Source organism: Nymphalis io, chromosome 14 (genome assembly GCF_905147045.1).
Source record: "Nymphalis io chromosome 14, ilAglIoxx1.1, whole genome shotgun sequence".
Taxonomy (NCBI): Eukaryota; Metazoa; Arthropoda; class Insecta; order Lepidoptera; family Nymphalidae; genus Nymphalis; species Nymphalis io.
This window is the reverse complement of record NC_065901.1, coordinates 10,576,396-10,864,753: the sequence shown is the minus strand read 5'-3', so window position 1 is coordinate 10,864,753 and position 288,358 is coordinate 10,576,396. Positions and strand designations below refer to the sequence as shown.

The window sequence follows — 288,358 nt, the reverse complement described above, 5'->3', positions numbered from 1 at the left end:
GTCTTTAATATATGAAGGTTCATTGAATAATCACACGCGAAGCGAGCACGGAAACAGAAGTTTGCAATTGTTGAGAAACCAAGTTCAAAAGTAATAACGTGATAAATTCGTTAGGCACTTTGATTTTATAGCGTGATATTATTAGTAGTGTGACTCATTATAATGTGTGTTTATATTAATATATTTAAAAATTAATATTACCTATTCACTCTTTAGCTTGGGTGAAAGAAATTTATGGAGATAAGTCTTCTTTTGTAACACAATTTTTCAAGTTAAATAGTTGTTAAACCATTATTGTTAAATTCATAATTAATCACAACAAACGAATATTTGTTTTGTAACGAATTGTCATTTCAGTCTCGATGACGTGCGTGCCTTTCACTAACAAGTCACACAAACAACTGATCTTTTAAATTCAACTCCAAAATCATCCACTGCATTTAATTTTGGAATATTTCAACAGAATAAGCTACATGCGGATAACATCTGACACTTATGAACGCTTGAAACGATTCTCCGCTGGTAACACTTTTATAAAGGCACTCAGGTTCACAAAAATGTACAGATTTCAACTTTTTACCCTTCACGGTGTGAATATCGTTTGTGAATAATTTATAAATATGCTTTTTAGAATAGCCTTTAAAAGAATACTATTCGATCAAATAGAAATATTTTTAACAAAACAATTAAATGTATACGTAAGCACCACACACATAATGGAGTCGAGAGCGGCGGCGGAGAAGGGGCATGACGTCAAATCAAAGCGTCATGTCGTTTACCGCTACGGCATACGAGTCGGTCTCACTCGCAAGGCATATTTCACGTCAGTAAACCACTCTCCCTAAGTATAACATATTCAAACAAATACCAAATATAAGCGTCAAATATATTCACAGTTCGAGCAGTAACAATTATTCATTACTGGACAATCATTTAAATTGCATGTAATTTGCCTAAACGATTGATTTATTCTACTTATAGGTAATGCACCGTTTTGCTATTTAATTGAAAATAGATTATCGATTAATGATATACATTTGTATATTAGCAACTGTTACCAGTTCTCTGTATAAGATGTCAAATTAAATATAATAATAATGTATTATTACATTATATTAAATGTTAAAAAATTAAAAATAGTCGTAAAAGTAATATTTTTAAAATTGATTTAAGGCATTCTTTTATATTTATAGATTGTCTGAAAGACAATAAAATAGCAACGTAATAAAATAAAATATTACTAAGATAAAAGAAAACGTGCACGCTCGACATGAATGAAATAAATAAGTGTAAATTAAAAACTAAAACATTTTTAAAATTTTAATTTATTTTACGAACTAAAATTTTATTAGATGTTACTGTCGCCAGTAGCAAAAGTGTGGGCGAAATTTCATTAAAGTAGTCGAATTTCTTATAGCTGGCTCTTTAATTTTTCTTGAAATATCTCTTGAAAATTGTGTATATTTTTTAACTTTCTGATTTGCGTCCCGACACCAACCTTCAATATCAATTTCGGTTATTAAAACTAACACACGTGATTGTGAACCAAATTTCAATTGTTTTTGAAAATAGATTCACAGATTATATATAGGCTGTGACAGACTCACCGACAGACACGAAACGGATTCGTTTTCTCCACAAAAATAAGTCTAATTGGATGAATGTACAAATAACGCTCTAGGACTGCCGCGTGTAATAATAATATAAAGTAAATTAATTTTTAGTTGAAACTATTATTTACACCTTGAAGTAGTAAATTAGGTATTTTATAATTATTTTCTTTTTTTTTCTGGCGTGTATCTACGCTAGTTGAACGCAAAATATTCTGCCAAATAATTATTTTCATTTAATAATTACATAATTTTGCCCTTAGACATACTATAATTTAATGAGCATGAATGAGAATGTGTGTACTGTTTATTTATTAAACAATGTTACTTTACTTTTTATTTCTCTACCTTAATGTTGCCAGGAAAATACTTTGGTTTCAGCAATGAGACCACGTTTTGTACAATTTCTCGTTCATATTATGTGTGTTAATTTCATTAGTGTAAAAGAAAAAAGTAAACTTGGTTGATCGCTTGGTCTCCGAGTCCAAGAAATACCAAAATTTAAAACCATTTAAATGATTATAACAATTGACAAATATACAATATTATTTCGTATGATTTTAAAATTAGAATTTGCGAAACAGAGGAATTTATATTAAGACAAGCTTAACGCGCGTAGCCAATGTTCGTCTAAACACAATTACAGCACGCTTCATTTTGAAGTTTCCCACATGAACTTCAACACATAAGCCGCGATTTCAATTCACCTGGACCCTTTAAGTTTGAGAACTTAGTATTCCACGGCTAAATACTAATTGTTATATTCTAAATGAAAGCTTAATTGCTTTTCAAATCATTGCGTGCAATAATTGTAACTATTTTTAATTAAGTAAATTTTATAAAATATAAATATTTAAAGTGGAGAAAATTCAGAAATCTTATCGTCTAATAAGTATAATGTATAATGTAGTATCATAATAATTAAATATATAATTTATAAAAACGTTATAAAAATCTGAATTAATATTAAAAAATATACAATCAAGTTAGAATCTTAAAAAAAAGTTTAATCAACTTAATAAATGATGGAGTGACAGCAATTACACGAAGTAAAATAAATTTATATTTTAAAACGGACACTTCACTTCTTCACTTGCAATCTTAATTATCCAACCGTCAGTTTTTTTATTAAACTTATTTTCTAAGATTTATTTTTACACATTTATTTAATTATACTAGTATCGTCTGTAGTAGAAACTCGACTTTGTATCTTATAATAATAAATACAAAAAATTACGACATGGGACGCCTGGCTGATGTAAAATTATTTATAGAATTAAAGTCAAAATATACTTTATTTAAAAATATGCTTAATTTAAAAAGAAACTATTCAACCGTGATTTTACGATTTTAATTTTAATATAAAGCTACCAACGGTTCGGAACGAAGATGTAACGAAATGAACCAAGTAAAAAAGTAGTTACTCTTTTTAAAATTAAAATAAATCAGATGTAACGGAATAATTAGTTATTAATATATTTTAAAAACAAAGTTTCATTAATAAAACAAATAAAAAAATTATATTTATTATTACAATAAATTAAAAATTATTAAATATTTATGACCGACGACCTTAAGAAGGTGGCGGACACCAACTGGATGCTGAAGGCGGAGGACAGGGAGCTTTGGCGCACCTTGGGAGAGGCCTATGTTCAGCAGTGGACAACGATTGGCTGTTGATTGATTGATTGAAATATTATATAGTCAAGGACCATTACAGTTCTCTTGATCTGTTCATATCATGGGCTTATATATCAATATATTCAGAACTATATATCGACCGTATTCGTATATAATATATCACAATTTTCTATTGTATTTATATCGGTTCATTTAAAATGCACTTAAGCAATGTTTTTTACGTAATAAAGACACGATAATACTACTTTCAAAAAAACTGCATCCCATTGTTATTCCTCCAATGAATTATTCCAACTTACAATATCAAATCATTGTTCCGAGCTTCATTTTTTCGAACTAAAAATATTTTTAAATACGTTTCGGTTTGCTTTTAAAGAACAAATGAGAACTTAGCGTAAAATAAAGCTAGGAGATGTTAAAATGAACTACAAATACACATTCCACGACTACATAGCCCATCTACTTGGATAAAGGTAAATTCTTGCCACTTATGACTTTAAAATTTTAGCGTTCGGCAGTCACCAGATGGCTGGTTGGCTGGCTTATACAATGTTAATAAATACTGTACGTAGATCGAAGAGCCTTATAATTATTTGGTACATAATATTTCACACGTCGCATAATATTTGTCTGAGTAATTTTTTATAGTGCCTCGTCTTGCCACCCAAGCATCGCATACTTCGTATATATATATATTTCGTATATATATATATGTGTGTGTGTATAGTATTATTATCAAAGCACAGCCAAAACTACTGACTAGAAAACTGAAATTTGTAAAATAGTTTTATTTTATATATTAGCATTCGCTAAGAAAGAAAGCCTCGTGGTAAGACCGCGTGAATCTTAACCGATGATCGTGGGTTCAAGCCCGGGCAAGCACCACTGAATTTTCATTTGCTTAATTTGTGATTATAATTCATCCCGTGTTTGGTAGTTAAGGAAAACATCGTGAGGAAACCTGCATGTGTCTAATTTCACTGAAATTCTGCCACATGTGTATTCCACCAACCCGCATTAGTGCAAGGCGGTGGAATAAGCTCCAAACCTTCTCCTCAAAAAGGGAGAGGACCCCAGCAGTAAGACATTCACAGCTGTTTTATATTCGCTAAGAACAGATTTTTGAAAATTTTAATTTTAAATAATATTTGGAATCTTAAACATATCTTGTATTATGATAAAATGTGATCCAGGTAGAATATACATTATTTTGTAAATACTTCATTACGTGAAATAATACTATTTCTTAAACTTCTCTTATTTTTCAAATTTTAATTTTATGAGTAATTGTAAGGGGTTTTATTTCCTCACAATGTCTTAAAAACAACCTTAGAAGTGGTCATATTATATTTCCAAAAATCTAATTATTGGATATTTTGCAATTTGGACCAGTTGTTTCAGAGACGTTACAAGTTATATTGTAAAAATTATACTTGTGTAAAGAATATACATTCTGAATCGGTGGTTTAAATTAAATTTAATCTTGTAAAATGTCAATTCAAGACAAAGACAAAAGACGAAGACGAGACATGTGCTCTTTGAATAAAGTATATTTTAATTGATTTATTTTTCTATGTATAGGTAACACCTTAGCTTTAATTGCATTAATTCAACTTATTAAGATAGAGAAGATATTACACTTAAAATCTAAAATGTTATGTCCCTTGTGACTGTGAACATACTGATTTACTTAGCATTCGAATCGAAACAGACCAAGGCAGAGTATTTGACACTAAAATACCTCGTGAGTGTGCGACATCCTCCCATACGGGTCTGAATACAGAACTACTGTCGGTTACAACAAAAACAATGCTACCGGTTCGAAAAGTTACTTTTCTACTTATTCTAACAACAGAAATACTATCTGTTTATAATTAAATACCATATCCACGTTATTATATATCATATAAAATAAATTATACATTAACGATGACAAGTATAAGCATAATTATAATGGCAGTATATTTTTTCCGTCATACAAAATCAACCGTTATCCTGAGGCATACTTGAACGCAGGTGCCTCTCACGTTAAAAGCTATTGTAATAAGATGAGTGAAATATTTGCAACTTTGTCTTATATGTTAACAGAATTCACCATAATACAACCCTTATCACTATAAGCATAAGAACTAGAATACATTAATCGGATTCGACGTAACTCATTATCTAAAACATGTCTGTTGCAGGTAATATTTTTGTTGTGGCAGAGAACAAATTCTCATGACATATCAAAATGTTTTTTATGTAAATATTCTCAGGAAAGGAAATTAAGCGATAAGAAAACGCTGATCGAATGAAAATGACGTTTATGACTAAGCGCAATTTTGACTCACTTGCAAAAAATTTAAGGAAATGATTGTAATAGGGTTTTGGTCAGGTTATGGCGTGCCACACTCTGATGGAGTGTGCCGCTTGGTAACCTCAACGCCTTTCCCTGGCGACCGTAATCGACGGTGACCTCTCGCTGCCATCCAGATAGATAGATGCCAGCGGGATAAATGCCATGCTTGGTAGCGAGAGGTGCTGGATGGAGATGGACGCCGTGGAGCGGGAGCGTGAGGATAGTGCCTCCGTTAACCCGCTTCGCTGAAGAAGACCGGGGAGAAGACGTCGGCGCTATGCGCATTTTCTCCTGCCGCCGTGAGTGTCGCCGGGGCTAGAGGGTCTCTGTACCCCGAGAACCCTCTAGGATTTGGAGTTGGTACCGCTGGTTTTTTGTAGGTATTCCGACGCCTTCAGCGCCGGCAAGTCCGCATACCAATGTACATAATGTATACAAGTAAATGTGTTTATCCAGCGGAAGAAAAGGCTATTGGTCAAGTTATGAGTGAGATACGGCTAATTTGTTCATCTGATGCGTCTTAAGCTTGACTAGAGCTAAATGAGATTATATAAATAAATCAATAGTGACTTAATTTGAGATACCGCCTATTGATAGGGTATATTGACGAGTATATGTTGTAGGGTAGATTGACGAGTACTAATGATATGATATAATTACTCTTATGTTTTGAAAGTACTAATGTTATCACACGACGATATATTTGCTGATTCGATGCTGTAGTGGCTAGCTTATACGACTACAGATCCCGAAGTCATGGGTCGAGTTTTGAACCCGAAAAATCGGTGCATATTTACTTAAATAAGTTGTATGACTGTACAGGTAAAATTAGCTGTAATTTTAATCAGCAAGCTCACCACGTGAATAAAATATCGAAGCGTTGATATTAATCTCTCTTTTTTATTTATTTGAAGAAGTGCGTGAAAATAATATTTTTAATTTGAACAAAGAGGTTCCAATATTTATCTAGTAACTCAACTTCCCCTTGTTTACTGAAGGTTACTTTAATCTAATTTAATATAATAACGCTAGTATCTTAAAGTTCTCAGAACACACTTATAATCCTCGGTTTGGTTGTAACAAACTAATTTTACCCTCGAGTCCTTTCACACTGTTCAATTCCCAAAAGCCCTGAGGAGATCCCCTTATATAATGCATTAATTTGAATTACGTTGGTATAAATAGAAGTAAAGATAAACATATAAAACCAGGTATCCGACTCCGCAAAGACAATAAATCCTTGATCAAAGTATTTTAAAAATTCGTAGATATTTTTAACTTGGGTCATTAAACAAATGAAGCCGAGATGGTCCAGTGGTTCGAACAAGTGGATTTTAATCGAAGATTGCAAGTTCAAACTTACAAACCGCTAAATTTTTCTGTGCTTAATTTCAGCTTATAATTGCGGTGGTGCTGAAGGAAAACATCCATAGCAAACCTGCATGTGTCTAATTTCACTAAAATTCTGCAACACGTGTAGGCCTATTCTAATATTCCTTATTAATTTATAATTTGACAAATATATATCTCTTTCATGCCAAGCTAAAATTTTTAAACTAACTTCAACGAAATATGTGTAAATTTTAAAGTCCTTATAAAGACGTGTTTTGCATTTTATAGAAACTTTGAGAGTGGGATATGTAGCGAACTATGAAACTAGTTATCGCTGACGAAGCTAGACATATTTATAAATTGTAATTTTCTACACTAGAAATACTAAGTACTGTTCGTGATATAAAGTTCGCGGACAAAATCACCATTTAGTTTCATGTACATACTTCAAATTTTTGGCACTTTCCTAAATCTAAGTAACTTTTAGTATAGATTTATTTTAGTATAAAGAATTTTTTCACGCCTCGTTAAGTGATTATCAAACGTCTTTCCTGGATTCCATCAATCTCTGTCAGTACAGTCAGTCTGCTAGTGTCGGAATCAGGCAGTTTTCCTTTCATAAAATCTGTTCAGGAAGCGTATCTGAATTCACGCCTTCTATGTAATTGAACTACGATTTCGGTTCTCTTTGAAGGAAATGTTAAAATGACGCATAGTATGCTTTAAATATCTCAAAATATCTTGATCTCATGTAGATAGATATATAAATAAACGGGTATATAACGAGATATTTAAATAAACGGGTGAAAATATTCGCGGGGCGTGTTGCTTTTCTTTAGCACAGTACGGCCAAATAGATCGAATAAGGCAATAGTTTATATTATATCCCATTGGTTAAAAAATAGCTGGGAATAAAATCCGTACGCAATCAGGACAGACAGCTAGTCTTTAAACAAATATAAACATTTTTCGCACACGAAATCGAAATTATTGAACACTAAAAAAGCGACAAAATTTTATTCTGTTTGCCAGCTTTTAGGCCGTTAACAGATGTTTTATATTTTTTTCTGACCTGTATATGAAGGGTGCTTTTCTAACAACACATCAGAAAAAGGGTTATTTAGTACCTTTTTACAAATGGACCTTTTTTAAAACTTTTGCTTTATAAATCGAAACTCGCTTTTAAAAAATTTTTTTTTTTACTTTTATAAAATTATTTCGTTGCGAAATTCCTCTGTTTTTTTTCTAAAGTTGCCGTTGGATTTGACGGTCGTAATTGTTCTAAAATCAGAAAGTTTACCGGAAATGACATCAAACGTTACGTTCTTTACGTATTTATAAAATAATACTACTAAAGCCCGTAATGTAATATTACTTTATAATAACATGTTATTCACGCTTGTTATGTCACTAGTCTGAAAACGCTGATACTGCGAAGCGTAACCACTAATATAATATTATATATTAAAACATTTTCCACAAAGCGCAGCATCTTATTTATATTGATATTTGAAAATTTCGTTTATTTACTACATGAAACAGGCTTAGCAGCTTAGAATTTCAATCACCGGTAAAGACTGGTCTTTACCGGTGATTGAAATTCATATGTCCGCACCCACTTAGCAATTAATCTACCACAAACACTATGTTTCAGTTTAAAGTGAGGACACCCCTACTCTAACAACAGTCACAAGAGGCATTTTAGATTCAGTGATTGACAGTGCAATTACGGAAGATCCTCAGTTCAAGCTCCAATCCGAACCGGTTGGAAGACACCGGAGTTAACACTCCCGTGTCTTGGAAAGCATGTATAGTTCTTGGTCCTTCGACTAAACTATCCCCAGGGTGTTGGATAGCCATGAGGAATAGAGAGTACGCCAGTATTTGCGCGCACACACTAGCACTATATTCAACTTTGAAGAGTGGCCGCCGTGACCGAAAGCAGCCAACAGAAGAACATCTTTACACTATTATCAAAAGCAAAATACTCCATAATGATCTCGATCTCTAACCTAACCTAACTCAAATGTACCATTTCCTTTATCTCTAGATCCGTGAATCATTCAGGAAATAGGCAATCAATTTATCAGTGTGATCAGCTCACGAATCTTTAACACGAATGTGTACAGCACCAGTTGCAACCATTTCCTGTTCGTGATTAAGATAAATTAATATGATAAAAATGGATCCTAATTAACGGTTTTTGAGACTTTTGTCTTAGTTCAACTAGCTTTATACACGACTCTGTATGATCAAAATGAAGGTTTAATAATTAGTATATAAATTAGCAAGTTATAGAGCTCACGCAACAGAGTGGAAGCCGTGGACATAAAAAGGAATACGGCGATAGTTCAAAGCATCCTGTAATTTGTCACTTAATAAAATAAAATTGTGCAACGCGTGAGTTAAAAACTTCTAAGCAAAAAGTGTTTTATTTAGGAATGGTAAAACATACGATGCTTTATTAAGAGAAAAACAATAATTAACGCTATCCTGTAATTGAGTACTTCTATAATAACTTCTCTGGATTGAAACCTTAGACTAAAAACGATTACCTCTATATAAATACCTAATTATTTACTCAGTGGGCTTACCGCGTGATATTTTACAATTCTAATTATGATTTTTTATAGTATAGGTAGGCGGACGAGCATTTGGGCCACCTGATGGTAGGTGGTCACCGCCGATAGGCATTGGCGTTGTAAGAAATGTTAACAATCGCTTAAATCGCAAATGCACCATCAACTGTGGAAACTAAGATGTTATGTCCCTTGTGCCTGTAATTACACTGGCTTACTCACCCTTCAAACCGGAACACAACAATACCAAGTACTGCTGTTTTGCGATAGAATATCTGATGAGTGGGTGGTAACTACCCAGACGAGCTTGCACAAAGCTCTACCACCAGTAAACTCTGCATGTAATTGAAGCTGATAAGTACCCAGTGACTTATTCTGACAACGTCAATGAAAATTTTCATGATGATCGGTTGAGTAGTTTAGACGTTAAAGCGTAACGGACAAAAAAATAAACAAACTCACTTTTCAATATATAATATATTATTACTATTGAAACGGGAAGGTAATAATGATAACAATATAACAATAATCGAATGTATATTTATATCTTAATACTTTTTCTAATTCACAACTGTTATTTTCCGTTGTCATGGCCACGTCATCTCATCCGATATTTTGGTTTCCATAGCAACATTTTTGTACAAAAACGAATGACGTTAAGAAATGAGCTGATCGGGTATTAAGTTCTGTTGTCACTCGAATGTGACGCCAGTAAATGGTTACAGGCGGGCTTGATGGACAGTCGTGGCTTTAACTGTCGTGGCATGGCATAGCATGGCTTGGCATGGCTTGGCTTGGCTTGGCTTGGCTTGGCTTGGCTTGGCTTGGCTTGGCTTGGCTTGGCTTGGCTTGGCTTGGCTTGGCTTGGCTTGGCTTGGCTTGGCTTGGCTTGGCTTGGCTTGGCTTGGCTTGGCTTGGCTTGGCTTGGCTTGGCTTGGCTTGGCTTGGCTTGGCTTGGCTTGGCTTGGCTTGGCTTGGCTTGGCTTGGCTTGGCTTGGCTTGGCTTGGCTTGGCTTGGCTTGGCTTGGCTTGGCTTGGCTTGGCTTGGCTTGGCTTGGCTTGGCTTGGCTTGGCTTGGCTTGGCTTGGCTTGGCTTGGCTTGGCTTGGCTTGGCTTGGCTTGGCTTGGCTTGGCTTGGCTTGGCTTGGCTTTGCTCGCATGTGGCATGTGGCGTGGCGATATGTAGCGTGGCATTAGCGTGGCGTTACACTATACTTATCTATGTTACGGTATACCCCACGTTTTTTCTTCTTCTTCGGTTCATTGCACCGACAATTTTGCAGCGTTTTCCATTTATCAATTAAGCGCGTTTACAATATTACGCAAATTTAATTATTTTAGTTAGTCTACGTTTAACCGATGGCACATTGGACGCGTCTCATACTCATCATCCATTTAGCATTAGTTTAAGTTTAGTTTAGTTTAAGTATATGAACAATATACATATTCTGACCTAAGTTTAATTTCACACACAAAAACGATGCTGAGATAAACTATATACACTTCTCATGCTTTTATTTAAAAAAAAACATGATAACTTTAAAAACAAAAAAAAAACTTAAAGTATAATATGTTAAAACGTTACGGAAAAGGTAACCTATGTTATTGTTAAGACCGCATCCAAAAGAAAGAAGCAAATTTAATAATATCTTGGGACATTATTCACACACGGCCATCTGATCCCAAACTAAGCAGAGCTTGTACTATGGAAACCAGACAACTGATAAACTACATATACTACTTTTCTTTTGTAAATATAAATACTTATATAGAAAATTACACCCAGACGCAGGACAAACAGACATGTTCATTACACACAAATGTCTGTCCTAGGTGGGAATCGAACCCACATCCTTTGACGTGAAAGGCAAGTATCTAGCAACCACGCCAGCCGACCCGTCAATTGCTACTTAGCGATAGGACCGCCTTGCTATACTTCACATATATTCGTATGTTCTACGTCAGAGCACCAAATACTAATGTAAAAGATCATATAATAATATGCTAACACATAATTAGTTGCAAATTAATGGGTAATGTAACAATATCAATGGAGGGGCCTTCTACAGTCCATTATATTACAATTAATAAGCTGAAGTGTCACGCTGTTTTCTATAATTGATACAATTTCAGAAACTGGATTAGTAACCATGAACACTATATCATTAAAAATATGATAATATATCTGCCATAAAAGCATTTTGTTTTCGATAACATATGAAAACAAAATAGAGAAAAAAAAACCGAACTCCGTGATAAAATAACCATTGAATTCGAAAACACCTCCTTATCCGGTGGCGAAGGGAAATTACGAAACGAAAAACAACCGTAACGAAGTTAAAAAATATGCCCGAAAAATACCATTTGATATATTTTACGAAAAAAATTTAAGTAACGGTCTTCGTTTCCTCGGAAGTGTGCGGAGTGTGCTCGGAGGGAATTTATGGACGCGATACGCCATTCGAATGGCAAAGATTTTTCGGTGCCCGCTAACAAATAGGCGATACTCCGTTAAAAACTTTGCAATTTAATGCGTCCCGCTTTTGTTTTTAACAAACGGCCGAGGTTACATAGCCGGCTTTAATAAAATTGACCCTAAGATATTATAATCTCACAAATAATATAAAGGCGAACGTTCCTTTGTTTTATTTTATTAACAATAGGCCGACTAGCAAATAGGCCAACTGATAGTAAGTAATCACCACCCATTAACATTGGTATAGTAAGAAATATTAACCATCCATTACATCTTCAATGCGCCTCAAACAGTGAGAAGTAAGATGTCAATATTCTTGTATCATCCCTTGTTACAATGGCTCACTCAGCGTTCAAATCAGTACTCAATGATAAGTAGTGCTGTTTGGCAGTAGAATTTCATTATATTATTAAGATATTTGCTACTTTATTTTATCACGTCAGGACTTATTTGAATAAAACTTGGTATGTACATAATGAACTAAAATAGTATGTGATGGTTTTTTAATAAAGTACTGGATGTATTTCATACATTTGTTTTTATTTAGAACTTCATCAAATAAAATTAAAATATATATTTGTCGCACTTACGGCAGCCTTTGTATCTCCTGATATCTCTCCGCTCCTCCATAATGTTTTAAGAAAACAATATTTTTAGGAAATACAGTTGATTTATTGTTGCATGCGTTCCACTTGTGCGCGTGTATGAGTACATACATATGACTGTATTTTTGCATGTGTGTGCCGATTTGATTCCATTCAAAACTAGCCGAACTAATTGCGAGTAGACTTTATTTTTGGACGAAATCCATTTTCGTTTTTGTAAATAATAACAATACAAAATGAAATACAAAGCTAGTCTGCTCGTTAAAACTTACAAAGAGAACGACTAGAGAAAATATTAGATCATTATTATAATCCAAGTCAACTATTCTTACAATTTACCCAGATATAATTTCAATGAAAAGTACGACGTACCTTTTGTTATTTTTGTAACCTGGATACTAATTCGCCACAAATTAAAAAAAAACTGTTCAACCTACATGCTTATAGTTTGACAATGACGGGCTTAATGACGACTAAAGTTAATTTAATTCTAAATTTAAATTTAGAATGACTGATAAGATGGACTTTACTGGTGGTAGTCCTTCACTGGTGGTAGAGCTTTGTGCAAGGTCGTCTGGGTAGGTACCACCCACTCATCAGATACGCTACCGCAAAACAGTAGTACATGGTGTCATTATGTTCCGCTTTGAAGGGTGAGTGAGCCAGTGTAATTACAGGTACAAGGGACATAACATTTTAGTTCGCAAGGTTGGTGGCGCATTGGGGATGTAAGCGATAGTTAACATTTCTTTCAATGCCAATGTTTATGGGCGTTGGTGACCAATTACAATGAAAAAAACAAAACCGAGAAAATTATTGTCACGCGACGCCGTCACCAAACTCGATAAGAATCAGGATCAGTTTACTAAAACAAACATACAAAAAATCAATTTTTTTTTCTTTATAACATTCTAATAGCACAGATTAATATAGGTAACTTAATATAAATGATAAATCACTATAATAATAAATACAACGATATAATCGTAAGCTTTCTTATCCTACACTACTCCACAACCATGGCATACAAGGCACTGGCCTAGGGATCCCGCCAGCTGAGGAGCCCACAGCCAAAATTAATATAAGTTTACTCCAACCGCTACAGAATGAGGATGCTCAAATGTCAAAGTGCCTAGGGACCTAAGATCTTTAAATATCCTACTACACGCTGTTTGTTTTTTCAGAAAAAACACGACCAATTTTTATGATTATTCTACTGGAGAGATCTCTATATAAACATCATTTTTATGTACGGGCCTATAAGTTTATCTACGAGTAAATCGTATGAGATAATGTAATATATAGAAAAGCTATTATATTTTATCTACTTACTTACTGAAACGTAACAATTCTATTTTACGTCTATTTTTGGATATACATTCTATGATTCAATCATAAAACTGACCCCGAAACTACTGCAGCGCTATAAGAACTTCATATCTCACTCGTGAAACATTTATTACTTACCGTGATATGCTATTTTGATAGGTGTATCCATTGTATTATAATTATTAGCGTCATTGTTGCATATAACTTGCATACATTTCACGATCGCTTTTCAAAATTTCGAGTTTGTGCTTACATAATAATTAATTAAGGACTGTTCTGGATTATATATAGATAACATTTTTTCGTTACTTTATTTTCCTCGAACAATATCGACTTTACTCATAAATATTGATTAGTTTAATAACTCAATTAAATTAATTATAACAAAAAGAGAGAAGCCTTAATTATAAACATATATAAACGACTGTTCTGTCGTTGAACACTGATTTATCTCTTTCCATCATTATTGATTGGACATTCGAAAGAAGAAGACACAGCATTCAGACAGTGTGTAACTAAACACCCACCACCACTAAATGACGTTTATAAGTGTTGCCGTATAATATTATTATCATTCGCTGGCTCTTGTCTCGTAAATTTGCAGTTCGCACAACCTTTTTTTATTCTATTTACCTCCTGCTTGATGGTCCACACCATCTTTCCTGAGGAATACTTGTACTGGTTCCTCACCATAATACATGAAATTGCGCTTAGGTACTCGATTGAATGATGCACTTTAAAACTCCCTTAATGAGCTCCGAGTTAGGAGTTGAGATTGATGCCCATAATAAACTAAGGAGCCTCGTATGGAGTATTGTTTACTGTAAGATAATATATCGATTGAGTAAATAATTAAAGTAAATAACAAATCAATACGATTTGATTCAATTACACAGAGTTAATTAATGATTAATTTGAGTTACACTATGGCATGCAAATATAATAATCTTCTATTAGTTAAATACAATTCAAATTACATAATTAAAATTTATACATATATAAAAATTACAAAGTAAAATAAAATTTAAAAATAATATATTATCCTAATTTCAATATCCACATAATATATTCCAATAAAATGTCGTTATACACTAAACCAATATTTATACTTTATTTCAAATGTCTCTTTCGACGGTTCTTCTCAGGGTTGGATGTTTCTTTTCCGAACCGGTGTTAGTTTCTAATTTAACTTTAATTAAGTAGTGTTTCTATGTTGAATGAATTATTTTGGTTTTATATGATTAATCAATGATTGAAAAATATCAAGTGTTTGATAAAAGTCAAGCAAATGTCAATCATTGAAGCCGGTTAAGAAAAAAACAACATTAGATAGAATGTCCTTTCGTTTAATGTGAACTGGTTTATTCAATCTGTGACGTAGAATTACGCTATTTACCCGCAGTTGCTCGTAATGCTCAACCCTCAGAAGATTGCTTCGTAATGAGTGTCATTGTGGAGCGTGTCGCTAATACTTAGCTGACTGAATCTCTGAGTTCGTTCACTATTTTTAAAAGAATCACTTCTTCATCTAAACTCCCTTAATTACAACCCGACTACGGATCGATGTATTTTTTCTTAACGTAGAATAGGTTTCATTTCAAAAGATTTTATTGAACGAGATTAAATAAAATCTTTGAGATGGAATCAGGCATTGCAACCGATACAATGCTTCGTTTAATAAAATGTTTCTGACACATTTAGCAACTTTCTAATAATAATTCAAGGTTTATCATTTGAGATCAACTTTTCTACATATAATGTTTTAAAGCAGTGATATGGTTGACTTATGCATTACTTCACGTGTTCTGGTTTCACGTATGCTTAATTATACAGCTCAGTCTTCGGCTTGTCTATATAGACCTCATTGTGTTCTTTCTCTAGCGTTCGACAGACATCCGAAAGATTACCAATTCCATTTCAACTGTAAGGCATTCCATTACATCAGAGATTTGATGTTTATTGTGTTTTTCATTTTGTGTGAAATGTGCACGCTCACACACGCTACATCACAGTGGGTTTTAAGCACACACTCAGACACACAGATGTGTTATTCGTGCCTTTGATCTAGTTATCCGTGTCAATGATGTTCCTTTCTATTTGTATATTTATTTTTTATTTTATTTGAATTTTATGCAAACAAATAGTACATAGTAAATTTCATAAATATCAAATATTTACCAATAAAAGTTTCCAATGATTGACTACACATAACAAAATACAGTCCTACGCCATTTTATATATAGATGTAACGAATAAAATTATCAATTAATTAGAAATTAGGTTTAATAGAGAGAGATGGAGAAATGACAAATTCTTTTTACTTTTTTTTTTTTTTTTATTACCAGGCAGCATCACAACAATCTTATCAAGTTTATTGACGATTATAAAAGTTTTAATTGGATATTCGTTATAAAATAACATCAGTTATATACGAATGAAATATGGAGAAATCAGTAGAAGGATTTCTGTATACGTGTGTATATAACAGCGTCAGCGACAGTAACAAGGTTAAAGTTTTAATGAATACGTCGAAAAGTTATATTGACACGGAGCTTGTGTTCGCACCTTAATACGAGTTGTATAATATTAGACATTCAAGTTGTGCGTATTAAAATAGTTGTGTATACATTAAACTGATGGCTACTAGATAGAAGATTGATCTAAGCCGGAGATTGCGAATTCGATTATTATGGTTAGATTGGACATCCTTTATTATATATGGATAGATATATTTGAATTGCGAAGTGACGATATACACAAGGTGGCTAGCAGCGGTTGGAGAGTAAGAGCTGAAAATCGAGCTCAGTGGCGTGTCATTGGAGAGACCTATGTCCAGCAGTGGACAAGAAAAGGATGATGATGCTGATTTGTATTATACTTACAACATATTTTAAAGACTATATAAAATAAATTTCATTTAAAGGCTTGTGATCTCTGGTTCACACAAGCGTGGATCTGTAATACTACAAACTTCCTATCTCTGATCTGCTAGTGGGTATTTAATGACTGAAAACCTCAATAGCTTCTATTTGTCCCGAGATTTGAACCGAGAAGCTCGATATCTATCGAGGTCAGCCCTATAAGCTAGCTGTTAGACAAAAAAGACCTTAGTTCGTAAACATAGGTTGATGTAAGCTAGAAGACAGAGGTCATTTGACTATAAGAAATTTGTAGGTACCTTTCATATTGTACCCTCGTCATTGGCAATTTTCTTTATCGTCAGTTAAACGATCCCATTTGTCTGTCAATGTCCGTGAAAAATAACATTTTTTGGAATATACCAGTCATTGATAGTAGACGAAATGAGATTTGTGTCAACACAATCGCTCACGGTGATGGAAGATACATTATACCATCTACATGCTGCGACTTCGCGCGGTTACATTTAAAATTATTTCCAAGAATATTTATTAAAACGCAATTTATTACAAAGATATCAATCACTTATCAGACTCCATTCCATGTAAAATCTACTATTCAACAATTTAATTACATTAAAGAATGCTTAAAATATCAGTTATATTATTATACAGCTGATATTTTGAGCATTCTTTATATAGTTTTATAATATATTACATACACGTGTATTTATAATCCGACTTATTTTTTTTTTCGAGTGAAAAACCCGATAACTTTTTAACACTTTCCTATTATTTTCTATATTCTCTTTAACCCACTATCTTTACTATTTAAAGTCAAAATTTAAGTTCCTGTGTGACAATTAAGATCAAATGATATTAAAAAATAAACAACCTTGTAATGCCTCGACCCCGGATTTGAACCCAGGACTTAAATCGTGAAGTGATATAACCTAGCCACTAGACCAACGAGGTAGCCAAAAACGTTCCTAATTATCAACTGTACGAAAATAAACCTACATTTTAGACGTTCTTAATGAAAAGACACACACACATGCACTAAAACAAGTCTCACAGTTTGTTCAATCTTATTTCTTAATTAAAATCTTGCCTGAAGTTAGTTCATATATTTCCATGAGATGAAATCCAGTAAGCAATTTCCTTTGCTCCTTTGTTGTGTTTAAAAAGCCTTCGCAGATAGGAAGTCGGACGGAATCACATTGTCAACACCTCTTTTAATGGGGTTTCTTATGAGTTCTCTATGCATGATACTGATTTGTTTTTATTAAACTTAGTAAGTTATTATACATATATTCTTAAGGCTCTCGTCTTGACAACTTAACTGATTGTGATAAAATTTTACATACACGCTGTGTAGAAGAGAACATAGGGCATCTAACACCTGCCCCTCCCCCTCACACGTGTGTGAAGACACGTGCGCAAACTGTTAATGATATAATCTAAACATATATTCTTGTTTAAATATCAAAACTTTAAAATCTGCGTACGATGATTTTGGGTTTGAATGATTTTCAAATTAATATATAAATTTCAATGCATGAACCTTCGAGTAACACGCCCAAGTAAATTCAGCATTTAAATTAATAATAACTGAGGATATAACTAGTTTTAGAGGTAAATGGAACAAAAACACAGAGCCTCGACTCCAAATAATTGGGATCCTCAAGCAATCGCAAAAGTATTCAAATTATATTGTTATTTGAATACTAATTTTAATAGGAAATGGAACACCTGTTGGCAAGTGGTCACTACCGCCCATAGATATTGTTGCTACAAGAAATATTAACGATTACTTACAACACCCATGCAAAATCAACCTATGGAACTAAAATGTCACTTATGTTACAGTTACGATGACTAAATCACCCTTCAAGCCAGAACATAACAATTGGAGTGGGATTAGACTGGAATTAAGCAAAACAAATTTATGCAAGCCGTCAAATATAATAATAATATGTTTATGTAAACATATAAAGCCGTGCATTTTTTTATATATAATTGTTAGACAGACTGGCAAATGGGCCACCTGATGGTAAGTTGTCATCACCACCCATAGATATTGTGGCGCTCTAAGAAATATTAATCATTCCATAAATCTCCGATGTGCCACCAACTTCGGGAAATAAGATGTTAAATCCCTTGTACCTGTAGTTACACATACACCAGAACATGTGATAAGTGGGTGGTACCTAACCAGACGAGCTTGCACAAAGCCCAACCAAGTAAAAATTACACTTTGATTATATTTGAGAAATATATATCCGAACCGAAACAGCCTGTGAATGTCCCACTGCTGGGCTAAAGGCCTCCTCTCCTCATTTTGAGGAGAAGGCTTGGAGCTTATTCCACCACGCTGCTCCAATGCGGGTTGGTGGAATACACATGTGGCAGAATTTCAGTGAAATTAGACACATGCAGGTTTCCTCACGATGTTTTCCTTCACCGTAAAGCACGAGATGAATTATAATCACAAATCAAGCATATGAAAATTCAGTGGTGCTTGCCCGGGTTTGAACCCACGATCATCGGTTAAGATTCACGCGTTCTTACCACTGGGCCATCTCGGCTTTTTTTAAATACCACTTCAAAATATATCCTTATGAAATCACTTTGTTGCTATACTGAAGTGAACACCGAAATCAATAATTAAAATCGGTACATAAACAAAATATTGCAACTGTATAAAAAATACATTTAAATTTGTCTGTATAAATATTGTCGACAAATCGAGACAAAAAATTCTGCTGATATGATACTCATGGATATGACGTACGTTATTGTAAAAAATGTTTAGTAAATATTTACAAAAAATGTATTAATTTATTTAAACAAACTGTTAAAAAATACTGACAGAATGCTTTAAAGATAATTTATTTTGTTTTTAATTTGTTAATTGTTGTTAAGCACTTTTACTTAACTCGTGATAATAGAAAATATACACTTGACTATGAAAATGTAAAAGCATAAATACCTTCGTATGCAAATTTGACGAGTTGGGTTTTTACATAAAATCCATGATTGAGCATAATCCAAAGGCTTAATTTTTAATTTGCAACATTTTTAAATTAACTGCTTAGATCTATAAAATAAAACACAATCCTCAATCGAAACCTACTATTTTACATCGGTAAAAACCATGAGGATTGTATTGTGCTGGATAATAAAAATTTCGTAACCTTAAAGTGTTTCAGAAAATAAGGAAAAGTCACAACCGAGATCAAAATAACTTTTTACAAAATCAATCAAGGAAAATAACATTATTTATTCAACGAGGCTTTTACAAATACACACGAATCAAAATTTAACAAGTTAAAATTAAATATATCTAAATTATTTTGAGGTGAAGTTAATTTTTTTTGACTAATTAAAATATACATATTATGTATTGCAAAATGAACGTATCATACATGAAAATAATATAAACATCGGACTTTGTTTTAATTGTCAACCATGAAGATTTTAATAACATCTATATTCTGCTCAGATTTTTGTATACTCGGCTAGATCTCTCCCAATGTACATCAAATCTCTGGGTCATCAATCCACATAACTGATACACTACACTGTGTTTGCAAATACGCTTTAAGTTTATTAATTGGAAAATGTAAATGTGTGTGTATGGATCAAGACTCACACTACAAACATAGTAAGGTGTCGGCGCTACAACTGTACCTTCATTTTTCATATTCTCCAATTAAAATAATTGTACAAAAAGAATCATGTCAGTGAAGTTAAATTGGAATGTGAACGAAATAATAATTGGGCATGGTATCGAATTTATAGCACTCTTTCCGCTGTGTTTGTCTCTTAACCCATTTTTTTAATATTCTCAATATCTTTACATAAATACAAAGATTTACGTCCTCGTTTGTTGGTTGTCCAGTATCTGTAATCGTGTAACTTCTGAAAGACTTGACAGATTTAGACCACAATCACAATATATATTTAATAGGAATAAATGAAAGTATCGACGATCGATAGTCGCTTTGCCAAAATATTAAGTTCAGTCAAATTAATATAGAAAAGTGCTTAATGTTTGTCGAACCCAAACCAAACTAATATGATCAAGAGAACACATTGAACTAGAGAGAACTTTTTAATCACAAAGTTAAAATTCATTAAATCAGCGATTTTCAAGCTGTGGTACGCGTACCACAAATTGTACGTGAAAATTGTATTGGTCATTCCGGAAATGCCGAGAAGTTAAAACAATTAATTTATGTAAATATTATTATGATGAATTGTCTACAATATTAATTATTATTGTATGTGTAGCTTAGACTTTATATACATACAAACATACATGGTGGCGATTGAATACTTTATATTGTATCTTTTTTTACTTTATTTTTTTTTAACTTCAGTAAAGTATATACTGCTATATTTTTTAAGGATTGTTATTATTTTGTAGTTATTGAATATTACTCTGGTTATTGATTAACTATGTTTAAAATAATATTAATTTTAAGTTCTGAAATTAATAATAATAAATAGGTTTTTTTTTGGTTGTTTTATGTATCGAATCAAATTATTACAACACAGGATATTATTACAACAGTTGATGGTATAGGACACCACCAACTGTTGTAATAATATCCTTGAAAACAATAAATATGTAATATGTAATGATAAAAATAATAAAATTTTGTTAATTTACATAAAGGGACTCCTACAGTAACTCTCTATAGATCTCAAGTCTCTAGAGACAGTACTATGTATATTTCAAAGTTAACATTGACAATACCTTACGTGACACATTTTTAGGAGTAGGTATGGAGTTATCACGGGAGGGGTACTCATAAATGAAAAGTTTTATTAAGGGGTACGGGAACGAACAGAGGTTGGGAAGCACTGCTTTAAATAATAGATGAAACAAACATTTTATTCTTGAATAATTTTATTTATGAATATATATTCATGAGTCTTTAATTAAGTTACTTCAATTATATATTAAATAAAACATCTTCTTATAAATATGAATGTATTTTACTAAGCATAATTATACTAAAAAGTTTTGTTTAAAAACAAGACCTCATTGGAACAAAGTATACATTCGAAATTTTGTCTTTGAAGTACCCATTTTAGTAGTTCTTGACGCCATCTGAATCTTCATTTAAGATCAAAGAAATTGAAATGAACAAAATTCAAGGGGCTCGAAATTTTCTATTGTCCATCGGCATTTTCTATGTTAATATAATTTCTACTCCAGATAAGTTATCCATTGTACGTTCAATCATGCAACAAATTTTGATTAAATTTTGTTGATACTGTAAGTATTTTTTATTGATTCTGTAAAAACAAAACTTTGTTATTAATCTATATGAATGGACGTAATCGAAGTTTGTATGAACAATTACATAGATTTAGAAAAATAATGTACAAACATAGATGTTATATCGTCTAAATCTAATATTTATGTAGTGTATTCATTACTATCGCATTGAAGAACCTCGGCTTATTTGATTTAAAAAAAAAAACAAACCCTCCGAATTCTCCGATTCACATTTTAGGAATAAAAAATATTTAATATTAATTACAAAACATTTTTAATAAACCTAACACATAATATTATAACAATTCATGTATTGTTTTATTTCTTATATTCAAAATTCAGGGTATCATGGAGAAGCTACTTACCCTAAAATGGTGCTGCAACAAACTCGTATCAACTTCTATATACATTATCACAAATCGCTATGACTTAGTTACCAAGGTTGGTGGCGCATTGGTGATGTAAGCGATGGTAAACATTTCTTACAAAGCCAATGTCTATGGGCGTTGGTGACCACTTACTATCAGGTGGCCCATATGCTCGTCCGCCTTCCTATTCTATAAAAAAAAAAACGTCCATAACATGGCTGGACAATGTTTTCCTGGTATTGCTAGTGACATAAATAACGCTTTAAATAAATAATAAAATATTTAGTTTAGTTTAGAGTTATTTTTCTAATTCATGTTAGAAAGGGAAACGAGCAAATTCTCCACCAGATGATTAGTGGCTTTCTTCGTTCATAGACACTGTAACTTAAAACAGTATATAATACTATACAAATACTTATAACGTCAATATAACCACGAGATCTTAACTTTGCTTGTTATTACAGTAGTTCTCTTCTTAGCTCGAACATAACAATATAAAGTGTAACTGTTTGGCAGTAGATTCATTGTTATGTACCCATACAAAAGTTTGTTAGTAAAAAAATATAAGTAAAATATATTAACAACTTTTAATGCGATTGAGCAGTGAATCTCACGCGACGTACAATAAAAGATTTCCATGTAAAATAACAATTTGTCCTTGTAGGTAATTTGTCTCACAAAACGCCTGCGAAATGGCGGCAGATAGCACGACTTAGACGGCTAGGGCAAATTAAGTACCCGTTAAGCCCTCGAAAACATTCGTAGTATAGTAACATATTAGAAATTACTATTTAAAACTATTCAATTTTATTAGCGTGTTTTTAATTTCTTAATTTTGTTAATAAAACTCATTAAAACGAATGTTCTTGCTCCTAAAAAATTCTTGCAGCATATTGTCGTTGTATTGCAATTCTGATTCTCTTGGCGAAAATTTCAACACTACACCTGTCACCAGGCGGAGGCAATAAGGCGTTAAATCTTTTTTTAGCAATGTTACTCCAGGGTTCAAATGTTTCAACTGCAAATGGCACAAATATATAATTTGGAATCATTCCAAATTGAGACGAATATTTGCGCCGCTTGCTCGTTTTAACATTTTCCGCCGCGGCTCCTGCCCTTTACCCTGATTTCCAGAAACGAGACAGAGCCAATTCTAAACTTAAAACTTTCACTGTTTATAAAAACGAATATTCTATTTGTAAGAGCGGTACTCGTTTATTACTTTGCAATTGTTAGTGACATTTTATTTATCAGATTTTTTTTTCAGAATAAAATTATCGCATAAATTATAAAAGAGAGAGATATTGATCTCCTTGCCTTGCATTTTACCTTGCACACATAACTGTGTAAAACATTATTGACCATGTGCGTGTCCAGCTCACCTAATGTACTTCTTTTTTATATTAAATTAAAGAAATCTACTTAACAAGACATTCAATGTTATATTACAAGCCAATGATCTATTCAAAAGAATTGGGGTTGTGTCCTCAATACAGGTTATATTAGGACTTATATCATATATTATATCAAACGATCTTAAAATGTTTGATTATTTAAGCGTTAAATGAAAAAAAAATAAACTAAATTGTACTAATTTCATAAATTGAGACCTATTTTACAAAACCTCTCACTGACTTCTATTAGAAACTTCGATTTCAATGAAAGATATACTATTGTATATTTTACTCACAAATTGAACTCAATATATGTATGTATTCTTCGAACATACGAAGATATTTCGTACAAGGAAATCAAATCAGACGAGCATGCTCTAAAATTCAGCCTCTAGCATTCGAGTGATGAGCTCGCGTCTAGTTCAGCCTGACCTAAATTCAAGCTACGTTCTTTGATTACAGACCGCCGTCTCAGATGGAAGTTGTTGTTCTTACCTGTATTTCACATCTCGTTTTTTTTTACCGGACGGTTTTTTTTTTTTTGTCAGTAGACTAAGAAAATCGGTCACGGTCAAAGCCAATGTTATTCTTGCTGGATCCGGTTTTTTTGTGACTGACGTAGTTTTGGGCAATTGAGAACTATTAACACAGCAGTGAGGATTCTATGAAAACTTTAACGCGACGATTCACGAAGATTATGATTTATTTGATCACTATAATATATAAAAAATATTTTTTTTCATTTATATGTGCTTATTGTAAATACAAATAAAAATTAAAAATAGTTACTGTACAAATCGTGACCGCGTGGAACGGTGGCAAGAATGCTAGCAGTATTTCCTCTTTTAATCATAATTCTGATTATCTGGGCGAAAAATGAATCAGCCCTCCTGTCACCAGTAGAGGCAATAAGATGGGGTGTAATATTTTTGATGAAAGTTTTAGCACTATTACTCCAAGGTCCAAGCGTTTCAATTGCAAATAAAAACTTTCTTATTGTAGATATACTACCAATTATAGAAATAGGATTTCTAAATGAATTAATTTAACATATTTTAATCTTCCTTACTTTACGTTTGTTATTCTATAATTATACGTTTTTTAATAGATTTATAAAATGTACCATTATTAAAAATAAAAAACGATGTTTGCTGACAAAAGATTTCACATCGTTTATGACAAATTATTTATTATATATTAAATATGAAACTTGCCGAGATGGCCTAGTGATAAGAACGCGTGAATCTTAACCGACGATCGTGGGTTCAAAACAGGGCAAGCACCACTGAATTTCATGTACTTAATTTGTATTCACCTCATGCTTTACGGTGAAGGAAAACATCGTGAGGAAACTTGCACGTGAATGATTTCAGTGAAATTTTGCCACGATCATGGTGGAATAAACTCTAATACCTTCTCCTCAAAAAGGGAGAGGAGGCCTTAAGCCCAGCAGTGGGACATTCACGGGCTGTTACGAAATATGAAACTCGAACTGAATCCTTTATATAGAAGTTTAGATATTACGAAAATGTATAAAGTTGTCTAATTAAATTTAAGAGTTTTACAATTACGTTCATCAGGTTATTCAGGCTTAGCAAAACCTGCACAAACAAACAAGTGGGCGAGTAAGCTACCGTAATATATATTATATATAATATAATATATATGGTACATATATAACAAATTATATAATTTTAATATTGCTTTAAAAGTCATTATTTTCTTGTGTTTAATGTGATAAGATGAGAAATTGGAACAGATATCAATTGAAAATATAACAACAAATACACGTTTGAACTTTAAAAAAACACTTCTATTTCATTCGCGAAGTTTTCTTAAGCTTCATAATAACTTTATGGTTCATCGTAAACTCAACCGCGGCAGTCAGAAAAACGAGAAACGGCAAAACAACTCCTGACTTTCGTTTTAAATATTACAACATTTAAAAAAAAATAAAGCTTCTACATTTTCACACCAAAAAGTATTCTCAATTGTAATTTAGGAAACACATTAAACATCCCCGGAGTAAAACAAAAGTTAGTCTCGTAAAGTTTTTGCACTGAATTTGGTGCTTTTTGTGGATACAGTGCCGTTAATATTTACGGAATTAGTTTATAGTTTTACTCACAACATATTTAGCAGTTTATAAATAGAAGTTTAAGATTGTTTATAAATAAATCTTCACAGATGAAACATGTAAAATAATCTTTGTTTTTATTATATAGGTTGGTGGCAGGCAAATGGACCACCTGATGTTAAGTGGTCACCTAAGATGTAAGAAATATTAGCCATTCATCATATTGCCAATGCCTGTGTGTGCCTCTAGTTACACTCACTCATCCTTCAAACCGGAATGCAATAATAATCATGGCCCAGTGGTAAGAACGCGTGAATCTTAACCGATGATCGTGGGTTCAAGCCCGGAGAAGCACCACTGAATTTTCATGTGTTTAATTTGTGTGATAATTCATATCGTGCTTGACGGTGAAGGATAACGTCGTAAGGAAATCTGCATGTGTCTAATTTCACTGAAATTCTGTCACGTGTGTGTTCCACCAACTCGCAATGGACCAGCGTGGTGGAATAAGCTCCAAAACCTTCTCCTCAAGAAAGGAAAAGAGGCCTTATCCCAGCGGTGGGACATTCACAGGCTGTTACTGTACTGTACTGTTGCTGTTTAGACAATCAATTCAAAAACGAATACCGTCAAGCACGAGATGAATTATAAGCAAATCAAGCACATGAAAATTCAATGGTGCTTGCTCGGGTTCGAACCCACGATAATCGATTAAAGTTCACACGCTCTAACCACTGGGCCATCACGGCTCCATACTGCATACAGTATAATAGTATAGTAGTTCATATCATACAGTTACGCTTTGAAGACTGGGTAAAATCGGTGTTCTAATAATTATGTCTATCATATATATCATCTATCACTAGTCCACAAATTCAAAGTCGCTCAGCGTGCTATGGAGCGAGCTATGCTCGGAGTATCTTTGAAGGATAAGATCAGAAATGAGATTATCCGGAAAAGAACCGGAGTCACCGACAGCTTGCAAAATTAGCAGGCTGAAGTGGCAGTGGGCTGGTCACGTAAGTCGTAGGACCGATGGCCGTTGGAGCAGACGAGTCCTAGAGTGGAGACCGCGAATCGGCAAGCGCAGCGTAGGGCGCTCTCCAGCCAGGTGGACCGACGACCTTAAGAAGGTGGCGGGCACCAACTGGATGCAGAATGCAGAGGACAGGGAGCTTTGGCGCACCTTGGGAGAGGCCTATGTTCAGCAGTGGACAACGATTGGCTGTTGATTGATTGATTGATTGATTGAATAATTATGTATTTAAAATAAAAGTAAATAAATGGTATAATAACAATATATTTTAGGTTCTATTTTAAGGAGTTAGTTTTTTAGCAAAGAAAATAAATACTTGCCTTGCTTTTTAACATATTTTTCTTTCTTTCGTATCTCCGCGTGTTTCATTGACAAGATTATCAGCCGTAAGCTAATTTTATATCTTGAAAACAATCCTTTGCAATGCTGCTTAAGCATTGTTTTGTGGAATAAATTAGAATGAATATTTATCAACTTTTAAAGTTACTTTCTTGGGGTAGACCTCAATGCAAGCCAAGATTCGATTATAAAACAAAATCCGGTAGATAATTTAATGTTTACTAATAAATAAATGTAAGGGTATGAAAAAGGATATATAAATGAATATCAGCATTATACAACGTGAGAACGTGAATGACTTAGATGCAAATTCTGAGAACATATTATTTCTCTAAATTTATTTATACAGTTATTGCGCTTGTGTATAGCATCGTGAATATATGCTTAACCAAAGGTTGCGGGCAGGTAATGTCTAGACGTTAAAATGTGGACCCTTTTATTTTCAATCAATCAATCAAAAAAATATTGTCTATAGCTTACTCGATACTTAATGTTTAATCTGTCACTTATAACTCTTAAACTTGTGTTTTTTTTTTTAATTTTAGTCTCTTTTACATATCTTCGCTTTGTTTTACTCTAACTTAAAATTTTTTTATATAAAACCTTTCATAAAGTCATACGACACAATTCAACCTTTCAAGAAACCTTTCAACAGCTTATACATATTATGCTATATTTTATATATCATTTTTCTATTTTCAAGGCCGATGGCCGGGTGCAGTATGGAGTCTGCAGTGGAGCGGTATGGTGGAAAATACCCCAAATTCTCTTCAAAAGGAGAGACACCTCAAGTAAGTCACTCGAAGTTTTTATAAAAATCTCTTAAAAGTTTTAGGAAGTTGCCAGTTAAAAAAAAAACAAACTGCACGTAGACTCTTTTTATTTGAGTAAGACGATCTAACTACATATTGAAAAATAAGCTATTTAGGTTTTTACTAATGTTACGCAACTTAGGCATATGTCCATATAACTAACCGTAATTAGGAATAATCACCTAAACGATTAAGTATTTAAATTGCCTTTGAAAACATTTGGACAAATTAAGGTATTTTAGGTTAACATTTTAGTAAATTCATTATTGTTTCTGTACTAATTACTAATGTTATGTCCACAGTAACAGTTATTAGAGTAACCGTTTAGTGGAATTGAATGTACGGAGCCTACCTAAAGCTACGGTGTTCAAACCCATTTCATTATAAAAATAAAATTTTAATTGAAATTAATTTTTCACCTGTCATCTGAGAGAAAGTGACCACTGCCCATAGACATTGACACTGATTACATTGCCACTTAATCTTCCCATCCTCACTTAATCCTACACCAAACTCAGGAACTATGATGTCGTGTCCCTTGTGCCTGTAGTTGCTAATCCGTCCTTCAAACCAAAACACAACAATACTGTCCAACAATATTAAGTTTTGCAGTTTGGCGGTAGAATTTATGACAAGTGGGTGGTGTCTCCCCTGACCCAAATACCACCAAATAAATAATACTATATACTGTATTTTAAAATGCTATTTTTTGCATACTTATTAACTATATTAAAATTCATGAATGTTAACGCAACATAAGTTTTCTTAATCGATCTGGTTGTGAGTTACTTCGGCCTAAACCCGGATAAACGCCCTTTTAAATCATATCAGGATAGGACTGGAATATAAACGATGTATTTCACTCATAATTTATTATTTCTTTGAAGGGCGCATTCGCTTGGGTTCTTCCCTATCGCATTATTCGAGCGGTGCTCTGTTTATTTATACAATTGTTATGAAACAATGAAAATGAGATTTTAAAGCAGTATAATAAAAGAAAATCATAGCAACATTAATTATATTATATATTTTTTATATAATGTTAATTGTAAAAATGTCTTATATTTTATTATTATTATTATTAACCTTATAAACGAAGACGGTATCTCTTGTGCCTGCAATTACCCTGTCTCAGTAAATAGTTAAAGCGGAACATCAATTATTATTCCTGTTTGCTGGTAGAATATCTTATGAGTGGGTGGTATCTACCCTACCCACAAAGGAACAGAGGCCTACCACCAAGTAAACAACACAAACAAGTTATAAACTGTATTGCTGCTGGTGTACGAGAAAAAACATTATCTCAGGATATGCTTCCCAGCCTGCCATGTTCTCGCATTGCATAAAACCCGATATACATATTTAATATGCTAAAGACTCGTAATTTCTTTATTTATCTATATTTATATAAATATAACACTCGTATAAGCAATTGGTCTATTTGCTAACTTATAAGCCTGTAAATGCTGCAGTTTAAATGTCAAAAGTTACATTACATCATAACAAAATCATATAAAATGTTCAAAAATTCAAATGCACTTAACAATTATGCAATTAACTCAGTAAAGAACGTTTGTGTTAAGGGATATTATAAAGGTAATGACTGCTTAGATGACTCGAGCTACCTTAAAACTATTTATGATGTGAAGACAATTAGTTTAGCATCATTTTTATTAAAAAAATAACAATTCTCGTTCTAAATCAGTAGTCATACTTAAAGCGTATTACTTACTCGAAACCGACATAAAATCGAATTACCCAAATTCCGTACTAAGTATGGCACAAAAACTATATTATTTGAAGGAGCACAGCTTTACTACTCATTACCAAAAGATGTTATCAATGCAAATTCAATTAATATATTTAAAAAAAGATTAAAAAGTTATTTACTGGCACAAAATGTAGACTTATAAGTTATGGTATAGTACTATATATTTAATGTTATTTCCTAAGTTTAAGTGGACTTTGTTCATTTTTTTGGAAATAAATGTCTTAACCCTTAAAGCGTAATAACTTAAATGATATAAGAGGACAATTTTTTGACGATTACACAAATATTGTGGTGTCCGACTTATCTAAATAGTTTTTGGTATGTCTTGATACAGTAAAAACACATTACGGTTTTATTCATCAAATTACTAACTTAGTTGCTTTAAGTTCCTTCTTAAAGATTCAATTTATCTCAATGGTTTCTTGCGAAACTCAAATAACGGTTACATCTAATGTTTTCCGTATCGATTCTTAATTATTATTTTAAGAAATGTATGCAATATGTAAATATCATTATAATACAAAGAAAAAAAGAATGTTAATTTTTGACACAAATTAAGCACATGATAATTCAGTGGTGCTTACCCGGGCTTGAACCCAAGATCATCGGTTCACGCGTTCTAACCGCTGGGCCATCTCAGGCAATATTACAATATTCATTTAAAAGTTTTAGTTCCAGAATATCTAAGTAATATCCGGCATGCGTTGCTATCTTATTTAATAATTATAAAACTATACTATAGTAAAGTAACAGCCTATAAATGTCCTACAGCTCACAGCTGGGCTAAGGCCTCCTCTCCCTTTGGGAAGAGGGTTTTGAGCCTTTTCCTTCACGCTGCTCCAATGCGGGCTAATTTCCTCAAGATGTTTTCACCGCTGAACACGAGATGGATTAAAAAAAACTGGGCTTAAACCCGCATCCATCAGGTAAACTTGTAAACACTGGGTCATCTCTCAACATTATAATCATCACATTCAGCCCACATTAATCCACTGCTGGACATAGGCCTCCTCACAGACACCCCAATTCTCCCAGTCCTGTGCTAATCACATCCAACATCCAATATACATAGCGATAAATAACCAATAGTGAAATAAATTACCTCTACTTTTAATTGCAGCTTACTATTTCATTAACATCACATATAAAGCACAGCTTAACTAATTATTATACTAGTCCTCAAATATGACAGCAAAATTAATTTATATGAAAATGTCTTATAAAACGTTTCTTAAAATTTCTAAATCTCTTTTAAGGAGGCAATATACCTTCACCGCAATACAAGAACAGTCGAGAGACCGCAGTGAATTCGTGTCGACACCAACTTGCTATAAAGTTAGCCAACGGTTGGAAGATCAACTGTTAAGGATGGATCACAATGACGAGCGGTAACGTTTATTTATTTATTATGAAAGATTTAATTTTGTATATATTTGTATATTGTTTTTATTTTTGTTAAAAGTTATTACGATTTAATTACATTGAATTTATAATTTAATATTTATATCATTTGGGATTCAATGTACACATACATGTCGCTTTTTTTTTCTTTCCTTTGTTCTTTTATATATTATTCGCCTATTTACTATGTTTAAGTTTCATTGTTATAAAATAGAAAATATTTATATCGTTTTAAGTAAATCTACATAATACGATAAAAATTAATTGATTGTTATCTTAAAAATAGATAGCAAATTTCATTGATTATCTAAGCGCAGAATGACTGCTGAAGAATTTATAAGAATTATAGAATGGTTATATATGTAATTAAAATGATCATCCATAATAGCCACCGCGTATGTGGAGATACAAATATAATAGTAATATTAAAAAATAAATAAAAACATCCCGTATTCCAACCCGAGGATTTATCGCCGATCACTAGAAAAGCGAGTTAATTCATAATCGCTATATCATAGTTACCTTACCATAGACCTTTTAACGAATTCAACATTCTCGCTAGAACTCGAGTCGAGTTCAGAAACTAAATTGATACTTATTGAATCCGTCAAAAGACTAACCGCGGGTCTTCGCATTTCGCTTTTGACATCTTTTAAACATATATTTTGAAATCTTTAAAATTTCTGGCCTTTAAAAAAAACGTTAGCAGACTGGGAAACTGGCCACCTGGCGGTAACCGGTGATCACCCATAATAATATATAAACAACCAACAAACATAACATAATAATAATATAAACAACCAACCTTGGGGATTAAGATATTATATCCCTTGTGCCTACACTGGCTCACTCACACTCCAACAGTAACAGCAGTAACAGCCCACTGCTGGGCTAAGGCCTCCTCTCCCATCTTTTTTTTTTGAGAAGGTTTTGGAGCTTATTCCACCACGCTGCTCCAGTGCGGGTTGGTGGAATACACATGTGGCAGAATTTCGATGAAATTAGACACATGCAGGTTTCCTCACGATGTTTTCCTTCACCGAAAAGCACGAGATGAATTATAAACAGAAATTAAGCACATGTAAATTCAGAGGTGCTTGCCCGGGTTTGAACCCACGTTCATCGGTTAAGATTCACGCGTTCTTACCACTCCAAATCGGATCATAACTATACTAAGTATTGTTATGTTCCGGTTAATATAATGTTGTTTGGCAATAAAATATTGTTTGGCAAGATGACCATAACATTTCAAAGTCTAATTTTAGAGAAATGTTTCTATAGGTAACGTTTTTTAAAGCAAAAATGTTATTCTGTCGCGTTTACTGAGTTCAACGTACTTTAATTTATTAGCTTTAAAATAGCCTTCCAAAATGACTCGAAAAATTTAATTACAATATCCGAACGAAACGCAGTTACGACTCGTACGAGAAATAATTACTAACAATATCCTGTACGGTATAAATTCAACGCCAGTAAATACGGAGAGTTAACGTTACGCTGCCACAAATAAAGTTTTATTGTAATGATATAGATGATCGCATTGGACGGATTAGCGGCTTAGATTAATAATCCAAGCGAACATCATTGAAATTGAACTTACTTGTCCCAAAGTCTATCTAAGTTATCGTTAAATGGATAAAAATAACGATTGCTTTGTCTTCGATAACTAGAAAATAGCCACGAATAACTCAAAAAAAAAACAATTATTTTGAAACATTAATAACTAAAATTGTTATTTATATCGTTATTTATATAATTGTCTAACATTTTTCCACGAATAAAATATAATTGTTGATATTTTAAGCTTATTTACTTGGTGGTAGTGGTTTTTACAAACCGTCTGGGTAAGTACCACCCACTCATCACTTATACTGCCAAACAGCAATATTTAGTATTTTTGTTTTCCAGTTGGAACGATTGTTGAGGCAGTGTATTATAGACACAGGAGTCATAACATCTTAGCTTCCATGGCGTCTTTGTGATATAGGAATGTTTAATATTTCTTATGGCGCCAATATGACCAATTACCATGAGGTACCATGAGATGAAGCCCATCTGCCCCTCCCCCTACCTATAGTATAATATGTATATAATATTGGCGCCTAACATTGTGATAAATTGCATTTGAAAAATACAGTACGTTGTGTGCCTCGCTGTCGTAGATCTGCGCATGTTTTGGGTCAGTAACAACGCGTACCACAACAGGGGCCGAAACAGACTAATTGGGCATTTGTTACTTGCTTATGCCCAGCTTTAAAACGCCTTTCCAAATTTGAAGATCTTAAGAAAAACGATAATTATAAAACTTAACATGAGTATTATTTAATAAAATAAATAATTTAAAGCAAACGATCCATAAATTTAACTACATCCGTATTAAAATTTGGATTGCGAATGCAACGCACTCGAGGATTAAAAGAAACTTCAAATCATATTTCATTTCATCAATTATCAAACTCATTACGAGTATAATGACGTCGAAAGAAAAAAAAACAACGAGTTTTGGATCTGTAGTCTCATTTAATTACGCGACACGACCTATTTCACATGACTTACTTTTGGTGTATTAATACAATATTATATAAGCCTGTATATACATATAAGTACACACCAAAATTTAAAATGATAATAAAACGAATTACAAACTTTTTCGAATATTCTTAGTAACACAGTAACAGCCTGATACCAACCGCTGGACAAAGACCTTGACTAGTTCAAATAAAGTGGATACTCGTATTTCATTAGCACTCGCATCCTCAAACCTATCGTTATATAGTAGATATCAGAAAGCAAAATAAATTGAACTAATATGTCATCTAAAACTACATTGCTACCGTTAAACATGGGATGATACCTATAATTCTATTAGTAAATTTTGTTCAATATCTGCTGCTATTGTTTCTTTCGTATGTAAAATCTTTTACGTGCTTTATTTGCGTTTATAATTAATATGGTGGTCGGTTGTGATGGAAAACATTGTAAAAAAATCTTGTAAGTTTCAGATAAAAATCAGTCAAACATTTATGATCCGCATTGGAGCAATGTTGTCAAGTCCAAGTTTACGAATGTGTAAACAAAAACAGGTAGAGTACACCTGTTTTTTGTGCACTTTAATTTTATAAATTGATGGTAAAGCATTCCGACACAACAGGAAAGAAATAATGCAGAGGACCAATGATTATACGTAATAAGAAGACGAGAAAGTAACAATTGGACCGTAATGTGTAGAAGTGTTTCAACCACACACATTAATAAAAAAGATTAAGATTTTAAATATTAAGAGTTGACACAAAAATATTTATAAAAACACTAAAATATTTAACAAGACGAAGCTAGGGCTCGTCCCGACTTGGGCGAAGCGGGTCAGCGGAGGCACTCTCCTCGCGCTCCGCGGCCTCCTTCTGCGACATGACATTTTCGCAGAAGAAGACCATCTCCATCTCCCGACTTCGTCCTGATTGAACAATTATTATCTATTTTAGTATATATTATATAATACTTTGATACCCTGGGTTACATTATTGAAATTTATTATTATTATTATTTAAAAAATATAAATTTATATTCCAATAGTTGTTGGAAAATATTAAACTATTATTCGTCAAGCTATTAATATTTAGTTTATAGTGGACTCTGTTTCAATCACGTACCAATTTTATAGTCACAGTAAAACATAATATCTGAAAATATATGCACACCAACTAACTGTCCAATTAAGAAATATATACGTTACTTTTTTTAATTTTTCGGAACATTATTTTTTTATCTAAAAGAAAAAATAAACTCGATAAATTTGCTTAAATATTTGATATGAATGAACTGTGAGATAAATTAATGTTATAGTTCGAGACCACGTTTATTTTGTTCCTTAGCAAACACCTTGGACTAAATGAACAATCCAACACGAAGATCTTGGCTTATCCACTAACTGACAATACATATCAGGAATCGGTTTAGACGCCACAATTAACTAATACAACTTATGCAGGAACACGTACTTGGATTGTATCTCTTGATACAGAACACTTTCAAGTATAAAGCTGCGTCTTCACACAAGGTATTGGCAGGCAATTTAGGAAAATTGGCATAATTTGATTAAAATTTTCTATGATTAAGCTGAGTTGTCAATAAAAATTGGATAAATAACTCCTATGGATTTTCTGGTGGAAAATTTCAATTTTTCAAATTAAACGTATCATAACTCATATCGTTTAATGATAGTTAAAAGTCAAAGTCAAAATCTTTATTCAATATAGAAGCGTTACACTTACTTAATCATTGTCATAAATATACCACCGGTTTGGAAATAAACACCTCACACCTGAGAAGAAAATCAGCGGTTTTTTTTATACTGATCATAATTTGTTTTGATTTAGAATGATTGTTATAGAAACGTACATTGTAGTCGATTTTGACATCGAATTTTGATTCTCAACGCAAACACTTAAAACTGAAACATAATTCTCCAAATCTTATATACTAAAATGAATGTGACCGATGATGTAAATTTTTAATAGAGAAAATGTTTAAAATACTTTATTGATAGTCACCGTAAGATAGTTTAACAAATCTCCTACCAAATGTAGGAGGGCCGGAAACGCCATGCCGGCGATTACACGCCGGTGTTGTGCGGTCCATGGCTCTGTACGGTGCTCCCATCTGGGTGGACGCTCTCACCGCTCGGAACAAGGTTCTCTTGCGAAGGCCGCAGAGAATCATAGCGGTGAGGGTGATACGCGGATATCGTACGGTGTCGTGGACGGCGGCAACTTCTCGCGGGCGATCCGCCTTGGGAGCTCCAGGCGTAGGTGCTCGCGGAAGTGTACCGGTTCCGGGCGGAAGTGAGGTCGTGTGGCGACCGTCCAGGGTTGGAGGAGGTGCTGCGAATCAGGACTCTCGACCAGCAAGCCCTGATTCGCAGGTGGGAGGAGGATCTAGGTCCCCATCAGCAGGCCTGGTGACAGTGGAGGCGATCCGTCCCCACTTGAGTCGCTGGGTAACGAGAAAAGGCGGCACACTGACCTTCAGACTGACTCAGGTGCTTACTGGACATGGGTGCTTCGGTAAGTACCTGCACGGAATAGTCAGGCGGGAGGTAACGCCCTCCTGCCACGAGTGTGGTGCGCCTACGGACACGGCATGCCACACTCTGATGGAATGTGCCGCTTGGGGGCCTCAGCGCCTTTCCCTGGCGACTTTAATCGGCGGAGACCTTTCGCTGCCGAGCGTGATAAATGCCATGCTTGGTAGCGAAAGATGCTGGATGGAGATGGTCTCCTTTTGCGAAAATCTCATGTCGCAGAAGGAGGCCGCGGAGCGGGAGCGCCAGGAGAGTGCCTCCGCTGACCCGCTTCACCGAAGAAGACCGGGGAGAAGACGCCGGCGCTATGCGCATCTTCTCCTCCAGCCGTGAGTGTCACCGGGGCCAGGGGGTCACTGTACCCCGAGTACCCCCTAGGATTTGGAGGCCCACAGAAGCGGGCCAACCGTCGGGACGGCACGGTAGTATGCGCAAGCAATCCCGTGACGTCCCTCGACAAGATGGAGTGGGTACCGCTGGTTTTTTAGTGGGTATTCCGGTGCCTTCAGCGCCGGCGAGTCCCACATACCCCCCACCTCATGTGGGGGAAACACATAAATGTGTTATTCCAGCGTTTTTCTTTGTGAAAAAAAAGGTTTTAAATCCCGATAACAAAGCACATCTATAATTATGTATGTCTATTACGCTTTCAACCACTGAACTGATTTTGATAAAATTTGGTATGAAGCAAACGGGAAACCCAAGGACGAACTAGACTACCTATTGTTTTTACCTAATACACTATCTAAATACTAGTTATTAGAATAAGTATAATTTACAAAAAGCGATAATCAAACCAACAAAAATTAGCTCAGTATCTACGGTGAGTAGTTTTACTTTTAATAAAATTTTCTCGCGAAATAAAGGATAATTCATGATTTTCTCAGTAAAGTTAGGGGTGTTTTTAATTAATTTATATGTCAATAACTAAGAGCGGTGTAGATTAATTAAATTTTAAAACGAATTATTCATTTCGCTCAACATCAACAGCTTGAGCGGACCGATTTGCATAATCTTCTATTACGCTGTATTAATCTGAATTTCCTGGCCATTTGCCATTATATATACTTACCACAGTATTATATACTTAACTGTTTTTCGCTCGCAATTCTTTTCGATGGGAGTTTTTTTCCTTATATAAATTATACGTAATGGGTTTAACCACATTGTCACTAAGTTGTATAGCAGATGCATTATCTCTTTCTGTTATCATTATTTTGACATCTGAAAGAAGAAGACAAGGCATTAAGTATCAACTTTATTCTACATGAAAGTGTTATAGTTTAACCATAAATACGATTAGTATATATGTATATAGTACTGTAGTATTTAATTATTTGGTAAATCTTAGTGCAAGCTCTGAGGTACGCACCACCCGCTCAAACACTTATTCCACCAAGAAACAGCACTACCTCGTATTATTGTGTTCCAGTTTGAAGGATGAGTGAGTGTCTGTAACTACAGAAGGTATTGACGATGTAAGTATTGATTAATATTTCTTACAACACTAATGTCTATAGGCGGCGGTAACCACTTACCATCAAATGGCCCCTTTAATTAATTCGCCTACTTATTACATTCTTTAAATAGGATAGTTCCCTTGCCAATGTCGTTGGCTACACATATAGATATCACTTGCACCACGCGCACACCGGTCTCTAATTACAATTTGCCAATTGAAAATACAAAATGGATAATTGTTCCGATTTAAGTTTGCCTAATGCCAGATTACAGATGCAGTTTACATCTGCTACAAAATCGAAATCAGCGGACAAATTTTCGAGTATGATTATTTGTCATTCTATAAATTAGGTAAACCAATCGAAATATATAGGATTATAGCTGTTTTTTATGTTATAGGTAGGCAGACAGGCAAATGGGCCTCTAGATGATGTTAAGTAGTCACCAGATGTAAGAAATATTATCCGTTCCTTACTTCGCCAATGCGCCACCAAACTTTGCACCGAAGATGTTATGTGCCCTTCAAACCGGAACACAACATTACCAAGTACTGCTGTTTTGCGGTAGAATATCTGATTAGTAGGTGGTACCTACGCTGACGGGTTTGCACAAGCCTGGTACCATCTGCTGCTAATAAAATGGTATCGAAATAGCGATTCTTATTTTATCCAAAACCTAAAAAGTAATCTTTTTCAACACCTTTATTCTGACATTTCGAAACATCTGTTTTCTATACTGATGAATCATCAGTTTACAAGATGCAATAAATTGTAAGTTAAGAACAATTCTGAGAAAATGGCATAAAATTGAGTATCTAGTTACATTTATTTATTAATGGTATACATGTAATGTATACGGCAACGTCTATGAAGCTAATTGAGTTTTCAACGAAATTCGGAAACAAATGTCACATTTGCGAAGGTGAAATAAAAATTTGTTAATTTTCAAGCAGAAGATATAAATTCATTAAATATTTTATTAACATACTTGTTGATACCTTAACTTCACGACAGTAACGTCACACATGATAGGCCAAGTTTTGACATGCATATCGTTATTGTATCAAGTGAGTTATGAAATGTATACAAATGAATGTCGAAGTTAAATTAGTTTAGGACTGTGCAAGTAACAGCAATACTTGAACTATACAATGTGTTTCTGTGGACATCCATGGTTGTGTAGCTTTCGAGTGAAATAGGTTTAATTCCTCTTTCCTTTAATAATGAACATAGAAAAAAATATAATATATAATGTTTTATCGCTTATGCGCTATTTTTTAACCACGCCCGAGTATTTTATTACGCGTATATTTGAATCCCGTTACTAAATAAGGCTGATACTGCGTACAAGAATATATAAATAGTAAGAAAGCATGAGAACCGAGACGGCCCAGTGGCTAAAACACATGAATTTTACGGGTTCAAACTCGGGCACGCGAGTTACATGAATCAAACTTACATGAATCAGGTGTAATTCTGCCACACGTGTATTCCAATCCGCATTGGGGCAGAGCCTCCAAGGCGCGCCAATAGATATTTCACATAAAAACCCGTCTATCCGTTGCACACACATTTATAATATTAGGAGAGATTCGAGATTGTTCTTACAGAATAGCTAAATAGTGCATTAATATATTATAATTGTCATTCAGTTTCCTTAAGCGTTGGTACGGAATAATTAAAACTAGCACATGTTCGCACTACGAAATTATAATGTTCGTGATTGCAATAGTTACATTCTAACAATGTGCCTGAAATTCAAAATCTGTTCTTGTGTAACACGCTGCTTTAATATTCAACTTAAAATATTATTCAAAGTAATTATGGTCTTTGTTTTTAAAATTTGTACATAAGTAAATTTAAATAAAAAAAACTTGCGAATACACGTCCTCGTATCGTCGTAACAGCCTGTGAATGTCCCACTGCTGAGCTAAGGCCTCCTCTCCTTTTTTGAGGAGAAGGTTTGGAACTTATTCCAACACACTGCTCCAATGCGGGTTGGTGGAATACACATGTGGCAGAATTTCGGTGAAATTAGACACATGAAGGTTTCCTCAAGATGTTTTCCTTCACCGTAAAGCACGAGATGAATTATAATCACAAATCACAAATTAAGCACATGAAAATTCAGTGGTGCTTGCCCGGGTTTGAACCAACGATCATCGGTTAAGATCTCACGCGTTCTTACCACTGTGCCATCTCGACTTGAATACACGTGGCAGAAGTTAAATATTTTAGCGTCAAAAGCGTTTACGTCAAACGTTGCATGAACGTTGCTATCACCTTCGACCTTGAAGTTTTAATCTCATCGCGCCAAAGGAAGCTTGAGTTTAATAAATTAACTCTTCACGTCACCCCATGCCATTTTTTATTGACAAAAACCAGTCCGTGTACGGGCATAGAGAGTGTCTTCCTTACCCAGGCTTATCCTCCCCAGCAAACTACTTTGTCGAGTCTATTTACTTCTGGCATGAAAGGCCAACGTTATACTCGACCCAGTGGCTGTCACTGCGCCAATGTTAGAGGCAATTATTGTCACTAGATGGCGCATTGCGTGCAAATCTCAGTTAACGTTACCATCGAGTAAATAAAAATACTCGCACTAAGCACGCTGATCCAATAACGTGTTCTTTAAAAGTAGATGAAAGAATCAAAAGAAACTTCAATATATTTTTTTCTAATTCTTATTCTTATTTGTATTTATATTCTTTAATATAAATACATTCTGTAGGCTGAAACTTAGTTCCCGAGTCATGGGAAACTTGTTTGAACAAGTTACAAGTCGGGCCCAGTCTGATGAACAGTGAAAGGGGCCTAAATAGATGACCGAAAAGTTTTCCAACAAAAATAAGTGCAGATACAATCTCTATGAAAGGTAGCTTTAATTTTTCTTTAAGTTTTGCCATGAAGGGTGAATAAATCTATTTTGAAAAGTAGTTAAAACTTTGCAGTTACAAAGCTTAATAATCTTTTTAATAAATTACATTAAATCCTCATTTCCATCCAGCATGTTTTGTTATTATTATGTCTTGTTTTGTGTCAGTTGTCTTCCTTGTTGTTATTAATTAATCTTAGTAGGATTCTGGATTCCTAGGCTGGTCTGGATGATGTTCGGCCAGCCTGTACAAGACGAGGTCGTCATTATGGATCGCCATTCTAAGGTCAGAGCGGCGCAAGGCGCGGGCGACGTGGGCCAGTGGGACGGAGGTATATGCAAAGCCGCGCAACGAAAATTTTCCCGTCATAAATCGATGTTATTGACATAACGAAATATATTTTTATTCAGTTTAGACAGACGGCCTAACAAAATGTATCTTGCCCATATAAAATTTGAACAATATACAATACGAAAACACTTTAAATAGCACATATATGTGATAACATTTATAACATATACTCTAATCATTTAATGTAAAATACCTGCATTATCTTCTGTTAATACGCTGACATCATATAACCATCACAATAACAATTCCAAGTAGTATCATTTTGCTATAAACCGATGATTTATCAGTATTGTATTCATGAATATGTAGATTACGCGTTTCATATTGATAATTGCAAATAATAGAACAGCGCTATTTTTAAGTGGAGCTTGAACCATGTATTTATTTCATTGTATATTATATGTTGAATTTTGATTTCCTGAAATTGGATTGATTCCAATCGATTAAGATTTAAGACACTATTTTTATTGTATAATATATTTTTATTCAAAAGCAGAATTTCATAATTTGCCCTAGGTCAACGGAAGGAGCATATGGGACACCTGATGGTATGTGGTCACCAACGTCTATAGACATTGGCATTGTAAGAAATGTTAACCATCGCTTACATCATTGGGAACTAAGATTTTATGTCCCTTGTGCCTGTAATTACACTGTCTCACTCACCTTTCAAACCGGAACACAACAATATACACACAGCCCGGAGTCTGAAAGTTGAATGTGTGTACACTCCCATGCCTCAGAAAGCACGTAAAGCCGTCGATCCTGCGCCTGGACTCTTTCTGGTCGTGTCGGATTGCCGTCTCATCAGATTATAAGAGTTAAGGCATAGAGTTTGCACCTGTGTTTGCGCACACACTTGTGCATTATAATATGTCCTGCGCAGTTGGCTGATCACTCTTGAAATGGGGGCAGTGGCCAAAATCGGTTAGGACCTTGTCAAGTGGCCCATGAATGTATTATAATTATCTATTATTATCATTAAAAGCCTATCTGCTACATTATTAAGTACATATATTTAAAAAATAAAGTTATTGAATGACTTTCTCTTTATATATAATAGGTTAAACTAAAAGTCAAAAATCTTACAACCAAAATATATTTACAAGTTTATATTGCTTTAATGAATATATAATATTAGTCATCCCTTTTATGAGGTCAAACTGTCTTTCTATTTTAACAAATTGTCATTAAATTCTCTGCATAAAAAACAATTAGCATAATTGATATTTTATTTTTACACTATTTTTTTTATAAAAGAAAACGTTTTTTAAGTGGCAACAAAAAAACTGAACCATCAATAATTCCATCCGACACACAGCATTCAATAGCCTGGAGCACAGAGTATAAAATATTATTTTTTTATTAGTCTTTAAATTATGTGTTCTAAGTAAAAGAAATTGACTACGTAAACTTTTTTTTATATACTTAGTAAAAATTGTAATAATAATAATATCCTGGGACATTATTCACACACGGCTATCTGATCCCAAATGAAGTTTGTACAAAGCTTATGCTATGGAAACCAGACAACTGATATACTACTTTTCTTTCGAAATACATATATTTTTACATTATATAGATTAGTAGTAGTTTAGTTTATACATTATATAGATAATAACACCCAGACTCAGGACAAACAGACATGTTCATGCACACAAATGTCACGCCAACCGGCCCGTCAAATTGTGTTTTTATAATATAATTAAAAGAATTTAGATATTAATTCCCATAATTACTGATAACTAAAATAGTACAAAGAAAAACCATGAATGTTTTTCATTTGTACTATTTCACTTAAAAATTGTAAGTTATAAATTTAAAAAAAAAACTTTTTTAACAGGTAATCCTATGTTAAATATCGTTGTATGCAAAGGTGTTTCTTATAAACACCTTTGCATACAACGATATTAATGGTAAAGCTATTCGAAGTTAACAGAGGGAATCGAGTTAATGAACCAAAACTGTGCTTGCTTCCGTACTGTTTTGCTTGAATAAACCGTTATCTGGTGTACAGTTCGATGCTCTACATTTCGGTATTTTTATTAAGCCACACATCGTGTCCTTAAAATTAAGCCAACCCAAATAAAAAATTAACATTTAACTCAATTTCGTGCAAGGACTTTTTTATAAAAGAGATGTGTACAAACAAATAAACATTGCAAGTTTCAAAAAAAGGTTTTAAAATTAGGAATAAATCAATATTAATTACTTCAATCATCAAAAAAAAATCATCAAAGAAACAAAACAAATCAGTTCCATAGGTTATTATGAAATCGCTATTATAATAAAGTTTAAATCAGTGCTATTCTGATTGCTGATTACTGAAATTGGAATTGTTTGAAATTTTTAAGCCGATTATAGGTTTAAAACTGTCAAAATCAATTCGACATTCGTTAAATGTCGGTAAATTGGTTTAAAGCGGTTGAGTTTTGATTTAATGCTGATGCAACTGGCGAGGTATTTCTGACTATAATTTCAATTGTTTAAGCTTTCGTAGAATATTTTATACAAATATATATAATATATTACACTACAACACTTTATTGCACACCAATGAAACTAAAAATAGATTATAAACAAATTGTGCAAGAGGCGACCTTATCGCAATCAGCGATCTCATCCAGGCAATATTACAAATGAGGAAATAAAATAAGAAATAAAAATACAAGTTATTGTGTTATAATTTATTGTTATTTAATTACTCTAAATAAAAATACTATATGTAAGTATGCATATACATACGTATATGTGTATCATATTATTTGCATCCGCCGAGATTAGATCGTGACTGCAAGAAACCACTCAATAAAAAATGTAGAAATTAGAAACGTAGTTGAACCCGAGTAATAATTGTTTTTTAAAAAAAATGTTTCTTAATGAAAATCTCATATATTATTATTAAATAATAACTTTAAATAATTATGCCGTTTTAATTTTTTTCATAACAAGTGATATATATTTTATAAAAAGAAAAAATTACAACTTTTCTATCCTGAAAATACGGTAAATAACTTGAACAAGAACACATTAATATATTTGAACATTATAACCACTTACAACCATTTCTGAATTGAAATATTTAATTTATTAAAAAATACTTCAATCACCAAATGGTTCCAAAATCGAACGAAAACTCAAAATCAAAAGTAACTATCAGGCGAAAATCACAGATAACAAACAATACTACAAATGCAAAGTAGCTTAATCGGTACGTTTCATTATTTCGTGCAAAACCTATCAGATTAAAAATGATTTCATCGTTTTATTAAGAATATAAATTGACATGTTATTGCGAAAGAAAATGGGTTTTAAAATGTTGAACGAAATTGAGTAATACTGTGTGGGGAAGCCTTTTAAAAGTAAATATGATTAAATTATTAGTAAGCAGATCAAATAGTTATATTATAAATTGGTTATATTATAAACCAAATGGTTATAATATAAATAATAATAGTTTCAAATGTAAAAGAAACATTCCGATTACAAATTTACTTTTTTTTTTAAAGGCAGTTTTATTAGGATCGAATGTTCGAATCTCTTACTCCAAATATAAATATTTATCTATATTTAAGGTTACATACATAATATTATGTACAGGTGATTAGGAAATCACCCTTGGTATAACCTTGGGTGGGATCCACCGACCGCTAATAATAAAATTTAGTTTTGCAAATGCCGGTCACTAGTGTACGAGTAGTTTGTAATGAGAGTAATTATAATTATATGCAATGTTTACCATAGTTTGAATTATTAGACCTTCACAATCACTAAACCACTAACTTTACTGGTGGTAGAGCTTTGTGCAAGCTCGTCTGGGTAGGTACCACCCACTCATCAGATACTCTACCGCAAAACAGCAGTACTTGGTATTTTTGTGTTCCTGTTTGAAGGGTGAGTGAGCCAGTGTAATTACAGGCACAAGGGACATAATATCTTAGTTCCCATGATTGGTGGCGCAATGGTGATGTAAGCGATGGTTAACATTTCTTACAATGCCATTGTCTATGGGCGTTGGTGACCATCACTTACCATCAGGTGGCCCATATGCTCGTCTGCCTTACTATTCTATAAAAATAAAAACTTTAATTTTTTATTTGTTTGGAAGCTCCCTTTGCTAACCACCTAATTTTTCAGATATATTTTATCCGCTGCCGCCACCGCACGTTCAAGAGGTTTCTTCAAGATGGCGCGAAACCAATGTCGTCGTTGATTGGAACGACATCCCAATAATAATAAGGGAGGGAAGACAAATATACATATTTTGTTATAAGTTGGAAATAGTTAACGTGTATTGTTTGTAATTAGTATTGCAAGTATTATAAATTAAACACCTTTTTCGGCAATATTCAATTTGGTTTATATATACCTCAGCCTGATTCAAATTCATGATAAAAATACCAATTGCCGATGCTATTAGTCCTTATGCCCTCAGAGTAAATATGAGTATGTCTGATCTAGATCAGAACTGGGGTCATTTCAAAAGCTTTATACAATTATTCCACTCGAGATTTTCACAATTTTCAATTAAACAAGAAATTATTGAAAACATGAAGCTGTTGTAGTCGATAACGCCTGTAAGACATTATTCGAAAAGGAAAGAAAAACACCTTTTTTATTGAAATAAAACGCATCGCTTTTAGACACCATTTATTCTTCTTAATATTACTAAAACACGTGGACCATTCATGAATAATTTAAAGTGATTATTGCAGTAGTTATAACTAAAGGACTACACACCAAGCCCGCAGGAAATATGCAATATCTTTTGCCAGTTAGTTTCGGAGACTTCGTATATCGTATTGTCGTCTCTATAATGACAAGATAAGAGCAACTGACAATTATAATAAACGTTACACTAATATAAATATCTTTAACGTAAATTTATTTAAGTTCTTAGAAGACTTAAAAAACTGTATTTGTCATTAATATTCCTATCGGGTTTTTTTGTTGTTCCGCTTTTTAAATTACTTGTTAATACTTTATTTTATATACTTTAATACATGCTAAATAACTTGTTCTAGTTAGGTTCCCTCCATGTTTCAATGTTAAAGTGGAAACTTTGTTGGCTTAAGTGAGACTTATTTTGTTATCAAATGTTTATGTATTATATTATGCTGTATGTTTCCCAAATAAATAAATAAAAAAAATAAAAAAATGATTCCATTAATAAAATTCAATTGTAATAGTAATAATAACAGCTTGTGGAATTATTACTGTTGAATCCTTCCAAGTACAAGATCAGAGCACAAGACCAATCCAATTGCATCGCGGGGTAAGACAGGGAGATGTAATATCACCGAAACTCTTTACCAATGCATTGGAGGACGTCTTCAAGACGCTCGATTGGAACGGACGCGGCATTAATATAAATGGCCAACACATTACACATCTGCGATTTGCCGACGACATTGTCATCATGGCAAGACAAGTAGGTCTCGGGATGAACATTGAAAAGACCAAAATTATGGCAAACCGTCATGTATCCCCGAGACCAGTGGTCGTAAATGGCTCTCCACTTGAAGTTGTGCAGGAATATATCTACCTGGGCCAAACTATACAACTTGGCCGGCACAACTTTGAGAAGGAGGCTAAAAGAAGAATACGTTTGGGCTGGGCGGCATTCGGGAGGTTACGTCATATTTTTGAATCGTCGATCCCACAGTCGCTTAAGACCAGGGTCTTCAATCAGTGCGTCCTACCTGTAATGACTTACGGTGCCGAAACGTGGACACTTACCGTAGGACTGGTCCACCAATTTAGGGTCGCTCAGCGAGCAATGGAACGCGCGATGCTTGGGGTTTCTCTGGCAGATAGAATCCGAAATGAGGACATTCGCCAGAGAACTAAAGTCACCGACATCGCGCTTAGAATTAGCTCGCTGAAGTGGAAGTGGGCTGGTCATGTCTCCAGGCGCATTGATGGCCGATGGAGCCGACACGTGTTGGAGTGGAGACCACGCTTAGGCAAACGTAGTGTAGGACGCCCTGTGACAAGATGGGCCGACGATTTAAAAAAGGTGGCAGGTTCGGGATGGATGCGGACTGCCCAAGATCGGGATGGTTGGCGTTCTATGGGGGAGGCTTTCGTCCAGCAGTGGACGGCAAAAGGCTGAAAAAAAAAAAAAATCCTTCCAGAAGGTAGTGTTGGGTTGGGGTGCATGTCAGTCACCTCCACGTGACTGACATGCACCCCAACCCAACACTACCTCCCTGGGCAACGGGGTCGACAAATAATCCGATGTTTTCTCGGAGTGCCTGTCGACCGCGGCTGAGACTGACGCGACGGTAATGCCACGGGCCGTTCCTTGTACTTCTCTGTTCAGCAGACTGGACTGTGCGAGCGGCTTTGTGGCAAATTGAAGGTGGAAGGAAGAAGCTCTCTGCTTTCTTTCTTTGTTTTGTTTTGTTCTTCTTCCGTTTTGTTTCGTTTCGTTTTGTTTTCTTCTGTTTTATTTTCTTCTTTTATTTTCTTTCCTTTCTTTTATTTATTGGAGTTTGAGTTGAGTTAGAGTTGGTCTCCAGGGTCTTTTTGGGCTGCCGGAGAAAGGAGGTGGGAGAGGCGGGTTCGCCCAGTGTCGGTATCGATGCTGGGTGGACAGACTAAAAGGTCACCGCCTCTCAAACTCGTTTCCCCATCCGGGTGTTGTGGACATGTCTCGCAGCCCGTGGTGGGACCGAGGGCCTTGCCTTAACCGGCTGGGCCAAGAGGAGACAACCTCAATAAAAAACATTAGTTTGTAGATCCCGTGATACCACCCGACCTCACGGTGTATATAGGGTTACCAAGGTACAGGGGGCACTGCCTTGGTGGACTTCTTATTTCCCCCATACTCGTGGGATTATACATGGATAAACAAATCAAAACATTTAAAAACAACGGACTCGGCGATCATTTGGACAAGGATAACATGGCGGTGGAGGCGGGCGCCCCGATGGCGCGCGCCGAAACCAACGTCTCTGGCATGTCGAAACAACTGGTGGTCCAGTTGGAACGACTCTCAGAGTCAGACTCGTCGGCCACCAGCATGGTCTCTTCAAGAGACTCCGCCTGTCGTCGGCGGAAGGGCGAGAAGCGGCCCCATCCTGGGCCGGAGAGTTACTCCGGCTCCGAGAGCGACGCGGGTATGAGCGAAGGCGGCTTCTCGGGGTCAGGCATCAGCAAATGGCTGAAGCCCTCCCCCAAAAGGGGGCGTGGACGACCGCCCACGACGGGCGAATACGTCGGCCTCGGGCGCTCCCGCGAGGAGCTGAAAGCCGCTAAGGCAAAGGAGCGGTGGTACGAGGCGGAGGACGCACTGGCCGCGTACAGTGCGGCGGCCAAGGTGGCCACGGAAGAAAGGGCAGCCCGAGCAGAGAAACGCCAACCCGGCGCGACCGTGGACGTGCCGCAGACGTCTGCCGCGCTGGACGCGGCGGTGAAGGAGGCGCTCGACGTCGTTCTGCAGGTTGCCGACAGGTCGGGCAACCTGAAAGGTACATTCGTTCGGGCCCTGAAGTCCGCCGCCGTCACCATTAAAGGTGCGGTGGCGGATCTAAGGGCCCTCACGGTGACGGAGGAGGTGGCGCGACTGGAGGCAGCTAACGCGCGACTCTCCAGCCAACTGGCCGAGTTGCGCCGGGAAGTCGCCGAAATGCGCCAGCGGCCGGTGGCGGCGACGGAGGCGAACTTCCAAAACGTCATGGAGGAGGCGCTGCGCGCGAACCGCGAGCAGTTCAGCACGATGCTGAACGCTCGCCTCGAGGGCCTCGAGGGCCGCCTCCTTCCGGAGCCTCGGCTGCGGCCTCCACTCGCCGCTGACCGTAGGGTAGCGCAGGCAGCGGCCGTAGCCGCGGCGGGAAAGGAGGCTCCAGCCGCCTCCCACGCAACTGAGGGCGTCGAGGCCAGCGCCGCCCAGCCTGCTGCTGTCAGGCCGAAGCGGCCTAAGAGAAGTATGGCTGCCCAAGAGGCGGCAGCCAGGAGGGTGGCTCCTCAGTCGTCCGCGGAGCCGGCCGCCACTCCGGCCACGTGGAGCGCCGTGGTCGCGAGGAACAGGCCAAAAAAGGCCGAGAAGACGAGCGCCAAGCCAGCGGCGGCGAAGCCGACTTCTTCCGGGGCCACCAAGAAGGTCCCGGTTACGGGGAAACTCCGCCCCCCTCGCACCGCAGCGATAACGCTGACGCTGAAGCCCGGTGCTGAGGAAAAAGGGTGGAGCTACGAGAAGGCTCTGGCCCTGGCCAAAAGCCGGTTCAGCCTCCGGGAGGTCGGCTTGACGGCGGTACGGTTCCGGACCGCGGCGACGGGAGCGCGGATGCTCGAGGTGCCGCCGGGCACCAATGAGGCCGAGAAGGCGGCGAATGCCCTGGCGGAAAAGCTCCGCGAGGCCCTCAGCCCGGAGATCGTCCAGATCACAAGGCTCGGGAGTGCTCCGCCGCCGTAGCCAGCTGCGTGGTCTGCACCGCGGCCGGTAAGCCAGCTGCCCATGCCGCCTGCAGCAAGTCGTGCCAGGGCGGAAAGGGCGCCGCGCAGAAAAAGAAGACAGGGAAGGTGGCGACGAAAGGCCCGGTAGCCGCGTCTCCACGCACAGAGGCGGAGCCGATGGAGACCGCGCAGTGATGGCCCTGCGCTGTCTCCAGGCCAATATCAACCACTCAGCCAGGGCCCAGGACCTCCTAGTCCAAAGCATGGCAGAGTGGCAGATCAACGTGGCTGTGGTATCGGAGCCCTGCTTCGTTCCCTCGCGGGACGACTGGGTCTCCGACCACGAACGGGTCGTGGCCATCGTCGCCCCTGCGTTCGCTGGCGCTCCAGCCATCGAGGGTGTGGCCAGGGGCAGGGATTGCGTGCTGGCCGTCGTCGGCGGTGTGACGGTCGCCGCCGTCTACGCTTCGCCCAGTCGGAGTCTCGCCGAATTTGAGCAGATGCTGGTAGAGGTCGGGACTCTGATCGGGCAAGCGGCGCCCGCACCGGTGTTGGTCGCGGGGGACTTCAACGCCAAATCAACGGCTTGGGGTTCTCCTGTGGCCGATGCCCGGGGTGAGGTGCTCGAGAAGTGGGCGGTCTCGTTGGGGCTGGCGGTCCTCAACAGTGGGTCGGAGAGCACGTGCGTGCGGCGGCAGGGCGAATCGATCGTGGACATAACGTTCGCGTCCAACGCCCTGGCCCGCCGTGCTCAAAACTGGAGGGTCGAGACTGGCGTAGAGACACTGTCGGATCACCGATATATTCGGTTCGATGTCTCTGCGTCGGCTCGTTCGGATGTTCGGCCCACTGTTGTTGGAAGAGCGGAAGGTCTTCCGCGTTGGTGCCTGGGTCGTCTCGACGGACAGTTGGCGAAGGAGGCGGCCATCGTCGAAGCCTGGGGCGGAAGCTGGGCCGGTTTCGACCCGGTCCTCCGGATCGACCAGGAGGCCGACCGGATCGACGGCGCCCTGTCCCGGGTGTGCGACGCGGCGATGCCGAAGGCTAAGCCGCGTCGCACACCCGGGACCTGGTGGCGTCCGGAGCTCCGTCGGCTGCGCAAGGCGTGCGTGGCGGCACGGCGCCGTTACGTTCGGTGTAGGAGACGAAGGGTCCATGATTACGACGCGGAGGAGGTCTCCTACACCGGATATAGGACCGCCTGCCAGGCCCTACAGAAGGCGATAGCACAGGCCAAAGAGGCGGCGTGGGAGGAATGGCTGGAGACGCTCAACGGCGATCCGTGGGGGCGTCCGTATCGGGTCGTGAGACAAAAGCTCCGACCCTGGGCTCCTCCGCTGACCAGCAGTCTCCAGCCGCTGCTCTTGGCGAGGGTTGTGGACACGCTCTTCCCCGAGGGGAGAGTTCGTGCCACCGGCCATGGTGCCCGCGAGCGGGCGTCGAGAGGAGGACGACGGGGGACCGGTGACTCCGATCACCGAGGCGGAACTGCAGGCGGCTGTCATCAGACTAGGGTCGAAAAAGACAGCCCCTGGGCCCGACGGAATCCCTGGTCGAACCCTGAAGATCGCGTCGGAGGAACTCGGCGAGAGCATGCGGCGCCTCTTCACCGCATGCCTGTCTCAGGGTAGGTTAGGTAGGGTGGGCCGTCAGGTCTTTATCGTGCGGTGTTCCGCAGGGGTCGGTACTAGGACCGCTCCTGTGGTGCATCGGCTACGACTGGGTGCTGCGCGGGGCCACGTTGCGGGGGGTCAGCGTCACGTGCTACGCTGACGACACCCTCGTGTCGGCCCGCGGCAGTTCATACCGGGAGGCGGCCTATCGCGCCACGGCTGGGATGGCGCACGTGGTCCACCGAATCCGCGCGTTGGGCCTCGAGGTGGCCCTACACAAATCCGAGGCCCTCGTCTTTCACGGGCCTCGGAACGCGCCACCTCCGGGGGCGGCGATAACGGTGGGCGGAACTTCCATCGCCGTCGGGTCGACGATGAAGTACGTGGGACTCGTGCTCGACGGCATGTAGAAGTTCGAAGAGCACTTCCGGCGCTTGGCCCCAAAGTTGGTGGCAGCAGCCGGGGCGCTAGGGAGGATCCTCCCGAACGTGGGTGGGCCAGGAGGCTCCTGCAGGCGCCTGTACACCGGCGTCGTGCGCTCGATGGCGCTCTACGGGGCGCCGATATGGGCGGACGCTCTGAGCGCCCGTAACGTCGCCTCGCTGCGACGTCCGCAGCGAGCGATGGCGCTCAGAGCGGCTCGGGCGTACCGCACGGTGTCGTACACCGCGGCGTGCCTGCTCGCCGGAAGCCTGCCATGGGACCTCGAGGCCGAGGCTAACTCGAGGGTCTATTGGCGGATCAAGACGTTACTGAGAGCGGAGGAGAACCGGCCCCACCCACGTGAGGTTCGGACGTGGCGAGAGGAGGCCCGCGAGAGGGTATTCGCCGAGTGGTCGGAGAGACTGGGTGTCCCGGGTGCTAGCCGGGACCTCGTTGCGGCCATTCGGCCGGTGCTGAGGAAGTGGGTCGAGCGCAAGCACGGCCCACCCACGTATCACCTCACACAGCTTTTGACCGGCCACGGTTGTTTTGGCCGGTACCTGTGTGAGGTGGTCGGTAGGGAGCCGACGGTGGAGTGCCACTATTGTGGCGGAGGAGCCGTGGATACGGCGGAACACACGCGCGTAGAATGCCCGGCTTGGACGGAGCCTCGCGCGGTCCTATCCACGGCTGTAGGTGGGGACCTGTCGCTTCCGGCCGTCGTCGAGAAGATGGCCGGAAGCGAAGAGATCTGGGCGGCAGTGTCCCGGTTCAGCGGATGCGTCATGTCGCAAAAGGAGGAAGCAGAGCGGGAGCGGGAAGACGACGTGGACTCGCTCCCGCAACGAAGAAGGAGACCTCTTCGACGGCGACGTGCCTTCGCAGGCCGGACGCTGCCGCAGAGTTAAGGTGTGGTTGGCGGCGGAGCCAGTTTGTTGATCCGCCGCGGGGCTTCAAGCCCTGACGCCCAGCCTCCAGTGGCGGACTCGGGGGAGTCCGTCACGTAACAGGAAGGAGGCACAGAGAGGAGGGAGGCTCGCCCTAACATCCTGGCGCGCTCTCGAGATGGGTCGCCTTATGGCGACGACCGCTGGCGGGGTTGCGGTTGTAAGTCACAACGTTCCCGTGACCCCGCCGCCTTGCGGAGAGGCGGAAATCCGGGGAGGTTTTAGTGGGTAGGACGGTGGCCCTCTGCCCCGTGAGTCCCACATACCCGTCCCGGTCCCCCCGGACCGGGCGGCAGGCGTAAATGCCTTTCCTCCCCGAAAAAAAAAGAAAAAAAGGTAGTGTTGGGTTGGGTGTCGAGAAAAAAAAAAGGTAATTGAGTCGCAATAGTTGCTATAGTTCGAACATCGCTGGGTAACAGTCTCCGTAGTGCGGGTTTTTTTATTATTATTGTCACAAGACGACGTTTTTTTTAATTCAATACAAATCGGGGTTAAGTTAACGCCATTGAATAAGTCAAAAAACTCGCATTAGGCTCACTGAGCGTATACGCAAAACGCGAACATACCGCTAACATGTCGCCGTGTAGTACGGACGGGGTACGTCACTCTAATCACAGACATGTTCCACTTAAAATAAATCCCGGCTGCTCTGTGATCTCCCTCGAGCCTAACCCACCGGTTTGGTGTGAAGAATCCATAGACATTCATAGACACCCATATTTTATATAAGTTAATATTACATATGCATCTTTATCAATTAAATTGAACATAATACAATAAATAACTTATTATTAAAAAAAACTTAATACTTATTTTGCAATTATTTTTTAATAAAAAAACAGCAATATCAAACTAGGTTAATGTATAAAAAGTATACTTTAAAAGTATTAAGCATGTTAAGAAATTTGGACTTTTTAGGTTAATAGTACACAAGTTGTTAATATCACACTTTCATTCAAAGAATTTTCTAGTTAAATAAGTGTTAAAAACAGAAAAACAAGAAAATAATTATTACAATTAAAAAAAATGTTAATTTATCATGATTTTTTAAAGTATATATTTACAAAAATCTAATTTAAACTTTTATAAAATATAACAAAAACAAACCATTAAGAAATGTTTTTTTATAGACTACATAGTTTTGCTTACTGGCAACATGTTAAGAGTATAACTATTTGGAATAATATTAAAATACCAGTCTTATAATTTCATAAAAATAATAATAATAAAATAACGAGAAAATCCTTGAGACAAACGATAAATCTTTATACGTCTCTACAAAACAAGGTATGCAAATTATTTTAATAATTGGAACATAACAAAATCACATATTTCTAAGCTAAACTGAGACCAATTTATATCAGTAAGTAGTCGTAAAATGGCTAAGGCAAACCTTATATCTAACATTTACGTCCATCAATACATCTTATTAATTGTTCAAGAAAAAAATATTTGGCATTATATCTAGGAAACATTTAAAATGTTTTTTTTTTTTTCAATCAGTGAGTTCAAAACTTCGAACACACTTAATTCTAAGACACACAATATTAATTCGAAGTTTTGCCTTATTTATAAATACATATTTGATATTGTAATTAAAACTAAAAATGTGGCTGTGTTGTGCGCCTTCATAGCATTATAAAAAAAAAGATAGAATAAAAAAATATATCTGACTATGTGAGCAAAAATAAAATAAAATTTAATTGCGACAACAACAGATTTTTAATCTGTAACAAAACTTTAGAAATGTCATTTAAATGTCATCTAACAAAGTGTCATCAATTATTTAATAGTAAATTGATAACAATAGTATGATCTGAGTCATTAGTAAATCCCTGCCGACCGATATACTTACCTCTCTTAATATTACCGCCCTTTTCGCGCCATTATGAATAAATATTTTTTACAAGCATATTGGCACACGTTTTGAACGTATGTTGAAAAGTCCATAATACATAAATATTTACATTATGAGCGTATCTTATATCGTATAAATAATCCCCCATCAATTCAAGGGTCAGTAATTTTAGACCCTGATACAATATGTATAAATTTATCACAATGTTTTCCGAATATCCACCCCTAGGGATTAGTTCGTGAGCCGTAAATATTCAAACTATGGCAATAAGTAGGAATTTCATATTTCAAACATTTTTAACAGCAGGACCATAGTTTGACCTGAAACCTTTTAAGGCGTGATGAGTTAAATTTTGAAAAAGAATTTAAACAACGTTACCTATTCTATATGTAGGTAACATTTCGAAATATTCTACGTTTTTTTTTTTTTTACCTTAATGGTTTTGACCCACGACAACATTCCTGTGTTATATATATTTAATTATTACGTCATCAAATACTAAATCCTAAGATGTGACTCGTTAAAGTTATCAACGTATTAACTATCAATTATTTAAGCACACATTCGAAAAACAAGCCTTACGAGATACACAGCCAATTCTATTGGCTTCAAATTGCTTGAACCAATTTAGTAATAATACGGAATAAACAAATCGTATAGCTAACCCTAGTAATACTTTATCTAAATATTATACAATATATATCTGGTTTTATACTACCCTAGAGGAATAAGTCGTTTATAAAATTATAGTTCAGATGAATGTGTGTTGTTTACTACATTAAAAAATATTTTAACTTAATTTTCTATGTTAACATAAGACAGTTAAGTACCGTCACGGTAGCATGCGAAATCGATCCCGTGGCGCTCCTCGTTAAGACGGAAAGGGTACCGCTGGTCTTTTAGTGGGCATTCCGATTCGGGGCGCACTCGGCGCCTTAGACACCGGCGAGCCCCGCATACCCCCCCCCCCACACTGTTCCCGTGGGGAAACGCGTAACGCGTTTTTCCAGCGTTAATATTTAAAAAAAAGACAGCTAAGGAAAGGCTATAGATTATAGAAAACATATTTTTTTAACACATTCCCCTTAATTTCTATAATAAACATTAAGTTTTTGATATAAGACGACATATAGACATAAAATCTAATTGACTAATACTTATGGTAATATGAATGTCTAATATAAACGTTATATACAATGATAAAACTTATTTATTATATATAAATAACCTATTTTTATGTTTAGTTGTATGACTAATTAGTTATTATTAAAACGAACTAAAATTGGATATTTGAATGTTTTTTTTTTTTTATATATAAATGGAATGGTCATTTGTACAATTCATATAAAACTATTTGTATTTTTATTAATTATTATATATATATACATAGATATCAATCGACAAATATATTATTAAAATTAGTACCGTGACGCGCCAAAATTTTCACAAATGTTATAACCACATAATATTATGCCTTTCTAACAAACAACTGAATCGTATGACGTCATTTTATATGACGTAACAAACGTTCATAGTAGCCTTATTTGGTCACATTTTAAATACTTTTTAACTAAAGGTACACAATATTAAAAAAAAAAACTGTTTTATTATTATTTAGGATATGTGGAAATAAAACAGTTAATTATTCTTCATTCAAATACCCAATTGTCTATGGCATTATATATTATAATAATTATATAATAAGAATAATGAATTCATTATATAGATGAGTTATAAATGCTACCAATGGTATTTTTATTTCAATATCAATATTTAGAGCCTAACTTAAATCGCAATTAAAAATTAAATTAATATTGTAAAGCCACAATAGAAGCAGATTTAAAAATATTATTTTTTTGTTTTAATAAATATGTATCATTATAATTAGAAGTATTTCGAAATGTTAATGATTTTAATATTAATTATTATATGATATAAATATATGATAGATCAATGTTGTAAATCCAAATATGTAGTACAATGGCATGAATGTACTCGTTAACTTACACAAAATTATGAAGAAAGCCAGGATCAACGGCTGAAAAAAAAAATATTATTACATATACCAGTACCAGTAACAGCCTGTGAATGTCCCACTGCTGGGCTAAGGCCTCCTCTCTCTTTTTGAGGAGAAGGTTTTGGAGCTTATTCCACCACGCTGCTCCAATGCGGGTTGGTAGAATACACATGTGGCAGAATTTCAGTGAAATTAGACACATGCAGGTTTCCTCGAGATGTTTTCCTTCACCGTCAAGCACGAGATGAATTATAAACACAAATTAAGCACATGAAAATTCAGCGGTGCTTGCCCGGGTTTGAACCCACAATCATCGGTTAAGATTCACGATGTTTTCCTTCACCGTCAAGAACGAGATGAATTATAATCACAAATTAAGCAAATAAAAATTCAGTGGTGCTGAATATTAAAAATTATTACGTATATGTAATAATTTCATATATTTTAAAAATTCATATATTTCAATCGCAGAACGAGTGATGCACAAATGGATATCTTTGACGTGATATCATAAGTCGAGATCTTGAAAAAAACCAATGATATTCATTAATTACGGAACGGTGAAAAAATGGCGTTTTGAATGTAGGGGAACTTGTTATCGGAAATTTGCAAACTGGTCTTAATCCAACTAGCTACCCACGCCACTGATATAAGAAATTTGGAAAGCAAATGTTTGTCGAATTTTTTTTTTTCAAAATGATGTTTTCAAAATTTAGGCAAGTTCAGAGTAACAGTACAGTAACAGCCTGTTAATGTCCCACTGCTGGGCTAAGGCCTCTTCTCCCTTTTGAGGAGAAGGTTTTGGAGCTTATTCCACCACGCTGCTCCAATGCGGGTTCGTAGAATACACATGTGGCAGAATTTCAGTGAAATTAGACACATGCAGATTTCCTCACGATGTTTTCCTTCACCGTTTACATTAAAACTAATTGTGTATGATTTAAATGTACTTCCAACCCCATTGATAGTCTTATTTCAATACTACCTATTCTCAGAAATATAACCAAAGGTATCATCAATTTCAGAATCTTGCACTATCATAATTTTTGAGATTATTATGAAATTGCTATGACACACGAACAATAAATAGCGATAAGTAACATGATTGAGAATATTCGATTAAAATAATCTAACTTTCGTACAATTTGGAAAGTTCTAAAAATTTACTTGTACTAACAAGTAAATTTTTATAGCAACTCAAACGTAATTTAATACAACTGTATTGAAAAAAAGCAATCCAAAATTAAACTTTACTTACTATTAATCCTTCGCATATCAGTGATTTTCATCCCAGAATATTTCTAAAGTTCTCTGTTTTTTGATTTAAGGAGATTCTTAATTAAATTCTATAAAGTAAAATAACAGCACCCCCCCCCCCCTCCTCTTGAGGATTATTCCACCAAGCTACTCCAATGCGGATACACATGTACACGTTTCTTAGACATTTCGAAAAATTTAAACCATCTAATAATATTTATAAAAGGATACGAAGGCATCTATCGGCATCAGACGGGCTCGCAAATCGCACAACAGCGCAGCCGGGTGTGGTGAACTCGAGAAACACGACGTGGCCGAATTCCGACAAGGTTTGTCCGAGATTGACGAAGTTGGTCGAGGGTGGTAACTAAGGACAAAACACAATAATAATTAAAAGACACATACACACACACACACACACACACACATACACATAAACAGATACACAAAATAACCGATAAATTTTCTGACGCTTCCTAACTTGACATTGGCAAATTCAAAAGTTTACTATTGAGCAATCTCCGTATCGATAAGTACAAAAAAAAATCTTCAAAAAAAATGTTTTCTATTGTGCACCACTAAAATATTTAGCAAGTTTTACGGAAACATAGAAACAATGATACGTATTTATTTAATGGTGGTAAGTGGTCCCAATCACTTTTGTATGAATGAATATATAATATGCAAAAAAATCCACTTTTGTATGGACACAAAAGTGGTTTTTTTTTTTTATAGAATAGGAAAGCGGACCAGCATATGGGCCACCTGATGGTAAGTGGTCACCAACGCCCATAGACATTGGCATTGTAAGAAATGTCAACCATCGCTTACATCACCAATGCGCCACCAACCTTGGGAACTAAGATGTTATGTCCCTTGTGCCTGTAATAACACTGGCTCACTCACCCTTCAAACCGGAACACGACAATACCAAGTACCGCTGTTTGCGGTAGAATAGCTTACACAAAGCTCTACCACCAATAAACTGTGGTACCACCAGTAACTGTGTGTGGTACTTTTAAACTGTCTTTAGTTACACTCGCTTACAGACCCTTCTAACCGGAACACTACAATACCTAAGTATTGACAGTTAATATGTTGCTGTTTGGCAGTGGAATATGTGTTGAGTGAGTGGTACCCAGACGGGTTTACACCACGCCCGAGTTTATTAACATATCACCAATAGTTTTATTTCACAATCTCAAATATAGTGAGATTCAAATCATAGAGAAGTGTACATATTTTTATGAGATTCTACGTTGCTTCTGGTTGAGTTGAAACAAATTTACTATGTTTCATTAGATCAGGAAACACGCCACTCGGAATCCCGCACAAATCGGTGGTTACCTTAATATTTAATTATTTAAAAATCGTTTAAACACTCAAATGTTAGCAATCAAGAAACATTTATTTTATTAACAAAATTCTATGTTTTTATATATTTTATTCCATTATTGGTTTTCTTTAATTATAAATTCTTTCAATAACCATTAATTACGATAATCGACGTCTGCCATTTGCCCCGTAACGGTTACTTTGCTTATATGCAAATATTTTATACAAACAAACACGCTCTAGATTGTTTGTATAAAAAAATCATCATACATTATCTTCTGTCCGTGATATTCGATTTTGACTTAATTAGAAATAAAATAAAAACTCTTTTAAAAACCCTCATAATTGCATCTTATCCATATAAAAAATGAGAACTTAATAACAAGGAACAATGTTAGTAATAAAAACATACTTACGCCACTCAACTGAACTGTTACCGCGTCAGCGCCTTTGATCATTTGAATATGAGGTCCGACTGTTTGTGGGGGGGGCATATATGGCCTCAATGGCACAGCTGGTCCATTGGGCCTTATTTGACTTGAAATTTGAATGTTTGGATTCGGTCCAGGAACCGACGCTGGACCCCTCGGTGGACCAGTACTTGGGCCAACAATCCTTGGACACGGAGCGGGAAAACGATTTGCAGCCGACAGATGGGTGATAGTAACTGGCGCTGGTCTTCTCATAGGACCCATTGGACTAGGCATGGGGCCCCGGTTTATAATCGGACCAGGGTGTACGGGCATAGCACTTGAATTAATCACGCTTATATTAAAGCCTCTGACTGAGCTCGATGTATCAACGCCAGGTATTGGTGGACAGTTGGCGTAAATCGTTAAGGGATTAGAAATAGGTGCAATATGTCTAGGACGTTGCGTGGATCCAGTCGGAATGGGCATCAAGGTGCTATTCGTTCCTCGGATTATCATTGGTTGGTTCACAGGAGTAAACGTTGGCACACGATTGCTTTGGAACTGAACGGTAACTGGTGTTGGAGTGCTCGCATGCAATATCCTCTGCCCGATCGCTCCGAATAGGTTCCCATTATTCCTCACAATCGATTCGCACCCCGATACATCGCTCTCCTGATCAGATACATTATCATTACGCGTGCTTGAACTATTACTGGGGGCCGAACGTACGTACGGCGTTGAAGTTTCTCGTTCTAAATCAATCCCAATATTCCTTAGGAGATCTGGATGAAACAAGTTAGCGTCGATTGACGATTTCTGACCCCTGACGAAACGCTTAAACTGCTCGACTAAATCCGGAAGTCCTTTCCCGTACTTCCCCAGCCCGGGTCCAATATCCGCCAAGCCTTTCGGTAAAAGCGTGTTCGTATCTCGGGAATTATTCATCGTTACTTTAAGTGTCTGTCCAAACAATTTCTGTCCATTAAGCATTGATATTGCCTGAAATAATATAACAAAAAATTAATAATAATAATAATAATAAAATCATTTATTTCGACCAAACACGGATCATAAATACAAATAAATAGTAAAAAGACAAAAATTACAATAATAAAAATCTGAATTAAATCAAATCAATTCAAATTCACACTAATCAAAACAATCAATCATATTAAATTATATTAAATTAGACTAAATTAAATATATAAAATAAAATTAGATTAAATCACATTAAATTAAATTCCATTAAGTTAAATTCCATTAAATTAAATTCCATTAAATTAAATAATCTGTGCTTTAAATGAATAAATAAAACGCTAATAAGGTTTTAAATTACTTTACCTGAACGGCTTCAAGGGGATGGCTATACATGATGTTGGCGTATTTATTGATCGTTAAATAAACGGAGCATACAAGAACTCTGCCAGCCAGTTCGAACACTTCCTTCAACTCCAACTTATCACATCGAAACTGTCAAAGAAAAATATACTTTAGTCATAAGTTTATAAGAGCTCATTTAAATCGTGCTTATTCAAGATAATAAATTATATTTAAAGGCAATTTTTAAGTTTATATTTTTCGAGCATGCTACTTAAATCATGTTGTGTTAAAAATTATATTACATATTTACAAAGTACAGTTCAAATAAATATGAATTAGCGACTTATGTTTATTTGTTTCTTTATAATTTAGACGTCTTCTAAATTTTCAGTTAGAATTTTAATTAATTTCGTAACATTTATTTTAGATATCAACCTTTTTATGTATCAAATAATAAGCGCGTCATAATCACAGGCGTGCTATAAAAGGGTAATTTTTAAGGCTTTTATTAATATAATTATTTACAAATAATTTGTGTTAGCAAATGTTCACACATGGAGAGCATGCTATAAAACAAGCACGCTTTTTTATTAGCATGTAATATAAAAATGTTACTAAAATTTTATATCAGTTTATTAAAAAAAAAACATTAATATTATTTATTTTTAATAGAAATTAAAAAATATATTATTAAGAATTGACAAATCGCAGAAAAGTATTTAAATAATATAATTGTGCTATTTAAATTACTTTTGGAATTCATTCTACTTAAAAAAGAAGAAGAAGCTTAAATCAGTCGGCTTTACCTACAAACGTGATTTAGTTGATTCGTTTTTGTTTAACTTGTTGTCTTCTTCTTTCAAAATTCTTCCCGAACATGACGAAAAGAGATAAACAATAATCAACTAAACAGCCGCTAAACAACGTTTATAAGTAGGATCGTAACGGTTAAGTTGATAATCAGCTGGTTATTACTTATATAGCTTATATTTACAACAAAATAGTTGATAATAGTTTCAACAACATTAACTTTTTTTTTATAGAATAGGTAGGCGGATGAGCATATGGGCCACCTGATGGTAAATGGTCACCAACGCCCATAGACATTGGCATTGTAAGAAATGTTAACCATCGTTTACATCACCAATGCGCCACCAACGTTGGGAACTAAGATGTTATGTCCCTTGTGCCTGCAACTACACTGGCTCACTCACCCTTCAAACAGGAACACAACAATACCAAGTACTGCTGTTTTGCGGTACAATATCTGATGAGTGGGTGGTACCTACCCAAACGAGCTTGCACAAAGCTCTACCAACTAGGTTTAAATTAGGTTCAATCTTGAATTTAGCAACATTGATTCCTTTGAACTGTTTGAGAAAATAATAAATTAATCATGAAAAATTAAATTAAAACTTACATTAGTAACTGTCACCCAGTTTGTTAGAGGCAATTTGATGCCCAGGGATTCTAGGTATTCTTCTCTTATATAAAAAGAATTTTCATCATTCGCTAGTTCAAAGTCCGCTCTCGGATCGGAAGGATCATTTGCCCTGTTTGACTCCCTATTAATAAAAACTATATTTAATATAATGCGGTTGCATGTGTGAGGATATGAATGTATGAATGTGTTATTGTGTGCGTGAGTGCGCATATAAGTGCGAGCTTGTATACATGCATGCGTGTTCGTTTGTATGCGTGCGTGTCCTTGTACGTGTGCGTGTGCTTCTGAATGTACGTTCGCGTCAGCGTGTGTAATCATGTTTTTCACCTCGCAATCGTGAAATCAAAAAAATATTAATTTAATTTCATGACTCGTAACATATTTTTTTCATAAAATTCGTATTTATTATGACCATTTACATTAAATACCTTATAAATATTGCCTCTACGGGCAGCTACTCAAATGAGATGTTTGCAGACCAAATGGAATTCAAATATATAATACTAAAATTACAAAATAATGTTTTCTAAAGGGTACCAACCTATCATCTATTTGTGCACTCGCGGCAGATTGTACATCATAAGCTGGTTCCTCCATATTATCATCTAAAAATGCAAAATGAATATAAAATATGTACATAAATTAAAAAAAAAAATTGATTGTAAACATATTGTACTTCATATACGCTGCGAGTTTTAATAAAAGTTTCATAATAGGTTAGCAGTGCAGCGTAAAATAAGCGGCAGATTTACAGAGCCACACATGTTCATTACACTAATGTACTAAGGGTCTAATGATATTAATAACTTAATTAAATTTAATATAATTTAAATTAAATTTTAAGACATCAAAGGTCGTATCTAGCTATAACACTATGATACCTATGAATAATATTAAGTTTATAAAAGTAAATACAATAAACAAAAAGCTATGTAATAATACAAATAATAAATCCGTAAACCCGATTCACCAAAACATTCAAGGAATGCTAGAAAAAGTTTTAGAAGTTGAATTATTCATGAACAGTAATGATATTATATATCTTATGGAATTCTTTTCTGGAGTAATTCATTCGATATTAATACGAATTTATAACCAGAAGATTCATTAAGATGTAAACTTAATGAAATTAAAATAATGACTCACTTTTCAATGTATATTTGATAATGATATGTATGTATGTAAAAAAATGCAAGATTTTCACAGAAATTGTGACATACATTGGACCCGCATTGGAGCAGCGTGGTGGAATAAGCTCCAAACCTTCTCCTCAAATAGAGGAGAGGAGGCCTTGAGCCCAGCAGTGGGACATTCACAGGCTGTTACGGTGACATACATACTATTAATACTAAGAACAAGTATAATCTTAAAACTACTATTACCCGATTACACAGGGTTAACGCTTATATATCCTAGAAAACGTTTAAAAATATTCGATTGTTTCGATTTTTTTTTTAATTAATTAAAAAAAAATTGACCAGTCTTGTATTTATTTAAAGGGTTATTAGCGACATTCATACTATCTATGATAAAAAGTAGCACAATAACCTATCTGGCTCTATAAAATACTTGGCCATGCTTATTATTATCATAAATATAATTGAAGGCAGTCACAGTATAATGTCTTAAATATTGCCAGGCCATTTATTTGTAATAGTATCAATAATAAAGATTTTTTTGTTTATTATACACTAGTTTCTTAGTTTTGGGGGGGGAGGGGGTTTATTATCTATCCTTTTTGTACCCCTGACAATGTGTATCAAAAATTTTTATGATAATCAGATGAAAAGTTCTAATCAAACAAACAAAATAATAAACAAAACAAATAAAACAAAAAAAAAACTTACTTTTACATTTATAATATTAGTTTTGGATGCACAATGAACCTCTTTGCACATGAACAGCCTTAAAACCAATAAAACTTTTCAAGTTAACAGTTCAATCTAGCTATAGCCTATTCCAATCGAAGTAGGATTTAAATTATACAAGTCCGACCTTAAATTTACATATTCCATGTGATTTGCTAACAGCTCTGCTATATTGTGCACTAAGATTTTAATATTATTTATAATACACTTACAATTCTTACTATAATTTTACTTCTATTTGAAATAACAATTTCGCCAACATTCAAAACTTAATTTTTTCGCAAATGCACAATGAATATGATAGATTATACAAGATCTCCACTGCTCATATCGGATTAATTCAATGTCAAAGTTGTTTTTTTTTTAACTCCTCTTGTGATTGGAATATGTTATAGATAAATACGCAAAATGGTACAATAGATTTTTAATGTATTCATTATTATTATTAATCCAATCTTATGTACTAATATTATAAATGCAAGTGTTTAGACGCTTATTATACAATAATGCCCAAATAGCTGGAGAGCATCTACTAAAATTAAGCATGTGCAAATGTTGATTATGTTGTAAAGAAGAACTTATGTTCCTGTTTTATTTACAAAATTATGCAGAGCAAAGCGTTGGGTAATATAAATTAATTAAATGATATTTTACCATCTGTATGTACTGTCAGTTTGCCTGCAGCCTCCATCTCCTTCAACTTATCGAAAATTTTGGTCGAATGCTCCTTAGTTGGAAATTTAAGTTTTATTTGAAAATTTGAATTTGTCTTTCTTGCCCTGCTATCATTAATGCTTGCAATATTGATTCCGCACTAAAAATTAAAACTTAGTTATAAGAAAAGCTACAGCATAATGTCTTAGCATTTTATTAGTAAAATAATTCCACATCCAAGCAATTATTTGCAAAGAAACTTATTAATATTTCTTCACTAAAATTATTTAATAATATAAATTGTACATATTTCAATTGGTATCAAGTTAAAATATAACAGCCTCCTGACCCACTGGCAAATGCCAAGGGTGTAATAACACAACATTGATCCAATACAACCCATAAAGTGGATACACATAAGGCAGAATTTCATCTTACATGTGCCGGTTTCATCACATTTTTCTTCATCGAGCATTAAATAAATTATAAACACAGATTAAGCACACGAAAACAAATTCAATGGTGCTTGTCCAGGTTTGAACTTGGTAAAAGTAATGCTTTATCCAGTCACATTACAACTACAAGTAAATATTATAATACAATCAGCATCGCAACAAGCAATCATGCAGACAAAATTTTCATACTACAACTCTCATAAAAAAAAAAAATTGTAACACTTGAAATAATAATAAGACTATGTCTATTAAAAATATGCATACAATATAAAGTTGAATCAAAATCATTAAATGTAACTTTTCTTTTTATATTTTATTAAAAGTGAGGCAATGGTAAGAAAGTAAATTGTCTTACCTCTTCTTTGATGAAATTTATTATTTGTTGAGACGTCCATTCTCCAGGAGTATTACAAACATACAATGTGTAGTTTGTTTCTTCTTTAATCTGGAAGCTATTTGCATCAACAATATCATTTGAATTTTCAATAGACTCATCACACTGTGATTCTGAATACCTTGGTCTTTTTACTACAACATTGGAGTCAATGGTGACATCACTCACCCTATCGTCTTCCTGCATATTTAAAGATTTTTCTTCAAAAATTTTGCGTTTAACGCCACTTATTGAATGTTCGTTACAACTATTGTCACTGCCATCTACATCTTTACGTAGATTCAAATTTGTCGCCTGAGTAAAAGTATCAATTTCACCTGCCGATTCTTCATTCTCCTCTCTTTTAAGGTCTGATATTTCCAGGTACGCCGCCGGCACACTGATATTGCTATTTTCGTTCGATTCCATTTTGACGAGCGAACTCTAAAGCTGTTAATAGTAAAAACGAACATCGAATAATAAATATCATAAATCATTGTTTAATTAAAAAACTAATAAAATTTACGATATAATTGAGACATTACATCTGAAAAATTAACACATTTGTCCAAATAAGTGTTTTATAAAGCGTTGATAGTACGACATTACTTATTAATTCAAGTTAACAGGTAAGTTATTGATCCAATAATTCAAATTTCAAATATGTCTGAAACTCGAAGTCTGAAATGTGAAATCACAAAATTTGAACTGTCAAGTGTCAATGTCAAGTTATTAGAAAAATTGTGATGCGCCACTAGTTGCCAATGGGAAAAAATGTGCAATTAATATATAAAAAAAACATTTAAGTATTTATATTAAGATAAGATTTTTATCTTATTATAAATACTTAAATGTTTTATAATAAAACAATTTTTAAGCAACTTATATTAACATGTAACCCAATATAAATAAGTTTTTAATAACAATAACCTCATAATAAAAACACGCATTCTTAAAAAAAACATATATTTATGTTTTCTACCAAGTTTTATCATCATATTGGTTCAGTGGTTTAGTTTGTTGTGTGTTTATTAGCCATGAAAGCATCACAGACAGAGCTTTTTTTGCAATTATAATAATAGTATATCAATTCTTTGTTTAACTATTAGATTGCCTACTGTACCTACTAAAATACTAGAAAAAATGTCTTCTAAGTAATTAGCTTTTGGTATTTTTTATTGTTACTACAATGTTCAATATAAGCAGACCCATTATTTTTTATAATAAATATTTTATATCCTTATTTTACCCAAGTTGATTTTTTTTTAATTGCAACAATTCCAAACCATACATTTTGTATTGTATGGTATATTATAGAAATTATATTATAAAAAAAAAAACATTAAAATCATTCCACATTCTGGAAAAATCACAAAAGTATTTAATATGCTAAATGTGTTCATGTATTTTAAGGACATATTTCTTTTAATTATATGTATAAAATAACATAAGTACATACCTTGTAAATGTTACTTTAACATGTTTTAATGACATACCTTTGTGTAATAACAAAATAACGAAGCATAATCTTTTATCGCTGAACTCATTTGCACTGGCTTCTAATAATATTACAACAATTTATTGTTGCAATTTAATAACAATTTATTGTAAACATATAGTATTATTATAAATATTAAATCATTTAATTGCAAATTGTACAGTAAAAAAGATATAATGTGAAATTTAAGAAAAATAAAAAGTAAAAGTGGCAATTTTTGCAAATGTTTATAACAGACCCAAATTTTTAAATAAAATATTGGACTATAAATGTATTCATATTTAATACCACTACCAAAATATATAAATATCTATATGTTGTAAGTCAATATATATGTTAGATGCAGATACTAGATACATCCAACAATTTTTTTTTACATTTTCTGTGGTACTATTAAGTACCAAATGTTCAGACCTAAATGTTTTTTTTGTTTGTTTTTCTTTAATATGAAACTGAATAATTGGCTTAATAAATACAAGGGATATCAATAATGTATTTAAATAAGCAATTGCTTACTCATCATATAATAACGATAATCATATATACTTTTTAAAGTCCTAAACTGCAATGATAACTTTTTTAATACAAATTATAATTTAAGAGGTTTCTGTTTGTACCTACCTACTCATTCGCTGCTATATTCTTCAAGTTGCTTCTGAGGAATCAAACGGGTTCGAACATTTTTATTGAACTGAATAAATAATTATGTCTGATATATAACTATTCTCAATAGCTCAATGAATGAATGCAGTGTTAATTGAATATGTTTCATGTGAAATGTATATTCAATACTTATATCATTATATTAAAAAAATAGTGACACTTTTTATTTTAAGATCTTTTTTAAATGTTAATGATTAATTTAATATAAATTTAATGTATTATTATCACACTCAGGCCTCAGCGTCTAGTCTCGTTAATGTCTTAGTACAATAAAATAATCAATAAATACATCACAGACTACAGAGTACATAAGCACTGTACTATGTACATTGCACATTGTATATATTTATTTATTTATTGTTATACGAGTACCCGACACAAGCCGCACTCACACATAGCACCATCGGTATGGCGTACCGTTCTGTCAAAATTCAAATCATAGATACAATCTGACAAAGATATTTTGACGCAGGGCTAAAATCGGAATTAGGTAATTTTCGTAGACAGAGAAACTAATAGACCAAGGGCAAACCGTGATTGAGACCCGAATACACCCGAAAACCGTTGCATTGTTTGTTTTTGTTTGCATTCTCCTCAGATGTTGAAATCTCAATCAATTAAATTCATAAAATGAAATAAAAACACTCGATTAAATTATTAATAAAGAATGGTTACCACATATATTTCTATTCTAACCTCTTGACATGGAATGCATAATATTATAAATTCAAAAAGAATGTTAAATAATACTGTCATTAGGAAATTACAAATAGGAAAAAGAATTGATTAAAGTAAAATGTTTATAGATAACAAAGCACTTTAAGCTATTATTGGACTCTGTTTTTATTTGTTTACATTGTCAACGAGTCGATATTTTTTTATCGAAAATCGGGACATTTTTATCACTGAGAAACTATATTTAGGGTCAATTTTCTTCTTGCTATCGCTTTAACGTGAAATAATACGACAATGCATCATTGTATAACCTTCGATATGATATAAAGATTTCTCTGTCTTTTTCTTTTTCTCTGTCTTTTCATTGGATTAGAATATTTTTCTAACATAAAAATTGTACAATAAACACAATGAATGCACCAACTGTCAAGTTTGTTCGCTACTTGAGTAGCCGACCTTGATAAAACTGGTTACGCGATAAGGGACAAAAGATTAGATAATAGATCTTTGTCTAAGACATTTGTAACGTTATTTTCGTTCTCTTTCTTGTGTAAGTGAGAAGGAAATCGTCATTGCGTCTACTAGTTTCTCTGTCTACGGTAATAATAATAACGACATCTTATCAAGTGTTATACTTTAACAACGTCTTTAACCGATAAGTGATAACATAAATCTAATTGGAAATCCTAAATTCATTTTTTCAGTTATCATTGATATAATTGACAGACTACATTTTATGAAATGTTTAACAGAACAGTAATCAGTAGGTGTATTTTGTGTTCATCGGGTGTTTGCTTATGTAGTTATTTACGAAAAATGGCTGAAGCATTATCCAGTAAGATGTTTCGGAATGAAGACATTGACACGTGACAGTTTGACATAATAGTAAATCATTTGCGATCGATGGCACTCTATGGGGCACCCGTTTGGTCTCATAGACTGTCGAGCGTCCGCCGCTGCAGGATTAAGATCCAAAGTTCGCATCGGAGAGTGGCCATTCGGATAGAGCGCGGATATCGCACGTTATCCTACGAGGCGGCAACCATCCTAGCGCGCTTTCCGCCCTTGGATATTCAGGCGGATATGGATGCGAGGGTCTATCACCAGACCCGCATCCTCCGTCAGAATAGTGGAAACGCGCCCCCTCCGAGTGCGCTCGAGGCGTTAAAAAGGTAGGAACACTGCAGGGCTCTTGCGACGTGGCGCGACCGTCTCTGCGAAGAACGGTACGCGCGCAAACGCGTCGTTGGAGCGATCCTGCCAGCCTTCGAAGCCTGGATGAGACGGAAGCGACAAGTCACCTTCCGATTTACGCAGGTAAACCGGTCACGGTTGTTTTGGAGAATACCTGTGTAAGATCGGACGCGAATCGTCGGCGATGTGTCACCACAACGGTGTGGACCGGGACACCGCTCAGCATACACTGGAGGCGTGCCTCGCGTGGAATGCGGAGAAAGAGATCCTGGTCCGCAAAGTCGGACAAGACCTGTCCCTGCGAGCAATCGTGTCGGCGATGCTCCGCAGGGAATCGGCGTGGAGGGCCGTAGCCTCCTTCTGTGAGACCGTCATGGTCCAGAAGGAGACGGTGGAACGAAAACGGGAAAGAACCGATCCTGCTCAGCGGAGACGACGTCGGCGTCGTCTCGGCCCTCCCACAGCCCCGACGCCCGGGGCTTAAAAGGTAGGGCGTAACCCTGGAGCCGTGGATGCGTGAGGTGGGGGCTTCGCGTGTCTTATTTCAGACGGCCCTGAGGAGGACGGCAGCTGGGATGGCCTCGCGCTGCCGTACGCGCTAGCCTCTCTGATCTGTGCCGAGGACGGCCATCAAAGTGGTTTTACTGGGTAAGAATCCCACATAACCCAGAATGTTTCCACTGCGTGAAAAAAAAAGTAAATCATTTGAAATACACTTTGTTATTTTTGTTCCTATTGTTATGTTTCTATTGCAAGAATACCAAAAGGAAAATGAAAAATATTTCATATTTGCAGTGACAATGTTATAATAAATTAATTTGCTTTCAATTATTATTTGTGTTACTAAATAATTGTTTAAAAGTACTAAATGAGAAAAAAAAAAAAAATAAGGACAGTCCATAATTGGTAAATATATTATCTGTAAGGAAATTAATACTGAGCTGCTACTGAAAATTATCGACAGAAAAACTGAATAACTCTTTATTGGCCCAACCTGGTATTTGAACCGAGGACCTCCGGGTCTGCGGCCTTATATGAAGCCACTACACCAACGAGATAGTCAATCGAATGTAGTGTAACAATAACAATTTTACCTGATGGTAGGGCTTTGTGCAGGCCCGTCTGGATGGGTACCACCACTCATCAGATATTCTGCCGCTAAGCAGCAATACCTAGTTTAGTATTGTTTAGTATTGTTGTTCCGGTTTGAAGGGTAAATGAGCCACTGTAACTACGGGTACAAGGGACATAAGATCTCAGTTTCCAAGGTTGTTGGTGCATTGACGAGGTAAAGAATGGTTATTATTTCTTGCCTCGCCAATGTCTATGGGTGGTGCTCACCATTTACCATCAGATGGTCCATTTGCTCGTCCGACTGCCCATAAAATAAAATAAAAACATTACACGGTTAAAGAGCGATTGTATAGGGCTCATCATAGAATTCATAATTATTTTTATTACATTTTATTAATACAAAATATTTTTTATTATATGAAATTAATATACACCTATATATAAAAAACAACATGAACTTTAAAGTTCAACCATTTGGGACAATGATTGCTTGAAAACTATCGAATGTTTTTTTACTATCTAGCTTTGCTCATGCAAGTTACATCTTAAGAGCTAAAAGAGATCTAAGGCTGAGATTTAGTGCTAGCTCCTACCCTACCCTATCTATATTATACAAATTTATAAAAGTCGAATATCAGTGACAAATACTAGTAACACAGAAGCTTAGAATACGTTCATATTAAGACTTCTATAATTTATAGTCTATACCTATATGGATTATTTGTTTGAAGTTTGAACTTTTTGCTAAGCTGTTAGAATAACTTGTCAAATTTTATTTTTCAGATATTCCTGTTATGCTTTACTTACTACCGTAAACTGTGTAAATCATTTCAAATTTTTAATGTTCAAACTAGGTAACTTCACCTTCATAATCAATTAAACTAATTAATATATAAAAGTTAGTATAAATATGGACAAATCTAATATTTTATACGTAAAAGGAATGAATTTGGTAAGCAATATTATAAAAATAATTCATTGTGTTCTTTTAATTAATAAAATTTAAGTAAAACAAAAAGATTTTTTTTTTATTTGTTACTTCTCGTTTTATTGATTGTTCCGTCAATTTTCATTGTCTCGAAATATTCATAAAGTCGCAAACAACACAAATATAACTTATTCACAATTGTGTTGTTTTTACAGTCGGACTCTGAAGAAGATGAAGTGGAGGCTGAAGATATATGGGATGACAGTAAGCTGAATGATGCTTATGACAAAGCGTTAAGAATAGCCAGTGCTGAGGTAGCAAAAAGGGTTGCTATGTCTACTAATTCTCCAGCCTCTAGAAATGGTATGGACGTAAATTTAAATTTATTATAAAGAAATATTCTTTTTACTAAAACAGATTATACTTAGAAGCATTACAACAAAAAATAATTGACTAAACCCACTATGTATTTCATTAGTTATATAATGTTAGGAATACTTATTTATCTACTGCACTTAATATATTTAAATATTACATATTTGGTTTTGTTTGGTAATAAAGTAAAAAAAATAGTTTTCCCACACATATATAACGAAAATAGAGAACTGAATGTCATTGATTTAGCAGTGTATGATATTTTGTTTTAATTAAATTTAAAATATCTCATAAGTTGTTATATTAAAGACATTGAACTTAACAAATTATAAAATTTATTACTGCTACTTGTGTATTTATTAATAAATAACATTGTTTAGTGTGAGTAAAAGTGAGAGATACAGCCAATTAATACTAAACTTAAACATTTCGTTTTCTATTTCAAGTAATATTATTCTTATTCTTTTCTTAATTTTTGATTTTTATACTTCTTAATTTTTATTAAATTTTATACATTACAAGTACTTTAACATATAATAGCTAAACATTTTCAAAAACAGATTTGAAAACAAAGACGAAATTGACATCACATTCAAATTACACAAAAAATCAAAAGAATGAGTCAAAAGGTCAATGGAAGGCTGGAATGCACTGTCGTGCCGTGTATGAAGGGGATGGGGTTGAGTATGAAGCACTCTTGTTGAGGATTATCAACAATGATGAGTGCATTGTAAGATTTCTCGGTAAGATTATTTTATTAACAGCCATTTAAACTAAGTTTTAGCTATTTTAAGCTTTTCTGATAGCTAATTATTATAAAAAAGGTTTTTTATCTTAAAAAATCACAACATTCTCACTCAGTTTCAACTTAAATGCTAGCAATTGCATTAAGACAATAATTGTAGCGGTCTGGGTTCAAGTACAATGCCCAGTCATATTTTTTATTTAAACTATTAAAAAATATTTTGCATCAACACTACTTTCTCATACGATAGTTTATATACCCTATGGCATTTTCTGTACCACTGATAATGTATTTCACGATAATCAGCTGGCATTAAAAAGCGATGAGGTATACCTTAAGAGTGTTCACAATATATAGTCACTACTGACAAGTGCCCATAATCCATGGGATTATTGTTGAACTATATTACTTACATGTGCTTATGTTTGTATGTATGTTATAAAACTTTCTAAGGGGCTTTGTGAAAGCATGTGTACCACACTTATTACATATTCTGCTGCTTAAACATATAATTGTGTGAACAAATTTAGTATAAAATTTCTATGTTAAAGAGTGAGTAAATCAGTGTAATTACAGGCATAAGGGTTGTAACATATTTGATTCCCTAGTTGGGGTGTTGATGGTGACTATTTGGTGTTCCATTTCTTCATCTGCCTTTCGACTAACTTAAAAAAGCTATTCAAATGGCTATTAAACAAATATGCTATTATTTAAATCTTTTTAACCATTTCAGGCTATGAAAACTCCGAAATAGTGTCAATATCGACTCTTAAAGCATCAAAGGGTAAAACAGAAAGAACCCGGCAAATAGAAGAATCATTAGCTGATAAAATAGAGGACGACTCAACAAATTGTTCATTCAATGTTGAAAAGATGGAATGTAGTGACAGACCTCTGAGTCCTGGCAGTTCAGGTATGACATCATGTAATAGAATAAAACAATGAATGTAATAATTTATACAGAATTTATTCCCTGGAAATGTCAACCACTTTGGAAATAGTTAAAAAAAATTGTCAAATTACCCAATATGTGGAACTTATAAACCCAGGTGGAGTCTGTAGATGTTCTATTGCTAGGCTAAAGTCTCATCTCCTATTGTAAACATTTGATCTTAGAAGCATTTTCCATCACACTGCATAAGTTCCTGGGGTGCTGGGTCTGATAGGATACACTTGGGGTAGATTTTCTTTAGATGTATGCAGGTTTCTCACAATCACTACCGATCACAAAATGAATTATAAACATAAATTAAGCACAGGAAAATTTAACGGTTTCTTAGTTTGAACCTACAATCTTTAGTTATTATTCACCACTGGACTAACTTGTCTTTAAGTTAAATTGTATTTGATTCGATATAATTTAATATTGTATTTCCTTTTAGTATCATTTCAGAAAAAAAAGAAGTTGGGAAAGAAGAAACACGGACAGAAACAGATGAACTGCTTCGATCTGCCTGATATACCGATGCCGAATTTTGCACAGTTACGGAATGTATGTATATGTATTTTCATATTAATAAATAATTATCATGATTTGGTCAAAGTCAAATTCACCTCATGACGTACCTACGTCATACACGTATTTACTACTTACCGAGATAGCCCAGTGGTAAGAACGCGTGAATCTTAACCGATGATCGTGGGTTCAAACCCGGGCAAGCACCACTGAATTTTCATGAAAATTCAGTGGAGCTTGGCTGGGTTTAAACTGGCGGTCATCGTTTAAGATTAACGCAATCTAACAATTGGTTCATTTCGTCGTTAATTTCAGATCGGGACAATGGATATGCCGATCCCTCCGCCGCCACCGATGAATCTTCCCCGCTGTGAAGTCGATTCTGAAGACCAAGCGGTCTCGTCAATGCTACTGAGTTGGTACATGAGCGGCTACTACACTGGGCTATATCAAGGGATGAAACGGTAATATTACTATTTCTGTTACAGTTACAGTAACAGCCTGTGAATGTCCCACAGCTGGGCTAAGGCCTCCTCTCCTTTTTTGAGGAGAAGGTATGGACCTTCTCCTCAAAAAAGGAGAAGAGCTAAGCTTATTCCACCATGTTGCTCCAATGCGGGTTGGTGGAATACACATGTGGCAGAATTTCAGTGAAATTATGTCTAATTTCACTGAAATGCAGGTTTCCTCACGATGTTTTCCTTCGCCACCGAGCATGATATGAATTATAATCACAAATTAAGCACATGAAAATTCAGTGGTGCCTGCCCGGGCTTGAGCCTACGATCATCGGTTAAGATTCACGCGTTCTTACCACTGGAACATCTCGGTCAGTACTAAACTATTTCTTTTTTATTGTGACAACAATTATTTATTCTTCAACTATTTATTCGTCGAAATATTCAAAGTAACAAAATATAATCAAATAACAGGTGTAAATATACAACTTTGACCTTCAACTGACACGATATTATTGTTCGATATTTTTATTATAGAAAAGGACGGCGGACGAGCATATGGGCCACCTGATGGTAAGTGGTCACCAAACGCCCTTAGACATTGGCATTGTAAGAAATGTCAACCATTGCTTACATACCCAATGCGCCACCAACCTTGGGAACTAAGATTTTATGTCCCTTGTGCCTGTAATTACACTGGCTCACTCACCCTTCAAACCGGAACACAACAATATCAAGTACTGTGGTTTTGCGGTAGAATATCTGATGAGTGAGTGGTACCTACCCAGACGAGCTTACACAAAGCCCTACCACCAGTGATATTATTATATAGATGTTCATTATGGATTCACGAAATACTTTGGAAATAAAATTAATGTGGATATAAGTAATTAAGTGCAATAGTGTTGTATTATAAATAAAGATATTTTAATCAAGAACAATTTGTAGTGCATAATACATCAGAGCTTTTAGCAAATCGCTTGGACTATGTAAATCTAGGGTTTGTTTATACCTACTACTTCTTCGATTGGAATAGACTTTGTATGTGTATGGTCCCCTGCGAATTGATAAACAAATAAATGTAGAGAATAAAATAATATTTACAATATAAAAAAGAAATAAATAAAGCTTCCAACCAATAGAGCTGTATTTAGCTCTATGGGTTGGTCTTCTCCCTTTTTGAGGAGAAGGTTTTTGGAGCTTAATTCACCACGCTGCTCCAATGCGGGTCGGTGGAATACACATGTGGCAGAATTTCAGTGAAATTAGACACATGTAGGTTTCCTCAAAATGTTTTCCTCACTGTCAAGTACGAGATGAATTATAATCACAAATTAAGCTCATGAATACTCAGTGGTGCTTGCCTGGGTTTGAATCCACGATCATCGGTTAGGATTCACGCGCTCTTACTACTGGGCCATCTTGGCTTTTTTGGCTTGTTGATTTGACCTATCCATAATGATAGGGTTTCGTGAGGTTCAATGAAAGCATTTGAAATTAAATTAAAAATCAACTAGAAATATAAAAAATAAAAATAAAACCGACTTTAAACTTTTTCAATTTAAAATGCCTTTAACATGTGGCATATCACGCTCTCGTTTCTTCATTCCCTAAGTTATTTAATTTGAAGCGTCAATAGTGTACGGGCCGCCTAGCGATATAAAAGTCTAAAATTCGATGCTGATCCTTGTATGAAGCTTCAAACTTATTTGGATGGCATATAGGAATATTAGTAATTTCCTTATAAATGGCACTTAAATTGTAGATAACTTTTATAAAAGGAGGTATTCTACATAAATGTAAAATACGAAATTCTCTTAAAAAACCGGTTTCAAAATCCTTATATCTTTATATTTACAAATAGGTACTGAATTATTTTCTATGAAATACTATAGTTTATCAACCTAGATAAAAAAATGTCACGTTTGCTTTAGAGTATGTAAAGTAATGAAACAAAATACATTTAATAATATATTTAATGATTTTTATTATTCTTTTAAAATAAAAACAGGATAGTCTAGTCTGAATACTGTTTAAAGACTTTAAAAAGGCCTAAAACTCATTCAAGGGACTTGTCATTTAAAATTAACAGTGTATGCTATACAAAATTATACACAAAGTGGCTGACAGCGGATGGAGACTGAGAACTAAAGATCAAAGGATCGATGATGATGATACAAATTAAAAAAATCCTTGATCAATGCAAATACGTTATTTAAATTTCAGTGCATTAGTGCGAATAGTAACATTGCTTTGAGTTTAAATAAGCTTTTGATGTAAATTTAAAAAAAAAGTCGAGATGGCCTAGTGGTTAGAACGCGTGAATCTTAACCGATGATTGTGGGTTCAAACCTGGGCAAGCACCACTGAATTTTCATGTGCTTAATTTGTGTTTATAATTCATCTCGTGCTTGACGGTGAAGGAAAACATCGTGAGGAAACCTGCATGTGTCTAATTTCATTGAAATTCTGTCACATGTGTATTCTACCAACCCGCATTCGAGCAGCGTGGTAGAATAAACTCCAAACCTTCTCCTCAAAAGGGAGAGGAGGCCTTAGTCCAGCAGGGGGACATTAACAGGCTGTTACTGTTACTGTTACTGTAAATTTAAAAATAATTATCTAATTTAGCCAACAAAGGAACAGTTCTCTCACCAAAAGTAATATATATCATCAATACAAAATGTGAGTTGTGTATAGTATAAATATTTAATATCATATAAATTAATGTAAAATGATAGAATAAATACTGTTTTTAGACATATAAAAAAGATTTAATCCAAAGATTTATCTGTTTTTTTTTTTAAATGTGATTTAATTATAAGTGAGTAATACCATGTTGAAGATATGAAACTAACTAAAGTTGTAATAAAGTTGTAACTGCTAAAGCTGTTTGCTGAAAATATATGGATAGGCCAGTAATAATAATACTTTTTTTTCAGGGCAAAGGATGGGCGGAGAAATCATTAACAAAAAATGTTTTTAAATAAATTTTATTTTTAAGTCACATAACATAAACTAGAAATAAAAATAGAAAATGTTGTTATCAATTAAAAATAAATTAAATTATGCCTCCAGTTTCTGTTTAACTATGTACAAAATATACATTTTGATACTCTGAATCGTGTTTTTATTTCTGATTGGTGGGTTCAATAAAAACAGACTAAAAATTTCACTCATCAAAATAACACAGATTATACTTTTAATGTCATAATGCCATCCAGTTTCAATAGTTAAAAAAATCAAAATAATAAAATATATTTATTATTCTGTTCAATGATTAAATCTCCTAATATTATTTACCAAATACTGAGTATTAATAATTTTAGAATTTTGTTTTTTTTTTCTTTAATTTGTTAGGCCAAAGTATGTTAAAATATAGAAGAGTAAACTTAATAAAACTTATCATAATAAAACATGGCAATGTGAGTCTTATTATTTAAAATAAAATAAGAAACAATATTTACATTTATAACCATAATTTACAAATATCGTATAGTTCACTTCAATAATATTTGTAGTAAATTAAAAAGGTATAATAACTTATGGACGCAAAAGTTATTTTTTATTTCTTTATATAATTAAACAATGACAAATACATTGAAATGCACTACACATGAAGATGTGTTGGATTATTTCAATAAGTCATAAGAACCATTTCATTTAACATTCATACTTGGCTGACTTTCTTGTGGAATAGTACGATTTATTCTACAAATGTTCTTTAAATCAATTGAAGAATTATATGTGATTGAATTTATTTCTATCTTACATAATTAACTGTTATATATTATATAACAAAATATATATTTATTAATATTTCTCAGTCAGGAGGAGATAAATGTTAATACCAAGCATATTTGTTGAGTATTTTAAATAATAATATAAAATTTAGAGCAGCTTCTAAATACTTGATTTAATTTAATATTCAAAATTTCGTTGTTTATTTATTATGAATTATATTTAAAAACTACATTTGTATAAAAAAAAAAAAAAAACAAAAAATGTAACTGTAAAAGTCGAGTTTTATAGATTCCAAATTTAAAAGTATTAATTTTTTTGTAAATATCAGCTAGTGTTATAAAGGCACTAACTTTATTTATTAATATCAATATTTATGTATCAAGTATTGCTTACATAATAAAATTGTATCGGGACTTTATGTCTTACGGCTTAATTTAATTATAAATATGTTCATCCAAAACATTAATATTGTATTATTTCACCAGGAACTTGAATAATTATAGACGTAAGTTGATGGGATGGAAGCAGACATGCTTTAAATATATATTATATAAGTTAACTTTTGAATATATCTACATGGGATAGTGTGCCAATCGATTTCGTCCAACATGTGAACACTTAAATGGCAATTCATTTTATCAAAAGATCTTGATTTAAACGATGTGTCAAATGTATGATCAGTGAGATGTATTAACCGACTCAACCGAGCGTGCTCGTATTGCTCGATACTCGTGACTCGTCATACGAGGGTGCTCAGCTCGTGCGCGTCGTGGCTAAGATCGACGGTGGCGGCGGGCACACCTGGTGTGGCCTCGCCACCTCCCCCCGGAGGAGTGCTGGTGGGTGGCCTGGAATTAGAAATAACTTATAAGGTACGGCAAAGATATTAAAAGTTGTCACTTGACAGATAAACTGGTATAGCGAGTCAGTTACAGTTTTCTCGCAATTATATCAATTGCTCCATTATTACTTTATTTCATTTAAATTAGCTACAAAATTAAAGAAAGTTTATTTATTAATTCTTGATAACACAAATATTTTTACTTATTGTATTTACATCTCCGCAGACGTGTTGTCCGTGACGTGACGGCTTTTAGTGTGTCTTATCTTTAATTTGTTTTAATTTGCCTTCATGGCAAAGCAGGCAGCACCACAGTCAGTTTCCGGATTCAAAAATCTAATAGAGATATGGTATTCATGTGCAATATAAATATTGGTTTGCAACATACAGATTATCAAGGTTCATAAGAATCACATCTATTGAAGTGGGAGTACCGCACTTAGATATATACAAGCATATACAAAGCCCTATCAATGTATGGTTGGCAGTGGCGTAGCTATCGTATGGCCAGGTGGTACAGTGGACCAGGGCCTCGGAGCTCAGGGGGCCCTCTAATCTCAGCTTTGAAAAGAGAGGAGCATAAAAAAAAAGAAAAATAATCTTGAGTGGACGGAGAATTCTGTTAAAAATCGTTTTTTCCTTTTATTGATCTCATCTGTATAATAAATATTCTGTATTGTCATGTCCGTCGTTGTTTATGTATTCCTATTTTCTTCTATTAAACACAGAGATTCTACCCCTCATAGAGGCGACGTATGGATTGAGCTTACCAGGGGTAAGTTGAACTCACAGTGAGTTCCTATTCTTGTTCCTATTTATAATTTTGAAGGCTAATGTAAGTTCAAGCTACACGGAAAGAGCCCAATGAGAGCCCAATTCTTTCCTTATGCACCAGGGCCCTTGTCCACCTAGGTACGCCACTGGTGGTTGGTAATGAATATTTGAAACAACTTTATATTTAATTCGGTGCTAAACATGGGATCTAAAGCATGCCCCATGTGACGTAATGTTTATGATACAGATATGAAATAAACTCACCTAATAATATAAGGCCCGCCTTGCTGCAACAGCGTTATTGGATGCGTATACGGGGCCGCACTCATGCTATGGAAACTCAAATTGCCGCCCGTATTATTCAAGTGGCCGTTGCCCATTATAACGCCATTTGACGTGTTCATATTAGTTGTATTCAATTCTGGTGTTCGAAATGCCTTCACTAAATTGGTCTTCTCCTTCTGCCATACGAACACATTGTGGACCATTGCGCAGCCGCAAAACACAATACCCACGCCGATGAATACGGACGTGACGATTGCCGGCGTGGAGTGGAATTGGATGAAAGTGTAGAGTATTATACCTGGAATTAAAAATAGTAAATTGAATTTCGGGTGATTAAGTGCGAGTTACGTAAATTGATTGCCTCGTTATGTCTAGTGGATAGCGTATAAAGCTGCAGATATTTTTGTGCTTCTATGCAAAAGTTCTCGCCCACAGCCTCGAGTCTTTAGGTTGGTGGTATATTCCTGTAACTCGGAGAAAATATAAAGCCGTAGTTCCTGCGTCTGAGCTCTTTATTTCGGATTTGCCGTCTCATTGGATTATGAGAGTGAATTTTTGTATGCCCACGTGTGAGGGGGAGAGTTAGATATCCTATGACATTTTCTATGCACCTGACAACGTGTACGCAAAATTTCATGGTAATTGGTTAAGTAATTAAGAATTGAAAGCGTAACAAACAAACAAATTCACTTTCGCATTATATATAATATTAATATCAGCCTGTTAATGTCCCACTGCTGGGCTAAGGCCTCCTCTCACTTTTGAGGAGGTTTGGAGCTTATTCCACCACTCGCTCTAATTTGGGTTGGTAGAATACACATGTAGCAGAATTTCAATGAAATCAGGCACATGCAGGTTTCCTTACGACGTTTTCCTTCACGTCAAGCACGAGATTAATTATAAACACAAAGTAAGCACATGAAAATTCAGTTGTGCTAGCCCGGGTTTGAACGTGGGTTCAAACCCGGGCTAGCAATCATCGGTTAAGATTCACGCGTTCTAACCACAAGGCCATCTCGACTTTTTATAATATTAAGTAAGGATTTATAGCAAATATTCTCATAATACGAAATTACTCGGTAAAAAATAATTAGAACCTACTTTTTTCTTGGGTATTATGCTTTCTTATTATACATGTGTGTTAAGGTATATTACCGAATTGGTTACGTTATGTATACTTGAATCATTCCAATAATGCTGTTTTTTAACATTATATCGATCGAATTTAAAAAAGAAAAAGTAAGAATTCTTTACGTTATATTCGCAAGAAATGCATATCTAATGGATTTCATTAAGATTTTATTGATTGTTAAAATGTTTAAGATTGAATTTACGTTATAAAATAATATTCGAAAAAATATTAAGTAATTATTTAACTACTTGAAACGGAATAAAAATTTTTTTTTTCATTTCATTACAGATGCAAATTATTATCTTATTTTATTTATTGATAACATTATTTTTTTAATTCTTGAAATTCGAATAAGCTTTTATTAAAAATATTGCACAATTTAATAAACTAAAGCACATACTTGCCATTTAAAAAATAATTTACTTCTTGTAGGGTCTCAAATGTTATGGATACATTAAATGCAGCAGAAATCTATTTATAAATTTGCTTTAACTGCTACACAAATTATATAAGTAGTTATATAAAACTGTTGGTACTGGTGGTGGTGGTGGTTTACTGGTGGTAAGGCTTTGTGCAAGCTCGTCTGGGTACCACCCACTCATCAGATAACTAGATAACGCAAAACAGCAGTACTTGGTATTGTTTTGTTCCGGCTTGAAGGGTGAGTAAGCCAGTGTAATTACAGGCACAAGGGACATAACATCTTAATTCCCAAGGTTGGTGGCGCATTGGCGATGTAGGCAATGTTTAAAATTTCTTACAATGCCAATTTCTATAGGCATTGATGACCATTTACCATCAGGTGACCTACATGCTCGTCCGCTTACCTATACTTTGAAAAAAAACAACTTTGGGAACTAACACGATACGTCCCTTGATACACTGGCTCACACACCCCTTTAATCGGAACACTACAATACTAAGTATTACTAATATCCGACGAGTGGGTGGTACCTACCACACAAGTATAAGTTAAAATATTTATATTACGCTACAATATATTGTTAGTCTGTTCCTATAATTCTTAAAGCGTTTTTCGAAAGCCTACATATATTTATATTATTAATTAATTATGATTACTGGCAGAAAATAGTGGTGTAGCGGCTATCTATTCGGATTTCTGGATGATTGTTTTCGTTTTATTGTTTATTACAAGTTTCTTATAAAACTTAAGAAATGTATTAATTATATATTATATTATTATTATATTTATGTTAGAATTTTTTTTGAAAGATCTTTTTGTTTGCGGCATCCGTAATTCGTTGAAATTTATAACTCGAGGCGTATATATTTCATATACATCAAAGAAATCCAGTTTAACACGCCTTATCTCACGCTAAATTGAATGCAAATGAGAACCTCAGCTGGAATTCGCTTCCTAAGTTCTTTATCCGTAAATTGACAACCTCCCGCGCCTGATCAAACATGAACAGCTGTCCCGCTGGTTTAAAAAATGTAAAAATTTAAAGTATAAATATATCAACTGACATTTATGTTACTGGCTAAAAATAGAAATTTTAAAAATAGAAATAAGGATAATTTGTCATATAATCAAAGTTTGACAATTGGCTTCCCACGAGGATGATGACCCTATATATTAACAAAATCTTTATTATAAATGGAGATGTCGTAGTGGATTTTAACCGCAATTGCACGATTTTTTTTAGCTTGTGTTTATTGTTAGGAGTATGTCAAATCTTTAAAAAATAGTAAATTGTCTATGATCTGATCCCGATATCTATACTGTTGTCATTTCTATATTGTTTTTTTTATCGAAACAATATGATTGATTGACAATACTGCTTTTTTATCGATATACCTAATATGATTAAAGGTGAAATCTGTGCATATATTAAATAACATTATTTATAATTTAAAAAGCTTACCCGTCAAAAACACCGGAATCGAGATAAAAAAGCCGCCAACAGCGCAGACTCTTGTTATTGCAGATTTTTGCAAATATTTGTTTGACCTGGAAATGAAAATGAAACAATGTAAAAAATTGTCAGAAAATCGAAACTATAACAATTTTTTTTAAAACTACTAAATATCTAAATACAGAAAATAAATGGCAACACTTTTGCGTGCTTATATTCATGGACAACATTTTAAATTGTCATTACAATTATATAACCGATGACTGTAACATTTTGTTACGATATAGTTTATATATATTTATATACATTACACTCGTATGTAAACATGTTATATTTCAAATGGCTTTTCTTCTATACCTAATTACAGGGAAATTGGACATAGATCCTGTGATGGTGGAAGGATATTTATTTGTACTACTTAATATAAGATAGCATTAACCCCTATAGCTTTTGGACAAATAAAAAAAAAAACTTAAAATATAATGTATATTTTAAATTTTTTTTTATGAAGATGACTTAAAATATTAAATGTTCACTTAAGTAATTTGTGCAGATTTCAAAGGCTTATATGTATTCAAAAATCAATAAAGATTCGGTTATATATAAATGATAAGAAAAAATACATGTCTTAAGCATGACTCAGACTCTATACAAACTTGTTTGAGCATTAACGGATCCACACCTGTTCATAATGTTATATACACGATAAATAAAGCAGGATTTGCTTAATTTTAGCAATTGTTTCAAAGAGAATATCGTATTACTTGTTTTTATTTATTTAATGTATATTTATTTTTTATAGAATAGGAAGGCGGACGAGCCTATGAGCCACCTGATGGTAAGTGGTCACCAACGCCCTTAGACATTGGCATATTAAGAAATGTTAACCATCGCTTACATCACCAATGCGCCACCAAGCTTGGGAACTAAGATGTTATGTCCCTTGTGCCTGTAATTACACTGGCTCACTCAACCTTCAAACCGGAACACAACAATACCAAGTACTGCTGTTTTGCGGTAGAATATCTGATGAGTGGGTGGTACCTACCCTAGACGAGCTTGCACAAAGCTCTACCACCATATTTTAAGAGGCTACAATAAAGGTTACTCATACTACACCCATATATCTGTCGGAACTAATGGGCAAATCATTAGCAGTGTTGCTTTCTGAGGGGAGGGAGATTTTTTGGGCTTTAGGTATTTTTATTAGTTATTCACTGGCAGTTATCAGATAAATGAACAAAATAGGAAAACAAAACAAAATCGAACTGCGATATAAATTAAATAATAAATATTTATTATGAATTGCGGACGTGAATTTGTTACGTTTGTGCTTCTACGTTTAAGTAACGAAGGGACGGATTCATGAATAACATAAAATGCTCGTAATCGTAGCAATTGTTACGGGGATATCTCCATTACGCCCCCACGTCCCTAGGGTAGAATAAAGCCGTGCTTGTTATGTGTATCGAAATAGTATATTGGTAATATTTTATTATAAATAAACACGGATCCTTTGATTGTAGTACAACTATAAGCACCAATTTCCATGGCTCTTTCTTGGGGGTTAAATCCTACCGTCATACAGCTCACTTAGTACGGAGAGTAATATAAATCGAACATGAGTTGCTTAGTTATATTATATTGTAATATTTATATTATTTTAATATTTACATAAAAGATAATAGTAAGGTTTCTTTCGTAATAATGTCATTCATTCATTTACATATGTGTTTCTTTTACCAAATAAAACTTAAGTCACTTTCGTTGTCAGTATATTTAACATGTTTTCTCTGAGAACGTCAAGAAACAACCTGCAACAACAATTACGATGCCGACAAAATGAGACGTTAAACTGTTTTGCAGAAACTTAAATGAGCTTAACGACATTTTAATTTTGTTTCGTTATACATGTTTAAACAAAATCGTTTTAAAGCTTTCTCAAGTAACATTTTTAAAATATTTTGTTTAATTTACCTATATTGTAAGTAAGTTAAGATTAATTTGTTAAATAATATAAGGTGTAGGTAAGTATTTATTGTTTAAGTGTACATAGGTATGTTTTTATTTAATTTATAATAAACATTGCAATAAATAAAATCACAAAAACCGAAATCATATACAGAATTGATAGCCAAAATTAAGTAAGTAACAGCCAATAAATGTAAAGTATATCGAAATATATCCGCCACATAATGGAATTTGCGGCGTTTGCGGAATGATGGGCATCGCCGTCGTTAATATTTTAAAAATAAATAAAAGGTAATCGAGCATTCTAGTGTCTATCAAGATTTGCACGATGGTCTCAACCTATTCAGCCAATTGGACTTTATGAACATATCGTTTATATAATCAAATTGTCTGAATAGCTATAGAATAATATATTCAATTTAACTTATATAATTTCGAAATAAAAATAATTTTATAAAAACAATTTGTTTCACGACGGTAACCAACGAAGCGTGGACCGAGTCAACTGTCGACTTGTACACATGTCGAATAACCGCCTTTTTGCGACGGTTTCGAACTGTTATAGAAACGCCGTAATAGCCTATTATCCTCTTATATAATTAGTAATGAAAGAAAAACATTTATTTACCGAGAGCCGTGATGGCCGAGTGGTTATAAGACGAGAATATTAACCGCTGATTCCGAATTCAATAATATTTTCTTATTGATATTATAAATAGGTAGGCAGACGGGCAAATGGGTCGGTGGATGGTGAGTGATCACCACCGCCCATTGTCATTGGTGCAAGAAATATTACCCATTTCTCACATCTCCATTGCGCCACCAAGGAAATAAGTTGTTATGTCCTTTGTGTCTGTAGTTAAAGTGTCTCACCCATATTAAACCGATACACAACAACAATACTAAGTATTGCTAATTAGCGGTAGAATCGTGTTGTAATTCATCATGAGGAATCTCCATGAGGTGGATAAAACTTTAAAAAATTATAAATATACCGATTAAGGTAAGGATTACTGAATTATCAGCCTTAATGTTAAGGAATCGCCATCACCTTCTTCTTTATAAAGGGATTGAGTTATTAACTGCTGACGTTTAAAGTTGATCCGAACACTGGTTACGTTTTACTGGTGGTAGAGCTTTGTGCAAGCTCGTCTGGGTAGGTACTTATTAATTAATTACATTTTTACACAAATTAAATGTCATTTTAAATTAAAAACTTTATAGGAATGCAATAATACCTTAATGAGAAATATATACTTGTAAAATGTTAATTAGTTGAGGAATTCTAAAAAATAGATGTTATTTTACCATAATTTAAATTTAAATTTGAAAGGTAGCGGAGGCCGCTGCCTGGATGGTGGTTTGAGAAAGCGCGTCTGGGTAGGCAAAGGCGTCATAAGACATGGGCGCCCTGGGCCACACGGTCTTGCGGACATACGGGCGCCACGCATATATAATTTAGTATAAAACTACTGGTGCTTAACACTTGGAAATATTAATAAAATATCTCATAAAGGACGAAAAAAATATTACTGATATATTTATCGTATTCTCTTCTCTAACATAAAACAAATTAAACAAAAATTAATCTTATTAATGCTCTGCGAAGAGAATTACCGAAGATAATATAAATGTATTAAATGCTACGTATATTTTAAAAAGGTTTACACTTCAAGGTTAATGTTTTATCGACTTATTTGTGATTGTCATCATTTGCAATTTGAAAAACTCAATGTAAGAAATAAAATTAAAAAATTATCCTACCCCATGTTGTAGATCCGAAGCTAAATATGTTAATGACGATATTCTAAAATATTTCGGTCACAGTGCAAATATTATGGTATACCGTTTACCACCAGGATAGGTAGTCTCTATTTATCATAATTCGGGACGGTAATCATATACGGCCAGAAGGTGTTCAGGAAAACAACAGTTACTTGTGCAATTCGAGGTATAGAAGTGCACTGTCAATCTCCGGGCTGTAAGTAACTGAGAATTCTGACTGAAAAACTCAATAGCCCAGCGCTTGAACCATCGGGTCGTGCAAAAATCACCAACCGACAGTTAATAAAAATTAGATGAAAGTTAAATAAAGAGTTACAAATTAATTAAATTCGTGCGTTTTGATTATTTTGATTTATTTTTGTTTTTAAATCTGCGAACACACCACATTTTATTGATTTTTTGCTTACTTTACGTGTGAAATTTAAGAAGGCTAGTTGCGGTCTCGTTTATTATTTTTCTTTGAACCGGAGCGCTCCGGTTATTTATATATGGTTTCAACATGGCTCCCAATAGGTATGTGATCGATATTGTTAACACAAATTAAAAAAAAATAAGCAACATGAATTCAAAACAATATATTCCTGAGAATAAATGATTACTAGCTATCCGACTCTGCTCTATCTCCACTCAAAAAAACACGAATACCATTTGCTCCGTTGCTGCGTGGAAGACAACAAACACACACACAATTTCACATATATAATATTAGTAATGATTACAAAATATTGTGTGATCAACAGTCGCGCGGTACTCACACAAAAATTCACTTCGTATTTCTCTCGTGAAATTGTAACTCACGGTGATACGCTATTTTGATACGTATATCCTTTGAATGTTATTATTATTATTGTCAATATCGCATATAACTTTCTGTCATTTCACGATAGTATCGTATCACGGTACTCACCGATCGAGTTTTTTCATACAGAACAGCTCTACAGATATATATATATAGGTATACGAATAAGCCCGAATTATTATACCAAAGAAAAGCTAAGCATCAATTAATGTATTTCTTATTAGCCTAAAGGTCGACTGGTACAGAACGCCTTCAAGCATTCAGCTCGCCTTTTGTACCAATTACAATTATTTGTTCGATTTTTTAAAAAATAATTAATTAATTTACTTATAAACCTTAAAGTTAATCCATATCGGCTTACATCGGGTATAAATAAGTTTTAATAATTAAAATGCGTCCACTAACCTACTGTATGGACACTTATGTTATAAAATGTTCAAAAAAGGATATACAACTTGTTATTAGTAATGTAATATTTTATTTATATGAAATCAAAAGCAGGAAGTTAAATGTTACTACTAGGAAATACACAATCACTATGATATAAGTGTATCATTTATCTGTACGATAATATTATCTACATTACAACATTGTAATATGAACACAAATGCAAAACGATAATTTATGGTAAACATTCTTATAAACAAACAAAACAAATTACAATAGAATCAAAATAAACAAACATCTGAATGATATCTTTTGAATAAAGGATAATCTAGCTAGATTATCTAATATTATTTAATTATGGGTAATAAATTATAAAATATAAAACATGTGGGATAAGATAATGTTATCAGTATCTGTGGTACTGTTCGCGCCACTAGACTTGCCTATATTACCGCCATATTTGTAATTCAGTTTTGTCAGCTGACGGGACCGGTTTCGCTCTACGTATCTACAACGAATTCCAAGTAACAGGTACGTACATTATACACGCTAAAGTAATCGTGAGCATTCCTCTCTCGTTTGTAGTCGTGGGATTTTATTTTCGGTTCTGTTGTGAATGTTATGGCGGATGAAATGGCGGGAAGAGTTTTGGCGCCATTGCGCTCGCTGCGTTCAGAAATAGTTACTTAAATTGTAATGAACTGAACGTGTAAAAAATATATTATTATTAAGTCGTTAGGCATTTTTACAAGCAGTAGATTGGAAGGTATTATTGTAAATAGCAAAAAAAGAATTGCTATATCATATTAAGAGGGTAAAGATCTCTTGAATGATACGCAATTACGTTATGTATTGTATTTAAATACAAAATATAATAAACGGACGTTGTGTAAGTAAACAGATAAAGTCTTTGTTAAATACAGAACAGATTTACTGTTTACATTAAACGTAATTGTTTACTTAGCACTAGTTTTCGTCTGCGGCTTCGGCCGCGTGATAGAGGTAGGGGTAGGTGGTAGGTATAAAAGTAGCCTATGTCCTTTGTTCAGGTTCAAGCTTGCTCCATACGAGAATTTTACAATTAATTAAATACAATTAAATTTATTACAAAATGTTTAATTCATATCAACGAATATAGTATTCGTTCTCTTCGCTTTTGTTTATATAATCTTTTATTGAGTAAAACGCCTTATATAATAATGGAAAATATATTTATTAAACAGCTACGTGTCCCTTTGCACGGATAGAAAAAGGGTTCACTTAGAACATTTAGTTATATAAAAGGCCTCTTTGTATATTCAAGAAAGTATGTGATTTTTTTATTAGCGTCCTTTTTAGGTATACGCAGAACAACTTACCAAAGTGTCATCAAAATCGTATGAATGGTTTAGGAACAGTTAGAGGACAAACATACAAACACTACTTTTTATTTAAGTAGTTATAAATTGTCGAAATTGGCGATTTTATTTTAATCATATTGACCAAAGGTTTGATTCGTCTTGAATTGAATTTGCGAAGACGTAAAATTTGTGTTGCAAAATTTTCCTAACATCTCTTTTTTATATAATATTTGTCAATGTTTTTATTAAAATAGTCTAAACGAATTGTCAATAGTTTAGACATACAATGGCAACCAGTTCTTTTTTACTATTGGTTTTTAAGCTATAACCTAAAGTCTACATAAACAAGTCTTGGCTTATTATAAGATAATTGTTGTCACCTCGCCTTCAATACGATATTTCCTTGTTAACAATTCTCAACTAAAATATATAACAATGATATGGCAATATACTTTTCAAGTATCGGAGTACGGAAGTAGTAATAAATCAAAATTCAATTTGTCAATCCATTCATTCGAAAATGCACCTTAAAATTTGCAATTAAGTCTCAAAATTGATCTTTGAGTAAACCAATTACGCTATGCGTTTAAGCGTTATTTTAAAAGGAATCCTACCTGTATTCTACAAGGCTATATGCATGTTGAAATGTTCACAAAGAACTTTTACTCGAAAATATATGGTTCTTATAACGATTGTCATAAGGCCCATTATACAGTGACATTTCACATTTTCTATTCCCAGCCCCTTTTACGATAAATATAAATTTGTAACATATATACAAATATAATGATTTTTTTTTTACTTGAAATAAATGATTATTTAAAAATATATTTCAAAATAATTTTCATGTTACTAGTCAGATATATATGAGCCGAGATGGCCCAGTGGTAAGAACGCGTGAATCTTAACCGATGATCGTTGGTTCAAACCCGGGCAAGCACCACTGAATATTCATGTGCTTAATTTGTGATTATAATTCATCTCGTGCTTTACGGTGAAGGAAAACATCGTGAGGAAACCTGCATGTGTCACTTTCACTGAAATTCTGCCACATGTGTATTCCACCAACCCGCGTTGGAGCAGCGTGGTGCAATAAGCTCCAAACCTTCTCCTCAAAAATAGGAGAGGAGGCCTTTAGCCCAGCAGTGGGACATTCACAGGCTGTTACGGTTACGGTTACGGTAGTGAGATATATGCCTGTTATAACAATTGTGATTTATAAAAAAGTAACACTGGATTTAAGTCCAGTTAATTTCGTTAATCCAAATTATATCTTCGTTTGCAAATGAAATACATAGATAGACCTTGGAGATATACTGTAAAAGCAATCATAAAATATATAACCTCATTTTATTATCTCCGCTGACTGGACAGAGCTGGTTATTTTTCATCCAGGAAATTGAAATTATGATTCAACGGAGAAATGCTTCTAGCATTCTTGCCATCATTACACGTGGTCATGATTTGTACGTTAGATGTATTTAATGTTGATTTGTATATACATATATATTTAAGTCCTCCAGCCTTTGTGTTTAGTTTAATAACATTGGAAGACAAAACTAAAGTATCATTGACTTGACTAATGTGTATATTTTTATTTCCATTTCCAAAATCATCTAACGTCGCAAAAAGTGTAGTCAGGTCTTAAAACCGAAAAACAGGACTGACCAGCAAATTCAGCTGGAAATTTCGGTAAAAGGCCGAGCGGATTTAATGGATTTTTTGTCGTTATAATAATACGACAATTAAAAAAAATCATACCATTTTTAATCAACTACCAGAAAATACTTCTTAAATTCTCATTAAATAACAATGAAATTAAATAATTAGTCTACTCTATATTAATCCGTAACCGTACCGTAACAGCCTGTGAATGTCCCACGGCTGGGCTAAAGGCCTCCTCTCCTCTTTTTGAGGAGAAGGTTTGGAGCTTATTCCACCACGCTGCTCCAATGCGGGTTGGTAGAATTCACATGTGGCAGAATTTCAGTGAAATTAGACACATGCAGGCTTCCTCACGATGTTTTCCTTCACCGTAAAGCACGAGATGAATTATAATCACAAATTAAGCACATGAAAATTCAGTGGTGCTTGCCCGGGTTTGAACCCACGATCATCGGTTAAGATTCACGCGTTCTTACCACAGGGCCATCTCGGCTTTTTTATATATATATATTAAATATATATATATAAAATCATATATATCTATATTAATCATTAATTACTTACTACTATTGCAATGTGCAACGGAAAACAAAATTATAGAAACACCAACTCTAAAAGTAAAAATATTTAATGTATTTGGTTGGACGACACCTGGTTTACAAACTCAAATTCAATTGAAGAAAAATCCTTCAAAATTGAATTGTAAAAAAAGTTTATCTATTTACTAAATAATTCTATTATTAATATTTAGTCAAAAACATCATCGGTCTAAATTGCTCAGAGAGTGGCATCCAAAAAACCAACCATGTCGGTTTGTCTGGACGCCTCGCAACCCTCGCGAACAATACTGGAATTCAATAACTTCATCTATTATTATTATTTGCGATTTCTGTCTACCTGTTCGATACAAATACGCCTCGAAACAGTTTAACAATGTCCTGTTATTCAGCTTTTGAAATGGAATAAAGGTAGAAATGTTTTTCTTACCATAACAATGCGCTTTGATTTGTATTGCAAAACGTGTGGTATTGTTAATATTGATTTCAAGCCAAGATTTCTTATAAAAATTGATTTTATAAGAGATAAGCTAGATTATATGTAATAGATAAGTTGTATATAATAGTTTCGTACCAAATCATAGCTTTCCCCCCATTAAAACTCTTCTTCAAAAATAGAGAAAAACAAGAGAAAGAGGAGAAGATAAAACAATCTAAATGCATTAATTACAATCTAAGTCCAAATGAAAATATATTTATTATACATACATTGTACATTATTTCTTAGTTTAAATATTTCTTTTGTTATAATAAGTAAAAATTTTCATTTTATTAATTTGTGTTTCTATTTCATTTTGTGCTCGAAGATGAAGAAAAACATCACGAAATACTTGCATATGTCGGTTTATTGTGAGAGTTTATTTGTATATAATGTATTTTTTTAATTGATTTAACAAAATAAAATATCGATATAATCCTTATTTTTTTTTAATTGTACATTATTGAGATGGTTTACCTGGCTGGTAAGGATAATAAATTAAATTTAAAAAGGCAGGGAAAAAGCATTACTTTTTAGTTATTTTTACAATCTAATAAATTCCACGCCATTCATTCCTAAAGATGAAACAAAATTAGAACATTGTATATAATACGTACAAGACTATACACTATACGTATATCGTTTTACTGATAATATTGCTAATCATATTTTCGACTTATAGTACGCCATTGCTAAAACATCCAGGTAGATGAAATGAACTCGCCAAGTATCGTAAATTTAACAATGCTTTAAAATTTGTGAAATCAAAAGATTTTAATGGTTAAGACGACAATCAGTACTACCTGAACCTGTCTCGGTTTGTTGGTTTTACCCAAAAAAAGCTTTGTAGTCACATAGAATTGTTACTTCAGTTTTTCTGAAGTCCTTCGGGGTACTTAAGTATTTGGTTGACGTTAAAAGATAATTTAATTGAAATATGATGAGCTGCCTCATAAATAAATAATAATAACATAAAAAATACGAAACGGTCAATGACCTGCTGACGAGCCGGTTGGCATTATAGACACTTGCCTTTCACGCCGAAGGTTGTGGGTTCGATTCCCACCCAAGACAGATATTTGTGTGCATGAACATGTCTGTTTGTCCTAAGTCTGGGTGTATTTATCTATATAAGTATGTACTTACAAAAGAAAATTAGTATATGTAGTATATCAGTTGTCTGGTTTCCATAGTATAAGCTCTGTACAAGCTTAATTTGGGATCAGAAGGCCGCGTGTGAAAAATGTCCCAGGTTATTATTATTATATAATAAGCTATATACAGAACGAGAAATTCATTCTGTATGAATACACTTTTAAAATAACTAATTCACTAAAAATTCGAACATCTGTGTATTTGCCTAAAATTCAATTTTCGATGTACTTTATAGAATATCTGATGAGTGGGTGGTACCTACAGCCGGGCTTGCACAAAGCCGTACCACCTGGTAACCCACGTGGTTGGTATCACGAAGTTAAATGACTTTTCGGTTAGATATCTGATCGAATATTCGATAGTAGCATTTGTTCAGTAATCAGTATCAATCAGTAACAGCCTGTTAATGTCCCACTGCTGGGCCTCAGGCCTCCTCTTCCTTTTGAGGAGAAGGTTTGGAGCTTATTCCACCACGCTGCTCCAATGCGGGTTGGTAAAATACACATGTGGCAGGATTTCAATGAAATTAGACACATGCAGGTTTCCTCACGATGTTTTCCTTCACCGTCAAGCACGAGATGAATTATAAACACAAATAAAGCACATGAAAATTCAGTGGTGCTTGCCCGTTATTTTTTCAAATAATCGATTTAAAAAATGCCCGAATATTCGTCTTAACAAATCTCGAATATTCGAAAGCCGAGTTCGAATATAATATTCGTAGCAACACCAGTAATTACTTTTATTACATTCACCTTCAGTTTGTATGTCAATGTATAATAATATTTGTAGGGCTTCCCTATTTGTAACGATTAGCCCACATCGAATGAAAGCAGCTTACGGTTATATAATAACGACATAGCTGAACATTTGCTGTTAGTTATTAAAATGCACTGTTATTAATTATAAGTAAATACCTTGCTATTTAAAAGTTGAAATGTATCAGGAATTTCAAGATAGTAAATAATGATAGTAATTCTTATGAGCTTATTTAAATGGCGATGTATCTTTTACGCAAATATTTCAAACGTTTTAAAACTTTGTAATTAAATCAAATTTTTACAGTTCATATAAATGTAAACGTATATTATTAGTATATAACTGTTTTTTTTTTTTTTTTTTAATATTTTTTATACTGAGACCTCATGTTACAAGAATAAGGTATTTCGTTTTTTTTTTTTAAATACAAAATATTTATACAAATATTGTATTACATTTTTGAATTGCAATTTGAGCGATGTTTACGTGAATACCTCTTTCACGTTTATGGCCCCTGTGACATTCTGACCCACCCACGACAACCGGCTTGTGAGGTTCAAAGTTCTAATACCTACTTACATGTTAATAGCTATAAGCTTTAACTACTTTATATTATATGTATTTAGCTTCATATTATACATTTTTAATATTTTTAGGTAGACTTTAATATATACATAACAACCGATTAGGTGATCCAAAAGAAATTACAACACAAACTATAAAAGTATAAATAAAGATAGTGTATTTATAATACAAAAAAATAATGCTTTATTTATATATAAACAATTGTTACAATAATCAAAACAGATGCGATGATTTAATAATAAAAATTTTAAATAAACTCATTTCACTTTTTCTCATGCATTGAACGTTTAAAAAAAATATTGTTTCAATTATTTTATTTCAAATAAATTTAAACCTTCGTTCATTTTCTCAAAAAAAAAAAAAAATATACAGTCAGTGCCACGCTTGTCAACTGCGAGTATATTAACTGTCTAATTTTCAATAACAGCAAATTTAAACCGACAATTATGGAATTCTTCGATATTTAAACCGCGCCGATCAGCCAGTATTTAATTTAATGTCGATTATAAGATTTTAATTTACTATTTAATGATTAATGATAGAGTGTTGCCATTAAAATCATTGAACACATTAATGTAATTTTAACGGTGCGAGTAATGATGATCAGAAAAACATTACGAGTTGCCTCTACCTATGTGCTCATTACTATCTCATGTATATAAGTAATGGTGTATAGATTAGATTTACAAAAGATATTAAACTATATAATGACGTTTTTAATACATTGAGCTAGATGAATTCGCGATATTATTATTGTATTGCTCATATTTTTTTATTTTTTAAATATCGAAGACAAAGGAAATTTAAACACGCAGTAGTTTTTTTTTTCTTAAATTAAAAGTAAGTTATTGTTAAAATCAGTAGTTGTATTATTTCAAAATCAAAATTATCTACTTTTATTTCAGAGTGCTAGATAACTCAATGATTAATTAATGATCGATTCATCAACACTATTTTATTAAACGTAAATAATATATTTAATCTACAGCCAAGGGCAAGTGACAGCAATTAAATTAAAAAAAGATTATTGAAATAGACTTTTACAAATATTTGTCATGCGGTGATTACGAGTGTTTATTTACAAATTATGAGTTCGTAATGTACAGAAATACATTTGCTATTTGATACTCAGGAATTCCGCTTTGAAGCCTCATAACGTCACAAGACACCTTCACCGCACTTTTCCGTTCCGAACTGCTTACCTATACCATCCTTTTCCATTTCCTATTTAAATATAACTTTTATCATCCGCTTATTTTTATATCTTTTTGTGTCCAGTAACAATTATTTTTGTTATTATTATTTGAAATGCGTATATTTTTATTTTAGAAAAATTTAAGGGCCAAATCAACTTGGATAATGATGCAATTTATAATGGCATTTACTTCTTCAAATGCCAATCTATGTGCAAGAATGATCTTGCTTTAGGTAGACTTTGCTCGAATTAAAAAACAATAATCGCTTGTCGAACCTAACATTAAATTCGGTTATTAATATGGAATAATTATTTTAATGACCTTATCATAGAAAAATACTCGATTTTATAAATTTAAATAAATTCAAAAATAAATATTTAGCTTCAATGTTTTTTAAATACGGTGTAAGGTACCTACATATATTCAAACAAATTACTATAATGCCACTTGTATAACTAAAAACTTTAAAAAAAAATTATTATAATGACTGACTACCATGTACAAAAAGATAGATAATACAAAAAACATTAAAGTTTATCGTCATTTTAAAACAATGTAAATAAAATTACAATAATCAGAGTGAAACGATCTTACACAATACTTATCCGTCACGGTGCTCAGGGACATCCTACCAGAGATTAGATTACCTAAGTAGAATTACTAGACCACTTAATCACATGTACAAAGGGTCATTGTACTGGTTGTAAACAATAGCAATTATATATGCAACGCAAGGACTGCCTTGGAGTATTAACCTTAATATACTCATTTATATATATACGTATAATGATATTAACCACATTGATTTGACTGCATCGTTGGTCTAGTTGCTAGATATAAGGCTGCAGATTTTGAGATTCTGGGTTCAAATCCCAGGTCGGGCCGATTAAAAGTGAGTTTTTCAGTCGAAGATTTTCAGTAGTAGCCCGGAGTCTAGAAGTTGGAATAGTGTACACTCCCGTGCCTGAACACCACTTTGTGCCCACACTTGTGCACTATAATATGTCCTGGACAATTGGCTCATCTCCCTTAAAGTTGGCCGCCGTGGCCGAAATCGGTCAAGAGGACATTATTGGTTCACGTAGTATGTGGTAGGGTCTATTGCAATGACAGAAGGTGTCGAGGTAAATAAAATAATGTCGGCGAAGTGGATAAGCGATCAAGCGAAATAGAGTTGCACTATTAATAAACATATAATAGCAAAATATAACAAAATTATGCAGAGCTATTTATTTAAGCGAATCGCATGGAATTTGTAAATTTAAAGTTTAGTTTTGCCATTGAATTAGAGTTCCGCTCGCTGCTTCGCTCTTTAAGATCTTATTGTGAAATGCCTGTATCACGGAGATGGTAGAAATCCTTCATCAATAAACGAGTTATCACATATAAAGAAAAACCGTACAATCACTCCAGCTTTATAATATAATCTAGATTTGACACGCTATTTCACCCGCGTTAAGTTTGCATTATACAAATTATACATGCCCGTTTCATACACTTCGTTATTAATCGACGTATGTTTATATATTGTTCTCGTTTACTCCTTAAGTTAGTTCGAAGTATGTAGTACATTCCTAAACGAAACAGGATATCTAACGAAAAAATAAATATTCAAACGTTGATCTTAAGATTAGCGCGGTTAACGGAACGGAATTTACAGTTTTATAATATTTATAAATGAAGGAGTAAATAGAAATATTACAAGTTCTTTAAAATGTGGATTTCTGTTATTCGTTATAAAAAATATATTATTATAGATTATGGTTTGTTTGTATTTTAAATATAAATACACAAATCTACACAGCGTAAAATAAACGCTATGTTATCAACGATAAATCCTATTATCGTTTGCAGTTTCCTCAGCAAAGTGTTTAAAATTATTAGGTTCTTTCTCGAGAGATTTCAAGTTTGTCAATGAATTAAATTAGGAAAACATAAAGCTGTGGACACATCTTAAGTGACATACTTCCGGTAAATATTAATCTTTTAACAATAGCGACAAAAATCATTAACAACCCGTGAACGTCATCCCCCATCCTGTTAACAAGATAGAATGGAGCTTATTTCATCACGTTTCTCCACTGCAATTGATATACGAGTTTACATATGGCAAAATTTCATCCGATACAGTTTTTCTTACGGTATCTCCCATCACCGACAAATACGAGATGAATTATAATACAAGTTAAGTATGAAAACTATTACCAAACAATGAGTTGCTTGGTTTAACGCTAGAAATTTGATAGGCATATTACTCATGTTAGTATTTCTTGATTACCAAGAAGGAGGTATTTCACTGTTTGTAATTAAAAAGGATAAAATAGAGTTACTACTGAGTGTTCTTCTCAGTAGAATTTACATTCCGAACCGGTAGTAGGTTCACATACGACCGGGGAGAAGAAAGAGGCGCTATGCGCACCTTCTCCATCCGCCACCATAGGCGTTGCCGGGACTAGGGAGGTTCTCAGTACCCTGGTAATCCCCCTAGAGAATGGATGCATAGGCAGGCCGTCCGTCAGAGCGTTGCGGTAGCATGCGCAAGCGATCCCGTGGCGCTCCTCGTTAAGACGGAAAGGGTACCCTTGTTTTTTAGTGGGTATTCCGATGTTCGGGGCGCAATCGGCGCCTCAGACATCGGCAAGCCTCACATACCCCCCCCCCACTGTTCCCGTAGGGGAAACGCGTAATACGTTTATCCAGCTTAAAAAAAGAGTTCACATTTAACGAGTGCTTTAAGTTCTACTTGAATAAAGAATTGAGTATTAAATTTGATTTCATTTGATCTTCTGCTTCAACCATTTTCTGTAAAAATATACAATTAGTATATAGTATTGATCGATATACAAACATTAACATTAAGAATCGTATTTAATTAGTATATTTCCAATTTGTATTAATTAAAGCTTCAAGCTTATGTTTTATTCATTGATTGACTTTTTCTAATAAATGGATTATTAATTTAAGTCGACGAACTCGACACAAAACACGTGTAGGTATGTACTTTAGTTATGAATCACGTGTAAACACTTACAATAATTTTATTTTTAATTAGAAGTGACGTGCTGTTCGAAGATATTTATAAAAAAAATGACCTAGTAGGGAAACAAAACATCCGCTTTTAAAATTTTCTTTTATTTATAATTATCTTCTATCTTTCTATTCTATCTATTAGGTAAGTAGATATATATCTTGAGAAGTGGTTTAATGAAAAAAATCACCATGCAGTATTTTTATATAAAGAATGCATGCATTCTTTTTTATGAATGGCAAGAAAAAAAAATGATAATATGGATTTTTTTTTCGCTCATTTTTTCATTACCAAAAATTATTATTATACCTTTGTTTGTCAGGAAATTAGCAGCTATTATTATAAGTGAATGTTCTGACTAACTTAAAAAATACTAGAATGTAAAGAATTTATCTAAATGATCCTAAGAATCTGGAAGGTTTTTACTAATAAAAAATCATGATACCGATGAATTTTGAACCTCCCAACAAAATCAAGTTCTTAGAGAAACAAAAGAAAAAAAGTAAGTTATCATAAGTCGAAGAAAAAAAATATAAAAAATAATTTGATATGTTCTATTTTCGAAATAATATATACAATAGCATATCTTGTTTTATTCGAAATCTAAATTATAAAACTGATTTCTTTTTTATTACATAGGATTTTATTAACAAATTACACACAAAAGATATTTTTGTAATAATAATAATTTATGAATGTATTTCATCCTTAAATCTAGAACATCGTTTACCTTCTAACTTAACAAACAAGTTTTATAAGAATGTAACATCAAAGGCCTTGCACAAGGCCGTCTTCGAAAAATTCGAAGTACTTCCGGCGGCCACCATTCCTAATCGCTTCTTAGAAGAATTTCATTTGTCGAAAATCGGATGCGATTAAGTAATACTCCCAAAATAAATTATAATCTTGCTATCAGCAACGTTATACGTTTTGATCGCAATTATTTTTTTACCATTAAATTTTTAAGAAAAAAGAAATTTGAAATACAAAAAGTGTTTTAAAAAACCAATAATAGTACTTAACAAACTACTACTAATAAAACTTACAATTTCAATATATTTAAAAAAGGAATAATTACCAATTACGCATAACTAAATTAAAAAATGAGCCGAGATGGCCAAGTGGTAAGAACGCGGGAATCCTAACCGATGATCGTGGGTTCAAACCCGGGCAAGCACCACTGAATTTTCATGTGCTTAATTTGCGATTATAATTCATCTCGTGCTTTACGGTGAAGGAAAACATCGTGAGGAAACCTGCATGTGTCTAATTTCACTGAAATTCTGCCACATGTGTATTCCACCAACCCGCATTGGAGCAGCGTGGTGGAATAAGCTCCAAACCTTCTCCTCAAAAAGAGGAGAGGAGACCTTTAGCCCAGCAGTGAGACATTCACAGGCTGTTACGGTTACGGTAAATTAAAAAAATATTGTAAATGTAAAATAGGCGGTAGAAAGGTGCAATAAAAAACAATGACAGAGAAAATGCAGGTTAATAAAATTATATTGCTTGTAATAAAACGAATGTATAAGGGGAAAGGTGGCATGAAAGAGCGTGTCTTTAGATAACCCATCTTTGTTTGACAAATGCGAAAAAGAGACAGTAATATTTAAATTTTCTAAATTTGACGCTATAATATAACATAAAATATTTGAACATACTAACATTTTGTTTGATTTCATTTTGGTATGAGCGCGCTTATCTCTGAATGTACCAATCGGCTTTGAAAAAAAAAAAACTTTTGACAGTTAAATTCCTGAGGAAGGGTATAAAGCTATTTGACACGCTATGGCCCACGGGGGCGGAGCAGGAACGTTTAACTCGAAAACGCGCGGAGCAGTTGGTTTTTTATACATGACTTACGTTACGCGGGCGGTAGTGATAATATATAGTATAACCTTGTGAAAGTATCGAATTGGACTGATAGATTCTGAGATTGGCATAACCTAGCCCATCGTAATAGTGTTCTGTGCCTAATTTGAATTAATAACTGATATTCTTTAAATTTCTTTTTTTTGTTAATAAAACATTTTAAATAGAACAACAACACTCTTTGTTATTCCATGACATAATTTTAAGACCTCGATTCGCGAGTGTTTGAAGAATACGTACACAAACTTTAACATTTAATATTAGTAAGAATAAAAGAAGTATGTAAGAATACGTTAGTGTGTGTATGTATGTGTAATCTGATATGCCCACATCGTCAAACAATCTTAACTTTACTGTGTGAATTCAGGTCAAATCACTTTTCAGAATAGCTGTAGCAGACCTTATTAGATATGGTCTGACGGTGTTGACGTCATAAAAAAAATGTTTAGATTATTTAATTTATTTTAGACGTATTACGTTTTTTTTTAATGATATATTTAAATGCGTAGATACTAATGTAAGTAATAATAAAGTCTTATTAGCCTACGTATTTTTTTTGTTACAATATTTAATAATATATACATATTTTATAAAAAAGAAATCAAAATCTTTTATAAAGTATCGCGCAGTCGAAATTCCCCATGTTAATTGATCAAATTATCTTTTATCTATGGCCCCTTACCTTTTGAATAATCTTCAATTTCGATGTTCAATGATATCTAAAATGCATACAACCTCATAATACATACCAAAGTGTTTAAATGTACTTAACAATAAACTCGAATGTGTGCAACAGAAGTAACACGCAAATATAATCTTACACACACATAAACAAACAAAACAAAAAATAAAACTCAAAACATAAATTCTATTGGGTCCATATCAACTGTTCATCTCGTTTTCTCACGTCCGGATGAAAAGGGATGCATTTATTAAGTGACAAAAGATTCGAGTGTTGATATTTTCTCGTGAGAAGTGTACCACATTTGTAATGGGCTTTATACTTTTATTCAATTTGAACTCGTATTGATTTTTTGTGTATATTGATGATCCTTTGAAACTACCGGTTCCCTTTAAAAAGATAGGTCTTTCGAAGTCTTGAATAATTATTATGGATTCGTGAAAAAATGGCGTTTTGAAAGTCGTAGAAGCTGGTATCGGATTTATAAATAAAATAAAATTAAATATATGTAAATAGATAAATAGAATAGTATTGTATTATAAATAAAAAAAATATATATTAATCAAGAACTGTTTGTAGTGCATACTATAGCATAGCTATTAGATATTCGCTCGGTGTATGTAATAAAATATTAAGGGCAGTTTAGCTTTACTCCTTCGATTGGAATAGTTGTGACTAATGTCAAACATACAAATAAAAATCAAAAATAAATAAAGTAATCAAAATTACACGCATGGAATGTTGGCAATCATGTCAATCATGCAAATCAGAATGTTACCAGCATTTCTAATTTCTTTCTTTCTAATATAGAGCATCTTACCTATCTAATTTTTAAAGAGGATAAGATTTATTTATTACTAGAAACTATGACTTGGTTTTAAATAATGCCCTTGAATTTGTTCAGTCTATTTTCTATACTGAATTGATTGAAGAAATATGATGACAGTTATAGATAAGCGGTACTTATTTTTATTATTGCAGTTAAATCGTAAGCTATACATAGTATTAAATTAATGTAGATGTGTTTCGCAAAAACCTTTAGAAACTTTTCTTTAATAACATAACCCGGGTTATCATTTGTAGTTGTTTATATAGCTAAGTGAAAAATCGTACTTTATTTTATGGGCTTGTCAATGACTTCAGACAGATTTGTGGTACTTAACGTACCACACTGACCCGACTAATACTTCATTATTTAGTGAATTTTTGTTATTTTGAAGTCAGTTTAATTTTTGTTTAAACTCATTTCGTATTCATTCAATTATTAATGACAGTTATTTTAGACGAGTCATATATCATAGTAAACAATTGTTTTATATTTAACTCAAACATTTCGATAACAATGGAAACGTAAAAAATATCCCATCGTTTGTATTGTTTCATTTTTATCGCTCGTAATATATTCTGACAATTATAAACTATATGTGAACTACATATGTTAGTTATAAGATAAAAATCTACGTTTTTCTTGTACTAATTGTTACTTTAATTTACATTGCTTACTGAATACTTTGTGTTAGGAATATGACATATCATTAAAAAGATCTAAATAGTCTATGGTTTCATTTTAATATCGATTCGAGATTGTTTTGACAGAACGCCACAAGGCTACGTGTAAGGATGCTGATACCTCTTTTTTTCGGATTGTGTAGTACTGTTGGCCTTACTGGCCTCTACACGTCACCGGGTGGGATGGGCGAGTTGAACTCAGCCGGATGTTGGGAGCCACACAGGGCTCAAGAGAGACGGGCGTCCTAAGGGTGCCTCCTGTGAGGCCGCACCTCGGCTTAGGACTCCGTTGAAATCGGGAGGGGCTGATACCTCTGTTATAAATAACACGTTAATAGTGTTAAATAAACAAGACAAAAGTTCAATAGTAAAAGTAATAGACAATAATACACTTAGTAATGTAGTATGTATGCGAACAAAAACAAACTATGACTTTGACAAGAAAATTGAATTTAAGTTAATTAAATTTAAAATTCGAATGATTAATTTCCGCCATTTTTATCTCCTCTCCCCGATTATAGGTTGGCAGTATTCCTTATTAAGGTAATTGCTTTTGGAAACCTTTTTTTATTTATTGAATTAAATTTGTTTTTAAGATTATTTCGGTATGATTGATTAATGAAAAAAAAATACTGAATAAGTCAATCTCTATACTATTTTAATGGTGTCTAATTTTTAATATTTCTGTTTAACAATAAAGTTGCTGATTTAGTCGTTTTAATTATTTATTTCCAATTCAAAACAAAATAAGTAAATATCAATACGACAATAACAATATCTAAAATAAGTTTGTATTTGAAATAATCTCGTTACCCTACATCCGTTGCCCTAGTTTTAATATAGTTTACAAGTTTATGTTATAACGTATGATGTTTACGTTAGCCGGTTCTGAATTTGAATGTTTCTGAGATATGTTAACAAAACGTGCGCACATCCTTATCGAATAACTTGTGAATCTTTTGATCACGTCACATATTGAAGATTTAATTCACAAAAATCAATTATACGCTGAATTTTGAATAAAATCTTAGTTTATTTAGTTCATATTAATAAAAACACAATAACACCTTATATTATTGAGACAGCATGACGATAGTGCGATTTAAAATACTACTAACGGCATTTATTGATGAAATCTAATAATATATTTGAAAATAAATATTGGGGCACTAGCAGATCGTTAATATAGATGTACCGAATAAATATTAAGAATGATGACAACGAATGTGATAATAAATCGATCTTATTTAGTTCAGTTAAACCATTCAGACATTCGTTCAATTTTAATTATTATAGTAAGATCTCTAAATAGCGAAATGTTACCATCAAATTCGACCATGAGATTTTTCTTTTATCGCCATAATAGCTTTACTTAAAAATATGATAATTTTTGTATACTATCAAAGCGATTAGCAGTGCTATTCACCCCGCCCGGTAACGCTGTCGAGGCCACTTGGACCAACAGCAACATGTCAATTCGAAAAAAACATATAAGAACTCACTTCGAATCTCATTCGTGAAATGTTGAAGGTTTTCAACTTACGGTGATATTATATACGCTGTTGTGTTATAAGTATAAAAATTAATGTTGTATTTCACTTTATGCCATTTCACGATCAATTTATGCGATGAGTTCCAACTTTTTATTACAGAATCCTATCCTCTAGTGAAGCTTGATACAATGTATGTTTAAGTGCTACCATTGAATTAATTATGGATGCACTTCGTATGCACTGCTCGAATTTATTCTACAGCTTTGTCATACAAAATATCTAATTAATATAAATATTCTGTTCACGTTGAAGGTGTTTAGGCGGACTTTAGATGAATAGGAGCTCTATCAATATTTAAAAAAAAACACCAATCGAATTAAAAAAGTAATATTTTTTGCATTTTATAATTTGTTTTTTTTTTTTTAGTATTCTTTTATTCTTAGTATTAATCTTACTTCTTTAATTTGGGGTCGAAAATTATTTGATTGTTTTTTATAACCGGCCGACCACCTGCCTACAGATTCATTTAATAGTTATTAAGCTATTACGAAAACACGGGTAGCGATGGGCTACAACCACAGGGAAATGTATATTATTTATTTTGAATAAAACACTACACAAAGCTACAATTAAATAATAAATAATATTTTGGTGTATTTTCAAACAAAATATGTGACATTAGTAGAATATTTTGCGCCTAAGTGTTAAAAAAACGCATCAATAAAAAAATTAAGCAATACAAAGATAAATTTAATCTCTAATTAAATAAAAAAGCCCTTTTAAAAGGGTCGGAATGAATTGCAAAAATTCTCATGTGAAAGAGACTTAACGCCATGTTACAAAGTTTTATTTAAAACCAGATATAAATCTAAATGATTAAGTACATTGAATGTTTTAAGGGGCAGTCACCTTGTCCAGTCTTTACGTAAGACGTAATGGTTTACGTCACACTTTTTCTCTTACTCTTGAAACTTGCATCTGCCAAGTAACATTCTATTATTTCTTGTCCAACAAGTTTTTATATACAGCTTATGTTTTCCAATTAAAAACGAGTTCATAGTGCTTCCAGGCTATAATAAGAATGGATTTGATTTCCCACGGTTACAAATGGACCATTGACAGAATTTTTTATAGGCCAAGATGTATTTTTTATCTACACCGAGAAGAAAATACGAAGCAGATAGAAGTATTTTTTCTAAGTGTTGCTTATTTAAAAAAAAAAATTTCTATCCCGAGTAAAAAGTATTTAATTTAATTACATTTAACTATTTATTTTTGATTAATATAGGTAATTTAAATCACCATAATCATAATAATCGCATGCTACCGTGGAATCTTCCATATCTACCTGAACAACTGAGGTCGTATATAAATATACTTTACTTAAATAATTATTAAAAAAAACAATAATAAAGAAAAATAATCCTTAACATGTATTAGTTAAGAGTGTTATAACATCCATTAAGGAAGGTATTGATTCAATCAATGAGTCATTTTGATTCGGATTCAAATTGCATAAGGTTTGTAAAAATAAAAATTTATTATGTGATTAATTTTCACAATCATAATATTATTTAATGATTCCTTTATCGTTTCAGTAGTTCGATTTGTTTTACATGGACGTACATAGTACATATGTGTATGAGTACGTTTGTGTACGTTTGGCGGTAGAATACAATCACAATTAATGGGCCGTACCCACTCGACGGGGTTGCACCTAGTAAACCATTTTTACTCGTTGTAGGGCTTGATACAACCGCCTCTGTAGATTTCACGCAATCATAATTTAATCTACCATCAAAGATCAGATTTTGCAAACTTGTGTTCAAGAAATAGGACATATTCACATGACATATTTGATCTAACTAATGCAATTGCCAATTTGTCTTGCTGGTTTTTCTAGATAGAATATTAAATAAATATTTTAAAATTCGAATATATATATTCAATTTAATCCTGTAACCTGTCGATTCAAAAGTGCTAAGAGTTTGCTTAAATAAATACGGTATAAATACCGTCGATGAATGAAAAGATTCTTTATATACAAATATTCTTTAGAATAGCGAATATTTGTTATGTCAATGTCTAAGCACGGAGGTGCGGCGGTGATTATTTACCATCATGGTCCATTAGGTCATCTGTCTTCCGGTTATAAATAGAAGAATTAATGAAGACCACAGACTAAACAATTCTTCTAAAACTATAAAAGTTTAAAGCTTATGCCAAACTGTTTTTGATCGTTTGCTTTTAAAGTTGGAATCTAGGAGTAATATGTTTAAGGTCATACCAAGTCTCTAATTGATTATCAGAAATGGAATTCAACGGGAAAGTTTTAAACATGTTCAAATAAAAATTAAAAATAGCCACTGTACAAATCATGACCGCGTGGAATGGATAAGAATGCAGCATTTTCCATTTGAATCGCTACTCCGATCGGCAAAAATGAATCAGCCCACAATTCCTTGCAGTCATGTTTCGCCTGCACGTTATATTTAATTTTGATTTGTATGTTCAAAGTTCTCAATGAAATAATTTAAACATAGTATAGTGTAGTGATTTTTATTATAGTGTAGGCTCATAAAATCATGGCAACAAGTTTATAAGGTCACAAAGGCTTCACGGAAGACGACCGGTTTCAACCTGTTATAACTTGCAAACTGGATTCCAACAATCACTTGTTCACAAGGTAACGAAAACGATGTGTTAATTTGTATAATTTCATGTCATAAGGGACACGCAACACGTTAAATTTAGGTCAAATACATAATGTATTACACAATGTATAATAAGGTAGTATTCATATTGCAAAAAAAATCTGGTCCTTTTTTTTAGTATGTACTTTATGTTAGGTAATTTTGAATAAACATACAGAGCTTCTTTATTATTTAATAAGCGATATGTAGAAATACTGTTCGACTGCTAAACTACCCACTAAAACACGCCAATACCCTGTCCGTGATTGTAAGACTTAACGGAATCGGCTTTAGAGTGAGAGTGAGTTTGATCATGTATAGTGATCTATATTAATGTAAGATAAAGTAACCATCCCGTGTTTAGAAGGCCGTGTTGCTTCCATGCCTAAAACCACGTAATGACGTTGGTGCTGCGTCTGATGTCGCTTCATGTCGGATTTCTTTCCCGTCAGATTATAAAAGTAGTAGAGCCCCGTGTATGCGATAACACACGTGGAATAAGATTTACCTCTGTTGCCGAATTTCGGTCAGGAGAACATTGTTATATACACATATTTATCTTAGTTTACAGCGTAAGTGATAACAACCGGAAGATGAGGCTTAACATGCTCTCCGAGGCAAGGTTTTTAAGCACCCGACACACACATGTCTACCAACAAAAGTTTATAAAATAGTCCTTATTAATATTATAAACGCGAAAGTGACTTTCTTTCTTTGTTTGTTAGGCTTTCACGTCTTAATTACTGAACTGATTATTATGTAATTTTGTATACACGTTGGCGGTCCAGAAAAGAACATCGTGAACCAAACAATTATGCCCCAAACTCAATGTCTCAAACTAGTTCGTCTATATATTCGCATGTAACATGGTATAGCTAAGCTTAGTTAAATAAGTCATAAAATAATAAGTCATTTTATATATTTAATCGTTTATACATTAAAAAAATAGTTCAATTAGTTACTTCTTAAAATATATTATTTGATTTAATGTCAAAAATAATCGTAATGTGTCATTTTGTAGAGCCGTAATCTGTTTAAGTTTTTCCAATAAATATAAAAGTTACATTACGATTTAAAACAAATTAATTTAATTTTTTACGTTGTTATAATCGATTTAGATAATAATATAACCAAATTCGTGTATTCTTAAGTATATTTAATAATTTCTGTAAAGAAACGAATGAATACTGCATATATTTTCATTAATGCGCAAAATATTCTGCCAATGTCACGTATTTATATAGATCACAAGTATGTGATAATATTTGAATGAGACATTATGAACAATTTACAACAAAACAATTAAATTAAACAATTGGCAACATTTAAAAAAACAGATTGTCAATTAATTGACAAAACACAATTTAAGGCATAGACAAAGATCAACTAAAGGATATAATTGCGTTCAAGTATAAAAAAAATAACATTGAAATATATCTTAAAAAAACTAGAACCAAAAATTTTAAAGCTATAATTATTGTGTATTAAGTTTTTATTATTAATTGAAATCTAAAGTGTTCTAAATTACAATTAGCTACATAGAACTTAAAATGTAAAGAACTAAAGCTAAAACTACCAAAAGAGTATGTCTGGCATTTCGCTTAATATCATTAATAGTTCTATTTAAATTAATGCCATCAATTATTTTAATGATTAAAATTTGATAAATACAATCAAACTATTCCCGCAAATTAATTTATTGATTCAAGTCTTAAAAAATAGTATTTTTTATCAATCCTATCATATAAACACTATCGTCATTGATAATATTTATTTAAATCGATTTAAAATCGAATTAAATAAATAATATTTATTAAATAAAAATTTAATCGAATTAAATAAATAATATTTAAAATGTTATTGTCAATATCATCGACAATATTTTTTAGGTTAGCAATTTACAATAGTTATGTCAGAACTATATGTTAAGAATGTACTAATAGAATAGATTAAACATTAAAATAATATTTAGTTATAGAATAATTTCGTTTTATTTACTTATTTCGTTAGACATAAACTTGATCAGCACTATTCCTGCGCACCCTTCGCTATGCGGTCACAAGACACAGCTATAATCAGTACGGAAGCCGAGCACCGGTACTCCGTTCGTCTGTACGTCTTTATGTGTAGATGTTTCGTTTTTATAACCTTGTGTTGATAGAAACTTGCGGTTAAGACAACTTTTATTGTAACATTGCAAGTAAGCATTTTATCATGAAGCCACGATTTTATTTTTATGTTACGCTTTATAGAAAAAGTTTTTAAATAAAAATGTACTATTTTGTTTAGATTTTAAATTTATAATTAAGAAAATCTATCGTTCTTAACCTTTTAATTATTTATATTTTAAAATAAGCTTAATAGATCAATTTAAAAATAAGATATAACAAAGTTTAAAAACGTATCTCTTGTTTTTTTTTTCGTAATTTTATCCACAATCGTTTTGTAACTACTTTTTACGAACAAGCATTTCGTTAATGATATTCGTTGAAATAAATGTCACATAACAAGGATATGATAGCAATGCAAGTAATATCAAGCGCTTGCTTGTACCGATATTATCAATATCAACCGTTGAACGCGGAACATTTTTTATCGGACCATTCACAAATAACTGCCAATAGCGACCGTTAACACCTGCCTACAGCAGAAAAAAATATCTTCCATAGAATAACGATACAATACAAAATATGTTGGATTTTATTAAATAAAACCGGTAATTTTAAATTTGAATTTCATATTCACATGATCGACGTCGCTTACTGACGCTACTTCGCAAAACAGTTACGAACTGTTATTATTTATTATCATCAGAATCAATAATCGTACAATCCGTGGCCAAAAAACTTATCCAATAAACGCCGTTACTATCTCCGTGATATTACGAGTTGTTTGAGCGATTATATATTTCACAGCTTTTATAACATCGACGAGATGAAACTGAAGAGTAATGTTAAATAAAGTTATATATTTAAATTAATCTGTACGAATTCCTCGAGCGGTGTCATTTTATTGTATCTTAACATACTGGAACGTAATCAGCGAAACCGGTTCTGAGGTATTTTAACGGATAATATTGGAGGCCGGCTCTAGAGAGCACGGATTGATTGATGTGCAAATACCAACTCACCGGCCGTTAGGCGCCGAGGGGGAGTGCACCAACTTCACCGCAAACAGGAACTGGATAGCACACACTAGCAGACAGCAGAGGTTCAATGATAGCGTCAACGCGCACAAAGCTAACGTCACTTCGTATACCACTGCGAATTCCTCGGGAGCACTTGTCGCGGGCGCGGATATCTTCAGTAGGAATAGTAAAGCTAATAATGCTAAGAGTAAACTAACGAGGCACAGTAAGGCTAACGACGTCAAGGCTTCTTCGGTCGCGGCCCGCGTGCTCCTCGCCCTCGTGAGAGCAGGCCTGCTGGAAGGAACTCCGGTAGCCGTTCCGTTTGCGAGTTTCGGAGGAGATGCCACCGGTATGGGTGTTACTACAGACACGGGGGCGGTGGTGGTAGGCGGCTGAGCTCCAGGGCTAACACTGGCAGATGTACCTCCAACGGAGTGCTTGGAGGAGTCCAGAGTAGAGACATTGAGCGGGAGGTGGTGGTGCGGCCGCCGCGGCATGTTTTGGTAGCGGTGGTCGGCATCATTCGCCGCAGGCGGCCGCTGTGCATGCTTCAACATAGCGCAGCTCTCACGCCGCGGACCGCCATCGCTCCGACTGGTTCCCCGGCATTCGGGCCGGTTCCGACGTTACGTTCGCACACAATACGGCCACTACGTGCGGCGGACGCGGCTCGACTGATTCCCCCCGGCTCTCTACCTGCCCACTCGTAATTATGTCAATCAAACCGGTGCAGGGTGCATAGTGAAACCAACCACCACGGTCGCCTCTACCTTTAAACCTCCCCTTACAATGAATAATACTTACAAACACAATTGTCTTAATTTAAAACAAACCCGTGAGCCAATTGTTGTACAAAGTAAATATGGTTTGTTTAAATATGAGACGCGTGACTGTAATGTTTGTCAACTCGAATGAAAAGTTATTTATCGTACATATTTGAAATAGTTCTAACTATTCTTACACGTGAGCCATAGTCTTCACAAATTGATTCTTATCGCTTAATTATGTTTCATTGTTTTGACACTAAACTAAATTCCCATAAGTCAGATAAGTGCAAAACCAGTTTTCTACAAACAGGGTCAAGGTTTGCGATTTCATTGGAGAATTTCAAAATATATCAAAGGCCAAATACGAAGATAAAACTATCCGAGTGGGTTCTTTATTATCTTAATGTTATTTCATCAAAGCTCTATTCAAAATATACCAGATAAACGCTTACAATAGTAATCGTGTAGATAGAATGGTTTGATGCTCGTGGTATTTTTAATAAGCAAAAAATAATATGAAATTTAAAACGGCAGTTATTAATTTTATGTTACAAAATTTAAGATTATATAATTAAAATTTGAAATTTATATCAATTTCCCGACGATATTGGACCAACCAACAGCACTTTGTGTATCACAAAATGCTCTACCTAATTTCACCCTTTCCTCAATTTTACTACCTATAATAAAATTACTAGGTTACTTAAATTACCAATCTAGATTACTGGCAGTTATACCAACAGAAATCCGCCTCAAAAGCTTACTACAACAGTTATGGGTATTAAGGCGATAGATAAGGGCTTAAACAAGCGTGGCGTCGCACCATTATTAATAAATCGAAAACAATCGGCATGACCTTGACAAGATGAACCTCAGTGACTGTATCAGCCTGAACTATAGGAGAAGTAAGAGGATTACATGGATTATATTCAGGTAGACAGAATTTTTCATAAATTATTTTCGAATTTATTTTAATGTATACGTATACCTAGGTATATGCAATTTACGAGCCAATTGGAATATACGTAGTAACATTATAAGACAATTTTGAAAAGAAATATTAGCAGCCTTACTCATAAACAACTCCTAGGTGACTGATTAGTTAAACATTGCTGTCTTCTTCTTTCAAATGTCAGATTAATAATGTCAGCAAGAGATAAATCAATCTTTAATTAAACAGCAGCAAGCAACATTTGTAAGTAGACTGTAAAAGAAGTTTCGTTGTTAAATGTAAACAGACACTATTTAAAAATGTCTGTTTAACTCTCCATATCACCTAAAAACTATTAATATAATTGTGATGACATTCAGCTTGGTGACAGATAAGTCATTGCCCACTCGGTAGTAAGTGGTCACATCTGCCCATAAGCATTGCAAGTCGTCAAACCGCTACCAATCATGGGATCTCACATGTATGTATAAATTCCTGAGACCTGTAATTAAACTTACACGCACTCCAATATGGGCTCTGCTAGGATTTTATTACTGCTCCAACATAAACTGATAAAAAAAGTTTTCATTCACCATTAAATTTCATATAATTTCCAGCTTTGTTCTGTATTTTTTGATTTATATATGAGAATTGATCAATCACTTTAATAGTTTTAGATTCTGATTTTTTTAAGAAGATAGAAGATGCTATTATGACTTATATATAATATTATTAGGTACTAAATTTTCACATTAAAAAACGAATATGTTTTCAAAGAACAGATCAAAATTCGATAAGGTGAATCAATAAACAAAATCAAAGGTTTGCTTAATATATTACTTACCTAGAAAGTCGAACATTATAAATACATACATATTGTCCATGCAAAATATAAAAATATTTTGGTAAATAGCCATATGTTCTCAGATTATAGAAATTTGATATCAAGTTTAATCATATGCACATCCAGGCTGGCACGTGGATAACACCTGCATGGCAGATGTTTTCATACAAAATGTCCCACAAAAAAACGAAGACGTTAGGTTTTTGTGCATTTTAATTAACCTTTTTATAAGTAAGATTGCCATTATGCTAATATCCGTTACTTTTAGCATGTACGCTTTAGCGGTTTCTTAATATTCGGATATAAAATGTATCTATTCGTAACAGCCTGTGAATGCCCCACTGCTGGGCTAAAGTCTTCTGCTCCTCTCCTTTTTTTGAGGAGAAGGTTTGGAGTTTAAAAAGGAAGGTTTAATTGTTGCTATTCATACTGAGAATATATGTATACAGAAAGACTTCAAACCCGGGGCCTCGTTATCTGCAGACGAACATGTTAGCTACTTAACTGACGAAGCAATGAACGAATAAAAAATATAATAAAGCTGGAGCCACGAGCTTGCGACACGCTTATTAAAAATCACAATAAAAAAAAGTATATTCATAAGACATATAAACATTATTAATAGATAATTAAATATAGATAATTATCATATAAGCAATTTTTCAAGCGGTGACTACGATAGTTTCTTTACAAATGACTTGTTCATAATATTTAAATATATAAAAAAACATCTGCCCATAGATCAATGATTAGTAGTACATTTATTCATTTATATTAGAACCAACAACAAAATTATAGGTATTTATTTTTATGTTATATATTACAAATAATTCCATTTATACTGTCACATGCAAATTTAGACTAGCTAACGTGCAATAACTTTGTATTCAGAGTAATTAAAAAAAAAACTATTTTTTACAAATTAATATAAAATAAAGAAATATAACGTAAAAGATTTTAGAAATAAAATAACTTTAATAACAAGAACTGCTTCCTTCCATGGAACTGATAAGTACTTTAATAATTTTAATTATTTAGATATTAGATATAATTCGTTTGATTCCGTGGGACGCTTACACACACAGACAATCTTTTTAATTATGATTATTTACTCTATTTTATTTATTTTATTCAGGCACCAATGATCTCTATAATATTTATATTATCATACCTTATGCAATAACGTGTATATAAATAAAAATATTAACAAAAAAACTAAATTTGGATCGTTTTTCCTAAATTAATAATTCACCCAATTGTTATTAAATAAAACTATTTCAAAATTAATTAAGTTGTTACTAATCAATGCGAAAATTGTTTTATGTACGTTAAAATTTATTACAGTTCCTTATTTAATTTTTTTTACTAAGTTGAATATCTAACTCTGACCAAGGCCATAATTTAGATATGTTTAACTTTTAATTAAAAATAAGCGAAAGGTAAAATAAAAACTGGAAGTAAGAATAATAAAACGTTTATTCAGGACAAACAAACTCTGCAAACATAAAGCTAAAATAAATGTATGGAAAAATTTATACAATAACATCTATATAATAAAAACAAAAAAAAAACAAAAAGAAATTAAACATTAACTAATATAATTACACATATAGATATTTTAAGCGTTTTAATTTATTTTAATGATTTCATATAAATTTATTGAGTACTAACGTGAGTAGCTTATTTTTATTTTAGAGATGAATCAAATATTGCATAATAAAACAATTTTATTCGATATGTAGGTTAACGGAAACACGACAAATATATGTACTTATGTGTATATATCATAAACGAGAATCGAATCTGAGACCACCGACGCAGCAGGCGGGTTCGGTGACCGTGCAAGGTAATTAGATATTGAATAAAACTGTAAATTCAATATCTATCTAAATGTATAATTTGTTGATAAAAATATGTATAAAAAATGATAAGTATAAGTTCATTGATTTATTCATGGATGTATAATTTAAAAATATAATTATAATTTATCAACTAAAAGCTGAGCTATCCGCTCAACTATCGCTTTGCACTTATTTGTATAAACCTGTTTGCGCAGTTACGCGCGTGCGTGAGGAACGGTAGCTGCCCGCCTAAACTCAAAAATGCGACTTATATAACTTAAAGCAATTTAGATTATTACAAATTATATCAAATAAAAAAGCTACCACCGGTTTATATTACCAGAGAAATGTTTATTTCTAAGTATGCTTTATAATTGATATTTATGTAAAACATCTATTCGCGCGACTATAGCGTTTTCCAAACAATAAACTAATAAATGTAAAAACAAATCAACAACTTTTCATTGGTCATCAACGCGTTTTCATTCTTCGAGATCTTGATAATCTATGATATTCACTATGGATTCGCGAAAAATTTACGTTTTGAATATCCGCGAAGTTGTAATCGGACCTTTGAAAGTAAAATTAAATTATAAGTTATGAGTAAACATGTGGAATAGCTTTGTATTATAAATAATGTAAATTAATCAAGAACTGTTTGGAGTGCATAATACAGGAGAGATATTAGCGATTTGCATGGAATATGTAAATCAGTTTTTTATTTATCTTTACTCCTTTTGTATGTTATAGGAGACGAGCTGGTTGGCGTGGTTGGTAGATACTTGCCTTTCACGCCGAAGGTTGTGGGTTCGATTCCCACCCAGGACAGACATTTGTGTGCATGAACACGTTTGTTTGTGTTGAGTCTAGATGTAATTATCTATATAAAGATGTATTTATAAAAGTAATGTAATATATGTAGAATATAAGTTTTCTGGTTTGAAAAGTACAAGCTCCGCTTAGTTTGGAATCAGATGGCCGTGTGTAAATAATGTCCCAGTATATTATTTATTTATTTATGTTATAGGTAGAAAAATAAATAAGACGAGCATATGGGCCACCTGATGTTAAGTGATCACCACCGCCCATAGACATTAACGATGTACGAAATATTAACCAATCGTAACATCACCAATGCGCCACCAACCTTGGGAACAACAGAGATGTTATATCTCTTGTGCCTGTGGTTATGATGATGATGATGTCCTCCTGATCGATTTCAACCACGGCGGCCATTCACAAGAGAGATTAGCCAACTGAAGAAAATTTATAGCTTAATCCACCACGCTGCTCAATTGTGGGTTTTCGAATACATATGTGACAGATTTCGATTCGACAGGTTTTCTCACGTTTATTTGTTTGTCGTGCTGTGAAGTTTTTCATCACCGCCGATCATGATATGAATTACTCAATTTAAGTCCATTAAAATTAAGTCGTTCTTGTTTCGAAGCAATATTTTTTTAATAATATTCAAAAATGTGACCGTCATGGCCGCTGTACATTCGCAGTGTGAAAACGAAATATAGGCACTGCCGTCTTCAGTATATGTATATAGATAAAATGTTCACAGACATAAATTAAGTTTTAGCGGGTTAGTGGAAGAAAATGCCTATTAAGTCTTAACCTGTACCTACTCTGTAATAATTAAAATTTATTAGAAGTTTTTAATTGCGCGTCAGGAAGTAATGTTGAATATGAAATATTTATGAGTATGAAGTATTAAACTCGTTCTTATTCCCGCTTTAAGTGATAAATCTAGACATTATTGAAACTACGATGTCCGCACCATCAGTATAAGGTTGCTTCTTCACTAGGATGACCATTTATTTGTATTTGATAGGATGAATAATTTTTAACCGTTAACGGTAATGAGCCATTGATCTCATGTGTATTTTATACGTGACATTGGCAGAATAACTTGCGCTCAACTAGCGTATATACTCGCCAGACAAAGATAAAAAAACCTTTTTCCGTGACCGGTTTGGTGGCTGTGGATAAATTAGATTATTTTTTATGCCAAGAAAAAAAAGTAAATACCATTAACACAATAAAATCTATGTTTAAAACCTATTCAGACATTGATCAAATGTAACTTAAAAACAATATTTTTTATATTGTCCTTATTTTCTTCAACGTTATTAAAAATTATATTTTTTTAATTTCTTTAGTTTAAGGATATATACAAATTCATTTCGAAGTTTTATTTTTACAAAAATATTTAAAGATCCGAGATAGCCCAGTGGTTTGACGGCGTGAATCTTATCCTATGATCACGCGTTCAAGTCCAGGCAAACTCCACAGGTTAACTGCTTAATTTGTGTTTATAATTCATCTCGTGCAGTGAAGGAAAACGTCGTGAGAATATTTACATACGTTGAATTTTATTGAAACTCTGCCACAAGTATTGAAGCAGCATGGTGGAATGGACTCCAAACCTCTTAAAAAGGGAGAGGAGGCCTTAGCCCAGTAATGGGACATTGACGGGTTGTTTTTTTACTAAAATATTTAATTGTTCCTGTCATAATAATTCGCTTTGTTCTATTTATCAATTCAAAGTACATTTATACGCAGTATCCTTTATGTACTTTATATTTAATCTATATGGAATAAAAATTAAATTTGGCATCGCATCCTCGTCTTAAATTAGGTCCTCAAAACTGTTTCTTATCTTGTATCATTGCAGGTGTCAATGTTTACGCTCATACTGTGACGCAATATTGCAACAACTGCGGGGATAACGCTATCATAGGACTATAGTTTTGATGTCATCAACACGTATAAATGATAACATTAAAATACCAAATATCACGATATACATATAGCTCAGTAATTAATATTGTCCAGTTGAAAGTATTGAGGTAACAAAAAAGGATATGACCATAATATCGTATAAGAAAAACCAATTATATGAAATGCAGATAAAAAAATTACAACTTTCACATACCAACTTTTCAGCCCTTATTAGTAGATCACGAAGTATGGACTTCCTACCGAGTTGCTTGACGCCGTTTCATGTCACAGGACGGGCGGGTTGTCAAAGAATGTAGCATGTCTAGTTTTAACAGCAGTCCTAACTATGGTCTAGACGCACATTAAATATTTTTAGTTACATCAATTCAATATACTTTATAACATTAAAAAATGAATGTGCAATTACAAATAATATTTCAACAAAATATTACTAAAATATTGAACGCGAAAGTTGCGCGAGTTCGATATATCAAATAACATTTTATTAAGCGCCTGTTACGCTTACAGCTTACAGCTTGTACATATGATATACATTTTTTATGTTATTAAATTAGAATATAGACAAAATTTTATTTTTCTGCAACATACATAGGTTTAATCAAGTACTATTCCAACTGCTTGTAGTTACTTCAATAAATAAATAAATAAAATGGAATAACTTTAAACAAAACTATTTTATTATACACAAGTTCCTCGTTTATATTTTTATATATTTTATATGAATTTACATAAAAACCTTGGCCTGTAAAGTTCAATAACTATACACATAATATTAAGCGATATAACAATCCATGAGCGGCTAGCACGTATCCGGACGACATCCTCATGTGTTTACCGTAAAAACCAGAATGATTATATCATTAAATCAATGTATATAATGCAATAAAAACACTGGAGCTTGGTGTTCGTAACTTTATAAGTAAATATAAGTAAATTTAATATAATTATTCCATTATCAGTTACGTAATAAAGTTTCGTGTTGGTTGAGATGAGGTCAGTCGGCTAGATAAACTTGAGATTTTCTCGGTTTCACAAGGCGAGTGCTAATTGTGAACAAAATGGTCACGTGAGTGTCTTTTAATTTTTATTAAAATAACCCCACTTCTAAGGCTGGTGCTTACACATTAGTACATAGATTCGAGCAAACATTCGCGCAAACATTGTTGATCGATGAATATCTATTTCAATTCATGCATGCAATAGAAATTAATGTTCATGTATTTATAGATAAAACGTTCGCGAATATTCCGTCACAGAATTCGCTTAAATTTATTCGCCTTATGATTATGTATTTGAAATTATTATAATATAATATGTCCATATATATTGACATTATGTCCATAAAAGTTTAATAAAAGTTCAGCGTCCGATGATACGAATGATAAATTTTATGCACTCGTTAATTTTACTAACTGGTAAGATGACTTGTTTGTATTTCCAGATCAGTTATGGACATAATAGTTGTTGGTTGTGGTGCCTCCGGCATTGCAGCGCTGCGGAAACTTCACGAAGCCGGCTTAAAGGTGCTCGGCTTGGAAGCAGCTGATAAGATTGGTGGTAGAATACGTACTGTGGAATATGGTGACTGTTTCCTTGATTTGGGAGCCGCTTGGTGAGTTATCATATTTAAAAGTGGAACTGTGATATATATGTAACGGTGGTAGGTTGTTTGTAGACTCGTCTATGTATGTACAAACCACCGCCACCACCAGGTTATCTACAATAAACTTCAATACAAAAGTGTTGCTGTACTTCGCTTGGATGATCAGCTTTCTCCGTGTAATTACAGGTTCAAGATAAAAAATATCTTAGATACAGTGATTGGAGATGCATTTATCATTTAAATCGTGTACTTATATTATTTATTGTAGTGCCAATGTCTTTTGCTATATTATAGTATTTTAACAGTGTACACGTTGTTGAAGAATCACATAAAAGAAATTTATCAATTTAAAAAAAAATACTACGAAAGTGACATAAGTTTTACTTCCATTAAACATAAATTTCATGCGTTTCAGGTGCCACGGTGAAAAAGACAATGTTGTATTTGGTCTAGCAAATCCATTAGATCTCTTGGGTAGACCAAAACCAGACGAAAAATATTTCGTCTTGTCAAACGGTACTTTAATGCCCATTGAAGCGGGCGAAGGAATCGTTCAAGCTTTGAATGACGAATTAGCTACTGCTAACAAGAATACTAAAGGATCGATTTCTGCATGTATACGAAATGCGTAAGTATTTACAATAGAATCTTAAAAATATTTTAAGATATATATAAGAACAGATTAGTCGCCTGTAAATACCTGTTATGATCCACTAACTGCCAATGTTCTTTTTAATTTAATCTTGCGGATCTTGGAGTACAATACGAGTAGACTACAAACCTGAGTCGAATCAATTAAATTGTTGTTCTGAGGTGTTTTTGACAAAATACTTTCACTAGCAGACCAGAGCTAGGGAGTTGATTGTGACACGCTCCTGATAGAAATCAGGATGAGACTTTGGGGAGGTTCTGCATGATGAAATAGATAACACTATGTTTGTGCGGACGCTTGTACATCATCATAGCTCTCGCAATTAACTAGTCTTTAAGATTGACCTTCCACGAGCGAAATACAGTCATGTCAAAATAGTCAACTTATTCACTATAAGTAACTCACTAACTCGTCAAGTGTTTCTGTTTTTATTGCGGAGATAAATTTGGTGCTTCGAATATAACACTGCACCGATGTCGAAATATATATATTTATATTTACGAAATGGTGTATTTGATACCGAGCATTTTAAATATCTCGAAAATTGATTTCAATATCTTTCATATTGGCATAAAATAAACGTATATTTATTTATACGTGCATCTAAAACAGTGATTTCGTTATCATGATAACGAATAACGCAAATTTAAATTAAAAAAATATAGAAAATAAAATATAGTAGATATCTTCCCTTGTACAGACAGCGGTAAAGTCACATTAATTCCTGAGTCTTAAATTTTCAGGGCGAAGACCAATCCAACTCTAAAAAAAGACCCTGGATTAGCCCAATCCTTTGTGGAATGGTTTGAGAAAAATAACCATGTCGGTGGGCAGATTGATCCAAAGAAAGGGAAATCTTTAAAAGGCTTAGAGGTGTTTTCGAATTGTGAAGGAGAATTTATGCTTAACTGGAAAGGAAGGGGTTATAAGACTATACTTGATATTCTCTTGGTAAGTTCGATATAATTTTGGATGAAGATAATAATTTTGGCTATATAATCGAGTTATAAGAAATTAATAAAAACTGACTAAAATATTTCAAAGTATTTATTCTACGACTATTTATTAACTAATATTACTACTATTTATATTTTATACTATTTATAAACTAATATTTTATTTGATATTTAAACGAACTACAAAATTATAATTAAGCAGACCATTTTTGAATCGATTATTTTTATTATCCAGAACAAATTTCCCGATCCCTCAAAAGAACTACCAATCGACATACACCTTAAGAAAGAGGTAGAAAGCATAAAATGGCGAACGAGTAAACCGGGTCTAGATGCCGGAAATCCTCTGGTACAAATCAAATGTAAAGACGGGAGTTTGTATGCAGCGAAAAGCGTCATCGTTACTGTATCTCTTGGAGTTTTAAAAGAAAGGTAACAAGTGCCAATTATTTATAACATTAATGAGAATTTATTTAAAGTCAATATTGCATTTGTTTTTTTTGTTGATCATAATTTATTATATCGTCAATAAATCTCACTTACATCTAGCCGAGATGGCCCAGTGGTTAGAACGCATGAATCGCGATGATCGTGGGTTCAAATACCCAGGCAAGCACCACTGAATTTTCATGTGCTTAATTTGCGTTTATAATTCATCTAGTACCTAACGGTGAAGGAAAACATCGCGAGGAAACCTGCATGTGTCTAATTTCATTGAAATTCTGTCGTTGTTGAGCAGCGTGGTGGAATAAGCTACACACCTTCTCCTCAAAAGGGAGAGGAGGCCTTAGCCCAGCAGTGGGACATTAACAGGCTGTTAGTATTACTATGAATCTCACTTATTTTTAGTAGATATTAGATTTATATTATACAACTTATACATAGTGGCTCATAGTATCTCGTTAGTTATCACCCACTCATCAAATATTATACTACATGTTTGTGTTCGGTTTAAGGAGTGAGCGAGCCAGTGAAACCACAGGCAAAAGGGACATAATAGTTTTCAAGGTTGGTGGCACATTCGCGATCGCCAATGTCAACCAATGTTACTAACTGGTAGCTTATTTGTCCGTCTGCATACTTATATTATAAAAGAGAAATTTCTTTGACAATTCTTTGGGCGTCTGTTTATTTCTTATTACAAAATTTTATATTGAACTTTTATGAATGAGTATTATTAACCCATGATCATTTTAGGGCCATTGCCAAAAGCATTTACAATGTCTGTTTTGTTTATTTTACAAGAGTATAAGCACTATATGTCATAATATAACTATATGAATTTCAGGCACCACCAATTATTCAATCCACCTTTACCCTCTGATAAGATCAATGCAATCAATAATCTACAATTGTGCGTGCTCGATAAAATCTATATAGAGTTTGAAAAGCCATGGTGGCCAAAAACACCAGCTTGTTTCAATGTTTTATGGAGAAAAGAAGATAAAGCTAAATTCACAAGCGAAGAACAATGGGTTACCGAAATTCCTGGCTTCAATACAGTGGAATATCATCCCAATTTGCTTTTGGCTTGGATTTATGGAGAAGGCGCGAAGAAGATGGAGAATACAAGCGAGGAACGAGTTAAAGTCGGTATCGTTAAGCTGTTGGAAGTGTTTTTCAGTAAGGAATTTAATGTAACACCGGTGAAGTCCATATTGAGGTAATAATAGCTTTAGCAAAACTTTTTTTTTTACTTAAAACACATTAAGTTAGTGACAACACAACAGACAAACAGTAAACAGTAACATTATTCGTACACCAAAAGTTTCATGGGGATTTATTTCAGGTCGCAATGGGCGTCAAATCCTCTAGCTAGAGGCGCCTATTCGTACCGCAGTGTTGCCACAGAGGAAAATGGCGGAAGTGCTATAATTCTATCCGAGCCGTTATATCACGGTAACAATTTCCCCGTTGTTTGCTTCGCGGGCGAGGCGACGTCACATCATAGACATTCAGCCGTCCACGGCGCTGTAGAAGCTGGATACCGAGAAGCAGAAAGATTGATTGCCAGTTTTAAAAAATAATTTATCAAAAAATATCGAAAAAAAATAAAAATTTTATCTATTATATTATTTGGTGTTGGTGTTAATCACTTATAGTTTTTTATATCGAGATATAATTTTATATGTTGTAACAGAAATAAAAAAAAATATACATTAAAATAAACATTATTTTATTAAATCGAATATGCATAATTTTATTGTAATGATAAAATGGTGAATTACATTTATAATATGAAGTCTTACATACATCTTACAGTCAAATAGTATTTATTAATATTATTATCACATTGCTTGCTAAGTGTAAACAACATCGGATTGAATAGTTTCAGTGTTAATAATGTTGCCGTGTTCGTCGACATCGCACATCATAATTTCCACTGCTTTATTATTTTTGGTATTTTTCTCATCTGAATTATCATCTTGTTCATCATTCGTATCACCATTATTTTTAAGTGTTATCTCAAATCTTTGAGGTGATGTTTCGGTGGCATCTGCTGTTTGCTTAAGATTGAATTCAAACTCATTTGTTAGCGACTCCTTGGGCCAGCTGTAACCATCGACAATTTTTTTGGAGACGTCTTCAAATTCAAACCTGGTTGTGGTTAAACGGTACATACCATCTTCGCTTATTTGATACCTGTAATCAAACGAGTAATTATTATTTATTATTATTATTATAACATTTGAATTTACTTGGGGCTTTGTGCCCTTCTAATTCTATCGCCAAAGAGCAATACTAAGCATTGCTGCATTCCAGTTTTAAAGGTGATTAATGTTGGCGCATTGATGACGTAAAGGATGGTTAATATTTCTTACAGTGCTTATGCCAATGTTTAGTTAAAAACAGCCTGTTACTAATATTTGTAACAGGCCATTGTAATGTAGTACATAAGTGCGCCATTTATTGCTGGCGAGCTTATTCTTTATCCACTGATTTAATTCGATCCCTCAAATCGCAAAACTTGTAACAAATAACTCTGTCAATATCTTGCGGTCTATTAAGTAACATACTGTGTAAGATACCTTATTTAATAAAAAAAACGTACCTAAATCTACTATGTCCGAAGGGCCACTGAGCCCCGTGGACTTTAACAAGATGCGTGGTCAACCTCGTCCCTCTCGAGAAGATTTTCACTTCCTTCTCAGGACACATATGGCACGCATACTGTTTCTTTACTTTCTCCTTCTTAACTTCTTCTTCTGAATTACCTTCGGATAACTCTACGTCACTGGTCTCTTCTTTACGTTTCCTTCGCTTTTTCTTACGCGTGTGTGTTGGAATATGTTTCTGAAGGTCCCATTTTGTTACGGCTCTAGAAAAATATTTAAATTATATTTTTTATTATCACAAGGTTCAAAACCGGAAGTTATCAACGACTTGTACGAGGCACTCTAAATATTGACTACAAGCTCGAGCGCGCTCGTCTAATGAGGTCTACATTCCGATCAAAACTACTACTAGACTACTAGACTAGATTTCAATTAAAACTGGAAAACCGATTCGCTGCCTTGGAAACCAACACTGACGTTGACATCAACCAAGAACTCGACCAAGTGGTGGGTATTCTTAGGGACGAAGGGACGAAATTCTATCAAGCGCAAAAAACCGGCAAGAGGTCCAAACCTTCGGTAGAGTCTCTAGAGCTAATGCGAAAACGACGTGAAATCCTTAGTCACTTCGTCAGATCTTATTAAAAAAATATCAAAGTAAGAAGCGACCTCCGAAACTCCAATACACGCTCTATAAAAGAAGCGATCGAGCGAAATCGGGGGTCTTTTTTCAACAACTAGGTCGAAGCCATCTGACGAAGTTGACCACTTCAAAGGGAAAAGTCGGTGTTGGTAGCGCACGTGGTGTAGGTCACCTGTAGGGACAGTGCGGGCAGGCGTGCGTGCGCGTGTGGTCGGCGAGGTGTCGGTAGCGCACGTGGTGTAGGTCACCTGTAGGGACAGTGCGGGCAGGCGTGCGTGCGCGTGTGGTCGGCGAGGTGTCGGTAGCGCACGTGGTGTAGGTCACCTGTAGGGACAGTGCGGGCAGGCGTGCGTGCGCGTGTGGTCGGCGAGGTGTCGGTAGCGCACGTGGTGTAGGTCACCTGTAGGGACAGTGCGGGCAGGCGTGCGTGCGCGTGTGGTCGGCGAGGTGTCGGTAGCGCACGTGGTGTAGGTCACCTGTAGGGACAGTGCGGGCAGGCGTGCGTGCGCGTGTGGTCGGCGAGGTGTCGGTAGCGCACGTGGTGTAGGTCACCTGTAGGGACAGTGCGGGCAGGCGTGCGTGCGCGTGTGGTCGGCGAGGTGTCGGTAGCGCACGTGGTGTAGGTCACCTGTAGGGACAGTGCGGGCAGGCGTGCGTGCGCGTGTGGTCGGCGAGGTGTCGGTAGCGCACGTGGTGTAGGTCACCTGTAGGGACAGTGCGGGCAGGCGTGCGTGCGCGTGTGGTCGGCGAGGTGTCGGTAGCGCACGTGGTGTAGGTCACCTGTAGGGACAGTGCGGGCAGGCGTGCGTGCGCGTGTGGTCGGCGAGGTGTCGGTAGCGCACGTGGTGTAGGTCACCTGTAGGGACAGTGCGGGCAGGCGTGCGTGCGCGTGTGGTCGGCGAGGTGTCGGTAGCGCACGTGGTGTAGGTCACCTGTAGGGACAGTGCGGGCAGGCGTGCGTGCGCGTGTGGTCGGCGAGGTGTCGGTAGCGCACGTGGTGCGCGAGCGCGGCGGGCGAGGGCGCGGACATGTCGCAGAGCGCGCACGCGTACGCCGACACGTGCTGCCGCTCGTGCTCGCGCATGAGGTACTCGCTGGCGCACGTGATGCCACACATGCTGCAGGAAAAGCCGGCGCCCAAGTGCACGTTCTGAACAAATAAATGTATTTAGACGTCTAAATTATAAAATACCACTTTAGAAACAATGTTATGTGCAAGAAGTAAGTAATCCCTGATAATGTCTATTTTTTGTTCTTCATATAGTCAACACATTAATTAGAATCAGAATCGTTTATATTTACCATGATATGATATTTGGTGTTTACTCATGACATCATGAGACATTCGTTGTTCTTCATTAAACAACTGCAATACATATTTGGAACTTCCTTTACTAAAAATAAGTAAGACAAAAGAACTCACCTGCCTAAGCAAATGGTCACTCAATTTTCTATTACAAGCAAAGTGATGTCCGCAATGAAAGCAGGCAATAAGTCGCTCGCGTGTATGAGAGCGAACGTGCATAGTGAGCAACACTCGTCGCGGGAATACCGCACCGCAGCCGGCCCACGAACAGAGAAACTCGTCTGAGTTGTTTATGTGCTGCTTGACATGGTCGAAGAATACCTAAAACAACATAAAAAGTTTTATCTTACTTTATAACTTATTGAACAAATTAATGTCTTTGCTATTTAAACTTATTGAACTGTATGGGAATTTTGTGTAAAGTCCTGCATTAATCTATAAAATTATAAGAAACAAGTAATATCTTCATTCACTATACTGTAATTCTATTAAGAGAATTTTGTTTATCCCCAGTCCCCCTTAGTCCAGAATACTCTTTGGATTACTAATTTAAATGAAATTATATAATTAAATTAACTGCAACACTTTAGAACCTATTGTCACCTAACCATTTTGGCTTAGCATCATTTATTTGACAATCAATTTAGCTGTCAATGTTATATTATTATTGACTAACAATGACAAGGTTATACAGTAGCAGGCGGTGAATATCCCACTGCTGGGCTAAGGCCTGCGCCTTTCTGAGGACAAGGTTTTGGAGCTTATTTCACCACGCTGCTCCAGTGCAGATTTGTGGAATACACATGTGGCAGAATTTCGGTGAAATTAGACTCATGCAGCTTTCCTCGCTATGTTTTCCTTCACCGTTAAGCACGAGATTAATTATAATCACTAATTAAGCACATGAAAATTCAATGGTGCTTGCCCGGATTGGTGCTGGGCCATCTCGGCTTTTTAACAAGTTTATATCAATTAAAAATATATTAAATCACCTGTATAGAATTGAAACTCTCCGAACAACCAACCCACATGCAACAATGTTTACTCTGCAATGGAGGCAATTGATTTCTTTTAGTCGAGTCCTTTTTACATCTTTCCAATTTTAAGGTTGCTCTCCCATTAAAGCCGATTGCTAGTAGTCGTGCATGATATGCATGGTAATTAATATGACGTACCATCTCATGGAAGTCAAAAGTACTATGGCCACATACATCCCATAAGCATACATAGTTCACTGGAAACACACAGATTCTAGAATAAGAACGGTTCCCTCATAAGTGTTATGGGAATGAACCAGATCGGAGCCTGTAGTGGGTAAAAAAAATCAGCTTGACAGTAAGTATCATCAAAACTCCAGTTTGGATAGGCTCATAAAAGTTACTGTATTTTTGTTGTTTGTTAATACCAGATTATTAATTAACAATACTTTTATTAAACTATTAACTTATTATAAGCTTCAAAAACACATCTCTTGAGTTATTTTAATGTGATTATTATGTTTGGATAACAATATGTTTATACTATTCCTAATATACTAGTTGTATATGGACAGAGCAAAAGTTCACACAGTTAAATAGAGGTCTTTGAGATATGTAATATAAAACCAACTTACCATTTCCTTCTATATCTATAACACGCAGATCAGATACATGTTTAGCAACATGCTTCTGAAATTGTTGATAGTTTGTGAAGTAGGTCTTGCACGACTGCCATTCGCATAGCATTTGTAGGTGCTCCTCACGTAATCGGCGCAAAGGCTATCACATTGATAATTTAAGCATTAAAAAAGAATTCTATTTCCTTTTTTCAAAGTTAAGTTTAGTATTGAAATATATTAAATATTTCTTTGATTCCACTACAAAGATTAAAGAGTCTGTGGACATTTTATTTTGAAAACCACCTATTGTTGAATTTCATATACTTTTTTTTATACAGGAATACAGAAAGAGCCTTAGGTTATTAGGAATAATAACGGGAATGCTTTAGAAATTCGCATCTCGATTTTGGGTGGGAACTTGGTTGAGGGGTACAGGGGGAAGGTTTACAACTCTCAGCACTATTTTAGGCTAAAATGATAGTTCGGAGGTGACTTATCCTCAAAACTTTAATCATGAATATCTCGGTAACCATGGGTTTCCGCGGCAGGGAGTGGTACAAGGGGTTGTACACCCCACTTCCCACCCAAAATCGAGTTGCGAATTTCTAAAGCCAACCCATAATATCAATATAAGGACATTATAAATAATAATTTGATATTTACCACGGCCTTTGGTTCTATAGCTGGCTCGTCGATACCAGCCGGCACAGTAGCGTGGTCATCCGCTACCGATAACAAAAATTTCTTACGATGTGCATTCGTTTCACATATAAACTGTATATCGTTTTGGTTTTGTAAGGACAGCTTCTTTGGATCGTTTTGATGTTGAAGCCATTCCATGCAGCGGACCAATTTTAATTTTGTTGTTTCTGATTTTTTATTATTTTCCTCCATTATTACAACATATAGCTATTCAATTTTAGATATATTAATGGTTATGAAAATAATTCAATTTTCTTGATAGAAAAACATATATTCGTCATTTTGATTACAGGAATATATGTTAAAAAGTAATTTATGAATATTTTTTTTGGGGTCAATAATTTACCAAAAGTTGTTCTAACGTTTGGCAAATTGTTGACAATGACATTATAAAAGTTTCAAAATAAATACCATTTCGATAATATGGTGTTGTCATCAAAACCATAATGTGTTGTCATCGTCAAAATTCAAAATAGTTTTTAATGAATAACATTAATTAGCAATGTAATATTAATAAATGAAATGCAATATAATAAATATAAATAAATTGAAATATACATACATATTTTGGTAAAAATTGTATAAAATAATCAATGGATCTACTTAGTACGAAATACTTACCTTAGTACCTAATACCTTATCTAACGTTTCATTATGTGACCACACTATATTTCCGTTTTGTCGTTAGATATTCTTATTCAGATTTTAGTTCTTTATGAAATAAATTTAAAACTTTAACAAAAAGGAAAACAGTAGAGGCATCTTTTAATTCTATATAACAACTTAATACTTGTCGTAAAAAAGGAATTTAAAGACAAACATTTATTTCAGTAGAAATACCTTAGGTGAGCTTGATTATTTCTACTTTAAAACAAAATATTAGTAAATAATTGAAGTGTGTACTTGTACAATAAAGTACCAGTGTGTAATAGTACATAAAGTACCAGAATTTTAAATTTAAGCAAAAAAACATTTATTGTTGAAATTATATTTGTGTCTTAAATATAATTTTGAGCAATAAGAATTAGACTAAAATATGGGTGACCAAAACGACCAAACAAATAAGTTACATATATTATAGCAAATAAGTTACATAAGACAGTTATGTCACATTTTTATAATATAACATAAATATTTGTTTTTGTAACATAAGCTGGTCACACCTGTATCGCTTAAGCTGTCTTGCTTGACAATTCATTCAATATAATATAAAAACGTGCGTTCGAGGCTGCAAGCGCGTAAAGTTCGGCGTATTTGCGGCTCAGCACGAGTCCCCACGTTGCATTAAGTAGTACTTGTTGTTAGCATTAGCTATCCCGGCGTTTTGATCGTGGGCGACGGAACAAACAAACCTTCACTACGGCGCTGATGAAATCAACTGTATCTCTAGAAGAAGTAGTGAATAAATTAGATCACCTTGCTTCCCCGTTATCAACCAGAATGCCTAACATCAAAGTTTTCAGTGGTAGCTCCCATCCCGATTTGGCGCAAAAAATCGTCGACCGTCTCGGAATTGATCTTGGCAAAGTGGTAACCAAGAAATTTAGTAACATGGAAACATGTGTGGAGATTGGTGAGTCTGTGCGAGGAGAAGATGTTTACATCGTGCAGAGTGGTAGTGGTGAAATTAACGATAATCTGATGGAGCTACTTATAATGATAAATGCTTGTAAAATAGCATCCGCATCTCGCGTAACCGCTGTCATCCCGTGTTTTCCGTATGCTAGGCAGGATAAAAAAGACAAAAGCAGGGCTCCTATCACTGCGAAACTCGTCGCTAACATCTTATCTGTGTCCGGGGCGGATCATATAATAACAATGGATCTTCACGCGTCACAAATTCAAGGTTTTTTCGATATCCCCGTCGATAACCTTTTCGCGGAGCCAGCGGTATTGAAGTGGATTAAAGAGAATATTCCTGACTGGAAAACTAGCATCGTCGTATCACCAGATGCTGGTGGAGCTAAGAGGGTGACATCGATTGCGGACCGCTTGAATGTTGAGTTTGCCCTTATCCACAAAGAACGGAAAAAGGCTAATGAAGTTGCTTCAATGGTACTGGTAGGTGATGTAAAGGATAGAATCGCTATCTTAGTTGATGACATGGCAGATACCTGTGGAACTATCTGTCATGCTGCAGAAAAATTAATAGAAGCGGGAGCCACTAAGGTATATGCAATTCTCACTCATGGTATTTTCTCTGGTCCTGCAATTTCTCGTATCAATAATGCCTGCTTAGAAGCTGTTGTAGTGACAAACACTATACCACAAGAAAGGCACATGCAAGACTGCCCTAAAATACAATGTATTGATGTGTCTATGATGTTAGCAGAGGCTGTTCGGCGTACGCATAATGGAGAATCGGTTTCCTATCTATTTTCTAATGTTCCATATTAGTTTAATCTTTGTTTTCGATGTTATTAGATTAAGGTCTCCAACATCAGTAATAGCTGCTTGTCAATTGACTAAAAATTTTTCATTGTTATAAAAATTTTGTCTGTTTGCTACAAATGCTAATTCTGATGATATGTTTATTCAATGCAATACATCAAAATGTTGGAAACCAGATAATTTAGTTTTAGATATAATCTCATTAAGTTAATGTAAGCATAGCATTGTTTCATAGGCATAATATGTCAATGCATGAAATTTAAAAAAATATATAAACATTTTATTTTATAAAAAAAAATATATTGTTACAAAATCTTCATGACATAAGTATTTTTCATACTGTGTAAATGTAAATCTTACCTGCCATAAATATAATAGGTATATCAATAATCTGTGCATTTACATAAATATTAGTGTAATTAAAGCTAATATGAAAAGAGTTTCTGGATTTCTTTACATTTTATACATTAATATTGAAATTCATTAGAAAAATAGGGCCTTTACAAGGAGTATTCACTTATATTTTCATTTATTTCTTTATTTTGTATTAAAATACATGATTTTGAGAGCAAGTTTCTGCATAATGAATTTAAAAAAATCCTCTATATATATTGTTTGTTAAAGGTGAAAATTAACTAAAATATATACAATGGCAACTTAAAAATAGCAAATGTGGCCTTTAATGTTGTAAGTTCTAAATGAAATAAGCTGTAGTGAGAATCTGTAATTGGTTTTTATGTTGTATGTAAAAAATTGTATGAATGCAAAAATTAAAAAAATATATATTTTTTGGCAATTGCTTGTTGCCCTTTAATTAGTATATTTTAAGAGATTTTTTTTTTCTAAATTTATAAATCTACAATAACCTATGTATATTTGGTCCATAAACTAAGACATTAATAAAAAAATACAATTAGATTGTTTTTTCTTTCATTGACAATTGTTTTTGAATTTTCACATCACTCAATAGTCAATAAAAATTACTTTTAATAAGAAGTGAGGAAATAAATTATATTAAACACTACCTGTGGCTTCGCTTGTGTGGGATTCAATTGCGTTCATAAGAGCTCATATATGCGTACATATTAAAATAAAATATATCCTATGTTACTTGAGACAAAAATATTAAAATCAGTTTTTGAGTTTATCAATTACAAACAACCAAATCATTCTCTTTATAATAATATTGCTATAATTAAAGTAAATAAAAAAATATAATACGACGCAAAATACGAGTTACGTATACTCGTTTTTTTTTTAGGTATAAAGTAGAGATGAGACAAGGTAGCTTATTAAAAATATTATTTCTAAACGCTAAAGTAAAAAATAGGTTATTACGAAAATATTTGTATGAAGCACATTGTTTGTATCATTACATCATAAAATATATCTGCTAAGTGTTAAAACTTGACCTGGGGTCAGTTGACAGTGATCTACAAATGTATGTTTGTGGGCGCGCCTTGTTTAATATCTATTAATAAAGAAAACAAATTATTGATTCTATGGGTACCTATTTCATGTCATGACAATTCATTATATTCTACTTTCTATCATTTTTCTATCTGCCAAAAAGAATAACCAATAAAATATTTTAAAAGTTTTATTATTTGCTACTTATTTTATTTTTAAATAATACGATTTTTAATACACAAAAATGTATTTCGTTTACGAAAAAACGTTGATATAAAATAAATAATAGTGCCTGACGTTTTGTTTGATACATTTTTTATAATATTCTGTGGACATTTTGTAATAAATTTTAATTCGTGTAGTAAATACAGAATATTCTAAGTTTGGCTTCAGAAGTAGGTCGATTTCAATGAGACGTATCGTCAAAGAAATGTAGTAAAATAATGTGATTTTATTTAGTTTTTATTTATAAAAAGAAAATATTAAGGGCGTTTAAATACCTACTTGATATATGGAAAGAGCGAAACTATTGAAATACTAATTTCAATCATTTGTCATGTCATGTGTTGTCTTCCTAGCTAGATTATAAATAAAGTCATTAAATGAGACGCACTGAAAATATTCTCTTATATACATTCATGTTATAAATATGTCTCTACAGATATAGAACACATGAGCTGGTTAGTAACTAAGAACCGAGATAGCCCTGTGAATAAAATACTTCAATATCAAAGGTCGCGGGTTCGAACCCGGCCAGTGTATCAACTATTAATTTTTTTTAGATTATTTATTTAAGCACTTCTTTTTGCAATATTTACACTTTTAAATATAATAAAAGGACATGCTACACACCCAAAAAATTGAAAATTAAGAACTGCATCCTTGTATACATATAAGGAACTACTAATATTCCTTTTTTTCAGTTGAATGAAAGTATTTACAGCACATTAGCAGTGGGCAAGACAAAGCCGAAGTGCGTGATCGATCTATTTTCATATCCTTGGGCGGCCTGTAGCTATATCAAGGAGAGCAGCTATTAATTCTAATTAAACGACTGATTTATTTTAATACATTATTACAGTAACAGCCTGTTAATGTCCCACTGTTCGGCTAAGGCCTCTTCTCCCTTTTGAGGAGAAGAGGCCTTAGCCCAACAGGTTGGTAGAATACACATATGACAGAATTTCAATGAAATCAGACGCACGTAGGTTTCCTCACGATGTTTTTCGTCACCGTCAAGCACGAGATGAATTATAAACACAAATTATGCACATGAAAATTCAGTGGGACTTGCCCGGGTGAACCCATGATCATCGGTTAAGATTCACGAGTACTAACCACTGGGACATCTCGGCGTTATATAATTAAGATTTATTATTATTGAATCTTAATAGATTATTATAAATATTTATTTATTTTCCTGTATTTAAAAAAGCCTCTATACAAATATCAAATACAAATATCAGTTTTTAAGTAAATACCAGAATATGTATTAATTTATTTTTAATACATTAAAATGGACTTGCGGTTCATAATACGACAGTGCCATACAAGTCTTTTAAAGTGTAAAATTATAAACAGCCAATTTCATTTGTTCTTATAATTTGCCTATTACTGAATTTTGTGTTAACTGTGTTTTTATTTGAGCGTCTCAAGCTTGTTTTGGCAAAAATATCACAAACACTAGAATCAATAGTTTTTTTTCATAAATCTTACGAGGTACAACTTTTGGTGTGGCATGTTAACCAGTCAATTTTTTAATAAACCACTTCCGCATAATGAAGGTCGAATATACGCTTAGCACATCGCAAAGACGCCTCTGGGTTTTTTTTATTTGAATTAAACTTGTCCTCGGAAGAGACAAACATTGTGAGGAAACGTGTCTAAAAAAATCTTGCCTCAAAAGTTTTGCAATTCTGAACATCGGATGATAATGATGTCTTCCTGACGGATTTCAATTTCGGTCACGGTGGCTAAAGTGAGCTACTAGTACTACTAAGATATATTACAGTGCACAAGTGTGTGCACTATTATATGTCCTAAATAAGGACAAATCAAATGCGACCGGAGAGAGTTCAGGCACAGGACCAACGGCTTTACGTGTTTTCCGAGGCACGGAAGTGTACACACTTCCAATTTCGAGGCACCGAACTACTACTGAAGATTTTTGACAAAAAATCCCAATAACTGGTAATTTAACCCAGGACCTAGTGATCTGCCGCCTTTTTATATAAGATCTAAAATGAGTAAGTAATATTTAAGTATGTTAATCTTGTTTTCTCAAATATTTAAAGTGAATTGTAATTTTTTTTTTTTTTGAGAAATAAATTCTTAAACCGTAAAAATAATTCATTCATATTAGTTTATTAAGACGAAATGTATTTTTTTTTAATACTTATTAAGATTGAGGTATATAATTATTATGTAACAAAACTATTATACGAAATAAAGACAATTCTTCAGAAAATATTTAACTTTATAAATTCCCAACATTCTTAACAAGAGAAAATAACGAATTAAAACTGAATTCATAATATTGAACAGAGTAGGTAATTGTCAATTGAACTAATGTTTCGTACGACAAAGTAAATAATAATGTACAAACATTTACCTAAAAAATAAACCGACGAGAACTTGTAAATAGATATAGTATTTAAATTAGCCAAAAATGTAATTTGATTAGGATTTCTAGTACCTAAGCAACTGGGCTTCGCCCTGTTTTTTTGTAATTCTGTGCAAAATTGAATTGAAATTTTTCATGAAAAACACCTAGGTTTATAGGTTAACCTCAAAAGCAAAACCTTATCTTAATACAAAATTTGAGTCAAAGCGTTAGAGAAATCAATAATAGACAAGAATTGCTTATTTACGTTTATATTTAAAGATATTCAATCTGACATTTAATAAGGCACGCTGTTTTCAAAATATCGTTGTTTTCAATTTCACTAACAAAATACCTAATTATAACTTATATACAAATAATAACAATTTGTGACGCAATTTGCGTATGTACGACATAAGCTTCGATAGCAAAGTGACCTCTCCAGGCCCCCCTGTCGTCATAATAAAGATAGATAAGATTTGATAAATAAACTGTCTACGTACCTAAATTAACAGCAATTTGACAAATACATTTATTCATCGAAATACCTACGTAAATTAATTGATATGACGCAAATTTCAAACATATATACATTTTATTAAAGTGCAAAAAACGTATAATTATAGTGGAATTTTACAAGGATAAGTGGAAGAGATGAACTCTATTTATGCAAATAGAGTTATCGTAAATAAATAATGAAAACATTCAAAAGACACAAAAGCTAATTAAGTATCCACATATTATTATAAGAACACTAAATGAAGCAGACGCAGACTAAAATGATAAACGAATATTTTAAAATAATAGTAATTTATTATTTTGCACAAAATAATAGCAATACCCGTTTTACCTAATGTACCGTTTTACCGATGTACCCAAATTACTAATATACTTATTTACCGCTCCAGCTTTTACACTCAATTACTATTACAGCTTATGTTAGGAGTAGGGACAGCAATAGCCGAAGGGGTCATGGCCAGTAAACCGTTGCGATATTGACACATAAAAAAAACAAAAAAGAACAATACTTTCCAGGATTATAAAACAAAATACTATAACTAACCACAGATTTTGTCGGTTAAGCCAGCTAAGGTAATAAATACTTAATACATAAGTATTCGCTAGCCGTAATCAGGAGGGAAAACTATTAATAATATGATTTTAGAGTCGCCCAGTCAATAGACAAAAAAGGTCTCAGTATTGCTTTGGTATTAGTTACATACTTGTTTCTATTTCTTTCTATCTTATTAACTATTATTAAATAAAATATTAAAAGTTAAAACTAATATTTTTGTTGGTTAGGTTAGGTTGTTCGTCATCCTAGGGGGGGTTCACAGTACCCTGGGAACCCTCCCTAGAGCATGGAGGCCCGCATAGGCGGGCCGGCCGTCAGAGCGCTACAGTAGCATGCGAAAGTCCGTGGGGGAAACGCGTAATGCGTTTTTCCGGCGTTAAAAAAAAAGGTTGTTCATCGTCACGGTAGTATGCGCAAGCGATCCCGTGGCGCTCCTCGTTAAGACGGAAAGAGTACCGCTGGTTTTTTAGTGGGTATTCCGATGTTCGGGGCGCACTCGGTGCCTTGGACACCGGTGAGCCCCACATACCCCCCCGCGTAATGCGTTTTACCAGTGACAAAAAAAAAGATTAGATCAAGTTGAAATATTATATAAATAAATAGGGCCAGTGACGCGAGGCTGGCATAAGGGTGGCGCGTTGCAGAGTATTCATTATCCAATTAATGTTAGGAATATGTCAAAACTATAAAAAGTGCTAAAAATTGTCTATGATCTCAAGGCTGCGTGTGGCCAAGGTCTATGTCAGTTAACTCACTGACAACTAATAGGTTAACAGTATAATAATAACCTCCAGACCGTTTTGGCCACGACGGCTAATCTCAAGAGAGATTAGCCAACTACGCAGGAAATATTATAGCGCACAAGTGTGTGCGTAAACATAGGTGTACTCTCTTTTCCCTAACTCTCATAACCGATGGAACGGCAATCCGACACGAACGGAAAGAGTTAATAGTATATAGGTGTATAAAAAAAGACTAAAGACCACTTTAATAAGAGTTTTATTAAGACTTTTACTGGTGGTAGGGATTTGTGCAAGCTCGTCTGGACAGGTACCACCCACTCATCAGATATTCTACCGCAAAACAGCAATACTTGATATTGTTGTGTTCCGGTTTGAAGGGTGAGTAAGCCAGTGTAATTACAGGCACAAGGGACATAAAATCTTAAGTCCCAAGGTTGGTGGCGCATTGGCTATAAGCGATGGTTGACATTTCGTACAATGCAAATATCTAAGGGCGTTTGGTGACCACTTACCATCAGGTGGCCAATATGCTCGTCCACCTTCCTATTCTATAAAAAAAAAGACCAAATTTAACAATAATACACCAATCACTATACGCGTTGTGTTCTGACTTCTGTTTCTGAGTATCGATATTAGTAGTCACAGAAACTGCGGGACGTGGCTCGCCGGCGTTGTGTCACGTCTATTGTGTATATTAATTAAAACTAGTATATAACATAGCAACTGCTCATGCCCCCTTGCCGTCCCGTCCCGCACGCTGTCTGAACATACCTTTAATAACCATTTATGGAAATAAAATTGGATTAATTATGTGATAAATTGATAATTTATTATAGTAGTAAAGCTAAACTAAGTACATATCTGTTAAAACTGATTGAAAATAAAATATAATAAAAGGGCTCTACACAAAGGCCGGCGGACTGATTAATTGAAAAATTTAAGTCGTTAACTTTTGACACAGTACATTGCAGAGAATATGACTCAGCTGTATAACAAGTGATATTGACCACATATTGACCAATTAATTAAATAGCATATTGATCTAATTCCTATCAAATATCTAAGTTTTACAAATAGTTTATACTTAATAAACATTTTCAAGGTTTTTGAAATGTTTTTTTTAAATATTTATTATAGGTTAGGCGGACGAGCAAATGGGCCACCTGATGGTAAGTGGTCACCAACGCCCAATAGACATTCATCGTCATTCAGATCGTCAGTCAGAATGCGTGAATCTTAACCGTTGATCGGTTCAAACCCGGGCAAGTACCACTGAATTTTCATGTGATTATAATTCATCTCGTGCTTAACGGTGAAGGAAAATATCGTGAGGAAACCTGCATGGAATAAGCTCCAAAAGTCTTCTCCTCAAAAGGGAGAGGCCAGCAGTGGGACATTAACAGGCTGTTACTGTACTGTACTTTTGAATGTTGTGTTCCTTCCTAAATTGCTAATGTCAAATATATTTTTAACTGCTTTTCCTAAGGATTATATTGTAACAAGCGACCGCCTCGTATAGTAATTTAGCTTTTGTTTTTTTATTTTCCGTTTCAGTTCCCAGAGAAACAAAGTAAATCAGCAATGCCAACTCCTACAGAATATTCTCTTTAGGACCAACTCCAAATTCCCCTAAATATCGATTAAGAACCTCTAAATTATTTGTTGTACACTCGGTTTGAGAGGTAATTTCAAATATAAATTAAAAATACAATCAAGTAGTATAAAATAGCTGTTGTATTTATGCGGGTGCATTTTATAAATTTACATACATTAATAAATGACCTAATAATAATGATGATGGTAACAATGAAATTAAACGATTTTTATTTTTCATTCAGTGACCAGAAATCGAAGCCCGGGCCTCCTTAGTGTTGTATAAGCACGCTGTACGTTGAGCTATTATTTCAATCTCAATATATTATATTTTTTTGATATTTCAGTTAAACCCACGCTTGGAGTTTATTTGGTTTAGTTTGTTGGTTGCGTTCGAGGCTTAATATAAATTGTATAGTCGTACGTTTTTTAAAAAAAAAAAAATCTTGAATAATAGACCCACTAAATAAACCCCTGGACATCTTGATTCCCCCCAAATTTGGGGTCCCAAACCCCCAGGTTGGCATCATTGAAGTAAATACGTTGTTAATTTATAGCACACAGAAACCGTTTTTTTGCAAATACAGTGACTTTTTTTATGATTACCACCAATCCCACTGGTTTATTACAATGTCAGTATCCCTAAATGCTGATTAAACAAAGGCGATTCCATACCTTGGCTTAGTTGTCCTATGCCGATGGAAGGTATTATAATCGGAATCTTTATACGGGTTTTTTTGCGACGTGCTATGTACACATATTTTAGTTTTTAAACGTTGTGGTTTCGCACAAAACACGACTACTAAAAAAATGTCACCAAGTAAGAACGACCGTTCTAAGGCGGTAAAACTTGGCCCGTATGGAAATACGCCCTTGTGAGATCTGTAATTACTTCTTATGTTATACTTTAACTTAGTCCAGAGGGTGGATCTACCAGTTATCTATCCGATAACTGGTTGGAATCACTACGGGTACGCGACCCCGGTCTGCTCCAGCTACTAGTGTCACATTCCTGTATCTTCCGTGATCACAGTATCCTTACCCCTCTCCTTGATACGCTGTTCCCCAAAATTATCCCAGCGTCACGCCCTTGCTCCCATGTCACTCCCTTCCTGTTTCCTTACCTTCCGGCTTATTGGACGAGGTAGAGTAACAGCGTCGCTCTCTGCTAGCCGACTTTCTATTTTGAAAGTAGCCTTGTCGTTCCACCAACCCGCATTGGAGCAGCTTGGTGGAATAAGCTCCAAACCTTCTCCTCAAAAAGAGGAGAGGAGGCCTTTAGCCCAGCAGTGGGACATTCACAGGCTGTTACGGTTGTCGTTAAAATCGTTGTTCCCTACAAACTCTCATCAGTAGCTATAAGAAGCTGTAATAACATCACAGCGGCTACGTTCTTCTTCTTCACGTCGGCTCGTGAAATAAAACCTGATGAGGGGAGGGCTGTGACCCCACAACGGCAGAGACGTCAACACCGAGTCTCTAAAAAAGAAGGAAAGTAAGAAGTAAAAAAGAAGGAAAACTAATATATAATATATAAAACTTTAATGCCCGCGTCGGTCAGGGCACATCAGCCTGGCCTGACTGCCTCGGTGCACACGGCATAGGCAAGCTTAAAGACAACGAACAACGACTGTTGGAGTTTTGCTCAAGGCACCAGCTGTGTGTTACCAACACCTTTTTTAAAGGCAAAATTATGCGGAAAGTTTCGTGGATGCACCCTCGATCTAAACACTGTCACCAGTTAGACCTTGCTCTTACAAGAAGGAAGGATCTACGGGAAACGCTCCACACGCGGGCGTTTCAATGCCGATTGCGACACCGATCACAGACTCGTTGCTACTAAAGTCCGACTTGTCCCTAGGAGAGTCCATTCTTCCAAGCCACTCGGTCGAAAAAAGATAAATCTTTTCAAGACTCGTGACATGGAAGTAGTGGAGTCATTTGGGGAACTCGTCCGCGAAGAAGTTGCAACTCGCGCTGATGCCGTACTGTCCGTACGGCATCAGCGCGAGTCGAATGGGAAAAAGTCAAGTCTCTTCTCACTGACACTGCAGGCAAGGTTTTTGGCTATCAAAAGACAAAATCTTACGACTCGAAATGCCAAGCCGCTTTAAATTTTCGCCTTAACCCTTGCGATGCGACGCGTGAAGATCTCACGAAGACAAAAGCCTCACTCCAGCGTAGCACGCGCTTCTTTGTGAATGCGTATTTGACAGAGCTTTACCAAAGCATGCAAGCGTGCGCAAACGTGGGGGATATTGGCGGGGTGTACGCGGGCATCAAAAGAGCTCTTGGACCTACTCCAAAAAAGACGGCACCTCTCAAGGAAACCGACGGTTCTGTTATAACAGACAGCACCCGTCAGATGGCAAGATGGGTAGAATACTACAAGGGGCTCTACTCGTGCCCAGTGGATATTCAGCCCGAAGCAGTGGAGCTTGTCCCGAATCTGGCAACTTGGCACGAGCTAGACGTTGCACCCACAGTAGAGGAACTTTATCTGGCCGTCAAGAAGCTCAAATGCGGAAAAAGCCCCGGAAAAGACGAAGTTGTCACCGAAGTCGTCAAGCTTGAGTGCCTCTTGCCCATCCTTCATAACCACCTGGCTAAGTTCTGGGAAGAAAACTACGTCCCTCAGGATATGCGAGATGCTAACATCGTCACTCTTTATAAAGGCAAAGGCGATCGTGGCGACTGCAACTGTTACCGCGGAATATATCTGCTTAGCATCGTCGGTAAAGCCTTTGCCAGGGCCATTTTAGGCAAACTACAAAGGCTCGCCGATCGCGTATACCCTGAGGCATAATGTGGTTTTAGGTCCCAACGGTCAACTGTCGACATGATATTTTCACTCAGACAGCTACAAGAAAAGTGTAGGGAGCAACATACCCCCCTAGTCATTGCATTTGTAGACCTAAACAAGGCTTTTGACTCCGTGAGCAGAGAGGGGTTGTACTCGGTTCTTGTCAGAATTGGATGCCCCCCAAAACTCCTAAGGATAGTGCAATCGTTCCACGAAGGTATGGAAGTCACCGTCCTGCACAATGGCAACACATCCACGCCACTCGACGTACGCCGTGGTGTTCGTCAAGGTTGTGCACTGGCCCCCACCTTGTTCGGAATATTCTTCTCGGTGCTTCTGAAGGTTGCTTTTGGAGATGAACAGCAAGGCGTCCACTTACACACGCGAACCGATGGTAGGCTGTACAACATCTCAATGCTCAAGTCCAAACGCCACAGGGAGGACCTATTTGTAGATAGTCTTCTCTTCGCTGACGACGCTGCCTTCGTTGCTCATGACCAAGCTCAACTCCAGAGTCTAATGGACAAATTTGCCAGAGCGTGCGACCTCTTTTCAATGTCCATAAACTGCAAGAAGACCGTTATTTTAGCGCAAGGATGTTTAGAGCAACCAGTCATCTTGCTTAACGGCGCACCTTTACAGGTGGTAAACAAATTTTGCTACCTTGGGTCGCATTTGTCGAGCAATCTCTCGCTTGATGCAGGTATCGACTTCCGCATCGGCAAAGCAGTCTCTACGTTCGGGAGGCTCTGTACAAGGGCTTGGGATAACAGACACCTTACGGTAAAAACGAAAATGCTTGTTTACCAATCATGTGTCCTAAGCACACTCTTGTATGGAGCAGAAACGTGGACAACGTACGCAAAACAAGAGCGCCGACTAAACACATTTCACTTGCGCTGTCTTCGGAACATTCTGGGCATCACATGGCAGGATCGCGTGACAAACGAGTCTGTTATAGGCGAGGCACAGCTGCCTAGCATCACGGCCATTCTCAAAAAAAAAAACGGTTACGGTGGCTGGGAGAGGTTGCGGATGCAAAAAGGTCTGTTGGGCGGCCTATGCTCCGTTACAAAGATTGCGCTAAGCGTGATATGGTTGCGTTAAACATCCCTAGCAATCGATGGGAGGAACTGGCAGAGGACCGTGCCAAGTGGCGACGCCTTATTCACGAAGGTCAATCAAAGTATGACGATGCCTGGTTTAAATTACTAAAAGAAAAACGCACTAGGCGTCATGAGCCGGCTTCAAACCCCCGCCCATCTGGGGGCGCATACACTTGTCGGGAGTGCGGCCGAAGGATCCTCTCTCGCATTGGTCTCTTCAGTCATGAACGCAAGTGCCTTCGCGATGCCGCTTAAATCATCTGTCAAAGATGCAGAGGCCTATATGATATGACTTTAATTTGAAAAAAACTATTATTATATCGAGTCTTTGAATCCCATGTATCCGACAGCCGCGGATGCCGGGCCATGGTCGGACGCAATATAGCAACAACTGTACACACGATAATTACTGTTTGGCTCCCCATTAGTCCCCGATCCTCCTCAAAGGTCAATGTGAGCGACTCCATGCTAGAGACGAATCCTTAGTTTAGTTTACAATTAACGGAACGAGTGGTTTTCTGCTAGTGAGCAGCTCAAATGGCTATTTTTGTACAAAATTACTTAACAATTATATTAAAATAAAAAAATTAACGCACGAAGTATATATTTTAAATTGAGTTATAACTCCATGGCCCTTATTGCTATGCTCTAAATATAATTAAAAACTAGTTCATAAGAATGATTAAAGAGCAAATAAAACAAATGAGTATCTTAGACGTAATTTATTACAGATTAGTGGGCGTGGGTAGTGGCGTGGTGCGCTTGCGCGGCAGCCTTCCTCATCTGTACCAAGACATTGCTCATCTCTTCACGCTTCCTCTTAGCACGGATGTGTGTGCCAAGACGACGCTTCAGGAACTTGAGAGCGCGCTTGTCCTTTGACACCTGAAATGGAATAATGCAGATATTACCTGTAAATTTCATAATACAGCCCAATGTCAGTATGATACTATTTAAAATCAAATTGTACATATAATTTTATATGATCACAACAACTGACTCAAATGTGGTAAATATATTTCAGGACTTTTTTGCACATACTAGACTAAGCAAATAGAAAGCCTTATGACCATGCTCTGCCTACAAAGTATTACTGTTGAATACATCCTGCGTAATGTATAATAGATAATCCAACTTGGATCTCATACCACTACTGAAATACTTCAAATCAAACCTATAATTTTTTTATCATATATATAGCAATATTATATTAGAATATTCTGGATACACAAATAAACTTGTTTAAGTTAATATTATCTTTTGTATTATTAATATCTCTAACTACTGAGATTTTTGCTGGTTCTTCTTGGTAGTATCTACATTCCGAACCCGTTTGCATTTGCTTTACATTTAATATAATTCTGTAGAATAACAATTCAAAAGTGCTCATAAGAGCCTACTTGTATAAAATAATAAAAATATTACAAATCATTTGCTTTTTAAAAATTAAAAAAATACATTTGCAGTAGAAAGTTGCTTAGTAATAATAATTCATTATTCATAATTAGTAAATGTATTTTTTGCAATTTTCTTGTTATATATATGAAAGTTACTCAGCTGAGCATTAGAGACAAACTCTAATGAAATATAATGCAAATAAAAACTATGATCGTAATAATTAAAAACATTATAATTATAAACATAGTAGGATTTCGTTCACATTACAATTCCGTGTTATTAGTTCTCAATAACTCATAAAAGAAAAAATATTTTTCACCATGCATTTGAAATGAAATTAAGATTTTTATGAATAGTGTTTATCATTTCATTGTTTGGGGTTTACCTTGTTATTATAATCAAATATTATTAGGTTGACTAGCAAAATACAGAATTTTAAATTTCTGATTTATCATAAGTAAATATTTAAAAACATTACCTTGAGCAACTCCATAGCTCTCTTCTCATAAGGAGCATGTCCAACAACTTCACGGACTAAATCACGTACGAATTTAGAGTGCTTGGTTTGTAACTGAAAAATAATAAACAGAACATTAAAAATTAAATGAAATACATATTTTATTACAAACAAGTAAAGTTTAACAACAAATATACATGTATTGATATATTAACAGTATGTGTTTGAGCTGTGGTTATCAATATACACTTAGATAAAAGTTTTAGAGGTTATTAGAAATGTTGACTGTATACATTATGATTGTTTTCAACCTAAAAGAAATTCTCATTATTAAATAATATGTATGTGCATTTAATAATAATATTACTAATTACCAATAGTCATTTGTTTATGAGAGTTGTAAAACACGAGATGTATATTATTGTCTGAATATCTAAAACGATGTAAATAATTGACAAACTTACACCCTTTAGCCTAGCGGGTCTGATCTTAATTGCTTTGTCTGTAATCCCCTTTTTGCCAGCGGATATTTTGGTTGTTTTGTGGCCTTTTCGCAGACCAACTGCGATCTCAAACCGGGGTGCCATGCTGAAATAAGCAAATAGGTAACGACTGGGAACAAAATATGGTGTCACAACAATCACTTATTAAAATAAAGCACAATAAAACACATAAAAACTCGGTGAAAATGTACGATTATATTGATAATATTAAGTAAAAATTTATTTCACGTACTTTCCGGATTGACAGTTTGTACCAAAAAGAATTTGGGATTTGACAGTTGAATCGAACAGATGATTAATAAAACGCATATAGGCTAAACAAAATGATGTACTGCCCAACCAATGATATTATATACCTAAAAAGAAGGTTCATATAATATTTATATAACATTAAAATAACCACAACGATATTATAAATATTAAAGAAAAATACAGTTTTCATTTAAAAGAAAAGAAAACGTAATTTTATTTTTAATTAGGTATTTTATCTCATTTTGTCAAATGGAAACAGATATATATTTTTGTTATAATTTATTTATACTTATGGCTTATATATGTATAATTATATTATTTATCTACATTTTGCCAGAAATACATTTATATAAACATTTATTTTTATATTAGACCAATCATTGGTATAGTCACAAAAAAATGGGTACTACACACCATTGAACACAAAAAAAAATTACGAGGAGGTAATATTTTTTCACAAAGAAACATTACAGATAATAAAAAAACTAAAATAATTAAGCTATTATTATAGTATTAACACTCCCCATCTCCAGGTTAAGCACACTTGAAAAATTATTGAGTAAGTTATTTGATCCAGTACTTCGAGATCAGCAGATGTTGCTTTTGAATAATGATAAAAAATCCTATGTAATAATATTTTGACATGATTATTGTAAAACTCCAGCGGTTAATTAATTTTAATTTATACAGAGATTTCGCTGGCTACGTTTAAAATGTTAAAATTTTTTAGGTATTGCAGCCCTGATATTAAAAAAAATAAATATTTAAATATCCCATATGACAATGACGTTTTACCGTGACTGTAATTGAGGTTATATTGAATTTATTTAGATTTAATAACAACTAAAATCAGTGGCGAAACATGGAAGTTGGTGCTGTAAAACAAGCTTTTAACAACGAGGTAAATTGGAAATTCTCTATTATTATATTAATATAGAATTACATAAATCAAATACTTTATACATTTAAAATACTCATGCTTGTAAAGTTTCACGATATTGTATGGTTTTTCAGATTATACTGCTCAAAAAAAATTTGAACCAAGCAAAAATACAAACGATACACAAGCTTACAAGAAAGGCGAAGACTTTAACTGATAAAAAAGGCCCAGAAGCACTTAAAGAGAAACAGAAAAGGAAAGCGGAGTCTGCAGTAAGAGAAGTTCTCATTATCAAGGTAAAAATTAATTTTTAGCTTAGATTTTAATTTTAAATATGCTTTGTTAATGAAGCCAAATTTTAGAAGCTTTTATTTAACCCGGCAAGATAGTAGGTGTCTGTCAAATCTTACATCTAAAATATTCAAACTGATTGTGCAAATTTTGCACATTCTTGTAGTTCTTAAATACAATCTAGTTCATTAATTATTTACTACAAAATAATTTGTTCAACATTGCCACCTAATTAAAACACTATATTTAAATTATATTTTTAATTTTTTACTTAATACATGTTACTGTTTGTTTATCCATTATGTCCAGAATATTTGTGATTATAATTTTAAAATAATTTTCACATATTGTGTAGTTTATTAAAGAACTTAAATTAAGCCTGCAATAATAATTTGCAGCCTGATTGAAATGTTTTCTTAGTGGGTCCACAAATGACCCCATACCCTAATCCATAACAGCCTGTGAATGTCCCACTGTTGGGCTACAAGCCTCCTCTCTCTTTTTGAGGAGAAGGTTTGGACCTTATTCCACCACACTGCTCCAGTGCGGGTTGGTGGAATACACATGTGGCAGAATTTCAGTGAAATTAGACATGTGCAGCTTTCCTTGCACTGTTTTCCTTCACCGTAAAGCACGTGATGAATTATAATCACAAATAAAGCACATGAAAATTCATTGGTGCTTGCCTGGGTTTGAACCCACAATCATCGGTTAAGATTGACGCGTTCTTACCACTGGGCCATCTCGGCTACCCTAATAGCATGATCAAATTATATCACTTTCCTTAATAAACAAAATTTATAATTTCAGAAAATTAAAGCAAGAGATATAGCAAGGTTCATCGTGACACACACAGGAAACCTCAATGAATATTTAAACAAACCAATTGTTGATGAAAATAAAGCATGTGCTCGGTTACTTCTACACAAATCGTTGCAAGAGAAATACAAACATATCAGGGAAAAGTTCTTAAATATATCAATAAAGGACCTATTCATGTCAAGGCAAGAAAGAAAAAAGCTTAAAAAAGAGGAAAGAGAGAAACAGAAGAATAAAAAGAAAGGAAAAAATAAATCTAATATTGTTAATGTTGAAGGAGAATGGGACGTAGAAAACACAGATAGAAATAAAGATACAATTGAAGAAGATAAACTTGAAGATGATGAAGCGATGTCTGAAGAAGATGGAGCAATGTCTGAGGACGATGGGAAATATGATAATGATGATAGGATAAATGAAAATGGCAGTGAATTAAGTAATGAATCTAATGCAGATGATCAATCTGATGTAGGTGATCAATCTGATGAGGAAGTTGAAGAGTTAAATAATATAGACTTTGATGTAAAAGAAAAAGATAGTGACTCTGATGAAAGGGAAGATATGGAAGTATCTAACAAAATTAAAAATGATAATAAAAATAAAATAGAATCAGCTAAACCTAACAATGAAAGGTTCGAATTAAAAATCAATGGAAGTAAAAAATTATCTGATGACAAAATTAAGAAGGTAGACAAAAAAATCAAGGACAATAAGAACAAAAATTTAAATGAGAAACTTCATAAAAGAAAATTTAATAAAGAATCCGATGATTTACCTGAAAAAGTAATGAAAATTGTAGATCCATTTTTTGTAACGTCCACTGGAGAAAATTACATGTCATTAGTAGAACCAAGGAATCCTGACGAAGTTAAAGAAGTCCATAAAGAAGGTAATCGGAAATACAGAAGAGCAGTTATGTTTGGCCATGTACCGAAAATTAAACCTAAGAAAAATAACTATCAATCTGATAATAATTTTAACAAATATGATAAATTTGAAAATAAATCGAGTAATAAAGGTAAGGAATTAGGAAACAGACAGAATAATTTCAAAAGGCATGATAGAGCAAATGATAAGACCGACCTAGTCCCGGAAAAATTACATCCTTCATGGGAAGCTAAGAAAAAACAATCAGGTCTATTACCTTTTGAAGGTAAAAAAATTGTATTTGATTAATATAAATAATTTACAATCATAAATAAACTATTTTATTACAACTTTTGTTTATTTGTAAATTAAAAAAAAAAACAATGCCAATAATGTTTGCGAGCAATACCTGCTGCAGCTATGCTTTAACTACAGATTTTCACTCCCTTTCCTCACTATTCATGTGGCAGTAGCTCGCACATCTCAGTACTGCTCCAGTACACAACTCACAACATTACTCTAAATAAAAACTGAGGCTTTGAGGAGTAATTGATTATTTATGTCTGTGAATGTCCCACTGCTAGCCTGAAGGCCTCCTCTCTTTTTGAGGAGAAGGTTTGGAGCTTATTCCAACACGCTGCTCCAGTGCGGGTTGGTGGAATACACATGTGGCAGAATTTTAGTGAAATTGGACACATGCAGGTTTCCTCACGATGTTTTCCTTCACCGTAAAGCACGAGATAAATTATATCACAAATTAAGCACATGAAAATTCAGTGGTGCTTGCCCGGGCTTGACCCACGATTCACGCGTGAGCCATCTAGGCTTTTTTATGTCTATTATTTGTAAAAAGCATGAAATGTAGAGGAAGTTCTATAAATAGTGTAAATTAACATATGTTAATTAAAAAAAATGTTTTTAGTTTTTTTTCGATAACAATTAACAAAATGGTAAAGTTTAAATTATGTTAAAACGCCTTAAATGTTATTATTTTTATAGTCAATGTTTTGTTCTTCTTCAATAATAGTTATGTTTGGTGAGTTCTGAGTTTGTTCTTACAGAATAAGTGTACAGCTTTGAGCCTAGTCATTAAATTCGTTTGCGACGTATTATATTCTTGTATAATTAATTTGTAACTAGTAAAAATTAGAACAAACTAGTAAATTGTCTATGGTTTCATTCATATGAATGTCTTAGGCATATTGACAATACGCAAGCCTACGTGTGAGTTAGGTTCTATGCCGGACACCTCGCTAAATTATTTAAAAAGTGTGTACTAAATTAGTAGATGATGAAGACTAGACATATATTGATAATATATAATAATACCTACAAATATTAGGTCCTTACATATGAAATTGGCGTTTTGTACGGGAGGAATAGTGATTTTTTTTTTTTGTAAAATATATTTAATTAATTAAAGTATGCACCGTTGTTATATATGCACTTTTGCCATCTCATAAGTAGTTCATATAATATTTGTAAGGCACTATCAAGGACAAAAACTGATACTGTTGCTTTATTAAATAGTTAAAAGAAGTTCTCATATCGACAAGCTAACTCGTTAAAGATCTTATAAGGATTAAAGTAATAAATAAAAAAACCATGCACAAAATATAATGCTAAATACATGGGCACCTATATAGAATATCAAATGCCAAGCTGGTTTAGCTAAACGCTACCTAGATTTTACGGCTGCTGATCCTGAAGTCTCGTGTTCGAATCTATACTATTCAAAGTTATTGTATTAAAAAAATACTAATTATTACATAGCAATGTTTACATGTCTTCCTGTGATTATTTGTATTCTTGTGAAAATTAATATCCTAGTAGAAAAAACATGGCGAGTCAAGTACAGATGGTACTACGCCAGAAAACGAAGATATCATCTGAATAATAGGGGGATATGCATATTTCCGTTTGTGGAATATTTATGAACCGTTACCTACGATGCGATTCAATTAAGAAAAATAATGTCTTTCGCCATCTTGTGATGTCATAAATTTCAATATGAATTGATAAGTAGGGTAGGAAGAACAAATGTTTTTCGAAAAATATTTATTCGTAATAATTATATACATATATTATGTTTGATTTTTGTTGTACTATAATTACGTACACATGTCGTGTGCAGATGAATGATTTTGTCTGCAAATGTCTGTCTTGTGAAATGCCTAAAGAAAATTTGATGATGCTTCAATCGTATTTATTTTTTCAAGTCATGACTGAAGGTAACTGTGATTTTAGGATAAATAAAGTAGTTGTGATATGCGTATTTGTTTTTGTATGGATGTTACGAAATCTGTAACAAAACCGACTTTTTCACCCCGATTCTAGGTTTATCTTTAATGTTGTTTTATGAAATGGAGAAAGTGTAAAAGATAGAGTAGCAGAATGCGTATGTTTTGTAACAAAGGACTGCACTTCCCACAACGCCTCACGCAGTTACGACTTCTCGATATTTTTTTTTAATTATTCGCTTTATTTTTGCAATCCCGTATCATTTGACAATGCAATTGATATAAATGTATAATGTTATAGAATGAATTCGCTGCTTATATACTTAACTTGAAACAAAGGATTAAAAAAATAAATAAACTCAAGCTTAGCATTATATAATAAGGCGAGCAAAAGAAACCAAAACTCAATCCACTCCCTTACTTAAATTCTCTTAATTAACTTAAATGCTTATAAATTGATCATACACAGGCATATACTAACACCTCACAAGATTAACACCAAGACAAAGTGACACCTAGAATGTCATCTCACCGAAATATATTATGTCCAAATCCGTAGTTATCGCCATTTGGGTGCGGGTACAATATAGCAGGGCGTAATGTAGCATTCCTCACGTGTGGCGCGATTTATCGTTACAGCTAAATTGCGAATGCCACTTGCATAGCCGACGTGTGAATTTCACGTACGTTATACCTGCTTTATACTAAGATTTGACCCAACAAACGTTTGTTATAATATCTTAATTGTTATTGCCGTGTAAATCAGTAAATTCCTAAATTGTTGATTATGGCGTTGAATGTACATTTCGAGAAATTGGGGTTATGATACATTTGTTGTATATATTGTGCTGTATGGCGGATGGTACTTATGCTAGTACGGTATGGTTAGCATAAAAATGTTAAAATTTTATTTATTTTTGTTTTAACACATTATATTAATTATATAATATAGCATTACATTAATTATAATATAATTAAGATTAATAAGTCCTTATTATTCCTTGGGCCGATGACCTTAGGGTGGCGCATACCGACTGGATGCGGAAGGCGGAGGACCGGGAGCTTTGGCGCACCTTGGGAGAGGCCTATGTTCAACAGTGGACTATGATTAGTTGATTGATTGAAGTTCTTATTGTTATGCAAGCAAATTGAAGTAAATTATAATGTAATGTAATTATTGGTATAGGGGTACCTTTCTTTTGTGTTGTTTCGCTTTAATTAATTATATATATATTTGTAAAATATGTATATCATGTATATACATCATTTATTTAAAGAAACGCATTCTTTATTCCACCATAAGTTTTATATGCCTAAATAGATTTGGATGTATGGGGTATCGTTAGATTTCATACAAGATTCCGAGTTACTCTGGCTACGATTTTTTTCTTTTAGTTCGGTTTTTTTTGGGTTGTGGTTTTTTTATTTTTGAAACCGTCTAATTTTTCTACATTCATCTTAACAAAGGGCTCACATCGGGTAGATACAAAAACAACTAAATAACAATATTGTGACTAAATATTATAACCAGCCCCAGTATATATTGGCCTGTAATTGGTTCAATGCCTACCTTTAACTAGATGCATAGAATTCATCACAATACAAATCATATCGTGTCATATCATGTAGCGTAACTTGCAGGTATATCAGGCGTTAAGCGTTCGTGTCAGCGATCCTGTGACGTCATGAATTGCTGACAGTTCAATAATGCATGTATATCATATCAGTGTCATGCATAATGATCGTATTCTATGGTTTAAGTGTGATTTATAAATAACATAGCAACTTATCTTACTAATATTATAAATATGAAAATTAGTTACTCTATCGAACTGATGAATTTGGAAAAAAAAATGTCATCATATGGCAGTTATGTCGTAAATAAAGATTTTTTTATTTATCTTAATTTAAAAACGCCAACGCCTTGTGAAGCTTGTAGTAATATAATTTAATTCTTATATCAAGGATTATATAAAATAATTTCAATATATGTATTGAAGTTACGTGTTAACGGTAATAGATAATTTATGGAATATCAGAACTGTGATACGTGAGTGGTTGGTGGCTTTGAGCAGATTCGTCTTGGTGGTTACCGTTCAATCACCAAGCATTCTACTGCCAGACAGTTATATTCTGGGAGAGTGATCACTTGTGAGGGTAAACCATAAACATTGGATGTATAAGGAACAACAGGAGTACTTCTAAAATCTTAGAGATGGTAGATATTATGTGTTCTGCGCGCGAAATGTAATGCTTGGAGCTACGACGACAAAATATAGCTATATCTTACAACTTAGACATTGCTAAGCGTCCTTTACACCGTTGAATTATAAGCCCTCGTTATTATTTAAAATAAATTTTCTAAAACGGCTCGTTTTCATTATAAAACCTGTAATAAGCAATTGTATTTATAACGAAAACTTGAAATTAGCTTGCTGTAATATGAAATACCTATTAAAATGAATACACCTACGTGTTCGCAGTTCACTCACTGCGCCGCTGTTTTTTGATCTTCCAAATTACATTAGGTTTCTGTGATGAAACTTTTAATTTTGAATTCACTTTGAATTTCCAAATAACATAGTGGGAAGAACGCGTGGAATTCAAGATCAAGAGGTTCAAATCCAGACAAGTGCTATTGAGTTTTAGTTATGAGTTGAAAAAATCATGAGAATACATAAGTGCATCTAGCTTCTTTCCTTCCTTCGTAAAAGAAGAGAATGAGTTTGCTTAGTTCAGACAAATTTCAACCGGAAAGACTTCAGGTGTAGTACCAACTGCTTCACAAACAAAACACCCAATAAGTATTTATTGGCCCGAATCGATGTTTGAACCTAAGACCTCGGGATTCACCCTTATAAGCTGGCTAGATCAACGAGGCAGTTAAATAAGTTAACAGGGGGCGAATTCTGCTAATTAAAACGGTGACGATGCGCTTCCGATTGTATTCCGATCAAACTAGTGGAATTGTCTCCCTGTAATGTTACGTCAACAATTGTAACACATGCGTGGATGCCATGTAGTTATGTAGTCAACCATGGAAATTAATAGCGGGTCGCCGCATCGTGTCGTATGAGAAATTACGAATTCCACCTGTGCTTAATTATTACACTGTTTACGTAACATTCGATATGTGTGGTTCGGTTATACTTTGACGCAAATTCGTACGAATCATACTATCAGTACTATATATCGTATATGCTATTTATTTCCTTTATTTGCACGAACATGGCGGATAACGCAAATATTCCTATGACGTGTTTACGTTTTTCCGCCAACTTCACACGAATAGATGAGTCCTGGAGTGCCCCACTACTAGCGCCACCCTTTCCGTCACTGTACCATATCACAAGAGCTCTTGCGCATATTATCGTATCGTCCCAATGGCTGGCCTATTTAGGCAGTGCTCCTCTAAATTAATTACATAATTAAACTTTTAAATACAATCGATCATATTAATATAATCAATTTGAATAATCACGTAGAAGCGTTATGGCTAATATTTTTTTTTCAGGCTTATTAATTTAATTATTAATTTTAGGTAAGTTTATTTGAAATAAGTCCTTTTTTAAATTAGCACTGTCAAACATTTTAAGTCGAATTGTAATTATAACTGCATTAAGAGATATCGAGATACCTATGTTTTTAAAAACGGAAACGACAAACGAAAAGTTTATGCAGTCAGTCAGTGCATCTGTGTTTGCACACACACACACTTGTGCACTATAATTAGCCAGCTGGGTTAATCTCTTGAAATTGTCCGCCGTGACCGAAATTAGTCAGGATCTGGTAAGCAAACAAATATGAGTGTATGTTTTACACAATAGGTGATTAAGGTAATGTTCATAAGGCACAGATTAAACAAGTGTTTTAATTGAAATAAGAATCAGAGATTAATGTTGAATTAGTATTCATATAAAACTCACTTTTATCTATCTACACTAACCTATACGTTTGCACTTTTTTATTTTTAATTCAAAGTCCACTCGGTCACGTAGCATGAAATGGGATCACGTGCTAAACGAATAATTACGATCGTGAAAACGCCATTTAAATAAAAAAAAGAAAAAAAAAATATATCGTTGTAATCCAATTCTAAAATTAAATATGTCACGTGTGCGACGTCTTGTTTTATGGGGAAAGCAAAGAGATTTTGTTTGTTATTAGATATATGTTGTTATTGTTAAAAAACAAAAGCCCGGCATCCATTGCCGCTTTTTTTATAAACATTTATCAGATACATATCACGCGTCCTTTATTGTAATAGACTATGACAAAAACTTTCAACTGTTCAATTTTCAAGTTCAACACAGGCATTGAAATTCAACATACGTAACAATGTTAGAAATATTAATGTACATTACTTAATATATTTAATAATTTCATATTTCTATATTGTATTTGATTTAATTAAAATATAATCGGTTTCAGAACGTCATTGGTATTGTTTGGTAATAGAGTTAAAATATATATATAAAAAAGGAGAACTGAACGATTGTTATCGAATTAACAAAATATGATATTTTGTTTTAATTAAATTTAAAATATCTCATAAGTTATTATATTAAAGATATTAAAATTAACAAGAAGAATTATAAGAATATAGATTTTTAATATTTGTGTGTTTGTTCTCTTTACGTTCCTGAACGATTGATCTGATTTTTTTGAAAAATTGTTAGGAGTTGTTCTACATACGTCAAGGACGTTCCCTGGCCCAAATAAAACTATATTTTTTTCTTTGTTTGTTTGTTCTTCAACGTCATTCAACGTCTTTAACGTTATATGACCCTTGTTCTAGTCGTGCAAAGCCGGAGCGGGTAGCTAGCTCAAATAAAACTAGTATTATTTTTAAAATATCTTTGCTCTGCTTGCTATCCTAATAAGGATAACAGACTTTTCATGTTAAACTGCTGAACGAAAACTTCCCCCATTTGCGGATTGCAATAGAAATAAATGCGATGCGGCAGAATTTTAAGCAACCTCCTTTCTTTTAGGACATGATCTTTAACGACCTTAACCGCTCAGCACAAGAGGATTTAAAAAAACAAATTAAATCCTGATTTCTTGCGATTTTCTATTCAACCAGTTTTAATCCAATGTTTTATCTCGGCATTTCAAATACAAATACTCTTTATTACATCGATGAACTTAATAAAATACAGAGAAGAATACAAGAGGCGGCCTTATCGTCTAGACAGCGATTTCATCCAGTCAGCCTAAAATGTAGGAAAAAATAAAATTAATTTCAACTTAATAACCAAATTGTTTTCTACAGTTCTCCAGTTAGAGAATCTGTTCATACATGGTGGCTCTATGCAAGCCCATCTGGGTTGTTACCACTGTGTACCACTCACTCATCAAATGTTCTACTATTATTGTTGAGTTTCGGTTTGTAAGGTGAATAAGTCAGTGTAACGACAGACACAAGTAACATAACGTCTTAGTTTCCAGGGTTGGTGGCGCATTGACGATAAGGAATGGTTAATATTTTTTACAGCGCTAATGACTATGGGCGAACGCTTACTATCAGGTGGCCAAAGTATTCGTACGCATGTATATTTAAAAAAAAAAATTTGGAAAATACATATTTACCAATGGGAACTAATACATATAAGCGAGTAGCAGCTAGTATCAAAATACGCACTTAACTTATGTAACATTCCATATAATTATATATAATAGTTAGGCGGCTAGTGCAGAACGTTTTTCCCGTTAGTACTGGCCGTCGTCGCGTTTGGACTCTACTGCCACTTACCATCAGGTGGAGTAGAGTCATTTGCCCTCCCGGCGAATATATATATAAAAAAAAGGTAATTGGAATTTAAAATTATTTCGTACTAGTATTTATTAGTAACGTAGTATTTTTTTATTTTTATACAATTATATACTTAAATCACAGCCTGTCTAATGTACATACAATAATATGCGAAATGTTTGTTTCGCGGTAACACTAAAATTTTGTACATCAAAGAAAAATTAATAGACAAGGCAAATTTTCGACATATATACTAGTGTTATACATTATGTACGATTATGTAGATACGTATGATACATATGTAAAAAATATCGTCAGATTCGTGTACACTAATAACAATAGAACAATTGTTTATTTTATTTATCAGTCTTTTGAATTAACCAGATAATTTCACTATTCACAGACTCGTTTTTGTTCCTGCTCTCCGTTCTGTATCTCCTGGTTCTCTATCTCCAATTTCTTCATCTCTTTGTTTGTCTTGTTCTTGAGCCTCCTTTAAGGAGTCTGGTAGCTTTTGATTATTAGTTTCTGGCAGTGTGAGAACCAGTAATCCAGATAAAGCAGACATGACACCAAACACAAGTGTTGGAAGGAATTCGTAGTATCGTGACTGTAATGAAAAAATATTCTTGTTATATAACAATTACAACATCTTACGTTGCTGTGAAATGAACTGCAACTATTGATAATTTTTTCAATTATCCTAGTTTAACTTGCCATCATCACCAGTGCGCTATGATTGATAACAATCATACCATGCAAATATATCGATTATTTTCGATATATAACGTAAATACAACCGATATAGTTTGACAATTCCTCTATTACGTTACGTACACAACAAAAAAATTTGAAGGTAATTAGACAAATATCCGTGTTATTAACCGATTATTCGAGAATCCGCTGTTCGGATTCTCGTTCGGAAATATACTTTAAGGTATATTTTAATTATAAAACTTACCAATAAAGGAGTTTGAGGCGCGACAGCAGAGCCGATTCTTCCAATAGTGGAACAAATCGCTAGCAATGTAGTCCTGTAATTTGTGGGGAAAACCTCGGCCGCAAATATGTATAATGAATTATAAGCTAAAGTAATGAAGAATTTTCCGCCCAAGTAAAACGCCGTAGACCAATTACCACCTAAAAATAAAAACACTCATAAGCCTTAAAACTTTAATAATTAAGTTTGCGACTGAATCTGCTTTCTATTATTTATCATCTTGATCTTCAAAACTCATTTTTCAACAAACGCGAACTAATTTTTGCAAATCAATTACACATTGGATTAGAATAATTCCTTATTTAGATTTAATGATAATTTTTGTACGATCCGGAAATTTAAATAAAATGGAACGATTTTTACGTGCTCTTCTTATTACAAAGATTTCCCCTAGACATTTCCCGTGTACAAGAGAGAAAGAACAAATATTTGCTCATCAGTCGAAAGCGGAAATCAAATCCGTGTCAAATAGCACACAAAATTATTGGCTGGAAAAGATTAAGTCAAGTAAAAAATTTTAAAATATAATGATGAGTTCGTAGCAACATTTATTTAAACTTAATTACCTGGTAAAAATCCGTAAGTAATAAGTATAATTCCGGTCAAAATAAAAGCAGTCGCTATAACTCGTTTCCTACCGAATCTGTCTAAGCAAATCAATTTGCAGACATTCGCCGGCGCCTCAATTACGATGACGACGATATAATTCAAGTAACTATTTCCCGACAATTCTATTGCGTTGATAGAAAGACCATAGTAGACCAGAGTAGACGTCGCCCAAAGGAAAGAACAGGTAAATAGTCGTTTCCATATCATTGGAGATAATAGGAGTTGTTTGAACGTGGACTGATTGGTCGCCAGAACTTCACACTTCCTAGCATCTCGTTGTTTCATTGCGTTTTTTTCTACTTGGTCATAATAGTCTTTGGGCACAGTAGCTTTATTAACCTTCTCACACCTAGAGAGGACGTTTAGACCTTCTTCGTAGCGTCCTTTGCTGAATAACCAGCGGAAGCTCTCAGTCAGTGTCCATAAGTAGAAGAAGACTAGGATAGCTGGGATGTAGATAACCAGCAGCAAGTATCGCCAACTCTGCAGCCACCATGAGAGAAGAGTAACAGTGACTCCCCCAAGAATGAACATTGTGTTAAACAACAAGCTGACGAACACTCTTCCTTTTGGTCCAACCAGTTCTAATGCTGTAAAAAGATAAGAAATGTTGAATTAGACATTACTTAAAAGATAATTAAAGAATTTAATGTAGGATTTCTTTTTAAAAATTCGGTGAATTTGGTAGTTATACGATGATAATAAATGGGCACATATTTTATTATTCAGTTTTACGATTTATTTTTATTTTGGTTTTGTTTATTTATATCTGTTTTCTTAATGGATTAGTTAGTCTAGTTCGAACTAAAACAAATGATAAAAAATTTCACGGTGATTGATTACGTGAATGGTATATCGTTGCAATCCATGCAAACTTGTTTTGTTAAGTCCTATTTTATTATTTATCGATGTGCAGTTTATAATTATATATTAATGATCATGTCCTCCTAATCGACTTCGGTCACGGCGTCTATTTCCATGAACGGGTTGGTACTGAGAATTTTTCAGTATAAACACTGAATAATTTCAACCATTTCCAGGTTCAATTGGTCCAGTTATAGAACCTGATCCATCAATCGAGCAACAGGGCTCAAGAACGCATACGACAAACAAACTCACATTTATTTATGTATGTATATAGACAAAGCGTTCGATTGGTGAAGGATATAATCGTGAAAAAACGTCCGCCTATCTTAAGAAACTTGCCTTACTAGATGAAAATACCATTGCTCAGTTCTAGAATATTAATCTATACCATAGGTACTAGATGTCGCACTTTTTTTTAAGAAATACCAGAGCAAATACCTACATTATTAAAAGGAAAACAACCTACCAATGAACAGCACCCTTTTTTGGTTAGCTATTAGCAAGTCATGCGTTATCGAGTTAGTCAGGGACACGAGTATGGAAGCTAAACAAAGATCACCGGAAATATTGGGTGAGCAAAAACAGTAATTAGTCACATAGCTGACGAGCCGTTAAGGAGACGGTTGAATGACGCTTCTGACATCCCAAAATACAATTGTGTTGAATTATGGTAATATAGCATACCATAGCAAACTGAAATAGAGGCCGTATTACGTCAGACATGTGAGTATAAATTATAGGTAAAACGGGCAAATGGGTCACCTGATGGTAAGTGGTCATCACCGGGCATAGATATTGCCTATGGAAGAATTATTAATATTCCATATATCGCCAATGTGCCCTCCCTCAACCTTGGGAACGTTAACCTTAAGATGTTATATCCCTTGTGGCTATAGTTATACTGGTAGTTTAACTCACTCATCCTTCAAAGGCACATAACATCTTAGTTTCCAAGGTCGATGGCGCAATGGAGGTGTAAGGAATGGTTATTATTGTTTGTAGTCCCAATGCTTATGGGTGGTAGTAACTAGTTACCTAATATGAAAAAAAAAAAACTAATAACGGGTCGCCTTTTTCAAGAGGTGGGACGAATACACAATATGCCAACACTCACATTTAGAAGCTGTAGCGAGAACTTAAGAATACAATAATAAATAAACGCATAAAAAATATACAAGGCGTGTGCTTTATGAAAAAAAAGATATAGAAAAATAAATATTTTTTTAAATTGTTGAAAGCTATCTGGTTTTGTTTTGTTTTAGTTCAGAAAATATTACGTCTAATTCAAATCCAATTAAAATAAACAGAGGTGTAGATGTTATATTTATTTTTAATTTACAATAACCTCGATTTGTAATTTATGAAAAAACAATAGAACAGCAATGAGATATATTTGTTCTAAAATCGCCATTCAAGGAAATATAGGTATTTTAAACTTTTTTCTTTATTTACTTCAGGCCACTCAACCATAAACACTAAAATTTTAATCCGAAAATACGTATTTCAAGTTAATTCTTTTTTGCTATTTTTTATGCCTAAAATGAGTTTATCATAGAAAGTCAATCGTTGTTTTGTTTTTTTTTTAATAAATAAAATCACAGATAGTAAATACAAAGTTTCACTTATTTATATCCTGGTTCGAAAAGGCATACTCTACTAGAACTCATTTTTAATTATTCAAATAAATAATAGAACAACTAAATTTTAATTTAGGTATTTTTTTTAAATATATGTAGGTAGACGAACATATTGGCCACTTGATGCTAAGTGTTCACCAACGCCCATAGACAATGGCATTGTAAGAAATGTTAACAATATTTCTTACATAACGTCAGAACAACTAGTGTACTCTATATATCTACTCATTAATATTATACAACTTATTAATACAAGGTAGCCTAATGGCTAGATGTTAATTTTAACCGAAGATGATGGGTCAAATCCATGTAAGCATCAATGAGTTTTCATGTATTCAACTTGTGTTTATAATTTAGTTCGTTTTCGACGGTGAAGGAACAAAGACGTGAGGTAATCGGAATGTTTCGGATGAAGTTATGCCACATTTGTATCCACCAACTCAAATTGAAGCAGCTAGGTAGAATAAAAAGGGGAGGAGGGTAGAATATCTTCGACTATTCATTAAAAACAATACAATAAATTATTATTAATCAAAAGTTAGTTATTAGTGATGACTTTCTGTTACGTCATTCATTATCCATTATTCGAAATTTAAATTGTATATATTTTTAAAAAGCTTATAATATATTCCTAAAACGCATTTATTTTAAATAATATCTAGACAGTGAGTTGTATCATCATATAAAGCATTATTGTCGTCTGTCCAGTCGTAAATCGTTGACCTCACCGACTTCCTTTTACGAGTCTAAACGCGAACGAGACCATAGGAAATTGTACGAGGAAATGTTTTTGAGAGAATTCAGTTATGAGTTGTTATTGTGATAGAATCGTCCTTGTAATTTTGTGAGTATTTCCTTTAAAAATATTATAATGTAGAAAAATTTTCATTATATAAATTCCATTATATGCTGAAATTATTACAAAATCACATACATTTAATCAAATGAGTATTGTTGTGTTGATATGAAGATGAGGTTTGGGTTAGATTCAAATATTTTTGATGACATTTGTCCCCTACTTAATTGTAATTAAATTGGTTCAGTCACTTTACAAACCAGGGGGAAAATCTACTTGTCTATAACCATTACGTTACGTTCCCGATTCAATTTCAATCCAACTTTAACTAATCTATATTTATTCGGATGGGAACCGAACCGATATGATGTTAACATATACCGCTATATCAAAATAAACTTAATTGTTAACTTTTATACAAATAGTCGATATTTGAATTAAAGAAAAGGAAAACGGATAAACGGTAAATATTACGCTTCGATTCGAACCCCAAGAACATCACATACGAGTGTTTAGCGGTAAAATGAGTGGGTGATAGTTATCCAGTCGTATTTACATCGCTACTCTATTCCCGAATTCGTTTCCTCTCTTGAGTTGGTCATCAGTGCTTTGGGAGTTCATATTGTTTATTCGAATATTCAACACAAATAATGTTATTCTCTTTTTTTTTTTTTTATAGAATAGGAAGGCGGACGAGCATATGGGCCACCTGATGGTAAGTGGTCACCAACGCTCTTAGACATTGGCATTGTAAGAAATGTCAACCATCGCTTACATATCCAATGCGCCACCAACCTTGGGAACTAAGATTTTATGTCCCTTGTGCCTGTAATTACACTGGCTCACTCACCCTTCAAACCGGAACACAACAATATCAAGTATTGCTGTTTTGCGGTAGAATATCTGATGAGTGGGTGGTACCTACCCAGACGAGCTTGCACAAAGCCCTACCACCAGTCTTCTCGTAGTGTAAGTTTAGATCCTAGTATTTCCACATCGGCTCGTATCGTCTCCTATGATTTTATATGTTGTATTGCTATTTTATTATGTACTGTTAAACTGCGCACATCTTTTGAAACAGTAGTAGATCTTAGCTCTCAGAGTGATTACATTTGCTCCGTATACTGCAAGCGCTGATCTGTTCGATTCTATTTACTCTTAAAACCGGTTTTCTGAAGATTGTCTACGAGTAAAGTATATATGGAACTATTCGAAATGCTCCTAGTTTCTACTCGTTTTGATAGCAAATGCAATGTGCAACTCTTGATTCTTAGGAGAATTACGTCACAGTTGCTGGACTCGCGTATTTTTTTTGTAAGATGATCGCATCTGGTGATTTTGAAATTCCGAATTTAATAATTTATTAATAACGATTAATTTATGTTGTATATTTATATTTGTAGCATTTTAGAAAGTAAATTGTAATTCGTTTTCCATATTTGAAGTCATAAATTCATGCTGTATGCACCTCCTCGTTCGGTTCTTTAACTCGCGAACCCTTGATTTAAAGCTTCTTCGTTCTTTTGTTCATCGTTAAGTTCTTTATTCGTGCATTTTTGACCACCCATTGAATCCAACCGCTTTGTGTTCATAGCGCGAGTCATTTTATACTTTTATGTCTATTTGGATCAGCGATTCTAGTTTTTTGTTAATCACCCTTTTAGTTTTTTCTTGGAAAATTTATATTCGTTTGTAAATTTGCGAGTTTTTTTCCGAATTGCCTTATTAACTGAAGTACATCGGATATCCAACAGTTGCATAGTAAATTTTAATTTCCTCATGATTAATTCGATTTCAAAAATATCCTTCTTCACTTTGCAAACATTAGAAGTCTTGCGAGTACATTAGAAAAATACTTTTTCAATTATACGAGAGAGATCTATATTAATATTAAATGTATGTTTATGTTAAAACGCGCTAATCTCAAGAACTAGTAGTAATATATAGGTATAAGTAGCTCATTAATTGGTGAAGGCTAATACCTTAAACGGCATATCAGAACATCTAAGAAAACAAGGAATACAGTTAGTACAACTGTAAATTAACAATTTAGATAAGATTATTTAGACTCTAGTTCTCTTGCTTAGTGAGTCCCTAAAATTTGTCCAATCCATTGGATATTGTTCATAAGATGTAATTAATGATAATAGTGTTAACAATAGGAACATTATCATAGCTACATAATGGCTTGCATCCCGGGAGTACAAGCGCGGATGATATATTTTTATGACCTCGGGAACATGAATTATTGTTCCCGGGACAATGTTTTCTCTAAGAATTTTATGGTAATTATATCTTTATCTCATAGTTTTAATGTGTTCATTTATACCCATTCATTTTCAAGCCTGACTATTCCATAATTGTGGAGTGTACAATTGACAAAAACATATAGATTTTTTTATAAAATACATAGGAGAACGAGCCAATGGTCCCCCTGCTGGTAAGTGGTCACCCCCGCCCATAGACCTGACTGTCTTAACACAAGACTATATAGACGACAAAAAAGCTTGAAGTTAGTATTTAATTTTTATAAATATAATTAAATTAATATAATTCAGTTAAATGAAGATTCAAAAGTGCTCGTTATAACGTACTTGAATAAAATATATTTTGATTGATTGACTGATTCACTCAGACGATGATGGTGTTCTCTATGTATAAAGTAAGTGAATGCTACGAGAGGGAATCGGTTACCTTGACGATGACGTCACGTTCATAGCTCAGACGTTAGATGTCAAATAATAAATATTCAAGTGTTTAATCAAAATCAGTTCTTCTATAATGATATGAGTATAATTGTTAGCTATAAGTTGTTTTATTTCCTACATCAGTATGGTTTATAAAAAATATAAACAGAGTATAAATTTATTTTTAATTAAGTTAAGCATTCTCAACATAGGAAATATTTATACTGGAACACGACTTTACTGGTTCCGCATTTTTTCTTTGTAAACATGATAACATAATAAGAACCGTTTAACTTGTACTAAATAGAGTAAAAATTTTGTGTTTGTAGTCAGGGATTCAATGTTTATAATAAAAAAATAAAAATAAAAAGCCGAGATGGCCCTGTGGTAAGAACGCGTGAATCTTAACCGACGATCGTGGGTTCAAACCCGGGCAAGCACCACTGAATTTTCATGTGCTTAATTTGTGATTATAATTCATCTCGTGCTTTACGGTGAAGGAAAACATCGTGAGGAAACCTGCATGTGTCTAATTTCACTGAAATTCTGCCACATGTGAATTCTACCAACCCGCATTGGAGCAGCGTGGTGGAATAAGCTCCAAACCTTCTCCTCAAAAAAGAGGAGAGGAGGCCTTTAGCCCAGCAGTGGGACATTCACAGGCTGTTACGGTAATAAAAAAATTACTAAAAATTAGAAATATTTAAAGAAATACAACAGACGTTTCTTAAAATAATAATATACTATTAGATGGTGTAAATAAACCATTAAATCAACGAAAATGATCTCTGTCAAAATTATTTATAATATAATATACGGCAGCATACAGTTTTAAAATCGTGATATAAATATTTAATTTTGAAATTCATGAGGTTATATTTGCTCGGCCATTAGTTAATCATTCAATCACCATATAAATTTTATGTTGATCAAAAATTATAAAACTTACCAAGAACAAAACACGCCGTATAAACCCCACCACCGAGCGCCGGTTCCAAAAACTCCAGAACAATAAACATTTCGTAATTCAACGAAAACGCTCGAATCACTCCGAAGACACCGTTTGCGACGCTCGCGAACACGAGTGCTAACCGCCTCCCGAACCTGTCCGAAATCAACCCCGTCAAAGGTATGGATATGAAGAAGCCAGCATTATGAACTGTTCCAACTAGTGATCTTTTCCAATCTTGACAGCCGAGATTAAACTGAAACAAAAAATTATTTTATATCAAAGATTCCTTACGGAATAGGACGGGATTATTCGACTCAATTTCTTTTTGATCATCTCGTATTACGAGAAGAATTGTAAACAAATAATAGACGAGAAGTTTTTTTATTGAAATAAGAATTATTTCCCCTTTGAATCACAATTCCGATCCTCTCGAAAAATGAACCAGCATTCCTGTCACTAGTAGAGGCAATAAGGCGAGGTGTTATATTTTTGATGCATTTTTGCACTATTGCCGAATCGATTTTCATAGGGTTTCCACAAATTTACGAAGTGATTCATGAGCAAGGTATTAAATTCATAAAAGTTTTATGTAAATGACCAATTTCCATTTCAGTGAACTTGCTAATATGCCTTCCTAAAATAAATAATAAAAAAAATCATAATAAAGAAACAATGTGTTTTAATCTTTTCCAGCTGTAATTTAGCACATGAGCAATTCTAAATGAATATAATTAGATGTACAAATGAGAGCCAGTTATTTTTATCTGAAACAACAATCATTTTGTTTAACACCAAAACGGATATTTTGTGTGAATCAAGCATTCACAGTAATTTTGTATGAAATTGTCGTTCAATTAAGTTTTGTAGTCATTTAGTGTTAGAGTTTTTTTATACTATAATATTAAAAAAATTGCGTGTTATGGTCCGACACTATTAACTACCAACTAAATATTTATTTTTTCGAAATAAATGAAGTTTAATCGGATGTCCATTTTTAACAAGGGGTTTTATAAGTTTAACGTATATGCTGTGTAACTGTCTGTGACATCATATAACCGATGTAATGGTTTTGATTTAGTTATTTGCTTGAAAGGTGACATCATCGGGTTGTTGTTGTTAGCTATGATTATAGACAATTTGTTCAGCTATTTGAAGTTCATCAGCTTTTCTGTAGTTGTTGCTATTGGTATATATGATTTAAAATTTATATCTTGTGTCTTCAATGATTTTACAATAAATAATGCAGTATCATCTGGTATTAGCAGGATACCCAATTCCTCACCAACTTACAGGATGGTATCACATTTGAGCTAATTGGAATGGTATATGATTTGAACACTGCTTAGCATGGGATGCTTCAAAATCATATTATGTGGAAACGGTTCACACTAAATGAACCCAGGACTTCGGTATATCCGGCCTAATATCTAGCGACTAGACCAACGGGTCAGTCAGATTAGACAATAAGAATCATGCAGCTCTAAATGAGTGTAATGTTTATGTTTACCAGAATTGCAGAAGTCGCGCCCGAAAGGTCGTAGGCGCCGACTAACATGCGTCGTTTACGCGTTCTTCTCGTAGACCAAAGAAACAAATTATGATATCAGTTAAGAAAAAATACTATATATTTATATACATTTTTTTATTATTATGCGTAATTTCATTCAGAAAGTAGCTTAAAATAATTATTTCTTTTCATAAAGATACGCAAGGCAAATTAGACATACAGATAATAATACATAGATTTTGATAATTACTAACAAATATTGCAAGTAAATTAGTATTTTACAGAGTAAATCTCTATTAATTTTAATCATCTTCAGGAATTTACAAACGTATTAGTTCGAGCATATGTTGTAACGGTAGTTTGAACGCAGTAATCGTTCAGAACGTAGCGATTTCGCTTGCAATTTTTTTTTTCCTAAATGACAATGACAAGTGCATCATTAATACTATGAGATAAACAGGCTTCATATATATGGAAAATACGCGTTTACAAGAATATTCAATTAAATAATTTTATTGTTAAATATATCAACCAGTTTTGTTTAAACTTTGTTTACAAAATTAGGGCAAGACATTTTAACTTATCCTTATAATAACATAAACGCAAAAATTAGTAAGAATGAATGGTTACAAAGTATTACTATATTATCTCATTTAAGCAAAACCTACTGAATAGATTTGAATAAAATTTAGAATAGTTATAGCTTATAACCTGACCTTACACCTTCTTATCTCACACGAAGCCGCTGTCGGATATTAGTATTATTAAAATGTGAAAGTGACTTTGTTTGTTTGTAACGCTTTCACGTCTTAACTACTCAATCAAAATGCAATTTTGCATATTTATACGTTGTCAGGGAAACAGAAAAGACATACGCTACTTGAATCTCCACAATCGGAAGAAAACTGGTTAAATCCAGTTTTGCACAATTTCATTCCTGATATGTATGTTTGTTTAGGGATATAAATTCGAAATTCAAATAACAAAAATTCGATAATATTTTCAATGGAATATATTAGTAAGACTATAGTACAACATACAGCGCTAATCTTTCACATAATTTTCGCGAGAATTCATTGTTCGATAAGAGCATAATTGTAAATTCCGTTTAAATCGATTAGACACACTTATGAGTCTTTTATTAATAAATTCACCATTAAGTTAATTTGTTAAGTTTATTTTATTATAGAGATGGCCCAGTGGTAAGAGCGCGTGAATCTTAACTGATGATCGTGGGTTCAAACCCGGGCAAGCACCACTGAATTTTCATGTGCTTAATTTGTGTTTATAATAATCTCGTGCTTGACGGTGAAGGAAAACATCATGAGGAAACCTGGATGTGTATATTTTCACTGAAATTCTGCCACATTTGTATTCCACCAACCCTCATTGGAGCATCGTGGTGGAATAAGCTTCAAACCTTCTCCTCAAAAAGAGGAGAGGAGGCCTTTAGCCCAGCAGTGGGACATTCACAGGTTGTTACGGTAAACTGAAACGATTACGTTTTAAATCGATTGCTATGATGTGATAATTTGTTAGTAGAATAGGTGCAACGATGTTAATAGGACCAATGGAAGCGGAAACTACTGGATTCAGGAGTCACATCACCTGCCAGGGTGCCGCCATTTACAAGATGCCTCAGTGACCTTGATGTTTGATGCAAGATGGTGATACCATTAAATACCTTACTTATCATTTAGACTAACAATTGGGAAGAGCCATTTAGTTTACAGGTAAGTTTCTTTTTTTTTTAAATTTAAAATAGGAAGCAGAAAGGCAATTTGTCCACTATTTGGTAGTTGGTCACCACCGCTGCAGACATTGGCACTATTGGCATTGACATATTAACCACATCGACAAAAGATAGTGAATCTTAATAAAATATGTGTATACATGTATAAATAGGTATGTGTACACACATGGACACCGAAAAAGATATATAAATAGTTAAAATCAATAGACGTCATCGTCGCATGTGTTAATATTTTTCATTATAAATAGAAGGTTAAGATACCTACTTAAATAAATACTTAACAAATAAATAAATATAATACATAAAACATTGAATTTGAATCATATATTACATAATATTTTATATTCACAGAGCCGAGATAGCAGTGTTTGTTTGTTTGTTAAGTAAGTTAAGTTTAAAGTTCAAAGCCGGTCAAGAGGCATACGAGAATTGTCATGTGCTTAAATTTTATCAGTTACGCGTCCCGGTTCAACCGAATCGAAACTACTTACTAAAGTTTCATCACAATCGGTTGAATGGTTGGCGTTTGGGATCGCACGTAGAACAAACAAACAAACATTATACGAGTTAAACAACAAATATCTTAACCTAATATTAAACTTTGTTGATTTGTTTTATTTTTGTGCTTGCTGTGTTCTTCTTTAAGTAATTGTGACAGAATTAGTATTTACTTTTGTTAAATAAATAAAAAATCATTCTATTTCATTTGTGACAAAAAACATTTCTCTTAAGAAAGGGACATAGCTAATATATAATGTAATGTTTATATGAATAAGTATTGTCGGCTTAACATAATTTACATATAAACATTTATACAATAAAGTTTTTAAGCATAAAAGTAACTTAACGTAAAATAATTAAAATGTTAGTTTTATCAATAAATATTGAAATTAATTGTAAAAAAATACAAATAAACCGATTAAAGAAGCTATAATGTAACATACATACATACATATTGATAACACGAAATTTATTTAACAGATACGATAATGTGGCGTTAACAGTCGTTGAAATTCATTTTATCTATATTAGTACATAATATTACCGCTTTGCGTTCTTTATTTAAATGTGGATAGCATTCAGTCTATTTTTTTTCCTTTTACTTTATTATAAATTAGTGTCCACCCTTCGCCTGATGGTGTTGGGGGAGGAGTTGTTATAAAAAAGTAACCTACTCGTATGTCCTTTCTCGGATTTCAAGCTTGGTTCATTCCAAATTTCATCAAAATCGGTGTAATGACAGCCGTGAAAGCGTATAAAAGTCATTTTAGCATTTATATTATTATTATAAATTGGGAAAGTAGCTCTTATCTGTGTGTAATGTCATCAATACTAAATCATCGATCATTATTAACTCGAGAGCTGAATAATACAAACATATAATGGGAGCCACTTCAAGCAACTAGCATTAGATATATTTTTTTTTATAAAGCCACTGGACTGCTTAAAGTTTTGTGACAATATAGAAATACCATTTTTATTACAAAGTGATCCATTGGGTTGGGTCTGTATCTTAACGCGAAAGATAAAAAGAAATGTTATGAGAGACCGCGTCAATTTACAAATTAATTAAATGAGTTGATGAGTGAGGTTTAAGAGGATCCAATGACGCAATGTTTGATTAATGGTATATTTTTATATAGCAGATGAAAAAATTTACAGAGCTGTGTTTTTATAGATAGAAATTATTTTCAACTCAAAATATTGTTATATAATCACGAACTAATTTTTCTTAAATAAATTGTTGCTCGCCAAACTCCGAAGAAGTTTAATTTTAATGAAAACTTTGCCTATAGTTTTTCTTAGCCTTGTAATGGATGACTTGGATCCTTAGAAAAAAATTTACTACATTTTTTAATTTTTGGTTTAATAACGTAATATTAATGTGACTTCAATGAATCGCTCTATGTATTTAGATTATTTTCATAATGCTTATTTAAAAGTATCAGCTTGCCCATTTTCTTTAAATATCACGCAGCATGTTGGCTATATTTATAAAGAACATTACATACATTTTAAAATATTTCTTAACCAGTTTTAAATCGTGAGGCTGTGGTCTACCGCCGTATTTATTTTCTTCATTCTATCCCTCGAGTATGATGACCATCTTGTCATAATCATATTCTAACTTTAAATTATTATGAAACACAATTATTTGATTAGGGTATTCTTGAAATATTATAATTATTATGGTATAGTATAATTAGTATGGTAGATATGCGACATTGCATATCTCTTTTTGACATTTTGCGTCCGTTTTCTGAGGTGAATTACCAGTTTTTTCTTACTGAGCCGGTGAAAGAAACTAAGACTTACTATATCTCTTAATAATGATTATTTCTAAACGATGACGAAGACCGCGATAAAAGATTTAAAACGAGAAGAGGAGTAGCTCTTTTATTTGATTTTTATGACAAAGTCGTGGGTTATACCAACTTGAAATCAATCAGCAGCGCTATAACCTCACAAGCATCAAATAGTTAGTCAATAATTTATAAATATTACAACTTACCTCTTTCACAATAGAATGTTCTTCGAAATACACGTACGAGTCACATTCAATCTCCGAGGATGTGTCGAAATAGTGCGGAGAACACGTATCGTTGTTTTGAGTAGAGTTTGTGAAGTCGGTGACGTTGAAAAGTGCGTAACGAAGGCATTTTGAAGGTGATCCGTCTTCCAAATGCGGTATTGTGAAGTTTGCCTCCGGGTCTTCGCATTCTGGTGTCGAGCATCTGTTAAAAGGAATATATTTAGAAAACGAGATTCACGATTAATTTGGACAAATTGTCCCAATTTCTTGTACTACAAACATTTTTAAAAATGTTTTTAATTATAAAACGATCAACAAAGGACTAAAAATGTGGGTAATTTTTTATTATAGCTAGACGAGTAAAGCGAAATAACTAAAATAAATAAAGTGCTAGAACACAAAATAACTTAATGTATTGTGTTTTATGGTACTTTTACAACAGCTTACTCCACTCCAATGTTTATTTTTTATGTAAAGATCATTTTCAAATACTCTCGAACGCTCTTCAAAATAATTTGATCGCCTTAAACTTTTTACAAGAACGATTTATAGATAGCTTAACAAAAAACTCGTCGAGTTTCTTTACGAGTTTGACTTATTTATTTTTTAGAATCAGTGATAGGTTTTGGCTGTCATTACAGAAGTGTCTTTTATTATAGGATTAAAAATAAAATCTTAAAAATTTACTTAGAAACTCTTTTGTATCATCTGTAGGTAACTTTCTAAATATAATGGTGTCTGATGTGATGATGTCTGATGATCGTCGAACTCAGTTCGGAGGGTCTTTACATTTGTTAGAAATACTTATTTATGTACTTCACTTAATATGTTTAATAATTACATATTTTTATATTGTATTTGATTTAATAAAAATATAATCGGATTCAGAACGTCATTGGTATTGCTTGGTAAAAAAAGTTAAAAAAATAGTTTTCCCGCGCATATATAAAAAAGGGGAACTGAACGATTGTCATCGAATTAACAATATATGATATTTTGTTTTAATTAAATTTAAAATATCTCATAAATTATTATATTAAAGATATTGAAATTAATAAATAATAAAATTTATTAATTCTACTGGTGTATTTATTACATTTTACACATCTACCTGTTTCCGCAATATTCATTACATTCCTTCATGTGGAAGATATAACGTCATTCAGAAAATTTCTGATACGAACTCATTTGATAGGTCCTCAAATGACTTCTTGATGATTGGCAAACACGTTATAAATAATATATTTATACGTCAACAATGATTGATGGTGGTGAAGTAAAACGACGTGATGAAATTATATTTTGAATGGAAATCTATATACTTGTAAAATCATTTGTCCTGACTGACTGACAGCCAAAACTACTGAGTCAAGCTAAAATTTGGAACATACATAATTTTATTTTATGTTCTGAGCATCCGCTAAAAAAAGGTTTTTGGAAAGTTCAACTTTAAGCGGCACAAACTCGGGACGTTAATCTATATGTTCCCAACAATCATCTTTGGAGCAGCGTGGTGGCATAAGCTCCAAAACCTCAAAAGCAGAAAAGGCTGATGCTAAGTAATGAAAAATTTACAGCTACTTTACTATTTTACTATATATTTATATTTTCGTAGTTTTACCCGCTTTAATTGTTGTTGCTCCGACTCATGGGTTGCAGCGTGATCATTTTGTAGTGGTAAACGGCAGGACTTGATCGAAAGTGACTAGCACCGCCTATGGATATGAAACCGGAGGGCTTGTAGGTCATTTAAGAAATGAATACGCTCTTTTCATGACGGTTCCCAAGTCATATCGGATCAGAAACATCGCCTGTGAAAGCTACTTCAAAAGTGTTGTACGACGCCGAAAGGATTGCTAGACATCGAAACGGTGTAGATGGAATTTAGAATGTGACGTTGGTCTATTGGCAATCTTGTAAAGTACATTTCACATAAAGCGCACTGTATCCAGTCGCGCCGCAGCACATTTTGCTGTGGTTAACGAAATTTAAATTGTCTACACAATAATTATTATTGATAAATTTTCATCTAATTTGCGATGTTATGAAATATTTACTTATCCACATTCAATTTGAAATTTAATCAAGTTGATTGAAAATATCCAAAGCCAAATATTTTATGTTTGTTAATTTCTTGCATATTAGATTTCTAAGGAAAGCTTATCCCGGTTCTATTTTCATATTTAATAAGAATTTGCGCACAATTTATCGGTGTAATCGACCTTTTGTTTTATATCTTGCCAAATACCGAATACTAAAATTATTACTGAGTATCAATATAAATATATATCTATTGAATATATTGGAATTTCATCATTGGAAACGGTACATTAATATTTAATTTATCAAAATTTTTATTGAGATTTCGTTATAAAGGCTACTAATTAAAATATATAAAACTGTTCTAATTGAACGAAATAGCATATTTTATCTGATTTAATTACAAGATTGAACCAATCGTCTCTATTCGTTGAGAACTATGGCCGAATGTTCTTGTTTTATGTGATTATAGTATTCGTTGCAAGTGTACTTGCATAGATTTACAAGATTTGCATTGCGAAATCGTGGTGGGACTTCCTAATTACGTTCTATTAGAACGCAGTCCAGCGTAATTGTCGATTTTAGTAATTCAAGTGATACAATTGGCACCATAATGGTAGATTTAGAACCTTACACCTCAAATTCTTGTCAAGCTCATTGATAACATGCAGTTTGACCTAATTTTACTGATATATAATAAAAAAATTGTTTATAGCGTGAATTTGTTTTGCTAAGGAAATTGCGTAAGTTTGACAAAAGAATTCATTTATACGGTTATTTGACGTCGCGAAACCTAAAATGTCATAATTATAACCATATTATTATGAATGAAGGATCCATAAAGTTTTTTTTTTATTTGTATAGGTAAGCAGATTGGCAAATGGGCCACCTGATGTTAAGTGGTCACCACGGCCCAAAGGCATTGTTACTACAAGAAACTTTAACCATCGCCAGCGTCAACAACCTAGGGATTTAGGATTTTATATCCCATGTGCCTGTAGTTTTACTGGTGGTAGAGCTTTGTGCAAGCTCGTCTGGAAAGCTACCACCCACTCATCAGATATTCTACCGCAAAACAGCAGTACTTGGTATTGTTTTGTTCCGGTTTGAAGGGTGAGTGAGCCAGTGTAATTACAGGCACAAGGGACATAACATCTTAGTTCCCAAGGTTGCTGGCGCATTGGTGATGTAAGCTATGGTTAACATTTCTAACAATCTCAATGTCTATGGGCGTTGGTGACCACTTACCATCAGGTGGCCCATATGCGCGTCCGCCTTCCTATTCTATATAAAAAAAAGTTACATTGGTTCACTCACACCTCAAGCCGGAACACAATATGCTGTATGGCTGTTGAGTATGTGATGAATGGTACCTACTCGGATGGGCTTGCATATAGCGCTACCACGAAGAAAAGTTACATAGTCCATAGATAGCTATATTATTGAAACAATTATTTTATTTTGTAACTCATTTCTCCTAGTTGCATAAAAATACGTACATTATCTACAATTTATCTAATACATTTCCTCACGTGCTATTTTAATTTTTTTTTATATTTATTATCTATTGTTTAAAATTACGTAATTATAATTTCAAGTAATATTTTTAAACGATTAAATACAACTGTCACAGATACATAATTACATACGGGACACTTTTTTTTTCATATAAGCTTGTGATACTGTTGTTAAACAAAATAGAAAAAAGTTTTTTTTTCTTTATATAAAACCTACTTGTTTCTTACATTCATATATAAAACTATGGATTTAAATATTAATCTTACTTGTATCTGAGATCCATGGCTTCAAAGTTATACACAGACGAATACATTCCCGCCAACAATACAGGGAACAAAATCAAGATATAATTGTATATGTTAAACTTTCCGAATGGCCCAAGAATTTGCAAAATATCATCCACTGTCACTTCGCCCTCCTTATTCTTTTCGGGATCCATTTTAATCGATTTAATCGAATGTCTTGTAGCACATCACTATTTATGTAATTGAATAAATTTAATTCGTGCTTCTAACGCGACGCGGTCGTTCGATCGCCGGGGTTATAGTGCGCGAGATTCGATCGATTCATGACTTTTATTATAGTTAGTTTTTTTCATTGCATTCGCTTATCGAAATAATGAACAATTTATTAAACTATTAAATTTTTGTTCACCAATTAATAGTTTGTAGGTTTATTTTATAAATAATCGTAGAATACACGATAATACTTTTTAGTTCATATCACATTTTATTATACGTAACAAAGCAGAAATAAATGTCCACATTTCATCCTTTATCCAAAAATTGAAAAAAAAAACATTCTAGTCATTAAACTTATAATATAATTAACACTTATATGTGTAAACAACAATAATCACGCCTCTTTTTTTCTAATAATATAATTAATGTAATGTATGTAAGTTTGTTGTTATATTTTGAGTTACACTCAAACAACTGGACGGATTTTAATGAAATTTCAAAGTTGAAGTAATGTAATAGGATAAAGCGATTATTTGTTGTTAAATTTAATTACTATAATTATTTTAATTTAAGCCCAGCGAAGCGGTCGTGATTTATATTTGTTACTGGAAACATTTTTAAATGTATAAATTATTTTTATTCTATTTAATAATTTTATTAGTAATTTATCATTTTTTTAATATATTAATTTATTATATTTAATATATTGTTTATATTATTTATATTGATGTCCTCCTGACCGATTTCGGTCACAGCGGGCAATCTCAAGAGTGATTAGCCAACTGCGCGGGACATATTATAGTGCGTAAGTGTGTGCGCAAACACAAATGGTTTTTTTATTCCCTCACTCCCACAACCGATGGGATTGCAATCCAACACGACCGGAAAGAGTTCAGGCGCAGGACCAACGACTTTACGTGCTTTCCTAGTCACGGAATTGTACACACTTCCAACTTGCAGACTCCGGGCTGCTATTGAGAATCTTCGACTGAAAAAAATCAACAACATTGTCTAGGCTTGAACTTTGCTTTGAACTAACAGTGAAATGACCTATATCGTATCCGTTTTATGGATTAATTGATAATTAAAATATAGTTCCAAAAAAAATAATGCTTTAATGAACTAAAACGTATGAAATATTGTTTAGTTATAAATATAATTGCCGTGAAAAATTCTGCATAAATTTTTATAATAACTTGACTCAATTTGCTAATACCATAAGATGCACAAAAAAATTAAATATACATATATAAACTCCTTTATGTTAAAACTGTTAACACACATAAGTTTCATACAATGATAAGAGGTTTTTTTTTAAATATCCAATCTTTTGATTGACAGATAACATTATTATGTTAAAAAGGGTAATTTGCACGTACAATCGTTACATAAAAAAAATAACTTATCTAAATCTATAAAAATAAATGAATTGTATACCTGTGATTAAAAATAACTTGTCTATTCAATGTTAAGCCAATTATTATTGTTAAGATTAGAAGAGAAGAGAGAATTATTAATTTTAAGATGTATAGCCATACGCAAGTTCGCAAAAGAACCATTACTTTTGTCTATCAGTCTGTTTGTCGGGGGTATTGACCACAAAATTAAAAACTGACTAAAAAATATCTTATACATCACTGTCATGTTCTCAATAAGTTTCTCGGAACCAGTATTGTATTTTAACAAAATGTTGATACACACATTTGCTTTATGCTTTTTAATGATACTCAGAATTGAGAGGCTTAAAATGAATATTCAAGTAAAGCAAGGACACACGAAAGATAAATTTCTTTTTGTAAAGGCCTTCAAGAAGACTACTCCATACAATGGATATGCGGAGTTATGAGGAGTTAGTCAGCCCGGAAAGGAAGTTAGTAGTGTAACATTTCAGTGCCTCAGATAGCACAAAAAGCCGTTGGTTCTGCGTCAGATCGCTCTCCAGGCATATTAGGTTGCTGTCCATTAAAATTAATATGAGAATGACACACTTGGGTATTATAATACCCCATTCGCAATTGGCTAGACCTTAGAATAACCGCTGAGTAATCCGGACGGAGAAGTCCATACTTATAATATCAACAAGAAATAAATCATGTCTCGAAAAATTTATAAATAAATATGAATTAGAATTAGTGGAAAAATCTATTAACTTTTAAAAAAATTATACCCGAGACATATACGGCCACATAGAAAAATACTATTACACCTGTATTATTCTAAGAATAGTAAGTAAACAGGTCAATTGCCATTTGAGAATAAATATTAAGTCTTAAATTCTAAGTGTTGCATAAATTAAAGAAATTACACAAATTTTCTGAATAAAATGACTGAAAATTAAATAAAAAACACACACAATATACTTGGTTGTAGGGATTTATGCAAGCCCGAATAGGTTCCACCCATTTATCAGATAGTGAAACTCAAAAATCTTTATTCAATATAGAAGCGATACACTTGCTTATTCATTGTCATAAATCTACCACCGGTCCGGAAATAAACATCTTAGTCCTGAAAAGAACCGGCGAAAGAAATTCGGCGGTTTTTTTTAAATATCTCATCCTTTACAATACATAATTTACAACAATAGCCGAATTATATATACATTTTTATTTAATTTGAAATAACATGGAGGCGATCCTTTCATTCCCAAGATTTGCAATCATTTAAAATCATTGGTTTGTGTAATATCCTTTAGCACACAAGCGTTCCTTAACGATTTTTTTAAATTTCTCATTTGAATATTTTTGAACGGTTTCTGGGATCCTGTTGTAAAAGCGTTATACATTTTGCCATAAAAGACTTACTAACCCTGTGTAATCTGGTAACAGTGGTTGTAAGTTTTTACTTGTTCCTGGTGTTAACAGTACGTACGTCACAAATTCTAGGAAAATCTTCAATGTTTTGCGTACATACATAACATTATCAAATACATATTGAGAAGCGGCAGTCATTATTTTAATTTCTTTAAAATTACTTCTTAGTGAATCTTTTGGGCCCAGGTTATAAATTGCACGAATTTCGCTCTTCTGCAATATAAGCCGTATCTACCTATCTATATATATTTATCAGCCAACATTCTAATTTTTTACCGCGAAACCTGCAGAGCTGAGTCTATTTGCCAATTTAGATATTTCACAAAATACCAACAGTTAGTATTGTTGTGTTCCAGTTTGAAGGGCGAATGAGCCGCTATAGTTCCCGAGGTTGGTACACCATTGGCAATGTAAGGAATCGTTAATATTTCTTAGTATCAATGTTTATAGACGTTAGTGCTCATTTATCATTTAGTTGACCATTTGCCCATCCGCCTATCAACTTTATAAAAGAAAATATATGATCAATAAATATAATTTTGAGTTACTATTATATAATCAATTTAAAATATGCTCAATTAAGTAATGTGGAATATACTGGTACATAATATGCAGATCGCCGAAAAAAAAGCCTAGATGGCCTAGTGGTAACAACGCGTGAATCTTAACCGATGATCGCGGGTTCAAACCCGGGCAAGCACACCTGTGTTTTCATGTGCTTAATCTGTATTTATAATTCATCTCGTGCTTCTACCAACTCGCATTGGAGCAGCGTGGTGGAATAATCTCCAAACCTTCTTCTCAAAAGGGAGAGGAATTCTTAGACTGTTACTATACTGTACTGATAATATACACATCGACAAATATTGAATGCGCCAAGTAAAACTTTTCATTGAAATAACTAACTTAACACATAGTTTGTTATTATTTGACACATTACAATTATTGTATATCTATAAGAATCAAGCACCGATTACATTCATTTAATGTATATTGTACATAATAATCGTAACCCGTCTCTCCACTATCTGCCTGAGACAAATTCGCGACAACAGTCATTTATAAAAAGCCGATGTTCGTCGCGTATGGGGACGAAAAGAGGAGCAGAGGCAGAATACCCACACGCTGGTTTGACGTGGTGATCGGCTAGCTTGGAGAACCTCATATTTTTACCTTTATAGCTTGGAGCGGCTCATGGTGGTCACAAGGTCTTGAGATTTCAACGAAGATGTAGAGAGATTTTTGCATCGCTATTCTAAAAAATCACATCATACCTTACAGCTATTTTACGCTACGCTATTTTGATCCTTTTAATGTTATAATTATTAAATCCAATGTCAGTCACATTCACATAATATGTACTGCGTGAACATTAACTAACAGAGGCACGTACGGAAAATGTAACATATTGGATTAGGACAAGTTCCCTACCAGGAGTATTGTTTTGGAGTTTGTTAACGATTGGAACCACGACTTAACTTGTTTGCCGCGGAGGGATTACTATTAATCTATTTCTATACTAATATTGTAAAAGCGCAAGTAACTCTGTATGTCTATTGCGCGTTCACGGCGGGAACACTTGAACCCTGAGGAAGGATATAGGGCTCCTTTTTTATAATAATTATAAATAATATAATATACGGGGGAGGCCCCCATAACAAACATCTCCTCCTAAAATTTGAAATCTAGCATTTAAATTAAACAAAGGCGGACGCTTTGTCCGTACAGATTAAAAAAAAACACGTATTAATGTCATATATGTTTAAACTTCTGACGAAGCCAGGAGGAGCTTATTCTAGTTAATTTCAAATATAAAAAAACAACACATTTCTTAGTATATAACAATTGAGTACAATTACTTTAAATCATATTACAAGTCCTTTGACAACAAACTTGTCTCTATAAATGGAACAATTTTCATTCCGGACAGTATTGTGTTAAGATTTCCGTATTTATTCCGTTGTTGTGAACCCTGTACCCGATATTGCACTTCCGTCCGAGATTATAGTGATTTCAATTCAATGTATCGATAATTGATTATATTTAATTCAGTGACCTTATCGATAATTTTATGAGTATATATGTATACAATATTTGAACTGGATTGCGAATTTAATGTGGATAATAAGCTTATGTTTCTCGACTCAATCTAATCGTATCCAAGTTTCATCATCGTCCATTCAATGTAAATAGATCAAAAATTATTTGGTGGTAGAGTTCTGTGCAAGCCCCGCTGGGTACGTGCCACCCACTCATCATATATTCTATCGCCGAACAGTACATAGTATTGTTTTCTTCCGATTTGAAGGGCGAATGAGCCAGTAACAGGCACAAGGAATCTTAGTTACCATAGTTGGTGGCGCATAGTCAATGTAAGAAATAGTAAATATGTTTTTTGAAATATGTAATTAAAATATTTTCTTTTTAATTACATATTTTATCTTTATACGTATTATACATATCTATACGTATACACGTAGATTAAATATTTTAAACGAATGATGGTTTTGCTGGCCATATAATGGATAAACTTGCGAAGCCAAAGCAATGCCGCAGCAGTTAGTGCCGGACTATCCACCAAGACGCCTGTGGTCATTAATGACGTCACATCCGACTGTCAGGTGGAAATAACTAAACACCTTTGGCTCATTTCAGAACGACATTCGCGAGTTTATACAAGAATGTTGCCCATGGCAAACAATGCCCGATTACCAGACTAGAGGACGTCGTTCACTTATAATCTACTTAGTCATAATTATGTGATAACAGACATCTCTGTAAGCATGTTGTTTTGATATATATATTTTTGATTACTGTTATCTATGTTATATATATATAAATTGATTTCGAGAAATATTGGTTCCGAGCGAAAGCATTGTTTTTGCTGTATAAAAAGTGGATAGCTCAAGCGATTCCAAGTAAACCACATATCGATACACATAAGCCCCTTTTCAGCATTCTTGTGGCGTACATCGTTTTAAAGCATCGTATCGACATTGAAAACATCGACATACGATCGTCGCTAGTTTTAGTGTTTCCAAGTAAAGCTCTTTGTGGGATTGAAACTTTTTGACTCTGAGGGATTGTTATCTGCGAGTACCATCTAACATCTAACGTATGCACTCCCAAATAGGTGAAGTGCGGTCCGGAATAAATAATAGAAAGTATCTTAATATTTTAGTCACATGGCTGTATATCTTTATATCATTGTGTAAAGTGTACTTTTTTAATAAGTACGAGATGAATAAATGCATTCAATATGCCAGAAGTGAATCTCTTTTTCTTTTTGAAACATAAAGAAACGTTTTTTTAACATTCGACTAACACTCATTGCATAATTCGTTAATAGTTCTTGTTTTGTGAATTGACCCGTTCATTCAAAACTAATTGAATTTCGTATGAATCTGAGGAGAAAACATTAATTTCTCAGTTTATATCAACTTAGGATTTTATAAGTCCAGTTACTATCAATGCGGCAGAAAACTGGTTTAATATTAAAGTAAAATAGAAAACAAAATGAATTATTTCTATATAATGTATGGACATCATAAGAAAAAAAAAACACAAAAATCTTATCAATATGACGAAAAAATCTGAAATAAAACATTCTTTATTGTGTAGCTCATGTTTACTTGTGTATCGTCATATAACTGTATTTAGTGCAATGTAACGCTAGCATCGGTTCTACTAGGAGAACCGGTGAAGAAAAGAAACAATAAGTTCTTTGCTTGTCCACCAATTAATATAATTAATAACATACAATTATTATTATATCCTGCATGAAAATCAACGAATAGTAACCATGACTTTTATCACCTATTAGTATTTTATTGGAATAAGCCTTATTTATCAATGTTTTCAATTCACTTGGTGGTAGGTTTAGGTGACTGAGTAGGTACCAAAAACCACATTATCAGATATTCTATCGCCAAGCAGGAATACATATTGCTGTGTTGATTGAAGGGTAAGTGAGCCAGTGTTTCTACATAACATCTTTACTCCCAATGTTGGTGGCACATTGGCGATTGGGTGTATGTTGGGCCAACATTGAACGATAGTATGAAATACTAGCAGAATTTTCTATTTGTATGATAAAATTACATAACTCCAACAGAGTAGAAATAGGTACTATACGGATTATGAAAATATAATTTATAAAATTGCGTCTTTTAACCTTCGAATGATGTAAGATAATTTGTCATTCTCAACCTCAGAGTGATTTATGTTGAATCTGTATTTTGAAGTAAGGATATAATTAACATGGTGGTAATTGTGTGCAATAAATATTTGCAATATAATTTGTTTCGTATTAAAATTCGTGTTAGGCACCTATTAAGGAATGAGGAATTAGCATTGCCGTTCATTTATTTGTTACGTAAATATACTATGTAAATTATAGAGAATTATATTAAGCTCCCTCGAACTAACTCGATTTCGAATGAGGATAACGTTTTTAATAAGAAATCGACGATATTTTTGTCGTTATGTGCAAGACAATTAATGAAGCGATGACATTAAAAATAATTAATGGACTAATCGTAGTCCTCGACGTAATTTGTTTGCGTTTTGTTTTTGCACTAACAATTGTTTATATATAAATTGCATGAAATTATTAAAATTAAATAATAATATAAACCTTATGATTATATAACGTAAAGGCCTTTCTTCTATTACTCTAAATATAATATATACATGCCGTTGTGAACTTCTTTGTATAAATTTTTAAGATCTTCAAAACTCATATAAAGTTTTAGTTAACCAATTATAGTTCTGCTATCGTTCGTCAGGAATGTAACTTTTTTTGTCTAACTACGATTATATGTTTATTTATTACTATATAATATATAACATATATCTTATATCAATCTTAACAAATATAACAATAATATAATAAAATAAATTTTGTATCAATTGATTAATAAAAAAAAAACTTAAATGTAGGTTTTGAGTGTCCTACTGCTGGACTACGACTTTCTCTCAATTTGAGGAGGCTTAGAGCCTATTCCACGACACTGCTTTTGTTCCAACGCAAGGTTTGACAGAAATTTAAGTAAAATGAGATCCATGCAGGTTTGCTCACGAAGTTTTTTCTACACATATCTGTATTTAAAAATGGACTACCTGATACCTAATGGCCACTTCTACTCAAACAGGTCTGGATTGAATATGTCAGACCTTTTTTTTTTTTTTTTTATATCGCCGGGAGGGCAAATGACTCTACTCCACCTGATGGTAAGTGGTAGTAGAGTCCAAACGCGACGACGGCCAGTACAGACGGGAAAAACGTTCTGCACTAGCCGCCTTCGCCTTGCCGGCCCGCAAGATGCCTCTTCACGCCTCGTTTGAAGGAACCCGGGTTGTAAGAGGAGGGGAATACGTGAGCTGGTAAGGAATTCCATTTTTTGGAAGTGCGACAAAGAAAGGAGTTGCCAAATTTCTTTGTTCGCGATGGAATTGATGTCACAGTTAGGCGGTGACATCGAGAACCAGCTCGCGTGGACTTAAGAAGGAAGGGGGAAGCAGGAATTAGAGAATAATTCCTCAGAGCACTCGCCGTGATACAGTCGATAGAAAGCGCTCAGTGCTGCTATCTCACGACGCAATTGTAAAGGTTCAAGGGTGTTTGTGACCTTTACGTCGCCAATAATGCGTACGGCACGTCGCTGCAACCGGTCCAAGGCCTCAAGTAGGTACTTAGCGGAGCCATCCCAAAGGTGCGAGCAATATTCCACGCAAGACCGTACCTGTGTTTTGTACAGCAGGCACAGTTGTTGTGGCGTGAAAAAGCGCCGCACCTTGTTCAGAACTCCGAGTTTCCGTGAAGCTGTTTTTATAACAGCCTCGATGTAATCCCTTGGACTAAGGTCGCAGCGAACGTCAATCCCCAGCATGGCGATTTTGCTTTGCATCACCAGCGGAGTACCACAGAGGGAGGGAAGAGGGGAAAATGTTGACTTTTTCGCCGTGAGAGCGCATACCTGTGTTTTCTTGGCATTAAACTCAACAAGATTATCAGAGCCCCATTTGGCGATGAGATCTAACGTCCTATCGAGTTCAATGACAAGATTCTCCCGCCTCTCCTCAGTTTCCGCCCGCCCAGCCACTGCGCGTCCGTGGTATCCACCATGCACTGTACTATCATCTGCATAGCAATGTATGTTCCCAAGGGAGAGCATATCATTGATATGCAAAAGAAAGAGTGTGGGAGATAGCACAGATCCCTGGGGGACCCCAGCATTCACTACATAGAATTGTGAAGCGCAACCATCTACTAAAACACGAAGGCTACGCTTGTGTAGGAAGCTGGCAATCCAGGTGCATAGCTGAGCAGGCAGACCATATGCCGGTAGCTTGGAGAGAAGACTTCTGTGCCAGACCCTGTCGAAAGCCTTGGAGATATCGAGGCTGACAGCCAACGATTCTCCATGCTTGTCGATAGCTTCACCCCAGAGGTGTGTTACGTACGCTAGAAGATCACCTGTGGACCGTTTTGGTCGAAACCCATACTGACGATCATTAATTAGACAGTGATCTTCTAGGTAATGGATCAGTTGGTTGTTTAAAATCCGTTCCATCACCTTACAAAGTACTGAGGTGATAGCTATTGGCCGATAATTTGCCGGGTCAGACCGATCCCCTTTTTTGGGAACCGCTTGCACATTAGCTCTTCTCCAAGCCTCCGGCACACTTCCCGAAGAGAGAGAAAGTTGGAACAGGCGCGTTAACACAGGAGACAGCTCCGCTGCGCACTTCTTCAGCACTATGGCTGGTATTCCATCGGGACCGCTAGCTTTCCGTACATCAAGTGATTGCAGCTCCGCACGCACATCACGTTGCCTGATTTTAATGTCAGGCATCGTATGGCCACATGCAGGTATTGTAGGTGGCAGTGCACTACAATCATCGATGACGGAATTGTCGGCAAAGAGTTTAGCCAGGAGATCAGCTTGCTCTTGCGGACTGTGAGCTAGCGATCCGTCCGGATTTCTGAGCGGTGGCAGCGAAGGTTGGCAGAAATTGTTTTGCACAGAGTTGGTCAGACGCCAGAAGCTACGGGAGCCCCTAGGATGCGAAACAAGGTCATGACCAATCTGTACAATGCGCTGTGCATCCGCTCTCGTGTATGCCTTTCTACAGGACTTGGAATTTTTATTATAGTTTGCTTTCAGTGAGTCAATGTTAGATGCCCCGCTAATGCAGCCGTTGATCCACTTGCGATATGCCGCCTGCTTAGCTGATACAGCATCGGCACATTCACGAGTGAACCAACGGTTACGCGTACTCCTACTGACGAGATCTGAGCTAGGAATGTAGTATTCCATTCCCAGCATGATCTCGCCAGCAACAGCAGCGGCACTAGCTGTCGGGTCATTCCCACTGAAGCAACGTTCCTTCCAAGGGACCGACGCATAGTAATCGCGCATACCGTCCCAATCCGCCGACTTATAGTGCCAAACGCGACGTTTGCATACCGCTAGTGGCGGCAGCTTGGCCTGTGGCACTCTGGTAGAAATAAGGCTGTGATCCGAAGAGCCAAGAGGAGCCTGAACCACAACCTGATATTCCACCGGGTGAGAAGTCAGCAGAAGGTCCAGTAGAGAAGGTGCTTGCCCATCAATGTCTGGGATCCTGGTGGGCTGATCAACCAGTTGGGTCAAGTCATGTGTGAGAGCAAAAGCATGAGCAGTCCTTCCAGCATGGTCAGTTTTGAGGGATTTCAACCAGGATTCGTGGTGAGCATTAAAGTCCCCCAAAAACACCAATTCCGCGTTAGGAAATTGCTCTTGCGCAGCATCTGCCACCCGACTAAGATGATCAAATAGTCGGCTTGTCTCCAAGTCACCATTGTGGGATCTGTAGAGGCACACGTAGACTCGGCTCTGACGAACCAGGTCCACACGTACCACCAACATGGAGAAGGAGGGGTCCTCCAAGCAGCGCAGTCGGTGACAGCAAACATCCGTCCTGACGAACAAGCATACTCCGGCTTTCGCTTTGAAGGATTCTTCAAGCGTGTAGCCGGGATAATTAAGGTAGCTGGTATCGGCAGGACGGAGTATTTGTGTCTCCGTGAGAAACAACATTGCTGGCCGTGCTGTCTCGAGATGGTGGTGGACAGCGTTGAGGTTAGTGTGGAGTCCTCGGATGTTAGAGAACTCGACCTCAAACAGCGAGGGTATGGTGGGGGTGAGCACCGCTGTACGACCGTTATTTCTTTTTTGTTGCGCCATTTGGGAGAAATTAAATGGAAAAGAGACGTGAAGCGAGCGATGTATTGCCACGATAGGGATGGGCAAAGTGTGGAGGCGTGTTTCCCCAAGTGGTTGCCAAAAGGAAAAATACACTGACCCGCCGGACGGAAGGGCCCCCGAACCCCCCCGGAAGTGGCCGCCGGGACCCCACCTACCGGTCACCAACCGGCACGACGGTCCAACCCGAGATTATGCGTGGCCTGGTGGGGCAGCCTCACGAGCTGGTTAGGCACGCTCGGGCCCCTGTACTATGCCACGGGCGGCCAGCGGAACAGCCGTTTCTTCGGGTCTCCCTGACCGGCAGGTCAATACAGTTTCCCCCGGCATTGGTTCAACAGCCGTCTCCAACCGGACCAACACCCATCGCGGCAATACTCGCTCGGGCTCTGGCTGTACGCTGGCTGACCTCGAAACGCGGCTGCAAGCCACTTCACGAGTTTTTCACCATGCGTACGGTGGTAACAAGCCAGGCGGATGTTAGCATCCTACCACCAGATGAGCAGATGGTCGCTCAGATACCCCTTAGTCGCCTCTTACGACACCCATGGGAAAGAGAGGGGCAGTGAAATGTATTCTTTCTCCGTCACTGCACGGATACTGCCTTTCTCTAGACAAGGCACGTCCCAGGACCAGTTTTTCTTAATAATTAAAATGTTTTAATAGTGATATATAATTGCCATTACACTTTTCAAATAGCAGAAAGGTTTGGCTTCAACAATTTCGTAAATAAGGAATCTTAATAGGTTAATCTCTAATTTCTGCCTAAGGGCCCCAAGCTGATGCGGTTTTCCGTACTGCTTATGGATAAACTGGCCCCGTTATAAACACTTTAAGAAGTTAAAAGCATTCCTTGCATCGTTATAATTACAAACCTCTAACATTTTTATATTTGGAACATTAAAGCCAATTTGTTTTATAACAATGTTCGAATCTCGAATTAAATTTAAATTTCGAACGAGTTAATATGTTATAAAAATTTAAAAAGATATTACCGTCTTAATTCTTCATTTTAAAATTTTATGTAGTGAACATATACAGACTGTTATTTTTAGTTCACGTCTTTATTTTAATGAAAATGTGTATAGATTTTTTTAGTTAGATTTTTGCCCGCGTTATCCTTCGACTTCGTTTCATTTTAATACAAAATAACGAAATATTAATGAAGTTGGTGATACATTAATAAGAAAAGGCGTATTTTCCTTAATGGCTGTCTCCCAGGCGGTGAATAAATCTGTACGTGCCATAGATTAGTGTGGACACAGAGAATTAAAAAAAAATAACTATGTGTTTTAATTTTATACTCTATATTATTACATAAAGGAGTATTTGTTTGTATGTTACCATTACTGTCAACGGGTAATTGATTGGTCTTAATGGTTTTTTTATATCCAATAAATAATAACCCTTAATTTTCTTGACTAAATATGATACAATCAACATAATAAAACTATTCTCTTAAGGATATAAATTTATTATATACATAAAAGGTTAATGACTTATTGCCAAGGGTCAAAATAATAATTAAAAAAAAAATCATTTAAATTGAGGCAATTGGGTGTGGCAACACTCTTTTAATCTTCAACTAAAATTATTGGCCTTTAAAAAGAATGACTCTTTAAAATGCTAAGGAAAATCAATATTATCATAAGCAATTTAGAAATCACACTTATTGCGTTGACGGACATACAACGGTCATACAAATTATATTATATAATAACATAGTTATATTATAATCTCGTAATGTACTCGCGATAGCTTATTGGATAAGTGAATTGTATTAAGATAAATAGAAGGGGCTTTGTTACCTCGACTATTCTTCTTTGGTTACTTCTTGGTCCTCACACTACTTGAAGAACACAAACAAGGATTGTGTAATAGTATTGTGTGATAGGAGAAGTATAATAGTTCATTGACTGCCTCGTTGGTCTAGTGGCTTGATGTAAGGCCGCAGACCCGGAGGTCCTGGGTTCAATTCCCAGGTCGGGCCAATAAAAATTTTATTGGGATTTTCGGTCAGAAAATTCTCAGTTGCAGCCTGGAGTCTGGAAGTTGGAAGTGTGCTCACTCCTGTACCTCGGAAAGCGCGTAAAGTCGTCGGTTCTGCGCCTGAACTTTTTCCGGTCGTGTCGGATTGCCGTTCCATCGGATTATGAGAGTTAGGAAATAGAGAGTGCACCTGTGTTTGCGCACACACTTGTGTACTATAATATTTCCTGCGTAGTTGGCTAATCTCCCTTGAGTTTGGCCGCCGTGGCCGAAATCAGTCTGGAGGACATTATTATTATTTTTTTTTATTATAATAGTTCATTACAATAGCTGACTTTAAGCACAGCGCTCACACTGTACACAAGAGTACATAGGCTTTTATTATCGTAGATTTTAATAAAACGTTGCCTCCAGCTAAATTGAATAGGTTTACTATTATTATGAATGTTACTTGACAACAGCGATGTTTTAAATTTAGTAGTCTTATATTTAAGGGTTATTTGCTCTGGATATTGTTTAATTTTATTTTCACTGTACATTTTCTATGAAAATAAGAACTCCAAATTCAAATCTACGGAATTATTAATCTGTGCAAATGCTTAGAAGAGCGAAAGTGCGACGTCGTGTTAAACATTAAACACGTATCTAATTTCACAGTGTGCTCGCGCCCTAACTGCTCTCAGATGAGCGCTAAATTCTCTCGAATCTGCTTTTTTGTCAGCTTAATAAGCGACCAAGTTTGTTTTACGCTCATACGTGTTAAGGGAAGGTCGTGATTTTGTTTTTGAAACTTATACCTATTTTGGTAGAAAGTTTTTATGTGCTAAAAATTTAAAATTAGAACGTGTTTTTTTTGCTTTAAAATTGTTATATAATAATACCTTTTAAAGTTGATAAGAACAGAAATTTAATTCAATGAACATTTTATACAAAATATTTGTATAAAATAATTACAAAAATAATAATATTTTCTTAGTTACTGAGCTAAATGTCTTATTAACATTATAAAGATGAACGTGTGTATGCTTCGTCTCTTGTACCTGAAATATTCTCCTAATCACAACAAAAACCGAATCATACAAAATGTAAAGAAGGTAAAATAAATGGTTAGTCTCCTAAAAGTTCATAGGGTGCGTGAATTTAACCAAAATGGGCCTGGACATAGTCAATAAAACGCTGAAGCCGATTTTGATAACATACTAACTCAATGAACTTGACGAGCCGGTTGGCGTGGTTGGTAGAACACTTGCCTTTCACGCCGAAGGTTGTGGGTTCGATTCCCACCCAGGACAGACATTTGTGTGCATTAACATGTATGTTTGTCCTGAGTCTGGGTGTAATTATCTATATAAGTATGTATTTACAAAAAAAAAAAAGTAGTATATGTAGTATATCAGTTGTCTGGTTTCCATAGCACAAGCTTTGTACAAGCTTAATTTGGGATCAGATGGCCGTGTGTGAAAAATGTCCCACGATATTATTATTATTATTATTATTATTATAATGCACGCGAAGTTGTAAAAATCAGCTAGTTACTATAAATAGAGTCCACTAGGCCGATTTTCGTCACGCCGGGCCTTGACAGAAAAGCCTCCTCCCTCACCTTCTGGACCATGAGACCACGAGATTCACAAAGGGTAGGCTCCTCTTTAATATAACAACTAGGTGAAGACAGACGATACATGTGAGCGATGAAGTTATTGAAAAATATTTATGTATATATTATTGTATATATATATTAAGCCGAGATGACCTAGTGGTAAGAACGCGTGAATCTTAACAGATGATCGTGGGTTCAAACCCGGGCAAGCACCACTGAATTTTCATGTACTTAATTTGTGATTATAATTCATCTCGTGCTATACGTTGAAGGAAAACATCGTGAGTAAACCTGCATATGTCTAATTTCACTGAAATTCTGCCACATGTGTATTCCACCAACCTGCATCGGAGCAGCGTGGGGGAATAAGCTCGATACCTTCTTTTCAAAAAGGGAGAGAGGCCTTAGCCTAGCAGTGGGATATTCACAGGCTGTTCCTATGTATATATTCGGTAACGTAAATGACATTATTAGTGGCCCAGTCCATTAAAATTGAAATGAAGAATTTATATGTTTTACTTGTATTTACAATAAACAATACGCGTTTGACTAGATAAGAAATAAGTACCATTTGATATCGTTTTCATTGAGAATTCATTCGCTTGCTCCAGGAGACCAATTGTACTAATATATAGTGATTACGGTACGTTCCCGATTCGATTCCAAACCGATGTGATATTAACATATATCGTTGTGTCAAAACAAAATTTAATTGTTAACGTTTAGGCCAATATAGATAACGGATCCATGGCAACGATCACGCTTCGATTCGATTGTGATAAAGTGCAATTCTACAAATAAATTGTTTATTAGTTATTTTTTGGGGTTGGCGCAAAGCGTTTATCTCTTTCATTCATCTCTACCTATTCTCATCTTCAATTTTTGTATAGATCATCCTTCCATGCAAAGCGTATGCACATTTTTTTATCGCCCTCTTGCCTTATATCTATGAAACTGGTGTCGACTAAGCTTATAAGAAAATATGTCATAATGTCAGCACGATGCCAGCTGCCTAATATTCAAATTTTAATCATAAAACAAATTATAAAATGATCAAAATTTCATATTTCTAGTATATTTTTAAGCGGAATACCAAACACGCTTTTAATAGTGCAATTTCTTACTAAGCGCTAGTTCGCTTGTTTGCTGATGTCAGAGTCGCTCAAACCTTTCCATATTTGATGAACAATTTTGTTATATGTATTATCTCGCTTGTGTAAGCGATCGAGTCGACCATTATTCGTTTTATTTTTTTATTCATAAAGATACACTAAATTAAGATAGGAACTGCCAAATTAAGACAGTAACGTTACTTACAGTAACAGCCTGTTAATGTCCCACTGCTGGGCTAAGGCCTCCTCTCAATTTTGAGGAGAAGATTTGGAGCTTATTCCCCCACGCTGCTCCAATGCGGGTTGGTAGAATACACATGTGGCATAATTTCAATGAAATTAGACATATGCTCCTGATGTTTTGCTTCACCGTCAAGCACGAGATGAATTATAAACACAAATTAAGCACATGAAAATTCAGTGGTGCTTGCCCGGGTTTGAACCCAGGATCATCGGTTAAGATTCACGCGATCTAACCACTAGGCCATCACGGCTTACGTTACTTAGCGAGTGATTACTTCAACAAAGCTTTGTCTTCTTCTTTCGAATGTCAAATCAATAATGACAGAATGAGAGATTTCAGTATTTAACTAAACAGCTGATTAGTTACATAAGCAACGTTAGTAAGTAAGGTCTTTAATGTTTGAACTTAATTGTAGAGTCTAAACTTCTATATGATGTATTCATTAACGTAGTATTATATGAGAATTGACTTTGTTTTTCTTCAACCTAAAAGAACACCGCCTTTCAAAAAAAGAAAAGCAATGTTCCTAATTAAATATTAATTATTCTTTTAAAGAACTTTCTCTTCTTACTATACAATCTATACATAGAAAAAATAATAACCGTAAGTGTAAATTAAAGTTTTGTAACTTTTGGTGATCAGGTTTAATTCGATAACTATTTTATTTATTTCTCTAAATTAGTCACAGAGGTATTTGACATCGAAATGGAACTCAGTGAGTAAGCATGAATTGTGTGCAAAGAATTATTTTTCGTGTCCTATCTCGCAATAGCTTCTAATTCTTAATATAATATAATATAATATCGTGGGACATTTTTCACACACGGCCATCTGGTCCCAAATTAAGCTTGTACAAAGCTTGTGTTATGGAAACCAGACAACTGATATACTACATATACTACTTTTCTTTTGTAAATACATACTTATATAGATAATTACATTCAGACTCAAGACAAACAGACATGTTCATGCACACAAATGTCTGTCCTGGGTGGGAATCGAACCCACAACCTTCAGCGTGAAAGGCAAGTATCTACCAACCACGCCAACCGGCTCGTCTTAATATTTTTCTTACAGTTTGAGAATCGTTGACTCTAAGTGGTATCAATACGCCATCTCGATAAATTTGCTATCAAGGAAATCTTTTTCTAATATCATCTTATAGCGCTTTATGAAACTGCGATGGAAGCGATGTTCCCTTTCAAAACACGGAATAGAAACTTTATACACAATTCACGCGTGGCCTGTATCGAATTGGCTTACTTTATAGTTCGATTTTTTTAGAGGTGACCAAACCAGAAAATTATTCCCCAAATTTTTGCCCATACAATACTTATACAGTCACAATTAAGGAGTCAGGGAGAAATGTATGCATGAAAAGTTCCTTCACATATTTCCTATTCCCATTGTACTACTCCTTGGCAATAGGGCTTTGTGTAAGCCTGCCTGTGTAGGTAACAGCCATTCATCATATATTCTACCCCCAAGCAACAATGCTTAGTATTGTTATGTTTCGGTTTGAAGGGTGAGTGAGCGTGGGTAAGTGTTGGTACAAAAGAAATCAGTTTAGTTTCCAAAATTGGAGGCGCATTGACGATGTAAGTATTTAATATTTCTTACAGTACTAATATCAATAAGCGGTGGTGACTTACGTCGATATGATGTGTTCATATACATCCACTTGCCCGTCTGCGTAATTAATACAAAAAAATGTAAGTTAAAAAGTAAAGTAACAGCCTTTAAATGTCTTACTGCGAGTCAAAGGCCTCCATTGAATTGAACCCAGGACCTGCGACCTCAAATCTAGCCATTAGAACAACGAGGCAGTTAATTACTACCAGACAGTAACTAATGAAACATACTACTTCTAATAATACATTTCCCTGTTCAGACGTAACATAGTCCGCGGTTAACCTTAACAGCTAATAAGGGTATCCACAGTATTACAACCCTAAGAATATTTTATGGGGGTTCGTTATTACACGGTTAAATAAATATAAGGGATTTCTTGCGGTAAACCGAGCCACCATTATAGTTTTCTTATGTGATAGTAAATCTGCCCCAGAAAGTGGGATAATATGATCGTTTCGTTACGTGCATTTGAGTGTATATTTATTTTATTATCGAATTTCATCAAAATATGTTTAGTTTGGTTGGTTTTATTCGTTTTCCGGTTGTTTATTGATAGTTAGGTAGATGGAATTTTATTTAAAAAGTATAGACGGACTGGTAAGTGTGCTAAAAGATTGGTAAGTGATTAACACCGTCTCTACCGTACCACTCAATGTGGCCCTTTATAAAATATTCCTTACATCGCCTTGATGTTATGTCCCTTGTGGCCGTAGTTATAATGGCTCATTCACCTTTTAAACCGGTAAATAATACTAAGTATTTACAATATTGAGTATTAGTGGCTGGTACCTACCCACGGGCTAGCACATACCCCTATTTCCAAGTAAAATGTATATAAGTGAGAAGTGCTTAAGTGAACTGTCTAAGGTAAGAAAACTTTCGATTGTAATTGTAGCCGCATGAAATTCTACTACATATATACATTTTAAAAAGTATATAAAATCTATATTAATATTAATGCTGTATATAAGAGATAATAAAACATAATAATGTTAATGCCATATATAAGAAATTATGAAATACTTATAAATATAAAAACATTACAAATCAATTACAAATTCAATTAAAGGTATAACCGAAATATTTGAAGAATTGCATGCAAAGGCGGATCGTATCTCGACTTGCGAAATCACAAAAGTAATTGAGTAAAATCGGTTTATTTATATTAAAATCGCAGAGAATTTTAGGGAGTTATAAAGAAAACAAACACACGGGTCGCTCGGCGTTGCATAGAAATTATACACACTAAGTTGTCAATTCATATAAATAAATCTCTATTGTTTATTCAATTAATAATCACAAACTAAATAATATTATAAATGCAAAAGAAAGTTTACTTATTTCTTTGTTACGTAAATACTCAACCGCTCATTATTCAATTTTGCAGACACGGTAACAGGGGTACCGAAAAGGGTTCCTATTCGTTATTATTCCTATTCGTATATCGTTCCTCCTACCCTTACATGAGGACGAAGCCGCGGATTGAAACTACTCTTTCTATAAAACTAGATATAGTTTTATTAATCTACCCTGTCCACCCATAATATGTCTCTCAATAATAAAACAATTTGTTTTTTTTATATAGTATAGGTAGGCGGACGAGCATATGGGCCACCTGATGGTAAGTGGTTACCAACGCCCATAGACATTATCATTGTAAGAAACGCTAACCATCGCTTACTTTGCTTACTTTTATGTCCCTGTAATTACACTGGCTAACTCACCCTTCAAACCGGAACACAACAATACCGAGCACTGCTGTTTTGCGGTAGAATATCTGATGAATGGGTGGTACCTACCCAGACGAGCTTGCACAAAGCTCTACCACCAGTAAAAACTTACTATTTACTTTTCATTAACGATATCTTCTATATAGAATTGATCTGCCACTTAGAAGTCTTAAAAGAACTTCAATATAAAGTACACGAACACACAACGAAAAATGGAAGGTTTTTTAGCACCTTTATCAAAAAAGACGCAATCCGGTAGGGTTCTTGAAAATCTTGGAATTGCTGCTTTTAATCACACAAAGAGTCTCTACAGTTGCTACAAAAAAGTGATGTGGATGATATTTATAGAAATGTTATGTATATCGATATATCGATATCGAATTTTAAAATGTTTGCTTTATCAACAACAACAAATCATTAATTGCTATTTGAAACCTGCAATTCGGTGCAATAAAGAAAATTTGATGTCAACAATACTCTCGAACCATTTAATGATAAAACGTTGGAATTGTTTCACGTAAAGCATCCTTTGCTAAATTCAGCAAGTGTGCTTTCAATACTGATGAGTATGGAGCCAAGCTAGTCTTCCTATTTGGTATGTTGACATCGTTGTGAATTGGAGTGACGAATCGAAAAATTTCAAATGTTGCCGTTTTAGCCTTTTTCGCTGTATGATTTTACTCAACCAAATCCAGATCAGAAACAGTATTGTGATTAAATGGGAAAATGCTGCTAGAACTGCTATTAGTATTTCATTTCATTTGTACGGTAACATTTTTAATTTTGATTGTCATTTTTGTCAACCTATCATCGTGTATGTTTAATAATTTCGTAATATATAAAATACGTAACAAAGTTATTTAAGAAATAGAGTATCGATGTTTTGATTTCCCATCATTAGTGGACGTTTTAGAGAAGTGTAATATTTGGTCGCGACCCGAGTTGTCTGAATAAAGGGTACAGCTTAGTTTTGTTTCAGATTTCTCATACCAAGACCCATATCAGCGGTTGTATGGACAGCATAACATTTTCATAACAAAATGTTCTTATTAGCATATTGCTTTATTTATCGGTGGCGTGATTTTTTATTATTTAATAACTTATTAAATAAAAGTATATAGCCGAGATCATCCAGTGGTAAGAACGCGTGAATATTAACCGATCGTCGTGGGTTCAAACAGGGCAAGCACCACTGAATTGTCATGAGCTTAATATGTGATTATAATTAATTTCGTGCTTTACGGTGAAGGAAAATATCGTGAGGAACCTGCATATGTCTAACTTAAATGAAATTCTGTCACATGTGTATTCCACCAATCCGCATTGTAGCAGCGTGGTGGAAAAAGCTCCAAACCTTCTCCTCAAAAAGGGAGAGGAGGCCTTAGCCCAGCAGTGGGACATTCACAGGCTGTTACGTTACGAAAATACAAGTAAAATTATATCAGACGTCAACGGTTTTAATGAAAATGATATAATTTCTATTGATTTCTTTCAACGCAGATTTTTGCGTCTGTGGCTTTTTGTGTTATAATTTCATCACAATCGTATCCATTATACGTAATATTAATAATGCCCCATAAAATTATAATTTGTTAAATAATTTTATAAGTAATATAAGTTTGCATCTTTATAAATGAATTCCGGACCACTGATGCTGTCGAAGAAAGATTAAATTAAAAAGTCACTACTCTTAGTTTTCCTCGAATACCGCAGTATATCTGTTATAATAGCCATGTTCAAGTCATTCTCTTATTATCTTGTTTTGATAACTGAGATTATTTTTATGTTTGTAGAATGAAGAGGCGTTTTTTTAATTGCGTGAAATGCAAGGTGAATGAACAAGAATGAGACAATGAGTCAATGAGTTTAGGATCGAGTGCTAAAATTGATATCAGTTAGTGGACTGATCATTGAACTATGAATATATTGTTTCATGGGAGTAAAATGTCCCCCTGAGTTTTTATTAGGGTTAATATTAATATTATATGTAACTATCATGAATAGTAATGGCCCGTTATTTTTTTTTGTAAATAAAATTATTTTGTATTTAATTAATGCCATCACCGGTGACACTCATTGTCCGCTGCTGCTGCTGATATAATTATAATGGTATGCTGGTATAATTCCAGAAACCTTCAATAAACAACAACTGTATAAATATTTAACTCCATTGGATGAATGGTATTGAAAAGCAAACGTTAGAAACAAAGAAACAATTACGATTGACTGGCCGGTTAGCGTGGTTGGTAGATACTTGCCTTTCACGCCGAAGGTTGTGGGTTCGATTCCAACCCAGGACAGACATTTGTTTGCATGAACATGTCTGATTGCCTTAGTCTGGTTGTAATTATCTATATAAGTATGTATTTACAAAAGAAAAGTAGTATATGTAGTATATCAGTTGTCTGGTTTCCGTAGTACAAGCTCTGCTTAGTTTGGGATCAGATGGTCGTGTTTGGATAATGTTCCAGGAAATTATAATCATGTTTAATGTAAATAGATAATATTATGGTGTGGCTTATTTTGACACAAAAAGTTACCTCCAGACAGAATTTTACGTAAGTTTCATATATTGATATAATATTGCTTATATTCTGTATATTATAAACGTGAAAGTTTGTATGGATGTTTGTTACTCTTTCTCGCAAAAACTACTGAATGTATTTTAATGAAACTTTACAAAATAATATAGCTCATACATCAGAATAACACACAGGCTATAATTTATACAGCTATTGATGAAATTGGCCAAAATATAACAATAAGTGTCACGAAAGTCGGAAAAAAATCTCCTATCTGCGAGCCATTCTGGCGTGCGCTGCGAAAACCGTAAGAGTTATACGAATATAATGTATGTTGGAAATATATCTCTTAAATAGTTCTACAAAAAAGTCCGCGACAGCATATATCTATCTGTTATGTATAAGCCATTATCGCTAAAATAGTGAATCGAAAATAAAATAAAATTTAATATTCATTTCTAAAATGCATATTTTGTATTAAAAAATTGATTCTTATCGAAACAAAAACTTTTATAACTTCTGATATTTCAAGTAGATAAACTTTGTCTTTTACACTATGTCATTTAGACAAATATTTTAAAAGTTACGACGATGACAATGTGAGCGTGCGCCGCGCGGTTCTGTGTGAGGGTAGACGTCGCTGATGGTTGTGTCTGTTTTGCGATATTCAAGGCCTTAGCGATTTGTTAAAGACGCATTATACCTTTATGCATTGTAATAGGTAGGTATTGGAAGTATTTTTGGTGGTTAGTTACACTTACAACAAGTTATTTAGTTTTTATTTAAATTACGTAGATAGACATTTGATTTTTTGTTTTGTTTATAATAAAAGCTAATTACAATAAAACGGCGAAACCGTTACTTAGTAAGTTTACTTTAAATATTAAACTTAAATCAATACTTTGTATATATATAATAAATCTGAAACTGATCGCTGTCTGTACATTGAAGATATATCAGTAAAACGATTACCGGGGGTCGTTCTCAAAGTAATAGAACCCAAAACAATGATTGTTAGAATTTTTGTCTGTGTATCTGTGCGTTTGTGCGAGCTAATCTTAGAAACGGTTGAACAGATTTAAGTGTGATCTTCACCCATGCATTATAGCTATCTTCATTTAAAATTTAGTGTTTGTTTTATGTTAATCGGTTTATAAATAATAGAGTTATGTCAATTACTGGTAGTAGGGCGTTGTGCAAGCTCGTCTGGATAGGTACCACCCACTCATCAGATATTCTACCGCAAAACAGCAGTACTTGATATTGTTGTGTTCCGGTTTGAAGGGTGAGTGAGCCAGTAATTACATGTACATTGTAATTACAATTACATGAGAGTGTAATTACAGGCACAAGGGACATAAAATCTTAGTTCCCAAGGTTGATGGCGCATTGGATATGTAAGCGATGGTTGACATTTCTTACAATGTCAATGTCTAAGGGCGCTGGTGACCACTTACCATCAGGTGGCCCATATGCTCGTCCGCCTTCCTATTCTACAAAAAAAAATTAAAAGAATCACGTTGAACTTTTATTCTATAAAATTGCTATAAAATAACTGTTCAGTTAAATTGGTTGAAATTTTGCTACCTGTAAATGATAGTCTGTAAAATGATGATGATTGAAAGTTTATAGGAACAAAACAAAGTTAAAAATGGACAGTTTCAGAGATTTAGTACTTCCAATGTAAGTTGAACTCAGATTTATACGATCAATCATATTAAATAGGGTTCAGCTTATACGGTTTACTCGGTTAACTCGCCCATGCGTAGATAAATGTCGATCTTTTAAGGTTAAACTATTAAAGTTAAGGTTATAACTCTTTGTACGGTAATCAAGTTTGTTCTAAGATAATGCATTATTTGTAAATTCGTTTTTATAAAATATTAATTCTTATGAAAGATATCGAGATTAGACCGAAAATAGACACAGACAGTTTTTATTACTTTTTATAGTTTTGACATATTATTACAACGGGTAGTTGAGTAGGTTGTTTGAAAGTACTCATACATACATACGTATTTATTTTCTTGAATAAATACTAATATCCTATGAAAATAAAACAAAAATGTTGTGTATACTGAAATATTATAAGTCTGCTCTTAGGGCGTGCTTTTTTTTTAAGTTATACGCGGGTGAAAACGAGGCCACAGTTAGTTAATATAATGATAAATATTGTAAAAAGCCGAGAATTAAAAAAAAAATAACCCGAAGTTGGCTTCTTACGTTAGCAGCATCTTTTTTTAGCTTGAGCCTTAGTAGAAGGGCTTATAAAATATAACCATAAATATAAACGGATGAGAGATATACGTAATATCATAGCACACATTTTCGTACCCTCAGCTATATCACTTCCAAAACGGAGAATTCCATCAATGGTAAATTTGTTACCGAGATTTCATGGCTCAGTAATTCGTTTAATTGGAACAATAATTAATACCTAGCTCAGGACTGTATTTTTCAACAATCTGTGTTTGTTTTTTGAAACATTAAAAAATTAGATTGATTAAGGTTAAGTACAAGAATATAAATTTGATGCAAAATTTTATATCTATTTATATTCAAAGGCTTCAAAGCTCGTGTTACGTATAATATTTCAATCAATCAATCAATCAATCAACAGCCAATCGTTGTCCACTGCTGAACATAGGCCTCTCCCAAGGTGCGCCAAAGCTCCCTGTCCTCCGCCTTCCGCATCCAGTTGGTGCCCGCCACCTTCCTAAGGTCGTCGGTCCACCTGGCTGGAGGGCGCCCTACGCTGCGCTTGCCGATTCGCGGTCTCCACTCTAGGACTCGTCTGCTCCAACGGCCATCGGTCCTACGACATACGTGACCAGCCCACTGCCACTTCAGCCTGCTAATTTTGCAAGCTATGTCGGTGACTCCGGTTCTTTTCCTGATAATCTCATTTCTGATCTTATCCTTCAAAGATACTCCGAGCATAGCTCGCTCCATAGCACGCGGAGCGACTTTGAAATGGCTCCTCTCAAAGTTTTCCTTTTCCTATTAAATGCACCAAAAAAATGTGAAATTTTAGTCGTATCGTACAGAAAATATGTTAATTACGTTTAACTTCTAAAACAACAATTAAACCATTATTTATTTATTTGTCAACACCAACAAGTAGTACAACAAATATATGCCAAAACTCATTATAATTATTTATGTAATTGCCTACTTTTGTACAGGTGTTCTAAAAATACTTGAAAATTGAAATATAAGTCAACATTGTAAAAACTAATCATTATAAAAAATGAACTGATAAAATGAAACAATTTAAAATTAATGAAAAATATTGACACAGTAGGGTTAGAGATTTATAGACAGTTTTTTGTCAATATATTAAGTTTAATTAAAAAAAAGAAAAACGATTCTGAATTTAAATACATAACTATGTAATTATCTAATTATCTTCGTCTTTAAATCGTAGTAGCCGATCGAAATTAAAAGCGTCTAGGTAAATAATGGTTAGCTTTAGGCTTAAAATGTAATATAATTGCCATAATATATAACATTCCACTATCAGAATATAAACATGGAAACTAAATATTTACCTATTCGTGTTTTTACATATTATACAAGTTATGAACAGAAATACTTTTTTGCAGTTGTAAGCTTTATATTATGTTTTCATGTATTGTATCCCTTGTTATCTGCACGTAGTCGTTTCACACTTCGAGAGATACGCTTGCAGTTTTAAATGAGACTGCAAAACGTAGCTCAGGGGAACTGGAGACAATATGTTGACTGCTATATTCTTTTACCAAAATTATCTTATTCATTTTTATCAATTTTGGTTTTATTAATCTTTTAGCAAGCATCGTTTGTAAGCACGACATCGCAAGGATATTTTATCTTTTAAGTTCTGGGCGTAGGGGTAATGGGTGGATTGAAACGAGAGCTACGTCATCTTTGCTGAGTGGAATAATTCCTTTTCCGATGCCGAAGGGCTAGTTTCCTTCTGTCAGACCAACCACGGAAGGCGACTACGGTCCTTCACGTCGCAAAGCGAGTAATCGTGGCGTGATTATTATTTATGTATGACTATAATTTGTAAACGGTAAACAGCAAAGAACTTATTTTTTACTAGAAAAAACGCAAGTATGTGAACAGACTTAATAACTAAACGCTGGTATTATATTGCCCCGTTTTTCACTCACACTCGGCGAAACATGAATTATTCTCAAACGCTATAATTTTCGTGTGTATTCTATACATGTACCTAACGGAAATTTAAAAATAAAAAAATATGTTATTGAAGTTATGGAGGACGAAATAATTTTTTGTAGGTATACAAAAATAAATAGGAATTGTTATATGACTTTTGGATGAAAATCTGCTACGTGACTAACAAAATAGCATTGGAGCGAGTCGTATACAGATTGGTGGTGGGTGGTGCAATAAGATCCAAACCTTCTTCTCTAGAGATAAATACGCCTTTGCGTAACAGTGGGACTTAAATAATCTGTTACTTTACTTTTTCTTTTCATGTTATAGGTAGGTGGACGGGTAAATGGGCGACCTGATCATAAAAGTTCAACATCGCCCATAGACATTATTGCTGTAAGAAATATTATCCATTCGTTACGTCACCAATGCGCCACCAACCTCGGGAACTAAGATGTTACGGCCCTTTCCTCAAAGTGACCACCACCAGTGAATTTTTATTTACATACAGACTTATGTATTATAAACGATCAAGAAATGTCCTGTTATATAAAATTTAAGAACATATTTTTTACTTCTATCTCTTAGTGTGCTTCTTTTGTAAAAGAACTAAATCGGTTTTACAAAAAAGTCTGTATCGAAGAGAAAACTCACTCTGCCGAACTTATCCCGAGAGTTTTATTGAGAAAATGAGTTTTTGTACTTTTTTTTCTGGTCGGAATGTTTCAGCACTTTAGTACAAGTTGTTAAGAGGTAAGTGTGTGCTTGAACAAGTAATAAAGAATTGTTCCCGTATAATAAAATAAGAAAATGTGTTTCGTATTTCAAAAACAAGAACTCATATAACATTTCTAAATATACTTCTTAACGTTAACTAATTTTACTTTGTTGGAGTTTACGATGTAAATCTATTTTTTTTTAAATATTACCGTTTAAATGAGTAGGAACAGCCTGTAAATTTTTCTTGTGTAAATGAAAATGTAAATGTGTAAGGCCTCCTCTCCCTTTTTGAGGAGAAGGTTTGGAGCTTATTCCACCACGCTGCTCCAATGCGGATTGGTGGAATACACATGTGGCAGAATTTCAGTTAAATTAGACATAGACACAGACATATGTAGGTTTCCTCGTGATATTTTCCTTCGCAATAAAGCACGAAATGAATTATAAGCACATATTAAGCACATAAAAATTCAGTGATGCTTGCCCGGGTTTGAACCCACGATCATCGGTTAAGATACAGGCGTTCTTACCAAATTGAAATTAAATTATTAAATGATATTATTTTATCTCTGATTCTTTGTATTTATAAGACGGTATGGTCAACTTAGGGTCATCACCGATATACAAGTGGAACACAACAATGCTCTTGCTGTTTGGCGGTAGAATATATGATGAGTGGGAGGTACTACCCAGACGGGCTTGCAAAAAGGTTGTTGATGCATTGGCGATGGCATTAGTTGGTGGTGGTCATTTACCAACAGGTAAGTTTGCCCATCCGCCTTTAAATATATTAATATATAATAGTAATTACAGGCACAAGGAACATAACATCTTAGTTCCCAAGGTTGGTGGCGCATTGGCGATGTAAGCGATGGTTAACATTTTTTACAATGCCAATATCTATGGGCGTTGGTGACCAATTACCATCAGGTGGCCCATAAGCTCGTCCGCCTACCTATACTATATAAAAAAAAACAAATTGTATTATTATTGAAGGACATATTATTGGTTGACAGGGTAGGTTAATAAAACTATCTAGTTTTATAGAAAGAGTAGTTTCGGCCCGCGGCTTCGTCCTTATGTAGAGGGAGGAGGAACGATATACGAATAGGAATAATAACGAATAGGAACCCTCTTCGGTACCCCTGTTACCGTGTATGCAAAATTGAATAATGAGCGGTTGAGTATTTACGTAACAAAGAAATAAGTAAACTTTCTTTTGCATTTATAATATTATTTAATTAATACTATTTTCACACTGACGTGACGTAAAGCTGCATATATTTCTGGAACTCTCCATCAACGTTAATATAAAATTCAAATAAACTTGAATAATGTATTGTGGTCTTTAAGATGAATACCTGTAAAGCACGATCGTTACGTGACGACACTTCTGCACACATAACTGATTACTTTAGCTTATTTAAATATTAATACGTGTTAGTATCTCGTGTGCTCGGAATTTGCCCAATTTTTTGTACACATCTGTTGTATTTTCGATTGATATTAATGCTATGCACCCGCTGCTGGGTCAGCGAACTCTATATAAGTAATAACGTCCTCCAGACCGATTTCGGGCACGGCGGCCAATCTCAAGAGAGATAAGCCAACTACGCAGGAGATATTATAGTGCACAAATGTGTGCACGAACACAGGTGCACACTCTATTCCCTAACTCTCATAATCCGATGGTACGGCAATCCGACACGACCGGAAAGAGTTCAGGCGCAGGACCAATGGCTTTATATGATTATATAATGATTACACACTTCCAACTTTCAGACTCCGGGCTGCTACTGAGAATTTTCTGACAGAGAAACCCAATAACTTTTTATTGACCCGTCCTGGGAATTGAACCAAGGACCTCCTGGTCCGTGGCCTTACCTCAAGCCACTAGACCAACGAGGCAGTCAAAGTCAATATAAGTACCAACATTTACACTGTGACAGATGGACAGACAAAAGTCCAATTAGTTTTTAATTAGGTTATAATATGAACAGCCCTGATTGAGTTCTACGAAAATATATGTAAAGGTTTGCTAGAATCACATAAAATGCAAAAATAAATGTATGTATATTTATGTATCCCAGTAAATGAAAATCAGTGCTAGCGAGAAAAAAACATGAAACTTTCCCGCCATAGCCGTCGCAACTATTTTGAAATCGGTCCCTGTATATGAAGCAAATATTTTGATAATGTATACTTCTTGCTAGGCTTTTTAGCATTATTCTTAATGCCAACATTACAACCACATTCTTTCTTCTTTCTAATATATATTGAACACGTGTTGATTATTTTTAAATTACGTTATTAATAAATTTTAAATGAAATGTCTTTTGAACAATGTTGATGCATACATTATTTTGTAGATTGTCAATAATGTGCTTTGAAATCAACTTAAAGTGTAAAATTTATTACCCTATGATTTATTGTTTTGAAAACAAAATATTTGATGTCTGTCTGTGAAATAATCGACCGGTTTTTGTTTTTTTTTTTTGTTCTACGGTTACCAGTAATAATTTTTAATCTGTAAAAGTAAGGATCGACGTGTCACAAATAAAAAAAAAAGCTTATAATTGTATAATTTTATTGTGTATATTGCGTAATGTGATTATTGATAATAACAAGATTCGAGACAAATATTATTTATTGATACAATTATTTTATTCTTATCTATAATATTACATAGTAATGTCATTTAAAACATATAGAGGACAAATAAACGTTGGGTTAAGGTAAGGTTGGGTAACGAGTTTGTAAACACATTATACGTCTAACTGATTATATTAAGGTGGACAGTTCGGTTCTTACAAAAGCATAGAAGATACTAGAAAACTCATAGAGCAACTATCAAGCTGCTATACTTTATACTATAAAATTAATAGATTCGGATTTTTTTTTCTAAAAGGTATTCGGTAGTCTTATTTTAAATATAAACTGAAACTAGTGTGAATTGTGTATCGTTAATTTAAAAAAAAAAACAGTAAAAATAATTGAGAGGCAGTCGAGGCCGGAAGGTTACTTTAGCTTTGAACAATTACCAAAAGTTAGAGATTTGTCTTGTTAATTAAACAAAATTTGTTTTTAAATAACAACACAAACCCGTCGAAGGGTAATACCCTTTGGATGGTAACGTGACACACAAGTATGAAGTCAAATTTGAAAGAGAGTATATTCGATAGGCTGTTCGGCCTTATCAAACTCGCCCGAATATAAATAGCAGTGGTTTATTTAAATACGCTGAATATCGAACATTTATCAGCCCATCTTTAATTTTACTATTTCGTAATATAATTTGTTTGTTTTTGATAATCATTTATATGCTACATAGTAACATATTTTGGCCCCATTCATTTGGACAATACAAACACATGCTTATTTACTAAAAAATACTGTTTTATAAATGTCAAATTCTTATCTATAAAAGGTATTTAAAATATATTTCTTTAATTCAACGAATTTATATGATACAGAAATTTTAATTTACTAAATATCCTTGTTTTTTTTTTACTCGCGGAAAAGATAAACTATTGTAGTAAATCATACAGCCATGTTTTTTTTAGTATCAAATCTAGTAATTCAAAAATAGCGTAAAACATATAAGGTTTTGTGCAGAAAAAATAAGTATTAAAAAAGTTTCTTAAAACTTTTGTAATAATTATTTGTAATTATAATTATTTGTAACTAAATAAATGCTATTAATTTAAACAATATTGTTTAGTAAAATATAAACAAACAATAATGTTTAGTAAAATGTTGTATAATTAAAATGCAAATTTAATATAATGATATCGGATTTGTTAAAGTTGGTTTGTTGTGAAGTAGGTATTTATAACTATTTATAAAAGTAATTATTTTTTTCAGATTGAGTACATAACTAAGTACATTTGATATGAAAATATTATTTCTAACTTACTTACACAGAGACAAAAACTTCATTAAACTTTTGAAATTCCATTGAAACGTTATGATATCCTTCGTAACGTTATAAAACCGTATCAATGTGTCTATGTTAGATGTTTATATATATTATAATAGGTAATAGGACCATGATCAGTTTCTTTAAGCTTACAATTAATTATCTACGGGTAGCCTTAAGGTCAATCGTATATTTAATCCATTATTAATCTATTCAATGTGTATTTTTGTGTGAAATTATGTTTTACATTCGAATTATAGTACATTTAACTTTACTATGAATGTTATTTAATTATAACATTAATTTGAAATATGTAATCTACATGATTACATGTTTTTATAGCATTAACATTATTTAAGGTTACCAGTTAAAAATATTCCGAATCGGAAGTATTTTTTATACAAAAAATCTGTATTATAAAACGTCTTCGCGACATAAAGTAGTTTACTCAAACGTTACATTTGATGACATTGAAATTTTATTGTCATCTCGGCCAAAGAAGCTTAACTTCGCGAATAAATGGCTTAATACTACATACTAAGAATATAATTCTTATTGTAATTATGCTTATTTTTAAAATGCATTTTGACACTTAGAAATTTAAATGAATATTAACAGTTTTAGAAAAAAAAGTTATCTGTCAAAGTTTTTTTTTTAATTTATACAGTCAGCTGAAAAAATGCCAATAATAATTTTATTAAACGTTATTCGAACTTCTATCACGTAAGAATCATAATAATATAGCAATAAGTTAGATTCAAGTAAGAGAGATTTAAGAAATCCTTTTGTCACACAGATATACATTGTATAGGAATTATTCGTTTATATTCTGTGATGACTTCAACTTTTAAGGAGTCGATATGGAATATGTGTCTTAAAAGAGGTCGAAATTTCAACGATTTTTGTCTTAAGATAATTGTACATAAGCTAATGGAAAACGGTAATGCAATCATTGTTTTATGAGTATATAATTTTAATTTATTAATATAATAAATCAGTTTACATGTATGACGTTCGCATTTATACGTTAAGTCATTAAAGTTTTATCTACTCAGGTTACATTACAAGAACTGTTGTTTTAAGTATTGAGACTTATTCATTATTATCAAAAGACGTAACATTGTATCCGTAATAAAGGATATATTGTGTCACAGTGGTATAATTCTGTGACCATTGTCAGTTTTATGACGAACGTAAAGAAAACATAAAAATGCCACTCAAAAACTTATTAAAAAGATACGCCTTGTAACTAAAGTAGTTAAACTAAACATTATAGGTTTTATGCAGTGGGTCTCGTGCTTTGATTATTTTATAAAAAAAAAAAACTATAAAAAGAGGTTTTAGTGAGTTCTGTATGGTTTGAACGTGTAATAAAGTCATGGTATTTGAAAGTGATACTTTTAGTGCATTATTTGAGTTAAATAGATTTGATAATAACAAATATACGATAATATACGAATATTTTTTTTTAAGTTTTTGAAATGCACAGAATATGATAGTTTATTTGCGATCATGTTTTATACATCTAAATTTTTTATAAAAAATACAATTTACAAGGACGCTTTCGGCCTTATTATATACAGAATGCTCATAAAGGCGCCGTTTATATTTTCTATGACGTGTCCGTTTTGCTTTTCATTCGAGATAGTTCTTCAGCCTCTTCGATTGTGTCGGGTAGCCTCATGTTTCTTGTTTCTGGCAGCATAATGACCAAGAGACTTGATAAGAAACACATAGCACCGAATATGACGGTTGGCATCGATCTGTGATATACCGACTGCAACAAAATTGTATGTATTAGTTGAGTGTTTGTGTTGTTTTGTTGACGTTACATACACTAAACATTTTTGTATACACATATTCTTATACCGTTATTTTTATAACTACCTATCTATCGTCGAAATTAGAAATATTTTTTGTGATTATTTTTCTTTGGTATTATTTCGAACAGATTTTGTTACTCATTTTTTATACCTTAATATTTTCGCATGTACAAGACGAGTGCGTACTAATACTTATATGTTTATTAAAATTTAAGATCTATAAAATAAGGCCCTATTTTATATTATATATTTGGCAATCTAATTCTGAAACTTAATTTTTTTTTTGTCTACAGTAACAGCTTGTAAATGTCCCACCGCTGGGCTAAGGCCTCTTCTCCCTTTTTGAGGAGAAGGTTTTGGAGCTTATTCCACCACGCTGCTCCAATGCGGGTTTTTTTGTCTATATTATATATATTATATTATATAATATTATGTCTGCCAGTGACTTTATTTGTATAATAACAAACATTTGAATTTAGAAAAAACTTATAAATATATTATGTATATATTATATCACAGAGTAAGGAACAAAGACAAGAGTCGACTTTAGTAAAGAATAAAACAAATATCCTATGATTAATTTCATTGTATTTAACATACGTAAGTATTAATAGTTTTAATGAAATGATTTCATGAAATTACGAATTATTAATCTTAAGAAGTATGCGCGTGAAGCTAATTCGTCCCGCATGCCATTAGTTATCGATAAAGTTTGTCGGATAATTAAAACGTAATTTAACTTACACTTAAAATAAACAATAATAGTATATATCCCACTGTTGGGCGTAAGCGTCTTGTTTTAAAGTGTAAGTTGGGTGTTTATTCCACTACACTGCTATTACTGTAGGCACTATTTTAATTAAATTGATTAGGTTAATGTTTTATCATTTAATGATTTTAGCTTAAAAGTGCACGTAATTATTTTTTCTTTTTAAATATCTCAAATTATTACAATTTTAAAGTTTATTTTTTAAATTAAAATTGCGTTCCATATTTAAATAATTTATCATTACAAATAATAATATAACACTTCAAAAGAACAACAGTCATACAACAACAACATTTTGTTTTTATATTAACTTAGAATGCGTTCCATATTTAAATAATTTGTCTTAGGAAATAACAAAAATCTTACCAGCAATGGCGTCAACGGTGCAATCAGTGATCCGATTCTTCCAGCCGTCGAGCACACGCTGATAAGGGTCTGCCTCATGTTGGTCGGGAACACTTCAGACACGTAGATGTACACGGAGCTGTACGTGAGAGTGACGCTCCACTTGCCAATGAGATATAGCGGGATGGACCACCAATCCGCTGTAAGAGCGAAAGAATTGTTGAAAGAAAATATTATTTATATGTTGGTATATTTATTTTATAAGCGGTTGATGTTTCTACAGAGTTTTGGAATTAAATTGCTTAAAGATTGCTTGCTTGGTACGTTTTAAATAAAATAGTATTTTTTTTTTAAATAAAGTGACTGGCAAATGAGTTACCACTGCCATTTCTTTCTACGCAACCAACCTTCGGAACTAAGATATTATGTCCTTATGAGTGGAGTTACAGACTCACTCACCCTTCAAACCGAAACACAAGCATATTATGTATGGCTGTTTGGCGTTAGAATGTGTCTAATTTCACTGAAATTCAGCCACATGTGTATTCCACCAACCCGCATTGGAGCAGCGTGATGGAATAAGCTCCAAACCTTCTCCTCAAAAAGGGAGAGGATGCCTTTAGGTCAGCAGTGGGACATTTACAGGCTGTTACGGTTACGGTTACGGCTAGAATGTGTGATGAGTTGGTGGTACCTACCCTGACGGGCTTATACAAAGCCACACCAAGTAAAACTGTTAGGAATAAGTCCAATTATTTAGTATAAAAAAATATCGTAGTATATTGTCTTTGGGATTATTTTATTTATACAGTACGCCAGAGGGCTATATGCCCGTATGCGGGAGCCACTTATATATAAAATATGTATTATTACATTATCGAGAATATAATATAAGTATGTGCTATATGCGCTTTGATTTGATTTTTATAATAACTCGTTGATGATGTAAATATGAAAATAATAATAATTATATCCTGGGACATTATTCACACACGCCCATCTGATCCCAAACTAAGCAAAGCTTGTTCTATGGAAACCAGACAACGGATATACTACACACACTTCTTTTCTTTTGTAAATACATACTTATATAGATAATTACACCCGGGCTCAGGACAAACAGACATGTTCATGCACACAAATGTCTGTCCTGGGTGGGAATCGAACCCACAACATTCGGCGTGAAAGGCAAGTGTCTACCAATCACGCCAACCGGCCTGTCGTGAAAAAAAGTAAGTTATAGCGTTTTAACGACAAGTTCTATGTCGAGTTCGTACATAATAACCCTGAAGCAATGATTTTTTCTGAATAAGAAGATATACGCCACAATGTATTAACGGCATTGCTTATTACCTTAACGACTGTGTTGTTCAACATTGATTTTGCTCTTTCTGTCATTATTCATTTGACATTCGAAAGAAGAAGACGGCAATAAATAATAATCCGCCAAATAACCTTTGTAAGTAAGGCCATTAACATATAACATATGAAGGCCTCGTTAGTTTAGTTGCTAGCTTATAAAACAAAATTGTTGTGCTTTTATCTCAAATCAGTGAGCAGTTTGCATGTTAGGAAAGCATGTAAGACAGTTGATCTCATAACTCTCTCCGATCGGTTCGCAGTTCCCTCGGGTTCTAAGGGTAAAATGTCAATTTTAACATAGTTAATATATTATATATTTCTTTCTTATTATATAAATATTATCATTATTGTTCTTAATAACATTGGTATGACTTTCCGATTACAATAATAGAGTTCCATATTTAAAAAAATAATTAAAAAACTAACATTTATTAAGCTGTATGTTTTTTTTTTATTATTATTACTTTCAATACATTACATAGTTCAGAAATTGTATCATCAGTCACTTTGAAGTATAATTTAAATGCTCTGAATATCACACGTGTTTTTTTATTACGAAATATAAAGTGGGTCATTGAAAAGACACGATTTTAAATGCGGTAAGGTTCGATATTCATGGTATTATTTAAAAAATAATTAATAAATAATTGAAAAAAAATCTACCACATAGTTTTTTTAATCAGAACTACAATAAAAAAAAACAGAATATACGAAAATAATCAGCCTGTGAAATAGTTATAGGTGCCAATGTGTTATATATCTAGTGGCTATGTCCTGGATTCAAACCCCAGGACGGGGAAACAAAAAGTTATTGGGTTTTTCTTTCGAAAAAGTTTTTTTTTTTTTATAGAATAGGAAGGCGGACGAGCATATGGACCACCTGATGCTAAGTGGTCACCAAACGCCCTTAGACATTGGCATTGTAAGAAATGTTAATTATCGCTTACATCACCAATGCGCCACCAACCTTGGGAACTAAGATGTTATGTCCCTTGTGCCTGTAATTACACTGGCTCACTCACCCTTCAAACCGGAACACAACAATACCAAGTACTGCTGTTTTGCGGTAGAATATCTGATGAGTGGTACCTACCCAGACGAGCTTGCACAAAGCTCTACCACCAGTTAAAAGTGTGTACACTCCCGAGCCTCGGACGTAAAGTCGTTGATCCTGCGCTTGAACTCTTTCCGGTCGTGTCGGATTGCCGTCCCATCGGATTACAAAGATTGTAACATGCTCTACGCAATTAGTCTCTCTTGAGATTGGCTACCATAACCGAAATAGATCAGGCGGACATCGGCACCATATATTAATAAATAAAAGCTAAGAGTTACGCACCTACTTATTGAACTGTTAGTATAATATTTATTTATTATTTATTAACTTATCTTAATTTATGATAGACGTGTTTCGTATCAAGTTATGCTGAAGCTTCTGGATGACAATGTTTTCGTTACGTCTTGGAGGTGGTTTGACGCGTTCCATGATTGTAGAAACCATAGTCTTTTTAATGTACAGATATCAGGGTTATTTTGAAAAAAAAAACTAAACAGTACTAGGATCTTTAGAAGTTGTCAATATTGATACTCTTGTGCATCGGGACACAGGTACAGGTATTGGTCCTGCAACTAATCTCTGCTCCGGTCGTATCGGATACGACGAGAGAATAGAGACTGCATCTGTCGCGTATATGCTGGTGCATTGCAATAATATGTCTTGATGTCAGTTGTCAAATCTCCCCACTTGAGAATCAGTCAGCAAAAGCACGCCAAATTTATTTTGATATGAACTCCACATATTATAATAATGATTTAAATATTATTATTTTTTTTAATTAAAAATTTAAATTAGTCAAAAATTTAACAGTTGGTACATTTGAAGTAAAATATGAGTTAGAGATGCGAGTATTTTTTTTTGTAATCGAATTAAAATTTGCATTCACATACTTAGAGCAATCATGCAGAACTCGATAAGGGATCATATTTAATATGTAATAAATTTTCAGTCTCACTAACAGACGTAAACACGACTTTTATGTGCGTAGTAAATATTTGAATAATTATTATTCTATGTATAAATTTTGACGACGTGACATTTTAATATTTTCATATATATTCACGCTAATGTTTGTAAATTATCCACGTGCAGTGTTAATTTGTATAAAAGAAACATTTCCTATTTCGTTTTAAGTTATCTTATCCATTTATCGATTCTTTTATCTTTTCAAAAGCGTGCAAAACGAAAGTAATATCACTATGTTTTATAGATAAAACTATTTAAGGCTTAAATTAAAATAAGCAGTCGGCAGACTAGCAAATGGGCCACCTGATGGGAAATGTAAATAATATTAAATATTATTTTGTTGCAGTCTGAGTGACGTCACAAGGATAGTCATCTATATGTTATAGAATGTATATTATATTTGACATAATATTATTAACGTGCTGCATTATCGAATTAGGACAACCTTGTCCTGTAATGATGTATGTAAAGTTTATATAAATAAATAATAACAATAAATTAATCACTTCGACGTCAAAGCGCCACCAACTTTGGGAGCTTATTTTCCTTGTGCTTATGCCTTCAAACCAGAAAACATCAATAATAATAATAATGTCCTCCAGAACGATTACAGCCACGGCGGGCAATCTCAAGAGAGATTAGCTAACTGCGCAGGAAATATTATAGTGCACAAGTGTGTGCGCAAGCACAGGTGCACTCTCTATCCCTTAGCTCTCATAATCCGATGGGATGGCAATCCGACACGACCGAAAAAAGTTCAGGCGTAGGACCAAAGGCTTTACGTGCTTTCCGAGGCGCAGGAACGTACACTGCTACTGAGAATTTTCTGACAGAAAAAACCAATTACTTTATTGGCCCGACCTGGGATTTGAACACAGGGCCTCCGGGATTGCGGCCTCACATCCAGCCACTAGACCAACGAGGCAACAATAATAACTATAGCTGTTAAGCGGTAGAATATGTGATAAGTTGGTACCTAAAGTGTTACACTACACTCGATTTCGAATATTGGATTAACAAAAAATATGTACTCACATCTCGGCAAAAAAGCGAACAGTAAGCTCGTTGCGGCGCACGTCAAATACGTAGTGATCATTGTCTTTTTCCGACCGTATTTATCCAACACGATAACGACCACGATGTACGCGGGTATTTCAACCAACACCACCAACATGAAGCTCACGTATTTATTACCACTCAACGACACCGAGTTTATCGAAAGACCGTAATAAACCAACGAACAAGTCAGCCAAAGAAACGAACATATCAATAATCTCTTCCAAATTATGCTTGAACGTAGCGCCTTTGAAAACTGTGACTTCTTATCGACCGTCTGATTATCTGATTTCAGTAACGGATCACTTAAAGAATCTAGTTCTAAATTCCGTGGGTCGAGGTTATTTATTTTTGCAGCTCGCTTTAGTGTTTTAATCGCTTGGTCTTTTTTCCCTTTGCTGAGCAGCCATCTTGCGCTTTCGTTCATGAACCAGACGTAGACTCCAACGATGATTGCGGGGCTGTACAGAATGAGGATGTAGGTTCTCCAGTTGTTAACGAACCAGGCCAGCATGGCGATAAGAACGACGCCGACGACGAATGTCATATTGCACATGGCTGATACAATCACCCGTTGTTTGAGGCCGACCAGCTCTACCGCTGTGAAGGAAAAACGATATAAATTTTTGTACGCTTTATAAATTGTTTTTTCCCGATTTTGCAACTAATTTTCAAGGTTAAAATGTACCCAAGGACATATACAATTGGGGATAAAAAGTCTGGGAGAATTTTACCAATATGTTTTTTAATTAGAAACAAGAAAATTGATATAATATAGGATAAATTGAATCAATTGCAAAAAAAATTAAATCCATTCTCAAGAGGAGTTTTATAGGAGATAAAAAGTTTCGATCGAATTTCGTCATACTGTCTTTTATAAAACATAAAAATGTTAAAACATGTCCTTTTATTTAGAGAAAGTCGCTGTCAACAACATACACGTAGCTTAGCTAACTTACTTAGCCGGTTTTAACCGCACATATTTAATCATATTAGATAAAGATCAGAATTAAATTAAAAAAATTAGTTCCCATACAAACTGCGACACGCAAGAGGGCAAGTTTGTTATAAATAGCGAAGAAATAGAACCCAAAGACTATTATGTAGATTAGTTGACAAATATTTGTTATACCATAATATCGGAAGCATTTAACACATAATCAAATATCAAATAAAGTCAACGCCATTTAAGGATTCGTACAAATGATTTGTCACACAGTAAAAATTAGTACATACCAAAAACGTATGCAGATGGATATAATCCACCTCCGAAGCCAGCTTCCAAGAAGTGCAAGGTCAAATATGATAGATATCCTGGAGCGAATGCCCTCGCTATTCCAAATATGAAACTGGCCGTAGCTGCCATGCCAACAGCAACTCTGCGACCAAATCTATCAGATATAGCTCCAGTCACAAGCATTGCTGCGAACATGCCGGAATTGTGCACTGTTCCAACGAGTGCTCTTTTCCATTCTTGACAGCCTAAATTAAACTGAAAAAATAATAATTACAAAATCTTCTCAAATTTGGAAATTACTTATTATTTATAAATGTTAATCTAAAATTTTATTTCGTTTGTTTTTATTATCGGTATCCAGTTTTTACTGGTTTATTGATAAGCAAACTAATTGGTAATAGAACTATGTGCAAGCCAGCTGGGTAGATACTCGTTATACCCACACATCAATGATTATACCGCCAAACAGCAATATATGTATTGATATATGAGGTGATTACAGGTATAAAGGCCATAATAGCTTAGTTCCTTTGTTTGTTAGCACATTGACGGTGAATGTAATGATTAATATTTCTCTTCAATGTCTAGGAGCGGTGGTGATCAGATACAATCAATCCGTCTAAATACCCGTATTAAATTTATAAACTTATAGTAAGTTTTCAAGATGTGTATATATTTTTAACCTAATTACCTCTTCGACTAGGGACTGACTCTGTTCATATATATAGGCATCACAAGGCATGGTTTCATTGGAGAACTGTTCAGGCGTACATTGGAAATCCGTGACGTTTAACGGTACGTATCGTTTGCAGGAATCCGGTCGATCCTTTTCTTTATTTTTTGGTATTGCGTATTCAACCCAAGAAGTGTCATTGTATCTTCCATCACAGCCAAACACTTTGCATCTGAGAGAGAGAAAAAATCATTGAACATGTTATTGTGCGGCAATGACAATAATCATTTTCATTCTTACTAATATGCATCAAAGCTGGTGCTTATTATCATCGATGACTTCGATTTAGTTTTATATTAATCCTCGTGTCTCCACATTTGACGGATTGTGTCGTGGCCATAATTTATTTTATATATATTTATAAGTCAAATAAAGGATTCGAAATTAACGATAAAACATGGCGAGGGAGCCTGTACGTATTGATTCCTGCCACTGACATATCACACAACCATTCTCTTTAAGAGGACAGGAGGTTTTTTCCCAGCATAAAGACATTTTCGGCCTGTTATTTTATTATATCCGGTCGTCTTCCCACGGGTAGAATAAGGGTCTGTATAAATCGTTTATATCGTAATATAATATACGAGTAAAAATAACTCAATTGGTTTACTTGTCGTATGTCAGTAAATTTCCAGATTTTTTTTCCGACAACTTCAACAATACACCAAAACATTCCTCGTGTATCTCTGTCCATTAGTGAATATTGTAAAAAAAACCTTTCGGTGGTTTTTGAGTTCATCGCGTTTAGACAGACGCGGCTGGGGTACTTTGTTTTATAATATGTAGCGATTAAACGGTAAAATGTTAAGCGTAAAACCCGGACTGTTAATCACAAGACAAAGGTGAATCTATAGTAAAATTATAAATGCGAAAGTAGCTCTGTCTATCTGTTACGCTTTCACGGTTAAGCAACTGAATTGATTTTAATGAAATTTGGTATGAAATAAGCTTGAATGCCATGTAAATACATATGCTAATTTTTTATACCAAACAAAAAGCGCGGGCAAAATCTAGTACATGACATAACTATAGTAATTGAAGATTAGAAAGTATATCTATAAAATAAGACGGTATATCTTCATGTATCGATTTTCTGAGCATGCATCTCGCCGATAACATGATTGCCTCATTGCTATTTATCAGATAGCTAACAGCCAAGAATAATCATATCCGATTAGAAAATCTGTTTTAATCTAAACGTGATTATTGAATTAGTTGATAATTATAGCTTAAATTACGTTATTTGTGGATGGGTAGAATAGTTTGTACTGTGTTTTTTTTTCAACTAAAGAACCTCTTAAAGTGTCTTCGAATAAAAAATTGGTTTAAAAATGATTCGGTAACAAATGACAACGGATTGGCTATAAAATATTTTACTAAAATATTATTAGTGTGTTTTTTACTAAAATATTGTTAGCCAGCCAGCCTACCCAGCGAGCTACAATAAACATCATATTTCCCTTTATATTAACACTAAAAATAATTACTTTGTGTGGTATAAACATACTAAATATAAAAAACACACACACTTCGTACAAAATAATAATCATATAACATTTAATTAATTTATGTATATTTAAAATTTTATACATTTAAGTTTTACTAAGATATAAATGGGCCGAGATGGCCCAGTGGTAAGAACGCGTGAATCCTAACCGAAGATCGAGGATTCAAACCCGGGCAAGCACCATTAAACTTTTTATGTGTTTAATTTGTGATTATCTTTTTTGTGATATCTCGTGCTTGACGGTGACGGAAAACATCGTGAGGAAACCTGCATGTATCTAATTTCACTGAAATTCTGCCACATGTGTATTCCTCCACCAATCCACATTGGAGCAACGTGGTGGAATAAGCTCTTAAACCGCCTCTTCAATATAATATAAATATGCCTTCAATTTTTAAATATGTTTTTATTGTTTTTTTTAATAATCTGACTGGCTGGTGAGATTGAAAAAAATACGGCGTATAAATAATTTTAAAGTTCTACATATTTCTTTCTGTATAGAGAATTGTTTCGTAACTATTGATAGCAGTAGTAAAGTGATTACCTGTACGTCTGTTCCTGCGCTTCGAAGATGAATCCGCATTCGTAGAAACTGCTCAGTAGTACCGGGAACAGGAGAAGCACGAAATTCAATAGATTGTAACGTCCGTACGGTCGCAGGCTCTCGAGTACTGAGTCTAGATTGATTTCTTTCCTCTGTTCCATTTCTTTTGTGGATTTTCTGCAAATTGATTGTCGGATTATTTCGGTGGATTGCGTTCGGTGGAATCCGAAAGCTGTAATGAATATGTCGTTTGCGGTCGCGGTTTCGGTGTATTTAGACATACTGGTATTAACAGCATAGCGTTATAAGAGCTATAAATATATTAACGGACATAATTATTTTAAGTAAAGTAATGCTTCCCTCTTTTATGGGAGATTAAGAGCTTATTTCAATGCTTCATCACACAAACTAACACAAATTAAGCACGTTAAATATCAGTAATGCTTGTCCGGGTTTGATCCCGCTTTCTTCGATTGAGATTCACATGTTTAAACCACTGGGTCATTTCGGCTAATATATATTTTTTTAAAGAATAGGAAGTTGTAATAAATGTTAACCATCGCTTAAATCACCAATGCGCCACCAACCTTGCGAACTAAGATGTTGTGCCTGTAATTACACTGGCTCACTCACCCTTCAAACCGGAACACAACAATACCAAGTACTGCTGTTTTGCGGTAGATATGTGTGGTACCTACCCAGAACAGAATTTAAATAGCTTAGTGGTAGATCACTTGGTGGTAGGTGTGCAAGTGTCTGGGTACTACTGACTTATCAACTATAACTAAGATAAAAATGATAACTATGTTAAAATAAAAAACTATTATATTAAAAAATATGTATATGCAAAGAACGTGACTTTTCTATAGCGTATTTATCTTTTATTAATCTAATTATACTTGTGTATTCTCATTAATTTATTTTGGAACGAGAACTGTTCCGCGGTTTTACTCGCTTTTAATTTGTATTATTCATCCTAAAACCTAATATTACCGGAAGTGTTTACCTGCCCGTATACACGGCACGGCTAAGATTATGACACTTATGAAATGAGTGCATTTCAAATTTATATTTAATTTAAACTTTACATTTTATCTTACAATTTAAATAATTTAATAAAAAAAATATATTCAACACAAGAATATAAAATAAAATAGGAGTAGATTGAGTGAGCGGTCGGTGTTACCCATTTAGATTGACTTACACAAAGTCCTTAAACCTTAATAAACTTAAACTTTAAAAACATTAAAGTCGTTAACAATACAATGTTTGTACTGGTGGTAGAGCTTTGTGCAAGCTCGTCTGGGTAGGTACCACCCACTCATCAGATATTCTACCGCAAAACAGCAGTACTTGTTATTGTTGTGTTCCGGTTTGAAGGATGAGTGAGCCAGTGTAATTACAGGTACAAGGGACATAAAATCTTTGTTCCCAAGGTTGGTGGCGCATTGGCTATGTAAGCGATGGTTGACATTTCTTACAATGCCAATGTCTAAGGGCGTTTGGTGACCACTTACCATCAGGTGGCCCATATGCTCGTCCGCCTTCCTATTCTATATAAAAAAAAAATGTTTGATTAAGGGTTTGGGAGGAATTTGTATTGCAATGTACATCTTAGTTCATAGTTTTGTAAGACCTTAATTACGTAATAATAGTAATTAAGATTAAAGGGTTAACTAGTTCAAGTAATTACGGGCTCAATTCTTTAATTGACCTTTTAATCTCACAAAGGGTGACGTCCAATGACCACTAGATTAATGGACATTTGCGAATTAAATATGTTTTAATAAATTTAATTTGTTTTTGCGTACAAATTCACAAATCATACTTAATGTATATAAAATAATAAGATTAAACCTGATTTAATTCTTTTCTAAGCTTTCTAGGGGTGTTACATTTATCCTATACATTTTTTTTAACAATCCATTTTGATGTTGTGTGGTAGTTATATGGGACTCCATATAACTACCGACATATTTTGACAAGTCTAAACGTTTTTAAATTCGGAGGGTTGTTCTCTATTTTTCGTCACTCTGTGATTTATATTGGAGTTTTGTCTTGCGACGCAATATGCGCGCGGTCGCAGTCTCGGTATATTTGTACATACTATGTCGGTCGGTTGGATGGTATAGAAAAGTGATAAAGTTTGCGCCATAAAGAGAATAAATAATGACATCGACTCCGTAACAATTTCAGGATAATGAAATTCTCATTCAATTAAATTCAAGATTTTTGCGTCAAATTGGCTATTTTTAACACACAAAACAATTATTTATTACAGGGCAATGACGTTTAATCTGCAAAAAGAGATACCACTTTAATAATCGTGCCCATAAATGGCTCACTGCTTGGCTAAGACCTCTTTACACTTGACGGAGAAGGTTTGAAGCTCATTCCACCATGCTGCTCCAATACAGGTGACAAAATTTCAGTGAAATTAGACACATGCAGGTTTCCTCACGATGTTCTTCGTCGAGCACGAGATGATATGATGATAATTACATGAGATGAACGATGCAACGAGCAAATACGGATAAAACCGCGGCTTTTAACCGGGCTTATGTTTTTTTACCTGTTTCATTTAGTTTGCCATACTGAATCACATTTATGGTTACTCGCTCTACATATGTGTTTTAATCCCCTGGTACTCCACCAAGTTAGGAGCTGGCAGTGTTATATTCTCTGGCTTTAAAAAGCACATGAAAGCCTACATCTCTACTCCCTCTTATCGGTTCGTATTATTGTCGTTCAGTCAGGTAAAGGTATAGTAAACATAGTCACAGATAAAAACAATTTGAATAATGTCATTTGCTATTTCTGTTTTAATGAATATTTAGTTTTCGAATTCAAATAACCTTGTTTTTTACACACACATGATTTTCAGTATCGATTAGTTTTTAAATTGTTTGATTAAATTCGAAAAAAAATATCACCATTTTAATAATATATGTTTTTATTTACCAGAGTCCAATAAACTTTCGTCACAACCAAGGTTTACGTTCGAAGGTCGTGTCGAATGTATGCGAATGAAAACGTAATAAATATAAATATATATCTATATATTTATATAGCGTAAAGAATTTCATTGCGTTCGAGATTACAAGTTGAAGGTAGACTTTCTATGTATAGATTTTTTAATATAATGTATCAATAAAAGTTTTTTTTTATATAATTATAATTTATTTAGTGAATAATTATTTATTGGGATGCATTGATGACATGAAATGTCTGTATGGTACGACCTCTTTGCACTCTATCTCAAAAATTGTGGATCCGATAAAAAAACTGAGGATTTTTTTATTCTACATTTTTATATTAAATATATATAATATTTTTGGTATCGATGACGTTGACTCAGATCATAGACGCAGACACGAGATTTTATGAGACTTTTTAAACGATTTGTGATATGCAAAGACAAATGTTTATAAAAATTATTAGTTTATGTTTCATTACGAAGTTGACACTTATTTGACTGTATGATAAAGTCAACCTATTTTTTCTGTTAATTAAACATTCATTCATCCGACCGCTTTTATATACAAGGAAAACGATACATACAGTATATATAAATAATGTATTGTTATTTCTATTACACATACATGATATAATCGACGTGCACGTAGAATTTAAATGTAGTTTGACATTATTAAAATCATATCAAATGTAGGATTTGATATGAATTCATATAATATCTATTAACTAAATTATTGTTTTATGACGGTTGGCTGATTGACTTCGCCTTATATACTATAGTGCAAAAATGTATGCGCAAAGTCATGCAATCCCTATTCTATCATTTTCTTAGTCTGATGATGATGGTCAGGTTATGTTGTTAGAGAGAGATCAGGCGAATGACTACGCTCTGTTCGACGCTTAAGGCTGCCTACTCTCTAACTTAAGAATGCTACGGATATTTTTTTGTAGAAAAACCTTTTTATTCCTTATTTGAAGTCATTGTCAGCAGCCGAACAAACTACTCATTAGGCAAATGAGGTAATGTATATCTGGAATATTTTATATTATAAGCTTAGCAAGACAGATAATATTTCGCTAATTTCTCTATAAATATATGGATAAGACATATGTCCATAGATTAGAAATTTGACACGCATTTATTTCGACTTAACAGTACAGTAACAGCCTGATAATGTCCCACTGCTGGGCTAAGGCCTCCTCTCCATTTTGAGGAGAAGGTTTAGAGCTTATTCCACCACGCTGCTCCAATGCGGGTTGGTAGAATACACATGTGACATAATTTCAATGAAATTAGACACATGCAGGTTTCCTCACGATGTTTTCCTTCACCGTCAAGCACGAGATGAATTTTAATCACAAATTAAGCACATGAAAATTCAGTGGTGCTTACCCGGGTTCGAACCCACGATCATCGGTTAAGATTCACGCGTTCTAACCACTAGGCCATATCGACTTAACAAGTAAAACAAATTTCATATACAAGATTTTTTTAAATTATTATATATTTTTTTAGTCACAATATTTTATATAAATATTAGCTGCACCTTGCGGTTTCTCTTTGTGGACACAAACTCAAGCATTCAAATATTAAAAAATAGCCTCCTTTTAAAGAACTAAAATATCTTAACATTATACCAGATATAAAGTTTTATATAAAATAGATGACAGTTGTTTGTAAGTAATAATAAGTTCTATTAACTTATATAATTCTCATTATCTTTCAACTTTTCATTGAAATATTAGAAATTTTTCATTTACATAAATTAATAAAATTCATTTAAATTTGACAAAACTGACTTTACGGTACACTATAAATATTGGAGAAAATATCAACGGCGACTTTTGTGGTTCGGAATGCAGATTCTATAAGTACCGGAAAGATAATATAATCTAAATTTTTTATTTAATTTATTAACCATATTACAAGTAAAAGTTACAACTTTAAATAGTTATCACATTGCGCTAATCTCAATTTACAAAGATATTTGAGGGGGTTGCATACGCTCGATAAATTATAAAAAAAAAGAAATAATTTTATACATGGATTTTTTTGAAAATAAAAAGCTTTTTTCTGCTTTCTTTATTGAATTTAAGGACTTTTGTCCTACACAAGCACGTCAGTCCCATTAAAATAATGTGTGAATGTCGTTTAACTTAAAGTTTTGGTATGTACTCTGAATAATAAAAAAACGTTTCAGGATGTTTCTTAGTTTGTTTAGTACTTATTATTTATAAAATATCTTCTTGTAATATGTGATCGGTCAAACGATGCCAAAGTCAATTTATCAAAACAGATAAACAAATATCAATTTTTATTTAAAATATTATGATCTTTAAAAAAAATACATCAATAATCTCGTTAACAAAGTCACAGATATTCTTTTAATAAATATTTGAACATGTCTGAAACTTCGTTGTTATCACTCGTGTTATATCTTATCTAGTCTTTGAAACATGCAATTATCTGAATAATATTCATCTTAAAACATACGTTTTATATATCATAGATAATTATCGTTAATCTAAATGTTTGATGCAATCATTTTTATGTTAATAATTGTATTTTTACTTGGTGGTATGTTTCTAGTAGGTTTCGTCAGAACGTCACGATAGCATGCGCAAGCGATCCCGTGGCGCTCCTCGTTAAGACGGAAAGGGTACCGCTGGTTTTTTTGTGAGTGTTCCGATGTTCGGGGCGAACTCGGCGCCTTGGAGACCAGCGAGTCCTACATACCCTTCCACTGTTCCCGTGGGGGAAACGCGTAACGCGTTTCTCCATTTAAAAAAAGGGCATCTAGTACGTGCCAGCCATCAAACAAACACCAGTAGGTACTTAGTATTGTTGTGTTCCGGTTTAAATGGCGAATGAGCTACAGGTAAAACGGACATAACACCTTAGTTCCCAAGGTTGAAGGCATATTGACGACGTAAATGATGCTTAATATTTCTTACAATGCCAATTTTATTACTTAACTTCAGGTCGAACATTTTCGAGACTGCCTACCTATATCAAATTTAAAAAAAGAAAAATTGTTTCTATTTCAATGATTTTCTAATAATTTTAAACAAAAATAATTAAACAGAAACTGAGTTAATATTTAAAAAGAAATTTATGTTTCCCTTTTGATAATAACATCTTATTAAATCTTTTGAGTTTGTTACATACATACGTGTCCAATCTTCTTATAATAAGTACGTAAAAACAGATGTTCGTGACTTTTGTATGCTTGTTATTCAACTTCCTTGAAAGTTCTGAAGTTATATCGATCAAAGTTTTGACGTCGGCAAATGACGTGAAATCCTGAATAAAGTGCCCAGAAGTTTTCATGAGAATATTATTCAGATAGTTCTTTTTATTATTAAAGTCGCACTTAGATATGAAAAAAAAATAGATTATAATATTATGTGACGGAATTACATAAACACTATAACATCGAAACTGTTTTTATTTTAATGACCAATTCAGTTATTTGTTGCAATCAAAGTTAGGCTACGCAGAAAAACTTCAGTTTTTTTTTAATTTTGACTTTATTTCCACAGCTGGGTCAGACGCCTCTCCTTTTGAATAATTCACGATGTTTTCTTTCACAGTCGAGAATGAGGTGAATTATTAACACAAATTAAGCATATAAAAACGTATTAATGCGTATTAAGCGTTTGAACCGAAAATCTTCGATTGAGACAACCCGGTTGGGCATCTCGGCTTAGAACCGTCAAAGTAAAAAATTTGAAAAAATCCCACTGTGTCAATGTACCACCAATCCTGGAACATGAGATCTGTCTATCATTACGTGCAGATTAGATAACTGATTAACATTCGATTTCACTACGCTTTCAACCGATTCACTACGCATTCAAAGATTTAAAATTTTATATCTCCTATACCTTTAATTACACTAGCTCACTTGCTGTCGATTAATTGCTTTTAATGGTAAAATAATTGATCAGTTGATATCTTGATATGTATCCAGTAGCTTGTAGTCTGCCATGCTATTTACTTTACACAAACAACTATGTCAATAATTTTAATATTAGTGTATATTTAGGATACACGCATACACGCGATTTACGGCCCGCGACTCAGAAAAACAGCTCTGATATATTCGAAGGATAGGCAGCATCGAGTTACGGATAAAAATTCTGTTTTGAAACGTTGGGCCGAACATTTTAATGATGTTCTGAATCCTACCACACTCAGTGCTAATCTGTCCTATGTAAACTCACATCACATCATAAACTCCCGTCTCAGTGAGTTGGCTGAACAGCGTCTTCCCGAAAGCCAATGTGGCTTTCGTTCCAGTAGAGGAACAGTTGACGTTATCTCAATTGTAAGGCAACTTCAGGAGAAAAGTCTGGAACACCAACAGCTGCTATTCATGTGCTTTGTTGATTTAGAGAAGGCATTTGATAGGGAACCACGCGAGGCTCTTTGGCTTGTTCTCCAAAAAATGGTGTATCCGCGGAAATTCGTGAATTTGGTTCGCCAATTTCATGTTGACATGAAAGCCCAGGTTCAGCACGAAAACGAACTGTCTGAGGATATTGTAATAACTAGCGGAGTAAAGCAAGGATGTGTCATGGCACCCACACTTTTCACCATATACTTTGCTGTGGTAATGAGAGACGCGCTGAAGAGGTGCAGAAACCAAATTCAACTTAATGTCAGGACAGAAAAGACTAAGATCCAAAAGATCTCCATATTAGATACTTATTACATATTTGATACTTTACGCTGATGACGTATGCCTTATGTCCGACAGCATGGAACATCTCCAAAACTATGTTGACGTACTCCACCAATCTTGTCAACGGTTTGGCCTGGTTATAAGTGCTACCAAGACACAAATCATCAAACAGCCACCAAGACATTTCCAAGCGGATCCAACGGCACTAAATCTGGATGGGAAACCACTGGAGGAAGTCACTCACTTCAAATATCTTGTGAGCAACATTCGATCTGATAACATATTGGCTTCGGAAATCCCATCACGCATTGCCTACGCTGCCGCCAATTACGGAAGACTCACTGATCGTGTGTGGAAATCCCATGACCTCAAATTAGAGACAAAGATTAGTGTCTACAAGGCACTAATTATCCCCGTTCTTTTATATGGCTCAGAGAAATGGTGTATCTACAAATCAGACATCAAAAAACTTGACACATATCACTTAAGATGTTTACGTTCAATCTTACGTATCAAGTGGCAGGATCACGTCCCTAACTCAGAGGTCCTGCGTCGCTCTGGAATGTAAGGCATGGAAGCTCTTCTGATGCAACGTCAACTCAGATGGTGTGGGCATGTCCTACGCATGGACGATCGTCGTTTGCCTAAAGCTGTTTTTTATTCGGAGTTATCTAAAGGCAAACGGAAGCATGGTGATCAGTACTTGCGATACAAGGACGTGTTTAAAAGACACCTAAAAGCTTGTGACATTGGCATAGAATGTTGGGAGGAGCTCGCTTCCTCAAAGGAAAAGGACATCTTGGCGCTCTACCATCTACAAAAAGATCAAGATGTTTGAGGAAAACCACCTTCACGCACTAGACGAAAAGCGCCAGTTAAGAAAAGAGAGACCTAAGCCATCCTACACATACACATACAACTCTGAGGGCCAACTTTATTGTAACACGTGTCGTAGGGTTTTTTAAATCAAATTTGGTCTAGCGAGCCACATTAGGGTTCATGCTAGAAATAACAATTAATTTCTAGGGTCACCGTCATCGAAATCGATGAGGAGGACTATATATATATTTAGGATTACATAACTATATTTATATATCAAACCCGTTTGCAGCATTTGCATAATATATTAACATTCGACAAATGGATATTTGCATTATTAGATCAGTAAACACATCACTTAGCAACACGATTCGAATTTAAACAAACAATTATGTAATTAAATTTACTACAAATAATTCTAATATTGTTTTTGGCGCTAAAATTTATTCTTTCTTTTTTATTTATTTATTCTAATTTATATTGTGATAGAACACAGATTAGAATGAGGGGAAGAAGATCCACTCTTTCCTCCCAAATTGCTTAAAAATATAATATAACGGTCCCTCATATCTGAATCAAAGGTAGCCATGGTTTTAGTGGGTATAAACATCCCTCATAACTCCGTTTCCCTAAGATTCAGGGCATCGTAAGCTGACAGCTTAACGATAACTTACTGTTTTCTCATAAGAACAAGATTCTGAAACTTTATGCACGATGTTGATCTACTTGGTGTTTGAACTTGCTAGAGTCCATGAAGATTTTCTACGAATACTTTTTCTTCAAAAAATTAACAGGAATTTGGAATCCAAACTTTGCATTTGAAATTTGAATGTTTAATTGTGTTAGTTTAAATTTCATCTTGTGATAGTTTTGTGCTACGTTTTTAAATTTTAGCTTATTATTATTAATAATAATAATGTCCTCTAGACCGATTTCGGCCACGGCGGCCAATCTCAAAAGAGATTAGCCAACTGCACAGGAGATATTACAGTGCACAAGTGCGTGCGCAAACACAGGTCCACTCTCTATTCCCTAACTCTCATAATCCGATGGGACGGCAATCCGACACGACCAGAATGAGTTTAGGCGCAGGACCAACGGCTTAACGTGCTTTCCGAGGCACGGGTGTGTATACACTTCCATCTTTCAGACTCCGGGCTGCTACTGAGAATTTTCTGACAGAAAAAACCCAATAACTTTTTATTGGCCCGACCTGAGAATTGAACCCAGGACCTACGGGTCTGCGGCTTTACATCAAGCCACTAGACCAATGCGGTAGTCTAATTATTAAAGATAACAGGAAGACATTCATTGACTATGTGATGGGACGTAATGGCTTTTATGTTTTAACGTACGTATTATATAATAATTTTCTCACCTTGAATACAATAGTTGTGGTACCAAAATTGCTATATCCTATGTAATTACAAGTAATTTAGCTTTATCAAGCGTTATAAAAGAACACAATGATTTATAAAACTTTTACGTTATAATATATGAATATATAGCAAGAATACCTGTTTGAATATTTTATATATATAATGTACAGAATTGCACTCTCTATGTCACAACTCCCAAAATCCATCTCATGTAATTAAACTTCGTTTCTATATCTTCCAATGTTCGGTAATGTTACTGGTGGTAGGGCTTTGTGCAAGCTCGTTTGAGTAGGTACCACATCAGATAATCTATCGCAAAACAGCAGGACTTGGTATTGTTGTGTTCCGGTGTGAAGGGTGAGTGAGCCAGTGTAATTATAGACACAAGGTTCATAACATCTTAGTTCCCAAGGTTGGTGGCACATTGGCGATGTAAGCAATGGTTAACATTTCTTACAATGCCAATGTCTATGGGCGTTGGTGACCTAAGTGGTCAGTGGCAAGACCATCAGGTGGCCCATATGTTCGTCCGCCTACCTATACTATAAAAAAAGACCAAAAATCGTTTTGGCTAGTGATATTATACAATTATCTCAAAGAAATTCTGCGTAATGAGAAAATGAAACTGTGTGGAGTGTGTCGTTAATATATGTAACGTTTTCGACACAACAATAACTTTCTCTTTTGACGATGACAAATAGCGATTTTTACAGACTAGAAGAGAATAAATCAATAAAACTTACAAAACTTCAAAACATAAAAAAAATTTACTTATTAAGTTACGCTTTTTCAAGCATTTTTGAAATATTTAACAATATTAATTTATAAAAATTTTATACATATAAAATTTAAATAGTATATACGTTAAAAGGCGGATTTTTAAGGATTTTCGTAACAAACTGAATTCCTCGCTGGCGAAGCCAGAAGCAATTCAGAATGAAGGAATCCTATATCAAAGTCAAAGTATACTGCTGCCGCTATTTTATCATCTATTAGATTATAAGGTTTATACAAGTATATCTAGTTATAACTTACCAGTTTCCCCCGCGTGTGAGGGGCGGGGAAGGGGTAAGTGTAAGTGTTAGGTAGCCTATCTCCTTTTCTGTACCCTCGATAAGATGTATGCAAAAATTCATAATGATCGGTCGAGTAGTGAATACGTAACAAACAAACAAACTCACTTTCGCATTTATAATGTTAAGTCAGAAATAAATGTAAGGACATAAAATATTTTCTACCGTCATATAAACATAAGCAGCGTTGAAATGTTTATTTTAAATCTAATTTTAAAATATTCCAGGTGGTTGAACCTATAAATCCTAGACTAATAAGGTTCTAAAACGAGTATTTACCGTAGAATGTGCGTTATGTGGGTCACATTGCGAATCGCGCTTTCAGAGCTACAATCACATTTATCGATAGGATTTTGTATCTCTAGTTGAACTGATAACATTATCTTGGGATAACAAAACTATTTTACTCGAATACAATACAACTAAAATTATTAAAAAAAAAAACTTTAATCCGAAACATCTACTGTCAAAGACCCGTAATACTTTTTTTTATAAAATGGGTACCACCTGGTGGTAAGTGGTTCCGCCCATAGACATTGGCGCTGTAAGAAATATCAAACATTCCTTACATTGCCAATGCGTCACAAGCATTGGGAACTAAGATCTTATGTCCCTTGTAGTTGTAGTTTCACTGGCTCACTTATTCTTCAAACCGGAACACAGCAATACTAAGTATGGCCGTTTACGGTATAATATCTGATGTGTGGGTGGTACCTACCCAGACGAGCATGCACAAAGCTCCACCAGTTGTAAAAAATATTCTCACGCCACTGCAAGTATAACCTCAAGACTCAAGACTCACTGTATGAAATAAATCCAGAATAGTTTGCACACATGACTAAATCTTATTACAATTTGAATGGTATACTTATTTTATTTTAATGCTTTCCTTTTTTTCATAAGCTTCTTAGTATTTGCAGCCATCGTGTATATCTAAGGTCCTCCAGATCGATTTCGGACACGGCGGCCAATCTCAAGAGAGATTAGCCAACTACGCAGGAGATATTATAGTACACAAGTATGTGCGCAAACACAGATGCACTATTTCCTAGCTTTTATAATCCGATGGGACGGCAATGTAACACGACCGGAAAGAGCTGCTAATGAGAATTTTCTGACAGAAAAACCCAATAACTTTTTATTGGCTAGACCTGGGAAATGAAATCCGGGCCTCCGGGTCAGCGGTCTTATATCTAGCCAATACACCGACGAGGCAGTCAAAATATATGCATATAATATAATATGTGTATATGTGCTTAATACTCAGAGGTTGATTGGTAGAATAAAGTTAAATAAAATAAATAAAGAAACACAACATTATTATATAATAATTGGATTCATAATCTACTTGAAGAGGATGCAAATGCGTAGGAGTACATCATATACAATGATAAATAAATTCAATATCACCGTTTCATTGGTGTTATAAAACGACACGACAACTTAACATTGATTTATATATATCAATTTTATAGCGTATAAATTAAAATAGAAGTTACTTGAAAATAATTAATTTTAAACACGATATCTCTTTATTTAAACTGCAGGCAGTATTTTAAAGGACAAAATAAAACAATTACTTAACAAAGATATTATTTAATTTTAAAGTAGACTTTTAATGTTATTTACACTTTTGTTAAATTAAGAAAATAATAAAAAAAATGTTTTTGCCCCCAACGAACACAGTTGCTTATTTGTAATAGTTCAAACATAAGCAACTAATGTCTACAGCAAAACAAAAAAAAACGCATTGCTTACGATATTATAATCAGCCTGTGTGTGTTTTTATGTGTGTATGTATACATGTGCATGTGTATGTATGTGTGGATGTATGTGTAAATAAGAGGCAGGCCCCCAGGCAGTTCCTTGCTACAACAGTGATTACTCCTTACAATGACAAACGTAGAATACAATTGGCATTGTAAGAGTGATCAAATGCACTTACAGTCCTATTATAAATTTAAAAAAAAACATACAAATCGAGTAAAGGGTGTTTCACACGAGCGAATCCGCAAGAAACAGTTGTTAAGTATTAAATTATTCAACGTTATAGAACACAATGCCTTGGTGTCACAAAACAATGCATTAGCATGTTACTGCGCCTTGATTTCTCGCCTTGTACGCGTAGTGACGTGTACACATGATCACGAACTTGTATAAAATGTATTTTTAAGATGAACATGGTTTCATGAGCTTGGACGATTCGATTTTTGTATTTTTAATTTAGTCGCGTTATAATTACTTCGTAAGGGGTGGATTGGCTCGAACTAAAAATGTAAAATGAACACACGATCTCTTTATAATAAAAAAACAAGATGTAAATATATATAAACATAAATATAGACCTAGACACACAAAGATAACAACAGAGGCACAAACAACACAAACTGTAAAATCAAATATCAGTTAAGTTCTATTTACTCCTAAAAGAGAGGAGTTTTAAATATAAATTATTTATGCTTTATAATAAAATAAAGCCGAGATGGCCTAGTGGTTAGAACGCGTGAATCTTAACTGACGATCGTGGGTTCAAACCCGGGCAAGCACCACTGAATTTTCATGTGCTTAATTTGTGATTATAATTCATCTCGTGCTTGACGGTGAAGGAAAACATCGTGAGGAAACCTGCATGTGTCTAATTTCATTGAAATTATGCCACATGTGTATTCTACCAACCCGCATTGGAGCAGCGTGGTGGAATAAGCTCCAAACCTTCTCCTCAAAAGGGAGAGGAGGCCTTAGCCCAGCAGTGGGACATTAACAGGCTGTTACTGTACTGTTACTGTTATAATAAAAAGGAATAAATTAAACAAAATGGGTAACTTAGGAGACTCCGAAAGCTCAGTAGGGTTAATGACGCCATTGGCCACCTTCGTTACCATATACCTTAGTTATTTAATAATTGACCTGAAAATTTTACTTACATCACACCCAAAGAAGCTTTAAAAACAAAACATATAGTTTCATGACGCCAGGAGTACTATTCTATAAGAACACATTTATATAAATGTTAATACCCTATTTTCGGTGATACTCTATGTATGCTTGTTATGTCATCAATATCGCATATCACTTTCTGGCATTTCAGGATTGTGTTCTGCGTTGAGATTCGAGTTTTTGGTGTGAAAAATCTATTGGCACGCATAGGGAGCAAGCCGACTCGTATGCCGTGACGGTAAACGGCATGACGCTTTATTTATTTATTTCTTATGCCATCATGCCTCTGTCATCACTATTCTACTCCCCTACGCACGTAGGACCCGTCCTACGCTATTTTTGTAAAAAATACAAAAAAAAAACTTAATTTTACAACGAAACTCTTTTCTTTAATTATAATATCTTTCAATAATCACCACTACGATATTTTACATTTTTCAGGCGTCACATAACGACCATAAGTTCGTAAATTATAACTTATATATACTTCTCCAAGGTTCGATTAAAACGAGTTCGAGTAAGATTAAAACAAAATTTATAAAGGCAGTTTTTAATACATAAAAAACAATTCCAGTGTGGAAACATCGTTAGTTACGTGCACACAGGCACTCCGTGATCAATTCATTCACCTCGTTAGAACGCAGATGGCACGATCGCTCACTTTCAAAGATATTTCTGATGCTTCTTTTAATTACATTGTTATATTCAATTTTATGGAACCGGTTTTATCTGGTTGTAAATAGTAATATTATTAATACAAAAGTAATACTATCTGTTAGGGTTTCACGAATAAATTACTCAAGTCGATTTGATTAAAAAATTTGTATGGAAATAGAAGGTAGATTTACATTGCCAATGTGCCACCAACCTTGTGAACTGAGACCTACATACTACTACTTCCCAGTGAACTACAGGCACAAAGGACGTGCGTCTCACTTACGACTAATATAAATGATATATTATGAGTATTTGATGAGTGAGTAGGCCTACCAAGTGAAATTTAATATATATACAGATCAAAATTAAAAACCTACCTTACAATTAATAATTATAAAGTATATTTTAGTCATTTTATAGTTCCTCGTCTTACGCCCTTTTATTTTAAAGCAACGATACAGATATTAAAACGTTTTTCATTTGACAAAAAAGAGGTGTCCGTGCATTTTTTAATTCTTAATCTGAAGATTCGTTACGTTTCTAACAAAGTAAGTATACTTACAGTTACGTCACAATATATTAAACAATATTATATATATTTACAATATGATTCCAACTGCAAAGTTAAAAACCCTCCTGAGACAATTATTTCGTGTAATAAAAAAAAATAGTGTGAGTGCCGAGGTACTCACGAGTATTGATGTGTAAATAACAAATCTTATCTGACGTCATATGACACTCGAAATCTTACTCTGATGTCATATGACAATCGAAATCTTACGCTTATCTGTCGCTCGAAGTCTCAGTTTTTATTACCGTGTACAGTACGCTAATATGTTTATGCATCAATATAAGATATTTTTAAATTTGAAAATTATTAAATTTAAGTTAAAATGAACATTAATAAAATATTACTCAATACAAGAACAAATATAGTTATGATAAAAGGCGTCGAGTTAGTGTTGTTGTCATAAATTCGGTAGTATACAATCTTGTCTACTTATGTAATTTAGTTGCTGGAAAAGAGTAACTGCTGATTTTCTTACCGGTTCTTAAACATATTACATTACGAATCGGCGGTATCTTTATATGTAATAAAATTTTAAAGTGACAATTCAAAAGTGCTTGAATAATGCAATACCATAAAACTGTTGATTTTTTTTTGTACCACAATAGATTCACAGATAAGTTATATCTACAGAGTTGTTGAACTGTTATCAGCGCTTTAAGCAAACAATTACCTATATTTATTGAAAAATCTATCTTCGCTGTAAAAAGCGCTTTATTAAAGCAATATTCAATTCAGCTCAATTATTTTTATCGTTATTTGAATATAAAATCGAATTATTAATAAATTTTTATTTGGAGCGAGAAATATACGATACCATACTATCATCAATTTCAAAGTTTTATGCAAAATATTTGAATAGACGATGAATTGTAAATAAAGTTTAATTCCATTCCAAATATTTACCAAAACCAAAACGTTTATTATTTAAGTATAAATAAAATAGGCACAATATACGTTTAAATTACATTTTTTGAAGGATTTTCACACGTCACAAACTGAGTCCCACGCTGAATTATAAACACAAGAAAAACTATATTTATATCAAATAAATGATTGTTCATTTATAGTATTAGTAAACACTTCCAGAATTGAAGCACCTCACAAAAAGGTGCATTGACCAAATGAGATTATGTAGAGTAACCAGGTATAACATTTGACCTACATAAATTATGCGAATAATTCGCTTATCTCTCTTGTGGTTGTGTGCATATATAGATTGTCTATGTGTGTGTATGTAGCTTGACGACAGACATTCCGCTGTCTGTCAAGTTAAAGTTGCATGTGTGTTCAGTTGCGCTGTGGGAAAAATATTTGTTTATATATTTTGACATACAAAACGGTAAGATTCGTTTTGTCTTTAATGTCACACACACACACACTCCGCTAACATTATAATGTGTTTTAAATTTGGAACGTCTGCAATATCCAGATCAGTGATTGGTCTCGATGAGCAAATCGAAACGATATGAAATAAATAGAGAGCTGAAATGCACGAGATCTCAGTCCGAAGATTGCGGTTTCAAATCTGTACAAGCGCCTTTGAATTTTTACGTATGTGCTTAATTTGTTTATATCGTAGAAAAGCAAAATACTGTGAGAAAGGAAGTGTGAAGATGAATTTGTCGTATTAACTTCTGCTACATGTTAATCTACTGATTCATCTATATAAAACAAAGATATACTTTAGTAATCAAAAGTATCTTAAATACATAACTTACATACTTTTACTGGTGGCAGAGCTTTGTGCAAGCTCGTCTGGGTAGGTATCACCCACTCATCAGATATTCTTCCGCAAAACAGCAGTACTTGGTGTTGTGTTAAAGTTACCCGGTTTGAAGGGTAAGTGAGCCAGTGTAATTACAGGCACAAGGGACATAACATCTTAGTTCATAAGGTTGGTGGCGCATTGGTGATGTAAGCGATGGTTAACATTTCTTACAATGCCAATGTCTAAGGGCGTTTGGTGACCACTTACCATCAGGTATATGCTTGTCCGCCTTCCTATTCTATAAAAAAAATACATTATATAATTAGTATATTTTTGTTTATTGTAAAGTTATAGGCAAGTGAAGTGCTGAGGCAAGTCTTTAATTAAACTTTGTCAATGCGTTAATCCTACAAGTGTTCTCGAAGGCTTTTTTGTGTCATGGTCGTATTTACATAACTCCATCGCAGGCGTGTTTTACATCTTATAGGTAACTGATTGTTTGATTTTCTTTCTTATCACTATTTTTTAATTCAAAATTAGACGAGCTGGTTGGCGTGGTTGGTGGATGCTTGCCTTTCACGCAGAAGGTTGTGGGTTCGATTCCCACCCAGGATAGATATTTGTGTGCATGAACATGTCTGTTTATCCCGAGTCTGGGTGTAATTATCTATATAAATATGTATTTACAAAAGAAAAATAGGATATGTAGTATATCAGTTGTCTGGTTTCCGTAGTACAAGCTCTGTACAAGCTTAATTTGGGATCAGATGGCCGTGTGTGAAAAATGTCCCAGGATATTATTATTATAATTATCATTTGATAAAAGAATACTAGCAACGAGTGTTCACACTCAAATTTAACTGCATATGAGGATGATTTAGCAAAGAGTTTTCATATTATGAAGTTTGTACATTAAAAACTATATAAAGTAAGACCTAACCCTGGGCTAAAGCCTACTCCCTTTGAGAAGGTTTGGAGCATATTCTGCTGGAATGCGAGTTGGTGGAAATACATGTGGCAGAACTTTAGTGAACCACATGCAGGTCTTTAAGATGTTTTCCTTCACCGATGAGCACGAGATAAATTATAAACACAAATTAAGCATGAGAATTCATTGGTGCTCGCTGAGGTTTGAGCCCGCGATCATATATTATATCATAGATATCATAGCACCCACTCCTAACAGAAGCTTAATGCTTAACTAGAGAGGAAATAGGAATATTAGTAATTAAAAAAAAGTATTATAAATATAGAATAATATGGATTTTTTTTGTTTATTGTTTCAACTTCACACGTATAAAGCCACATTATTTACTTCCCTCTCAAATGACCTTCCTTAATACTTTGAAATGCATAATCGTTTCAATTAACTGTTTTTTAAGTGTAAATAGCTTCAAGCCTTTATAATTCTAAACATAATCATACACATAGACTTTTCCCATTACGGTCAAGTTAACGTTGTTGTTATATACTTAACCATCAAAACTAGTTCCCTGGTTTTGCACGTAACGGTATTACCTTGGATGTCCCCCTTCTTGAAAACAGTTTATCGACAATCGACTTTAACATCTACGCATCTAATAATGCCAAGTTCAATGAACTCGATTAATTAATTAATTTAAATATTAAGTTATAAATTGATTTTTTTTAATTGTATTTAGTTAATAATGTAATTTTATTTCAAAAAAGTATCTAGACAGTTATTCTTCGTAGAATCTACCAGAACCGGCGGTACTTTTCAAAATCAATTGAATCCTGTAACATTACGATTCAAACAAAACAGTTTTTAAGTGACTACTCGAAAAAAGTATATTTTCATTTTAATCTTACTGCAAGAACTCACTAATTGCGTTACGATCATAGTACTAATTGCGTTACGATCATAGTTAATCTGTGACTCTTTTTTTACACTATTTTATTAATAAATAAATAATTAACTATTTTGTAAAATAATAAATATCTGTATAGTTAAAGTAAATTACAAATACACGTATCATAATTAACGCAATAAATTATTTTGCAATTACTTAGCTCTTGTAGTAAGCTGACGTATGAAATTCTTTTTTACTGAAGACCTGATAGGGTATTAACTCTTGGCTCGCTGTTAGGGATTTTACGGACAAAAGGCTGTTTGTTCATTGTCAATGGAATAAAAAAGTTAGATGCTATTTATTTATAAGACCTTTTTTTAACCTTACACTTTTAAAACATTTCAATTCCACTACACGTAATCAAATCAATATTCATAACATTGACGACAATTTAAGCTCAAAAAATATTTTAAGTAAAAATCATCTGGCTGAATAAATTACAACATTGGCTTTTACAACTATGTAATAAAAGAAATATGTGAATGTTAAAAAAAAAATTCAAAAACATTTAATAATGCTTATGTTCGATTACGTTATTTTAATTTTTTTGTCCTAATACCGAGAAATAAATCATTCATTTTGAATGAACAAGATCTATTGAGTTTACTATAAAAATGCATGTCATCACGGATGACAGTAACAAATAGATCCATTATTTAAAAAAATACATTTTTGTATTGCATCGGAAATAGATTTTAAAATCCTATTGTGCTCTATGAGGACTATGCATTGTTAAATATCTATTGTCTAGTTGCTTTCAGATGGTTATTTTTGTATGGGGTTCGATAACCGGCACGGTTCTATGAATGAAAAGGACATAACAAAGCATAGAATAAAAAAATTTTTTTGCTCTAAACCGTCACTGAGTTTCACTATTATGAGGGTAAATATCTGACATTAGTATCGGAAATATTTTGTTTGCATTAACTTTACGGTACACATGTTATGATAGTCATTGATTCGAAATTTAACTGATTATATTACAAAGACTTAAATGAGACGGAAAGACAGATTGGTTACATTAATTGCAATATTAAACAAAAAAAATTGTGGTGATGCGTCATAAAACGACAGTAAACAGTAACAGCCTGTTAATGTCACTGCCCAGCAGCGGCTGGGCTAAGGCCTCCTCTCCCTTTTGAGGAGCTTTGGAGCTTATTACACCACGCTGCTTCAATGCGGGTTGATAGAATACACATGTGGCAGAATTTTAATGAAATTAGACACATGCAGGTTTCCTCACGATGTTTTCCTTCGCCGTCAAGCACGAGATGAATTATAAACACAAATTAAGCACATGAAAATTCAGTGGTGCTTGCCCGGGTTTGAACCCACGTTCATCGGTTAAGATTCACGCGTTCTTACCACTGGGCCATCTCGGCTTTATATTCTTTTAAAAATAAATGTACAAAAATAACTCTGTTATCGTTTTATGTAGATACAAATAAGATATTCGGTTTTTTTTTTTAATTTGTTTATCGGTCAATCACATTTAAATATTCATATAGTTTGTTTTTTTGTTTTTATCGAATGTAGTAATTAAATTTAACTTTGGAATGTTCTTTATTAACCTTCATAAAAAGTAGATGTTCCCTGTATGATGTTGCACTATATGTAAACGTTCGGGTATAACTTTTTGGTTTAAGAACCGAATTTGATTCTGTTAGCGTTGGGTTCTGTATAGCTCCAAGAATGTACCATCAAATTTTTATTTAATATTGAACATTGCGCTGTTCTCAGAAATTGTTATATATATTATCCCTAAAAACAACAGTCAATAATAATAATCTTTTAGATAGTTTAAAAATGGTTGCATTTTAACGTGCGTTTGTGTCATTTAAAAAAATTAAAACTTTCGTATGTCTTATACAGAAGTTTATGTTGTTTTAATTTTAATTAAAATCTTCAATTAAATAGATACCTCGTGTATATTTTTTTTCCATTTTTGTATGAAAATCATTAACCTGTCTGGAAGCTTATTTAAACTAACTGATGGACGAACAGTTAATAGTTGCGTAACTGTTAATGAGCTTCTAGGCTAAATTTAACAGCGGTTCAAAATTTCAAAGTTAAAAGTTGAAAATACTTCACAGACATGTTATTGACTGCATATTTCAACATGTTACGATGTAAATAGTAAAAAATGTACACGGTATTTTATGCATTATTACAAGAAATTGTTGTACAAATAGGTGAAAAAGTTCTGTGAATTTTATAGCATAGTGCACGATACCGTTGACGTGTGTGCAATCTTATTAACGCGCATGCTCTGCAGTACTTACTACTTTCGTTGCGGTCACTTGTAAGTTTTTTTTAAAATATTTTTTATAATATAAGGCTCTAATCGAAACCATAACTCCCTCACTGAATAAAAAAAAACATTATAATTAAAAAAAATACATTACTCACATATAAAATTGTTCGAGAATATCACGTCCTAATTCACACACACAGGTATGTTTATGCTTAACCTCAAAAAGAAACACGCGATTTAAGTACACTTAGAATAAAGAAAAAGTTTTGAAATAATAATTGGTAGAATTGATTCGAATTTTAAAATCGTATTTAAATATCACAGTCAGCCGGCCGGCGTGCTTGCGTGTGGCACCGACCGATGGGTTCGGCTTACTCATTGGTTAGAGCGACCGAAACGACGCTCTGTTGGTCGAACTCTACTAAGAAACGTCATCGCGCCACGCGCTTACGCCGTTTACATCGACACATCCGTAGTATCGCTTATTTCGAATTCATTACTGTTTTATTTCGTAATTATCCAAACAACGGTAAAAGTTCAAAGGCAATGTATATTAAAACTACATCATTTTCAATCGTTTGACTCAATCATCCTTTATAAGTATTCACTTAATGAAGTACTACCACACGCATTCATGTCCGACCTGATGATTATTTTGAACTTACAAACTGACATATGGCAATAACGATTTTATTTATAAGAATAATTATTAATTTATTGTTGATTTTTGCTATGGTGTAGTTAGGCTAAAATTTATAAAGGTTATATGGCTGATGAGATACGTATATACATTTATGTAAATAGAATAAAAAATATATTGATTTGAATATAAACAGTTGTAATTCCCAATTTCTAAATCAAAATATATATACAAACAAGCTCTTTTGAAATGTCATTTTACAGTATCATTATTTTTTTTTTTATATTATGGGAAGGTGGACGAGCATGTGGGCCACCTGATGGTAAGCGGTCACCAACGCCCATTGACATTGGCATTGTAAGAAATGTTAACCATCGCTTTCATCGCCAATGCGCCACCAATCTTGTATACTAAGATGTTATGTCCCTTGTGCCTGTAATTACACTGGCTCACTCATCCTTCAAGCCGGAACACAACAATACCAAGTACTGCTGTTTTGCGGTAGAATATCTGATGAGTGGGTGGTACCTACCCAGACGAGCTTACACAAAGCCCTACCACCAGTAGAAATTTTAAATATTATATAATATTCGTTTCTTTTTATTCTTTTTTTTTTAAATTTAAAGATGACTGGTTGATTAGTTAAGACGTAAAAGTGTAACAAACAAATAAACTCACTTTCCCATTTTTGTCACGTTAATAGTCAAAGTTTAAAGAAACTGAAGCGCAAATATATCTAATATGACTCACTGGTGGTAGGGCTTTGTGCAAGCTCGTCTGGGTAGGTACCACCCACTCATCAGATATTCTACCGCAAAACAGCAATACTTGATATTGTTGTGTTCCGGTTTGAAGGGTGAGTGAGCCAGTGTAATTACAGGCACAAGGGACATAAAATCTTAGTTCCCAAGGTTGGTGGCGCATTGGATATGTAAGTGATGGTTGACATTTCTTACAATGCTAATGTCTAAGAGCGTTGGTGACCACTTACCATCAGGTGGCCCATATGCTCGTCCGCCTTCCTATTCTATAAAAAAAAAAAAAATAATATAATATTATTTTATATTAAATCCTTATCCAAAGCACGCTTTTTATCTAATATAAGGTTTATGTGTTTGTCTTAGCAGATTTTTTATTTAGGCATCACCAAAAAACGTTACCTCATTTATTAAAACACATTTTGTGAAACACTTCTATGCGAATCATCATTATGAGCTATCCATCCAATATGCGCAATGCATCTGTCCAGATGTACTCAGTTAATGGTAGTGTCATTTTATAGATATATCGTCAAACTGACATTGTCAATGCGCTGTGAACCGCGAAATTAATATTTCCCATGTGACTATTGCGCAAATAATATGGCTTTGTGCAAAGTTAAACGTATTAAACGTGAACTTAGTACGAATGAACAAAAGTATAGTCATTTTATGATGGAAATTTACTAAATATTATAATGATGAACGAATGAATTTACTGAATATTATAATTTTGTTAATCGAAATTCAATGTCACGGGCAATGGCCATATCTACTTAGACAATTACAAATATGCATATTATTAACGTTAAATTTCATTATTAATTATATCATGCATTTGAAATCAAAATGCAAATGAATAAATATTTAAAACGTTCTGTAAAATTAACATTATGAAGTATTATTATTTTTTCTTCAGTTATTTCCATCCATTCGTCTTAATCGTCTCTATTGGTTTACCTTTCTTTTTTTTTTTTTTTTATAGAATAGGAAGGCGGACGAGCATATGGGCCACCTGATGGTAAATGGTCACCAACGCTCTTAGACATTGGCATTGTAAGAAATGTCAACCATCGCTTACATATCCAATGCGCCACCAACCTTGGGAACTAAGATTTTATGTCCCTTGTGCCTGTAATTACACTGGCTCACTCACCCTTCAAACCGGAACACAACAATATCAAGTATTGCTGTTTTGCGGTAGAATATCTGATGAGTGGGTGGTACCTACCCAGACGAGCTTGCACAAAGCCCTACCACCAGTAAAGTAGCAGAAGCAGAGGAACTGGCTCTGCTACTAACAGCTTGTATTGTAATGTCGCAGTAACTCCTCGGAATCAGAAGAAAGTATCATATTAACCACATATCCAACAACTCGTACTGGAACTTACTTCTAAGTTCTAAGCATTTTCTTCAAGTAGTGAGACTTCAAGCTGTTAAAATAGAACAAAAAAGAGATTTTTGCAATCGGAGATTGTGGTTATGCTGTATATTTGTATGCCTTTGTAAAGAGTTCAGCTGGATAGGTCAAACAGGCATCAAGTGATTCAACCACCAAACATCAAGGGAATAATAATAATAATCATATCCTGGGACATTTTTCACACACGGCCATCTGATCCCAAATTAAGCTTGTACAAAGCTTGTGCTATGAAAACCAGACAACTAATATACTACATATACTACATTTCTTTTGTAAATACATACTTATATAGATAATTACACCCAGACTCGGGACATACAGATATGTTCATGCACACAAATGTCTGTCCTGGGTGGGAATCGAACCCACAACCTTCGGCGTGAAAGGCAAGTATCTACCAACCACGCCAACCGGCTCGTCAATGTTATCGTGGATGGAATGTTATCGTGTTTCTGTTTAAACAGTGAGCGACAGAGACAGCTTATTGGCAGACTGATTCAAATAAAGGCGGTCAAATAAGAGATATGTTTTTTCTGTTAATAAAATGCAAGGGTGTGTGTTAAAAAGGAAGGAAGTGTTATAATCCCCTAGTAGTTGTAGTGGAAACCATGTAAACACAACCACCACTAACCATGTTCCGGCTCTGGATATTTTATAATTTATGTGTGTTTGATGAAAGGCCACAGACCCGGGTTCAAATCGGTTTGGCGGATATTATTATTATTGTTTATTATAATTTATGTCCCATCGGACCATGAATATAATAAAGACAAAAAAAGAGAAGAAAGAAAGTGTTGGGTATAGCCGCTGTTGCTCTTGCTCAGGAAACATCACGTGATTGTTTTACCGCCGTAACATTAGAACGATTCACTTGGATATCTCGTATTTTTAAATGTATCAGATCACGCTGTAATATCATGCAAGACCGTGACCCAGTATACGAAATGTATGAAGTGAGCGTAATGCCTTATAAGCTTGACCCGTATAGTTATCTTGAATTTTTATTTTTATCTAAATACCATACATACATATGCATAATAATATTTACTGGTATCCCTTGCCTCACTCATATATATTTAGTACACAGATTAAATATATTTTGACTGCAAAAAATCGGAGTAAATAATATATTAAATATCCTTCCGATTTTTTTTCCTTTTTTTAGGCCGCAAAGAGTCATAGCGGTGAGAGCGACACGTGGGTACCGTACGCAGTAGCGATACGTTCGTGTCATGGACGGTAGCGACACTTCTTGCGAGCGATCCGCCCTGGGAACTCCAGGCGGAGGTGCTTGCGGAAGTGCACCAGTTCCGGGTGGAAACGAGGTCAAGCGGTGTCCGTCCAGGGTCGGCGGAGGTTGAGCGAGTCAGGGCCCTAGCCCAGCGAGCCTTGATTCGCAGGTGGGAGGAGGACCTGAGATCCCCCTCGGCAGGCCTAGTGCCAGTGAAGGCGGGCCGCCCCCACTTGAGTCGCTGGGTGGAACGGAGTCACGGCACACTCACATTCAGGCTGACGCAGGTACTTACCGGACACGGTTGTTTCGGTAAGTACCTGCACCGGATAGCGAGGCGGGAGGTGACACCCTCCTGCCATGAGTGTGGTGCGCCTTCGGACACAGCGTGCCACACTCTGATGGAGTGTGCCGCTTGGGGACCTCAGCGCCTGTCCCTAGCGGCCTTAGTCGGTGAAAACCTCTCGCTGCCGAATGTGATAAACGCCATGCTTGGTAGCGAGAGGTGCTGGTTGGAGACGGTCTTCTTCTGCGAAAATGTCATGTCGCAGAAGGAGGCAGCGGAGCGGGAGCGTTAGGAGAGGGCCTCCGCTGACTCGCTTCGCCGAATAAGACCGGGGAGAAGGCGTCGGCGCTATGCGCATCTTCTCCTCCCGCCGTAAGTGTTGCCGGTGTTAGGAGGTCTTTGTACCCTGAGAACTCCCTAGGATTTGGAGGCCTGCAGAGGCGGGCCAACCGTCGGGGCCTCAAGGTAGTATGCGCAAGCGATCCCGTGACGTCCCTCGAAAAGGCGGTGTGGGTACCGCTGGTTTTTTAGTGGGTATTACGGCGCATGCTCGGCGCCGGCGAGTCCCACATACCCCCCCACTTCAAGTGGGGGAAACGCGTAAACGCGTTTTTCCAGCGAAACAAAAAAAAAGGGATATTATATTTTTGTATACAATATTTAGGCCGACGGGCAAATGGGCACAAGGTGGGTGATAATTACTCACCATCGCCCATAGACTTTAGCACTGTAAGAAATATTAACCGTTCCTTACATCGCCAATGCGACACCAACCTTGGGAGCTAAGATGTTATTTCCCTTGTGCTTGTAGTTACACTGGCTCCCTCACGTTCCAAACCAGAACACAGCAACACTAAATATTGGTGTTTGGCGGTAGAAAATTTTATGAGTTGGTGGTACCTACCCAGACGTGCTAGCTCAAGGATCTACGACCAAGTCAAGATACAAGTGTGCACATTATATATCTATATATTATAAAAAAGTCACACGAACTAGTTTCGAGTTGAAAAGAGTTAAAAAACCAAAGTATGTTTGTTTCTATGTCAAATTTACGTTTGTTATAAATTTATTAAATGTTCCATTAAATGACAAAGTAATTTTAAGTGATGCCTGTGAGTCGATTAGATATTATTATACGATTTGTTGGGAAATAGAAATAACGTTAAAATGATTGACTAAAAGTGTGGAGCCAGCTAAGTAGAGAACATACTAGTTGGATATCGAAGATTTCAGTATTGGTGATATTTTTTTTATATTACATGATTAATATATTATATTTTTTATTATTTACCAATATACCTCGGCATTTAAGTATATAATTAGCGATATAATAAAATCATAATGCTTTTAGCCGTTAAGATTGCAAGAACGATATCAGTTATTTATGACTTCCCAATGAACAAGAGTTTATCGATTTTTTAGTCTGCGATTAAAGCAATAAATCTTAAGTCACATGCTTAAATCACTTACGACCGTACTTAGAAATGTTATTTAGCGATTTGTCAAACAATTCTGTCTTCTTCTTTCGAATGACAAATCAAAAATGACTGAAAGAGATAAATCACTGTTTAACTACAGCTGCTAAACAACGTTTATAAGGCTATTAATGTACAAGTGGACAATTTGTTCTATTAATTAAAATAACATACGAAGAAAAAAAATTACAAGTTTTTGAAAATACGTAAACATTCTATCGATAACACAGAAAGGTAGATCACCCATGGCTGGTCGAATCCTTTATTGTTTAAAGCGAACGTTAAGAATGTTGGAACTTATTTGTGCGACTCTACTGCATGTTGGTAGGTGTCTAAGTTATTAGATTTTTCTATCAAAGAATCTTAGTAGCATCCTGGAGTCTGGAAGTTGGAAGTGCGTACTCTCCCATGCAACGTAATGTCGTTGGACCCGCGTAAACTCTTTCCTGGTCGTGTCGGTTAGCCGTCCCATAGGATTATGAGTAGCTGGGTAATTTACCTTGAGATTAGCCATAGCTGAAATCGGTCAGGAGGACATCATCATACGCATGGAACTTTCCTAACAGTGTTTTCCTTAACGATCTATTAACGCACATGAAACTCTACGACCCATATTTTCTATTCGCTCCGCCATCTTGGCTTTTATCGGTATTTTTGTTTCACTATTGTTCTGAAAGTAGCCAAGCTATCCTGTAAGAAATAAATTGAAAGTAATTGCCACACGTTACACGCTAGCCACTACATATTCTTAAATGTCACTAAATAAAAAAAAAAACACAAAGGTCGTTAATTTTTTGTTTATTGTAACATTCGAGATGCGCCTTACACTTAACTTGTGCAGCGCGATATAATTTTATTGCTGTAATAATTTAAAAGGCGCTTTTAAATCTAATCTTGTTTGTTTTGTTATTTAAACAATAAAATATACAAATTTACTTCATAAAGCTCTTACAAACAACACAGTATATCAGTGTGAACAATATTAATTATTTCTTTATAATATTATAAAAAATCACTTATAAAAGTAGGTTTATAATATTCAATAGTCTATAATTCTCACTTTGCAAAGGAGTAGGAGGACGAGTACGTCTCTATGAGGAAAATATTAATAATTTGCGTTTCAAAGTTCAAAGCATTTTCTCTTTACATTTTGCGAGCATTATTTCTTTACCCACAACAGTATCAACTTCTTTCCAATTAAATCGAGCGTTGAAACTACAAATATATCAATATCGCACAAATACAGTTTGTATTTTTCCTTATTTATATTTGGAAATAAAATTTTGATTATCGGAATACATTACGAATATTTTTCCCGTTCCTTTTCGTTTAATCATATTTTAAATTAATTTGCTTTGCATTAATTCATTTTTGACGAAATTTTTTTGTTCTCGTCAATCATTCTAGTCAAACAAATGTTTGATTGTTAAAATTACAAATAAATAAATTGTGTGAAAAAAAAAAAACGATCAGACTTACATTTCGTTGGCTTTCTATAATTATTTTGTACGTTTTCCTTATTTAAGCGAAGGTACATGATTTCAATATGTATAATATTTTCTATATATAACATAATCTATTTTTATATTATATTTATTAAATGTGCTTCCTGTAACAACCTTACTATTTAGATATTATTATTATTATTGACACTTTATTGCACCCAAACTTAAAACTAAAAATTACAATTTTTAAACAAAAAAAAAAAGTTGCATGAGGTGCAACAGGCGGCCTTATCGCTAAGCAGCGATCTCTTCCAGGCAACCTTTGGGCAGAGGATCATAATATTTATAAATGGGAAGGGTACAAGCCAATATAGATATTCACTTTTTATATATAGAAATAAAATATATTTCACTTATTAAATCTAAATGCTAAAATATTTGTATGTTCAGTCAGGGAAGTGTATTGAGCATTTCATATCGATACAAAAACAACAAACGTACAAAAAATTATGGCACTTTATGACATTAAAAACGATATCTATAAAAATAATATTTGTCAAGTTTACAATAAATTATAACTTAAACTTAACTTAGAGTATAATAGAGGGTCATGTGATGATGTTCAAGAATTAGAATCAATAGAATAAAGTAATACGATAATATGTAAATAGAAGCTATTGTTGATTGAAATTTTGAAGAGTTCGAAGCTTTTTTATAAATATTTTTTTATATTTGCCGCGAAGGCAAATGTCTCCACTCCATGGTGGTAAGTGGCAGTCATGTAGCTGTAAATTAAACTGATTCGGTCCTGTTTTTCCTTTTAGATAATCTCTCAGCCTCTTCCACGGTGTCTGGTAGAGGAACGTTGATTGTTTCGGGGAGAGAGAAGACCAGGACACTTGCGACTAAAGCGAGACTACCGAAGAAAATCGCCGGCAGATTGTCGTAGTACAACGTCTGTGGATGTATATTTAATGTACAAAAAATATATTTCTAATGTGAAAATAAAAAAAAAGCCGAGATTGCACAGTGGTAAGAACGCGTGAATCTTAACTGATGATCGTGGGTTCAAACCCGGGCAAGCACCACTGAATTTTCATGTGCTTAATTTTTGATTATAATTCATCTCGAGCTTTACGGTGAAGGAAAACTTCATACTGCCTAATTTCACTGAAATTCCGCCACATGTGTATTCCACCAAGCCGTAATGGAGCAGCGTGGTGGAATAAGCTTTTAGCCTTTTAACATTCGGATTTAACATTAGGTTACAGCCTGTGAATGACAGGCTGTAACTTTACTTTAACTTTAATGAAAAAATAATTAAATGGACTTAAAGAATAGTAGTAAAGATTGATAAAATTATTAAAAAAAAATAAGTACTCGCTGCAAATAACCCACATCTGGGCAAACGGTTTTATGAATCGGCTAAGTTTCTCAACTACCAGTAGACTAGAATTGTGTGATGTTTTTCAACACAGGTATAGTTACTGCACGAGGTTTACCTTTAGCATCGATATCGAATTTTGGAAATGGAGAAATTTTACAAATAGCAAATGGAATACTTTGACTTTCAAATAAAATCTTCGTTTTCTGTTCTGAAAAAAATAATACTTACAAGTAAAGGCGTAAGCGGAGCTAAAGTTGATCCAACTCTTCCTAAAGATGAACAAACTGCGAGCAGAGACTGTCTAACGTTGGTAGGGAAAACTTCAGACACGTAGATGTACACAGAACTGTAGGATACTGTGATGGAGAATTTTCCAGATAGGTACAATACGAGGGAAAACCACTTTTGATCTGTGATAAGAAATAAATTTCTTTTTTATATAACATTAGCTTAATACTAATTAAATTTTATTCCTTAATAACGTATTTTCAAGGTCCATATTTCAGAATAAAAGGATGACAAATGTAAAATTCAAATGAATTAATTTCCTATCAACTTCAATCTCCGTGTTATAGCAAATTTTATTACATGACACACAAAAAAGTCTTGAATAAAATCCATCATATAAAATCTTATTCCGTATAAACCCACTCAAAACACAGTAAAACTCGTACCCGCCTCTAGCAATCTTATATTTTATTGCCATTAAAATTGCAATATCAGACCTACATCAAAACGTTTCCACCTTCATTCATTTATTCATGCAATGTTTGTCAAACAAGTACTTTCAGCGGAAAAGTCATTACATTTTATCTATAAATGTAAGGAAAAGACACATTTCAATGGGCGGCGGATGCCGAAATCGGCTTAACTTGAATATTCCATCAATTCAGGCTGTTGAGCAAACATCGATCACTAAATAAACAGAAACACCGCAAAATTCCGGCGTCCAAACTTGAGGCGTCGTCAATTTAGCGTAAACAGTTTTGAGGATTATCAAGTCGGCTTTTGTTTGCGTCAAATCGTGCTTGGATGAGATTGGGAGAGATATTCGTATCTTTGTTAAGACGATAATATGATTTTGCTATCTATGAAAGTATATTTTGAAAATGATTTGGAGCGCCAAATTACCTCTCTCAAACCATTTCGATACTAATATTGTCATGAAAAAATTATCGAAAGAAAGATTTTCATCGGTATTAAGTTTGTGCTAATAGTGTAATTATATATTTATATTATTAATAAAACTTACCTTTGGGCAAAAATGACAAGCTTATGCACAGACACGCACTCAAAACGTATGTAATGATAAGCACTTTTTTTCTTCCAAATCGGTCTAGCACTAACAAACACACAATATTCGCTGGTATTTCCACAAAAGCCACTAGCATAAAGTTCACATATTTGTTGCCAGCTAAAGAAACCGAGTTTATAGATAGTCCATAATACACGAAAGTACACGTTATCCATAGAAACGAACAGATAGCAACTCTTTTCCTAATTATACTAGATTTGATCACTTTCATAAAATTCGAAGGTTCTTTTTCAACACTCACGTCGTTCGCTTGATTGTCTTTACTTTTTTCTATTTCATTTTCAGGTACATTCAACTTTTCGAGCTCATATAATGGGGATAAAACTTCATCTGATAATTTGACTTTGTTCATTTTCGCTGCTTTCTTAATGATCGCGGCGGCTTCTTGGTGACGTCCTTTGCTGAGCAGCCATCTAATGCTTTCATTTAGAAGCCAGTAATATGAGACGACAAAAAGTGCCGGGGTGTAGATAAGTCTTAATAGATATCTCCAGCTTTGAAGCCACCAGGAAAAAGAGGCTAGGGACATTAAGCCCATAACGTAGACACCGTTTATTAAAGTATTACCAAAAACTCTGCCTTTAGGTCCGACTAATTCCATAGCTGAAACAAAATATATATATTATCTATATAAGTATGTATTTACAAAAGCAAAGTAGTATATGTAGTATATCAGTCTGGTTTCCATAGTACAAGCTCTGCTTAGTTTGGGATCAGATGGCCGTGTGTGAATAATGTCCCAGGATATTATTATTATATTATAGAAATCTATTGTAGTTTATTGCTTTTTAAACACCATAACTTTTGAACTTACCAATAACAAATGCAGTACTGTATGCACCAGCACCTAAACCAGCTTCTAGAAATTCGAATACAAGCATCATTACATAGCTAGTTGAGAATGATCTCAAAAATCCAAATAAACCATTCATGAGAGAAGCGATTGACAATGCAAGTTTTCTACCATACTTGTCTGATATAATTCCTGTGAGAGGTAGTGATACAAAAAGACCTGCGTTATGAACCGTCCCTATAAGGGTTCTTTTCCAATTTTGACAGCCCAGGTTGAACTGGAAAGAAAGTTCATGTTGAATCGGAGATGGACTTTGTATAATGATGTTAATAAATAGTATTTGTATTTCAAAATAAATTAATTTAATTATTTCATGAAATAATCTGTAATTTCAATAAGATTCCAAAAAAATAATTACGTCAGTAATGCTCTGGTATTAAGTTGTGTATTATTTAATTCCATATCTGAGAATAAATATGGCCTCTTTAAAAGTATTACAGCTTTTTGCGAAATCGTTAGACGATGTCGTCGAATTAACCCAATTTTGGCAGTCAGATAATGAGGAGTCTTATCGCCACGCCTTCGCCACGCGTGTGTAACATTTAGACGGCACGCGCGTCATGTATCATACGATAAATTATTATTTCTAGTATCTTCGTGTGATATTGTCACTCACTGTATGTAGCTGTGTGATAGATTTATTACTTAATCTTGGAACAATTAAAGTACCATATATCATCAAATGTAAATAAGCGTTTAATTTATATACCATTTAGTGTTTATTATACTAGATTTGTAAATGTTTTTTTATATGCTTTTTATAGTTTCAAATTGCACACTCATTTGCACCTAAAACATCTGATCAAATTTTCAATTAAAGAAGTTTTATTTGTCTAAGAGAAATGATTGACGGGTTTGAATGAAATAAAGGAGAATTTGTTTTTTAACTTTACAGCGAATCAATCATGAACTGACTGATAATGTTATCAAAACTTAACTTGAAGAGTGTTATTGTACTTATCTATATCGTAATTAAATATATACAGTCAATAATAAAGAAAACTATGTTTTGGCTATCTTTATAACAATTTTATATTTACTATTTCAGTCGTCCAATTTATAAGACCAATATAGTAAGATTAGTAATAAAAAAAAAAAAACTTAAATATATATATAATACTGTAGGTGTTACTTACGTCTTTGACTACAGAATATTCTTCGCTATAAACATATTCATGGCATTTCACGACCACAGATCTGTTGAAGTCATCTATCTTGCAAGTATCAATACTGTTTGTTGCGGCCTGATACATCTTACATTTTGAAAGTCCATTCTTTCCCTGTGGGATTGCGTATTCTAACCAGTCACTGTCGTTCAGGCCTTCGCATTGTGGGATGTTGCACCTAAAACGATAATTTCAGAAAGTAAATTAAAGCGTCTACGTTTAATTTAACTTTTGTTCACGTGGTAGAGAAATGGTAGCCGGAACGGATATCACGTTTCGATTAACAAATGTATTACTCGTTAGTGTGAAGTATTACATAGCTTCTTATCGATTATTTACGTCTAATAATCATATACAATAAATTTCACATTGACAGTTTCTGTTCTACCTTACATCCCTGAGAGAACGGAAGAAGATTTTTTTATAAGCAAGGTGGCTGGCAGCAGGTTGGAGATTGAGAGCTGAAGATCGAGCTCAGTGGCGTGCCATTGGAAAGACCTATGTCCAGCAGTGGACGAGAAAAAGATGATAATGAATGATGTTGATTTCTTTTTTTTATATTCGCCGGGAGGGAAAGTGGCTCTACTCCACCTGATGGTAAGTAGTAGTAGAGTCCAAACGCGACGACGGCCAGTACAGACGGGAAAAACGTACTGCACTAGCCGCCTCCGCCTTGCCGGCCCGCAAGATGCCTCTTCACGCCTCGTTTGAAGGAATCCGGGTTGTAGGACGAGGGGAACACGTGAGCTGGTAAGGAATTCCATTTTTTGAAAGTGCGACAAAGAAAGGAGTTGACAAATTTCTTTGTGCGCGATGGAATTGATGTTACCAAAAACTCTGTAAAGTTTTATTTTTCTGTTAGCACAGGCGACAAAGACGGATACCAAAATAGGCAATTTTGGTATCCGTCTTTTGTCTTCCATCAGACTAATCACATAACGTTATTTCTTATCATATATTTTTGTCGTTATAATTTACTCGTTTATCTTATGCTTATGAACTTGATATAACAATCAATCAATCAATCAACAGCCAATCGTTGTCCACTGCTGAACATAGGCCTCTCCCAAGGTGAATTTATATTTAAAAAAAAATATATATTTAATTACGATATAGATAAGTACAATAACACTCTTCAAGTTAAGTTTTGATAACATTATCGGTCAGTTCATGATTGATTCGCTTGATATATATATTTCTTAAATTAAAAAATTCTGTATTTAAATTTGGGCATTGGTGTTCGTTCAAGTTTTTTAATCAGATAATAAGAAATATGTTTAGTGTTTTTATAATACGTTCAAAGTTATACAAACGAAAATAGACTCAATTGTTAGAACAATCTAATCTAAACAGAAGAATTCCAACCGAGGCAAGCTGAAGTGGTTAAAAACATCGTGAGGAAACTTGAATTTTCAGACGAAATTCTACCATAAGGGCGCACGCTACGCATAGGAGCATCATGGTGGAATAAGCTTAAATCCTTCTCCTCTAAAGGACCTTAGCTCAACAGTGAATCCTATTTCCGAAAATGATCTTTGCTTATAACTATTCAATTCAATTATTTTTGATTCATAAATTCGATAGATTGATTGGTTATTTCTGTTATACTGTCAATATCAATAAACTATTGATATGTGTTTTAGATTGGCTCGCTAGAACTCATAAGCCTCTGGCAATACATATATAATCCTATTAATAAATAATCGAATTTTAAATAATAATATTGAAATAATAGTTTTGAAATCAAAATTGTGTTGCTTTAAGTTAATTCCGTAAATAAAACATGTTTTGTTTCGACTTTCGAATACGTCCAATATAATTAATATCATCCGTGGTTACATATTTTATTATATGGTTTATTTATGATACACAGTTACTGAAAATGGTAATACAGTATTGATTTAGTAAGTACTAATGGTAATACAGTATTGATTTAGTAAGTACTAATATAAAGCCACATAAGATTAGAATTATGGCTATGTGAACTTGGCACCCGACTTTTGAAAATTGAATTTTTTCTTTTTGATTCTTATAGATATTCGTATGTAGTTAATTGTAGTAAATATTTTTCGTTTGTAGTAGCTCTAAAAAAAATTGGAGGACATCGAAAAAAACTCACCTCTTGGTTTCGTCGATACTCAAAATGAATAATGGATTCTTGAAGAGAATCGTTTGTAGTTAATTGTAGTGAAAAAAAAATCGTTTGTAGTTGAAGCAAAAATAAAAATAAAAATTACCTAAAAAAAAAATTTTTTTTTAAAACTTTTAAACAAGTTTTTTTCTTTCTCAAAACAAATACGAACGATAATGAGATATACCAAGTTACTATAAACGAAATGACCGTTACTGCAAAAGCAGAGAAGGTACTACAAACGAAATTAACGCTACTACAGAGGGAAAGAAGTTACTACAAACGAAATTAACGCTACTATAAACGAAAAGAAGGTACTTCGTAAGTAGGTAAGGTTGAATTTGTAAAAAAATTGTTTATAGTATAACTATAACTACTTATATAGAATAGCCGAGTGTTTGGTGACAGTTTCGAGTGTTACTTTTGTTCGTGACTGTGCATCTTGGATTTTTTTATATATCAATGGTTTTAGGTAACTTGTTAAACGGCAGTACAGCCGAACTCAAAACATACTTTATCTATCTATACATATAATTATAGTGACTTGTCAAAACTGATTCATCAACGAAGAGCCCAAACCACAGGGGTTAGAAACTTGAAATTTTGGCAGTTGATACATTTTATGATGTAAGCACCCACTAAGGATGGATTTTTGGAAATTGAACCTCTAAAGGGGTAAAATAAGTGATGAAAGGTTGTATGGAAACCCATCATTTTCAAAGACAAAAGCATGAAGTAGCGTTAATTTCGTTTGTAGTAAACTCTTCGTTTGTAGTACCTTCTTTTCGTTTGTAGTAGCGTTAATTTCGTTTGTAGTAACTTCTTTCCCTCTGTAGTAGCGTTAATTTCGTTTGTAGTACCTTCTCTTCGTTTGTAGTAACGGTCATTTCGTTTATAGTAACTTGGTATATCTCATTATCGTTCGTATTTGTTTTGAGAAAGAAAAAAAACTTGCTTAGAAGTTTTAAAAAAAAATTTTTTTTACGTAATTTTTTTTTTTATTTTTTGCTTCAACTACAAACGATTTCTTTTTTCACTACAATCAACTACAAACGATTTCTTTTTTCACTAAAATCAACTACAAACGATCACTTCAAGAATCCACTATTCATTTTGAGTGTCGACAAAACCGGGGGATGACTTTTTTTTGATATCCTCCAATTTTTTTTTAGAGCTACTACAAATGAAAAAAAAATTATATTATGTGTATCTTTTTTTAATTGACAAATAAAATGTCAATGTTTTATTGCCATTACTTATGCTTGATTTAAGGACAATCCTATGTGCTTGTTTCCCGGTATAAGAGAAGAAATATTCAAAGCGAAATATTATAGAAAATTAAAGAAAACGTAAATGAAATTAATCATAATCAAAATAACCATTTTTTTTTAATGTTACAGGTAGGTTTACGGAAAAATGGGCCACCTGATGTCACCACCGCCCATAGCCATTGACGATGTAAGAAATAGTATTCCTTACATTACCACTGCACTACCAACCTTGGGAACCAAGATGTTATGTCCCTTGTGCAGTTACACTGGCTCACTCATCCTTCAAACTAGAACTCAACAATACTAAGTATTGCTGTTTAGCGGTAGAATATCTGATGAGTGGGTGCTAACTACCCAGACGGGTGTACACAAAACTCTACCACCTAATAAAATGTTCGAAACATGGTTTGAAACATTTCCTCAAAACTTTCAGGACACGTCGATATAACCCAATCACGTTTGAAGATGTATATCCACTTTGCAATAAATTCGAGTCCAGTAGGATTGCATGCAAATCTATCGTCACATATCTCCCGACCGATCGTAATTCTATACAGGGAAAAGACCTACCGATTAGGATTACGGGTCGAGATGAAATTTTTATGGTATACGATGTTCTTGTATTGTAATGTGATTTTTATCAAACATATAAGCCAGATCAAACCAGTGCTTGGGTTTGACCTGTAGTGGATTTTTTTAAGAACTCACTTCGTATCTCACGCGTGAAATGTTGAAAACTTCTCACTCTGATACGCTATTTGGAAGCGTGTTTCGAAGCGGAAGCGGAAAATTATAGCGGATGTTAACTAGTGTGAGTGATTAATAATTGTAAGTCCAAAGTTCACTACATACTAAACAGAAACAAAAAATAGAAGCAAAATAGTAAACAGACTATAAGTAATAGTAATAGTAAGCAAAGAAGAAACTCAAAGTAATTTATTTAAAAAAAAAAATGCTATAAAATTTGTATTATTTATACGAACTGCAAAAGGTTCAAAATTATCTAAAGGTATCGTTTTCAAGGATATTTCAGAAAACTATTTTATAACAATCTCTGTATCAGATGATTGTGTGGAACGAAATAACACTAGTGGCGCGTTGCCAAACAATATCACTTGTAACATAATCAAAGTGTATAAAACTTTCAAATTGAATTTCACACGGAAATATCAAAGTTAAAGTTACTGATCAAAGATTACTTAACCCTTATCTGACTGTGGGGTCGTTTTCACCCAAAAATTTCTAATATTGACAAAGCCCCAAAGTAAAGAGAGATTAAATTAATTAATTAATATGCAACCGTTAATTATTCTGTAAGAACGAACCAATGGAAACCACAGAATACGATCCTGAAATACAGAAAGTGATATGCGACATTGATTATAATAATATATAATTTTAATCTAAAAAACTCGTTCGTAAATTATGTAAAAAATTGCTTTTTTTTTTAATGTTAAATATATGTTATCAATATTGTGAATGTAAATCTATATATGAAGATGTCTATGAAGATATAGTTTTTTAATTATCATCTACTAAGCATTTTATCTCTATCATTATACTAATGGATAAGTCGGATGCACTTGTCCTTCGTGCGTAGTGTCATCGATCATATCTACTATGATCTTCAATCTTTTATTAAGACTAATCAAGTTTCCATAGGATTTAAACATAAATTTCGGCCAACTGATGGGTAGTGGTCATCAACGCCCATAGACATGGATTGTAAGAAATGTTAACCATTGCTTACATCGCCAATGCGCCACCAACCTTGAGAACTAAGATGTTATGTCCCTTGTGCCTGTTACACTGGCTCACTCACCCTTCAAACCGGAACACAACAATACCAAGTACTGCTGTTTTTCGATAGAATATCTGATATATTGTATAGTGTAGTTCTTATTCCGTAAATGATATCAGTTGAGTTTAAATTACATAGTGGTTAGATATATGTTGTTTGTGAACACGTGACACATATATAATGTATATCAAAATAATAAGTAGAAAAACATATTACTCACTTGAAGTATTAAAATTACTGGAGTTTTCCCGCACTGTAATTCATAATGATATGAGAACGTGACTAAAATATAAAAAAATGGTAACCAGTAAATCATAATAGTTATAAGTCGGCGAGAGTCTGTTCAATGATTTAGACTATAGAATTTGAGACGAGAGTGATAGCAGACTTTTGATGCTGACACTGGCGGAACGTCAAATGTACAGCCATATATCGTGGTTGGACGACATCGACGGATCGCCGTTAATTTTAATTACGTTTGGATTATTCTTTGGTTTTGAATTATAACATAAGATGGATTTACCTAATGTATCTACTGATATATATAAAATATTATATATAATATTTTTCATACAATTTTTCAGCATTGTTTGTAACGAATGGTTTGTATGGTTATAAATCGGATTGCTATATACAAATAAACAAATGCCGCTTTCCGGTCATCACGTTATACGGATAAATATTTCAATTTATACTAAATTTTATATTCTTCTGGTAGTGATTGATATATGAGATTTAAATATCGTGGTATCTTATATAGGTTTTTTAATAGATTTATTTTTTATTGTTAAACGGAACTGATATATATTTTTTAAAACGATCTGTTGCTTAATAAAAAAAATATAATCAAACTATAACAAACATTTAATATTGATAATCTTATTGGAGATCATTAAATATTATAAAACAAAGACAGCGTCTGTTTGTCTGTCTGTGTGTCTGAATACGATATAAAAACTGCCGAATAGATTTTTATACAGTTTTCACTAAATTGAAATATGACGATTTTTGAAGATGTCGGAAAATATGTCGACTGGGAACTTTACTGGCGTGTGTCGCGTTAACCAATAGAGTTATATGTACGATATAAATGCTTTATATGGACCCTTATTTTAACCGTGCGAAGCCGGTAAATAGCTAGTAAATAAGTAATTGATTGATTTTCGGATAACAACATTCAAACATTGGCAATTTGATTGTGAATTCATACTATTTATTTTGGAAACTTATTTACCGTAAACTCGAACTTAAAATATATAGTATTTTTTAGCACGCAGGATATATGTGCTGTATTGGAAAAGAGTAACTTTTGAGTCGGTATCGAATTGGCGGTATCTTATCATTTTTTTAAGTTACAGAATGACAAGTGAGCCATATGCTGGTAAGTGGTCACGAAGCTCATATACTTTCTCATTTTCGAAACTATCAACCAAATATCTTGGGAAGTAAGATGTTATGTCCGTTGTGCCTGCAGTTACACTGGCTCGCTCCCCCTTTAAACTGAAACACATCAAAACTAATTATTGCTTCTTGTCGGTAGAAAATATGTTGAGTGGGGTGGTAATGAACACGGTAGCATGCGCGAGCGATCCCGTGGCGCTCCTCGTTACGACGGAAAGGATACCTCCCCCACTGTTCTCGTGGGAGAAACGCGTAATGCGTTTATCCAGCGTTAAAAAAAGGTGGTAAATGAATATTAGAAAGTGCTAGTAATTTTCTGAATTTAATAATTCGACTGGATATATAAAATAAACACTTAAACATCAGACGGTGCACCTTATAATAATTCTTAATGTACATTTGAATACAACGAAGTTCTTATTTTTAATTTTTAAATCCTTTTACTTTGATATCTTACTATGGAAATTAATTTCAAGCATTTGTTTCAGTAAAGCCGACAAAGATTTAAAAGGTTCCGTTGGTCTAGTCAGATGAGAGTAGCAATTATAGTTGAACAAAGGATCGCCGGACTAATTGTGCGCCATCCAGGTCGAATGATTAAGAGCCTTGATTTTTAATCTCTTTTAGTATGGCGTAACAGAATATTATAAGAAGTAACTTAAAATGTAGCCTATTGAATGATTGTCTCGTTGATCTAAGCACCGGCCGATGAAAAGTTATTGTGTTTGTCAGTCGAGATTTCTCAGTAGCCTGGAGTCTGGAAATTAACACTGTTTCCTGTGCCTCGGAAAACACGTGAAGCTGTTGATTGTGCGCCTGAATTATTTCCGGTCGTGTGGTATGGCTGTCCTATAAAAAAATCGAATATTTTTTTGAATCAAAAACAGGATCTGTGGCTTTATAAGCTAGTAACTAGACTAAATACACAGGAACGGTTCGACAAAAATTGCCGTAGTGGCACTTAATAGTGACGAAAATTTTAGAATAGTGACGCACGGTCGTAATAATTAGTCACTACAGTAATCCGATAATTTATACGAACAACAAGGCTTAACGCCTTCAATCTCGTTCATTCATTCAAAAATATTAATAATTTTCAATTTTAGAAAGAAAAGTATGGATGAATTGTTCGGAGCTATAAGAGCGTATCTGTGATTCCATTATTAATTTTCCATGTGTATTAATTTTGATAAACTATAGTTAGAGAGCTGATACAATTAATATCAGTCGAGGTTTCATGATTGATTGTAGACATTAGAACAGTTGTAAGTGATGTTATCTGTAATCTATTCGCCGTCAAACGCGGTTACTTGCTTTCTGAGTAATTGCATTAATTTTAAAGCGGAGATAAATTCATTTAGTTCCTTGTTTGGCTTTATTAAGATTATGTATGAAATTATGTTATAATCCCTATTATATTGTATGATGTCAAGTTATAAAGGCAGGAATTATGTGTTCAAAATTTATAATTTATTTAATTTATTTCATAAATAATTAAAAACTTATTAAATTTTTATCAAACATATTGATATTTATCGAAATTGAAAACTTACACAATAATTTAGCGCAAGATGGACGCTATTTATTTATCTTCTAGAATAGATTTTAATTCGTATGTTCTCGATTTGTTTTTACTACGAAAAAGGAACAAAAACGAATCAATCAATCAATCAACAGCCAATCGTTGTCCACTGCTGAACATAGGCCTCTCCCAAGGTGCGCCAAAGCTCCCTGTCCTCCGCCTTCCGCATCCAGTTGGTGCCCGCCACCTTCTTAAGGTCGTCGGTCCACCTGGCTGGAGTGCGACCTACGCTGCGCTTGCCGATTCGCGGTCGCCACTCTAGGACTCGTCTGCTCCAACGGCCATCGGGACTACGACATACGTGACCAGCCCACTGCCACTTCAGCCTGCTAATTTTGCAAGCTATGTCGGTGACTCCGGTTCTTTTCCGGATAATCTCATTTCTGATCTTATCCTTCAAAGATACTCCGAGCATAGCTCGCTCCATAGCACGCTGAGCGACTTTGAATTTGTGGACTAGTCCCGCAGTTAGTGTCCACGTTTCGGCACCGTATGTCATGGCAGGTAAGACGCATTGGTTGAAGACTTTCGTCTTCAAACATTGCGGTATAGACGACTTTAGGACTTGACGAAGGTTGCCAAATGCTGCCCATCCCAAGCGAATTCTTCGATCGGCTTCCTTCTCGAAGTTGTTCCTACCGACTTGTATTATCTGTCCTAGGTAGGTATATTCACTAACAACTTCGAGAGGTTTCCCCTCGACGTATATCGGTCCCGGCACGACATGCCTATTGAACATGACCTTGGTCTTGTCCAAGTTCATACCGAGACCGACACACCGGGAAGACTCGCCTAGGCTACGCAGCATTTCGGTGAGTTGTTCCAGCGACTCTGCTATGATGACGATATCGTCGGCAAATCGAAGGTGTGAGATGTACTCGCCGTTTACATTGACTCCATACATAGTCCAATCCAGCGTTTTGAAAAAATCTTCCAACGCGTTGGTGAACAGTTTCGGGGATATTACATCCCCCTGTCTCACCCCTCTGCGCAGTTGGATCGCCTTCGTCTTACAGTCCTGGATGTGGAACGTCATTGTAGCGGCGTTGTACAGACATCTCAGTACCTCGATATATCTCCAATCGATATGACATCTCTGCAATGAGTCGAGCACTGCCCAGGTTTCGATGGAGTCGAAGGCTTTCTCGTAGTCCACGAATGCCATACACAGCGGCTGATTGTACTCTTCGGTCTTCTGCACAATCTGCCGAACAGTATGGATGTGGTCCACGGTGCTGTAGCCTGATCGAAAGCCGGCTTGCTCTGGGGGCTGGAACTCGTCAAGTCGTCTGGCGAGACGGTTCGTGACGACTCTTGAGAACAGCTTATACACGTGACTCAGGAGGGAGATTGGTCTGTAGTTTTTCAAGAGGGTTTTATCACCTTTCTTGAAAAACAGTACCACCTCACTCCCGCTCCACGTTTCCGGGGTCTTGCCATGTTGGATGACGGAATTAAAGAGGCTTGCTAGCTCTTTCAGGACCGGAGTCCCGCCTGCCTTAAGCAACTCTGTTGTGATTCCGTCATCTCCCGGAGCTTTGTTGTTTTTAAGCTGTTCTAGAGCCGCCCTAATCTCTCCTTGGTCAACGACCGGGAGCTCCTCGGAGTAATGGCGCATAAGAGGGGCGCGCTGGTCATCAATACTGATTCCCACGGGTTTATCCGATCTTGAAGAGAACAACTGCCCATAAAACCTCTCTACTTCTCCGATAATCTCAGGCCTAGAGGTAACGACCCCACCATTTTCAGTTTTAAGTTTTGTCAGACGCGGCCTCCCAAACTTGCGAGCGAACACTTTCGATCCCCGATTTTGCTCAATCGCAGCCTTGATGGCACGGGTATTGGAGCGTCGGAGATCGCGTCGCGTCAGCGTTTTTATTGTTCGGTTTAAGGCCTTATCTGACAAAAACGATGGTAGTTCTCGTCGTTTTCTCATGAGCTCGAGTGTCTCAGCAGAGAGTTTTGGTGCGTTGTCTCTTCTCTGTGGCGGAAAACACTTGCGGGATGTGTTTTGCAGTATTTTGACCAGCGTGTCGGTTCTCTCATCAATGCTGCTTATGGTTTCCAACGCGGTGAATTGATTTTGAAGTTCCATTTGGAACTTTTCGGAGCCTTGAGCAGCTTGGAGCATGGTAGGTCGGAGAGTAGACCTCATCATTCTCGATCTTTCGGCTTTTAAATTGATATTTAGAGTGCCTCGAACCAAGCGGTGATCACTTCCGGTATTAAACTTGTTGATCACTGAAACATCTCTAAATATGTGCCTTTTATTCGAAATGATAAAGTCTATCTCGTTCCTTGTCACGTTATCGGGGCTTCGCCAGGTCCACCTCCTCTGAGGCTTTTTTTGAAAGAAAGAATTCATCAAAAAAAGCCCCTGCGCTTCGAGAAAGTTTACCAGCATTTGCCCCCTGTGATTTCTGCAGCCCAAGCCGTAAGGTCCGACTTTCGATTCACCGCTATCTTGTACTCCCACTTTAGCATTAAAGTCTCCCATAACAACATTGTAGTGGGCCCTCGAGGTGTCGTTGAGGGCCTTTGCGATGTCCTCGTACATCGCTTCGACCACATCATCAGAGTATGTCGAAGTTGGCGCATATACCTGTACAACCTTCAGGGAGTACCTGTCGGAAAGTTTTAGGACAAGGTACGCTACCCGGTTCGACACACTACTGATTTCCACAATGCTGCTAATGAGATCCTTTTTGACTAGAAAACCGACACCACCCTGGGAGAGGTTATCACCTTCGCGGAAGTAGAGTAAGTTACCGGACTCTAGAGTTATCGTGTCCTCCCCCTGTCTTCGGACTTCAGATAACCCCAGTATATGCCAGTTTATATGACTTAACTCTACTTCTAATTCGGCGAGGTGATGGTCCAGCCTCATCGAGCGTCCATTATACGTTGCCATTTTCAGTCGTTTTATACGGTAGCCTGCCGTGAACCGGTGATTCTTAGCACCCCCTGCCCTGCCGATACCGCGACCGCTACCTTGGTCGGGCCTAGCGGGCTTGCCGGTAACTGGGGGCCTTTTTTTGGGCGCATCTGCCATTAAGGGAGGGGTTTGCCCATACTCGCCGCGCTGGGCAGGCGTGTTGGCGAGCGCAGTAGGGGGTAAGATGTTTATGGGAGGGGGGACGCTGCTGCCCATCCCCCCTTTTCCCCGTCCCTCAGTCGCCTCTTACGACACCCACGGGATGAGATTGGGGGAGTACTATTCTAAGCCGGTACTCCACGGCACGAAAACGAATACAAGTAAAAAAATATAACTATTTGAAATTAATTTGACGTTTTTCTTTGCGTAAACTCTCACAAGTTCACAATGCCACGATTTGAAAATAGAAGACAGGGCGCTCCCGAAACGAGTGAACTGAATCTGAAGAAAGCGACAAGAAAATTCATTTTCGTGTACAGGACCGTTGGTATAGACCAGGTAGACTTTGAGGGGCTAGTGGATGGATACATTATTTGTTAATCATTGCTAGTCATACAATCTATATAATTAAAACCTTTATAAGATTGTTTGATGGTTGTGTCAAATGGGGACATATAAGACGAAGATTGTACGATGAAAAATTATCAGGGTAATTGAGATTAAAAAAGAATTAACGTAATTAAATAATTTTAAGTATGCTATAGAAAGAAAAGGGCAACGTGTCAGATGTCTAAAAGAACAAGACAAAATAGAGGTAATTAAAAAAAACACAGATCGAATGACAAAGTTTCGGGATCAAGAAATTTAATAGATAAAATACTTTTTTGCAATCCGATCGAATTTAAATATCCATTAACGACGACGGCAGCGGCTTTGTTTCTGTTCTTTATGAAACAAATTTCTGCTACAATGCGGATTCTTGGATCATCACCCGAGACATGCAAGAAATTTGAATTTTCTTTCTCATATATATCATAGAAACTCAGTGGTATTAGCTGAAGTTTGAATCAATCTTTCTCGGCTTTTTGAGACTGAAAATTTTGGTATTTACAATGTAAAATTGTGGAACTTTTTGGAAACATAACACTCACACAATTACATTTTAGTGTGTACACAGGTCTACACAAAAAAAAACCATAAAAGCGATTCGTCAAAATTACAACTTCCTTACAAACATCTAATGTATTGAAACAATAATTTCAACATAGGAAAAAGTAGCTGATTTGTTATTTTTTTTTTATTTCCAAGAACGTCTGACTTCAAAGAAGATACGTGTGAAAAACTCACGGTTCTTAAATTAGCAACGACGCTTAAGGAATGTAGAGCGAGTTTTATGTCAAAAAAAACTACGTATTTTTATTTTTCAAAGCTTAGTAAAAATATAATCACAGCCAATTATACAATCTTTATAAGGAAAGATTCTTTCTAAGATTTTTATATTATTATAAAATTCTATTCTATATTTTATAAGATTTTTTTACAATGTTTTTGGATGTTTGTGTTATATGGGCACTGAGTATAAAATGAAGATTACATAATGAAAATGTATCATGTGTTTCAAACAAAAAAACGAAATATATATATAATTAGTTTGACGAATGATATGGAAAGTAAGGGAGAACGCATCAGATAAATATTTTTGAATATTTCCGCTTACGGTTGAAACTAGCCAGAATTTTAATTATTCCCCCGCTAAAACATTCTAAAATAGATTTTTAGATCGTTAAAATATGTAAAAAATAACTGTGCAAAGCATTTATCTATATTTTGTTAAAATGCAAAAACTAGTAACCATTTGATGATAAGAAAAGCTTGAGGCTTATGGGGTTACATTTTCTTTCCGTGAAAAACCATATCTCTAGTCGAATGTCACTCACACTTCAAACATAATAGGATTCTTAAATCAGCCACTGCTGTACGGAAAAAAAGTGATATGGCTTTGTGTTAATTATCATATTATAGTTAGAAGAACTATATTCTTCAGATTAATTTGTCAAATATGGGTAATGCGAAAATAGATAATACAATACTGACGCTTTTTGTGAATAAAAAAAAAACTTAAAATTGATATCGCGTCGCGAGAGAGGCCAGTATGGAACGAGCGGGTGAAATCTGAAATTTTGCTAGTTTTAGGCGAGCTCTTAAGGAACATTCTGAATTTGAATTCTGAATGTTAAAATACATAAATGTGCCAACTTTTGTGACGATCGGTCAAACACGTAGTCTATTAAACTCAAACAGGTATACCAATCCATTTTTATACAAACATTATACAAATGTATATATGTTTTACTTTACGATGTGGTTCAGCTTAGTGTCCACTGTGCCAGATGGGTTCGTGTCTATAAAATTCACTGTACGAAGACAACTGGTTTTCTTGAACCAATTTATCAATGTGACGAAGGTTAATCATTAGAACGCGTGGATTACAGTTCTCTAGAGCACCTTCTATTAGACATGTAGACAGATTCAGGTTTAACGCAGCTTTGTTGAAGTCTCTAGACGATATCACGGGAGAAGCTCATTTAAGTGTTGCTTAAAGATATATAAATATAAGATTATATATATAGTTAAAAAATTAGGAAAATATATTAAATATCCGTTACCTTTATTCATTCAATTTCGTTCTTGTAATTAGTATATTTAATTTTATAATTGTGTAAGCTCATGTATGTTACTTTGAATAAATAATGTTTGTATTTTAAAAATATACATTACATAACTATTGCAATAAATTTATATTTTATATGTGATTCGAATTTTAACGGCAATTATATTTGAACTGGAAGCTAACAAATTACGCCGTGATAACGGCAGATTCAAGTGTATAAAGCAGATAGACATATAAGCGAGAGCCTCGGATACTAAAAATATTAAAATTAATTTTAAAACTTAATAATTGAAGTCCAAACACGTAATCTTGATATGAACCAAGTATATTGAAATGTACTATTACTAAAATTAAATATTTGCAAACTCCAGCGGACAAATTATGCAATCAATCAGAAATTTGTACCCAATATCTGAGAAAATATGAGAAGGAGGACACCCAAAAACTGAAACCATGGTTATTATATCTGACAATAAGTAAAGCAAACTGAAAACCGGGCAGAGTGGACCCTATTAAGACCACAAGATATCAAGATAACCACAAGACAACCACAAGATACCAATGAAGGTATCAGTAGACGAATTTAAACATATATCAATCGAAAAATATTACCAAATTAAAATGTAATCCGTTTCTTGCATGTGCGTTTACATACTGATCCCTTTTAATTGGGAGGATTTCTTGTTAAAACATTAATCAGAAGGAATTACGTGGAATTAAATGTTACGCTGCTACGAGTATGAACGTAGCCGTGAACATTACAAAACAAGAATATATACTACTTTTAAAATTAAAAGTTAATAATAAGTTTTCATCCAATTTATATCTTATTTTATTTAAAATAATTCAATAAGTATATTTCTTTAGACGTGAGTCGATATAGTCCAGTGGGTAGAAGACGGAATTTTAAATCGATGATACCGAGTTAAAAGCCCGTCACGTTGATGATTCATCTCGTGCTCGGTGGTGAATACATCACCAGGGAACCTGCATGTAGCGGATAAAAATCTGTGTTATCTACTAACCCACATTGGAGCAGCGTGGTGTAGTAAACTTTAAAAACCTTTTCAAACAGAAGACATCAGCTCAACAGACATTTACAGGCTGTTACTTTATTTTTTTAATTCTTTAAGGTGATTTTACATTTATTATCTGGAATATATATAGTCACTGTTTACCGTAGTGGTGGTCATGGTGGTATGTCGCAGATGTTCTCGTAATTTCGTTAATTATGCTCCAACTTAGTTCATTTAACTTAGTGTTATGTTCTTAGTTAGACTATCAAAATGTTACTTAACATTTAAGAACCCGTTCAGAAGATCAATATTTTTTTTAAAAAATCGTTTAAATTCGCCCGTTTATTCGTTTACTTTACACATGAAATACGCGTGACTTTTAACTGCCTGTTTATATGCGAATTTATTTAAACGTTTCTTAAGCTCAAACACTATCCATAAAAAACCTAAGCTGCATACCTAGATTTCGGTGATACTTCGTGTTCTATCCAGCGAGATCTCAACACCCAAGTATTTATGACACAACAATGAAATTGTTGTGTCATGTGAATGTATTAAGAAATGCCTGACAAGTTTCGAATTTTTATATTATATATAAAATACAGCTCATCCATAATGTCTTTGTGTTTTCATCAGACGTAGAATACGTTGCTAAAATGTTTATACAGTGTCTTGCGATGTCTTAAGTGGTGTTTGAGTTCCTCCTTAAACGACATCTACTATACAGAACAAACGCTGCGGTGAAAATGGTATATTTTATAGTTCGGTTTTTAATATGGAACATCTCTTGGCACGCTGAACCGAATTCGCTGAATTCGAGCCTTGACGGCAAACGACAACGCTCTCTTATGCCGCCATCTCCACTCTCTATTCCCTTATGAGTGCGACTATAAACTTCGTTGTTGTTGTTCGTTCCTTAATCCTTGATCTTCTGATATATTTTTTCAGAGATCTTTCAAATATAATGTGATGTGTGAAATATAATATGAAGTTCCAATGTAGAAACTTAATATAATTCCTTTCTTATTACGCTGGATTCTATTTATATAATGCCTTATGTTCTGTGGCGCTTGGCAGCAAATGATCGAGGCACTTAGTTTAAAGGACACGTGAAAGAGCTTGCCATATGTGAAACATCAAACGATGTTTTAGCTACTTTATATAAGCCTGGATTCAACGGTGTTGGTCGTTTGTATCTACGAGACTAAGCAAAACATAGATTTCATTAATAATTAAATTAAAAACGTTTTAGATTAATAATTTATTACAAATCACAATATAAATAGTCTATAGTAATTTGTGTTTATAATTCATCTCGTGCTTGTCTAATTTCATTGAAATTCTGCCACATGTGTATTCTACCAACCCGCGTTGGAGCAGCGCGGTGGAATAAGCTCCAAACTTTTCCCTCAAAAGGGAGAGGAGGCCTTAGCCCAGCAGTGGGACATTAACAGGCTGTTACTGTTTTATAGTATATTTGGCATATAGTATAGTATACAAGTGTATCCACAAAAATAGTTGCTGTCTTTATTCTTTCTCTTTTAATCCAATGAGATGGCAATTTCAATACGATCAGGAAAGAGTTCAGATGCAAGACAAACGGACCAAAAAAACACATTGAAATCGGTCCCGCCCTTTATGAGGTTTCAGTGATAGAAGAATTGTACATATATAAATATTTAAAGCTACAATTCCAATGTTGTTATTTAATATTATGAAATATGGATAACATACGAAAAGTTCTCTAACTGGTGCATATTTAAAAAAATAAATAACTCTGAGAATAGATTAATTTTATAAATAAAATACACAGTAACGTATAATACAATAATAATGTTAAATATTGACAAATATAATTATTTGACATTTAGTGTCAACTGTGTAATGTCATACTTGTCATTTATTGTTGTATCAGCGTGTCGAATTTTGCGTATTATTCTTTTCTTTTACGCGCGATACTAAGAAATTACTACATGGTGTAAAATTTGATATAATTGATGATAGGACATCAATATAAAATATGTTATCATAAATCTTGCGATTATAAGCTTAAAGAGATAATTGTGATGTAAATAGAACGGCACGGCTGCATAGCTATATATGACATTTTTTACATAGAAAATATGTTCTAAATGACATAGATATCATCTCTTTATAATCTGGGGCGTATCATTGCGTGTGTCCATTTGTATTTTGTAAAATATTGATTCAAGCGGTGTAAAGTAGAAACGTTTCACGTTTATAATCTTTGACGCATAGTAATACAATATTTTATACGTGTGCGTGCGAGCGTGATTGTGTGTTTGCGTGTCACATACAAGTACGCGATATGTATTTGCCTACTTTAGGGGTTTAATTTTGAAAACAAATAAATATTGTTGCATATTATTATCCCATGAACACACACATTTGTCAATCAATACAACACAACACAACAATACAAATCAATAATATAGTTTTTTTTAAATATGGTAAGCAATCCGAAGAGTATTACCAACCATGTCCAAAGTGTACAACGAGGAGGTGACTGACCTGCGTTCCCACCAATTTCCTAATAAATTAAGATGACATACAAACAGCAAGATATAGACGTTAGATTAAGACGAATACGTAACATTTTCCAGATTAGTTTCCCAACGAATGAACAATATTCCAGCCACTGCAACAATCAAAGCTCCTTTGTAACATCAAGTGCAAGCAATTTCTCATATGAAGTGCTCAGCTGATCTTGCACGCAAAGGATTAAGTCACGTACATTTTAAGGTTCCACAAACAACGAGACTAACAAAGTTATTGTAAATTATTATTTGTGGGGAGTAAAATTTGAATTTTGCGTTGTAGGTATCGCTGTTAAAGTAAAGATTTTATATATATAAATAAGTACCTACATATATAGTTTATTTCGTAATACATAATACGTGTATATATATATAATACATAAAACCCTATTGGTTTACGGGGCGCACAGCTCCAGTCGGAATGTTTGTCAAAATCCTCAACAATCATCGTCATATACCAGCCAATAACACAGAAGCTTAATTAATTATACACCTAAACCTTCATGAAACTAGTAGTCTTTGAGTTTATCGTGTACAGACAGACACACGCAGCGAGAGGGCTTTGTTCTATAAAAGGTAGACATGTATAGTGATTTATTATTGTATAGTATAGTATTTGAAAATAGATGTAATCAAAAATAATTACATTTATATTCCATGTTTTTTTTTGTTTTAAACATCGACAAAGTATATTAATCATCAATTTAAAGAGTAGTAGGGATCTTCTTATTAATTATCTTCTATACCGTACCGTAACAGCCTGTTAATGTCCCACTGCTGGGCTAAAGGCCTCCTCTCCCTTTTTTGAGGAGAAGGTTTGGAGCTTATTTCACCACGCTGCTCCAGTGTGGATTGGTGGATTACACATGTGGCAGAATTTCAGTGAAATTAGACACATGCAGGTTTTCTCACGATGTTTTCCTTCACCGTAAAGCACGATATGAATTACAATCACAAATTAAGCACATGAAAATTCAGTGGTGCTTGCCCGGGTTTGAACCCACGATCATCGGTTAAGATTCTAGCGTTCTTATCACTGGGCCATCTCGGCTTTCTTATTTATAATCTTTGACGCATTATATTCTATGGTGATCTTTATTATGAATTATTTTGACAGAATTATTCGCATAATTATTGATAATCTACAATAAAATATACAGAAGATTTTCGTTAGACGAAGCGTGTCTTAGTTCCCAAGGTTGGTGGCGCATTGGCGAAGTAAGCGATGGTTAACATTTCTTACAATGCCAATGTCTATGGGCTTTGGTGAGCACTTACCACCAGGCGGTCCATATGCTCGTCCTGATGGTTAGTTTTCATCACTGCTCATAGACATTAGCACCCTAAGGAACATTAACCATTACTTTTATCGGCAATACCCCACCAATCTAAGATGTTGTGTCATTTGTGCCTGAATTTACACTGGCTCGCTTCACCCAACCAACCAGAACACAAAACTAAGTGTCGTTGTTTTGCGGTACAAAATGTGAGGTACCAATGCCACAATCAAAGCTTCACATCAAAAGCTTTATCTGTTGTTTGAAATCGCTCAGTTGATTTCTGTGTTCTGTGTGTACAATTCTTAAGGGTATTAAGCACGTCTCACATTTGCAACCGATGCAACTATTTACATATATTAGCATTCGACTCTGCGTCAGTTGTGATCCGTTACGAGTTACAACTACGTCATATAATTCGGAGTTCATGCATAATGTGGATCAATGGAGATTGCTGTACTTGCGGGATTATAATTATAATATTTTATCTTTTTATGTTAGTATAAATTAATAAAATAGTAACTATTGTTTTGCTGTAGGATATCAAAAGTATTTTTTATATGATATATGATAACACACTTCGGAATTGAAACTTCATGTCATTTCATTTTATTGGCAATCTAATAATCAATGTCAAAAAAGGACAAAACATAATTCTGTTGAGTTTCTTTTGCCGGTTCTTCTCAGATCTGACGTCGTGTTATTTATTAGATTATTGACTAGTTACCGTCCGCGGCGTCACCAGCATTTATAGTACCTCCGAGAACATTTTTATTTTTTATTTACAGATAATTTTTATAATAATCAGTCGGTTGAGTAGTTAAGATGTAAAAGCGTAACGAACAAACAAACTTACCATTTAAAGTATTAGTAAGCTTGAATAGATAAGTGGGTGTCTCTTTTATATGTAATTACTTTAGAATCTCGACTTTAATGTTGACAATGAAGTGTTCCTAATTATCCAATTACCTAAAGCTTTTAATCCATATTAACTTGAATACATTTTCTTTTGTATAAATATTTGTTCAAACAAATGTACTTTTGATTATACGTTACAAATTACTGGTCCGGTTTTGATGAAGTCATCTAAAATTATTATCTGACCACGTGATGAACTTTGGCAAAATATACTCAATTTTACATTTATTGTAAGAATTAAGACATAATAAAAGATATTGTTTTTGTTTTATTTACTGCATATATTTAAATTTGGGATTTTATATTATCCGTTTATTTTTTAGTTTACATTTAAAATTTAGCCAAATAGTAATTTTACGCTTGTAATAATTAATAATTATATCATATATAATTAGCGTTAGGTCATACATATATAAAATATGTAAATCGTAATATCAGTCACTTGGAATGATAACAGACGATTATGTCAATAGAATATTATATAAACCATTCATAAACGCCCAATTTCCTTTGATAACTGCTTACTAAAAAGCTGTAGCGAAAGAAGTTCACGCATGCGTATTACAAACAACTTTATAACCTTAAAATTAAGCCTTTTATATCATTTATTTCATTATTATATATTAGTATAGTTGTATTTATATAAAATGATCACTAAATAAGCGGCTACACACGTTTTCTTAAATAAATTATAATATGTTAATTTTTTATAATTTATTAATCTCGAAGACTTTCTTTCTCTTTACTTCTAAAATTCAATAAATATTATATGAAATAGTGTCAGAACTTTTGAGAACTTACCTGTAATTAATATCAGGAGCTTCAAATACAAAAACAGAACCATACATTCCCGCCAAATATATAGGGAATAATAGCAGAGCATAATTCACAATGTTATACTTCCCAAACGGCTTAAGCTCTGCCAAAATAGCGTCCAAACCGAAATCTTTGCCCATTTTTATATTTTCAGTCACTATCAATTTATAAAAATCATTTTTAATAAATTTATCGAAAAATCTCACTACACTCGTAACCCGTCTTTTTCAACATTGACGTTTCTCAGGCATGCGCACAACACTACTCACAAATACTCTTTCATTTCTTAGCGTAATATTCTAATTTTGCGGGAAGAAACTCGTTTTAAATTCAAACAAGATCCCTCAGCTGTTGTTGAAACGTGTATGCGTTCTTCGTTACAAAAATAGTCAAGAAAGTTCCGTTAAAATCATACGAGGTCTTGCGAAAGAGAAACAACTATTGTTATCGCTTATTAAAATTAACAAGTGTGAGCGAGGTAAATATATATTGACAGTTCTACTTTGAACTGATTTTTAATAACGAATATTAATCGTATGTTAATACTCTATAGACGTATGATTTGTTGATTGATAAATATAGTATATCCCTAAATTGCTCAAATATTAAAATTATCAATATTTTAATAAGTTAAAAAAGAGATAAAATTGGTAAATAAATATGGGTACTGTTAAATATGTCCAGCAACGGCTTTTAATTATAAATTCTAAATGTTTTTTACGAAAATAAAAGTACACATTTGTATTTATTTTAATGATAGATTAAAGCAAATGTTAACAAAATTATCTTCTCTTGCATAGTCAATGAATAAATACAAGTGCTTAATAATACATTCATTAAGTAAAAAAAATTAAAACGGTAATCAACGTAATGAAACAATTTGTTTTTAATTCTACGGAACAAATAGTTAGGACGTAATTTTTCAATTTAGTTGGATAAGATGACTATCATACACTGAGTGACATAGCAATGTTTCTAATTAGCGGACATTTTATAATCTATCTCAGGAAATTATTCCATTCCATTCCATATTAAAGAACATTAATTTGAAATGATTTTATATTATGGTAGTGATAAAATAAAATAACGTCAATTAATTACATAAAAATGATAACGTTTCATCATTAAGTCAAAATCCTTTGTCGGTATTTGCTAACCGATGATAAAAATACGCCGTATTTATAACCTGTAGCAACAACATATTTGTCGTTTTTGCTACAACAAATATATCAGGGGCAGAACAGACGTCAAACTAAAATGTTAAAAAAGTGTTCGTATAAATTATGACGGACGTTAAGGGTAATATATATATTCAAATTAGGTAATAATACCCTAATTTTAAAAGTAAGGTACCTCAAACAGAAATAAATTAAAATTAATTCTTAACCACTTTGAAGTAATGTTTATTTAAAAAGATTATTCACCAAACTATCGTAGAGCCTTAATAAAACCAGGTGGGTCCGCTATCGTCCGTCGACGGGCCATTGTACGAAGCTGCCAAGTGGATTATCTCGGGATTCTCGGGACGGCATTGTCCCGCTGATTTTAGTTCAGATTGCGATGTTACACTTTGTTACGTCTGCAGCGTTTTGTTCGGCGAAGTTAAATTACTTTTACAGTTGTTACGGATGCGGTAAGTGCAGTTTGATACTTTTTTTCCTTATCTGCTTGATGCAGATATATTTTTTATCACGGGAGATAATTCAATTGATTAATTATTCTCAATTTTTATTTACTCTACTGAAATGTGTGAAATTGTTTGTGACACATTCAACTTGGGTAAAATGTAATCAGTTTAACGATTACAATATGTAATCATCAATCACGAATACAGTATAGTACGTGACCTAGAGTCCTCTTTAGAATTATCAAAATTAACTGTGTATGTGTAAAAGGCGTCCTTTACTTTTGAGGAGAACGTTTTGCTATTGGTTCACGTTTTCTTTCACCGAGGACGAAATGAATTACCAACACAAATTAAGCGCTTGATAATTCGATAATTATTTTAACCATTGCTTGGAAATTTTAATGCACTAAAAATAATATAATACGGAAATTTAAAGAGTTAAATTGAAAACAAAAAAAAAAATATTATTCATGAATAAATTCTAGAAGAAAACAAAACAAATGTCTTTAAAGAGAGTTTAATGAGACCACAATACATAAACCTAAAATCTTTGGAAATTGATGTTAAATGTCTCAAAATTCAGTTAGTAGCTAATGTTTAGTGTACACAATTATAGATTAGTCTGTTGTTGGAGTTTCTGTTGATGTTTGCATGCCGCAAGCAAACAGTCGCAGTGCGGACAACATGCGGGCGGCACGGACTAATCGTGGCACAAATATAGCCAGCCGCTACACTAGCGCTAGTCGCAAGATATGTACTTTAAAATATATAAGCGTAGGTTCCTGTTCGGATAAAAATAGATACATATGAAACTTTTTATTGGATTATTACGCTCACCGGATATCGAGATTATTATTGATATCGTCAATCTGAAAGATGTGGACATACTAAAGTCATCATCATCATCACCCTTTTCGCGTTCACTGCTGGACATAGGTCTCTCCAATGGCACGCCACTGAGCTCGATTTTCAGCTCTTAATATCCAACCGCTGCCAGCCACCTTGCGTATATCGTCACTCCACCTAGCTGGAGGGCGTCCTACGCTACGTTTGCCAAGGCGTGGTCTCCACTCCAGAACGCGTCTACTTCAACGGTCGTCGGTTCTGCGACATATGTGTCCAGCCCACTGCCACTTCAGCCCACTAATCCTTTGGGCTACCTTGGTTCTCTGTCGGATCACCACATTTGGGATTCGATCCTTCAGAGAAACTCCGAGCATAGCCCTCTCCATAGCTCGCTGAGCGTCCTTAAAATGGTGGACCAAACGCACTGTCAGTGTCCACGTCTCGGCTCTGTAGGTCATAACCGGTATGACGCACTCGTTGAAGACTTTTGTCTTCAAGCATTGCGGTGTTCGTGACGAAAAGACTTGACCGAGTTTTCTATACGCTGCCCAGCCCAGCTGTACTATTCTTCGTGCTTCCCCCTCGAAGTTGTTTCGACCCAACTGCAAAGTTTGCCTAAGGTACACATATTCCTGAACAACTTCGAGAGGAACTCCGTCAAGAGCTATTGGTTCCGGACTGACGTGTTCGTTGAACATTATCTTGGTTTTTTCCAAGTTCATCCGGAGACCAATTCGAGCAGAAGAATCAGCCAGGCTGCTCAGATGACGATATCGTCTGCAAATCTCGAGTGCGAAAGGTACTCGCCGTTTATGTTTATTCCCCTTTATGCCGTTTATGTTTCCCTGCCCTTCCCAGTGCAGCGTCTTAAACATATCCTCTAATGCATTAGTGAACAATTTCGGTGAAATGACAACCCCTTGTCTCACTCCTCGATGCAAGAGGATAGGGTCAGACAGCTGATTCTGTACTTTGACGGCCATAACAGCAGCGTCATGCAGACCTTTCAGCACTTGGATGTATCACCAATCGATTTGGCACGGGGTAAGGAATCCAGAACAGACCAGGTCTCAATAGAGTCAAAAGCCTTCTCATAGTCCACAAATGCTAAGCACAGGGGTTGATTATACTCTTCGGTCTTCTGTATAATCTGCCGCACTGTGTAAATGTGGTCTATGGTTCCGTATCCTCTTCGAAATCCGGCCTGTTCCGGGGGCTGAAACTCGTCAAGTCTACTCGCGAGACGATTCGTGATGACCCTAGAAAACAGCTTATAGACATGGCTCAAGAGGGAAATAGGTCTGTAGTTCTTCAAAAAGGTTTTGTCTTCTTTTTTGAAGAACATTACGACAACACTCTTGCTCCATGCCTTTGGAGTTCTCCCCGAGAATATGACTGAATTAAATATTCGTTGGAGCTGCGCAAGTAAGGTTTTCCAGCTGCCTTTAGTAGCTCCGTCGTAATTCCATCTTCCCCGGGGGCTTTTCCATTTTTAAGCTGCCCCAAAGCCATCACGATTTCGTCTTGGCTTACTTCTGGCAACTCTTCTGTGAAGGGGGCTAAAGTGACTCTAGGATCTCCAGGGTCGGGTTGAGGACGAGGCGCTACTGATGTATATAATTTACCGTAGAAGTCCTGAACTTCCTTAAGAATCTCGAGCTTACAGGCGACGACTTTTCCCTTTGAAGTGGTCAGCTTCGTCAGATGGCTTCGACCTAGTTTTTGAACAAAGACTTTCGACCCCCGATTTTGCTCAATCGCTTCTTTTATAGAGCGTGTATTGGAGTTTCAGAGGTCGCGTCTTACTAGCTTTGATATTTTTTTATTAAGAACTGACAAGTGACTATAGGGTTTTCACGTCGTTTTCGCATTAGCTCTCCTGAAAGTTTGGTCCTCTTGCCGGTGTTTTGCGCTGGATAGAGTTTCGTCCCCTCGTCCCTAAGGATACCCACCACTTGGTCGAGTTCTTGGTTGATGTCAACGTCATTGGTTTCCAAGGCAGCGAATCGGTTCCAGTTTTAACTGAAATGTACTAGACTTCACGGCTTGGAGAAATTATGGTCGGAGTGTAGACCTCATTAGACGGGCACGCTCGAGCTTGTAGTCAATATTTAGAGTGCCTCGTACAAGTCGGTGATCGCTTCCGGTATTGAACCTTGTGATCACAGAGACATCTCTAAATATTCCCTCTTGTCCGTCATAATAAAGTCAATCTCCTTTCTAATCGTATCGTCTGGGCTTCGCCACGTCCACTTCCGTTGAGGCTGTTTCTTGAAGAAAGAGTTCATCAAGAACAGACCCTCTTTCTCCAGAAAGTTGACGAGCATTTGCCCCCTACGATTCCTGCTTCCAAATCCGTGTTGTCCTACTACCGATTCGTTGCTAGTATGTACTCCCACTTAAGCGTTGAAGTCCCCCATGACAACATTGAAATGGGCCTTTTGGGTGGTGTGCAATGTCCTAGAAATGTCTTCGTACATTTCTTCCACTTCATCATCCGAGTGTGTCTAAGTCGGTGCGTATACCTGGATAACCTTGAGGCTATACCTCTTGGTGAGTCTGATCACAAGATACGCTACCCTTGCCGACACACTGGAGATTTCTAAGATGTTGTCAGAGAGAGCATTGTGGATCGAGAACCTGACGCCACCTTGGGATGGTTGGTCTCCCTCTCTGAAGTACATAAGATGGCCTGATTCTAAGGCTATGGTATCCTCTCCCTTTCTTCGGATTTCACATAGCCCCAAAATATGCCACCTTATGTTTCTCAGCTCTTCTTCGAGCTGTGCCAGGTGTTCGTCGAGCCGTAGCGTGCGTCCGTTATACGTAGCCAGGGTCAGTCGGTGTTGGCGGCCTACCGTAACCCGGGGATTCTTAGCACCCCCTGCCCCACCCTTACCATGACTGCCGTCTTGGCCAGGAACAGCGGGGCGACCGGGAACTAGGGGCCGTTGCGTATAGGTGTGTGCCATAAAAGGTTTTGCCCGTAATCACCACGCTGGGCAGGCGGGTAGGTGATCGCAGAGCGTAGCTCGTCGTACAGATGACGCTGCTGCCCGTCACCGGTCTGCAGTATTTAGCTACGCCTTAATGGAATGGTTATACCGCCATTAGTCGGTCGCCAGAGCCTCGTTTGTTAATCGGCAGGATGCACCACGTGCAGGTGAGGTTGGCTGGAAACAGCTAGATACAGTTGTGCTCCCTTACATCCCTACATACTAAAGTAATACCCTGTATATGTCCCACTGTTTGGCAAAAGCTTCAACTCCCCTTAAGAAGTTTTAGAGCTCCACTGCTCCAATACGGGTTGCATAAACACAATACGTGGCAGATTTTCATACGAAACATGGAGATTCCTTACGATGTTTAACGAGTTTTATATTAAAGCACAAATTAGACACATGAATAATATGTGATGTGTGCCCGAGTTTGAACCCGCAATCATCGATTAAGATTCACGTGTTCGCTACAGCTAATAGCTATTTCACATACTCAGCAATAATAACATTATTGTTGCAATAATAATAATTATGTTGTGATATAACTATTAAATATGTTATAAAAATATTTAAGTCAAAATTGGTACGTTCTAACGAATGTTTTTGCTATACAATAAAACTTGAAGTACTCATGGCGTAACGAGGAACCTAACAAGGTCTCGTAAACTTTACCCTATTTATGTGTAAACGGCGTTTTCTTTGAAATGATCGCGCTGTAAAAAATAATGACTGCCTTTCCTAAGTGCGGTATAGTGAATAACACGGTTCATTTCTATAGTAACAAGCACGATTTCAGCGCTTAACGATTTGCCATATTTTGAATTTTGTGGCTTTATAAATGTATATATTTTTGGTATTCATGGTAGGAGCTCCTTATAATATCCGTAGATATAAGTGGCCAAAGTCTACCTCGCTACTACATAAAAAAGATAAAAAAACTTTTAACTGGACCTTCATACTTTATACTTTATTGTACACCACAAAGAGAAAAATACAAAACATGGATACAGCCTAAATAAAAGTAGCATACAATTATGGCGACCTTATCGCTACAATAGCGATCTCTTGAAGATATTTATAACTAATAACTGATAGGGTATGAGGTAGGTGGTGCTGTAATAAAATAAAATAATTAAAACAAACTAATAAATAAATGTAAATATAAAAATAACATATTATATATCAATAAATAAATTATATTATCAATACATATAAAATTACAAGTATATAATATAAATACATACACTATACAGTAACAACGAATAAAACGATAAGTCCTCAAACATAATAAGAAAGAAAGAAGAAAAAAATGCATACATTAGGTCCTTACATATGAAATTGGAGTTTTGTACGGGAGGAATATAAAGTCAATTTTTTTTTTGTAAAATGTATTTAATTAATCAAAGTATGCACCGTTGTTATCTATACGCTTTTGCCATCTCATAGGTAGTTCATTGATCCCTTTACTTAAAAAACCATGGGGGCGAGAATCAATAAACTCATTGAAGGCGGTTTGGACTGCCGCATCGGAGTTGAATTTTTTTCCTTGTAAGAAGTTGTCCAAATTCCGGAAAAAATGGTAATCTGTTGGAGCAAGGTCCGAGGAGTACGGTGGATGTCGCAGACATTCTAATTGCAGCTCATCTAACTTTGTGGTTGTTTGTTGTGCAATGTGTGGTCTTGCGTTGTCGTGAAGCAGTAGCGGCCTAGAGCGATTGACCAATCTCGGTTGTTTAGTAGCTAGTTCTTCCTTCATGGTTTGCAGTTGCTGACAATAGATATCTGCCGTAATCGTTTGGCCGAGATTTTAGAAAGCTGTAATGAACGATACCGGCGCTAGTCCACCAAACACTCACAAGTAGCTTTTTCTGAGTCAATTTTCGTTTAGGACAGGATTTGGCTGGGTCTCCAGGGTTCAGCCATTGCGACGAGCGCTTCCGATTATCGTACAGTATCCACTTTTCATTACAAGTAATGATTCGATTTAAAATCCCTTCATAATTGTGTCGGTTGAGCAAAGTAACACAGCAGTCGACGCGTGTTTGCAAGTTCGATTCACTCAATTCATGTGGTACCCATTGTTCAAGTTTTTTTACTTTCCCGATTTGCTTCAAGTGGATTAATACAGTTTTATCACTTACCCCGAAGCCTGCAGCTATCTCTGATGTGCCTTGTGATGGATCCGCTTCCACAATAGCCTTTAATTCTTCATTTTCCATTTTGATCTCCGGCCGTCCACGGGGTTGGTTCTGAAGGTCGAAATTTCCGGAACGAAAACGTTGAAACCAAAAACGTTCCAAAAAAAGAACCAAAAGCTTTCTTTTGCGACACCAGCGCCGTACACATCATTAATCCTTCGAGCTGTTTCTGCAGCACTGGTGCCATGGTAGAATTCGTACTCGTAAATATACCGATATTTCATGTTTTCCATTGTGTGGTAATAAGCGACGCCAAAAAAAAAATATGAGGAAAAAACAAATGAATGACTGTTTTCAAAACGAAGGACCTAATATTATATAGTTAAAATGCCTTTACAGGTATACTTAAATCTTCAATTAATAACTGAGAAGAACCGGAATGAGAAAGTAATACCAATTATTTGGTGTTGGAGTTGCATTTTCTTGTGTAGGATCTACGGCCATGATATTTAAATACTTAAGTATATTTAATTTAATCATCATCTTCATAACATTTAACTTTTTATTATTATTATTTTTTATAATAGTGTTCACTTTTTATTTTGAATGGTATCATTTGATTTTGCAAACATTTTATTAAATGACGTTGAAAAAGATTGATTTTTTAGCAATTTTATTTTGACTATATTTCTTATATTTGTTTTAAGTAACAATACAGTGTATATTTTGTCTTTGGGCCATTTTTTAATTAAAATAGTGGTAGTAATATTTAAATGTAATTTTGTAAATGTGATGTTATGTAGTAGTTCTTTTGTGTCACTTATATTCTTTTTTTTACAAATAATAACCAGGGTTGCAAGTTTTATATATATATTTCCAATAAATTAAAATTAGTTTCATGAATAATTTTGCGCAATATTTAATAGATCTCCTATTACCAATGTATTGTTGCAAAATAGAATAAAGAAATCCCGCAGATCATTTCATATTTACCGATAAATATTTTTAAAGCAAATGTTATAAATAAGTAAAAAAATCAAGGCATTTATTTTGTTCAACGTTTAATATATATATAATGATTGAAGAACTTGGAGTTACTCGTTGGTCTAGTGGCTTAAAGTAAGGCCGCAGACCCGGAGGTCCTCGGTTCAATTACCAGGCCAATAAAAAGTTATTGGGTTTTTCTGTCAGAATTTTTTAAGTAGCAGCCCGGAGTCTGGAAGTTATAAGTGTGTACACTCCCGTGCCTCGGAAGGCACGTAAAGCCGTTGGTCCTGCGCCTGAACTCTTTCCGGTCGTGTCGGATTGCCGTCCCATCGGATTATGCGAGTTAGGGAATAGAGAGTGCACCTGTTTGCACTATAGTACACATATGTGCATTATAATATCTCCTGCATAGTTTGTTAATCTCTCTTGAGATTGGCCGCCGTGGCCAAAATCGGTCTGGAGGTCTAATAATAATAATTCTTATTAATATATATATAATTTGCTATGATTATTACAAATTTATGATTGACGGAAAAAGTATTTATTGGATTTCTTGCCAGTTTTTCTCAATATAATCTCATTCTGAAGCTTCATGTTTAGTTTATATTTTAAAATGACGATTCAAAAATGCTTGCAGCAGCCTCATTTGAATAATTTGGATATCCAGTTGCAGTAATATTTCGTGTTCTACTTAGAAAGCAAAAAGGAAAAGTAGGTATACGCAAAATATAAATCCTTCCTCATTGGGTGAACGAAAACAATGTTAGGCGATGTGAAACATGTGGAGTTAAATTTACATAAGAATTATTTATTCAACATATTATCATGAGAAGAGGTCAAGACCCAAAGGGCCATTTTCATTTATGTTATAATTTAACTACATGTTATTATGTCTGCTACATGAGCAAATGATATAGAGGTTTTGATGATCTGCTGCCCAACCAAAGCATTGACTATATGATCGTATATATACGTTATTAGAAATATATACGACGAGCCGGTTGGCGTGGTTGGTAGAACAAAATATAAATCCTTCCTCATTGGGTGAACGAAAACAATGTTAGGCGATGTGAAACATGTGGAGTTAAATTTACATAAGAATTATTTATTCAACATATTATCATGAGAAGAGGTCAAGACCCAAAGGGCCATTTTCATTTATGTTATAATTTAACTACATGTTATTATGTCTGCTACATGAGCAAATGATATAGAGGTTTTGATGATCTGCTGCCCAACCAAAGCATTGACTATATGATCGTATATATACGTTATTAGAAATATATACGACGAGCCGGTTGGCGTGGTTGGTAGAACACTTGCCTTTCACGCTGAAGGTTGTGGGTTCGATTCCCACCCAGGACAGACATTTGTGTGCATGAACATATCTGTATGTCCTGAGTCTGGGTGTAATTATCTGTATAAGTATGTATTTACAAAAGAAATGTAGTATATTAATTTTGTGGTTCCCATAGCACAAGCTTTGTACAAGCTTAATTTGGGATCAGATGGCCGTGTGTGAAAAATGTCCCAGGATATATTATATATTATGTTATTATATTATATACCCTGATCTGTTACTTGATGATGACAAAGCTTATATGTTAGATAATATTTACACTGATAAATCGCAAATGTCTAGCTAAATCACGGGCCAACACTGTTAATTAATAATAACTTTAATTAATTTTTTTTTGATAAATGATCATTTGTTATTTATGAAAATCAATAAAAATAAAATTAAAATATGCTGTTGATAAAAGGATAAAATAACCTTTCATTTCATAATTTTTTTATTAAATAACTGATAAGGGTATACTAATGACGCCTGTTCACCTGTTTGTACCTGGCAACTTTATAGTTGGGCTAAAGAGAAAGTAGACAACCTATATTTTTCTAATTCCTTCTGTAAAATTTTCTCGATAAATGTTCGATTTTTATTTTAATTGCTACCGTCTATCAACATCGGCGCTGTAAGAAATATTTACCATAACATCTCCAAAGTGCTACCGTTCTTGTGAACTAGGATGGTATATCCTTGTGCTTGTAGTTATACTGGCTCGCCCTTCAAATATGAACTTAACAATAATTAAGTATAGTTGTTTGATTCCTTATTGTGAAAAAAAATTGCTACGTTTAAATATTATGAATATAAAACTTTTAAAACATTGCTGTGGTTTTACTGGTGGTAGAGCTTTGTGCAAGCTCGTCCGGGCAAGTACCACCCACTCATCAGATATTCTACCGCAAAACAGCAGTACTTAGTATTGTTGTGTTCTCGTTTGAAGGGTGAGTAAGCCAGTGTCAATACAGGCACAAGGGATATAACATCTCAGTTCCCAAGGTTGGTGGTGCATTGGCGATGTAAGCTTAGGTTAACATTTCTTACAACGCCAATGTCGATGGGCGTTGGTGACCACTTAACATCAGGTGGCCCATATGCTCGTCCGCCTACCTGTATTATAAAAAAAAACTACCCAAGTATTACCGCAGTGTTTCCTAAAATCGCTCACATACGTGTCAAAGTATGAACATAGACTTGTCTGGTTAATCAATGGAACAGCATTTATCAGTATAGGCGGTTAATATAAACACAGTGTAATCATGTTATACGCGGCCAGAGGCAGCATAACGCAGTAAATTACACGTGGTCTTATCTACAGTTTAGCACGCGTTCGGCTTGTAGATTATATTATCTAGTAAAGCCCGTTTGTATCACCGGATACTTCTTATTTCAAAATAATTGTAATATGTCGTATCGTTATAATTGTACTCATGGATATTTTACTGTGTATCTATTTCTAAAACGATATCTGTCTGTTTACGTAAGAGTACGTTTGCTAACATTTCATTCATTTCTTAATTATGGATTATGAAAGTGAGAAAATACCGAGCGCTTCTGTGTTTTTGCACACACTTGTGCACTATCTTCTTTGTGGTGAACTAATTATTGAGATTCGCCGTTATAGGTTAAACTCTTCATTTTAAACATTATATTATAGACAATAACGATCAAATAAGACATTTTGGGTATCAATCGCATCAAAACTTAATTGATGATTTATTTTTAATTACAATTTTATAAGCTTTTACGTTTACCCAAAAAGTTACAAGTGTACATAGAAGTCATATGATTTAAAACCCCTTCAGTATCGTCAGTCCCCTCAGCTAATAAGGGTTTTACTTTTTATCAAAACTATTCTTAAAGATATAATACGGGTATTATTATGACAAAATTGAATAGTTATCTTCTGGGCAAGACCTCTCATCTTAGATATACATATCAACACTCACCATCATGTCTCTATGGTGGAACATTAACTGGTGGTAGGGCTTTGTACTAGCTCATTGGATAGGTACCACCCACTCATCAGATATTCTATCGCAAAACAGCATTACTTGATATTGTTGTGTTCAAGTTTGAAGGGTGAGTGAGCCGTTGTAATTACTGGCACAAGGGTCATAACACTTTAGATCCCAAGGTTGGTGGCGCATGTGCTATGTAAGCGATGGTTAACATTTCTTACAATGCTAATGTCTATGGGCGTTGGTGACCACTTACCATCAGGTGGTCTATATGTTCTTTCCGCTCCGCCTACCGTTCAATAAAAAATAAATAAATAATATCAGTCATTACTCGACATCCGACTATCTCACGTCGTATGTGAAGTCGTCAAGGCCCGTTTATATATGGAGATTTGGGTTACAATGGTGTTAAAAATAAATGAAAACATTATTGTTTGACTTTCTACAAAAATATTTTATAGCATTTCATTAACATGATCATAATATTTTTTATTTTATATTTACAGTAGACATTTTAATTCTAATAATTCTTCGTATCTATCAAGGATACAAAGACATCGAACAGTTTATCTGTTTGAAATGTACATGCAACATTTGTGGCAATATTTTAAGAATTGAAAAGATTGACAAGTTAATATGACGGGCCAGTTGGCGTGGTTGGTATATACTTGTCTGGGTGTAATTATAAGTATGTATTTACAAAAGAAAAGTAGTGAAAATCGGGGTAGTTCGGGTGAACCCCCAATCTTTCACTAATATTCAGGTGGTACAGCTGCTGGACAGTCACGGCTCTTATATTAATGATACAATACTATCGTATTCAAATGAACAATTGTTTTTCCAATTAATTATTCAGTATTTGCATTATAATTGTGTATTGGACTAAATAGAATGCCCGGGGCAGATCCGTGCGTAATATCCTAGTCACCAATACATTGTTACTGCGATTAATTGAAACACGCTTTATGGACGATGTATTATAATAATCATTGAAATTTGAACCCTATACCTTAGACAATTGGAGTTACTTACAAACTCTACTTGAATAGGGGTAGTTGTACCGTTAGATAGGCGATTAGCTGTCTTTAAGACGCTATAGTGTGCTATTATAGGATCAAATCGATTATACATGCTGATTGGTCTATATTATTATTTCTGTTATATATTGAGTTTTAAATATTTATTATAGTTGACATGATACACTATGGTAAAATGACAGAAAGTATATGTTTATTAGGGCTTTATGCAATCCCGTCTGGGTAGGTACCATTCACTCATCAATACTTGGTATTATTGCGTTCCGGTTTGAAAGGTAAAACTTGGGCAAACTTTGCAGTTGGGTCGAAACAACTTCGAGAGGGAGGCACGTAGAAGAGTACAGCTGGGCTGGGCAGCGTAAAGGAAACTTGGTCAAGTCTTTTCGCCACGGATACCGCAATTCCTGAAGACAAAAGTCTTCAACGAGAGCGTCTTCCCGGTTATGACCTATGAGCCGAGACGTGGACACTGACAGTGAGATTGGTCCACCATTTTATAGTGACTCAGCGAACTATGGAGACAGCTATGCTCGGAGTTTCTCTAAAGGATCGAATCCCAAATGTGGTGATTTGATAGAGAACCAAGGTTATCGACATAGCCCAAAGGATTAGTAAGCTGAAGTGGCAGAGGGCTGGACACATATGTCGCAGAACCGATAACCGTTGGAGTAGGACGCCTTCCAGCTAGGTGGAGTGACGATATACGTAAGGTGGCTGGCAGCGGATGGAGATTGAGAGCTGAAAATCGAGCTCAGTGGCGTGCAATTGAAGAGGCCTATGTCTAGCAGTGGACGACAAAACGATGTTGATGATGATGGTGGTTTAAAAGGCGAATGAACTAGTGTAACTACAGGCACAAAGGACATAACATCTTAGATCCCTAGGTTAGGCATGGGCGATATAAGAAATGATTAACATTTCTTACATCGTCAGTGTCTTTGGGCGGTGGTGACCACTCACGACGAGCAAATGGGCCACCTGATGGTTAGTGGTCATCAACGCCCATAGACATAGATTGTAAGAAATTAACCATTGCTTACATCGCCAATGCGCCACCAACCTTGAGAACTAATATGTTATGTCCCTTGTGCCTGTAATTACGCTGGCTTACTCACCCTTCAAACCTGAACAGAACAATACCAAGTAGTAGTACTTGGTATTGTTGTGTTCAGGTTTCAGTTTGTTATCGCTGGAAAAACGCATTTACGCGCTTCGTGCACATGAAGTGGGGAGGTTTGTGGGGCTCGCCGACGCTGAAGGCGCCGGAATACCCACTAAAAAACCACCGGTACCCACACCGTTTTTTCGGGGGACGCCACGGGATCGCTTGCGCATACTACCGTGACGTCCCGACGGTAGGCCCGCCTCTGCAGGCCTCCAAACTCTAAGGGGTTCCCGAGGTAAGGCGCCTACCTAGACGAGCTGGCACAAAGCCCTACCACCAGTAAAAATAATTATAAGCAACAAATTAAGCACATGAAATTCCAGTGATTCTTGCCCGGGTTTGAAGATAATAAGATAATAAAAAAAGAAAATAAAATCATAAAGGACTAACACCTCGTTTTCAAACTGACATAACGTTCATTCAAATTAATATAAAAGTGAGAGATATATAGATATATATTAGAGATAGATAACAATTCAATTAACGTCTTTGTTTTACTGAAAGAGATACAATTTTTAATGCACTTCATTTTAATCAATAAACTTTTCAAGTTAATTATAATTCTGTTATTAAGAACCACTGTGTGGAAGTGGTCTTGGTAATATATCCCTATTATATTCCTCGTTTGAAGATTTGACCTTGAAAACTGTGGACTTAATGAATTTTGTACATAAATTATAAAATTTTGTATTTGGATCTCAAATCTCTAACTGAGGAAAATAAAAGTTGCTTGATAAATTACTTTTTTATACATTCCGGTGTGTTTATACTTTTCAATTTTACGTCATTTAAATGTATGCAATTAGGGATTTTATTTTATTTCTAATAAAATAATTCATATTTAAGCCAGCTATGTGTTTATATCAACACACAGACATATATTGAAAGTAAACAATAATAAGAATGATGATACACATGCCACACTTCCAACTTCTAGACTCCGGGCTGCTAATGAGAATCTTCGGCAAAAAAACCCAATAACTTTTTATCAGCCCGACCTGGGGTGTAAGTCCAGGACCTCAGGATCTGCGGCCTTATATATAAAGCGGTTGTTAAAAAATATTTTGTTTCCTTTTTTCGAGTGCTTATTTGCTGATGACGGAAAGAGATGAATCGGTGTGTAAATATTCACCCGACAGCGTTTATTAGAAAGACCGTAAGTATTATTTATTGAAACATTTTAGGGCGCGGTGAAAGTAAATTCGAACTTAGATGCAACGTTGTTGTATGTAACGTTTCATTAAAAAACGTTTGGCGGGATTAACAATGAAAATTTAAACTTCATTCATGAGATTATTAAGGATCTCGATAATCTATCTATCTTTATAAAAATGTTTTTTTTTTATGTTTATCTCTATGCATTAAAAAATCTGATTGCGGTGAAAAATTGCTGAATTATCCTGCTTACTAATCAATCAGGTGGTTCGGAAAGGTTCCTGTATAAAAAAAAATCTAGATTTTCTCCATATATTTGTCCTTCAATATAAACTTTTATTCTACCCGCACGAAGCCGGTAGCCAGTTTTATATAAACTTGAATGATGATTAAAATTTTGCATTAAATGTAGTTATGACATAGTTCAAAGTTACAGCTATGTGTAATGGCGTCACCGCTCAGTGGGAGCGTTGATTGTTAACTCAAATAGCTATTGTCCTCGCGATATGCACCCTGCAATATATCTTGGTTGCATAGCAATAGAGCGTGAGTATGAATTATTATTGTCAAAGGAATTTTGCATATGAAATTGAACGCAATAATAATAAAAGCATACTATTTACTGAAATTAAACAGTATTTACTTTATTTACGTTTTGGCTTTGTTCAAGCCTGTCTGGGTATGTACTACTATTTATATATTCTACCTTCAAAAAGAAGTACGTAGAATACTACGGTTTATTTATTTCTGTTACAAATTCTACACATATTACTTTAGGCAGTAAAGGAAACAAAAAAATTGTGATTTGTAACAATCATTGTTAATATTTATTTATTTCTTTGATATGTTGAAATCTCTGAAACCAGCAGGATCAGACACAATTTAAACTTACGCCTGAACTCTTTCCGTGTTTCTTACGCCTGAACTCTTTCCGGTCTTGAGTTTGGCCGCGCTGGCCGAAATCGGTCCAGAGGACATTATTATTATTTAGTATATGTATTTAAGAATATACAAATGTCTAAATATCCTTTTTATATTAAGTTTTTTTATGAATAATCATGTAAAAATAATATAAAAAAACAAGTTTACTAAATATAACTTTTCAGAAAAAATGTCAAAAGTGAAGAAAGAAAAAATCACAAAGAATTAATATTGTTGAAATCTCAAATTACTTAATCATTTAACTTATATGTACTTGCCGTGTGGTTCCATAATAGTGAAATAGGGCTTACTTATCTTTATCCTTGGGTGTCGTAAGAGGATCAAAGAAGAACTGTCATATAAACTCACACGTATGGCAGAAAACCAATTCAACCAATTTGGCACGAAATAAGCGCACGAGTCTGCCAAATTCTACTTCATTCAGAAATTCATGCTAGAAATATAATCGAAACCCAAATAAAAACCCGAATAATGGCCAGCGAATGACTATACACCATGTGTATCCCCAACATTTAGTACATGCCCTTTTAAATAAATATTTACCTAAAATCTATTAAATATCTTCGTCCATAAACATTAAGTTGTAGGAATTTATTTTTTCGTTCCACAACATTAAACTGATCTATTCCGGCGACAAACTTCAAGCAAATCCATGGAGCTTTAACTACATCAGCAAAGTCGAATTTTCTGCTTCAACGGTTATTGGACGACTCTTTAAAATTTATGTCGACTGTTTCAGAAGTGAGAGGTGATTCTGTACGTTTTTTTTGGTCTTTAGTTAAAACTTTAGTACATTAGTTCGCTTAAATGTTTTTACGTTTGATATTATATTTTTGAGCAGAGTTGGCCCAGTGGTAAGAACGCATGAATCTTAACCGATGATCGTGGGTTCAAACCCGGGCAAGCACCACTGAATTTTCATGTGCTTAATTTGTGATTATAATTCATCTCGTGCTTTACGGTGAAGGAAAACATCGTGAGAAAACCTGCATGTGCGTAATTTCACTGAAATTCTGCCACATGTGTATTCTATCAACCCACATTGGAGAAGCGTGGTGGAATAAGCTTCAAACCTTCTCCACAAAAGGAGGAGAGGAGCTGTTTAGCCCAGCAGTGGGACATTCACAGGCTGTTACGGTTTTTTTACAGATTATATTGGATTCATCATTATAAAATATTAAGATTCTGTAAATGAAGGGAATTGTTGATTATGCACAATATGTTTTAAATTTATAGTTTACTAGCTACATATATAGGGTTTTAAATAAAATGTATATATATCTTATTAGATAATGTAACTATTGTTTTACGCGACGCAAGTTCTGAGTCGTTATGATTTTTCCGACATCTTCAACAACCCGATTAACATAAAATTTATACAACAAAACCTTCCTCATGTTTCTGGAGGGACTTTGTTTATAATATTTAGTGGATGTTGTTTATCAGTATGTAGTGTGGTATACTATTTCGTAAATATGTTTTAAATATGATACTAAAATGAATAGAAACTGAAATGAAACATTAACTACATAATAATATTCGCCCTCGTACGTTGATCTTTATATTTTGGTAGCTTAATGTAAGTAAGGAGTGATTATCTCCGTAAATACATTTTATCTTTCATACGTATGTTAAATTCGAAATATAAACGGGCCTCATGATATTTACATATTTTTGTATCCTGTTTGTGGAAAGGTAAAAGGTAAATATGTAAGTAATATTAACGTGATAGTATACACAGTATACACTATAGTCTTATTAAACAAATACTCTATTTATTTACTATATATAAATATAGTATACATTTTGTATGTTTTTATTTTTATTTTTAGCATAGTTGAAATGTAAACATAACAATAGAAGAAGGAAAAATTTGTTTTTTTTTTTTCTAATAAAACCTCGTCCTTATATGTTTTTAAATATGCCGTAATCGTATTTCGGCAGTTGTTTAAAATTTTCTCCTTATCTCCCAGTGGACCTCGCAGGCGAAGGTTTCTGGTACATTTATTAGGAAAAGTTAGTTTCGAACTGAGTTTAGGAGTTTGTATTTCTTTCATGGAATTTTAGCTATATTTTAGAGACAATGAATAAAAGATCCTTATCCTATTTAGGTCTTAATAAAACTTCTAATAAAGAATAGTATTTGCAAATTCATATTCAATTTGAATATTATAAAATAAAACAAAGTCCTCTGCTGCAACTGTCTGTTTGAATGCAATAAACGTAAAAACTGCATAACGGATTTTCATAAAGTTTTCACCATTGAACGGACTAATTCATAAGGAAGGTGTAGGTGTATAATTTATTAATAAATGGTTAAGAAGTCGGAAAATGCCGCCTTAGAGCTTTACTAACACGTGCCGTGTAAACAATTATAGTTACATGTATTACGATATTTGAGTCTAATCTGATTGGCCGAGATGGCCCAGTGGTAAGAGCGTGTGAATCTTAACCGATGATCGTGGGTTCAAACCCGGGCATTTACCACTGAATTTTCATGTGCTTAGTTTGTGATTAAAATTCAACTCGTGCTTGATGGTGAAGGAAAATATCGTGAGGAAACCTGCATGTGTCTAATTTCACTGAAATTCCACCAATACATTCCACCAACCCGCATTGGAGCAGCGTGGTGGAATAAGCTCAAAAAACCTTTCTCAAAATGGGAGAGGAGGCCTTAGCCCAGCAGTGGGACATTCACAGGCTGTTACTGTATTGTATTACGATATATACATCTTATGTAGACGTGGAAGCTAGCATCTAGTGTGAAATATAAAAAAAATATATGTTTCTTCTTGACATTAATATGTCTAGATATTAGTGAGTCCTTGTTCATGTAAGATTGTTAGAAGTAAAACGAAACATTGTAAAACACTTTAATAATTACAAATGAACTCCAACTGGTACATAGTCCATTTTGTTTTTTTTTTTAAATTATTTCTTTACTTGTTGCCCAGTGGCGCGTAATACGTCTTGTCGTGTCGCGTCTTGTGTTCCTGCGTACTCGTTTTGTATTGTTTTATTAATTGATATATAATATTATTATTATACATCAATTAATAATAATATAAATAATAAATAAATTATAATAGTATGTTTAATATTATTTGTATTATTTTCACAACATATTTTATTAGAAAGATTAAACTAAAGATATAACACCAAATGCATTACTCTCACAAAAATAAAGGAACGAAAAAATGTAGTTTAAAATCTATTTAGCTGATCGAACTTTCTGGTACTCAGCTAAGGTGCTATTGGCAATTCAAAATGGCGGGAAACTCACGAGTGGCCCACTAACGAACCTCTTTGTTGCATCTGTCGAATAAGTCGGGATGCCATTATTTTAGGCTTTGCTGACCAACCGCCCTCGCTCGTCTGCGATTAAAAAATAACGAAGGCATATTGATAGCTTTTGCATTTTTTTAGAAGGT

General features: G+C 34.4%; 11 protein-coding genes across 14 annotated transcripts; 4 read left to right on the top strand and 7 right to left on the bottom strand.

Moving 5' to 3' along the window:
- Positions 1 to 56,185: 56,185 nt before the first annotated feature.
- On the bottom strand, positions 56,186 to 67,659 carry LOC126773217 (uncharacterized). 3 transcript variants are annotated; one of them, XM_050493967.1, is made up of 11 exons: positions 65,952 to 66,023; positions 65,596 to 65,856; positions 65,389 to 65,478; positions 64,579 to 64,738; positions 62,598 to 62,661; positions 62,033 to 62,177; positions 60,634 to 60,762; positions 59,296 to 60,291; positions 57,776 to 57,911; positions 57,546 to 57,598; positions 56,186 to 56,308 (listed from the first exon to the last, which is right to left on the bottom strand). In XM_050493967.1, exons 2-10 carry the CDS (start codon positions 65,833 to 65,835, stop codon positions 57,573 to 57,575), a joined length of 1,986 nt encoding a protein of 661 aa, XP_050349924.1. In that variant the 5' UTR covers positions 65,836 to 65,856; positions 65,952 to 66,023; the 3' UTR covers positions 56,186 to 56,308; positions 57,546 to 57,572. The 3 variants fall into 3 exon arrangements, with proteins under 3 accessions (XP_050349924.1, XP_050349923.1, XP_050349922.1); XM_050493966.1 differs by lacking the exon at positions 65,952 to 66,023 and adding an exon at positions 67,526 to 67,659 and having other exon boundaries at positions 65,389 to 65,856; XM_050493965.1 differs by having other exon boundaries at positions 65,389 to 65,856.
- A 3,609-nt stretch (positions 67,660 to 71,268) lies between these two features.
- Positions 71,269 to 77,594, top strand: LOC126773292 (survival motor neuron protein). Its single transcript, XM_050494122.1, has 7 exons — positions 71,269 to 71,462; positions 71,654 to 71,801; positions 72,374 to 72,556; positions 73,292 to 73,471; positions 73,941 to 74,050; positions 74,330 to 74,478; positions 77,415 to 77,594. The coding sequence occupies exons 1-7, from the start codon at positions 71,421 to 71,423 to the stop codon at positions 77,440 to 77,442; spliced, it is 840 nt and encodes a 279-aa protein (XP_050350079.1). The 5' UTR covers positions 71,269 to 71,420; the 3' UTR covers positions 77,443 to 77,594.
- On the bottom strand, positions 77,450 to 110,941 carry LOC126773274 (uncharacterized). The gene is made up of 4 exons (XM_050494098.1): positions 110,210 to 110,941; positions 83,135 to 83,220; positions 80,096 to 80,414; positions 77,450 to 79,064 (listed from the first exon to the last, which is right to left on the bottom strand). The coding sequence occupies exons 1-4, from the start codon at positions 110,764 to 110,766 to the stop codon at positions 78,956 to 78,958; spliced, it is 1,071 nt and encodes a 356-aa protein (XP_050350055.1). The 5' UTR covers positions 110,767 to 110,941; the 3' UTR covers positions 77,450 to 78,955.
- On the top strand, positions 88,455 to 122,743 carry LOC126773247 (spermine oxidase-like). 2 transcript variants are annotated; one of them, XM_050494055.1, is made up of 7 exons: positions 88,455 to 88,598; positions 118,785 to 118,955; positions 119,362 to 119,574; positions 120,342 to 120,549; positions 120,790 to 120,986; positions 121,843 to 122,217; positions 122,344 to 122,743. In XM_050494055.1, the coding sequence occupies exons 2-7, from the start codon at positions 118,792 to 118,794 to the stop codon at positions 122,579 to 122,581; spliced, it is 1,395 nt and encodes a 464-aa protein (XP_050350012.1). In that variant the 5' UTR covers positions 88,455 to 88,598; positions 118,785 to 118,791; the 3' UTR covers positions 122,582 to 122,743. The 2 variants fall into 2 exon arrangements, with proteins under 2 accessions (XP_050350012.1, XP_050350011.1); XM_050494054.1 differs by lacking the exon at positions 88,455 to 88,598 and adding an exon at positions 118,266 to 118,409.
- Positions 122,744 to 122,801: 58 nt separating this feature from the next.
- Positions 122,802 to 128,072, bottom strand: LOC126773231 (histone H4 transcription factor). Its single transcript, XM_050493988.1, has 7 exons — positions 127,820 to 128,072; positions 127,172 to 127,316; positions 126,552 to 126,793; positions 125,677 to 125,880; positions 125,186 to 125,403; positions 123,607 to 123,873; positions 122,802 to 123,197 (listed from the first exon to the last, which is right to left on the bottom strand). The coding sequence occupies exons 1-7, from the start codon at positions 128,048 to 128,050 to the stop codon at positions 122,855 to 122,857; spliced, it is 1,650 nt and encodes a 549-aa protein (XP_050349945.1). The 5' UTR covers positions 128,051 to 128,072; the 3' UTR covers positions 122,802 to 122,854.
- A 941-nt stretch (positions 128,073 to 129,013) lies between these two features.
- Positions 129,014 to 131,173, top strand: LOC126773277 (ribose-phosphate pyrophosphokinase 2). Its single transcript, XM_050494101.1, has one exon. It carries the CDS (start codon positions 129,227 to 129,229, stop codon positions 130,253 to 130,255), a length of 1,029 nt encoding a protein of 342 aa, XP_050350058.1. The 5' UTR covers positions 129,014 to 129,226; the 3' UTR covers positions 130,256 to 131,173.
- Positions 131,174 to 142,288: 11,115 nt separating this feature from the next.
- Positions 142,289 to 144,237, bottom strand: LOC126773308 (60S ribosomal protein L36). The gene is made up of 4 exons (XM_050494138.1): positions 144,172 to 144,237; positions 143,901 to 144,024; positions 143,458 to 143,550; positions 142,289 to 142,466 (listed from the first exon to the last, which is right to left on the bottom strand). The coding sequence occupies exons 2-4, from the start codon at positions 144,021 to 144,023 to the stop codon at positions 142,314 to 142,316; spliced, it is 369 nt and encodes a 122-aa protein (XP_050350095.1). The 5' UTR covers position 144,024; positions 144,172 to 144,237; the 3' UTR covers positions 142,289 to 142,313.
- Positions 144,238 to 144,946: 709 nt separating this feature from the next.
- On the top strand, positions 144,947 to 147,399 carry LOC126773249 (myb-like protein X). Its single transcript, XM_050494057.1, has 3 exons — positions 144,947 to 145,092; positions 145,206 to 145,367; positions 146,173 to 147,399. Exons 1-3 carry the CDS (start codon positions 145,054 to 145,056, stop codon positions 147,355 to 147,357), a joined length of 1,386 nt encoding a protein of 461 aa, XP_050350014.1. The 5' UTR covers positions 144,947 to 145,053; the 3' UTR covers positions 147,358 to 147,399.
- Positions 147,400 to 155,134: 7,735 nt separating this feature from the next.
- Positions 155,135 to 173,474, bottom strand: LOC126773230 (organic cation transporter protein-like). The gene is made up of 6 exons (XM_050493987.1): positions 173,209 to 173,474; positions 169,364 to 169,586; positions 163,589 to 163,844; positions 156,610 to 157,242; positions 156,005 to 156,183; positions 155,135 to 155,653 (listed from the first exon to the last, which is right to left on the bottom strand). Exons 1-6 carry the CDS (start codon positions 173,379 to 173,381, stop codon positions 155,441 to 155,443), a joined length of 1,677 nt encoding a protein of 558 aa, XP_050349944.1. The 5' UTR covers positions 173,382 to 173,474; the 3' UTR covers positions 155,135 to 155,440.
- Positions 173,475 to 203,938: 30,464 nt separating this feature from the next.
- LOC126773235 (organic cation transporter protein-like) lies at positions 203,939 to 236,792 on the bottom strand. The gene is made up of 7 exons (XM_050493997.1): positions 236,585 to 236,792; positions 215,497 to 215,673; positions 213,404 to 213,617; positions 212,712 to 212,967; positions 211,455 to 212,075; positions 207,056 to 207,234; positions 203,939 to 205,874 (listed from the first exon to the last, which is right to left on the bottom strand). Exons 2-7 carry the CDS (start codon positions 215,655 to 215,657, stop codon positions 205,710 to 205,712), a joined length of 1,596 nt encoding a protein of 531 aa, XP_050349954.1. The 5' UTR covers positions 215,658 to 215,673; positions 236,585 to 236,792; the 3' UTR covers positions 203,939 to 205,709.
- A 6,248-nt stretch (positions 236,793 to 243,040) lies between these two features.
- On the bottom strand, positions 243,041 to 269,073 carry LOC126773232 (organic cation transporter protein-like). The gene is made up of 6 exons (XM_050493989.1): positions 268,711 to 269,073; positions 248,379 to 248,586; positions 247,204 to 247,459; positions 246,327 to 246,992; positions 245,303 to 245,484; positions 243,041 to 244,644 (listed from the first exon to the last, which is right to left on the bottom strand). Exons 1-6 carry the CDS (start codon positions 268,863 to 268,865, stop codon positions 244,480 to 244,482), a joined length of 1,632 nt encoding a protein of 543 aa, XP_050349946.1. The 5' UTR covers positions 268,866 to 269,073; the 3' UTR covers positions 243,041 to 244,479.
- Positions 269,074 to 288,358: the final 19,285 nt, after the last annotated feature.

Excerpts from the sequence above, each read along its gene's own strand:
- LOC126773232 (XM_050493989.1), bottom strand. The coding sequence starts at position 268,865 with ATGGGCAAAGATTTCGGTTTGGACGCTATTTTGGCAGAGCTTAAGCCG. Across the intron at positions 246,993-247,203 it reads CAGTACTGCATTTGTTATTG|CTATGGAATTAGTCGGACCT; the intron begins GTAAGTTCAAAA and ends ATTTTGTTTCAG. Across the intron at positions 244,645-245,302 it reads CTCCGCTTACGCCTTTACTT|ACGTTGTACTACGACAATCT; the intron begins GTAAGTATTATT and ends ATACATCCACAG.
- LOC126773308 (XM_050494138.1), bottom strand. The coding sequence starts at position 144,023 with ATGGCACCCCGGTTTGAGATCGCAGTTGGTCTGCGAAAAGGCCACAAA. Across the intron at positions 143,551-143,900 it reads GACCCGCTAGGCTAAAGGGT|TTACAAACCAAGCACTCTAA; the intron begins GTAAGTTTGTCA and ends ATTATTTTTCAG. Across the intron at positions 142,467-143,457 it reads GAGCTATGGAGTTGCTCAAG|GTGTCAAAGGACAAGCGCGC; the intron begins GTAATGTTTTTA and ends ATTCCATTTCAG.
- LOC126773230 (XM_050493987.1), bottom strand. The coding sequence starts at position 173,381 with ATGGATCCCGAAAAGAATAAGGAGGGCGAAGTGACAGTGGATGATATT. Across the intron at positions 163,845-169,363 it reads AACATTCTATTGTGAAAGAG|TTTAATCTCGGCTGTCAAGA; the intron begins GTAAGTTGTAAT and ends TTTTTGTTTCAG. Across the intron at positions 155,654-156,004 it reads CGCCTCAAACTCCTTTATTG|TCACGATACTACGAATTCCT; the intron begins GTAAGTTTTATA and ends TTTTCATTACAG.
- LOC126773235 (XM_050493997.1), bottom strand. The coding sequence starts at position 215,657 with ATGGAACAGAGGAAAGAAATCAATCTAGACTCAGTACTCGAGAGCCTG. Across the intron at positions 213,618-215,496 it reads GCGCAGGAACAGACGTACAG|ATGCAAAGTGTTTGGCTGTG; the intron begins GTAATCACTTTA and ends TCTCTCTCTCAG. Across the intron at positions 212,076-212,711 it reads TCCATCTGCATACGTTTTTG|CGGTAGAGCTGGTCGGCCTC; the intron begins GTATGTACTAAT and ends TTTCCTTCACAG.
- LOC126773277 (XM_050494101.1), top strand. The coding sequence starts at position 129,227 with ATGAAATCAACTGTATCTCTAGAAGAAGTAGTGAATAAATTAGATCAC.
- LOC126773231 (XM_050493988.1), bottom strand. The coding sequence starts at position 128,050 with ATGGAGGAAAATAATAAAAAATCAGAAACAACAAAATTAAAATTGGTC. Across the intron at positions 126,794-127,171 it reads TATAGATATAGAAGGAAATG|TGAACTATGTATGCTTATGG; the intron begins GTAAGTTGGTTT and ends GTGTGTTTCCAG. Across the intron at positions 123,198-123,606 it reads TTCGGACATAGTAGATTTAG|GTATCAAATAAGCGAAGATG; the intron begins GTACGTTTTTTT and ends GTTTGATTACAG.
- LOC126773249 (XM_050494057.1), top strand. The coding sequence starts at position 145,054 with ATGGAAGTTGGTGCTGTAAAACAAGCTTTTAACAACGAG. Across the intron at positions 145,093-145,205 it reads AACAAGCTTTTAACAACGAG|ATTATACTGCTCAAAAAAAA; the intron begins GTAAATTGGAAA and ends ATGGTTTTTCAG. Across the intron at positions 145,368-146,172 it reads GAGAAGTTCTCATTATCAAG|AAAATTAAAGCAAGAGATAT; the intron begins GTAAAAATTAAT and ends TTATAATTTCAG.
- LOC126773274 (XM_050494098.1), bottom strand. The coding sequence starts at position 110,766 with ATGTTGAAGCATGCACAGCGGCCGCCTGCGGCGAATGATGCCGACCAC. Across the intron at positions 83,221-110,209 it reads CCCTCGGCGCCTAACGGCCG|GTCAAACAAATATTTGCAAA; the intron begins GTGAGTTGGTAT and ends TTTCATTTCCAG. Across the intron at positions 79,065-80,095 it reads GGCGGGCCTTATATTATTAG|GCCACCCACCAGCACTCCTC; the intron begins GTGAGTTTATTT and ends TTCTAATTCCAG.
- LOC126773217 (XM_050493966.1), bottom strand. The coding sequence starts at position 65,835 with ATGGAATCGAACGAAAATAGCAATATCAGTGTGCCGGCGGCGTACCTG. Across the intron at positions 57,912-59,295 it reads TAACAGTTCAGTTGAGTGGC|TTACCACCCTCGACCAACTT; the intron begins GTAAGTATGTTT and ends TTTTGTCCTTAG. Across the intron at positions 57,599-57,775 it reads TGATGCCGATAGATGCCTTC|AGAACTTTAGAAATATTCTG; the intron begins GTATCCTTTTAT and ends ATCAAAAAACAG.
- LOC126773292 (XM_050494122.1), top strand. The coding sequence starts at position 71,421 with ATGGACAAATCTAATATTTTATACGTAAAAGGAATGAATTTG. Across the intron at positions 71,463-71,653 it reads ACGTAAAAGGAATGAATTTG|TCGGACTCTGAAGAAGATGA; the intron begins GTAAGCAATATT and ends TTGTTTTTACAG. Across the intron at positions 74,051-74,329 it reads ATTTTGCACAGTTACGGAAT|ATCGGGACAATGGATATGCC; the intron begins GTATGTATATGT and ends CGTTAATTTCAG.
- LOC126773247 (XM_050494054.1), top strand. Across the intron at positions 118,956-119,361 it reads CTTGATTTGGGAGCCGCTTG|GTGCCACGGTGAAAAAGACA; the intron begins GTGAGTTATCAT and ends CATGCGTTTCAG. Across the intron at positions 120,550-120,789 it reads CTATACTTGATATTCTCTTG|AACAAATTTCCCGATCCCTC; the intron begins GTAAGTTCGATA and ends TTTATTATCCAG.